General features: G+C 42.8%; 6 protein-coding genes across 15 annotated transcripts; 2 read left to right on the forward strand and 4 right to left on the reverse strand.

Moving 5' to 3' along the window:
• Positions 1-4440: 4440 nt before the first annotated feature.
• On the forward strand, positions 4441-69930 carry LMCD1 (LIM and cysteine rich domains 1). Of its 3 annotated transcripts, XM_019499707.2 has the most exons (7): positions 4441-4677; positions 36761-36849; positions 42354-42609; positions 52273-52608; positions 60459-60674; positions 62566-62731; positions 68711-69930. In XM_019499707.2, the coding sequence occupies exons 1-6, from the start codon at positions 4651-4653 to the stop codon at positions 62722-62724; spliced, it is 1083 nt and encodes a 360-aa protein (XP_019355252.1). In that variant the 5' UTR covers positions 4441-4650; the 3' UTR covers positions 62725-62731; positions 68711-69930. The 3 variants fall into 3 exon arrangements, with proteins under 3 accessions (XP_019355252.1, XP_006272713.1, XP_019355251.1); XM_006272651.4 differs by lacking the exon at positions 68711-69930 and having other exon boundaries at positions 62566-64924; XM_019499706.2 differs by lacking the exons at positions 4441-4677; positions 68711-69930 and adding an exon at positions 30986-31040 and having other exon boundaries at positions 62566-64924.
• A 5281-nt stretch (positions 69931-75211) lies between these two features.
• On the reverse strand, positions 75212-163933 carry SSUH2 (ssu-2 homolog). 6 transcript variants are annotated; one of them, XM_019499781.2, is made up of 13 exons: positions 163604-163933; positions 151973-152068; positions 150445-150526; positions 147960-148089; positions 146068-146128; positions 144040-144164; positions 143293-143355; positions 142166-142251; positions 135533-135625; positions 133985-134090; positions 130574-130681; positions 121725-121811; positions 118587-120750 (listed from the first exon to the last, which is right to left on the reverse strand). In XM_019499781.2, exons 3-13 carry the CDS (start codon positions 150459-150461, stop codon positions 120604-120606), a joined length of 1023 nt encoding a protein of 340 aa, XP_019355326.2. In that variant the 5' UTR covers positions 150462-150526; positions 151973-152068; positions 163604-163933; the 3' UTR covers positions 118587-120603. The 6 variants fall into 6 exon arrangements, with proteins under 6 accessions (XP_019355329.2, XP_019355326.2, XP_019355328.2 ...); XM_019499783.2 differs by having other exon boundaries at positions 150445-150555; XM_019499779.2 differs by lacking the exon at positions 163604-163933 and adding an exon at positions 163248-163593.
• Positions 163934-170656: 6723 nt separating this feature from the next.
• Positions 170657-196903, reverse strand: LOC106737455 (protein SSUH2 homolog). 3 transcript variants are annotated; one of them, XM_014604562.3, is made up of 13 exons: positions 195879-196903; positions 189193-189251; positions 186640-186744; positions 186180-186261; positions 183093-183222; positions 181910-181970; positions 179317-179441; positions 178178-178240; positions 176044-176147; positions 174967-175059; positions 173550-173655; positions 172367-172474; positions 170657-171517 (listed from the first exon to the last, which is right to left on the reverse strand). In XM_014604562.3, exons 1-13 carry the CDS (start codon positions 195899-195901, stop codon positions 171377-171379), a joined length of 1200 nt encoding a protein of 399 aa, XP_014460048.1. In that variant the 5' UTR covers positions 195902-196903; the 3' UTR covers positions 170657-171376. The 3 variants fall into 3 exon arrangements, with proteins under 3 accessions (XP_014460048.1, XP_014460045.1, XP_019355351.1); XM_014604559.3 differs by lacking the exon at positions 195879-196903 and having other exon boundaries at positions 189193-191968; XM_019499806.2 differs by lacking the exon at positions 195879-196903 and having other exon boundaries at positions 189127-189204.
• A 4307-nt stretch (positions 196904-201210) lies between these two features.
• Positions 201211-224687, reverse strand: LOC102561497 (protein SSUH2 homolog). The gene is made up of 13 exons (XM_006272655.4): positions 224574-224687; positions 221252-221319; positions 218862-218969; positions 217233-217308; positions 216054-216183; positions 215564-215624; positions 213620-213744; positions 211156-211218; positions 210050-210132; positions 208334-208426; positions 207059-207164; positions 205691-205798; positions 201211-204222 (listed from the first exon to the last, which is right to left on the reverse strand). The coding sequence occupies exons 1-13, from the start codon at positions 224636-224638 to the stop codon at positions 204082-204084; spliced, it is 1227 nt and encodes a 408-aa protein (XP_006272717.2). The 5' UTR covers positions 224639-224687; the 3' UTR covers positions 201211-204081.
• Positions 224688-247127: 22440 nt separating this feature from the next.
• On the forward strand, positions 247128-255449 carry CAV3 (caveolin 3). The gene is made up of 2 exons (XM_006272652.4): positions 247128-247350; positions 253586-255449. Exons 1-2 carry the CDS (start codon positions 247237-247239, stop codon positions 253925-253927), a joined length of 456 nt encoding a protein of 151 aa, XP_006272714.2. The 5' UTR covers positions 247128-247236; the 3' UTR covers positions 253928-255449.
• A 4301-nt stretch (positions 255450-259750) lies between these two features.
• OXTR (oxytocin receptor) lies at positions 259751-276613 on the reverse strand. Its single transcript, XM_006272653.4, has 3 exons — positions 276387-276613; positions 274809-276001; positions 259751-261916 (listed from the first exon to the last, which is right to left on the reverse strand). Exons 2-3 carry the CDS (start codon positions 275734-275736, stop codon positions 261669-261671), a joined length of 1176 nt encoding a protein of 391 aa, XP_006272715.1. The 5' UTR covers positions 275737-276001; positions 276387-276613; the 3' UTR covers positions 259751-261668.
• Between the last annotated feature and the right edge of the window lie 11745 nt (positions 276614-288358).

Below are 288358 nucleotides of genomic sequence, written 5' to 3' on the forward strand. Positions count from 1 at the left end.
AGCAGAGACTCCTGAAGAAGGGTTACTGTGCCTGAAAGCTTGCTAAAAACTTTTCCCCAACTACTCAGTCGGTCTAATAAAAGATATCACATCTACTCAAAGAACCTTGCCTGCCAAAGCAGTAACCACACTTACATCAATCCTCTTCTCCTTTTCACCTGGGGAAGTTAGTTGTAATCTTCATTTAAGCTATTAAGTTCAACTGAGTTCTATCCATCTAATAAAGAGTAGGGTCAGGCCTAGGATCTTTGTATTGCTTAAAGCATTTTAAATTGTAAAAGAGCATGGACTAGAAAGGAAAAAAATCCTTTCTCTGGCCCCCCACAGATAACCTAATATAGCATTTCCCATCTCCTTAATTTTACTGATTATAATAAAATTCAAACTAATTCAATTCAAATCAATAAAAAACAGAACTTAAGAGAGACAGGAAGTCTGACTGAAAGCTTCAGTGTCTTGTCAGAATAAGGAAGGGATTCTGTTTGATTAAATCATTATTGCTAATTTCAACTTTCTACTGACAGTTTATCAGCCGGCAACTATTTTTTTGCCTGTGATGCAGGCTTCTGTCTTCATAGTTCAGTTGACCTCTGAGTATACTTCAGGAAGCAATAGCTTGATGACACCTCTGCAGGGACACTTTTGTTCTGGAAAAAACTGCTGGTGAATCAACAGGAAGCCCAGGATTTCTTGCTGCTCCGTTTCTCATAATTGAGCATCTTGATCCATCGTCAATTTGTCATCAATTTCCAGAGACTATTACTACAGAGATTTAACTGTGTTTAGTCAGAGAAAGATATTCGTCTCTTCATAGTTTGCAACCAAGTATAGCACAGACTCATTATTCAGAAACAGTCAGTGAGAACTTACTCTGGAATCCTTCCCATGACACAGTTTGAGCGTTCAAGGGTTTTTTAGTACTGACTTTATTTTAATTTCCTTTGACATTTACTGAAAATGCTTCTGCTCCTGCATTTGTCACTGCTCAGCTCCGACACTTGCATCATGAGTACATCTCATCCTCACACAGACACGATTTATGATTGTTTAACGTTGCTGGCAGACTAGGTTTGTTTATGTACCTATGAATGGCCCTATTGCATTAGACTCGAGATCCCAGTCTGGGATTCTGTCTCTGGTAGTGGCTAACGCCAGATGCTCTAGAGGATGGTGTAAGCACCCCACAAGCTGCTGCCGAGTAGTAACTGGTGTGTGGTTGGAAGACTGTTTAATTGTCAGGGCACCTAGAGTTTTTTTGTATGTGGCTCTCCATGACGGCTGTTTAAACCTAAATAAAGAAGAAATAGTAAATAAGTCATAAAAGCCAGCATAAAACTATGAGAGCATAGCCAAAGGAATACAGGAATTTTAAGGCATATCTGAAATGTGCCTTTTGTTGTTAGGCAAAATAGATTCTATCAGGTTTTATAAGAAGCATTTCTTCAAATCATGTTCTCATTTGATGAATGTATGAGATAACAAGGGCACCTGAACACTGAGTATATTTATTTAAAAGCCAATATATTGGGTACTTAGGAGTTTCCATTATATGATGGTTAGTTACAATAAATGCAAACATGGTTAGAGCTCATACAGCAGGCAGCTTTCCTACATTGGGCTTTTTCTACACGAACTGTAGGCTAAACTTTGATCAGTGGGATATTTTAGCTGACTAGATTTTCTCACATGCCCTTTCTAATATATATGAAAGATGTTTAAAATTATCTGGTAAAAGTGTCAGAAAAAGCATGTCTGGTGGCTTCATGGACACTACCAGACTACACTAAGTCTAGTGTTTATACCATCCTCATCACTGTGGTACCCTACATTTTATCAGTTGTTTGGGTTATTTCTGATGAATGCATGAATGAATGAATTAAATTATTTAATTACCACTGATGCAATTGGGAACCAAGGCTACACACATCTCAAGGGCTTCAGAGGAAAGCCAGAAGATGTTGGTCCTGCATCTGTCAGTGAGAGGTAGTTAACAGTGTTAGTCTTAGTTCAGGTAGAAGGCAAGGTAGAGGTACGCCATGTAGAATAGCTGAATCAGAAAGGCGTAAGCTGCCGTGAGCCACTGCTCACTTCATACAATCAGTGTTCATGGTTTAGTGATGTATCAAAATTATTAACTAGCAAATTGCCTGTCAAGAATGATCTCCAACCCACACCGCTGCCACCTCCCAGGAGCAGGGGAGGAGGGGAAGCTTGCCCATAGCATCTACCACCACCACCCACTACCCCAAGCTGCTGCTGCTCCACATCCAGCAGCGTGCCATCCCCACCAAACACACAACATCTGGCCCTTTGCCACCCCCCTCCCCCCACTGCTCCACATGCAGCCCAGCTGGCCCGTGCCGCCCACCCCCAGCCCCCCCGCTCTGCATCTGCCTGACTTGCTCCACCCATCATTCTTGACGGGCATTTTTGACGAAGCACTGGCTGGAGCCATGCCCTGCTAGAAGCCATGCCCCCCCTCCCCCAAGAGCATTACAGACAGACAGACTCACAGACAGGTGGACTAAGCCCTTTATATATAGAGAGACAGATTTTTATTAGGACCTCAAGCAGGTTCAGGGAGTCATTATGCTAGTCATGGTACAAATGTAAAATCTTCAAGGTTTTTCTCCTGGGACTTTCTGCAATAAAAGCATAGGGTTCTGCCCCATGCTAAATGGGTAATTCTACTAGCAGGCAGCTCTTAGCTTCTTATGTGAACTATATGTCTGATGGTTAGAGAAGAAGATTGGTACCCCAGGCGTCCCTAAGACTTTAGGTGAGCACGTTCACTTCTCTGTGTCTCTGCTTACCCACGTCACATACCTCATGTTTCAAAAGCACCTTTGGACACTGAGAAGAAAAGGCAATAACATGCTAATAAATCCTGCTTGGGATCATGTGGAGAAACAGGTGAGGAAAGGGACGTGGCCTCGATTTTAAATAACACTCAGAAGCACAAAGCAGTTCAAAATGAACACAGGCTCAGTTCTGAAACTGGAAAAACAAACCGCAAAATTGCTTCCCTGCTACAAGAACATGTGGAAGAAATACAAGTAAAACAAAATGGCAAGTTAAAAGCTACATTGACAGAGGTTTGATTAGGTTTACTCTTTTTTTTTTTTAAAGAAAATATCTAGAGGGAAGCCATTCAGTTCAGAAAAGCTGCTGTTTTTCTTTACCACTGAAAAGTCTATTTTGATTTCAGAACATAATGAAGTAACTGGATCCTGCTCTTTGCTATTTTGATATAGTTCACATAAGAAGCTAAGAGCCACTGCTAGTAGAATTACTCATTTCATGGCTTCTGGATCCAGTCACTGAGTAGGAAGTGGGAGCCCCAGGAAACATTGGGGGGGGGGTGCAGGAGGCAGAGAGAGTTTGGGAAAGGAAGTTGAAAACACAAACATATGGATTCCACTTAGACTTTCACCTGGACAAAGGGGCTTTGTCTTTACATCTCTTTGTCAAAGAAAGAGCAGCAATGAACTGTGTTAAAAGCAGTAAAGATCCTAAAACTGCAGGTCAAAACCATGAGCTAAAAGACAGTAATTCTATTGGAGGGGCACCAGTATTTATAAAAACTGTAAGAGAATCACATCTTTGGACCCTTCTTCTTCTAAAATATTTTACTTCTATTGGCTGCGATATGGAGCCAGTACACTACCACCTGATCAGTGCTAAAACCTTGGGAAGACAACTCCCTCTCGCCCAGCATTGAATGGGAAGCCAGTGCAAAAAATAGAACCATGAATGGGCAGCTCACAAATGGCTTTATCTGAAGGATGTTTTTTCACCACCAAATAGTTTAGTGACCTGTCCTCGTCCCAGGATAGAACAAATCACCCCAAAACACTCTTGGAGCCTGTAACCCTTCCAACCCTCTGCCATCCACACACTTCCCTCCTCTAGACTCAAATACAATTAAATGTTAGCATGCCTTTGAAAAATAGTATTCGGTTCCACAACACCTTGGCTTTGTAAAGTTCCCTCCTTCACAAGGAGATGAGTTGAGGGGAGGGGGATTGATTACTGGAAAGACTACATCAACATTTATTTTGGGATATAAGGGACTAAAAATATCTCTGATTCTCCTTTTTAAACATCCACACACTCTCTTTTGCTCTGAATGAGTTGGCTTTCCAAGTACATTGCTTCCTCCTTCTTCCTTTAAAGGAAAAGGCTGAAAGGAGAGATATGATTCAGCACTGGAATTTCAGTATCTCTGCTTGTGGTGTGTGTGGGACAGATGTGCAGCAAAAACTCCACAGCTGGGACTGGATGCTTCCTCCTCTTCCTTCCTTCTCCCTCCCACTCCCTTTAGGGTTAAAGCAAAAGAAAGAACCTGAGGATACAGTCACACTCCCTCATTGGGTGGAAAAGTTGGAGTCCCACCTCGGATTGGCTGGCAGGATTTTAGAGGGAGTTGTAGACTCCAGTTAAAGGGGCATGGTTCAGGCAGGCTGTGGACAAGCACTCAAGTTGTGAATTGGAGTATTGAGAGCCACCTCCTATGCAATTTGCAAACAAAATTCATTTAACAGGCTGCTGCCAGGAGTATACACTGTAGCATTCTCCTACAGTCAACTTTCCTGACTAAAAGAGACATCTTGAAATACAGAAGGGGAGAAGACCAGGGCAAAGCTTGGAATGGATCTGAGTCCAGGAATTCAAAAGGTGAGCTGTAATTTTATTCACATGTTCTGTTTTCTTTCCCCTCCCTAGCACTTACTCACTTGCTTTCCACCCTCCTCCCTGTTCTGTGCCTGCATCTTGGTAAGTACACTGAATTGGTAACTACAGTAACAATCTGTGTTTAAGAAGAAGGTAATGTCACCTTGATCATTTATGCTAATGCCAATAGAAGTATTTGTTTACACTCTTGGGTGAAGACATGGAAATTTTCCAGTGTACATAGCCTGACAGCTATCCTGTCCTACAAGATATTTCTTTCATCTACCTTGCAACTAAAATGTGCTGAAACTGGAGTCAGAGAAGCTACCTGCCTTGTTGTCCTGTCTGTTAATTTAATACACCGACCACCTATGTTACTATGTCACTCTTTTAAATCCCATTTCCCTTAATCTTCTGTGGCTTTCCCCTCTCTCTTGTTAGCCACTGCCAAAATGCTCATTCAAGAGCTGGCAGCAGCAGAAACACAAGGTAGCTTATTTCTCTCCCCTGGGTCTCACCATTTCTTAACAGTGCTGGCCAGATGCCCTCTCAAGTGTGTGCATAAGTGTATCTAAAATTGTGAGTCACTAAGCAAAACTGAGACTAGATTTAGTTTCTCCTGCAGCTTGACAGCAGATCACTTACCTGTATACAGGATGTGAGTGTAAGTGCCTCTGCTCCACATACAATGCAATTATTTAATCTCTCAGGGATGAAAAGGAAACAAAGGCATCCTTCCAATGAAAGCAGTTAAGTGACTTATTCCAAATGTGTAGGTGCTCAAATCCTACCACTAAATCTTGAAAAAGAGTGGTTTCTGTGTCTGTTTAGCTCCAGCAGGGGCTACAGCAGCTAAAATTTACACGAATGAGACTGACCTACCTGATACTTTGTGAATTAAAAAAATCTTTATAAATTAAAAAAAAAAAAGAAGCTCTCTTCCCCTTCCTTCTCCCAGTGGGATAGCTATCCAGCAATGGAATATTTGCCTGATAAAATGTGTTGCTTATATCCATGGGGGGAAAGCTGGAGGAAAGCTTCATATCTTCTGAAAGTTATTATTTATGAACTATTTCACCTCCAGCTGCATTACTATAGGGGGAGAGTTCAATTTAGATCTTGCTCCTCAGCAGAGTTAAAATCAAGTTAAACATGTTTTGGTTTTTTTCCCCCTGCAAGGCAGAGTTGGCTTATAGGAGGAATATTTCCCTTATTCATTTCATAATTATCTGCATGTTGTGCATGCTTCCAAAGTTCCTTTCATTTTTCTCTGAGGCTCCAGTTACATATTTTGAAAACTGTGATATTTCGCACCCCCCCCCCCCACTCTGGAAGTGGGAGGAGGAACATTTCATACACCTGGGAACTGCAGTCATTGGGAGGAGTGCACATTTGGACACAGTGACTTCATGTGTATAGTGTTGTTCCATTTCTTTGCTTGGTGCCCTGTGCAGAGGCAGCCTGTAGCTAAGGGGTCTGTGGTTCAGGGTTGTCTCTCTCCATGACTTATAAAGTGAACTCAGTACACGGTGTGATTAGGCTTGTTCCCTCCTTTTCTGGCCTTCATAGATACGGGCCTGAGTCAAAACTTCCTGAAATCATGATGGGGGCGAAGGAAACAAAACCAAGAAGCCAGCCAAATAAAATTGACTTATATGGGCTTTGGGTCGGGAACATAAATAGCAGACACAAAGGAAGGAAAGCTTATAAAACAAAAGTTTTATATCATATATAATATACTCTGCAGTAAGTGTAGATAGAAAAATCCACAGAAACCTTTAAAAAGAGTTGCGCTATAATGAGCTAAAACAGGAAAATATGTAAATACAAGACCGCTACTCCCATGTCATTTAATTGACAAAGCTAATTATTAAATCAATAAATGAAACAATTCTAGGCTAGAGTCTGCATCACTAGAAAGCTCCCCTGGGTGTTGTTGAAGCTCCTGGGGGATTTCTAGTCCTCCGAGTCTAGGGGAGACTCTCATCTTTTTATCCAGGAAGGGCCAGTTCTCTTTCACTTTTCCCTTTTGTCAGAAGTGAATCCAAATAGCTGAATATCCTCCTAACATGCCTTCATATGGACCATTCCTGAATTCAGTCTCCAAAAAAGGGAATATGTGCCAGGGACAGGTGTTCTTGTGGCCTCCGTTCAATATGCCTTCATGTTACTGGAGGCTGGAAAAGGAAGCCTGCCACTTTGAAGTGAGATGAGATGCATTTTTAGGATTATGAATGATGTTTTGTCTTTCTTTTGAGTCTCTCTCAAGGGCCCTTGGTAGCCTGATGCCCCAGGAGGACAGAAAGGACACCTATATACATGCTCCAGGGTGCAGGTGGAGGGGAGGTGTTTAACGAGCTTTAGTTAAAGCACCCCTGCTGCCATTTTGAAATGTAGGGGCACTGAATACATGAGACACTGAAGCACACTGGAGTGGACTCGAGCAGACTCGATTCATCAATTAATTAAGTCTACTCCAATGCGTTCTAATCAGAATGTGTTGGAGCACACGCAGAAGTGCCCAGAGACTCCAAGGGACTCATAGCTTGACCATCTGTACAGTAGACTGTCAGGCTGCATGTGCTTGTACTAGTATCTAGAAACTGCACGTACATGGCTTGGAAGCAGATCCTGAAGACTTTTTTCTTAGTGTGTGAGGCAAGCCCTGCTACCACAGACCAAAACCTCACCTGCCCCAACCCAAAATCCCTGCTCTCAAAACCTTTCTGCCCCTGAGTCACTGCCATACTGCTCCGTCAGGTGGAGCGGTGTTGAGCTGCACCACCAGTGAGCCCAAGGGCAAGAGCTGTCACACACAGATATTGTTTCTCTTCAGTTCCTTTTTCTGGAGAGTCCAAACTTAGGGGGTTAGGGAAGAGTTAGCATCATAACCCAGCTTTCCACTCCCCATGTTGCAAGAAGCACTCCAGAGCTCACAACACTGCTGTCTTCCGAATGCAGAGACTGGGACTAGGATAAGCCAGCGGCTAGAGTGCTTCTCAACTGGGATGTCACATCACCCTGGGGTGTCTTCACATCCTTTCAAGGGTGCTGTGGGATGCCACACAATGTTAGCACTGTTGGGTTTACAAACTAGAATCACAAGATAAAGAGATTTCAAATAGAAATCCATAGTTGTGATCTTTCTGAGCTCTTTGCAGCATAACAACTGCACCGTTATGTTTCTGTAGTCAAAAAAGAGTGAAAACTAAGAGATGACATTTTCCAAGACACACCTCAAATCTATCCAGGGGTGCCTCAAGTCTTTTTCTAGGGGGTGCCTTGAATAGAGCTAATGATAAGGGTAAAGTCTTGACCCTTTAAACCTATGCAAAGGCCATTCTGGGTCTGAGATACCTAACTGATTTGTGTCGTCTCTTCTCCCTCCCTCCAGCTTTGCTGTCCCGCTGGGACAACCATGTCATTAGCACCGCTCTCATATTGACATTGGTTCCTCTGACTGAATAGCACACTTCAAAAGGCCTTCACTACTGTGATGTCACTGGGCCATTGCATAATCACAAATGTTACAATCCCACGGCCTGAAATGATCTCTAGCAGAAACTTCAGAATGACAGCATCACTTGTGACATGGGGAGGGCGCGTAGTTTCAGAGGTAGCTGGATCGACTAGGATTGACTTCTCTGCTGGCTGTAAAATTATGACAGTATCAGTGAGGTTTTCTTAGGGAAGGTCAGCTAGCAATCACCGTCTTTGACTCGTATTTCCCATGTAAATTAAGACCCAAGCTGTTCTCTAGCTTTTATAATAATGCTGTCCCTGAACAATAAAATTCAACACAACTTATAACCAAGGCCCTCGAGGAACTGTGTGCAGACGCTCTGAATATAGCCACTTAGTGGATGATTAAAACTGCATTTTGTTATACACTACATTTGCAAGTTCTGTTCCTGCATTCATTGGTCTATGTCCAATTCATGCAATTAAGTCCAGCTGATTTCATAAAGACCCATAGAAAGCCAGCAAGATTTGGCGAGCTGAAGTCGATGGGAATTCTTCCATAATAACAAGTGGAAAGAGAATAGGCTCTTGATCTTAAGTAGCAACTAGGTTGTTCTTATGCAACCAAACGACAAAGATGGAGTACAGGGTCTTCCTGACTTCCTTAAATGGCCCGCTCTAGAGCCACCCACCAAATTTAATCAAAAACAGCTTCTGTGCACAGGGGCTGCTATGGAATTGTTCATTCCAATGACTTTGTGGGAGAGGAGAAACTCACTTTCCTTGCCTCCTGCCATCCCTCATATCCCTGTCCAAGGATGTAGCAAAATGAATGGCTTTAAATCCAAAGTGCCCAGGAAACTCCAAGGAAAACCATTTGACCTCAACATCAGTCCTTCATTGAGGGCTACAACGAGCCTCAATGTTCTGCTGCTGGCTAAGGGCTAGATTGTGGCTCTCATGATCTTGAGTAAGAAGCAGCAGGGAATTGAAAAAGTTAACTATGTCTTCTGATTCCCTGCTAGTGTAAGGTGTGCAAATAGACCTCTTCCCAGCTCATTTTTACTTTCCCGAAACAGTAAAGGCAGCATCAGAACCCCTCCCATTTCCCACTCTTATGGAAGCTGGAGAAGCTATTCTACCTTGCAGCTCAGCCTGTGGATAATATGTGCAGGAGAATAAGGGAATTGCTTTCACACACACACACACACACACACACACCATTAGTCTACATGAATTGAGCATGTACCATGGGTGACCAAGGCTCCTGAGAGAGCTGATTCTGCACCAGGCCCTTCTCTCCCAGAAGTTTCTCATACATAACTTGTGAATGACTAGGGGCAGTGAACCTGCAACAGAGAGGATATTTAAGGAGGGGACAAAAAATAAAAGCTTCAAAGCACTTGGAATTCAGAAACCTGTCAAAGATCTTTTCCAAAACATTAAGCTTGATATGCACATTCATTGCTGGCAGGACAAGATGTCATCTGTAAATTGGAAACTCCTTTAAATGTGGGAAGAGAACTGCATGACTAGCCCTGCAATGCAGAGAAGATGCACATGCCACAGTGAGATGATATTTTTTTTTGATTGTTTGCTCCTGAACGGGCAACACAGTGCTAAATGCCCATGTATGGAAGGAAGGCAAATTTTACTGTATGTCTGCTGTAATGGTGCTGACAAGTTGTCTGCCTTGTATTGCCTGAACTGGAACCAAGAGCAACAGTTTAAAAAAATAAAAGCTAGTTCACACTTAATGGGAAATGCAATTAGATAATAAACACAAGAAAAATAAATATCTTGGATTAGTCTGTCTGAATAACGCACGTCCAAAGACACACAGGCGTCTTTGCAGTAGACGGCTGTTTAATTTCCTGAATCATGAGAAGGGTACTTTTTCTGGGCATAGGGTGAACTACTGTCAATTTTTAATTTGCCTTGGCAGTGTTGCTCAACCAGTTCGAACAAGTCTGTGAATGCGAGTCTGGAATTCATTACAGCTTGTTGCAGGGCCCCGAACATTTGATTTTCAATCACTGTTGGGATTAATTATTGTTGATGACTTTGCCTGGTATATTATGGGATCCTTCTGAGGAAATTAAAACAGCATGAGGAGGAAGGCATTCTGCTTGGGAATGGGTTGTTTAGATTAAACTTGAAATGGAGAATTTGAACATGAAACAGAAATAAAGCTTGATAGGTTGGCATTTTGCTCTTTATTGGAAACATTTGAACAGAAATATGGAAACAAGGCATAGCATCAAGCTACTTTCTCTTCCTCGTTTCACTGACCTCTCCCCCTTCACTTCCCCTTCCCACTCCCACCAAATTTAATCAATAATTTGCATTTCCAGATCAAAAAACCTTTCAAATCAAAAGATCTATGTTCAAAGCCAAGGCTAAGCATTCTGTTTTGGGTGCTGCAAATGTTGTCCATGGGTTTGTCTTGAATTTTAATATAACAATAACAATTACATTTTTGTATTTACATTTTAGCATGGATTTTATAAGTGAAAGTTGTGCTCTCAATGCCAAAATAGAGCAACAGAGATGTTACCATAGATCAATCCACCAGCCCACTCTGTCTGGCATTTTGGGCAACTAATCTTTCAGAAAGTGGGAAAGGGGAGGAGGGAGAAACCCTCTGTGCTGCAATTATCAGTAATTGAACCCAGGAGGTGGCCTATGATTTGATCATTTACATCTACGCATTAGCATTCAGAAACAAATGGAAGCTGAACTTGATTAGGAACTGTAGAACCTGTTCCAATGTGGTCATAACTCAATTTAGAGAGCCTGCTAAGATCGGGTCTCAGCATTGGACTATCTTACCTTTAAAAGACCTCCAGGAGTTTCAAGTCTAAATCCAAGCCTAAAGGGAAATCTTTCCCTTTGTTTATTCTGATTGATTGTTTTCTAAGACTCAATATAGAGCCATATATATTTGCAGAGGATAGGCCACAGAGCCACATTGATAGCTCTAGGAATGATAGAGAGCTTTCACCAGAAATGGATCTTCCACAGACCTGCAATTTATTTAGTATCTGCCAAACTGGTACACTGGCCAAAAACCAAGGGATGGGTTTCACAACAAGTTGAGTGTGACATGATAATGCACAGTAAATATGATTTCAAGTAGCTTACATGTGCATGCAAAACCATCTGATTAATTCTCAAAGGGCACAATTACTGCTAGCAAACATTAAGCTCCATGACAAAAAAAAAACAAACAGTCTTCTTCATTGGGTAAGCTGAAAAAGTGTAACAGGATACTGAGAAGACAAAGACGTATCTCGTCTGGGTAGCTCCAATGGGTATTGAATAGTTAAGTAACTTATTACTGCAGACTCGAGGCCCACATGTAGTCCTACTTAAACAATGGTCTATAATCTGTATGACTCTAAATATTTAGCCAAATATGATCACCATCCCTAGACTGGAGTGCGATAACTAAGGTGTGCTGGCAGCCACTGGCCTGCAAAGGGGAATGGACACCTTGCCATAAACACTTGTCTCTGCTAACATGTGTTTTTAGGTGCTAACTTAAAGTAGTGACTAACATGCATCACTGTGGGCATGTCTACATGTACGCATTTACTGCACAGGAACTACAATTACTGCACAGTACGGGTGTGCACTGTGTACATGTAGGCATGCGCCTATACTGTGCAGTCAATATGGTGGCTTATGCCTAGTAAGCATTATGCAAGTTTACACCCAATTAGTAACTGCACAGCAACACATGTGTAGACACCCTACTGCACAGTAACACGCTGTGTGTGTGTGTGAAATGGCTTAGGACTGTGGAGTAAGCAGGAATACCCTGGCATCTATACATATAGGCATTAATATTAACACTGTGTGTGGACTGACTTGGGACTAAAGTTAGTCCCAAGTCAGTCCACACACAGCATTAATACGCTTTAACACCTGCACAAGTAGATGCCGGCCTATTCCCGCTTACTGCACAGTAACTTATTGCACAGTAAATTTAAGCCCACACAAATGCATGAGTAGACATGCCCTGTGAGTAGCTCACTTGACAGAGCATGTGAATGAAAGTTCGTGTTTTTAGCTCCATTACTGCTTTGAGTTATACTCAATTGCATTGGTTATAATACTGGCCCTTTAAAATTCTTCCTGTCCTTCGGGGAAGTAGCTTGGGGGTGGAGGGGGGTTAATAGGAAATAACTGTTTATTTGAATTCATTCTACAGGACGAGGGATTTTGATGTGCTGAGATTTTAGCTATTGTTTCATTCAAAAAGAGGTGACGAGATAAGACTTCAGGGGAGCTTCCCTGGAGATATTTAACCCTAGTGCAAAAAGTTAGCTGCTTTCATACTCCCAATACTGATTTCCCTGCATTCCCACCAACCTGCCCTCTGCCAGCTCTTCAGTCCTTTACAGATTGTGGTGATCAGCGTTCTTCATTCAAGTTAAGGGCCCTCCCCTCTCCAGCATACATCTTCGCAGTCACCTACTCTTTTGTCCTACGCACACACACACACACTCCAAGCCTGGCTACACTTCACAATGTGGGGAGCCTATCAGAGCGAGGAGCAAAGCAAACGTCTCTATATACATTTTTTTCCAAGCAGGCAACTTGCATTAATAGCAGTTTTAAGTCCCCAGAATTGCTGGCAGGTGAGTTCTGATAGACTGTGAGTTCTTTGCTTCCTATAAAAAGGGTCTCTGTTAGCTAAAAAAATAATGCTTTGAATGAGTTGGAGACAAAGAAACGAATAGCCCATTTTTTTCCATCTCTCTGGATATAAATGATCATATAACACTGCTGTTTATTGACTGTACATAATCTACTTCCTAGAAATACATTTGCCGCCAGTGAACCCTGGGAAAGTGTGTCTAATGGTCACCTTTAGTTAAAGTTATGTAGAAATCAAAATATTGGGACATTATCTTGAGTAAAGAGAGTTGATGAGCTGTTAGCAAGAAAATGAGCTCCTCTGAAAAATGAGACCTACACTAATAGGATCCAGAACTTGACATCAGAAGAAAATCCCCTTGCTTGGTTCTTATTTCAAAGTTTCACTCTGAAATGTGCATGCCTCTTGCCATGGTTTAGAGAGACAGACATTGTGTGATGCACTCAAATGAAACCACATGGTTTTGATATTCGAAATGCCAAGAAAATGATTGCTGTTAACTGTGAGACATAATTGTGCATGTCTATATTAAAAGATCTCCATACCTGGGTCTGCACCGTGAGATTGAGGTTTGATTGTGGGGAAGGAGGACTGAAGAGGATGCCCTCTCATTCAAAACTGTTGAGACTGGCTTCTGATAAGCTGTGTGAGCCAGGTTCTGCACCTCTATCAAACATGCCTATAAATGTGATAGTTGAATGGGGCTTGATAACTGTGACTACTTAAACTTGTAATCCTACACACACTTCATGTGAGCAATGTGACTGGCTGCAGTAGCTGTTCTGGGTAAAGGGCTTGCAGTATTATGTCTTAAAAGTAAGGCTAGAGGAGTCTATAGCCTTGGTAGGGATTCCATTTTAAAAGGTGTAAACTGGTTCTCATTGACAAGTGGGTATTGGAGTACAGCATTGGACCTCTTCAGCTATGTTGCTTTGGGACCTATTGATCCTCTAGTACACCCCAACTAGTTGAAGGATTTTAATGGGGTCTACAATGATCTGTCAGTTGAAAAGCTTCCTCCCCTGTACTGAGCTGTCCAAAAGTCATGTAATGGCAGTTTTTATTCCCTTTTTTCAGTCTTTTCACAACCATGCAAGTACCAGCAAGTCTGTCCCTGCTGAAAACCCAAGGGAGAGCGCCAAGGTCATCCTGACCTTCTGAAGGCTTCCCAAAGAAAGGAGAGGAGAAATGAACATAAATAACACGTCCATAGAGAGCTGCTTCTCTTAGTAGTTGTGACGTAACACAAGTGCTCTTGCATGCATAGATGCTAGCCAGGACAGAAGCAGAATAACCCAACACAGCAGAAGTATGGTCCAAAAGGGATGTCCATCACTGTGAGGTCTCTGTGGATGCAATCTCACCCTTGCTAAAGCTCATGGCAAAACTTCAATGGAAGTAACGGCAAGTTCTACATTGCCCTTCCAGACAATGTATTAGTACTGGTACTTGCTACACCTGTGGGTTAAGGCCTTTCAGGGATTGCCTTGTCATAAGCCCTGATAATGTGCTCCTGACACACAACATCCATTGAGGAGAGAGACTGCAACCTTCTTACCTCAATAAGCGTATAGATGAGTGGGATTAATTTAAACATTCATGCCACTGGCTCTGTATCATTTATGCAGCATTTAGCTGATGGGGTAGCTTTAAAATACCATGCATATATTGAAATACAGCTGCCCTCTCCACCTCAGGAGAAACTCTAAAACCATTGGAGGGGATCATAGTTGCCTTGTATCTCTGCACAGCACCAGGGCTGGTTGGTGCAGGGAAGCATATTTTACTTTACCCTGTGCCATCTTCCTTGGATCCGTGTCCCTAAACTGTAAAAAAGCTGTTACTTTAGAGAACAAATGTTCCCCCTTAGGGTTACCCAACTACAACCCAAAATTGCAAACCTGCAGTGTGGGGAATATTTGAGTGTAGCAAAAAAATTATTAATGAACCCAATCCATTGTTTGCACGTGTATAAGATCATCAGCTTTTCTCTTCTACAGCTCCTTTCACTTAGGTTACATTTATACATGTGCCTGATGCTCACATACCTTAAACCTTTTTGATCTACATCCAAAGTTGCTATGCAACTTGATACAAGACAGTCCTAGGGTGGTGCAGGTTTGGAATGAGTTATACTCTTATGGATAGGAACAGAAAAGAGTGGATACGTTCTTGTGAGGTGAGTAGCCATCTCGGATTCTCTAGACTATCCTTGACTGAAGGTCTGGGCCTGGTCTGGTCACTTATTTTTTGCCAGGGAGGGGGCTAAGATGATGGACATATGGTAACTTTTACACATGTTGGGTGACAGCTCTCTTCCCAAGAGGGGTTAGGGCCCTCTAGCCCTCACATACTTGGCTCCTCTGGGTCTGATTATCTAGTAAATAGGGACATTGTGCTTATCTGCATAAAATGCTACAAACTTGGGGATTTTTGCCCCTACAGGATGGGCTTACCATGTTGTTATCAGTGGTAGAGGCCCTGGTTTTCAGTGATAAAGGTCCCCAGGTCAAACTTCTCTAACAAGGGATTCTTATACTATCAACTGCTCATTTTCAAGTAGTCACCTGCAGAGACAGGCATTTGGGTGACTTAAAGCATCTGCGCTTAGCCTATATTTGTAGACTGATGACCTGAGACTGCAGTCCTGTGTCTAACTTCAGTGAGAGTTCAGCAAGAACTGTGCATCTGGACCTGTGATGTTTGTGAATAACTTCATCCTTGGACAGAAGGTGTTGCAGAAGTGCAAAATATTGCTCCATAATGGCAATAGCAACAATTCAGGTATTTCTTTTTCCAGCTGGGAGCATACAGGCATCTTTAACAGAAGTGTTAAAAACTAGTAAATGAAACAACCAAACCATTTGCAACTTTCAAAGACTTATGTACTTTGAATTTGGGTGAGTGGGTTTTTCTACTCCAAATAACTCACTCCACACACCTCCTTGTGTTGCAAGTTGGGAGGTGAGGGCTTGTCTGTGTTTAAAATTCAGATAGAGATTTCAAAGCTCAGATTTCAGACTAGTGGAAAAATCTGTTCACCTTACTTTGAAACTCTGTCCTTTTCCTTATCATTAATTCACACATTGTTGCTGGAGAAAGGAATCCTGCCAAGTATGTGCTCTTGGACGAGCAAGATATTTGCAGTCTCTAGTTTTATTATATCTTTGTCATGCTGGAGGTTGAAATTTGGCAGCTCAGCTGAAATAGCTTCCTCAGATATCAGTGCCTTTCCCTGTGCTATTGCCAGAGTAAAAGGAGTTATTTCTATGGTAAACTTCCCACAAATAGAAATACAATTCCAGTGTTCCAGCTGACACCACATTATTCAATGCCTTTGCTTCACGTTCAAATCTCTCCTAGTTTATTGGATTTGTTAATTTAGATTTTTATGAGTGACTTTTCCTATGAGCTTGGTAATTTGATTCTTTGAGCCTGACCACAAATTCCTTTGAGATAATGTTTATAATACAGTGCACTTTGCACCCAAAGATATATCAATAGTCCTTTGTTCTGAGAGAGCTATCCCGGTAATGTCGTTATTGATAAATCTCACTTCCACTTCAGGAAGGAGCCTGGACTGACAGCCCTGGATGATAAGTACTTGTGTTTATTTGCCAAGATCCTCTGCATTAGTTTGCTACCATATCTAAACACAAGTAGAAGTTATAATCAGTCTCTCGAGACATGGTGGGGTATATGGGTTGCGCGTGATTTTTTGTGGGAACAGAACAGTGAATTCCAGGTGGGACATAGATACAGCTGCAGGCCAGTAAATGTACTTCCCTAATGCACTGGTGAGACTGGTCAGTGAAGCTGCTTTCAAAAGCTAACAAAACTATGATTCAAAACTGTCTCTCTTGTTAACTAATCTGAACTGTCCAGTCAAAGCGGGGTCCAAGTACTGCAGCTACCTTGTGCAATAGCTTACTGGGGTAACTGCCAGTGCATTGTTTCTAGTATGTACCCCAAGTACATTTGCAGGTATTTCTGGAACTTCAGAAAATCAACGCATGCTATATAACGAAGGCAATTTTATACAAGGTTAATCTGCAAATGCTTCACGTCTATAGGACTACACTATTCCTTCAACACCAGAGAAATATACATTTCCTTGCCCAAACTGATCCCATTTTTTTTAATTGGTGTCAACTTATGTGCAAGTATGGCAGTGGGTTTTGCAGTCCCACCAAGATGCACACAACTAAATGACCAAACCACTGAAGTCCGGGGGGAGTTTTGTCATAGCTTTCAACACAAAACATAGCCTGCAAGCATACACTACATGACACATACAGTACAGCTCTGTCTCTGTGTGCTGCCTGCTGAACATGAGCAAAATGTTTTCTTCATTAATGACCAAGGAGAAAAACCAGAGAAGCCTTTTTTGTATGCAAGGAATGATGAGCAGTACTTCCAGAATGCAAAATGAACCCAAACTAAATTAAAGCTGCCTCAAGTAAAATCCCCTTCTCTCGACATATGTATAATATTAATTTTATACCACCCATGGTATATGTTTGTTACAGAGTTAAAGGAGATCCTGAAAGAATCTGTCTAGTGCACGTTTAGTATTAGCTTAAAATAATGAGAAGAAGAATTGAAGCTTGTGTTTTTAAGCATATTCATAGTCAGGTATACACTTAGGCAATGAATTATTGGCTCTCCGTTTATCAACTATAAGCCAGCTGAGGATCTGGCTTACAGTTCATAGGCAAAACATGCCAAAGTTGATGCAAAGTAATCCATCTGCTCTTTATGCTCCCTGTCACTTTTTAATCATCATTAATGATGTCAAATGATCAGGCAGGGCAATCCTGTCTGCTATGAAAACACATGGGATTGGTGCAGATTTGGCAAGTAGTTTCTGAACAACAAATCCATAAGAAGAGTGGAATTTTCCAGCTTTAAAATGCTGCCTTTGTTTTGTGTGTGTATGTGTGGATTTTTTTGAGAAGCAGTTTTAATCAGCTGCAGGTGGCTTTCTTCAAGGAGTTTATGAAAGAGTTTAGACAGGAAAACAATCTAGAAAGATGTTGGAAGAAATGATTCCCAAGACCTAAATCTGAATTCATCATACCCAAGGCCAAGCTCCTAAAATAATTGCTTCCTTCTGCCTATGGGTGGATTGATTAGGGGATTTGTTGTCTACATGCGTATTGTGGGAGGGGATGTGATTAAACAGCCTATGGTTAAAGTTGTCCAATACCATCCATCATAAGACTCTGGGTTCGGTTGCTCAGAATGTTACCAACTTAATTGTCTAGGGCTGAATTATTCTTGGTGATTTGGCAAAAATCCTGGAGTGAAAAATATATAACTAAGGATTTTTAATGCATATGCAGAACAGGGCCAAATTAAGTTTTCACAAGTAGCTTTATAATTCTACCATTATAGAGCTTGGCTCTATCAACTTTACTGTTCTTTTAATACACTTACTGTGTGTAACTGTAGAATTATTTGAGAATTCCTTTACAAAGTTGTCCTAGATGTTCAATATTAAATCTGGTACTTTTTGGTAACAGGCCCTGTAATAGGTAGAGATGACTTTTCCCTGTTTGGAGAATACGAGGAATCTTCTCCTTTCATAAATAACCAGTACAATCAGACAGACTTCCAGTTAACTGTGTTTATGCTCAAAGCTCATCAGAATAAAGTTTAGATGCATTTTACTTCCTATTTGAACTACCTTTGAGAAGACTGGCAATTTGGCTGAACATAACAACGAGGAAAGAGCCTTACTGTTATAGTAACCCAGCTGTATTGCTGGAAATCTGTTCAGTTCCTGGCTCTGTTACAGATTTCCTGTGACCTTGGATGTGTCTCATCGGGCTAGGATTTTCAAATATTCTGCTCCCACAGCTAGGGCCAGAACTTAGGTGCCTTAAATGTGAGCTAGATCAGTGTTAGATTTTAAAGTCCTCAGCACCTAGCACCCCTTCTTGTGATATTTTGCAGCCAGATTGGCAGTCTTCAATTAAAGCAGAAAATCTGATCAGTTATTTAGGCCCTTTAAGTAGGAGATATGGAAAGTCCCTGAAAATCTACCTCAGCTGTGAATGCTGAGTGTTTTTTGGAAGTCCTAGGTTTACCCATACTATGCCCTACTTCGCTGTCTGTAAAGTGTGGATAAGTGCCCCTACCTCCCATGTGTCAGGTATCCAGATTGTAACCATATTGGTCTAGTGGAAAAAGCAATCTGGGCTCATGGTAGAGGTGATATCTTTTATTAGACCAACAAGATTTTTGCAAAAAAAACCAACCCTGTAATTGCAAGCTTTGGGGCACAAACACCCTTCATCAGGCATTGGAGAAAAGTTTGTAAAAGATCTCTTGGGTAGAAATGAAAGTTGAAATATCATAGGATATATATCCTATGAAATATGAACTTTCATTTCTACCCAGGAGAATTTTTACAATCTTTTTTCCAATTAATGAGATATATATCCCATATAATATGATATATAGAGAGATGTCACTGCTGAGCAGCCTATGAAACAGCACAGCAAGGGAACCCAAATTCTGGGAGAGGCACTTCCTATGTATATTTGCTTCTCTGCCTAGAATTGGGAATGACAGAAGTGAATAAGACAACTATATATCTTTATTTTGGATTTGTTCTTAGTTTGGTGGGGCTGGGGGAAAAGAACTGCTGGCCTGTTTCTACATTATCTATAAGTAGATTGAGTCACACATCCTTAGTTGAAATGCAAAGGATACTTCACAGTACATTCAAAGTAAGATATAAAATGGTATACTGTTAGTATTCCCCCAGCTCTCAAAACTTCTAATCAACTGTTAACTGTAGGAGAGGCACTATGATTTAGTTATGCAACCAGGCCCAGTCAGTATAGCAATGCCCTGACTTGTTCTGAATCTCAAGTAAATCCGGTAACGTATACATAGGGTGAACATATGGGACAATGTAAAATCTGGGACACCGCCCCCCACTGCTGCAAACCCATAATGACCCATAGTTCTTGACTTCACAGGTGTTAACAATCCCTTGTGATGTAACAATCAGTGTTAATGGTCATTCCACTAGTCAAGCTAATCTATTTCAGGGCAATTTTGCTGTCTGCTGGGACTTCCTATTTCACAGCTCCTGCTGCTTTGCCTCTGCAACCCATGCCCAGGATGCTCATTTTAACTTTCCCTGGGCAGCAGGGACCACCCTACAATATCCAGGACTGTGCTGGCCAAACTAGAATATAGGGCCACCCTGAGTATATACAATAGCCTCATTCTATATGTGGCCTTAATCCTGGCAATTGCTCATGCAGTTCTGAACGTAAATGAATGCAACGTGCTTTGTTTTAAAAGTTTATCAGCTTCAGAGGAATTGGTTACAATGGCAGAAGGACACTCTGGTCTAGGCAGAACTTAAGTGGGTGGCATAAATGAAATCTGAGGAGCTGCTTTGGATGCAGATGCATATAACTGCTGACTATCAACAGGAACTAGCAGTGAGGCTTCCCTCCATCTTCAGCCATAGTAAGACTGTGCCACCTGAACAAGAAGAGAAAATGCACGTATGAACTCTGTCCTAGAATGTCTCACAAAGTTTGGAAGTGAAAGAGAGAGTTTCAGTAGTTTCCATGGGTTGATCATATTCCTACCCAGAGAAGTGGTAAATACTCCTGAGGTTTAAGGAACTGAATGCCATGGCAAGAAGACCCCTCTTCTTTTAGAAACTAGCGGAACTTTTATTCTCCCAGGTAGATGCAATGGTTCACTGGAAAAGTAAAGGGAATGAAGCTGTATATTCTTCACACCTCAATGACTTGGTATTTCTACCAACAGGAATAGATTTCTGGAAGCCCTCCCAATAGTAACCGATGCTGTGCACAGGCCACCTGGCAACTTGCTGTGGCTTCCAGCCGTGGTCACATCATTGGATAGGTCATGCTTAGGAATCTCTCTCTCCTTGTGGCTAACAATTTAAAATAAATTAAGAGGGGTTTATCTGGAGAAGGCACCACTCTAATTTCTGTGGATATTTGAGTACACAATACAACTGTGGTTTCACTTACATAGATCACAGAGCTCCCAAAGCAATGCCTATAACAAACCAAAGAAAATACAGACTATTTAGCACTGCTGGGCCTGCCAGATGCAATGGAAAAGGCAATTTCTGTGTGCCGAGCATTGTTTTATTCCCCGCCCCTTAGCAGACAGTGTGCTTCTTGAATGTATTAATTTTTTGCTATGGAGCTTGGCTTTGTTTCCTAACTCAGCCCATGTAGTACTACTTTACTAAGGCTTATTACGTTATATCATTGTTGGGTTGTTTTGTTTTGTTTTTTTTCTTTTGGGGTGTTTTTTTTCTTGCAGGAAGGTAAGAGCAATGCTATGACAAATACTTTCATTTCCTCTCAGTTTTGTAAGCATTTCCTACCCACCCTGCTAGGAGCAGAAGTCAATTAAGGCACCTTGCTGGAGTTTTCTTATTGACTCCAGCTCAATAGCACATTCAGATAAACACTCATCTAAACAACAAACCCCAGGTATGTAATTAAACTCCATTTTATGCTGTACAAAACAACCCAAACCATTTAAAGGCCCCATGCATCACTTCTTTTAGGGGTTTTTTCCTTCTCCAAGAGAGTTGGTTTGGAGTTAGAAATGTGAAGTGCTCTGTGGCTGGGAGACCCACCCATCCATTCAGGCTCTGCCTTAACTGTATTTAGCTGCCACGGCTGGAAACTTCCTAAACAGAAAAATCTTATTTGAGAGTAAGAGGGAAAAGTTTCTACTCCTTATACCAAAAGGTTGGGACTAATCATGTTTTTGGTTGAATGTGGCTTCAACTTCCTCAATCTGCTTTTTATAAAGAGAGCTAAAAATGGTCTCTAATATTTATTGCTAAAGGACAAGGATCTAACAGCAGTGTACATGTAGAAAGATTATTTGGAAATAGATTTAAAGTGATGCTTCCTGTGCTGTCTTCCCTGCCTTAGCTTGAAAAGCAGAGCTGAGCTGGTTATGAGGCTGCTTACTGGCTGGGCATTTGCTATTTCAGTGCAGTACTAAATAAAACATGCAGTACTTCATTCCAGAATGAAAAGCCTTCATTTAAATAACTGGGAGAAGACTGAAAGAATCAATATTTCTGGAGCTAGATCTTCAGGGATCTATAGATACACTTTCCTAAAAAGACATGACTGACTCAAGGGTAGGAGTTTAATTGATTTGTTATTTGTAGAGGTGTGTTTTCCTCATGGAAGATAAGGACTCCTGAGAGTCCAGGTGGTAAGGGGGCTTTTGGCCTAATACTTTCAACAGCCTATACTCGGCCTGGCAAGAGACCTGGGTTCAATTTTTTGGCATGTTTTTTACTTGCTGTCTGAGACTTCACAAGCAAAGTCCTGCCCTTAGGAAGGAATAATCCCATGCAAGGGTACAGGCTGGGGACTGACTGGCTAAGCCACAGCTCTGCAGAAAAGGGCTTGGGGATGACAGTGGACAACAAAGTGAACATGGGGCAACTGTGTGCCCTTGTAAAGAAGACTAATGGCATACTGGGCTGCATTAGTGTGTTGCCAGCAGATTGAGGGAAGTGATTATTCCTCTCTATTCGGCACTGGTGAGCCTACATCTGTAGTATTGTGTTCAGTTTTGGGTCCCCTACTGCAGAAAGGATGTGGACAAATTGGAGAGATTCCAATGGAGGGCAATAAAAATGGTTCAGGCTGGGAGACATGACTTCTGAGGGGAGGCTGAGGGAACTGGACTTGTTTAGTCTGTGGAAGGGCAGACTGAGAGGGTATTTAATAGCAGGTTTTAACCCTGAAGGAGGGTTCAAAAGAGGATAGAGCTGGGCTGTTCTCAGTGTTGGCAGATGAAAGAACAAGGAGCAATGGGCTCAAGTTGCAGCAAGGGAAGTTTACGTTAGATATTAGGAACAACTCTCACTAGGATGGTAGCACTGAAACGGGCTACCCAGAGAGGTGGTGGATTCTCCATCTTTGGAGGTTTTTAAGACCTAGCTAGAGAAAGCCTTAGCTGGGATGACATAATTGGGGCTGATCTTGCTTTGAGCAGGTGGTTGGACTAGATGATCTTCTGAGGTCCCTTCCAACTCTAATTTTCTGTGATTCTATGACCCTTATTTTCTACATAATGCAAGCCTGCTTCAAGTCAAACTGTGGCCACCCAAGAATCTACCCTCTACAAAAATATCTTGATTTAAGAGCTTCCAGTTACTGGGAATCCTCACACAAAATTCTTCCAATGGTTAATCATCCTCAGAGTTTTGTCTGAATTAATTTAACTGTAGCCTCAAAAAAACAGCCTTCTTATATTTTCTGTTAGACTGAAAAGCCTTCTATTAACAACTTTTTATTTGCAAAAGGTAGTTATGATTAAAAGCATGACCTTGAGCAATATATCTTCTATTCAATAAGCTCAATAGAGTTTGATTCTAACTCAGTCTAAGGCATGTGTTTTGTTTTTTTTTCTCCCAGTCCTTTAATCATTCTTGTGGTTCTTCTCTACATCCTTTCCAACTTTTCAATATCCTTCCTGATGTGTGGACACCAAAATTGGATGCAGCATTTGAGTAGCAGTTATGCCAGTGCCAAGTGCAGAAGTAATATAATCTTCCTATTTTGGTTGCCTACACAAACAACTGGCAGAATATCATTTGTTCTTTTTTTAGATGTGAAATCACCTACAATGGTTCCAGGTCCCCTTCCTTCCTCACCACCCGTCCCTCCTGAATTACCACTTCCCAGGACAGTCTCCCATCCTCTCTCTAGCTCATAGATGTATGAGATGCTTATTATTAGTTAGTTTGGAGAAGCAAAGACTAAGGGGGGATTTAATAGCAGCCTTCAACTACCTGAAGTGGGGTTCAAAAGAGGGTGGAGCTGGACTGTTCTCGGTGGTAGTGGATTACAGAACAAGGAGCAATGGGCTCAAGTTCCAGCAAGGGAAGTTTAGGTTGGATATTAGGAAAAAAAACTCTCTCATTAGGAGGGTAATAAAGCACTGGAACAGGTTACCCAGAAGGATGGTGGAATCTCCATCCTTGGAGGTGTTCAAGACCCTGTTAGACAACGCCCTGGTTGGGATGATCTAGTTGAGGCTGGTCCTGCTTTGAGCAGAGGGTTGGTCTTGATGGCCTCCTGAGGTCGCTTCCAACACTAATTTTCTATAATACTGCTTACTTGCATCCAGCTTACCAAACAAACCAAATCACTGTGTTGGTGGCAATATACTGTCATCAGCTCTGTGCTATTTGCAGACTTTATCAGTATTTTCTTCTACATTCAGTGATATAAATAAGGTAGGACAAACAGGACAACTGCCCTGGGCACTGACTTGGTGAAGTAGGGAATGAGTGGGGGCAAAAAAAGTGGTTGCTGTATAATCATTATCATGGTCACAACAACAACTGGAAATCATCATTGCTCCCATGCTACAAGCGTCCACCCATGTCCTTACACAGAGGTAGATCATATTTCCTTGAATAGTATGGGGACAACAACAGATTCTTGGAGTTTTGTACGTATGTGTAAAATCTCCCCTTTCAAAAATGTATTTTTCAACAAGGAACAGTGATTGGTCAGCCAGCTTTTAATACACATTATGTAAGCCATATTGCCTTTTTTCTACAAGGAACTTATTTATAATGGCATATGATCCTTCATCGGGAGATTTGCAGAAGTCCAGGGTTATGTCAACACTTACTCTGTATCAGTCAATCTTGTAATAACGTTGAAGTACTAAGTTAGTATCACAGGATCTGGTTTCCATAAACCAATGCTGACAGACATTTAATTATGCCACCGTGAAGTCCTGCATTTCATACGCCTGAATCAAAGGGGATTCAACATTAACAAAAATTACATAAACTACTCTGATTTACCTATTTTCTACAATTACTGTTACACTTTTATTTTATTTGTTTTTTTTCTAACTTAATTCTTTGTTTAAGACAGGCTTCCTTTAGACACTGAAACCTTCTTTCTTGATTGTGCCTTTTGGGTATCTTGTAACTTCTCTCATTTGGCTACCTTTTCTAGATTGCAAATTCTCCAGCATGGACCTGTGTTGTGCGATGAGTGCCTACAGTGCCTGGCATGACATGGCCACAGCTTTGGTTGGCCAACTACTCTAATGCAGAAACAAGATGTGGTAGGAAGTCTCATTCAAAAGCCTGTGCAGAAGACTAGAGAAAGTGCTCTAATTACTTTAAAGGCTTGGATAGGATAAGGACAGTTGTATTTGCCTTTAAAAAAAGACTGAGTTCTGTTTCCTCTAGCGGGATGTGTGATTAAGCTGTTCATTTTTTCCGCCCATTTTTGTGCGCTAAATCCAGTCCTGTTACAAGCAGACCTAGCTCGGAATAGAAATGAGTGTGCCTGCTTGCACCGCAGCTTAAACCTGCCTCGAGTTGAGGTGAGAACTGCATTTCTAGCACCTGTAATGAAGCCTAGCACCTCTTAGGCAGTAGCGCATATCTTGTCTTAGAGTTGTCTGTTTGAGACATTGTGGTACTTGATGCCAGATGTAGCTGTGCTAGAGATGTGGTTTTCTCACTTTTTAAACAGCATGGAGTTACCAATTAAAATAAAATATGGTTGGTAGCTATACTATTGTGATGAAGTGAGTCATAATAACTTGAAATTGCCTGTGATAAAATTTTTAGGGTTTTTTAACAAGAAAGTATACGTACTTGCATGAGTTCTGGGAGTGCGCCTTCTCTGTTTTAAGAGGGTGTTTAAGTCATTTGGAAACCTAATGGATATATCTTTTAATAGAATCCGAGAGCCTGTTTCAGCTTCCTCTGTAAGAAATAATGAAGACAACAGGGTGAAACAACCTTCTCTTTTCTTGATTCAAAGGGTCTGTGTCTCTATGGATTAGAGGTTAGATCATTTCAGCCCACTCCCTCAAAGTCAAATATTTTTAGTAATAGGTGGCAGTCTTCTCCTTCTAAAGGGCCTTCAGCAGGCCCAGTCAACAAGAAAATAGTCTTATTTGTAGACATAACTTGTTGTCTAAACTTGATGCCAGTCTGCCAGGTATTTATGCCATGCCATGCCTTTTGCAAACTGACCCACTGACTCTTAGCAAAAATGACACATTTTGAACAGCTTTGCAAAATATGTTTATCTTTTGTATATAATTTAGTTGTATTTACACACATTTTTAGTATTCAGCTTGGTCCCCATGTGAACAATAGCATGTTTAAAGAGAAACCTCACTATCTTACAGTACTGGGATAATCCCATGTGCTTGTATGGATGCTACCCATTCCTTTAGCTAGATCCTCTAGCAAAATGTTGATTAAACTCCCCTTCCTAGAGAAAACTATGGTTTCATTGTTTACATTAATTTTATGGACCAACTTGGCACTCATGGGGGGTGGGAAATTACTAGAAAAAAGCCAAATACCTTACTGTACTGTTCAAGCTTCCCTATCCATTTTTGCCAAAGTCCTAGATTGCTTCATCCTAAAGTTAGTGCACTCCGCTCAGCACCCTCCCAGGTATTTCCTATGGCCAAATGGCTGGAAGGTACTGCCAGAAATCAGCATGTTGATGGCTAAAATCCTAAAGGCAAATGTCTCATGCAGACCAAGACACTGCAGCCTTATGGATCACACAGTGCAGTAGGATTTGCCTTGCTGTGTATTGTACAGCAACACTGCCTTTATAGGCAGTAAAAATAAAAATATTGGGGTGACCCCAACATGCAGTCAACATAGACAACTGCATTATATCCATAGGGTCCAGTTTGCACACATTGTTATAAGATATTTGAAGGAAAAGACCAGGGTGGTGCCTTTGTACTACCACTGAGCAAAGGCATTCCCAAAGCTGTCTAGCACTAGAGACATTGTGCCAGGGATATACTCCTTTGAGGGCAGAATTACTTCACTGAGAGGACCCCTGCCTCTCTCTCTTGCATCTAATCACAACCGGTATAGAGTCATGACTCCATGGCTTCCATTCTTACGTTTCACTTTCATAGCTCCCATTTTCTCTTTGCCCACATTTGTGATCCCAGCAGGTCTAAGGCAGCTATTGATGGAGGTGAAAGGGATTTCCTTGGTTTCCCTAGAAGGCAGTCTTGGATCAAGCCATGCCATGAATCAAGCCATACATCTGAACTCATGCCTGTTCCATTGTCAGACTTCCATTTATTGCAATGGAAGCAGAAATTCTGACCTCTGGAGCAATAAACCATTATCAGCCAATATCTTGGATGCCTGCCACACTTTGATCTCACCAGCGGATGTGGGTATTTTGCATTTCACAGGGTCAAGCCCATAATCACCATTTCAGTTCTGTTTTTGTATCCCAGACTGCTGTTCAATGTTTGCTGTTCATTGAAACATTAATATTGCCCAGAACTTTACATGCTCCTTTCTTAGAAAGAAGAAAGGTACAGTAAGAGACACTTAAGCTTCTCCTACACAACTTCAATCCCTGCTAAAAGTTTAAAGACATTATGAATTTATGTGCTAGCATATGTTTAACAGTAAAATAGATAAGCACCTTTTCAACACTTTGACCCACCTGCTGTTGAATCGCACCTTCCTTCAACAGTTAGTCCATTGTCCTCTCACATTAGCTCCTTAAATATAATTTAATTTTGGAGTTCCTTTGCTGGAGTCAAATGCATGAAAAAAATCATCACAAGAGTTAAAAAAAAAAAACAACACCCAACAATGCTTGTGTTTGGGATGGTTCTGCCTCAGGCAGGGCTTGGAGTAGGGTTTCCTTCTGTCCTTCTCTATGATATGAGCATCAGCTTTCAGACCAATATTATATTAGGTCAAGATAAATGAGGTTCAATACAATTACTAAAAGTGTTTTTTGGGGGGAAAGGGGGAAAATTTCACCCTAGCATTAAATTAGATTAGCAATTCAGTTGCCTAGACAGCACTGGAAAGGCAAGCTTTGTCTTGTCTGCTACCCTGGTAAGTGAGTGCAAACAAGCAATGAAGAGATTCAAGAGCAATACCTCACTTAATCATTTCTGGAGTATTTATAGAGGCACTACTTACTGAAGTTTCAAGTTTCAATTTGCAACATCTCCTGTCACAGCTGGATTATATGGGTTACGCTGTGGTGGATGAGTAGTTGGTCTGTGAGCAAAAAAAGTCTAAGATGGTTTAATTACATGTGTTATCATATTAAAATAACTGTTGCATAATAGGTGGCAATTACAGACACTGAATATGAGAACCAAGTGAGCAGTGCTGGCCTTAGGGGTGGGTGACATGGGTGACCGCTCAGGGCATCGTGGTCAGGGGGCACCCATCTCTGTCTCTCTCTCCTAAACTAAATATTCCCTCCTGTGCTAAACTATCTGGTATAGAAAACTATATCTTATAACTGTCAGGTGTGAGAACATTTGTGTTGTGCGAACATGCATCTCAATGTGAGAAAAAATAGTTCTCCTCCCTTTCTCACAATATTGAGTGCAGAAAACTCACAATGTTGAGTGCAAAAAACTATCTGGAAACAAAAAACAAATTAATTTCTATAGGAGTTTTACCAGAAGATTCTGGGGCCTGTTTTTGTGAGGTTTGCTGATTAGTGAAGTAACACCAAACTCTATAATTAAGTTGGTTTTCAATAAAACCACTAAAGGCTTAAGGTTGGCAGAACTGGTAACTGAGTTAAGATTTCAGGATGTGGCTCATTGACACCCTCGTAGTGAATGGGAATATATAAATTTGCCAGCTGACATCTAGAAATTTGCCCTCTAAGCCAAACATTCCCAACAACTTCAATATGAAAGGCTGACAAAGTTTATTTCATGTGTGATTTTTAGCTATTATTTGTTTATATGTGTTTTGCTCTTTGGAGGACTAAGGCTAAGTTCTGACTTCAGTGGGTACAAGCTAATCAATTTGCTTTTCCATAGGATGGTTCAGATCCCTGGCTGCTAGAATAACTTCGTTGGAATTACATGTCTGCCTCTAGAGAACCTCACCCAAATTGACTCTTGACATTGAATCCATTCTACTGTTTGCTAAGAATCCAAACATTTCTGTTGCACTGACTGGCTAGGTTGCTATTTTCTGTAGCAAAAATACTGCTAAAGATAGACTATTTTCAAATTCCTATTTTGACTTCTTTTGTAGATTCTTGTCTCAATAAGCAGCATTTTTTCCTCTTCCAAGGACTCTGTAGACATACTTATAGTTCATTTGTTTTTTTAAGGAATTGGGTATTTCTGCAAACACTCTCCACTTGACATCTATTACATTTTCTGTCTCATCTTTCACTGGTGCTATTTGTAGCCAGGGTGGAGTCAGAATCAGAGAACGTTGCAAGCATTTGTTTCGCATTAGCTTGCTGTATTTTTGCCGTGACTTATTTGTTTAGCTTTTAATCCCCCACTCTTATGTCTACTTCAAGTGTCTGGACTTCATGCTGTTAAGAGGAGCTTCAGTCCTGGGCAGGAAGTATTGCTGACTGTGCAACTTGTAAATACAGGCAAATGCTCATGTTTTGATTGGCCCCTCTATGCAGAGGAAAACAAAGATTGGCTGAGGTTTCCATCTACTTTTTTGCCCTCCCCTCCCACATTTTGCTGCCCATTGAAAATAGTGCAACTCCCACCACTGCTTGATGGTGTCAGAAGCAACCAGAGAAACCAAACCGCTTGTGGCCTTTCCAGTGCAGTCAGCAGTGCAAAGTGGCAGCAGGTTAGGTGCAATCCTCCCTTTCTTCCCTCAGAAAATATAAGGTCAAAATACTACAAAGTAGACAACTCTGTCTTGAGAAACTCAACAAGCCTCTTTAAATGTCAGGCCTGTACTGTATCATACTTCTTTTTATTTCCTTTTGACCCTATTTTCCTTTAGGTCTACATTTTATATTACCAGCTCAGTGCCAGCTAAAATGTATTTTATAAAATGAGGAGCAGTAAGGTTGCACCTGTAAAAGTTGCCAAACAAAAGTATCGTAAGAAAGTTGCTTATCTCCAAGACACCTGATTAGCTGTGGGCCGTGGCAATTAAACAACTAGTGGGGAGAGGAAAATGAGGGATTTCTTTGTTAACTGATAGCATGAATATACAAACAAGAGAGAATAATGGCTTTATTTTTCTTAAGGAAATAGACTGTCTGTTGTCTTACTTCTGTAAATCAAACACAGGGGTCATGTAGAAAGGCTGAACCAATTAATCCCATGAACGAGCCAATAGTTTATATTGACAGCTCAAGATAAGAGTTAATTGAATCTCCAATATATTAAATCTGATCTATTTTATTATATTTGCTTGAGCTGACTCAATGCATACACATTAAAGGCGTTTCCAAGGGTCACATTGCAAAGGAAGCTAACACTGGCAGAGTGGCTGTATCACTTGGAAAGTGAGGGCGGGAAGGTGAAACATGTTTCTTCTCACTTATTCTGATAAGTTTACAAAAGCAAGCAGAGTTTAAAGTGCTTATTTATCTTGCTTAAAAATATCTAAAGCCATTACATATGAGAAGCCTCTACAACCCATCTCCTACAGCAACAGAAATGTGGATGTTAAAGAGCGCTGGCTGAATGCTTAATCTGGGAGTAGAAACCCTGGTTGTAACAAAGAGTCCTGGGGACTTTTATCTAAATTAAACTGGACCTCAGTTGGTAGAAGCACCATCCACAATCTACAGTACTTATCCTTCCTGCATGTGGCACGTGCTGTCTCCAGGGGCTGGCAGTGAGGTTCTTCACAATACCTGTGAAAGGAAATGTCTCCTCTGGAAAATGGGCTGTTTAGGACTGTCTTCTGTTGCTTTGGCCATTATACCTGTTTAAAGGGGCTGTACAGGTGTGAAAGCTCTCAGCATGTTTCTTCTTGATGAGTGGTCAAAGTCTATTTTAGTATGTATCTTCTTATGGGTGCAGAGGTGAGCTGTTCATCATGCCTAAGAACAGACGGTCAAAAAGCCCGATGTTGAATCAATTCAGACTTTGCAGGTTAGGCTAAATTTCAGAGATTAAACTGACTAGCAAGTGAACAGACAGTTATTTTTCACAGCCATATGCCTGCAGTGACTCAGGCCAGAAGCTGGGAGGGGGGCAGGTGCTAGAGCATGGCTCTCTGGCATGTAGCCAGCATGGGCTGTTTTTTGCTTTCTCTTTCTGCTACCCTTGAGGTCTCTGGGATTTGCAGTCCATAATTACAGCAGGAGGACTCTGCAGGGTTGCTCGTCATCACTTCCTCTTCTTGTTTCCAGGTGCTGCTGGGATGTGTAGTCCAAAGTCACAGCCAACAGTAAGTTTAGCAGGGCAGCTCTCCCCACCCCCACCCCCAAAGGGAGGGGGGTTTAACCCTCCTCCCTGGCCTCAGACCCCAACTAGGTTTTGCCCGGGGAGGGGCAGTACCTACCCTGCCCCCCAAACCTTCGCTGCTGGAGCAGGCAGCACAACCCAGCCCCAGGCTGGAAAGCATGCTGAGATGCTGGGGGACTGTGATATAACTTAAATGAGGAAGGAGTCTGGGACAGAAATTTCATAAACCAGTTTGACCCAAATCAGTTAAGTCTAATACTACATTCAACCAGGTTTATCTTAAACAAGTTTTAGCTATTTTGAAACTGGTTTATGCGCACTGAGCTTCTGTTCTGTTACAAGTTTAAACCAGTTTCTGATCACTTAAACCAGTTTACGTGTAACTTCTGTCCCTACGGCATAGCATTGGCCTGGATGCAAATACTCTACTGATCTCTGAAAAAGCAACCTTATGCTGGCTATAGGACAAGCTGGCATTTAGGTATTTTTGAGAATATGATGCATTATAAATCTGTTCAATTCAATCTCCAAATACGTGATCCAAATTTCCTGAAAGTAAATGGATGAATCTGAGCTCTACGTCTGGCCCATAAAACTGTGTGCACACTTTGAGAGGTTACTAATCTTGCAAAGGGCTGGACTGTAAACGTTCAACTAAAGAGAATCCTTAATTTTTAACATCAGATTTAAACTCTGACATGGTTCTTGGAACTCCCGTCACCTTTCCAATAAACTCAAAGGATATTCAATGTTTTGAGGGGATATTTATTGCCAAATAATTCTAAAGGCCTCCCTGAGGCTATAGGCAATCTTGTCCAATGTCTCTTATGTGCAAGGTTCCTACTTGTAATGCTTCCTCCCATATTCTTTATCTCTCCCTCTCTGGGTCTATGTGATGTATCTTGTTCTTTTTTTTTTTTTTTTTTATGGATTTATCTAAAACTCCAAACTTCTGTAGCATAGTCTCTCCAATACCGTAAAGTTTCAGGATCCCCCTTGTTGCAAAATTGCATCCTATAAAATTCCAGATCATGGTTGAGAACTACATGTTAACTATAAAACAGGCTGACCACACATTCCAGTTGAACTGGGACAGTCCCAGATTTTGGAAGCTGGTCCCAGACAGCTGGTGTGAATTAAAATGAGCATCCTGGAAATGTAGGGAAACAGGGCACAGTCCTGGGGGGAGGCAGATGCCAAGCAGCACCACTGACTTGGCACAGCATTAGGGCGGGGGAGAAGGAGGGGGACATGTCCTAGATGCCCCAGATTTCCTTATGGTCAACCTAACTATCAAATAATTTCTGCACCAGCTGGGTCATCCCTGCTCAAATGCCCTCATCTGGCTAAACTTTCAGCTGAATGCCTGGGTTTGGAAAAGCTTCCTGGCCTGTGTCATGAGGAGAAGGCCAATATAGATATTTATTTTGTGATTCCTCAGGACTGATTCTTCAGTCTTTAGTGGTTTGTATCGATATTTCCTAGCTATAGTGGTTCAAGAGAGATTTTTATTTCATGTTCCTGTCATGTCTCAGGTGTCTTTTTTGCTTGTACAATTACTTTAACCTTGCACTACGAGCTTTTTTTTTAGCAGTTCCTGTGTAGTTCACACCCTGATGGCACATTAACAAGTAGGTAAACTAATATTTGATGCCATGCTGGTGGGGTGAGTGACATAAGAAATTTGCTTATAGAAATTTGGACAGGGGACCAGACTAAAACCTCAGCTCTGAACAATAATGTGCTAGAAATATCAAATAGAATAATGTGCTGAAAAACAGTAACTTGCTAGAAATCCAATCTAGCATCAAGAATATTGTAGCTCGAGGGTCAGCAGAGAATATGACTATAGTTTAGTCCGAACTCCAGATGATGCTTGGTCCTAGTAGTTATATTTATGGGACTCTAATAGCTAGGCCTTTTAGCAACTTAACATTTACTCTCAAAACACTTTACTAACATACAAGGATGGATCTGGGATTTTGAAAAGGGGGTGTGCAGATGGTGTGGTGCATCAACACAACATTTTGCTCCAGTTAAAAAGAAACTAGAAGACTGACCAATATACTAGGTGCCCAGTGCTATATTATTCTGTTTTAAAACCAATGCAAGTCTATTGGAATGTGCACTAATTTGCTAGATTATGCATTAAGTTTAAAAAACACAATAAACTTTGCAAAAATAGTCAAAAGACTTCTTAGTTTTGTATTGGTCATAATTAAATTTGCATCTCTTATTCAGATTCATAATACCGCATGTAGCCTTCTTGAGCATTCAGCATTTCACTGTTAATGTTCACCTAAGTTTAGAAATGTTGACCTAGGTCCAGTAATTTTGCTAGAAAAAGTCTGCAGGGCTGTGAAATAAAGTGATATTACCAGGAATGGTTAATAGACAGCAACATTACAGAAGAAAGAATAGCTTGATTAATGGATCTTCAAGACCATTAAAAAAAGAGAAGGGGTCATTAACATCTCTGAAATGAGGAGGAATTAGGTGGAGTATAATGAGCCATGGAGTCAATTTACCCCCCACCCCTCACCCAGCAGTGCCTGAATAGAAATGACACTGCCCCTCGGAGGCAGCTGATTTTAAAGTGTGGGTGGAGCAGGAATCAAGGAGAAAGTGGGGTGCAACTGCAACACAAAACTTCATTATGCAGAAAAAGAGACGGTAGCATAAGTTGAGCAACTTGCCAAGTGTCCATGGAGCAGCTGACACTAAAGCAGGAATCGAGTTTGAGTTTCCAACTTCTGAAGCAATGTTCCAAAACCCCTAGGTCTTGCTAACAATAACCAAGCCCATGTAATAAGTTGCTCAAAGCTACAAGACATTATATTTCCTACTTTTAAAATGGGCAACATCTGAAAACCACTCTTAAAACTATTTTTGCAAAACTTCGGTTTCCATACACAGCCTAAGTAAATGATATTATGCAGTTTGTCTAAAATGTCATTTAAAGAGCCATCAAAATCCTCCGGCTTTGAAGCTGAAGTGAAGTATGGCTTTCAAAGGAACTGGGGCAGTCTCTGCACGTCTTGTCAGAAAGATCTCATTGCCACAAAAGTCGAATGAATTCTAAAGAAAGTTATTTAACGTCAGGAAAGGAATGGGGTGGATTCAGTGATTGATGGAGCGAGTTAATTGTCTGCCCTGTAAACAGTGGGGTTTGTGTTTGTTTTTTCTTTTCACCTGAATATGGCTGCAACAAAATCAGTTCAGTGTGCCAGCTAATGACCTTTCCCTGGGCGATGCTCTTTGTCCACTCTTCCCCCACCTCCCTCCAGCTGAGAAGCACTGGCCTAGTACGATGGTGGAGCTCTGATCTTAATTGGGTTCTCTATTGAGACATCTCCTGTCACTGGCCAGACAACATTGCTCACGATCAATAGGTGACAGTGAGCAAGTGTCACTTTTAAAAATACTGAACTGGGTGTGAGCTCTGAGGGTCCAAAAATGACAAGATAGAACAAAACACAGGGATGAATCTTATTTACGATCAATCGGGAAAGGGAGTGCCTCGACCCAGTTATGAATATTTCTTAATTGGTTTGTTACAGACTTGCTGCCAGTTCAGACAAACTGTCTTTTAAGAGCTGAGAGTCTGAGAAAGTTTCGAGGGCTGTTAGACCTGACAAGCCTGATTATAAATTCAGCATTCCAGGGTATCATTTCTCCATAATATTTCCTCTGGAACGGCTTCGTTCTTGGCACCTGTCATGCATTTTACATTCTTTAAATTCAAGTAGTCATGTTTGATAAATCTTCACTGCAAAAGCACTAATAATCTTATTGGCTTTTTTTTAATCAACAAATGATCGCAGACTAGCCTCTCTCTCATTTTGAAACTACCATTTTGACAGCACCTTCCATGTACAGCCATGGGCTCCCATATCTATATTTAGACTGTCTGTCTTGAATGAAAAGCACAACGTGCAGCACAGTCACACTTCTTTTTCTTTGCCTTTCCTCCCTGGGGCCTTTTATTTCTTCCCCCCACCATGTTTCCTGTTCACCATGGAAACCATCCATAAAACATAACGCCCGAAATGTGGAAACATGCCACATTCTCAAAATACATTTGAGTTTCTGTACAAGGAAATCTGCATACCAATGAATGAGCTTTAGTATTGAATCACAACCATGCATCCCAATCTTTCGCTGCTTGCTGGTGTTTCCACTGTATCCAGTTGGAAAATCAGATTCTCATGCAAGTATATGTAGAAATAAAGTATCCTTATGAGATGAAGGAAAATATTGGTTGCCCACTGTACAAAAAAAACGTGCTAGAAAACACCAGAAAACAGCCGCGGGTGAGAACTTGAACAAAAACCTGAGAATTCCTTCTTCGCCTGGAGTTCAATTGTGATTGAAAATGAGGGGTTTGCATGAAATATAAATAATCCTACCAGGTAATAGGCCCATTCACTTCTAGTCTTATTGGAGAAAAAGATGCCGCCAAGTGAATATGTTATTTATACAGGAGCATACATTTTATATTACACGAAAATACATTTATTTTCTAGTTTCAGTAGGGAGAGACGTGTTCTTGCCCGTTGGCAGGGTTATAGAGAACCCAGCTAAGATCAGAGCTCCACCATTGTACTAGAGCAGTGCTTCTCAGCCAGGGGGGCTGAGTAGACAAAGAGCATAACCCAGGGAAAGGTAGCATATGGAGCTGCACTTGTCTATATAACTTGAGCAACCAGAGTAGTGAAACAGGTGAAGATGGAAGAAGCAAACTGAAGGGAGAGGCCGCAAGTGATGTGTCAGGTTTTAATTTAAAAAGGAAAAAAAAATCTGCTCATACAGGGCATTGGCTTTGAACCTACAGTTTTTAGGCAAATAACATGGCCAGCCAAGCTGGAGAGAAAAAGCCGTAGTCAGCTACAATGCATGAAGCTATACAAATGAATAATTGTTCCCATGTTGAAAATAAACTACCAAGAAAAATGTGGTTGGGTGGGAAGCATTCTTTCTATTGGCTAAAGGAGAAAGATTCTTAATGCAGTTCTGGTATATCATGCAGCTATATTGCCTTCATTCTGTTTTCAGATAGTATAAAAGTTGGCACTGAATTTAACTCCTTGAGTCTTGCTGAGATTCTGTCCATGCAAAAGTATCACAGGCTGTGGTTGCCCAGCTCCCAACTTGTATAGTTGCAACTTTTATCAAAACACAGCCCCCAACTTGATCAATTCAGCAAAAAGCATTTGCCTGTCCTGACAGCAGGCTGGATGCAAGATATCTGCCTTTATACATAGTGTAATAACTTGCTTAAAATTGACCAACTGCACTGTAATGGTTGTTTTAAGTGCTGTGGTAAGGAAAAGCCTGAAGCTTAGCTTTGGCCCAAAGTCCCCAGTTGGATTGATGCTTTGTGGGATCAACTGATAAAAGTGAAACTTCCAGCCCAGTGTTCATTTATAATGGATGATGGAAGTACTGACAGACAGCACAAAGAGGTCTCCATATCCCTTTCTTGTGTCCATTTAAGATCACAACTCTTGAGTAAACCAACTGCAAGTACTGAGCAACTGTATTCCATGACTTATCTTGAACTTTCAAAATGCACAAGGGATAGTTGTAAAGGATTCAACATGCTTCAAAAACAATATACAATAAAGGAACATGAGCCCAGGATCCTTTGCTTTTCTTTTAAAAACTAAAAAAAAACCCTAATTTTTCTGTTTTTCTTTCCAGATGTCTGTAAGCCAGCAGCAGTCAGGAAGAGGTGTGCCCTGTTTACGATGCAGAGGGATGTGTACAGGCTTTGAGCCACATTCCTGGAGGTAATTCATCTTCTGTTTGGGCTCTGCCTTTCAATGTGTCTCTTTAGTATTTCTCTATATGCTATCTCCCATAATCTTCAATGCAGAGGAGAATTGATAAGTGTTTTAGCTGTGTAGCTCTTGCAAAGTTGCAGAACAAGGGAAACCAATAAGGGCTAGAGCCAGTTTTGGGACCTTCTCCTGTCACTCTCTCCATCTCTCTTTCCTTTTTCTGTAGCTAATCCTTTCCCAAAAGAACTACAGTAAATAAAATCTCTGGAAAAAAAATCTTGAGAGTAATGACTTAACACTTCTCACTAATTCCCCCACTTGTTCATTTCTTTATTGGGCACTTGCAGGTGCTATGGCAGGTCAGCTATTTTAGTTCTTCTCCTGGATAAAGATGTATTCTGGAAATGTAACAGCTGCTATGGTGGCTCTGAAGATAGTTAAAATGCTTTTCCATTTCAAAACCATGTCTCAAAATGAGGATTTTCACCAGATTTTCCAATTTGCCACAAATGTTTCCTCCTTGTTGGCACTGGATTTAGGACCCAGATGCCATGTTCTGGGGGGACCCAAAACCCACAGACCAACCATGACCATTCCACTCAATAATAGGCAAATTTATTGATGCACCGTGATAACAGAAAAAAAAATAATGCAAGCAATTCTATAGCTACCAACCCTAGGGCTGTCATCAGAGTCAAGGTACATCTGGTCAGGATGTGAGCTTCACTCTGAGGTTCTGTCTTGAATGTCAGATGTCAGCAGCCTGGAGGTCGGAGGCTGAAGCCGCCCCCCCACCTCCCCAGTGGCATGGATGAGATGGACTGAGGGCATACCACCAGCCTATGTGCCTCAGGTTCCCCTCTTGGGGATGGGAACTCCCCTGTTGCTTTAAAGTCTCTACTTTTTTATTCTTTTCCCCTCCTGATGGCTTCTCATCTGTGGCTATCGATGAATGGTCTCTCTGTGGTCATCATACTGTCCACGTTCTGTCCTGTCAGCATACTCCTTTGGTTCACATGCCCATCACATGCACACATCCGAATTTGGGCTTTCCAGGTCTTCTCTTAATTTGGTCTGTTCCCCCAAAACTAAAACTCTCAGGCCCCCACTTTGGGGCCTTGTGAGCTAGTGCCACTTTATCTCATGATATAGAACAGTGTGATATATGCCCACAATTTCCCAGGCTATGTGTATATCCATTGGCCTTGTGTTAGACACCCTGTCCGCCTTAAAGGCTGCAAGAACTGTGTGACCAGGCCTTTAGAAATCAATTAACCCTTGCTGCTACCCTGAACTATTGTTCTAATGCATATATATATTACCTATAAGCCAATTCCCAAAAGCAAACCTCTAAATACTACTTTCTAGCCATCACTTCTCAGCCTCACTCTAAGGAGAAAAGGGGTGAATAGCAAACTTTCCCCCTACCCTTAATTTCCAAAAAAAAACCCCCTTTCAGTACATTTTTTTTTTTCTTAAAGAAGAATCCCAGCATTTTCATGGGAAAACAAACCTTTTGTCAAGAGAAACTTTTTTTTCCATAGAAAATGTTTTTGCATGTTGACAAGCTTGACTCCTCTTCTGCTGCCCCACACCACACACAGAGCTCCTGGTGTTGGGTGTGTGGTCTGGACATGCCTGTGATTTGTTTGACAGTCTTTTCTTAGAAGAATGGCCATGGGCAGCTGGCACAACAAGCCCCGAGACTTGAGACTGCTGCAAGTTGTGGGTAGTCACGATCAAGAGAGAATGAATAGACTTCTTAAAAATCCTATTCTTCCCCCTCATTTTTTCCCTTCTCAGTATTAGTGGGAGGTCACTGGCAACAGGCATACAGAACTGGATCTGTTTAGTTCATTCTTTGTTTCAAGAATGCATTTTTCATATAAATGATATCTTCATTGTGAGGAACTGATGCTCCATTTATAGGTGCCTTTACAGTCTGCTTCTAAAAGACAGAAACAGCTTTATTCCACACACAGTGTTTGAAGATATGGCATTACCTAGGACTATTTTCAAAGTGATATTTGGATGACGGATGGGAGGATACTCCAACCATTACTATAAGCCTAAGTGATACATCATCTTACACAAATAACAAATCCTCTGCTTCATCTACATTATAGCTGTTTTGGAGCCAAGAATCCCTTCTAACAGCTGTGGAGCGACTGCCTGCTGTTAATACAATGAACTGTAATATTAAATCTGTAAGACTATCCTGTCTGCCTTTTAAGCCCTGCAAGACAAAGGAAAATAGACTTTTAACAGGCTAATTTTTTTGATTTGGGTGCCTCCCAAAATTTATAAAGTACTGTGCCAATATGCCGTAGGTGAACCAACACTGGCAGAGGATTTCTGAGTCCGTACTATGTTAATCTAGTGCGCCATTGTGATTTATTAGCCTCTTCTTCCCCTTTCACTGACATGATTGTTGGTAGAGTTCAAGCATTATAACAAAGAGAAACAGTGATGCATTGGTACGTGCAATAATGCTTGCTTATTCATCTAACTCTTGTTAAAGGGCCTTTAAACTGGTCCTGCTATGATCTGTCCATTGCAACATGGAGTTCAGATAACCTGAGCATTCCTGTCCTGCTTTACGGGAGGGGTGGGCAGCTCATTGCTGTTGCGTCTAGGCTGCGAAGCCATCTGAGATAAAGGTAACTCAGATGCAACACTCTGACTGCAGTGTAAACATACCCCATAGCCACTCTTTGTACAGGGTAAAATCCTAAATTTAATCCTATACTTAAGTGAAGTCCCTGAGATCCCAGTCATACCATTAGGGTCTTTATGAAGGGAGGGGAAACAGGAAAATGAGGGGAAACCAAATAGTCACAAATAACATATCCAAACATTTCCCACAAAAATAAATAATAATAATACTAAAAAAAAAACCAACACACCATTTTATTTTAAAACCCCTGATCTTTCCCCCAGCCAGGAGTATGGGAGATGCATCTTTCACCAGACCACAGACTCTGGAATCGGTTCCAGCAGACGACTGCAGATCTTGATGCATTTGGAGCTGTATCAAACTTGCACACACAAAAGAGCCTAGCTTAGAATTAATACAGCTATTTGTTCTGCAGATTGGCAAGGAGAGAGCGAGCTCCGGGGATGTGCTTAGGGACCAATCCTGGATGCTAAACTCCCATTGATTTCAATAGAAGTTGGGTACTTAAACAGCTGTTTAGACTTGCCTCTCAGGTGCTAACTTAATGGAGACGGGGCATTTCTTTATTTGCTAGGAATTCCACAAGGGCACTGATCTATTGGCTCTGTGACTCTGCAGCTTCATGTAATTTACTGCCTGTGAGCCAGGCAACTTTCAAACTCCAATATCCCTCCCCTAGAAAAACCTGGATTGTGACCCAGGGCCTGTGACGCAGCAGGGTCTGAGCTAAAGCCAAACTCTGACATAAAATGTAAGTTCAGGTGTAAAAGCAGACACAGCAAGCTTGCATTCCTCATAATGAATCCATGCCTCACTGCTCGCAAGAGATGATTATTGTGCTGTGGCATGGATTTCCTGGACAGGTTTTTAGATGCCTTCTAAGTCCCAGGATAGATTCTGTTTTGAAGTCCGCATGATGCTCCTAATTGTGTAAATGAAATGAAATGATTCATTTTTGCCTCAACATCGCCTGGGGGCGTGGGGACAAGGGTGAGAACCCATTGATACTAAACGGGGGTGGACTTTCTTTGTCCAACCGTGGCACAGCTTGCTGCCTCCTAACTTTGTGAAGCAGCTGAAAGAGCCAACATCCTCTCATGGTGTCTGCCAACTGCAAAACAGCAGACACATGCTTGATGCTCTTTAGTGGTACAGCAGGAGGGGGCACGGTGCCAAAGTAATTATGCTCTCCACTCAGATGTTAGCCACCTGATGCACTGCATATGGGTTTATTTACTGAAATGCAGATCCTGTGTGCCATACATGGGGCTGCAGACCTAATTATTTGAAAACTACTTTAAAAAAGAAGAAAATGCTGTATGCCATTGCTCACTCTCTGTGCAGGGAGGTCTGAGCCAAAAGGATAAGTCCATGCTTCCTAAAGACGTTTTCCAACATGCGCTGTGTCGCTGTCACTTCTGTCCTTGATGACACACCGGGGTAATGGTTGGGGGAAGGGGAGAGCGGTGTTTTAAAGTGTTTTGTTTTACAGGAAGTTAGCAACACTTGCACCTCTCATCAGCAATTAAAGTGTATATGTTGGCATTAGCTATCCTAAATCTACTTTTCACTGAAATGCTATTTTATTTATCCTACAATTAAATTTCTAGTGACAAGGATTTATAACTTCTCTAAGTAGTCTGTTGCAGCATAACAAGATGTTCAGTGCCAGAACTAGATCTTGTTTCCAGACACTTTATTCAATATTTTACTTTAAAAAGAAAAAGCTTTAGGCAAATATCCATTACAATATCAATGTCTAACAGAGCTCTATCTAAATGCACCCCTGTTGAGACCTAATTAAGCAGAGCAGATACTAAACTAATGAACAGTTACTCACTTCCTTGTATTCTGAATGATATAAAAGTGACATAACTTAAAATAAAAAGAAAAACTAAACATTTATAGCGGGTACATCTCTCTGCTAATTGAACAGAGTTCAAATTGAACTGATATGCTAATAAACTATGCAGCTGTCTCCTTTATGAATCCAACATCTCTCCCTTGGGTTCTTGCAAGAAATGTTGCAGCTTAGTACGCTGTTGCATTTGTGCACTCAAGTACTGCACAGTTCACCCTCCATAGATGTGTTACTTATGCTTAAATAATATAATAGATGTCAAGAATATGGTCTCTAACTTTGCTCTAAACAGCCTTGAGTTTTTGACTTCAGCACTGAGGATGCATAAAGAGTTTTGAAATTCAGTTGAGTCACTACTTTGGTTTTTCAACTGATTTGCCAACTACAGGCAAAATTATAAATTAAATGACTGGTGTGAAATTCCTCAGTCATTGGCAAGACACTAACAATGAACTTAACCCATTTTTCCTTTTAGAGCTGCTTTAAAATATCTCTACCAAGAAACAGCAGCATGGCGCTCTATTTTTCTTATAGGGATTAGTAGAATGAAAAGCACGTAAACTGCTCCTCTTCTCCAAGAGCTACCTTGGCAACAAAGGCTAGCACTTTAATATTGAAGACCTGTACTGCCTTGAGATTAAAAATCCCTTAAAAGTTCATGGAAACTGACTGTTCAGTCACAGCAGGTTAGAAGGAACAGTTGATCGGTGTGTGTGCTGTTACTGTATATCTGCTGCTTTCGCCAGGGAGGGCAGTAAGTTTTATATTCCACACCACTGCAAATTCCTTCAAGGCCTATCATGCTGAATTCCCAAACAGAGCTGTGGCATCACAAAAGCCTTTTGTCTAGTGTCACAGTCTTATTTGATATTTAACCTTTCAAGTTACTAAAGTTCAGCGTTGAGCCTTTGAAAGAGCACATGCCTACTGAGGTCCAGCTTATACCAAAAGGATGATCTCACTTGTCACCCACAGGAAAATATGCAAGTCGTGCAAATGTAGCCAGGAAGATCACAGCCTCAGCTCTGATGCAGAAGATGACCGGAAAATTGGCCGCTTGTTATCAGAGTCAAAGTACTCTACGCTCACCGCCAGGGTGAAAGGTGGGGATGGAGTTCGTATCTACAAAAGGAATCGCATGATCATCACCAACCCTATCGTGTCTCGGAAAGATCCGACGTTTGACACTATAACATATGAGTGGGCTCCTCCAGGACTGACCCAGAAGCTGGTAAGCTAATTTAACAGAGCTCTTGCCACTTGAATGATGTTTCTTAATGAACACATGTCCACACTGGAAACGTTGCCATTAAAAATAGTAAAATGCATGGTTTCTCTCACAGAGCAAAAATGTTGCACATACGCAACGCTTAGCTTTTCCCAAAAACCGCACAAGTACAAAAGTAGCCTAAGAAGGTAGAGGTTGGACTGGTAAAGAGCGGTTGCTTTTGGTAGTCTTCTGTAGGTTCACTTACATTTCTAGAAGAAACATTAATGCGTTTTACAACTGGAAAGTTCACCACATTGCTCTAGTTCAGGCCCAATAAAAACATTACTGAGTGAAGAACACATCTCTTCTGTCCGTCCACACATGTGTGCAGCCCACACAAGATTCTTAGGCTCAAAAAACAAACTATAAAGCGATTCTTCTCTGACTTGTTCAGAATGGTCACAAGCCTAGCAAAATAAAAGTTGAGACAGCATATGACTGATCTCTCTAAATATATTGGGATAGGCAGAAAGGCAAGCAGGAGAACAGCTATTTATGGTAAAAGACAAGGCTGGCACATGAGTGAAGGGGAATAGGTCTAAACTGGCCATGAATAATTTGGGGCTGGTAATTGTTAGTGAGCATTTTGTTCATGAGTAATTGTTAGGTAACTGGGTTAGATCACCCCGGGGTCCTTTCCAGTGTTATGTTTCTAAAGAAGTACGAGAAGATTTTTGTTCCATGGCCTAACTAGAAGCCTGCTTAGCTGGTTAAAGCTTCTTTCTCTTCTTGGGATATTGAGTGACTGGCTCAAAGGCTGATTTGATGCGACTTTTTATGTCATCCTAAATAAGACTGATTTCAAATGCTGGCAACTGTACACAAAGGTGGTTGAGTATAGCGCTTCAAGGGATCTGGATGTTTTCATCTCAAGCTTAAATTGTTCAACTCAGCATTTCAAATATAGGGTTTTTTCTTCATTCTGCAAGAAGTAATGTAGCATTTAAGTCTAATGCTACATTTAAAAAAATTTTCTGTCTGAAATTAAAAAAAAAAAAAATTGCCTAACTGCAGGGAAATGAGGGCTTTCCCTTCTTAAACATCAAGTATTTTCCTTTTTCTCTGAAGCCACCGTTGATAGCATGGGCTTAACTTGAAGAGCAATCCCTGTCTTCATTAGCTAGGAACAGATTCAGTGATCATTTCCTGATCTGTAAACCACAAAGGGGCCCTAAATCTCTATAGGGATGCAGCATTATGTCCTGCTAGGCCTCTGGATTTACTTTTCATAGTTATCTCTCCTTAGAAATTGTCTTTTTATGACCTAAATGTCATCGCTAAAAGGCCCTAAGACATGCTTGCTCATATTAAAATCCCTTGCTTGCTTGCTTATTACTGTTGCATAATTCCACTGAATTCTCTGATCTCTACACTCCTGCAAATCCACGTTCATGTAGATTAAAGATGGCTTGCATCTATTCATTTTTTTCTGACTTTATTAGGACAATGGTCCTCACCTCTCTGCAAACCCAAGCCAGTCAGTTCCCATTCAAATGAACAATGTATCCCAGGATGATCAAATGTAAAATAAGTTCCTCTTCACAGAAGGTAGGGTAGAGTTGAACTCCTTCATAGTATCTGATGTGATACTATGAAGTGAGATGTTACTCACAAAAGCTCTGAATTAGGCTATGCGGGGCCACTCTTCTCTGCCTTTTTTCCCTGGCTTGAAACACATGGCTAACTACCTCTTTTCCCTTTTCATAAAAAAAAGCTTTCTCCTCTTTGACAGTCTCCATCTCTCGAATTTAGAAGTCTTATGCAACTTTCTAAATTGGATATCCAGTATCTCTTCTTGGTCTGGAATACTGTACCACTAGACCTCTCTCAGTATTTTAGTGTTTGTCTAGTTTTTGGTGTCATCCTCATCAAGTAACACATAACAATACAGGCAGTGGGCTTGAGGAGTTAACCAAATTCCTAAACTTGTCCCATTTTGCAAAAGGAAAGCAGCATAGAGTGACTGGAAAACATCACAGAGCGTCTCGGTGTGACCTTCTAATGTTACAGAATTGAATGTCTGACCTAATAGTATGTGTTTAAAAAGTTCTTTGTCACTTGAAAGGCATGAGTGGGGTTCTCTGAGCACCTGTTCTAGAAATACAGTAGCAAACACAATTTTAATCCTCAATAGACTGACTGTCAGCACAAAAGTGGTTTGCACAGAGCCTGGATATACAATATAGGAACAATCTTCTGCGGCACAAAGAGCAGATTCCCAGGGATGTGCTGTAATGCCTCAGGGTTCACATTTAAGAATATAAAATGAATAAAATCTCTTAAGCGATATCAAGCAAAGTTCTGGCCTCATCACAATCAATGGAAACTCTGCCATTGAGCAGAGCCCCCCCCCCCCATGCAGCATGGGGTGGGGGGCAGCGGGGATTGCCCCCCTGTCTGGCAGCACCCAGTGAGCACCAGGGCTTCTTTTTAAAGTACCAGGAGCTGGGGTGGGCAGGGGCAGCCATGGGGGAGCGGGCAGGGGTCAGGGGGGGTTGGGGGTGGTAGGGGTCCCCCCATGGTCCCCTCCCCCAGCCCCCCCCTTCCCCCCTCTAGTACTTGTCAGCTGCAGCCACCGGGGACTCCCCGAATCATCAAAGCTCTCCAAATCTTTTCCAAAGATTCAAAGAGCTTTGAATCAATTCAGACCTTTAAATTGGTCCCCTGATTTAATTCAGATTTGGAGATTTGGCCACCGAATCAGGCCGAATCACCACCTGAAGCTTTGCACAGCCCTGCTGCCCATTCTGCCAAAAGGAAGTACTAAAGCATGGCACTATAGCAACGTCACAGTACAGAAACATGTAGACATGCCCAAAACATACCGTTTTCCTCTTCCTACTTCCTTCACAAGGAGGGAAAAAAATGTAAAAAGATTAAGCTGAATATGGAAGCATGGCTGGACTATATAAACTATCTATCCTTTTTAAGCTTATAAATCAGTTGCTAGGAACATTTGCTATTATCTGATATCCAGTTGTATCAATTCTAAACCTTCTCATGTCTAGTGCATACGCTGACTGCCAAAATAACCACTATCACATTCGGCACTGAAACTGAGACTTTTATTTTAGGCGAAACATAGTCTAGGCCAAGTAAAAATGGAAATTAAGTTTGTTTTTGAGGTCTGTAAGAAACAGAAAGAATAGATAGCAAAAGTTCCATATCACCAGGATTTGTGGTGGGTTTTTCTTTTTGTTTTGTTTTTGTTTAAATCTAATTCCCCAAGTCTTGAAAGCACATTCCTTCCTCTGCCCAGTATTTGTTCTTGGCTAGAATATACTGCATTTATGGAAGGATATTTTTGAGAACTTGGAAATAAGACAATACAGAAATATCTAGAGTGTTTGTAACTGTCATTTGTTTGGGTGAGATAGCATAAACACTATATATTTTGCAGTGTTTCTTCTGTAGATGCTTTTCCCTTTAAATTAAGTTAGGATATGTTTTAGGCTGTTCCAAAAATGTGTCCGATGCTTCAAAAGGGATTTAGGAGCAAGTATAAAATTACATGATTTAACAAATCAGTGAGGCAGACTTGGTATTTATCTTGAAACTAAGCTCCCTTCAAGTCTCTGGCATGGAAGGAAAAAAAAACAGAAGTGGTTATTCAGTTGGAATCAAGCAACTCTGTAACCAAATTCTGTGTTTAAAAACAGAGTAAGCACTCTGTTGTAATAAGGGACTAAGAATCCCACTTATTCGACTGTCTGGCTATTTAAGCATGCAGCTACTACTGGTAGCTCCCTTGTGCTCCTACTCTTTTGTAAGAACTAATAGAGCTGGAATGTTTGTTTAACTTGTATTTGTCTTTCACAGGTCCCTGGGGGAGATAGGGAGCTTGCTGGGGGATCCGGAGAACAATAATGGCAATTCTCCAAGGCAACATGCTTTATTAAGCAAACCGCCCATCTCAGATTTACCAGAAATCTACTGTTTATGCTATGAAGGCTAGCTAGCAAACTCTACTACTTGCAGTACACTGCCAAGGGTGGAGTGTGCGACTCCCCATCCCCACCCTTTTTTTCAATTACTCATTCAATGGGAGTCCCTGTTTAGCTCCAAGCCCTATTGCCCTTCCTGGTTTTGAACCTCAAGACCTGCCTACTTGTAATTATGTGTTTACACTACTGCAGTTACGTGCACAAAATTGAGCATTTGGAGAATATCATACAGGGTAAATTTGTTTGACCCTAAAGTTCAGACTTGCAACTTAAGTGCAGGGTGTGAGGTTCTTGTGGGATTGGCAGGCTAAAGATTTAAAAATGGTTGTGTTTCTGCTTTTTACAGTCTAAAGCATGCTTTAGCCTGTGTGTAGACAAAATGAGAGGCGTGTGTGCACAACACTTTAAAGTCGGCTAAATGCTTTTGCACCGCTTTAATGGTGTCGGTGTTTGCACGCCTCAGCAGTGTATTGCACATTAATTCCAGCCACTATAGGAAATTCGGTGGCATAATGCACCTTAAATGACTTGGAGCGCAGCAAACTAAAACTCCTTTGAGGAGTTTTAGGTTTGCTGCCTCTACAGCCGTGGAGTGAAGCACCAAGCTCCATGCAGCTCCACAGCTTTGTAGGAAGCCCTGCAGGCAGCCTGGCAGCAGCCTGGGAAAGCAGGCTCCACCTAAGAAAAGCGGTGAGGCCTGATCTTTTTTTCTCCCCCTGGAGTCTGTCTGCCTGCCTATCTGAGCTGCACAGGGGCCCAGTGCTTCCCTCCGCGGCTGCGGTGCCCCCAGGACCGCTCGAGCCAGGTGCCTGCAGGTGGGGGCTACCTGGGGGGGCACCACCGATGCTGGGGAGGGAAGCACCAGCCCCCTTCCGCAGACCAGGGACCATTCTGCCCCCTGGCAGCTCATCCTCCCCTCCTCATTGGAGAGGCAGGTAAGTCAGCAGGGTGTGTGCACAACATAGGGGGTTAATCAGCCTTAAATTGAAGCTGTATTTTTTAAAACCCACCGCTTCAGTTTAGGGCCCCCGTTTTGTCTACACACACCCTTAGATCCCAATATTTTTTTGTTGTTTCTGGGAAAAATACTATTTTTAACACTTCATTAAGTTTGAAAATAACTTTCATGTTTTTCTTTTAAAACAAAAAAAATGGTTCTAGTTAAATCTTATCTACATCAGATGTTTAATGCACAGTAGACTAATTCTACTGCGCATTAGCACACCACAGCAAAAACCGTGCTAATGCGCTAATGTACAGTAGAATTAGTCTACTGTGCATTAAGCATCGCAAAAAGATTGTGCAGTTTCTACTGTGCATTAGCACTGGCTACTGCATCTTCATGTAGTACCTCATATTAGAAGTACTAAACTTAATGCACAGTTGCAACCGCACATTAATGCACATGTAGACTTGCAACCCCTCCCCCCCAATAAAACTTTATTTTAAAAAGAATGGTAACTGTTTGAAAGGGAATTTGGGCCAGAAAAGTCTTTACTGAGTAACTAACCAAGTCTAGTCATTTCCCATCTGAGGACCAAAATGGAAACTTGGGGATTTTTTTTTCAAACATAATATTGTTGCCCTGAAGTTGATGGTTTAGTAATGGAAGGAAGTTCAGGCTTTGTTTTCAATGAGCTGCATCTGGAGAAGTTATAAAACTGATATCCAAAATCCCAGTGGAAACTAAAGAGAACAGTTCATAAAATAACTGCTTGAGGAAATCGGTAGTTAGGGTGGTGAAAACTGGAACTATTCTTGTCCAAAATTATCCAAGTGGAGGCAACATAATAAAATGTTTGACAGTACATAATAAAGCACAATGGCAGAAAAAGAGACATAACTTTTTATTGCCACTCAATTCAGTCTTAAGTGTCAGATGTGATTTTTTTTTTCCCCCCTTTTTTCCTCACTGGTTTTGCCCTTAGGTTGCAAAATTGAGACAATCTAGGAGGCAGTTGAGACATCTAGGAGCACAAAAATTCATCCCCCCTATCTTGAAGAGTGCCAAACTGAGCAAGGCTATGCTGTGGTTTTGAAAGGCTTGTGATCTTGCCCTCCCCTCTTTTGCTTCCTGCAAACATTTTTCCATTAAAATAAAATCTAGCAGCTGGCATTGGGGTGGAATAAGATGTCTTAGGTTGGAATTTTTGTATTCCTCCCATGGCTATAGGAGTACATTAGTTTTGGCACATTTATTAAATTTGGCATTTCTTCCAGTAAGGAAGAAATTTTACTGCTTTGTTTGCCATCAGGGTATGGAGTTGTTTTATTTTTTCTGTAGCTAGACTAGGTCAACAGATGATCTTAACATTCGTGACTATACAGCACTGATTTTTTTTTTTGTTCTTTTTTTTCTTCTCCCCACTATCCAAGACTATGCAGTCACCTTGTGATAATCTATTCTTTTTTATTATTTTTGTGGAGGTTACAGCTACATGATACATGAATTTCTCTTAGAGTACAGTTGCTATATCACTGTAGTTTAACTTACATTACAATAAATGTTCCTGAAGGCTGGACCAGTGGTTGTTTTTGTTCTTGTGTGGAGGTCACGGTGAGGTTTCTCTTGATCCTTGATGAATGACCAGATGTTATAACCTGTTATTTCTAAATAAAACTTTTTGAGGACTTTTAAGTTATGGGCCAAATAACTAGCTATCCACTTGCCTTATGACTGGATAGGCATACTTTGATGGATAAATGCCACCATTTGTAACCAGTTCCAAAAATATGAGAAATTCAGACCCTATGGAAGTAAATGGGGGAATCTGGCCTTTCACTTTGAGGTCATATCTTTTTCATTTATACCCACTTATTGACTGGTGGTATGAAATTCCACTGTGACTGCTGAGTGCCTACAGAATATTTTCATCTCTCTAAAGATGCCTGAGGAGGAGACTTACACAGGGGTTTTTATAACTTTAATTGGTTGTTCAGAGTTTAATATTCTGTACTTTCCTATACCTCTGCAAGATTAACAGTAAATGGTTCATAGTCTCTCCATTGTATTACTATTCAGCTTGCAGATGCTGACCAAGTAAGAAGCAAATCCAATGCAGCTGAACACTGGTCTTTAAAACTGAATGGCAAACAGTCAACTGGCTGCCCGATAGCTCTTCACACTATAATAGGAAAAAGGCCTCCAATGGGAAACTCCCTTTCCTTTAAGCTCCATGCCAGAAACAAGCAAACTGTAGAGACTACATCCTCCTTCCAGTGTTAATTTAGGGTGGGACAAGCCTGTTTTAGGATGACTTTCTTTTTATGATTCCAATTAAGTGGCCAACTGGCAACAAATGGATTCTTCTCATTAGAGGAACCATAAGTGTCCTTAACTACCCTTTCTGAAATTCTGCCCCCCAGTAATGAAAAATCAAGTTGGTAAAAGTCATCCCCCTCTGAGGTACTCGGTAGCACAATAATGTTAATGGCTGTCAATTTTAAAGCCGTAGACTAAGCAGTCATGTGACTGCCTATTGGTTTACAGGTCCTTCCCTCTTGTTAGATGAGGGAAAATAAAGGATTGCTTGACTGCGTCTACAGCTTGAAGTAATTTCCTCGTAACAGTTCAAGGGAAAAAACCCAAACTTATTAACATAGCGCCCAAGTGCTGGCTATTCAATCCTTCAGATTTATAAGGTGTAGATTTTGGTCATATACTAGACTTGCCTCTGATGTGTTCATTTATAATGGCCAGTAGCCAACTAGCTGTTGGTGGCCACTTTCTCAATAGCCCAGAAATGGGCAGCAAATTTGTCACACTACTCTTGTTAGCATTTTATACCTGCTGTGGCCATATTCCAGCTTATGGCACTTGGAACTTATAGTCAAATAAGAAGGCAGACCAGCAACTTCCCACACAAGAGAAGGTGGACAATACAGATTGAATAGTTTTTTCACCTAAATCAGTTTTCCCATTAGCGAGTACTCCCTTTTTTGATTTTAAAGCTTTTCTTGGCTCAAAGAAATGGATTCATACAGATGTAAACTTCTTGGCATGCCACTTCTACCAAAGTGGGAATATGCAACTATGTTTTCTGGGAGATTTTTTGCTCCTTCTAGTCTTAACAAGCCAGCAGGTCATGAGAGAAGTATGGGAACCCAAAATGTTGGCTTCCCGATAGCTAACATTACAGTTCTGATACAACACCTACTGAAGGCAATGGGAGCTGGATGTAGCCATAGATGGGCAGCTGCTTTCTATACTACCAAAGTTTCTAAGTAGCATTTGAGGGTAGCCCTGCATGGAGCATGTTATGATCTGATATAGCAAGGGTAAATGTGGCAAGACCTGCATAGAGAGGAACGACTTGGCTCAGAGAAATGCAGGATGGGAAAAAGCTTTTGGCTGGTATTGTGGTTTTCAGGATTCAGGAACAGCTGAAAAGCTAAAAGCTGGCCTCAATAATAAGTAGTAGTATGAATAAAATTCCCTCCTACTAAATCTTTGTATGCTGCCCCCACACATAGATGCATACAAACTTATTATTTTCCTTCTATTTAGAATGGAAAACAGACCAATTATTACAGCATGAATACTGAGCCTTTTGTAGCAGTAAATCGTACATTCTCAGTTGTGTACAGAGGTGAACCCCCAGTTCTGTTTCCTTTTAACTACTGATCTATCATCTAGTTGAGAACATACTTCATTTCCTCTAATCGCTCTTGTAAAGTTAAAGATCAAGGCAGAGTTCTCAGTTTGAGTGGGTGAATTGTCATGATGTTAAATGTTATACTTTGCGGATATTACTCTTGGACAAAGAACTTTTTGAAGGGAAAAAATATCTCTGAAGCCAAAAAACATATGGCTCAGGATTTTTCTTTCAGTAGGGAAGGGGTTTCAGAAGGAAATCTTTGCTTCTGATTTAAAGGATTTTTAATTTTTAGATAAGCTTCCATGCTTACCCTAATCTGTTAGTGTTTGGGAATCTTGAATATGTTTCTGTTTCTTCTTTTTTCCCTTACCTTAATGACTGGATGATTCAAAAACTCGGGAAAGGGCAGAAGAATGTGCCAAGTGGAAAGGATAGTAGCCTAGAATGCAGAGCCAGGTTTTAAATCCCAGTTTGACTATTGCCTGCCTAAATGACCTTGGACAAGTTGTTTCTTCCTTCTGTACTTTAGATACTCCCTCTATAAAATGGAATGGCACTTTATAAAGCACTTGGCACTCTATACCTGTGAATATCTATTGATTATGTAGTCATTGTAACATAGCATTTTCTGCTCCTGAATGCCACCAATATGCATAAGTTGAGAGAAAATACAAATTTGTTGGTACCTGGTGCTATTAGGGGGAGTGGAATATGAAGAGGTGGTGAAGGGCAGGTGGAAATCAAGCTTTAGACATGTCTTCACAACTCATTCAAACGTCAGCATGAAACTGAAAAGAAACCTGAGCAGCTCTGATGTTCCGAAACCTCAAAGATTATCTGGAAGAGAACCAATCTAGTTCTGATTTTTCCATCAGAACAAGTTCATCCATTTAGCTCTTAAAATTAAGCAAAGATTGTTTTGGAATATCAAAGTAGAGCATACATTTGAACACTAGATCAGTAGTTCTAAGCAGGGGAGCATCTTGTTGGACAGCAGATGCAGGCAGAGAGCTAATGCTTCTGCATATTAAGCACTGATCATTACCTTGTTAATACCCTTGTACTCCTTTTCCCTAACTCAGGCTATACAGTACATGGAACTGATTCCAAAGAAGATGCAGCCGATAGCAGGCACAGAAGGAGCATATTACCGTCGTAGACAGTTGATGAGACAGCTTCCTATTTATGACCAGGATCCTTCTCACTGCCGTGGCCTTGCTGAAAATGAGATAAAGCTGATGGAAGACTTTGTAAAGAAATATAAAAATGATGCTCTGGGAGTTGGCGAAGTTGCACTTCCTGGCCAAGGTGGCAGTGCCAAGGAAGAAGGGAAGCATCAAGACAAAAATGCGGGTACAAGCAAGCCATCTGTTTCAACCAATGGAGCCCTCAGTGGTCCACCAGCAGGAGCAGAATATGTAAGTAGACTTCTGTGAAGCTGTTCTAGAGGCTATGTGCTATAAGTGCTCCCATTGCCTAAACTTGTGATTTTTTTTCCAACCAATTGTGCAACCCTGGGGTGCCACAAGATCCTTTTAAGGGTGCCACAGGATTTCATGCAATATTAGCACTGTTAGGTGTGCAAATCCCTACAAATGATTCACAAAATAAACCTAGAGATTTTAAATGGGAATATATCGTGTCAAACAACAGTCTGACCTGTTGTGGTCGGTCTGAGTTCTTTGCAAAATACTAATTGCTCTATTGTTTTTCCATAATCAAAAAAGAAGTGAAAGCTAAGAGCTGGCATTTTTCCAAGGAGTGTCTTAAGTCTAATGAGAGGCGCCTTGAGTCTTAGCAAGGTTGAGAACCACTGGCCTAAGCAATGTTCAAGAAAATTCAGTGTTGTCCAAAGTTTGGCCAACACTGACAGCTCCTTAATCTTATCTTTAAATCAAAAGATGATTACCTTAATCTGCACACAATAACCTTAATATCATTGACTGTGGTTCCCAGAAACTTCAAAGAAAGTTCCCTGGTGACTTTGAAAATTAGGCACAAATTACCTTGGGTTGGGCATGAGAAAACAAGGTACCCAAAACCAGTGCCTGTATGTTACTACATCCAGGAGTATCTGAATAAGTCAACTGTTTCCAAGCCAAGTGAAAATAAGTGTTGTAAATGACCCTAGGCAATATTTTAACTGTGACATTACAAAGGTGGGGCTCTATGTTTGAATTTGCACAAGCAATTGTAGATGTTTCAAGGGCTTATCATTCAATAAATATGGAATGCATTGTCTAGATGTGCAAAACTGGGACTGAAATATGCACTTCCAAAAGAAAGGCTACAGATGCTTTATTCGTTTCTTGTGCTTAGAGGACATAAATCTAACTGACCACAACCTTTTAAAAGGGGTCTTGAGTGGTCAATGTGATCATTCCAAGAAATGCCTATCATCAAATATATTTGTTGAAGTGGAAACTTATTTCATCCTGGCACTTGCCAGGATAACTTGCAATGATTGATCTATCTTTTCTTTTTTATTTTTAAGGCAGAAAAACTGATGTAAGTGAATTTTTTTAAGGCAACGTTTTCTTGCAATAATTATACTGGGTTGGGATGTCAAGTGCAGTCATTCTTCATTCCATATTCGGTAATGAGGACTCTTTTCCCCATGTCTTTCTCCACTTGTATGTGACGAGCCTTCAGAGTGTAGGGGAACAGGAGGGTTTTTTTGAATACTGTAACAAAACCTCAAGCTGGGCAGAGTTGCAAACTGAAAAAAATTACCATCTGAAAAAGGAAGGTTTCCATTAAAAGCATTTATAGCAGCCATCGTGGCAAAGCGAGTTTATTTAGATTGCTAGTTTATCCTTCCAAGTAAATACATAACTGTGGTGTTATTCTTCTTAGAATTTAAAGCTTTATTTTTCTTCAGGCACCAGCTGAAACTGAAATTGCTTCACAAACAGTTACCAAAGATACGTTTATGCTAACATATCACCCTGCTGAACTTGGAGGCTGCCCTGCAAAATTCCACAGCAGCTTTTGCTGTGACAAAGGCATCTTCATGTTTCCCCGCACCCACTTGAGTAGGATCTTTCCTGCAGCAGTTAAGACAGCTGAGGGATGAGAGGATAAGAGTGCAAGAAATAAAGTCTGATTTCCTTGGCCTTGTGTAATGATTTACAACTATGCAGGCTGCACAAAGATAGAATGGTAGCATTTTGCATGCACTTTGTATAAGTGCCAAGGAAGGAAAATCCAGCCACATATAGGTCAGAGCTGACTCCATCAATGCTAAGATTTCTGCTACTCCAGTTGCTTTCAGGTCAGTTATGGCAGCAGTGATGTGACTATGACTGCTACTACTGACTCTCCACTGCTGCGTAGTGCACTGAACTTGAGTTTTCTGGTTCTTTAATTTCATCCTTTGCTGAAGCATATAATAGATTGTGCCCTGTTACTATATCCACTCATATTTCCCTTCATACTCATGTTACTGGATATGTTCTCTATTCCTTATGTCTCCAAAAGGGGCATGGGATGTGGAGATTGAGGGCCTAACTTGGCACCCTGTTTCAATGGGCATGTGTTTACGGCAGGGGCCTTATACCTGTATAAACTAGTGAAGAATTGGGTCCCAAAACAGGCATTGCTGGTAGGATGCAAGGCAGGCCTCTGGTTTTACAAGGTTCCCAAATTGCTTGAAATGGTCTAGGACAAATTTTTGTCTTGGTGCCAGGCTCTTCAACCCCATTCAGTCATGCACAATTCCCAGGTCTGTCTTAAACACTAAGAAAAAGATGGGGGCTTTGTACTGGGCTGCAGTTCAAACCCTGTCCTGTTTGTCCTGGCAAATAGATGTATGTTGGTATCTTATTCCTTGAAGAGGCAGGCCAAGAGTACTGCAAAGAGTATTTTGACCCAGCACTTACCTTGCAAATGTTGTAAGCTTAATAAAAACTAGAGACATGAAAAAAATTTAAACCTGGCAGTAAAAGAAGGCTTAGCATGCATGAATTTAAGGGGAATCTAATACAGGTGAAGACATGAGTTACCAAGAGGTGTAATAACAAAGATGTATTACAACTAGGAGCAGTCTGAGTCGTTAAGTAGACCACTTTAGAACCAAGGATCACTACAGTAGCAAGCACTGCCATCTTACATTCTCTTACAAACATCTGGATGCACTAATCTGAATACCACATGCCATTGTGTTAAGCATTAGGCAACTTCATTTCTCCCAGCCTTCATTTCCTTGAGGAGATTCTAGCCCTATCCCCATCAGCTTTATCAGGCTTCAGAGAGGGAGAGTTTCCATGTGAACTTGAAGTATTAGGGCAGTAGTAGCAATAGCCCATAGGTGTCCTAACCTTGAAGGGGAGGGTAATGATGTTGAAAGAAGGCTCCCATCCTTGATGTTATGATTGCTCAGTTTAAGAAAAGAGGTCTACTTAGGGACTCTAACAGAGGCAGAAAGGTAGAGCAATGACTTTTTTGGAAATTGGGTTCTGCAACATTTTAAAAGGAATTTCAGAAAACCCATCGCTCAATGAGTAGAGATTCTGGTCTAATGAACCTGAAGTTTAAAATGAAAAATGCAGAAGCAGAGTTTCAGCCTTATTCAGACTGATCTCCCAGTTCAGAGACATGGACTCTCAAATCAAGAGACATGATGTGGAAAAGATTCCAGGCCCTGGAACCAAGGCCATGAGGAGGCGTTCATTTCTAGAAGTGGAAATTTTCAACCGTTAGAAATGATCCTAGGAGAGGGAGCAATACAAGTGCTCACAGCCTGCAACTGCCCCCTCTCCCCTTCTCCACATCTTCCTCAGACTGGGCTGATTTTAGTCTGGTGAAAGCATAGAGTCCAGCAATGGGGCAAAGGCCCACTCCACTCACTCCTCACACTGGGGAGCCCAATGAGGAATGGGCAGGGAAACAGCAGCAGCTTCTCCTTTGCTCAGCTCCTAGGCTCTAGGAACTGAGTGGACTGAGATGTGCAACAAATCCTCCATCCATTCCACACCAGGCACTCCAGGGTGCGTCTCTCCTGTCCTCTCAGTCTATAAGAGGGGCAAGACCAGGTGACCTCTGTGCCTTAGAAATCATAAAAAGTTAGGGTTGGAAGGGACTGCAGGAGGCCATCTAGTCCAACCCCCTGCTCAAAGCAGGACCAGCCCCAACTACATCATCCCAGTGAAGGTTTTGTCTAGCCAGGTTTTGAAAACCCCCAAGAATAGAGCTTCCACCACCTCTCTGGGTAACCTGTTCCAGTGTTTTTACTACCCTCCTAAGTGAGAAAAATCTTCCTAATATCTAATGTAAACTTCCCTTGCTGCAACTTGAGGTCATTGCTCCTTGTTCTGTTATCTGCCACCACTGAGAACAGTCCAGCTCCATCCTTGTTTGAACCCCCTTTCAGGTAGTTGAAGACTGCTATTGTCTCCTCTCAGTCTCCTCTTCTTCAGAATAAATAAGTCTAGTTTCATTAGTCTCATCTCAGAAGTCATGTGCCCCAACCCTCTCACCATTTTTGGCACCCTCTGCTGGACTCTCTCCCATAGGCGACACATAGGGGGGGCATGTGCCCTTCCAAGATGGGCCACTGGTAGTGGCTCTGTGAGGTCCCCACTCGCCACCCCCACCCCCTTGCCACTGACACCACAGGCGGTGGCTACAGGTGGTCCCTGCTCACCATCACCATGGGCTGCTGCTGCGGGTGGTCCCTGCTCGCCACTTGCCGCCATGATGCCCCACCAGTTGCGGGAAGCACCAGTCTTTCCTGCTCTCTCCTTCTCTAGATTGGTTTATCCCAATCTTGCAAGGCATGGGGAGCATTTCCCCACTGTTCAATTCCACTTGGTCCCAGGAGGATTCGAACGATGGGAAAACTCTCTCCCAGGAGAGACTTCTATGTGTCTGGAAATGAGTTAATTATTCTCCCAGCCCAGCCTTTTTTTATTCTGGAAGAAAATGTATGAATACCTGAACACTCATGCTCTCTTCTGGGACCTGTGATTCTCCCAGTAGAAACACAATGCCTGTATATGGTCCAAATGTTACATAAAAGACATCTGAGAGCCCTATTTGTGTTGCCCCAATGAAGTAAGGTTAGACATGCTAATTGCATATTTAAGTGCTTGTGCTGATAAAACAAAACATTTTGGCCAATGTAAATCTCCTTAAGAAAGGGACCTGATCTCAAACAATCGGTCACACATTTGTGCCATGGAGAAAAATTCCATAGCTATAACAGGTCTCTTATTAGCCAAACTGATTCTCTGCCAGGCACAAAACGGAGTCTAACTGACCCACCCAGTGTCAGAAAACCTTCCAGTATTGCAGCCAGAGTGTTGAATTCAAGCAAACCAAAGTGCCATCAATCAAAATTAACTACAGCTCTGAAGTTTGAGGCCAGCGGACTCATACATATTCAATGGAAGCACATTAAAAACATCTTCAACTGTAGAAACTTCAGTTATAAAAGAGCTGTAAGAATTACTACTACTTATTGGAAATCCTTTCCTTCAAATGAGAAAAAGGATAGGGGCTCTTTGTTAACATTCGCATATACCAGGTGGCAGCTAGCAAAGTCCTTTGCTCACACCCAGAAAAATGGAGATAAGTGCAATATTCAAAGTCCCACTAAAATGTTAAAAATGGTGAGGTTTGCCACAAGGAATAATAAGTGGGGAATATAAATAGCACAATGTCTCTGATGCCTAGCAAAGACTGTGAATAATTGCCATATGAAGGAACAGGGAAATAAGAGTTCAGTATTCTTATTGACAAGAAATGTGAGTTTTAACTCAGAGTTTCTTGTATTAATGATCATTTTTAACACTCAGATCTCTCAAAAGGTAGGGTTATTTACTCTGGAAAAGAAAGCACTTGAGGGAAGGATTTGATAACAAGTCTTCAAATACCTGAAGGGTAGGCTGTCCTATGGAGATAGGCTTTTCTCTGTGGTCATAGGAGACAGGACTAGGATCAATGGCCTCAAGCTGCAACAGAGGAAATTTTAGGTTGGAGATTAGGAGGAACTTGCTAAACTTTGCAACAGGCTACCTAGAGAAGTTCTGGAATCTCCATCCCTGGAAATTTTCAGAAGCAGTTTGGACAGACACGTGTGTGGAATGATTTAGTCAGGGACAATCCTACCCTGAGCAAGAGACTGGAGTAGATGATATTTGGAGCTGTAATAAGATGCAGTAACCACTCTACTACTACACACAGTCTCCAACTAGTGCTTGTGCATCCCTTAGAAGCACTTTGGAACTATTCTGGATGAGGGGGTTATGCAAATTCAGCCCTGGAGCCTTCTAATTCCCTCTTTCCATTCCTCCATGGGAGGCTAGGCCAGGCCTACCTGTTAAGATGCATGGATGTGTCTTCCTTTCTGTGTTTTCTTGCTGGTAAAAGAGGGGCTGGAGGCATAGCAAAACATCTGAACCCTAATGCACCACAGCTGTGTTTCTAGTAGTGCATATACAGAACTCCTCTAGGAAGGCTCAGAACTGGGGAACAGGGAGATGGTTAATCGGTTATTGTTTAAACTCTACAGAGGAAAATTATGGGATTTTTTCCCCCTTGCATGGTTTTTCCTCTACATGTTAACCTGAATTCAAAACACAAATGAAATTGCTGTTTGTTTACAACGTGCATGGAAAAGACTGAATTACCTTCCTAGTTTCTGGGCCATTGAGAATGCCTGCAATTCAAAACTTGTTGAAATCGTTAGCAAGAGGATTAATCTGGCAGAGTAATTTTAAATTGCAACCCATGAGACACACAAGTTGCTTAAACAGTACATCTTGTTTTGATAAAACTTTAACGAGAGTTCTTCAAAGACTACTGGTAAAAGTCTAGCCTTGCAGCCAAAAGCTTTTCTGGAAGAGACTCCAGCTGCTACTCAAACACTTATTTTGATGACTTAGAAACAAAAACGCTGACAAAATGCAGACTCAGCAGCTAGGAGGCTGATTCCAACTATCCAAAACTGTAAAACGGGAGCATAAAAGGCAACCTGGAAGCCGCTAAGTCCGTTTATCAACTTAAGAGAAAGAGGTGTTTAAATATATTTTAAAACATCTGCAGGATTTTGCATTATGGGCTACAGTAAGGGATAAACCCAACTGGTCCCTTTTGTAATATAAGCTCTCAGTCTTTGGACACCTGGAGTCTGATTCTTTTTTCTTTAACCCAGGTATAAATTAAGGGTAACATTAAAATCTGTGGAACTACTCAGTTTTAAACCAATGGGCATTAAAGAAATGATGGAGTGATGTCCATTTCACCCTGAGAATAGCATGAGAACTCTAGGTGACCAACAGGCTTCAAGGAGATTACAATTATACCTACTTTCATTAGCTACAATAGTACCATGTACATGATACATTAGCTACAATGGTACATGATCTGGGTCTGGTCTACATTATAGTTTAGCTAGGAGAAGTTAGGTGGTGCTGGCAAAAATTAGAGTGTCCTCAAACTTGCAACTCCTCATGGTATCAAACACCCTTTCTGCTAGCACAACAACACCAGAAGATTTCTGCCAGCAGTTGACTAAAAACATGTGTAGATGCACATGTACTTTCTGCTGGATGCCATATCCTCACTAATAGCTAGGGTCTCCCATGATGCTGTACATCCTGCTGGCATAGATGCTGTAATGAAGCCACGCGAAGACCCACAGATATATATGTACTCTGTATGCATGCATTGCAGCTCCAAAGACTTGAGCTTCCCTGTGGTGGCTTCTGTCTGCCAGCAGAAGGCTTCTGAGGTTTACAAGCCCCTGAACTTCTTTTAGACTGGCCTAAGCGTGAAGAACTGCTCATTAAACATAGCGTCTCTTGCTCCTTGCTTACTTCCTCTTTCAGACAGAATGCAAAGATTGACTGTTGCTCTTCTGTTCAGTTCTTCCATCAGATTTCTCAGATGTGGCAAAAATAACCTAAATCATACAGATAATGCAATGCTAGAACTAGATGTTTTACATGAGAATGTGTTATTTACCCTACTAATACATTATCTGTGTAACTTTCTAACAACTCTCCTCTAGACCATTTACTCGACTATTTACTCCTCTAGACTAAATAAGAATGGAGAATTCATGAGAAGCCATATATCTGGATTTTGTCTAAAACATGCTAAATATCTTCAATCATTAATGTTCCTTGTTTTGACAACAGTTTTGATAGACACATGATGACCACAAAGTGTCCCCATTCAGTGGAGTTCATATCTTTTGATTATGAATTATCTGAATATTTCCCTCCCCTCGTCCCAAATACACTTAATTTATTCTCCATTCTAGTGCTGTGAAATCTGCAAACAGGTGATGCCTACAAATTGCCCTGTGGTGTATGCTGACAGAGCAGGCTACAGCCACCAATGGCACCCAGCATGTTTCGTGTGCTGCAAGTGCTCAGACCCTCTGGTTGACCTGATCTACTTCTGGAAAAATGGTGCAGTGTGGTGCGGACGTCACTACTGTGAGAGCATAAGGCCACGTTGTGCAGCCTGTGATGAGGTAAGGCCTAGAATGGTTAAGGACATTCTGCTAGTTGCTGCCCTTTGCTAGGCACAAATAGAGCATCGTAGTTTACTACTTATCCGTAACCAGCTTCCTCCAACTCCATATACCAGGGAACCCTTGGTTCACATAGGCGTCCTGCTCTTCTCTGGAGTTTCCTGATCGAGACTATGGAACTTGCCCACCATCTGTCTACCAAATGGTGTAAATTCCAACTTGTTTTCTGCTTTCCATTGGTGCTGGAAACACATAGGACAAGCAAGTTGGCTATTGAGTTAGCAGTGTAATGCTGAATAAGTCTAGTGTTCAGGTTCAGTGGTGGAGAGGTGATGAGAGCTGACTATTAGACTTCATGCCAACAAAGGCATGATTTTGATAGGCTTTGTCATATTGGGCCTAAATTGCTTCACAAAGGGATGGATTCATGTTCTGATCCAAAGATTTTGTTTTAAATATGAAATGGTTCATACCCAAGAGCCCACTCCATAGCCATATAACTGTTCAGAAGCTCTGACAAAAACATAGCAAACTGATTATTGAAAATATAATGTTTTAAAATGCCTGCAGCACTTTAATGTACTCAGGGCTATGTAGTCCCTTGTATTGAAGGTTAATTTTATAATTGTAGTCTCCTATATCTCCTGAAAAGAGGCTAAGGGTTAAAAGTCTTCAGAGAAAAGCTCTGATTTCTGATTGCCTGTTTTCTGTGCTCCACCTGGATGTTGAAGCCATTCAGATCTGCACTAAAGAATGAGTTTTGTAGTAGAAGAGCTGTATAACTAAAGCAGATAGATGTGGCATTGTTGCCTGTAGGAATCAGGGACCTAGGCTTACAAAAGGATGTAGGTGCCCACATGGAATATTTTGATCCATTGAATCCCACTTGGCTGTTGCCTCATCCAAGGAGCTTCTAAAGTCCTTCCATGCCTCAGTTCCAACATCCAACACTTCAAGTTCTGCTTCTGGCCAAGACCATGAGCATTAGGGCTGTGTGAAGCTTCAGTTGCTGATTCAATTTGGTGAGGATTCGACCCAATTCAGCAGCTAAATCTCCGAATCTGAATCAAATCAGGAGAGTCTTTAATCTCTCCAAATCAAATCAGAACACTCCGAATCAATTTGGAGAGATTCAATGATCGGACATAGACACAGCTTTAAGTATTTTTTCTACATACCTCAAGGTATCAGGTGGCTCGTCAATGCTGCGATGCTGGGACGGTCCCCAGCGCACTCGGCAGTGGCCCTGGAAGTGGACAAGAAGGGGAGAACCCCCCACCTGCCCCGCTCCCTGGCTCAGTGACTGGTGCCTCCGGGGTCTGGGGGGTACCCGCGGACCCTCTGTGGCCAATCGCTGAGCCAGGGTGCACTGAGCAGCAGACCCAGAAGTGGATCGGAAGTATTTCCGGTACACTTTCAAGTCCACTGCTGAACACGCAGGGGGGCCCCCCGCACTCCCTGTGGGACACTCCATCTGCACCACCATCTCGGCATTCACCAGGCATGCCTGGTACCTTCAGATACGTACAAAAAACATTTAAAGATGTGTCTATGGCAGAATTGCTGATTCTCCGAATCAGCATTAAATCTTCAGATTCAGATTCGGCTGAATTGAATGGGACAGGGATCCAAATCAACTAATCGAATCACTGTCCCCGATTCACATCGAATCTGAATCCAAATCAAATATGGTCCATTTCACACAACCCTAATGAGCATCTACTATTCTTAATAGACATTGGTTAATGTCATGGCATAGTATGGCTTCTTAGCTTTATGTATGTGCTTTGTCAGCAAATATTCTGAATTTTTTTCTCGCTGCTCTTTGTTCACTTAATGAAGGGGTTGCAATGCTGAAACAGAAATAAACAGATACCTGTTTGCATTGCAGATAATATTCTCCGAGGACTACCAGCAAGAGAATGGGCTGACTTGGCACAAGAAACACTTTACCTGCCTGGAGTGTGAGACGCTGCTGGCTGGCAAATCTTTCAGCCTGGATAAAGGAAAGATTCTATGTACAACCTGCAGCAAAAGCAAGCATCCCTAAACACCAAGTAATGCAAAAAACCAAAGTCTGTTCTCCTAGATTCAAACAAGAATTAAGTTCAGAATAGACCCCTGCCTGTTTACTAGCAGGCAACTAGAAACCCCCTTAAATTGAACAGGTTTGAAGGGGAAAAAGTGACTCTTTTTGGGGGGAACAAAAAGCAAATTCATATATATGCAGGGGAGGGAGGGAAGAAGGGGAAAGAGGTCTTTGGACTCTTACTAGGAAGGGATAGAACCCAAACCACTGACATAAGCAGTTTCTGTAGCTTATCCACATTGGGTTAAACCTCATAGTAAGAACAGGTGAGCTATTTGATCCCAAGAAGTCCTCACCCATACCTCCAACTGAAAGATCTTGCTGCATTCTTTTCTGAAGCAATTTCTCTCAAAATTAACATTTTGGCATACAAAGCTGGTCACTAATTAGCTTTATGAAATCCATGTATTCATAGAATCCTGATAAATTGTACTAAATCAATAGCTTCAAAGAACTGGATTAACGGAAGGGATTAAGAACTGGGTACAACTCATATAAGCTCTGGAAGTGAGCAGGTTTCTCCTCATTGGCATCACTTTTTGGAATGATTTGGTGTACTGGTTTTCCTCAGTGACTAGGTGGCAAGACGATTGTTTCAGTTATCCTCTAAGAGCCTTGCATATCTAAACTAATGGCAGAGTTGTACAACACTGACTAATCTGTTTGAAATTTGACTCAATACAAATATTCCTGGCAATTCTGAATATATAGCAGCACACCCATAGGCTCATATGATCTTCACTTTGTATCCACCTACAAAGCCTTTTGCAGCTGGTGGATCTGCAGGAAGAGGCACTGTTTCCTCTGATTTGTAGCACGCTGGTCTCAAAGGCAGGAAAGGCATTTAAAATGTGAATCTCAAACACCATATTTTTGGTCTGGAAACACATGTTCTCACAAGAAGAGTCTGCCATACTGTGCCATATGTGCTGTGATGCCAGCTTTTCCCATAGTGCTTTAATATTTCCACAAGAAAATAGAAAAAAAGAACCCCTTTCATTTGTGGTTCTCAGGCTATGGCTATCTATTCACCAAATACTGGATTGAAATCATCAGCTGAATTTGCATCAGATGGGCCACTGAATGGCCCCCAAATTTTTACAACACCATCCTGTGCTGGATTACAACCAACACTCTGTCATGTTACCACTTCCTCACATTCATCTGACTCTTTCAATAGACAGAGAATAGCCAAATCACTGACATGTGTATGCCTATATTTGCTTAGTTTCTACATACCTTAATTACTTTCTAAAAAGAAGTGGAATCTAGTTTGCAAAAATATTTCAGAATTAGAGATGTAATAAGTTAACACTTGCTCATTAACGTTCTTTGAAATGTGTAAGATGCTTGTATCTCTCCTTTGGAGAGATTAGGTGCACTCTGAATATGGGCATAACTGCAGTCATAGTACTACATATAAAAATGAATCCAATTTTAATTGCTAATTAACTTACAACTTTGAAAGTTAGATGCACACACCCAGCTCTCAACGTTGCACTTCTTCAGCTGCATATTTGAACACATATGCTGTTTGCAAGTCAAAACCCATATGTATAGTACATTAGTTTGACTTTGAACTCAGCTTCACTTCTGCCATGGAAAAAATCTGTCAATTTGAGTGAATCAACAGAAGCCAACATCTCTGGGTAGGGGTAGTTTTTGAATGGATTTATCTAAACATGAGTCTGTTTGGAGGTATACATTAAAATTCAAAGGGAAATCTCTTATGGATGATAATAACTTATCTAACATGATTTTAATTGGTATTCCTTGACATCATAGGACAATAAAATAAATGAATTAAACCCTACCTCCAGGACTAAAACAACAGCATCAACAATTCTGAGGTTGTGATAAGTCTTGGGAGTGATGAAAATGTATTGTCTGTTTGGTAGCTACACAATGCATATTCCTGGGATTGCCTGTGGCCATTTTGTCAATATGACTCATCTCTGATTGTATCATGGATATTTTGACTATTTGGGGGTATCAGTTACTTCTGTGAACTCAGTAGAACGCTGTAAATCAACAGATGCGTCAACTCCAAGTTATGCTAAGAATTATTAAGCCCTGTTTGAATAGCTTTGGATACAAGTAGTCAATGTGCTTTGAATGTTAGCAAGTGTGAATGAAAAATAAAACCCATGGCTTAGTTCTACTGCAGCTTTATTGACTGACTTATTATAGTATCATGAATTATTGATGCTGAACTTACGTGGACTTTATAAATCCTTTTTTTTAATTAAAAAAAAATGTAATGTTATACCCTAACAGATTAAGAAGGGCAAAAAAACCCAAAAAACCTTACACAATGCAAGAAGGGGTTAATGTGGCCTGAATCCTGTGGGGAAACATTATTTTGATAAAGTAAATAGCATTTCATAATAAGAAAGCATTTTCAATTTGTGTGCAAAACTTGTTGCATTATAGCCAAATTGCCTCTCAAGAGATGCGAGTGAGTGTGTGTTGTGCATGTAAACAGTACATATCTAGGTAATGCATAAATTAATGCAATGAACCTGAAATGCCACTAAATTAACAGGCACTATATATAATACAGCTTTGGGTTCTCTCTCCCACCCTGGGGAGTCTTATTTTGCTCAGAGATGGCTGCTTATTTTTTTTTTGCATGATATTCTCCTTGAAGTAAATGCAAAGACCTGATCCAAAAAGGGACTTATTTGTCTAAGATGTAAAGTAGACACTTAAGTGCAAAATTGCAATCTTGAACCCTTCTATCTAACTGCTGCTTGGCTCCAGCAGTACCTCAAACCCTTGGGTGCCTGAGGTTTGACAGAAAGATTTACCAGGTACCCTAAGTTGTTCTTCTGTGCTGAAAGCTCAGAGACACCTTAGTCTTCATAGGACAGAGTAACACAGCAACTAGAGACCCCAGTTAGTCCAAGTGGTGAACCGAACTTTCTCGGTCTACCTCCTCTTGGAGAACGTCCAACTACAGTCGCTCTGCGATTCCTTCAATCACAGAAAAGAGTTGAGGGTTTATGCGGCCGGTGAGGGAGACAGCTAGAAGGTGGGCTGTGTAGGTTTGAATCCCAGACAAGAGTCTTTCATATACTGCATGAATATTTTATCAACAGTATCCTATGACGAAAGGGCACCACCTCCCCACCTCTATCTTCTATGAAAGAAAAGAGTAATCCCTGCCCTCCTCTGCAGTGCATGTATATGTGTTTCTTCTGAAAGAACAGGCTTAAGCACTTCCTTTCTGGAGCAGATTGTACATTGTCAATTGTGGGGGGAAGAGACACCACGTGGTAACTTCTGTCTGACCTCCCCATCCAATGTCTATGGAGCCCAGGCACCGCAGTCCCTTCTTGTCCGATACATTCATCTAAACGTCCCAGCTGGAGCAATGTAAAGTTTTAAAGAAAAAAACGTATATATGTAAAGGTGCCCTTCCCCCCACCCCACCCCCTTTCAAATGAGATGCTCAAATTAAATGCGAGGCAGAACAAATTGTCCTTGTTTTGCTTGTTTCAGAAGAATGTGGATGTCGGTAATGTGTGTAAATGTCAGAGAAGCTGTGTACAGAAGGCTCGTGTCTTCAAGTAGGAGGACTTGGGAATCTCTTAATGTAACTGTGGGAAGAAAAACTATTTTCAAGCATCCTGTGCTGTGGAGAAATCAAAATTATACTGGCAATTTGTTCCATTCAGAGTCGAGCTGACCTTGCTGACACCCATGTTTGTGCCTGTGCCTTTCCATTTGGATACAGGCCCTTTGAGCCAACATAAAGGGCTCAACCTGGAGGAAAGTCAGCCACTTTGCATGCAACAGCACAGTGATTCTCCATAACCCCTTTACCCCCTTGCACCTTTCCCCCCTCTGCAGCCTCTGATCTAGGAAAGCAACACGGCAAGAGTGCCACTGGACTCTGGCTATTCGAATGGCCTTTTAGAGCCATAGGGCAGCTAAGGCACAACCTAGAACTGGCCCAAAGCTGCCCCAATCTGTCAGGGGCTGAAGCAGAGGAAAACACAGGTGGCTTAAAAGGCTGGAGAATTTGGCTCTTGAAAACTTTTCCACAATTAAAACTGGGATAAAAATCAGAATCCAGACACAAATGAGCCAGTGAAAGAAGCTTTCTATGCCTCTCTTACTATTACCCTTACCTCCCATGTGAAAATCTGGTTTGGCATATGCTAGAATATACTATCATAATAACGGAGATCATTTTTTTTTAAGTAAGGGTGTGCAGAATCAGGGCTTTAATATACAGTTAGAAATGTTGTTGTTACAGGTTAAATTATATTTTCTTTTGCCTGGGTGTACCTTCAGCATAAATGCATTAATTAGAGTCACACTATATTTTCAACATTTAGCCTGATGTTTGAATTGCCAGGAAAAAAACATCCAAAGCAAACCAAAACAAAAGCCTAGCCTTCCAACACCTGCGGAAATGAATGCAGACAGACTCAGTTGTCAAAAATAGCAAGTAACCTAAAAAACCCAAAGGTCTGTCTTGGCCATTCTATATATTACTGTGTGTATACTCTCCAACAGCCACGTCTTTCACTCAAATCTAGTGTGGCTGGCAATCCTGTTAATTAAATCATATCTGATCTCCTAACTCTGTCTCCAGGTAGTGGATCATGAAGCTGTTTGCTCGTTGAAATATTTTAGAACCACGAAGTTGGTAAATGGACCCTAATCCTCTTTGCATAAAAGCATTACCATTAATTATGATATCACAGTAGGCATCTTCTGCATATAAGACTTACTGAATAAGCACAGGCTTAATCTGTGTCTCCAATAATTCAGTCATAGTCCACCCACCTCTGATTAGCTAAGAGAGATATTTTGAATTAAACAATAACTAGCTATTTTACGAATGCAGGTTTATAAGATGTGAGCATGGCTCTTTCTGGATTGCATTTTGCAGTAGCGATATATAGCATTATTTGTACTCCCTTCCACAGAAGTCTCTGTTCATAATATACTTACCTACAGACCAGTTGCTTCCTTTCCTAGTTGCTTGAGCCTTTATGCTGGCATATGAATCCAGTCTGCTAAAAATTTCCATGAAGATAAACAGCTCAATGGGTTTTTTTGTACCTCTCCTGCTGATTCCAAAAACACAAAATTGATATGTAAAACAGCAGCAAGCCATGCTAATCTTTGAAATTCCTTTTCCATATCAAACTAGTTCAATTATGAAATCATATATCAATCAATATACATTAAAAATAAATTGGACTACATTCTAAGTGGTGTACAGTATCATTTAGAACAAAGATGATCCATCAATTTACCAGATTATGCAGTCATACCTCATGCAATCCTATGTTTACCTATTAAATAGGTCCTATTTGATGCAAAGACAGGATTGTTGGATTTTCATTGAATAATCAAACACTGAGAGGTATAGCAAGCTATAATAACAAACCCCTCTGAACAGTTAGGGTCTGTGCACATGATGCATTTGTACAGCAACTGGCAACAATGGACAGCCAAGTTGCTGCTTCAGTAGAAACACTCGATTGAAAGCAGAGTGAATAACATAACATAAATGTTGCCTGTATCATGTTTTTCTGCTTTCCTGCTTTCGGGAGAAAAGTGCCTAAACCTGCTTTGCAGCATTGTAGTTGACTGACACGGTGCCATCCATGGCTTATAAAGTTGATCCAGTTGGTTTTATTTCACTGTTTATAGCCCTTAGCCAACCAAACTGTGTCTATGTGAGAATTATTTTTGAAACCCCGCTTGCTTAATTAGTGGATTAATTATCACCATCTACGTTCCACTTCCTCTCCACCATCTACCAAATGTTAATATATTTCTAGAATTAAGGCCTTGAACATAATTGTCACTTGTGTGACAGTGCTATTGTGACCCTCTGAAAAGTGTCCGTCTCTCATTTCATTTGCTAATTATAGCAAATAATAATTATAGCACTCATAGTTTGTAATGATTATCTCTTCAGAGTAAAGGATGTGAAACATGAAGAAAAAAGAGCACAGGGAATGAGAGCTTGGGGCTGAGCCGAGGGAATGACTGACATGAAGCAAATCGCTCTTGTTGGGAAACATACGGCAGAAAGATTTGATTTGCTCTGTTTCCTGCTACTAACAGAAGCTGTACGCTGCGACTTGAAAACAACTCTTGTATGTAGTGCTCAAAGAATGGTTCAAATGGAAAAATAGATTTGGCAACATAGTAACCACAAAGAATATGTTACGGTCCCAGTTTGTCTCCATGGTGAGGTTCTGCAGATACTGGGCAGAATTTACACTTTCACAACTGGCATCATCCAAAAGGGTAAAGCCAGTCATTGTGCACGTTCTTATGCACAAGCCAAATTGTCCAAGTATGTCTTGTTAGAGCTGTTTATTTTAACTGGAAAACTCAGGCATTTGCAGGCTTCAAACTGTTTGTTCAGACTGTAAAATTTGCTCCTCTGACAACTGTAAATGGATTGGACAGGGCAGGTGGAATTTAATAACAGCTACAAACTGGAATGAGCTTCGCTACGCGTGTCAATGAAACCCCACATTGCCCTGAGAATTCACCGGCTGTGTCTGGCATACTTTCCAGGCTACAAAAGAAAAGCAAGACTCTGTCTCCTTGTCTGTGCCTCTAAATCAGACACCTACAGTATACACTTACCCCATTATTGTTGCCATATCTTTTCAAGAATCTAGATAGCATAACCACTATGTGCTACTATACCGCAGTCAACTACAGGACAAGTTGTGCAAGAGAGTTGTGTTCACAAATAAATTATGAGTTGTTACAAATAAGTTCTAGGGCTGTAATGTAACTATTGGTTTCATTTGATTGTTAAAATTGCTGTGTATTCAACTGATTTAAATGATATTTTCAATTGGTGATTGTGTTTATAATGACATAGCTCCTTCTATGGTTTTGTCTACTTGGTCTCCTGTTCAATGTAACGATTTTTACTTTAATAGCCAATGGCAGTCTCATAGTGCATCTGTAAGTGGGTCAGTCTTCTATTTGCTTCCTCATATATTTTCAGAAAAATGGAGCAAGAAAGCTAGCATTTGTGTGTGTATATAAATTAATAGTCTTGTCTGATTAAGTTTAAACTTAATTTTTTTTTGCATCATGTTTTTAAATATGACTAGGAAGCTGTGGAAATGTTTCTAAATGCTTAAATAAAGTATTCCTAAAAAAAAGAAAGTCCTAAGAATTTATTGCCCCACTTTTAGCTGGTTTCTAAAGCTGGTCTACCTTGTCAGTTTGAAAAATGTGTATATCTAATGCTTGTTGACTGCTGAGAATTTTTTGAAAGGAAATGAATATGAAATGGTAAGAAGAAAAAAGCTTTGCAGTCTTGATCTTCAGCATTGTTTTAAAAAATGTTTGACAGTAATGTAACAGAATAAGTGAGGAAATAATTACTAATTGGCCCTTAGGTGGTCTTAACTGCAATTAGTACTGATGGACATGACTGCAGTGTGTTTGCACATAGATAATTCCCTTCATTTCAGTGGCGTGACAGGTATGTTAGTGGGAAAAATCTTAGGTGCTGTCTCTGGACTAGAGTTTGAAGGCTCTGATTCTGCTCCCATCTTTGCTACCAACTTTAAGTAAGGAAAACAGGACCGTTTGGGTTTTTTGGGGGTGAGGGGGAAGCTTGTGGATCTTGCTGACAAAGTCTTAGCATCCATAATGGAGTCCACATTTTCAGATGCTCCTGGTAATCAATGTGCAGATCCTCTGAATATGTCCTTCCTTAAGATCTTTAAAAAGAAAGATCTCTTGCAAATCTGGCTTCAAATGTGGATGCCTTCTAGAAATCTGTCCTGAATGCTTCCTACAAAAATCTGGGCTGTGGAGATTTTGAAAATCCTGAGTGGTCCAACCCAGTCCAAACTGCAAACTGCTCGAATATGGTACAGATCTTTCCTAACCAGTCCACACCTTCTTCTCCCCCCCCCCCCCCCCAGTCTCTTTCTTTCTTCCAGACGCAGGACTGAGAGGTCCTAAAACAGAAGCCAACATCTCATTTCTCGGTCCATTTTAGCATGTTAACAATACTATATTCTTCTCTCTGACACCCTGTGCAGGATGAACTGGGGAAGATCAAGGGAGATCAATCCAATCTTTTTAGGTGTAATCTTATGGGTTTGGAACCAATCTCAGGAATCAATCCCTAAAAAGTTGATTTTGAATGCTTGAGGATGGCAATACTGCATATTTTCTCAAAAAGTCAGACTCTCATCTATGCTACACTAGGTGTAAGCTGATGTAGTTCTATCAAAAGGCCCACAGTTCTGTAAAAGGGGTTTGCATTCAATGGAGTTGTGCCAGAATAAAACTAATATGATGGAGTGAAGAATTAGGACTAAAATAATTTCTACAAAAGATTTCCCCTCTCACATTATCTTTCTATCTAGTTTCTGCATAGTGCCTATTGCTAATATCCAAGAGTTTTTCTACTTTTGATATTTAAAATTCTATAAAGGAAAAAAGATCTTTCCCACTTCTTTCAAATAGCCAGTGTTTGCATAATTTTCTTGATTTATACAGTCCTATGGGCATATAAAAGTATGCCTAATTTGAAGCCTGCTTGAAGAGCTCTGAAGGAAACTTTCTCCAGAGGAAAACATTCCTCTCCTGAAGGAGGGAGAAAGATAACCCAAAATTTAGTGACTTTTGGCAGGGTAGGGAGGACGAGAGGAAAGAATGTGTCAAAAAGATGACAACCAGCTACTTAAATGAATGAGTTAAATGTATTCTCACGGTTTTCACTTCAAAAAATGCTGCTGTTAATTGCCTGAACAGCAAAATTGATTACCATTTCAAACACTAGATTTTGTGGATATTTACTCCACATTAGTCAAGGACAATGACATTTGCAACTTTTAAGTATTTTTAATCAGTGTGACAGACATACTTTAAAAACTAAGATAATTGCTTTGATCAATAACCAGGAACACTCCCAAATAATAATACAGTATTGTAGAAGTTTTATTACACCTAGGCTATAGCCAGCTGGCATCAATTAAATGAAAACTGATTCAGAATCCTGATTATTAGGCCTGTGCGAAGTGGCTAGTATTTGCTTCAGATTCGGATTTGGCCGATTCGCGGGACAGTGATTCAATTCAGTGATTTGAATCACTGTCCAGAATCTGATTCAGAGATTCGGCTCCTGCCAAATCTCCAAATCGCACAGGCCCATCCCCCGCCCACTCTCCCAGCCTCCCCACCTCCTGGTACTTGGGGAAAAAAGCTCCGACTTAGTGGGTGCTGCCAGGCAGGGGGGCAATCCCTGCTGCCCCCCACTTCCCCACATGGTGTGAGGGGCTCTGCATGAGCCCCCCCCAAGCCTCCCCCACTGTCCCAGCCCCCTCTATGGCTGCCCCGCCTGCCCTAGCTCCGGCCCTTTAAGGAAAAAACACAAAAAAACCCCCTGAACTCACCAGTTCCTGCCCTGTGGGGGTGATTCCTGTTACCCCTTGCTGCCCTGTGCCATGTGGGGGGCTATGCATGAGCCCCACAAAGCCATGAGGCCTCTGTAGGAGCTGGTGAGTGGGGTTTTTTTTCTTAAAGAGCCAGAGCTGGGGTGGGCACAGCAGCCAGGGGGAAGGCTGGGGGGAGCAGGGCAGGGTCAGGGGGCTTTGCAGAGCCCCCCATGCAGCATGGGGCAGTGGGGGGCAGTGGGGATCACCCCTCACTGGGCAGCACCCAGGGAGCAAGAGGATTTTTTTAAAGCACCAGAGTTGGGGCAGGTTGGGGTTGGGGGGGGCTGGGAGAGCAGGCAGGGGATGGGGCCTGGCAGGGGTTCCCCCATGGCCCCCTCCAGCCTCCCCTCCCCCTACTTACCAGCTCCGAGTCTGGCTCCAGCTCCCTGCTGCAGCGGGCGGGGACTGTCCGAATCATCGAAGCTCTCCAAATCTTTTCCGAAGATTCAGAGATCTTTGAATCAACTCAGACCTTGTTATTGGTCCCCTGACTCAATTTGGATTTGGAGATTTGGACACCAAATCGGGCCAAATCTCCTCCGAATCAAATCAGCACCTGAAGCTTTGCATAGCCCTACTGATTATATATTCTAGTGAGCAGAGATCAGATATTTTTGAAAATTCGTTAAACCCAGCACATATGTTAGTGAGGATGATGGGGAGTACTGGAAAAAAAAACATTTTTCAAGGTATAATCATAATGGAAATCAGACTTGCAACTTTTGAACTCTTTAATGAAAATGTTCAGGTCAGAGTGCTAGCTAAACCAATGGGATGCTCATAGAGAAATGTGTGTGACAAAGGGGAGTGACCTGTCAGAGTTGGGGAGTGATCCCTAATTTAGGGTACATGCGAGTCCAGTCCATCTCTGGTCTAGGTTCTGGTCCTCTGTGGAGAGAAGATGGGAGCTGTTGACCCTCCTAGCATCTGGCAAATGAGAGTATCATGTGATAGTGCTCATTCTTGCTATTGCTATGCAAGGTGAAGCACTCGGGGAAAATCAAGGCAGTTCTGAATCCCTCCATAGTGGCCCTGAAGTGTGAGTATATTTATAATTTTCCACTAGGGAGGTGTAGAAGAAAACCAAGGTTTCAAGAGCTGCTTGTGGACCCCTGAACTAAAAGAGAGTCAGCTCTCCATTCAGGCATAAAGGCTTGGATTTCTGGTGAAGATACAAAGCTGAAAAGAAGAGGGATGGGAAATTTGATTTGGGACAAGTGTAGAGGTATAGATGTGAGCCAATTTTATCCGAACTTCTTTCCTTGCAGAGGTCCTAGGGTGGGGTATTTTTAAAAGGATGGGAGAAATTATCTTATCTACCCTTCCCCGTGCACACAAATGCATTTAGGAAATAATTCAGCTAGGGAGAATAAGAGTAGTTTTGTCAAATATTTCCATCAAAGGGGTCATTTTTGGTGGCCAAATTGGCTAACACCAACTAGCTGCAAGCAGCAAGAGATGAGGTAAAGCTGAATGTACATGAGTTCTTGGTAATAAAAAAAAAAAGAAGGGAAACAAAACAAAATGTATATAAATCCTTCAGTACATTATGAGCACAATCAGGTCTGCCTTATTTGATGAAACCAATTAAGCTACTCATATGAGAAAAATCTCTCTCTAATTAGAGTGATTATGTCTTCTGTCATTGGCTTAATTGTTAGCACTTATATCCATCAGTGGTAACAATTCCTGATGTGCAGCATAACTTGGACTGTGAAGAAAAAACCTCAAGAAGTAGAAATGTTGGAAGTCTTAATTTTTGCAGCGGTTTTAAATAATCGTATGTTTATAGATCCATTTCCGTAATACAGCATCACATCTCTACAATATCAGGTGAGAAAAACATGAGCCACAGATGAGCTACAGGAACTATATAAACACTATTTTAAAGCTTTCTTAAAAACCCCAGAGAAAGAAATTCAGTGGTGGAAAGAGAACACGGGCATTCGTTTTGAACTATAAAGTGTTTTGGGGTTTCAGAAATCACACTCTTCTACAGGCCTGAAGCAACTCCCTGCTTTTTGGCTATCTTAAAATAAGGTTGATATGGATTCATGTTGCCTTATACAAAAGTGAGGTTAATTATCCCAATTTAGAACTAACGGACTTATTGTTTCTAAATTCCAATTCATTTTGAATAAAAACTAGCAAAAATAGTCTCACTCACTGTTTTATATTTCTATATATTTTAGGCCTTTCTGTTATGTTTCACTAGTCAGGGAGTCTGATCATGCAGACATCATATATCCTTCAGAAGCTTTACGGCCTAGTACTTATCTAATTTAGCCTGCCTCGGCTGTGCTTGCATGCTTTGTTTGACTTACGACTTTAAATAAACTACACACTCTGTTGTAAAAATAAATAAATAAATAAAAGACACCAGTTTCTGTTGTCCAGGTAAAAAGAGTGCCTCCTAAGAAAATCATGGCGATACCATTAAAGTGTCAGCTGCAGCTCTCTGTTGCAGAGAAAATACAACTTTTTGTTCCAGGAACTCCCAGAAGTCAATTGAAACAAAACAATTGTATACCCTGCTTAGAGACCATAAAATTGTTGTCCAAGTACTGGAGACGACTGTAGCTATATCCACGCCTGGCATAGCGCCCTTTGATTTCAGGAGCATCACACCAGGGATGCATGACGTTGCTAATGTGGGGAAAGCCGACGTGATTTCCTCAGAACCCAGATAAATATATGTATGTGGGCAACATTGTTTTAAATCTGCGTTCTTAAGCACAAGCATTTGTTGTTACACCTCTGTTAATGAGTGGATTTCTCAATATGCATTTTACTTCCATTGTAAGAGGTTTCTCCTACTAAATCAGCTTGGTTCCTTATGGCGTTTTTCTGCCGAGATGCACAGAGGGGAGTGAATGAATTACAGAGCTCATGCATCCTGTATGGACCATCCATGAGTGGGGCCATGGTAGGCCATATTGTGGATCCCAGACAGAATTACAGAAATACTCAAAACAGAAAAAAAATCCTTTAAAAAACTGTTAACTAAGTTTATTCAGCAGCATTTCCCTTTGGGAGATGAGGAAAGTGGGTCTCTCTCACCTCACATTTTAGTATTTACCTGTAATGCAATAAAAACAGAAGTGGTAAGTAAGTGGATGCAAAGCAGCATTTTAGAGAAACATCATTTGTACGAGGCCTTGAGCACATGGGCTTCTATTTGCAGAGAAATGTGTGGACAATTCATTTACATGCACTTGTTAGTGCCGCGCAAACTACTTTCATAACTGAAAGCACAATGGTCACCTGGCACAAAGTAGCAGGGAGCAGGGCAGTAGCCCTGGGCACCAACTTGGCAGGGTGGGTGAGGAATAGCAGCCACAGCTACCAGAGGTCTGGATGTTGCTGCCACCCTGTGCACCGCTGCCTGCCAGACTGCAAAATGGCCCAGGCATGCCTCTGAAGCGTCTGCTTTCTTGGGCAAAGAGTTGCAACAACTGGTAGGTGCACTAAAGCCAATGCATTTATCTGAAAATCTGTTGTGTCGAGTTAGGTTACTCTGTAATGTGGATTTAGCAATCAACACTTCCTGAATTTTCACCCTTACTCACTAAACAGGATCAATGTTATATTGCATGCCATTTACTCCAAATGTACATCGTATTCCAGTTCACAGGGTAGAACAACTTATCATTTATATTGCAGGCTCTTTCAATATGTCCCACTACACATTTGTTGAGGCAGTCATGTAAAGATTGCTTATGTCTGTCACGTTACATCAAAATAAAAGGGCCAACGTACAAATGTATTATTGTTGGACCAGCTGTTTTATTTATGGGGCTAATAAATTCCTTTGGAGACTTACAATCAGAACTGAAGCACAGAGGCTTTAAAAAAAAAAGACATTTTGTGTGTATTTAAACTTAAAAGCCAGGCTTAGGCCAAGTTACAGCTCGGTGAATAAAGGTCTCCTTATAAAAAGACCCATTGACACTTTGCCAGCCTCTTCCCCCGAGACTGCCTAAATAAATTTCCTTGGATTGACATGGCTGGAAAAGGCACCTTTTAAACAGAAGAGAATTCAAAAAACTATGTAATGAGGAGGCACTGGCCTTGTTTTTTTGCAGAACTGAATTGACTCAGAAATGAAAGGCCATTTTTCAAACCCAAGGAAAATGTGTCACAGTAATTTTTCTTTTCTTTTACACGGCCTGGACAATTAAGTATTCAAAGATTCCAAAAATCAATAACAAGAAGTGGCCCTTAACTGGCTGCTCTGGAAGAAATGAATGGCTCTGTGTTTTTGTAAATAATTCGTTTTCAGTTGTGACGGGGCCCTTCCAGCAGTTTAGAAATGGACACAAATTGCCAGAGAAGATCTAAGGATAAACAAGACAAAACACTTAATGCTACTGTAACACTGAGATTAAGATGTGAGCTTCTTTCCCTGCATTTGGGGAGCAGAGAAAATGAGAGGAGGTTAGAGTTCTTTAAAATAAAGAACTAAGAGTTATCATGTTGATACCTGGTAAAAGTAAATGCAACTTCCCTGACATCAATAAAGACCTGAATTAGGCCCTTTTATCTTTAGTACAATTTTGCTTTGATGGAAATCTAAGTCATGTGCTTCTCTGTGCTTTGTCTACCATTGTTATTCCTATGCACACTACAATATTCCTATTTATACCACAATCATGCTCAGAATCCTCAATCAGGGATCGGCACTTTATTCTATTAGGCATTGTACAGTCTAATGAAAAATGAAATCTCTGACACAGCAAGCAGTTTAAATCTGTGATGAGACAACAACTGGAAAGAAACACCAGGTCCAGGTAACCAAATATATTTGATATAGTAAGCGGCAGTCATTCCAGTCCCCCTGCCTAGACCCTCGGCCTGACCTCAACTAGGGTGCCAGGTCATCCCTTTGAAGGGTGCCAGGAGGTGTGACACAATAACCCAGGTAAGTCAGATTTGTCCGTGCTCGGCTGTTCCCCTGCAACCACTGCCTGGCCTCTCTGCAAGGAAGTAAGCCCTGTAATAAATAAAGTTAGTTTTTTTTAATAGATGCTGCTCAGTTCACAAAAGTTATGGAGGGTTGCCATGAGTCTAAAAATGTTGAGAACCACTGGCCTACACATTATTGCATCTTATCCAGATGTACAACAATGGGCTAAAATTTTTGCAATAAAAAATTTTAAGTGTTATACCAGCTGAGCATTTCCATCCACAATGACAGCTGTAACCACCACCATTGGTAAAATAATATCACAAATTAGATATTAATCATTCATTGTTTCTTTGCTTACCTAACTCCGTACATGACCAAATGGTATTCATCAAGTACATTTTTCACAGTTCTTTTCCTATCTAATAATTTGTAAATCACATGCATTTCTAGTCTTGTAATAACAACACAAACCTTGAGAATGGCAAATAATTTGAGGGGTTTTTTAAACTTAATTAAATTTTCCAGACTCAGAAAGAGTTTTAGAGGTTATATGAGCTTAGCTTACAAGATGAAAATTAGGTTTGATTTTTGCTTCATCAAAACTGCCCTCCCTTTCTCCATGACTTAACTTGAACCCAGAATAGAAGCCCATTATTTCCATCTATCATCTCAGATGAAGATCGCTATCTTAAATTACTTGCACTCTTTGAACTATTTGTGGAGACTTTTCGTCACATTTCCATAGCTTTCTTGTTTAGAGCACAAGAAAGCTGAAGAAATGAATCCTCAGTTCTGCTAAAGGCTGGAGACACATCAAGCGTCCATAAAGGCCTCTGTCTTGTCAAGGGTAGAATATCTGCAGCACGGGCATGATGAACATAGCTGTGCGGTGATCTTTCAAGGACCTCACAAAGACTGCCATGGGTGGGAGAAGTAGGAAGCAAAATGCACACACTAGGATGGGGCACTTTGTCTGACAGGGCAGCTCAGGGAGACTGCTGTTCATTAGGCTTTCACCATTGTCTGTAACTAACAGGTTTAAGTAGCAATTTTGTGATCATCAGGAATCCAGGTTTTCTGTTTTCCATGGAAAAAATTTAAAAAACATGAATTTTCCCTTTTAACTGAGAAAAGTGTGCATTTCTCATTTTTTCAGAGAAACATAGATTTTCAACTTTTGCAAAGAGCTCTCTGCAGGCTGGCAGAGTTCCAGCCTGCAAGAGGCTGGGAGGAGCAGGAGGAGGGCGGTCAGGCAGGGGGTGCCATGTGCACATGCACACATATGCTTGCACATGGCCACCAGGCAGCCTGGAGAGCAGCTCCCTGCAGGTAAGTCTGGTGGGGGAGGGAGAGACTGAGGCCCCTATAGAGAGGGAGGCAGTTGGGCAGGGATGGGGCTGAGACTGCTGCCACTGTCCAGCTGAGGCAGTGCATGGGGCTTGGGACCTGGGGCCATGCATGGCTGCAGGACCCCAGTGGGGAATGGGATAGAGCCACAGGTGACTCATCTGGGGGACAGGGGTGCTGGCTCCCCACTGCTGCACACACTCCCTGGGGGGGCAGGGAGTGCACGTCCCCCCCCGATCTACGCACAGAGTGGGGATGGGTGAAGGTTGCCCGCTGCGGGCTCAGGCTCCCCGCCCTGGTGCCCTCTCCCAGAGCCTCCACAGCCCAGCAGGCAGGACCCGGTGTGGCAGGGCAGAGCAGGACTGGGCAGGAAAGCTCCTTGCCGCTGCAAGCCCTGTGCCACCCTGGCAAAGAGCCCCCCTGCCAGACCAGCAGCTGCAGGGGTGGAGGTGTGAATTTGTGCCCCTTGCTGCTGCTGGGTGGGAAAGGGATGATTCTCCAGGGTGACACAGGACTTGGAGCGGCAATGAGCTTTCCCACCCAGCCCTGCTCTGCCCTGCAGCACCAGGTCCCACCTGCTGGGATGCAAAGGCCCCATGGGGAAAAGCAGCAGGGTAGGGAGCCCAAGCCCACAGCAGGCAGCCTGCACCTGCCCGCCCCCCCACCCCATGGGCTCCGCTCCGGCCATGCCACCCTTGGGGGAGGGGAAGCTAGGCCCCGTGCTCTGCGTTGCTGCTGCAGCCATCACCTCCCATGGGCACAGCCAGGACTCAGCCATTGCTGCAGGGGGCAGGGGGAAGGGAGCTGTGAACCCAGATCCCTAGCCCCATAGCCCTGGCAGTTTTGCTGACATCAATAGCAAGCCGAAGTTCTTTGGTGCTTGACTATGATCTCTTGATTCTTTTGCATCATTTCCATTTCATTTTCTACTAGGCAGAGACTGTTTGTATATAGAATCATAGAATCATAAAAAATTAGGGTTGGAAGGGACCTCAGGAGGTCATCTAGTCCAACCCCCTGCTCAAGACAAGACTATCCGCAACTAGATCATCCCAGCCAAAGTTTGTCCCAGCCGGGTCTTAAATACCTCCAAGGATGGAGATTCCACCATCTTTCTGTGTAATCTGTTCCAGTGCTTCACCACCCTCCTAGTGAGACCATTTTTCCTAATATCTAACCATAACTTCCCTTGCTGCAACTTGAGACAGTTGCTCCTTTTTCTGTCATCTGCCACCGCTGAGAACAGCCTAGCTCCATCCTCTTTTGAACCCCACTTCAGGTAGTTGAAGGCTGCTATTAAATCCCCCCTCAGTCTTCTCTTCTCAAGACTAAATAAGCCCAAGTTCTCTGCCTCTTCTCAGAAATCATGTCCCCCAGTCCGCTAACCATTTCGGTTGCCCTCTGCTGGACTGTCTCCAATTTGTCCACATTTTCTGTAGTGGGGGGGCCCAAAACTGAATACAATACTTCAGATGTGGCATCACCAGTGCTGAATAGAGGGGAAGAATCACTTCCCTTGACCTACTGTCAACACACCCACCAATGCAGCCCAGGATGCCATTAGCCTTCTTGGTAACAAGGGCACGCTGCTGGCTCATATCCAATTTATTGTCCACTGTAACCCCCAGGTCTTTTTCTGCAGAGCTGTGTGCCCAGCCAGTCAGACCCCAGTCTATTCTGGTGCATGGGATTCTTCTGTCCTGAGAACAGGACTTTGAACTTGTCTTTATTGAACCTCATGAGATTCTTTTGGCCCAATCCTCCAATTTGTCTAGGTCACTCTGAATCCTAGCCCTACCCTCCAGCATATTTACTACTCCTTCTAGCTTGGTATCATGTGCAAACTTGCTGAGAATGTACTCTATACCATCTTCCAGGTTGTTAATGAAGATATTGTACAAAACCAGCCCCAAGACCAACCCCTGGGGCACTCCCCTTGATACCAGCTGCCAACTAGACATCAAGCCATTGATTACTACCCTCTGAGCCCAATACTCCAGCCAGTTTTCTATCTACCTTACCATCCACTCATCCAGCCCATACTTCCTTAGTTTACCTGACAGAATGTTGTGGGAGACTGTACCAAAAGCCTTGCTGAAATCAAGGTATATCACATCCACTGGTCTCCCCACATCCACAGAGTCAGTCACCTCACCATAGAAGGAAATCAAGTTGGTTGGGCATGATTTGCTCTTGGTGAATCCATGCTGACTGTTTCTAATCTCCTTCTCCTCCAAGTGCTTAGAAACGGATTCCTTGAGGATGTACTCCATGATTTTTCCAGGAACTGAGGTGAGACTGACCAATCTGTAGTTCTCTGGATCCTCGTTTTTCCCTTTCTTAAAAATGGGCACTATTTTTTTCCCTTTTCCAGTCATCCTGGACCTCTCCTGATCACCATGAGTTTTCAAAGATGAGGGCCAATGGCTCTACAGTCTCATCATCCAACTCTCTCAGCACCCTCAGGTGCATCCTGTCTGGCCCCATGGACTTGTATATGTCCAGCTTTTCTAAATTGTCCCTAACCTGTTCTTTCACCAGTGTTGGCTGCTCACCTCCTCCCCAAACTGTGCTTCCTGATGCAGTAGTCTGGGAGCTGACCTTGCCTGTGAAGACTGAGGCAAAGAAGACATCGAGCACTTCAGCCTTTTCTGCCTCCTCTGTCACAAGGTTGCCTGCCCTGTTCAGTAAGAGACATACCCTTTCCCTGATCCTCCTCCTGCTGCCAACATACTTGTAGAAACCCTTCTTGCTAACCCTTAACCTCCCTTGCTATCTGCAACTCCAATTGCACTTTGGCCTTCCTGACTTCATCCTTACACCCCTGAGCAATGCTTTTATACTCATCTCAGCTCTCCTGGACTTTTCCCTCCCTCCAACTGGCTTCCCAGGGGATCCTGCCCAGGAGTTTCCTGATCAAGTCATAGTCTGATTTTCTGAGCTCTAGGGTCCTTACTCTGCTGCTCTCAATCCTTCCTTTCCTCAGGATCCTGAACTCTATCATCTTGTGGTCACTGCTGCCCAAGTTGCCATCCACTACTAGATTCCCCACCAATTCTTCCCTGTTTGTGAGCAACAGGTCAAGAAGAGCATGGCCCCTAGTTTGCCACTCAAGCACTTGCACCAAAGAAGTTGTCCCCAACACTCTCCAAAAACTTCCTGGGTTGCCTGCAAACTGCTGGATTTCCCTCCCAGCAGATTCATAGATTCATAGATGTTGAAGGGACCTCAAAAGATCATCGAGTCCTACCCCCTGCCTAGGCAGGAAAGAGTGCTGGGGTCCGATGACCCCAGCCAGATGCCTATCCAGCCTTCTCTTAAAGACCCCCAAGGTAAGGGAGAGCACCACCTCCCTTGGAAGCCCACTCCAAATTCTGGCCACCCTGACTGTGAAGAAGTTTTTCCTGATATTTAGCCTCAATCTGCTCTCTGTCACGCAGGGGTAGAGGTGGATGCCATTTTCTTGGACTTTAGCAAGGCCTTCAATACAGTATTTCATCCTATTCTCATAAATAAATTAAGAGGCTGTGACACATATTTACATGGTCTGGAGGGTGGCAAATTGGCTTGGGAGTCACATGCAGAGAGTGGCATTAGATGGGTTGGTATTGACCTAGAAGGATGTGGTTTGTGAGGTCCCACAGGGTTCGATCCTTGGACCTGTACTTTTCAATATCTTCATCAGTGACTTGGATGTGGGTGTGAAGCGTACTCTGTCCAAGTTTGAGGACGATACTAAATTGTGGGGTGAAGTGCACACTCCAGAGGGTAGGGAACGATTGCAGGCAGACCTGGACAGGTTAGAAAAGTGGGCACAAAAATTTCCAGCACACCTACTGGCTGGGAAGTGACCCTCTCAGCAGCACAGAAGCAGAAAGGGATCTCGGAGTCATAGTGGACTTCAGGAGGAACATGAGTCATTAGTGTGACGAAACTATCAGCAAAGCTAACCGTACTTTATCATACATCAGGAGATACATAACAAATAGATCCAAGGAGGTGATACTTCCCCTCTATGCAGCATTGGTCAGACCGCAGTTGAAGTACTGCATCCAGTTTTGGGCCCCATACTTCAAGAAGGATGTTGATAGACTCAAGAGGGTCCAGAGGAGGGCCACTCATATGGTTAGGGGCTTACACGACAAGCCCTATGAGGAGAGACTGAGGGACCTGGACGTCTTCAGCCTCCACAAGAGAAGGCTGAGAGGTGATCTTGTGGCTGCCTACAAATTCATTAGGGGGACACAGCAAGGGATCGGAGATGCTCTTTTCACCAGGGTGCCTCTTGAGGTAACAAGGAACAATGGTCACAAACTGACAGACAGCAGATTTAAGCTAAATATCAGGAAAAACTTCTTCATGGTAAGGGTGGCCAGAATTTGATGTCATGGTGACTGAAGTTCCCCATGAGAAACCAGGGCCTGTGATCAGCAGACATCCACTACAACATTGCCCTTGTTGCTGTCCCCTCTAACCCAGAGGCTTTCAACTGGAGCTCTGAGCAGTCATACAGCTCTTTTACATAAAGTGCAACTCCTCCTCCTCTTCTCCTCTGTCTTTCCTTCCTGAACATAGATTCATAGATGTTAGGGTCGGAAGGGACCTCAATAGATCATCGAGTCCGACCCCCTGCATAGGCAGGAAAGAGTGCTGGGTCTAGATGACCCCAGCTAGATACTCATCTAACCTCCTCTTGAAGACCCCCAGGGTAGGGGAGAGCAGCACCTCCCTTGGGAGCCTGTTCCAGACCTTGGCCACTCGAACTGTGAAGAAGTTCTTCCTAATGTCCAATCTAAATCTGCTCTCTGCTAGCTTGTGGCCATTATTTCTTGTAACCCACGGGGGTGCCTTGGTGAATAAAACCTCACCAATTCCCTTCTGTGCCCCCGTGATGAACTTATAGGCAGCCACAAGGTCGCCTGTCAACCTTCTCTTGCCGAGGCTGAAGAGGTCCAGGTGCCCTAGTCTCTCCTCATAGGGCTTGGCCTGTTTGAACCTATCCGGGACAGTGCTCCAGTCATGCCAGCTCCCATCAAGTCTTTGTTATTCCAATCACATCATAGTTCTGGGACTGTGCAAGGACTTCCCATTCTTCCTGCTTGTTTCCAGGCTCCATGCATTCGTGTACAGGCACTTGAGGTAACTAGCTGATAGCCCTGATTTCTCAGGAAGTATGAGACCAGCTCCCCTGTTGCCCCCTCCTGCTTGCTCTTCCTCTAGGTCTCCTGCTTCCCCACTTACGTCAGGGTTTTGGTTTTCACTGCCTGGCAAACCATATGCAGAATGCCTGGTGCAGAATGAATCCCAAGGAAAGGAAGCAAAGTTTAAATATTGAGGAACAATAATCACTGGGGACAATCAAATAATTGAAGAAATAAAGGCAAGAATTTACAGTGATAACATATGCCTGTTGAGCCTAAATAAAATAATGGCATCAAGGAAAATCTAAAGAAATCTCAAAAAGATGGAGTGTGGAGGCGGAGATGTAAGTGAGAGCTGGCAGGCAAAGACAAAAGACATGGTATCCTGAGCAATGTGAGATTGCAGAGAATGGAATGGGCAGGGCATATCGTGAGCACCGATGAAAGAGGCGTATTTTGGAAGCTGAGGTGGAGGGTACCAGACATCAAGGCAGACCTAGGCAACAATGAGATGATAACATAAAAACTGACCTGGAAGGGACAGAGGACAGTGCAGCAAGGTAGAAGGAGGTTGTGCAAGATAGGAGGAGATGGAAGGTTGGAGTTAATGTGGTTATAGAGGCCTGTGAAACCAGAAAGAGAGAGAGAGCAACTAACAATTTTGGTGCCTTGGACAAAGATGCCAAGAGAGGAAGGGATGTAAAGATGGGATGCCAAGTGCCAGAGGGTGGGCACTGTGGGATGCAGCTGGCCCCCACTCCCCCTCTGAATCAGCCCCAGGACTGGTGCATACTTATGTAGTTTGATATTAATGTGGGGGTTTTTTGTATCTCTATTCAACAGGAATGCATACGTGAGTTCATCTGTCTTTGAGGGGTATAATTACGATCCATTCAACCGTCCACTAGACCATCTAATTAACTTTTATTTTAACCCAGGAGGAGGAAGAAAACGTAAAAGCCTTCTTGTGTTTAATACTGGAAAATATGGACATGGAATTGACAATCTATTCCTTTTGCTGAGGCTTTAGTAGAGGAAAATCAAAATTCATTGTACAGGGAGAAGAATCAACTGTCTTAGGAAATTTGATCTGATTCAGACCCACAGGTTTGATCATTAAAATATGAGGACATTAAATAGAGACAATTCTCTCTCTTTTTTGATTACTCAGAAAAACAGGAGGAAAGTTTTCCACCTGGTACCTGATGGTTTTACAAGGAGTGATTTATTACATCAAACTTACATTAAGGATGTATTTCAGAGATCTTATGTATAGGAAAGATACTTCACAGGTTTTCTGTCATACTGAAACCTTCCAAGCTTATTTGCCAGGAGAAATATCAGTGATACAACCTAATTTCTTAAACTGTCAGTCTTGATCATGAAAGGAAAGAGTAATGAAAAGGTGAACAAAGGCGAGTTAAAAGAGAATCGTGTAGCTTGAAAAGTATTCATTTATTTATAGGCATTTCTACTTACTAATTCAGGAAAAGATCAGAGCGAATACCTTACAGTTGATGATGAACTGAATCTGAGCTCACAATGCAACAGGGTTTCATTAAATACCATCTTCAGGTATAGATTGATAGATTAATCCATCCACTGAAAACAGTGAATCCTGCCTGAATGTTGAGCTATGAATTAGGAGCATGGTCAGTGGTTTGAAATATGGGAGTGTATAGAAACATGAAGACTGTCATGCTTTTCTGATGGAAAATGCACATTGAGTATCTCTCCATATGTATCATTTTGGAACCAAGAGTTCCAGATTTTTGCATTTCTTTTTGTCTCAGTCCAACATGGCTACCAAATACACATTCTTCCTGAAACAAAGAAGATGCCAAATTTTAGCCAATTTTGGATTATAAACTTCATTGCTGAACAACAAGAAAGATTTCTACACCTCCAAGCCTGCCATCTGACACCACCAGGAAAGAAATCCTGCTCACAAAGAAACTCTCATGGACCTGGAGGGACAGTTTTCTAGCTTCTGCTCCCTCTGTGCAAAAATGAAGTGTATTTCCTACATATGGGGGACTTTTTCTCATCTTGAACTTTCCCTTAGCCTGATGAAGAGTGCATGAGCCCAAAAGCTTGCAGAAAAAGATATTTTTTTGCAATTTCTCAGTTGGTCTAATAAAAAGTATCATTTTGGAACCACGGGTTCTAGACTTTTGCCTTTCTGCATGAAATGTATTTAAAATGAAGTAATATTTCTATAGGCTATCCTAGAGGAGGAAAATTCATAGCCCTGCTCACACCAATACATGACAGAAACCAATGCTGTCTTCAAGACATGCCTGTAGAGGTCATTTGGATATGGAAAATTTGCCAAACAGAAAAGTCTACTTGTGGTACGGAGGGCTACAAATTGTGTTCTTCCAGGAGCAGAATGCACTAGACTTCTGCTGAACAACTAAACAATGACGAAACAGCTCCTCCACATATAGTAGTTACAAAGCCCTTGTCCCCTGCACATCAGGGTCCCTACCTTGTTAGAGGCTGATCTGGCCACTCCATATGTTGTAGGCTCAAACCAGCTGTTTCATTATTTAGGCTCTGATACAATTCACTCTCACCCACAACACCAGGCATGGAAACTTCTTTTCGTTTATGATATTGCCACATCCTGGAAAACGGCTGAGTCTGGGACAACATTTTGAAAATGAATCTTAGTGTGGCCACCTGCTCGGGACATTATTATTTCACTAAAGTGTCAGAAAACTCTGGTTGTTAGGTTTCAAAGTTGTTGTTGATCACATTTAGATAAATTTGTGCAGAATGGCAGATGAGGAAAGGAAACGCTTTAGCTTCACTTTATAACCAAAGGGGCACTTATAGGGTGAGCATTCTAGCCTAGAGCTATTGGCAAATCAGCTACACTTGCAAATAGTTGTTAGTGGTTTATTTCTATTGAACTAGACAGTGTCAATGAATTTTCCAAAACTAATATGCCTCATAGCACACTTAATGTGTTTTGAATGTCCGCAAATAGACATGATGTTGGAATATCTTCCTTTTAAAATGCTAAAATACATTCCCTGCTGACCCAACACACACACACAAATCAAACTGAAATTTTTGGTTTCTCCACCCTTTAATTTACCAGTATTTCCTCCAAATGCAGAAACCAAAAGACAGATGGCTGCTATGCAAATTGGTCCACATAAGACATAAAGCACCACTGTTCTACAGAATTGTTTTTTCCATGGTTATTTCCACACCCACAGCTCAAAACCACATCTCCAGAGTGGGTGCCAACAGCAAAAACATTAAACAGCCAGATGACAGAGGGGGAGTATGACTTACATTAACAAATTAAAATCAAAAGTGTAGCATTTAAATGTGTCGGTTCGCAAAGTTGCTGGTTGTTTTATTTATTCATTTCATTTACAAAAATTCTGTGATTGAAAACCTTAACATTTGACTCTATGTCTATCTTGCTGAGTTCTATATTCGTATATATATATGTATGTATGTATGTATTATGTATCCAATTTGATGCTTAGCTACACTGCTAGTTTTATCCAAGCTAATTTTTGTAATACCCATTTAAAGAAAATCTTTAAAACCTTTATGTAACCTACTTTTTAAGTATTCCTTTTCTTTCTAAAAATGTGTTATTAATTATCCTTTTGCTTGTTTCTATTGATCAAGTAATTGAAGATTAGGATTCCTGACTGTGAGAACCTGTGCTGCCCTACACCCAGGTTTAGGTTAGAGACATTACTTAAACAAATATAGATAGACTCATTTCATAACCAACATCATAGAACCATAGAATCATAGAAGTAGGGTTCAAAGGGGCCTTGTAGATCTTCAAGTCCAACCCCCTGCCTGGGCAGGAGGAAAACTGGGCTCAAATGATCCCAGCCAAGTAGGCATCGAGCTGCTTCTTAAAGACCCCCAGGGTAGGAGCCAGCACCACTTCCCTTGGAAGTTGGTTCCAGATCCTAGCCACCCTGACTGTGAAGTAGTTCTTACGTAAGTCTAATCTAAACCTACTCTCCAACAACTTGTGGCCGTTATTCCTTGAACTTGTGGCCATTATTCCTTGCATCGTGCATCTGAAATCTCACATACATGAGTGTTTAAATCTAGACAGCGAGGTCTGTCATTAGTCACAAGCATGACTCTATGAACAATAGCTAAGAAGATAGAAACCAAGATGATAGATAGGTACTAATAGCTAAAAATGACATTTAGAGGTTTGCTTTCAGGATTGGCTTGTAGGTAACATAGATATTGCATTGGAACAATGGACCAGGGGAATGGCAGAGTTAATTGGTTTCTAAAAGCCTGTTTGTGACAAAGTTTCCTACAAGGCCCACTATGTCTGAAGCCGGCAGACACACAGGTTGGGAAATTAAAGACATGTACTATATTGGTCCCATAACACAAACTGCATACCCAAACAGAGATTGCAGCACTAGCAGCAGGTCAACAGGTGTCTCTAGAGATATTTGGAAGTAAGGAAAAGGGTGTTTTGGGGTGGCAGGCAAGTGAGGAAGCAAGCAAAGATGTGAATTCACGAATGGGTCTGTCATGCCACAGTCTGGTATACGCACTTGTGTTAAATAACCCCTTACTCCATGCATGGTGCCGCTGAAAGCATTGGGATGTCTTTTGGAATAAGTGTGTCAGAGTTTGGCCCATAGTTACTGGAAACAATCTTTCACTCTACCTAGACTTGACTTGGATCCAAATCCTGATTCATAACCAACTCTCTGTGTCCAAACCAGAACCCCAAATTTGAACACTTTGGGCAGTCTGCACTTAGATCCTAAAGCCTTATTTCTTTGCTGTAGCCAGATTCTTTTCCAGCTCTGTTTTGTGGCCATTCTAAGACACTGAGGAAAGTTTCTATTTCACTCAGCATTATCCAACAAAATCCTTGTGACTTTAGGGCCAACAAAAAAAAATATGAGTTAATCTTGATTTCATGCAGCTGTTACCAGGACAAATAGACTTAGATCCTAGCTTTTGTCCCCAAGGTACAAGTGGGAAAAGGCAGTAAATTGCAAAGGTTAGCAGTTTGTAGCTTCATATTTCTTCTTAATGTGTGCTAACAATATCTCAGGACCAATAACAACTTCATGTATATGCAAAACCTCGCTCTCTCTCAAGCTGCAAAATCATTCATTAACTTTTACACTAAAAGACATTTATAATATTGCTTCTCTAAATATTTTAGTTAGTCAACTATATTATTTTCCTCAGTTTGCAATTCAGGGCTCAATTCTGCAATCCTTACACAGGCAAAGCTTCCACTGATTTTAATGGGCACTTTGCTTACCTTACAAGTGCCGGCCTCAGGTCTTAAGGTTATGCACAGCTGTCTTAACAAAGAGTATAATGAAATCCAAACCATTCCTTATGGTTTCACAAGTGTCACTGTGCAACTGTGATGTTAATTTATACTAAGAAATACTGATAATGCATTAGTGAAATCCAAATATCATAAAGGGTACCCAGGTAATTTCTTAACAGGTTATCATACCAAAAGCCATCTTCTGTGTTCTGTTATTTTTTTATATGGTTTAGTCACTCTGCAAATGCAAAATATGCTTTGGACTGACATGGATTACAGATTTTGAACATATACAACATAATGAATTAAATTACTAAACAAGGTCTCTTTCTGTACCATCTTTCAGACAGGTTCTATGGGAAATACTTCAGAGTCAGGCCTTGATCCTGAAAACACTTGTATGTACATTTAACTTTACTACCTAGAGTCGTGTCATCAAAATCAATAAACAAAGGGGTAAAATGAAGCATATACATAAGTATTCATAAGATCAGAGCCTTAAATTGTAGTTGAGGACTGGATCCATCTGCAATGGATTCCCCCGTCCTCCAAAAACCACATACAGATTCACACCCTGGCTTAAATTGGAATCATATTGCATCCTAAAAGACAGAGGAGAGAAAATAAAGGAGATGGTAGAAAAAAAAAGGTTATATAGACAATACGGTTGATGAGGCAAGTAGATATGAGAATCCCATTTCTGATGGATCAGAATGAATTTGATTAACCCATGAGTCTTCAGACTCTACTAAACTAAGACACTGAGTTAATAGAAAATTGATTATATTCCTTAGGGGCTCAAATTAATCAAGTTCCTGTAGGGTCTTGATGACAGGGATTTTCAAACTTGAGTATATGACACTGCTTTGCCAAGGGCTTTCAATAATGCCTACATTTTAGTAATGGCACTGGAGCTTCCAGTTGTCAGCAAGCAGTGTGTAATGGCATAGTTACTGATATTGCTGTTGACAGGACAAGGAATGAACATGCAGAGGTGCACTGGGTGTAGGTGATTTATGAACAACAATGTTTTGCAGGTAAAGGGGTACAGGGTCAAAAAAGGTGAAAAACCATTGCCTTAAAGAAAGGGGGACTTCAAACCATAAACCTGTGGTGCTCTATACTTGGGGCAAAAACTAAAGTTGGCAAATCTTGCTGATTCTTAAGTGTAACAGCAGAGTCGAGATTTAGCCTTTTGAAACTGATGCTCATCACACCACTTACATTCCTAACTATGTGATTTTCCTGCCTTATTCTTTAACTCCCTTTACCCTATAGAAACAAAATATTTTAGTAGTACCTCTAGACTTTGGGAAAATCCGGGCTTTTCTGTAATGGTGATAATGGGGAAGAAGGAGACAGGAAGCTGGTGCGCACTGGAAAGGGTAGTAGAAACAGAGAGCCCTGAGACTTTTTCAAGCCCAGGCAATAGGTCACGTTCCCTGCTGGCATAGAACTGGGTCAGCTCCATGGAAATCAACAGGGTAGAAGAAGAAATAATGTCCTAATAATGACTGAAAATTAATCAAGTATACATTCTTTAGAACAACTTGTTTATCTTTTTGTCATCCCTAGTTATTTTTTGGTCTGAGCTATATTTTCATTTTGCCAGTCAAATGCCTCCAGGCACCATAATGAAAACAACAGAAAATGTTAATTTACGACAATTAAAGTGAATTATCCACTTTCCGAGGCCTTTTCTACAGAGGCCAAGTACACTAACAAGGCTTATTGTTCCTTCAATGTATGACTGTCTCATTACATGAACTCAATAGATTTGAAAGGAACAAAAGCAATACTAAGATTGGGAACTAGCAAAACAAGACTCTAGTGTGCTTTCAAGAATGAATTGCATAATATGTTGGCTTTTCCATTTAGCTGTACCTATTTACTACTCCTCTGAGGCCAACATCAGAATGCAAACTTGTCTGTCCAATTAACAACAGTGACCACGTAAGGAAACTCCCTGGGGTGTTGCAGCATTTTCTTAATATGCTTGTTTTCCTGCCAAATATTGTACATGCAAAGAAAATGAACCACAAATTCAAAGAACCTGCAGACAATTCCAATCATTCACTTTTGACATGCACCTTACTTATTAAATATAGCTGGTGGGAAAACAGGAGGAAAAGCATCATAAAAAGTTTTGTTTCCATTTTTTTTTTAAATCAATTTCTTTTTCTTCCAAATTTTCCACTAAACTCTATTATTAAAGCCCTTCCAAACCACACAGGTTGTCTGCTAGCTTTCCAAGCCTACTTGCAAGAAAATTGTACCTTGATTGATAGCTGACCTGCAAGGAATGCACTTATTCTAGTTCTGTAGGCCTCAGACACCACATCTGATCCTGAAACATTTACTCCAAATTTACCATTCCCCTGAAGCCTTACTGAAGTCAATAAGGTGTAACCCAGGGCAGAATTTGTCATGTGTATCACAAGAGGGATGCATTTGTTTTTGTAATGAGAGAGGTCTTTGGCATTGGACTCACTAGCTAATGAATCAATCCCTCAACAGACCCTAGTGCTAATCATGCTAACATGCTGTCTCACCAAAAGCAGGAACTCTGCTTGCACTGACAAACAAGGAACGCTGGTCCAGAGGACACAGGCAATTCATCAGTCCAGAGAGAGCCAGCATGGATTTCTTTCAATTCCTTGCTAGTTTTCTTTGAGCACTCTATCAAAGCATGCAATTATTCTATAACTATTCCTTTCTTATATGCTGAATGTAAATAAAGAATGTGATTGTACTGGGCCCCAGCCTAAGGTGTGGAAAGAAAGAAGTAGGACTCAACTGATGTGGCAGCAAGTTGGGGTCAAGGAGGAATGTACCTATACCTCAGTGATTCTCTGCCTCTGCAATAGCGACACAAGGTAGGAGAGTCATCAGGCCCGTGAGCGTAGGAGGGCTATTAGGAAGGCCAAGGTAGAGATGGAACTCAGGCTAGCGTCTGGGATTAAGGACAACAAAAAGTCCTTTTTCAAGTACATTGGGAGCAAGAAGAGGGCACCAGGCAATGTAGGGCCCCTGCAAGACACAAACAGTAATCTGCTGGCCACGCCAGACAAGAAAGCTGATATTTTTAACAGTTTCTTTGCCTCTGTTTTCCTGAACAGGGACTGGGATATCCCACCTACCAGAGGTGGGGATAGCTCTATCAAGGCTTCAGTCAGTGCAGATGTAGTTAGGGATCTTCTGGAAGGGCTAGACATTTCTAAATCTGCAGGTCCAGATACCCTCCACCTAAGGGTGTTGAGGGAGCTGGCAGGGGTCATCGTGGAGCCCTTGGTGAGAGGGCAGCAGGACAGTCCCTATGAGAGGAGACTGAGGGACCTGAATCTGTTCAGCCTCAGCAAGAGGAGGCTGAGGGGGGACCTGGTGGCTGCCTACAAGCTCATCAGGGGGGGATCAACAGCAAGTAGGCAGAGCCCTTTTCTCCCCGGCACCACCTGGGGTGACAAGGAACAATGGTCATAAGCTGATGGAGAACAGGTTTAGGTTAGAGATCAGAAGGCAATATTTTACAGTTAGGGTGGCCACAATCTGGAACCAACTTCCCAGGGAAGTGGTCCTTGCCCCTACCTTGGGCAAATTCAAGAGGAGGTTGGATGATCACCTGTCTGGGGTCTTGTGAACCCAGCATTCATTCCTGCCTGTGGCAGGGGGTCAGGCTAGATGATCTGTTCAGGTCCCTCCTGACTCTAGCTACTGTAAAACTATGAAACTATGAAACCTAACTTGTCAGGAGCCAAAGAAGCCTTTGCTATTGCCTGAATAGGAAGAAGGAACTTATTCTGGTGCCTTTTCAGAGATGGATGTAGCCTTGCGGCCTTAAGGAGAACAAGAACTCTGAAAGGAAAAGGACAGGGTGACAATAAGGTCTGTGAAGGAGACAAGGCTTGAACCTGATCAGATTTTATGCAGAGCTCGCTGAACATGAACCAGAATACACGATATACCTTCTTTAAGGGTTACAGAATATGCATTCCCTGGCAGCTCTGAGCAGAGCAGCAGCCATATCCCCCAGTGTAGCACCTTCTTTGAGTCTGACTCTACAAGGTGCCAAGCACCTCCTATAATGTGGTGGAGATCCCTTGAGTGTACGGAGTGCTCATCATCTTTCCCAATGCCTTGTTACCAAGACCCATATGAAAGCCTAAACACAAAAGATGTCTCCACCTGACCTTGAAATCACAACCAGCCTAATTACTGAATGGAGTTTTGTACTGAGATTGTATTACATTAGTATCCTGGTATCTGCACTGGTTCTCACTAGGGAAAGCCTTGTATTAAACCGATACATCTCTAAATGTTTTGAATTCAGTTACCAGAGACATCTTTCTCTCTATAATGCCACCGTATAAGAAATAGGATGAATCATTTATACAAAGTTAGCCCCTATTGGACTGTACTTTAAAACTGGCAAGCCATATTAAAAAATGGGATTCAAACTAAACTGACAGTGAGGCATCTCATTGTTGCCCATTTTAATAAAGTGCCATGCCGATATCATTTGTATTGTACCATTGTAAAGCTAAAGTAAACATGTATGATTGCTGGGCTGATCCCAAAGTGAGATGTGCAGGAATCATGAGGCTATCCCAAGGAGGCAACTTATCATATTATTAAATTAAATGAGTTAATTCAATCCACAATGCAAAACTCACTGGAGTAAAACTTACTATTGGTAGAAACTGGGCCCATGTGCACATGCAACTAATGCATAGCAAAAAGACTCCTGAGCTTATTGCCCAAGAGTTTACTGCTCCCGGGTACACTGTTTGAAGGTGTGCCCAGGGCTGCAGCACATTGAGCTGGGTCAGAGCGGCCACAGCTAGCCGGGGATCCCAGGGGTAGGCCTGTTAGCCCAGGGCTGCTCCCTCACAGCTCAACATGTTGCAGAGGGTCTGGCTGGGGCACAAGTGCTACAGAGTAAAAAACTCCACAGCAGGATAGTACTTGTATTTTACCAGTGCAGAGTTAATTCATTTACTCCAACCTAATAGGGGTGCATATGTAGATAAGCGATGTTTACTACAGAGCTAATTAGTCTTGTGTAGACGAACCCACTGTCTTGCAAATTGCAAAAAAAAATCACTTAAACTCTTTCAACTGCAAGTTTTCTCTAGCTTCAGTGATTCCTGTCATGTGTCTTCTCTGTTCGTGATCTATGTCTGTGTGTGTCCATGCATGTGTGTGCACATGCATATGTGTGCAGTCCCACATATATTCGATAGGACACTGGTGTCATAGGCAAAGGAAAGGCCACTCATTTTCAGCTAAAACTAAAAAGACATTTCTGATTGGTTCAGGCTTTTTCCTCCCAGGACAAAAAGTTTACACAAATCAAATCCCGTTGTTTACCCTTAAAAATGACAAACAACGAAACAACATATTCAGATTTGTTTAGAATACATTGGATTGGCCTTGAATTATATCTTAAAAGTTAAACAAACGTGGCATGTTTTCCATCTCCCATGTAGACTACAACATGCACCAGGCAGAAAAAAAGGGGCATATAAAATGATGCTGTGTTTAAATAATGTTAGATTTCTTTTATACTTTCAGGTTAGTTCTAGTCTGATTTTACACATCTTGCCAAGAGTGAACCTGTGATTTCTTCTTGCTTCTATGCTTGAAATAGGAATTTCATAACGGTGTAATGTACAGAAGTAAGATTGTTCTGAATGAAATAAATAGAAGAAAAGTTTGTTTCCTACCCTTCTTACATACTGAAATCAAACCAGTGCCATGGCTCTTTATGCTCATCAGGGATATTTAGTTTCAACTCAAATATTTGACTTTAGATGACTAAGATGGGCCATTTGTAACTTTTTCCACATTCTCTGTCCTTTTGTCTTTGACATGCAATGGGTAACTGAATATAATTTCTCTAACTGCAAAGCTTTATACACTCCATGGTAGCAGCATACTCTTAAATTTTCAAGGGAAAATCTTCCTTTCATTTTATATTATTATTTTTTGCTTGGCTTTAAACACTGCAGCAAGGCATGACATTTTAGATATTGTGTCTGATTCCTGGTCATCATATCTCAGTCAATAGTCTTCCATATTCTCACATCTAATCTTTGAAACTATATAAAAGCCTTCTTTGATGAAAATCCTTGAGTCAAATTCATCTCAAGTGCAAGTCAGCTAAAGCCAGGGGAGTGGGCAGCAAATACAAATTTGCCCCATCCTATCAAGACCAGAAAGAGCTGCCATCATTCTTAGATGCCTAAACAGCTATTTGAAAAAGAATTACACCCCTGGCAGGGTAAATACCCTGGTATGACTTATGCCATATTTAAAAGTTTTTGTAACGAATAGTGGTGAGAGACAGAAATTATGTGCTGGTGTTAATAGATGATACAATATAATAAAGCAATGGGATTTTACCATTTATAATGGGAGAGAATTTTAATCTTTAATTAAACTTAGTATGTGGATGACCAGTTACGTTTTAAAATGTGCCTGTCTAGCTTTTACTTACCATGAAGTAAAAACAAACAAGAAATCAGCTACCATGTATCAACTTCTCCAAGGAAAGTCATTACCCCATTTGAGCTCATTGCATTTTGTTTATCTGTTTTATTTAACAATAAATTTTAGTCGGGATTAGAGAACAGATTATTTGAGTGGATGCTTGAGGCTGTACATTCATTATCAGCATTATTTCATGCATCCAAAAAAACCCCAAAAACCCAAAAATTGATTTCAGAGGAGGGAAAAAGGGAACTTTTACTTCTCAAACATTTGTCCCTATTGTCACAGCAGAGGGCTGATCACAACAGATTAGCTCAGATACCATGAGAGAAACATTTCTAACACACAAAGAGACCTACTTAGGTTCCTAGAGAAGCAACAGAGAGATGAGAAAAGTGAGATACCAGTAACGAGTTTCTTGAACCAAGAGTGAAGAGTATAAACTCACACAAAATATTGTGATCTTCAAATAACCAATGACTGAACTAATTAGGGCTCATCTCAGTGGTTCAGAAAGGTGGCAAGAGGGTATGGAGTCATTGGATAAGGAATCAGTCTTTCTGAAGGCATGATAAGATCTGCAATAAGTGTGCTAACTTGTACTAATAAAATCTCGCTCAGTAAAAGACAACCAATGCAATAGAAAGGTGACAGGGCTTATTGTGATTTTTCAGGTCCTCAAGCTGTGAGACCGAGTCATAAATTCCCTTTTCCTTCTAGTTATGCTATAGGAGGAGGGACATCTGTTTGCCTTCTGAACTTCAAGGTCAGCAGAGGAACGACCACCAGCTGCTCCAAATGCACGCTTACAAGTGATGGCTCTTCGATCACTTGTCTCCCGCTCTCCTCAAAAAGAGTTCAGCATCAGTCATGCAACTGCAATGTCACAGGGTCAATAAATTGGCAAAGACAGAAATCTAAAAATGCATCCATAATAAGCAGATTGATGTTAGACCTACAGGACTGTTATTCAAATGCAATCATTTTCTTGGGCCTACAGCATCTGTTTCCAACTGTAGGACAATGGATTGGCAAAACATCAGCTCCTTATAGGAGAGATCAAGGGGATAAATCAGAAAACCTGAAACAGCTGTATTTTGTTGTAACAGGAAGCAGTTATGCCTCAGATAAGATGAAGATCCGTGCATTTTCAAAGAGCTGAACAGGGCTTTAGGTAATAATTTTCATGCCGTTAAGGAAATCAGAATCATAGAAGTTCAGAGATTCAAAAAAAAAAAAAAATCAGAGATTTTTTAAGTCCATTCCAGGCCAACAAAATATTTATCCCTGTATCATATTTTCTAGTCCTTTTTCATAATGTTTGGAGGAGGATTTATTCTGATGGTTTGGCTTCTTTTAAAAAAGCACAAAAGTTAGATAGCTATAACCAAGGATTCTGGTTTTCCCTGATTAAAAAAAAAAAAATCACAAATTCTCTGATAAAAATGGCAAATTCTCTGATAAAAACGCTCAAATCTGTGATTAAAATGAAATGGCCCCCCACAGTTCCAGCCCTGCTCATGCTCCTTACTCCCCCCCATATCTCCCAGCCCTGCTGGTGCCCCTCGCCCCCTACCCATAGTCCCTGCTCCCCCAGCCCTGCTGAAGGGGGCCCCACCTGCCAGGTGTATGATACCAGGGACCCAGGTCCGCAGCCCCCGGCAGGAGGCAACGGCTATTGCTGTAGAGCGGAGCCTGGCTACCTGCCTGCTGCAGGCTCCCCGGTGGGCTCGGAAGTGGACTGGAAGGACTGGAAGTCCACTTCCAGGTTCACCAACAAGCACGTGGAGGGCCCTGCCCCACTCCTGTGGGATGCTCCATGCACCCCAGCATTGCAGTGTTCATGAGCTGCATAGGTACATCAAGATACGTAGAAAAAATATTTAAAGCTGTGTCTATGTTCAAATCACTCATTCTCTGAATCAGCATTGAATTTTCAGATTCAGCCGAATTGAATCAGGGACAGAGATCCAAATCAACAAATCGAATCACTGTCCCTAATTCAGGTCAAATCCAAATCAAATAGGGCCCGCTTCACACACCCCTACCCTGTAACTCATGTTTATCTCAAATACATCTTCCAGAAAGATATCCACTATTGATTAGAAAACAACACATGGACAATCATCCATTTCTCTTCGTAATTTGTTCCCATGGTTCATTGCCCTCATGGTTACAAATGTATGTTTTGGATCTGGACAGCCTAGATCTAACATCAGTTTAATCAACTTTACACCAACATATTAAAAAGCAGTAGGAAGACGATACAAACTTCTGAACCAAGGTAACTTTAACCCAAATCAGCATAGATTTACTCCTGAAGGAATCAGGAATGCAGGGCTGACACGTAGGGGGTGCACGGGGGTGCACATGCACCACCTGAGAGTGCCGGTGCACCCCCTGTCAGGCTGCGCTCCCTGTGTAGCTGGTGAGCAGGGGGGCAGGTGGGAGCCCCCGTGAGCACCAGCCGGGGAGCAGGGCCGCCAGCAAAAGCGACCGTGCTGCTTCTGGAAGTGAAGTGCTCATGGAGCTCTGGAAGCAGTGCAGCCGCTTTTACAGTAAGTGAGATCGGCGCCCCCATGGCTAGCGGGATTGGCAGCTGGGCCCCAGCCCCCCTTCCCCCACCCCCCAGGCAGCAGGATCGGCTGCCAGGGGACACCCCCCCCCCCGACTGGTGTCAGGGGCGGGCACATGCCCCCTTGACTCAAGAGGCACCAGACACCCATGCAGGAATTAACCATTCCTGGTTTAAGTTTTAGCAGCTTACGAGTCATTTACTTGCATCAGCCCAGGGTGGTAATTTGCTAAACGTAAAAATACTCCCACCTTCTCCCCTGGCACCTAGGGCCAAAGCTCATTAATGGCCACAGGTGCTCCTATGGGATAAATATATGTCTCTCCCTTCCCAATTCTGATGTAATTCACATCGGGTTAATATAAATTACATTAGGATAGGTCTTCATCTGTCCATGCCTTCTGTCTGGCTGCAGCGTCCAGCTTTATCCACTAGCCTAAGGAGCCTCTTAGAACCAGCATTTTCCCCTCATGAAGGTACTTAAACACCCGAATCCTAGCATAACTTAGTTGAATCCAACAGCAAGTAGGAGTTATAATGAGTATTTATGATGTTTGTCTGCTATTTTCAGTTCAACTTTGTTAGGGTAACAATAATTTGGATTATTGGGGAGCATTGGATTTGCAGCTGAATACAAGGCATGACCTGTGGCCTAGCAAAGCTGCTGACCACAAGGCAGAATGATAGCTAAGCCAGCCATTTGCTTATGCTAAGTAACCATCTTAACTGTGTCAACTATTTTCTGAGAAAAAAGCAGCAAGTGAATCAGTATGAGTCTGTGTGCTGTGAACCAGCTACAGTAAGGAACAAGATAAGATACAGGGGCCCAAAAAATGTGGAAGATGGTACAACCTGAAACAAAAAAAAAGACTGGAATGTGAAAACAACACGTAATTGGTAACAGAATCCAAGATAAACATATGCAAAAAGGTGAATGGTGATTGGTGAAGAAGCCTCCAGAAGCTTCCAGGTTTTGGTCAAAGTGCCCATTGACCGAAGAGCAGGAGTCAAGTCTTAGACATGCACTCATAGCAAAAAGACATGTAAATGAGTGAAATGCATAGGCAATTCTATGTTAATGAAGCAAACCGTAAACAGAGGTGGAGCTTGAGATGGGAGGAGAAATGGGTGGAACAAAAGGCAGGACAAAGAAGAAGTGAATGTTAATGAGTATAAACCAAAGTGTATAAATATGGGAGAAAACTATTGTTTATTGTTGCTCCCCATATTTTGTCAATGGGGGAGCTTGCCCGAAGCTGTCTCCATTCTAATAAAAAGCTGTTGTGAGCAATGTGTGCTGGTGTTTGCTCCCTGCTTGCTCTGGCTAACGAGTAACAGGATCCATGGGTAATTAGACCATCGTCTCCCTAGTCTCTGGGCACCGCATAGAGTTGGGGTCCAACAAACTTCATTTTCCCTATTATTTTACACAACATATTGGCCAGACTGAGCTCAGGTATAAATGGCTGGAACCCTCAGTGAACTTTTTTTATTCATGACAAACAATAAATAGATCCTTACAACTGTTAATCAGTGTATGACAGCATGGGACAAACTTGCACACTTCATGCCACAGTTTTATCATTCCTTTCGCTTGCAATGTTTCTTAAGAAAACAGAAGTAATAATGACAGAGCTCCTTATTTATGATTATAAATCAGAGTTTCCAGCTTGCCAAGTCTTACTCTGAAGGGAGCCTCCCTTATTTTGCATTCATTTTAAGGGAGTAAAATATGTCTCTGAGGAAGAAAACAAGCCTGACATTGTCTAGGTTCCAGCAAGTGGATTTTAATATAACAGGGGTTTTCATTTTTATTTCACACTCTCAACAAAGCTTTCCTGGATACTGCCAGTGAGTGTCCAAGACACATCTGATTGCAATGACATTTTACCCCCAGTTTCACACTGAACTTTGGTAGAACTCAAAAGGAGAGGGCTAAGATCGGAGAAAACATGAAACTGCCGAGAGAGGATATAGTAAGATGATTGCCATGCCCATTGCCATTTACGGGACAAGTGCCAGTTTTCTGGAGGCCATTTCTGTGCAACAGTCCCGTAAGATGGGGTGGAAGCATTGTCATGCAGGACCTTTAACTCTAGGGCTCTTAAAGCCCCATCTCACTTGCCTGACTCGGCAAGAGGGATTCTGGTAACTTTTATCCACTCCCAAAGGGATCTTTTATTTCATTTGCTCTGGTGCAGGGCAGAGCATTTTACTGGCCTTTGTCAGCACATCTGGAAGCTATTATTATTTTATGAATTAAAAACAAATGGAAACAAAGAAACTGGATACACGATTTGGGATAAAAGTCATGGTGGTCTAAGTATTCCAAAATGTGTGTGTATCCAACCTGTACACATGAAAAGCCTGATGCCTATGTGAAGGGGAAACATTTGCATATGCCAGCCCAGTTTGTACAAGCAGCTAGATTTCCCATTATAGTAACTTCTCTACTCACTTATATGGGAACATGAACCTCTGTTTTTAGTATCCCCTTTTCTGTTGTTGACATAGTACTGTATTTTGAATATAAACAGGCTCTAGAAGGGACACGTCTAGCTCAGCTGGTTTGTTACTAAGCTGGAGAAGAAAATGAAATGTTCACAATGGCTTTTTCTTCACGTTACTTTTGAAGATTTTTTTTTAAGTGCCAAGAGGGAAGAAGGAAAGAGAAGTAGCAAATCTAATAACCCAAAGTGGAGAAATTTGGGGGTTTTTTGCATCATGAAGCCGAAATAAAACATTTCAAATGGAAATAAAATGAAAAGGTATATTTAGCTTCCAAATGTCAATTTGAAATTAAGCTTTGATTTAGAATTTTCCCATTGGAATTTCTTTTAGATGTTGCCAAATTAATTGTTTTCCTTGGGGAAAATTTAATTTGGATTCAAGGAGCACCATATATTTCAGCCCTAGCTATTATTTCTCTTAAGATTTGTCTTTGACTACTGTTTGTTACCTCTGTAATCCTGATTCAGATGGGATTGACTTTCTTCAGAACGTTACAAGCGCCTACATTGATTAATCTCATTGAAGTCCTTTAAAACATACAAATTGAAAGAAATCGCTATTACCAATTCATAACCATTGTGGATGCAGTACGTAAACTCTGGGCTGAGAAACATTTGCTTGCCTCATGAGACACCAGCTGTGTAGATAACCTGAGCTTAAAAACGTCCCTCTGGATGCTGCCCAGTCACTAATAACTTGCCTATTAAAGGGGCAGCCCTGTAGTAAAAATCACAGTGCAAAAGATAAAATCACTTTTCTGCTATTATGCTTTGACGCTGATAAGAATATATAAGCTTCCAGCAACGTATCAGGGAACTACAAATGTCATCGGTCTTAGGAAATTAAGTAAGACAAGTGGAAAACACTAAGTCCGAAAGTACATTTCATATCAGTTACCAAAGGCTGCTAAATAGTGTTTTCTTTGCCATGCTTTTCAGGCTTCATTGTATTTTTATTTCTCTGTTGCTTAGCAGCTGTAAGGGAATACGCTTCTTGATTCATCACAACATGCTTGATCATATCTGCTTCTTTCAGGTAATACAGCATCTTTCAGAAAATCCAGCTTCCACTACCTAGGGCTCTGCAGGCACTGCCCATCTAGGACTAATATTTTTGTAGCAGGGCTTGAACTCAGGACGAGTGGGGCTCTGAATACTTGGTTCATATATACAGAACTGTGTTAAGTATCTTGAATGAATCACTCGCTAAGAGAAAACATTGCATAAACATTTTTACTACAGTAAATGAGATGGTACACCCAGTTCCTTTCTGCCTGTGCTCAATAAGTATAAATATGGACAATAAAAATCTTGTTTTTGAATGGACTGTGGACAGGTCATATATCCTCTGTGGTACACAGTCCCATTTACACCACACTTTGCTCCCTGTATAAGGAAACCATTATTAAACACAGTTTTGTTTAAATAGCAAGTGATGTGGAAGGATCCAGACTTATTGGAAAGAAAAACACTCTCGAGATCAGTATCATTTGGAATAAATACAGGCCCCTAAAAACCAGCTCTAATGCTAAGTGCTCTGGGTCAGTTATAGCTTTAAAGTAACTGTGCTACCCAAAATGTGCAATATCAAAAGTGAGAAAGCATCAAGATTTCCACATGTTGAAACCCACACGTTTTTCTAGCAAGGGTTTTGTTTTTTTTTTCCTTTTCTGTGTTTTTTTCCATAGGAAGGGACAAGATGAGAGTTAACTAATATTTTTCCCCTATATTTGTTAAAAATAGACACAGTTAGTTTAGCTAAATTCAGCTATGGAGCAATCCACTGAATTCAGTGGAGATTCCCCATACTAACTGGGTTTCATGCCTATAAATATTGCCTAGAATATGCTTTTTGATGCAGTTTTCTTTCTTGAGAGTCTCATTTAAAATAGTCTGAAGGGCTTAATAAGGAAAGCTGTGTATTAGCTTCTCTTATTACTTTCCTTGGATGGATCATGCTAACTCCACCCTTATATAAAAAGACATTGGTATGCTATGACTGCTGAGGTTGTCAGAGGAGAGACCAGGGGGAAAATACTATCTACAGTGATATTCAACTCTTTTGAAAGTGTGAAAATAATTACTTACAAAGAATGAATAGAAACACTAATCTAAAGCTCATTGAAGTCAATAGGCTGATGTCTATTGGGAATCTCTTCAAATGGACTTTGACTCAGGCCCTCATGGTGAACTCAGTTCTTTATAAAACAGAATTTTATTATTGTTGCTCTAGGGTTTCTTTGAAATTCAGTACATTTGGTTCCACATTATTATTTCTTGAAGAAAATAGTAATTAGCAATACATGCCTTGTTTTTCATCAAACAGCGTTAAAGTGTACATGCACCTGTAGCACCTGTAGTCTTGGTGATTTTCCACCACTCATTAAGATTCAAAACACACTTCCTAAAGCAGGAAAGGCTATGGCACAAAGGCTTTCAGGCACAAAAAGGTTTGCTGATAGATTGGCTAAAGGCCACAGGGTAATACGCAGCAGAATGGAGAGCAGAACCCAAATGTCTTAGCTCATTATTTTAAGTGATAGGGGAACACACCTGCCCTGCTTTTTTGCTATTATTTGTAATGAGGTAGGTCCTAGACAGGATTGCAACCTCAGTGTGCTCATCTCATCTAAAACTCTACTCTATAAAATGTTGACTCTGTGACTTATTTAAGGCTATGTGTTACTAAAAAGACACAAGCTGTGGCCACGATCCTAGAGTTGAATACATGTGGTGACAGATGTGCATTCCAACAGAGCTTCACCAACTTGCAGAGCCGTGCCTTGGGGGGGCCAATCGGGGTGACCACCCCAGGCCCCGGGCTTTGGGGGTTCCCGTGGAGCTAGGCAGAGAGACCATAACCTCTCCCGTGCCCTCCCCCACCCCCTTCACGTGCGCTGAAGCGCAGCTTGTCCAGGGCCCGTGTGATCAGCTTGGCCCCGGGTGCCAAATTTCATTGCTACAGCACTGCTGTGTGCCCTGCCTTTGCAGGGAGTCCCACAGCTCTGCATAGTGTTAAAGGGGACCTGCACAGGCTGATTTGCCCCAGACCCCACAACTCCCTAGGGTCAGCTCTGCCAACTTGACTCTACTCTGGTTCTCGCACAACTGCAGGATCAGGTTCTCTGTTCTGTATATACTCAAAATAATAGCTACGGATAACATGGTCCAGTTATAGCTTAATATCCTGCATCTTAAGATAATTGAAGATTTCATTACATAGCAAGCTGTGAATGGTTTGATTCCATAATACATCTGTGAATCTCTTAAGGAAAAGACTTCAGACTTAACACAACTAATTATAAATCTCTTAAGTGGCAGTCTTAAGTTTTCTGGTATAATGGGGAGTATGCAAGGGGCCTTTTATTTTTAGGTTCTCAGTTTTGGTTTTTGCAAGTTTAGGACATCTAGGTCCTTTTCAGTAAAGCATTTAAAAATTATTCCTACCATTAAAGCCCTATCTCCACATTTTATTGTTTGCTCAGAATTGTCCCCTAGATAGACACTACTTGTATTCAATAAGATATCTATCACCACTGGAATTAGTGTAGAGAATTGGAAAGCAACTTAATCCCGTTGCAAATAATGTGACAATTAGCATGCTAGAGTACGTGGTGCACATTTGTCAGACCTGGACGCCATCTTTCTTCCAGCTACTTCTGACATGAAACAAAAACAAATCGAGTGAAAGGTAATACATTACAATTATGGATACCTTGCGAGTAGGAGAACAAGGTGAAACCTCAATGCCTGACCTTATGAGTAGGATAGGAAAGGCAGCAATATTTTTGTCATCTGAAAATGTTTGTGGGGGGTTTTTTTATTTTAAAAAATGTCTTTTTCCCCCAGAACTCAGGTCTTTAAAGAAGCAGTGAAATTGGATTATTATTACCATTCCATGCTCAGAAATGGTCAGTGTTTGCACTGAAGCAGGCAGCAGCTGAAATTTACCTCTTGTCAACATCAAATATTATTGCTTGATCATCTCAGAACCTTTAGGGCAGGCACAGAGGATGCAAAAAAAGATTGTAAATTGAGGAGAAACAGCCCTACTGACTCAGACTTTAGCTCTCAGGACTTGCCATTATAAAGCAGCAAGGGTAGCTGAATTTCTGGGTGTAAATGAGTGGATTGTAACGTAAAAACAAATATATATACATATAATATGCATATACCCAAACATCTCCATGTGTACCCCATATGGGTATGGGTCCATGATGAAACTCATGGAAATACCTGAAAGCTACCTTTTATTTTAGTACAATTCATGGAGCTAAAATGAGAGGTAATGAACCCAACTGCTAGGTCCAAGCACGCTTGTCATGCGACAGTAGTAAAATACCATCCCCGTTCTTCTAACACTAAAGAACTTTATAAGCACAAAAATGCATGCCCCAAAGCCGATCTGAATTATTATGTCAGCTTCACTGTAGAGCATTCCTAAATTCCCCCCTTCCCAGCTTTCTGCAAAAAATAATACATACTTCCTCACGTGCTTCAAACTTTGAAGGAATTTTTAATCTGCATCTGATGTGAACTTTGCAGCCTAAGTCCACACCCTACGGCCATATGCTGTTTATTATGGTATACAATGATTAGCTGGTGCAATACGTATTTAAATCAACTGCTTTGTGGATGATGTAACCGGAATTTCACAAAGGAAAAGGCCAAATATGGTAGTGTTTTAGTGAAAATATGACCTAAAATGGGATGAACTGTGATTAACAAGAGCAAACCCCAGATAGGACGTGACCACGTTGAGAATGCAAAAACTCTGAAACTTGTTAACTATTAGACTGTGGTAAAGAAAGTAGGATCGTGAAAGGAAAAAGAAACAGCTTAAAATTCAGGGAAGTTTTCTCCACAAAAATGAGCTGTGTCAGGAGGACAGCATGTGAGGAATTTCAGGGCTAAACAGATGGAGAGATCAATGCACTAGAGAGTTTCTTCTATGAAGATATTGTTTTCAGAAAAGACTTTTCAATATATTTTTGGCTTTTCAACTCATGGTAATGAACTTACTCCAGCAGATAAAAGAAAAAATATTATAAAAACACTAGAAGCAGAAACACATGGTGAAATGCAAGTTGCCTTCAGAAGAGGTGAAAGGGGAAGGAAAACATAAAACCCCTTTTCATCAGACTCCGACAGAACTGTTCCCTTGTGCACCCAGCGTCTGCCAGAGATAAGGACCTGGATAAAGGCCAGTAGGGCTGAAGTTCAGCCTGGATAAGATGGAGATGATGCCAATTGGTGCAGGGAAGCACTATGAGGAGCTGGCCACATCCCAGATCGAGGGCATCTGCCTGCCTTTCATCAAAGGAAATTTCAATCTGTGTGTTTCTTGACTCATCTCTGTTCTTGGCCTCCCAGATGGCAAGTGTTGCCAAAATCCCTTCTCTTGAACTCCTGACAGAGCATTGATTATGTCCTCTCCTCTCAGATGCAGCCAACCATGCTTTCATTACCTCTATCACTACTGCACTGTGAAAGTCACTCAGCCTGCTCAACATGAGCAGCATATGAAGCTTCTTCCTTTTCGAATAGCAAGAGCAATTTGTTCCTAGCCTATACAGCAGCACTGGCTGTCAATCGTCTGCCTAGCGAAACTCAAGATATCAGTTACATCTACAATGCCCCAAATGGTTTAGGCCTCAGCTATACCAGAAAGACCCAACCACACTCCACGTAGTGTTCATTCAAATAGTAAAGGCACCTCCTATGGGCCCCACTAACTGGAATTTGCTACAGACTCATAGCTTAGGTGCAAGCCACCTCTCAGTCAGCAACAATGCCTTTCTTTGTCCAGAAGATTCACCAACTCCAGGCAAAGATCGCTAATCCCAGCACAAAACCCAATACTTCATCCTTAGACCTATTTTGATGCCTTGCTACTCTCTCATTTTACATCATTCATTTTTATCATTCATGTTTTGACGACAGATTCTAGCTCATCACAGAACTTCATAGCTACTCAACAATTGTCTACTTCTTCCTTACTGGCCTCTCGTCAGGGAGTTTATCAAAGTTTCTTTGATAAATAAATTGTCAACTGATTCATCCTTATCTGCTAGTGAAGAGCTCTTGTTGATCAGCAAAGCTCCATTTTCCTTCGCAGAAGATGTCCTGGTTCATCATTTTCTCCATCATATGCATCTAAGAAGAAGGAAAGGATAAGAGAAAGAGCAATGCTCCTTGTCTCTTCATATAAACTGAAAGGTGCAATTTGTTCCTGATGCACAGTGCTCCTCCAAATGTCTCCCTGTAGCTTCATACTATTTTTTTTAAGCCTTAGCTGAAGCGCGTGTAATCCAACGATACATTTCTGCAGGGAAGCCTGCTTGTGAGTCTATACTTGTGTTAATTTTAAAGCACAAAAAATCAACAGTGCAAGCACAGAGGATCCCCAGATGCTACATGCTGTGGAATGGTTTAAGATACTGATCAGGTGATTCAATTCTGCAATGATGACAAGTATTGTGACAAAAAAATGAACCATATCTCCTTTATCATCCTTTGTCAAGTGTACCATCAGCTTTCAGGAATATTCTGCTACAAGTCAGCTAGGAGACATGAAACAGGGTGAGCCAACAATAGAAACCCAAGCAAATATACTTGCTTCCTGTCTTTTAACCAGTCTGCATTTTTCTGTCACCAAGAGCAGAAGAATGCATTGAAAACACAGCCACAGTAACTAATTTATCATATTTACTGGATGAAATCACATTTAAGATGATTTAGGGGGTGTTTTATTAAAAGTTTCATTTTTTCTCTATGATGCTTTGAAGACTCAAGGGGGGGAAAACATTGGACTACAAAATATGAATTTTCAGTACTTTCAAAATTAAGAGTGTTATTAATGAACTCGCAGAACAGAGCTTGCTTCTTTCATCATGAGCAGCATAAAAATGCAAAAATAATCATTTCATTACATGCCAGAGTGCCTAAGACATACGGTTTTACTAATATATAATAAACTTTGCAATTCAAGCCAAATTATAATCTGAATTTTCACATTTTTAATAGAAGTTTCTGAGCCACTTCGTAAAGATTTCAGTTTCATCATTAACTGGAAGATGAAAGTCTTTCCGTAGCCTGGTATAATGGCCTCATGCTTTTTGACTGTCATCCTTTCTATCTATATATCTACTATATATCATGTTGTGCTATGCAAGGGACATTGACAGGGATATAAAGCAAGGTTCAGAGCCTCAGCTGAACAATGAAGCATAGCTCCATTACAATCAAGAGTGGTCCCTTTTATGTCAAGGTCTCGAAAAGATTTCAATTCCTATTATTTTGCCCCCAAGAAGCAATAAGAAAACTAACCAAATATAATGCAAACAGATCCTCTCATTTTGAGTACACTGGACTGAAGAAGAAAATGAAAAATTCCTGTCTAGGGGGCAAGGGCTATTTTATCTCCAAATCAGCACAACATAAAGAGCATTTATAAAGCAGAAATATTTTTATAGTCTGAAACATGGTGCATCACTTGGTCTGTTGCAGTCGGGCATTTCTCTCTCACTCCCTAGTGACTTTGTGCGGGAGTGTGTGTATTGGAAGTAGTGAGAGAAATTGGACTTTTAACCTCCTCTCCCTACCTCTAGGTAGAAGTGATAGAGGGTACCCTCATTTCTCCCTAAAAGAAAGATTTCAGAATCACCATGACTAAGTCCTATTTAAAAGCTATAGGATCGGAGGCAAAGCCCACTGCAGCATTAGAAAGTTGCTCATGGAGTTCCAGGGACTTTGACTAAGTCCTCACAGGATTTTTCAGACTCCATTTTAGTGACAGAATTAAAATGAGGTGCTTTGGTGCAGCTAAAAAGTTCAGTAGGAAAAGCGCTTCCATAGTTTGAGTCTTTCTGCAAGGAAGAATTTCTAAAAGCCTCAAACAACTGCTTTGCAACTGCTACAAGAGTACCACCAGCTTCGGGCCAGCAATCACAAAGTTTTTTTCAAGTAGGACTGGGATGAACTCTGAGGACCTATATATCACTTCAGCATCAGAAAGACTGAGTTTTAAAGCATTAAACCTCCAACCAAATGCCTCTCTCAAGTCAATGGCTGTTGCATAACAGCACATGCATCCATTGTACCCTTCCTGAGTAGGTGAAATAAGTTGAACATAGGATGATTTTACTCATGATATCACTATCTACAGGCACCCCATCTCAAATAAAGAGGATCCTACATGAGATTTATTGTGTGTTATTAAGCCTCATGGCTCAGCAATGAGTCTGGTCCTGTACAAAACACGTTGATGATAAGGGTGATATTTAAGTACAGTAGAGAGATGTTGGGGCTCTCCCGATACTAGCTCATTGACAAAGTAGGTTGCTGCCTGCAAAAGCTCATGCTTCTCTAAACCAGTTAATCTCTAGGGTACCAATCTACCCTACTTTCTGCAGTAATATCTAGATAGTGACTTGTCTCTGAGTACTGCTCTAATGTATGCCAGCAGCAAACAGTCCCTCCAGATTGAAACAATCTCCATAGCCTAGAATAGCTAGCAGTTGAAGTACCCTACCATAGGAGGAAAAGTCCTAAGTGCATCTGCCAAGAAGCCATTTTTTCAGAGGAAGTACCCTTGTAAACTGCCAGTTTATAAAACCTGTGACAATCAGGCCAAATTGAGAGCAAAGAGGTAGATGAGAAGAACACACCCTTGTTAATTGTTTAGCATTAAGCTTAAATCAGATAAATATGTGCCTAAGTATGTACGCTTTCCAGAGTGACAAGAACTGCAGATGCAAGAAAAGATTTATCTAGTTTTTTTATTCATATCCATATCTATTCATTTCTACATTTCTTGAGCCTTTTGCCTAGTGTGTTTTATATCAAGTGAGATGGCGTTCAGCTCTCCCCTCTTAAAGTTGCTCCACAATCTAACAACTGTTACAGCCACAACAGGTGGGTTGACACCTACATTTTCCTCCTCTTAATTGCACAGATGAGCTGCATGGGTGAGTAACACAACCTCTCCTTCCTTCACATCCAACATTTGTAACCATTAGTTAAAGGAGGTTGAAACAAAAGGGGACTTCTCACTTGTCAATTAAGAGGGGAACGATCAGTGAGAACTGACTGCTCACACCAAGGCAAGGGGGTGGGGAAACCTCCCTCCTCTTTTAAGGAGAGAAGAGGAACCTATCATTTACTCCTCCTGTTTGAACCCCTGCTTTTAGACTGTAGTTTGTGCTCTCTGTACTGGTGCCAGGGAGCAGAAAATTAGACCCTGTGAAGCTGCTTGATTTCAGCACAATGTCCCAATTTGCAAGCTCTGGTCATTAATGAAATGGGTTTCCATAGGCAGGTCGAATGAATTGATGCCTCATATAAGAGCAGTTAATCCAATCAATATACACTCAACTATAGAAAGTGTGTGGGGCAGTATAGGAGAAGCACATTTTGCCAAGCGGAGTAAAATATGAAATCCTGTTTCTTGTCATGCTGGAAATGTTGTGGTCCCACAGAGCCACTGATAGTGATTTGGTCTTCCACAAACCTTCTTCATTTTGGAAAACACACGCAGGAGAACAGTCTTGGGGAACTCAACCCATTAGCCCCTTGGTGGAAGGGAAAGCAAGACTGGCTATTGTTTCTATTGTGTTGTAGTGGTTGCAAGGGCTTCTCTTTTAGGATTTGTTCACAGCCCTCTTCTGTGACTAAGGATAGCCCTTTATATATACGCCCAGTCTTATCTAGCCCAGTCTCATCCAGGATGGATTCTTTTGATAGTCTGTAGTTTCTCTTTCCCAAATTTCCCATCCGTGATACAGAAGCAATGTGATCTGGTGGTAGCATATTGACCTCGAACTGAGGTGGCCTGGGCTCTATCTTGCCTCTACCACCAGCCTTCGGGGTAATGTTGATACACTCCTCTTCCCGTTTGTTTCTATTCAAGCTCTTTATAAGATTTTTTTTTGCTATGTGTGTGTGCAGAGAGCACCTAGTATGCACTAGGACCCTCATTTCTGTTGAAGCACTAATGCAAATATAACTAAAAAAAAAAGATTCCCTAGTTCTCTTGAAAAAGTCAGATGCTAAATTCCTTGAGCTTTGGACCTCTGCTGTCTGTAGCCCCAGTCAAGCAGGATCTCCTCAAGAATTCTGCATTTTCCAGCCATAACATTAAAACCTATATTTAAATAAGACAAGTTCTTATAACTCACCAGGCATTCAAAAAAAATCTGTTTAAACATAGAGTTTATTTACTTTTTCTCTGAATATGGCTGAAGGCCTCTCAGAAATGCCAGGAATGGCTTTATTTTATATACCAGGAATACAGAAGGTTTGTTTTAAAGGGTCAAGAATAATTGTGTATCATTTCAGTGAAGTTAGATGAGGTGCAACTGTGTGTGAAATACCAGCAGATTAGAGTGGTACACCAGATTTTCTTCTTCCTCTCTCTCTCTCTGTATATCACTGTATCAGTTTATATTTGTATGTATGTATGTATAGTTGTATATATGTGTGTGTATTTATCTATATATGGAAATATAGATATATAAATACATGTGGGGGTGTAACAATGGCAGTTTGACTACCAGTATATGGAAATCTAAGAGAAGGACAGAAGAGCAATGTTATATTTTATAGTCAAACTGCAACCTTAGATTTTGCTAAAGATCTACGGGATACCTGTACTACCTGATCCTTCACATGAAGCTCTCAGTAATTAAAAAGGTCAAGACACACAGGCTTATGTAAAGATTGTCTAAGGAGTTTGCTCCTTATCTTTTGGTTTGTTCATTTAAACCGTAATGGCAATGCAGTTTTACACAACTAAACATTGTAGTTTTGATATGTGGTGCTCGATGTGATTGTAGCAAAACCCCCAGGTTTTTCTTCTTTTTTTCTTTTAAATTTAAAAATACATTCCCTCCCCTTCCCTAGCCATTTCTGACTTTCTCTCTGCCCTCTCTATCCCTTATAAGTAATTACAAGAAGTACTAGATAAACTAAGTTCTTATACTCCCTTATAGTAACAAGCCCCTTTTATAATGTAAATAGTGTTCTGTTGTGTTCGTATTGATTTTCACTGTTTTATATTGAATTTATATGATTTAGGCCTGTGTCTGTAAAGTAATGTCAAGTTTCCGTTTTGTATGTCAAGTCTCCATCTTGTGTCTCCTGCCCAGGTATAACCTATTGTATTGTATGTTGTAACTGTGACTCATGACTAACCAGTCTCATGTAAATTGGTTCCTGAATGAATGGGAATGAATGAGGATGCTTGATGTACAATGGTAGCAAGCCTCTACTGAATGAGCAACTCAACAACCAGACCATCAACTCAATGACCGAACCATTGCCTTGCATTGACTCACTCAGGAACCACAGACCTCACCCAGGAGCAGAGACAAAACCCAGCATTTGAAAGACAGAGACCCTACAGAAACCAGCAACCCCACCATTGTGTCCCACCAGACAATGAGGACACCTGGATCTGCATGTATGCATCTGAGCAGGACTGTCCTTGCCTGCACATGTCCTTCCCATAGGAGGCACAGGTAGCTCACCCCTATAAAAGGAGTGGTAGAGTGTGATCTCTTTGGGACGCCCTCTCCATCTGGACCAGCACTACGCCATGCCACCTATCCATCCAGAGGCCCTGCCGGTGACCCCCCTCTCTAGCAAGGTGTTGTCCATAAGACCCCAACTGGCCATCAAAGATCAACTCTCAGCCTGGCATAGGTAGCTATCACCCACCTTCTTCCTCCAAACAAGGGACCTGAACTCTGTCTCTACATACCTGGACCTTAAATCCCTCCATTAAGCCTTTCTTCTCCTGCTACCATTGTGTGTGGAGGGGCGGGGGGGAGGGACCATTAACTTCATGGGGCTGTGTAGTGTGTTGCCTGTTTAATAAAACTGTTGTTTTGGAACTGAGTTGGGTTTTGTCTTACTGACCTCCTGGCCCTGCTCCAGTCTCTGCTCTCTGCCCCTCTGACCTTCCTTCTCTCTCTCTCTCTGCCATCTCAGCTCCCTCTCTGCCACCTCCAAAACCCCGGTATTTTCCCATGCTTCCACCCCAGCACCTTGACCCCAAGTAACACCAGCACTGTGACCCTGCGTCCAAGTTACCCCAAACACCCCCCTAGTGTTAACACACAGTCATGGAAGTGTGTGTTTGTGTATGTGCATGCGTGTACAAACCCACAGAGAGTTTGTGTAGTTTGTGTATATATAATTTTGTATCATGCCCTCCTGTCTAACAGTGCAATATTGAGATCCCAAGTGTTAATCTGGCGTGTGTCAAGTCACCACGATGAGTTTGGTTTTCCATCTTTTGGGTTCGTCTTATGACCCAAATTTATCAACAGGCTTTGACTGCATCCAGCCACTCACCCAGAACAGTTGCAAATCTGCCTGATCAGCCTAGGTAAGTAGGTTTATGGCTCCTTTGCATCACCTGAATAGCCAAAAGCAGCCTGACTACATAAAGAAACCACGGCACTGAGTATTTATTTTAAACTTCAGAACAATTTTATATATGATGACTCTTGGAGACTGTTTTGTAACCAGGTCTGCTGCTTGTGCTGGAAAAAATCAGGAAGTATAGAGAAGCACAAAATTGAAAATATAATAAGAAAATACAGCACTGAATGTTTCTGAACATTTATTTCTCTAGGGTGCTATCTAGCTCTCATCATTGTGCTATCTATGTACCCCCCCTTACTGAAATGATCACTGTTTTCTGTCCCTATTTCTTTCCCTGCCTACAGGAAGCAGGATTCAGGCTGGTTTGTTTTTAATGAACTAATCTATGAGAATGAGGGTACTGCTGGGAGAAGTGATAGGTTTTGTATTTGGTCCTGAACAAAGTGAAGATTGTGGTGGTTTCGATTTTTGGCTGAAGAGTTAGGTTGTTGCTAAACTCCATCTGAATTTTCTGACTTCTCTCTCCTCTTTTTGTTCTAGCACTGAACCTGTTGGAACTTTGTGTCAACTGTACACAAGTTTTTCCCAAGAGACAGTAAAGTTCACCCAAAATGAACAAAAAAATTGCAAAATGAAAACACAGCTGTTCAGTCCTTCCCTTGAAAATTGGCTTTTACCACAGTGTTGCATAATGCTCCAGGCAAACAGCGGGCTGTGCATCACCAGGGTTGTGTATGTTATGGTTCTTCTCCTCCATTTACTCTGGAGACAGAGAGAACCACCTTGGTTTCAAGTTGAATGTATTTTGCTCTTTTGCTAAATGGAGAAGGCAGGTTATTAACACAACCCCTGCTAATTAGTTAAATGTGTGTACTGCTCTTGGTCTCCAACAGTGCTAATATTGCATTAGACTCCAACAACTGTATATAAACCTTGCCATCTAAAACAGCATGTGTCAATGCATTATTAAAATGGCTAAGCATGATGGCACAACTTCTGTACTTCTTGTTGCTTTAGACTTCCCCTTTCCAGCTGAGAGCTCTGTAATTGTGTAACATATGGGATCTATTTTAATCTCTTTATGTTCTTTTTCTTACCAATTTACCTTCTTTCTGTACACAAGGTAATAGACATTAATATGCTGCTGTTTCAGTAGTTTCAGGTGTGTTGATGAGTTTGGTTGCCCAGCTGCAAACTAAGTGGAATTCACCAGGGCACAGAGAATGATTAGCGGGGGAGGAGATATGTAAAATTTGCAGGGTGATTTTTTTTCCCCCCTTTGTTTTAACTCTTTAAAAAAAATAGTTGAGCCTCTAATGTGTTGCAGAGATCACAAATAGGAAAGTAAACTTGCTCCATTACCTGGCCTTAAATAGAAAGCTGTTCCTATATAAGAAGTGTTGATGAAAGTGAGACTTACAAATCTTTGTTCCTAAGGTCTCGTGCCCTGGCTCACGTTTTTGTGTAGCATTTTTCACGACTAAGATTGTTTGCTATCAAGTGAGAACATAGGTCATACCATTTAATGGCTAACTGGGGCAAAATTGGAGGCCAAGAACTGACTTGGAAACTTAAGTGCTTGAAAAGAAAAAACAATATGTTATTAATTAATCCTGAAGTTCTTGCTCAGTGTTTACTCTGGCTTTACTTTTGAAGATATCCCTGAGCAAGTACTGATAAACACTGACTTAAATGCCCCTGTCTAAAACAATACCTGGTTCTCAGATTTGCCACCCATTTGAGTCCTGTGCATATATATAACTGTCAGATTTTTGTGCATCTTGTTCAACATGGTGGCTGAAAAACTGCCAGGGCTTTGGGACACAAACACTGCTGTGTTGGGATATCCATCCTGAGGCGAAATGTAGTCCTGCTCTCCCAATCCCCAACACAACGGAGCTGGAGCTGGCTCCTACTGGAAGGATGAAGTTGGTAACAAAAGAAGCAGCATTTAAGTGGGGAGGCATGTAGGATGTCCTGGACTGGGGAAGACAAACTGCCACATGACCATTTACAAATCCATCCATAAAGGAAGTATTTGTCTCCACATGTTGGTCAGCAAAGCCCTTGGGCCAGCGGTTTCTAAGGATGTCCAGCTTGTGTGGCTAGAAGTCCATGTTAAGAGTCTCAGGAGATGAAGGATGTAATGGTAGGAAGGGGGACATTAAGCAGCTAATTTTGCTTCCTTTGCACTCTGACAGTGATTCCGGCTACATGCTAAAAAGTTTTTCTAGGAATAAATAACTTGTGAATAGCATGATACTTCTTTGTGTTGATTTATATGATCATATATCAAATGTTTTACTATGATTGATGCAGACATTTCCAAATGACATACTTCATGGCTTATGCCTTACCCATGAGAACCGTGATAAGCAGCTTGGAATAAGGGGCTACTATTTCATAGGGTTCTACCTTATGAATGATGTGTGTGTGTGTCTGTGTGTATACATGTATACGTGCGTGCAGATATATGATATATGATCCTCTATATACAGTAGATAGTTCAAAGAAAGCCTACAATCATCCCTCCACAATGAAGGGATAAAGAATTTTATCTTTTTTATGAGATAAAAGCCAAGCAGAAATCGAGTGAGGTTGGCTTCAATTTTGGATGAAAGATGAGTGACAAATGCTCGAGCGGCAGATGATAGAAGTAATGAAGTATAAGAATTGCCCATGGAAAACATTTGTTTTAAAAAAATTGCTGAGTGAGGAGAATTTTTTTAAATCGACCGCTCATTCTAAATAGTCCTCATATTTATATTTTTCTAAATAAAATGGAGACTATGTACTATTTTTGACCAGCTGCCTAATCACCTGGTTTTCTGGTTTGCTAGAGGTGATAGTCCACACATGGCTTATTTACACATTTAAATGAAATGTTGCAGTAGTTTCTCGCATCTACTCAGTAGTGTAATACTCTGATGCCACTGCTTATACTGTAGCTATATAAAAGGCAGATGCTAAAGGTCTTCACAGATGTGTACAAGGTCCCTCCTTGAAGAGCGGAAACAATGCTATTGTGTTATACAGGATGCTCCTGTTAATGAAGTTAGGATGCCCATGAACAACATACAGGCAGATCTCTATGCTGCCCTACTGGCAAGAACATGGCCAAAGGATAAATCCAGCAAATCCTGCCCGGTGGCAAGGGAAACATGATTCCTCACTCCTCCCTCATGCTGCAGCAGCTGCTTGTAGAATGACTATGTGAGCACAGGCAACACTGCCCCAAAGCATTGCTTGAGCTGAGGAGTCCGCTCCTAGGGCGCTTGTACACGTGGCGCCATTAACATGTACCTGTGATGAAAATGTTACTTGGTGTGGCTTAATGGTGTCATACTGTACACAGTCAAGAGTTTGGGGGGGTTTAAGTGACTTTGCATCATTGCAAACTAAACTTATATCTCGATGGAGTTTAGTTTGCAGAGATGCATTGCAGCTGTCAACTCACCCCCACCTGTGGGAGAGGCGGGCAGGCTGTGCAGAAACAAAGGCTCAGGCCCCTCGCCGCTTCTGTCTTCAGCATGCACTTGCTGAAGGCAGGAGCGGCGTGGGGCCCGATACTTCCTTTTTTTTGGCGGAGCCTGCCCACCTCTCCTGCAGCAAGGAGGCAAGCTGCTGGTGGGTTGAGCAGCCCCTGAGCTGTGCAGGGCCCTGGTCCTTCCCTCCATGGAGCAGCACCCCCTGGGGCTGCCTGGGCGGGGTGCTAGCAAGCCAGATGCAACCTCAGCTTGGAGGCAGCACCAGTCCAATCCAACTCTCCCCCAACCCCAAGCTGACTGAGGCAGCACCTGACCACCTACCTGGGAAGTCCCAGGGGGCACCACCACTGCGGAGGGAAGGATCGGGGTTTCCTGCAGCTCAGGGGCTACTTGGCCTGCTGGCAGCTTGTCCCCTGGCTGTGGGCAGGCTCCAAACATAAATAAATACATAAAAAAGATTGGGCCCCTTGCTGTTATGTGATGGAAAAATTGAAACAGTGCGTTTCATTTAAAACCCCACTGGTTTCAATTTAAGGGGCATAGACTTCAACCTTGAGGATTAATCCCTCATCTCATGTACAAGTGCCCATAGCTTGTGTTTGCATCTTTCCAGCTGGAGGAGATTAACTCACTTTCAGCATATTCAAAATGGAATTAAAGAAATTGAAACAAGGTTTCTGCTAGATTTGCTTGATAAACTTTTGGGCAAGACTTACACTCCCAGGTATCAGAGTTGGTGGGTGGGAAAGACATAACAGAGGGAAGTGAATGGATTTCGTGAAACTGTACTTTAGAAAGGTTTCTGTGAACTGTGCAAAGAGGTCTTGAAGGAGCTTCAAAAAAGCCCTTTGAAACATGCTCTTTTCCTCAAAAATGTGCTTTTTTGTTATATAACATCATCTCTGACACCAGGGAAGCAAAGAGGGAGACTGAAGGGAGGCAAAAGGAAAGTCAAATATTTATTTTACAGAGCATTTTCTTAGCAGTTCCCATAGTGGTTTCTGATTTGTGCCAGAATCAAATCCCTACCTCACCTCTGTACTTTTGAATCCAGGATCCGCATTTCCTCACCAAAGCTTGTTTTGCCAAGGTGCTGGACTGAAACACTGGATCAGAGCGCCACTCGCCAGGTCTGGGGGACTCAAAATCTCATTCCAAATGGTGCAGTTCAGACCAGTTTAAAAAGACCACCCAAAGCATCCTGGATTCACTCCATAAATCATCAATCTACAAGACTAAGGGCAGCAGACTCTGTGAATGACTAATTGCTTGACTAAATCAAATGCCAGTGTTATTTCCACTGAAGGAATATATAGGCTATGTATAATTGCTAGGAGAAGTCCAAGAAACCTTACAGTAGAGTGCTGGTAAAACCAAAACAGATGAACAAGGGATTAGGCAAATCAAGAATATTTCTGTTTGCATTTGCCTCCCTCTGGCGGGTAAACCTAGAAGGACATGGACTTCTCCTTACTCCCACCATCTATGTGTTATCGTTGAAGATTATTTCTTGCACATTTATATTAGAGCGAGGTCCTTTCGGAAAGTAATTCTTCAGCAGTATCACTTGTTTTAAAAGGCAACAGATTCTGTTTGGTGCTATTTTGAAAAATAGCCCCCCAGCCAGGAAATTCCTAAGTTATTCATACTTTTATCTAGCGAGACGGAGGCAATCCATTATCTCTAATCTTCTCCCAGATCACCTTCTCGTGTCAGGAGTGCTGTGTGCAACTTGCAAATTGATTCATGAATATGGTTGTTCATACAAGTGAGAGTAAAATTCTGGTCTTCAGATCCTGTGTCTGCCTTAATGATATTTTTATCTCATACTGACCTTATTGAAGTACATACCTAATTTTACTGACATTTAAACTAGAAGCAAAGGATCCTCTGAGGTGTCATCTTGGGTACATATTCCATGGTTATTGATGCTTGTGTCGGTTTCTGTTATCCAGCTATATAAAGTATTGCCAAACCCAAGCATTCAAAAAGTATATGTCAACCTCTCAAAATCTGAAGGTTGTCCTAAAATTATGAAAGTTTTTAATGTTAGTTTAAAACAGTAGGTTCTTCAGTTGTTTTTGTGTTCATGCACTTTACCTAGTTCAGGGTGTGATTTTTTTTTTTTAATTAAACAATTATATTTGTACCCACATTCTTAATCTCTTCTCCAGATGCTGAGAGCATCATATACAACATACACAATCCCCGAAAATGCTATTTATTTTTGTATGAAAAGTATCACAGAAGTTTTGCCATACATCAGACAAACTAAGTATTTTCTTTTATGGTAGAACTCATAGTCTAATTCTATTTTATTGAAATTGTATATAAATTTTACTGTAGATTATATTAGAATTTCCTGAGATTATATATAAAGTAAAGAGCAAGAAAGAAAAATAAGGAAAGGTACCGGTCTGAGGCAGCATAACTTGACTGATAAAACAAGTCTTTGAAAATACGATACAAGAACAACAAAATGTTTCTCAGGTAGAAACATTTCTTTGAAGGAATGATCCATTGATATCAATAGGAGTCTTTCCATTGGCTTTAGTGGAATGGATAAGGCTCTGAACTGCTAATAAGCATTTCCTGTATGCATGTCATGTTCCTAATTTTGTTTCTTGGTAGTGATTGTTTTTTCTTTTTGCTGGCTTCATCTCTGGTGAAGTTCCAGGCAGTTCCATGTTGGGCGGAGGGGTGGGGAGTTATGAAGATGGGACAGCACCAGTTAAACCAGGCAGTAAATGAGACTCAGGAGTTACCCCCAAAGGGCACACCCAGACGAGCACAGACATGAGGTGTGTGGCATGCAGACATTCCCTGTACTGCTACTTTGCAATGCAGGGGCTTTTTTTACCCTGAGAGATCCCAGGTTGAAAAATACCCACACAAAAAAAAGCAGGACAATGCACATGGCAGCAACGTTCACATAGGTAATGGAAGGCCGGGGCTAATGGGGCTCAGCTCCCCCAAACACAGGGCAATGGGTAGGGCCACAGGGCAGCCCAGGCACGGGCTCTGGATGGCTTCAGCAGGGGGAGGGGCATGCACAGATTCAGATACAGAGCCGCAGCCTGCAACAACTCAGGGGTGTGTAGAGCACTGCCCACCACAGCAGGTAAGTTTGTCATGGGGAAAGGATGGGGCAGGGGGCAGATCAAGGCCCCCACAGTGAGTGGGGCAGGGACAGGGGAAAGGGCTGGGGTGAATGGCGCCCCAGGTCCAGGGCAGGTTGTGGGATGCTCGGAGCCTGGGCAACTCATCCAGGGGTACTGGGGGCTCCCACCACTGTGTACACCCTGGGGAGGCAAAGCACGTCCTCCCCCCCTGATCTGTGCACAGGGCAGAGGCAGGCTGCCACTGCATGCTGGGCTCTGCAGCCTGCTGCTGCTGCTGCCCAGGAGCAGTGCAACACCACGTACCTGCCACGCTGGTTGTGCCATGTTCCTTGCCCACCCAGCAGCAACAGGTACATGGCATCGCACCACTCCCAGGGTAGCAGCAGTGGGGCGCAGAGCCCAGCCTGCCACGGCAGCATACCTCCACCCTATGCACAGATCCAGGGGGGATGTGCCGCATGGGCTTCCGCCAGGGTGCTCACAGTGGCAGGAGCCCCCCGCGCCCCTGGATGAGCTGCCCAGGCTCTGAGCATCTCAAAACGTGCCCCAGCCCTGGGGCTGCATTCACCCCAGCCCCTGCCCCACTGCCTTCCACACCGCAGGGGCCTCCATCTGCCCCATGCCCCTTCCCCATGACAGACTTACCTTCTGGGGGGGATGTAGGTGCATGCAAGTGCATGCGCTCAGCCACCCCAAATAATATTTTCTCCCTCTGCCTACAAGCATGCGCCACCCAAAACCAGAGCGTTGCTGGCCAGAGCCACTCTGACTGGCGGCCAGGCTTCCTGCCATGGCTACAGCCCAGGAAGGCCCCAGATAAGGCTGCTGAAACCAGAAAATTTTCCGAGCCGAAACTTTTCCCCAGGGAAACAAACGTCTGTGCTCATCTGGACGTGCCCAGACTATCTCACTTGCACCCTTAGCAGGATCAGAGGACACGATGGTCAAATTACCCAAGTCGTGCCAGTTTACCATTTTCTCTGGCGCTAACCTCACTGGATTCATCCACTGGAAATCATGAGTCCTAATACTGCCAGTCTAACCACAGACTAGTTGGCTTCCACACAGCAGATTTCTTCTTTAGGAGCCTCCCATAGGTGTCATATGATAGTACAGCCACAGCAGTACCTCTCTGGGTAGTCCAGCGTATACACCTTGTTTTCTAGTCCATAGATGAAGTAGAGGTAGGTCTTCCCTGCATACTGATAGTGAACTTCTGTGATGGGGATCAGTTCAATGGTTTGACGCTGAGAAAAGGGGAAAATAAAACTTAGTGAAGGAGGGTGAATCCTGACACTTGGACACCTCTTGAGAGGGAGAAGGAAAAGCTTGGCTTGCCACAGAAACAGAAAACCTGTATCTTGAGCCACCACAACAGCCCCTTACTGCAACAAACCCCTGTGTGTTTGAATTGATAATCACTTAGGTACCAAATTACCATTGATTTCAACACATTATTATTTTTTCCAAAAACATATGTATTATTGTAGAAACAGAATATCTTAGTAGGACATCTGTGTGGCATGATTGACTGGTCTTCTTTTATTCCCATGGTCTGTGTGCTAGGACACTCTAGAAAGCACTGCTTCTTGTATTCTTGAGGGGAGGAGGGGGTGTGTGTGTGTGTGTGTGTGTGTGTGTGTGTGTGTGTGTGTGTGTGTGTGTGTGTGTGTCCATCCTCCGGTTGCATCACTCTCTTTCTGACCCTGGTACAAAGGTATAGGTACATGGTAAAACAATCCTGTAGAAGCAGATGGGAAAGTAGTAAATGTAGTTTTCTGATGGAAAAAGCTGCTGTGTGTATGAGTCTTCTGTGGTTGCTACAATCAAGGGAGATAATCATGTCATGATCTGGTTAGGTTTGAGAACCTGTAAACGCAACCTTGGTTTCAATGAAAATTGAATATCAAAAACAACTGGAAAGGGAAAATGCATGTTTTTAATTCAGAAACTGGCAGTGGTAGGACAGAGGGGTTCATCAAGGCAGCAAGCTGCGAGTTATGTCCTCCCTGCATTGCCTTCCCTGCAGGATGATGAGATGGCTAATTAGAGCTTTTCTTTAGTGAAAAAGGACCCAAGTGTGGATAAAGTCCCTTATTAACCTTCAAATCAGATTCATTTATAAAAGGATGCTGTAGCCCAATGGCAGGAAGCTGGGCTATAGAGACAGAGCAAGGCTGCTATGCGGATCGCTCCTTGATTTATATGAAGGATTTATTACCGATAGGGCCTTCAAAGGACTGCTGTATTTGTCTTGTCTTGACTGTTGGATTTTACCTCCACTTCTTGCCTGCAGGGATCTTTTATTCTTTAAAAAGAAGGAAAACAACACTCACTACAAGTCTCTTCCCAAAGCTAACAGCAAAATGACTAGTAAACTGTCCAAGAAGAAACAACATTAGATAGTTTTAAGACAAGGATCAGCAAAGGAGCAGACAAAGATCTGTAGGTAGCACTAGACCCAAAGAGCTTTTAAAGAAGACACTCAATGTAGGTGCATCTGTGGTAGCTAAACTGCTGATTCTTTTCAGCATTTCTACAGTCACATTTTGCTGCTCTTTGCAGAAGAGTGGTAGGAAAGCTTTTGCTATGACAATGTGAGAATAAAGCAGCCAAACTTGCACTGAATCTTTCTGTAGAACTTCTTATCACAGAAATTCTGCAAAGTTTAAGCCTTACTAATAATTTCCTTAACTTGCACTCCATAGCTAAGGAAGGGAAGAGAGAAGTGCTGCAAACTCCACTAGTATGGTAATAATTAGTTAATGTTGCTTTCCATGAGCAAAGAGTGCATTCAGCCTTTTGGTCAAGATGAACTGCAGCATCATATTTTCTATCCGATATATCATATTTATTGGAACACTGTATTTCGCCACTGTCTTCTTGCAGCAGGAAGAGACCATAGGACTTTCTCACATGAACCAAACTGAGCACAGTCTGCAGATTGGTTGTCTCCTTTTCCAATTATGGCTCCAATTGTAATCTCCAAACTAAACACATCTAAAGGATGAGTTTAGGTTTATAGCTGAAAATGACTGCAGACAGCTTGAGAATCTCTCTACTATAATGATAGCACACCATAAAGAAAAACTACAGTTTGGTGGCTGAAAAATATACAGTAAGCTTTGCCCTAAGATGGGGTGGACAAAATGGTGGATCCGGCCTGTGGCTGGACTCCATTTCCCAGCAGCCCCTGCCCGCATGGCTGGGGCCAGTTTCTATGGAGACCCCAGCAGCAGCCAGGCCATGATAGTGTGGGACCAGGGTTTCCATGGATGCTGGCCCCAACGGCACTAGCAGAGCATGCGGCAGGGCGGGGAGCTGCTCTGTGGCTGGGCTGGGATCCTGCAGGGGTGACAGCGTGATCCAGAACCAGGGCAGAGCCATGATCTTCAGCCTGCATGCTCTGGGCACAACTGGGGTGTACAGGCAGCAGATCGTGGCTCTGCCCCAGGTCCAAACCATGCTGTCCCACTGCAAGGAGCCAGGGTATAGCCACAACCTGCTGCCTGCATGCCCCTGGACCACATTGTCACTGCTACAAGATCCTGGCCCAGCCCCGGAGCAGCTCCCCACCCTGCCACATGCCCTGCCAGCGCTGCTGGGGCCGGTCTCCATGGAAACTGGCCCCAGGCAAGCATCCCCAACTGAGACTCCTGGGAAACGGAGTCCACTGCCAGCCAGATCTGGCCCACAGGATAGATTTTGCCCACCCATGCCCTAAGAGATATGTAACAAGGGGCCTTCTCTGGGGCTGATCTACCAACGCCCTGCCCACCTGTTCTGGGCCAACCACCCACCTTCTTGTCTGCCATGCCTTGTTGTTAATTAATGATTTTAATTAGGTGGGAGGCTGCCTATTTCTTGCCCCAATGCCAGGGGGCACTATCTGTGGCTCCGTTACTCTCCTATACCACAACCCAAGCCTCGCAGATGGCATCCACTGTTGGGTCCCATCACCAGCCCCACTCTCAAATCCTCCAGTTTGAACCCCACCTGGATCCTTCCACTCAGGCAGCCTGCTCCACTTTCATTTGGGGCTGCCTAGCTCCCTCATCTGTTCCCCCTTATGGGTGTGGTCCCCCCAGGACCTTTGGCTCCACTGGCCCTGGCCTCACCTCCAGGCCAGTCAGAACCCCAGGCCCTCAGCTCTGAGCGTCCCTCGCGGTGGGCCCCTGGCCCTTCAACCCTTCCGGTCCTGGCCCCAGCATTGCCCAGTCAGGAGATTTCAAGCCATGTTCTGAGTCTATAGCCTCACTCTCTCTCCAGGGTCCACCTTCCAGACCCTACAAGGGAGTAACCCACCCAGTTTTGGGAGCTGAGGTTATTAAGGTGACCCAACTTGCCTTTCACCAGGGTGGTAACTGGACTGGTATTTCCTGGGGGCTTCCATGCCACTGAGAGCCCCACCAGGCCACCCACTCCCGGCAGGGTGCAGTTTTAGGTCATGCCCAGGACCAGGAGCCTCCAAGCCATCCCCTACAGCTCCTGCCCTTACCTCCAGGATGATCCATGAAGCCTTGCAGCCAGGCGACATTGCTGCCTGGCCTGCCAACAGCAAATTGCCCTGTTTATATAGGCAGCTAAAGATCTAAAATGGCCACCGCAGTCGAGCACCTGCGGGCCGCTTGGCTCAGTTCTTAAAGTGGCAGGCACCAACAGTGCCTTGCCACAAGGTACCTTCTCAGATCTTATGTTCTCCCCTACAACAGCCAACTGGTACATTAGTCCTTAGCTCATTGAAATGCTCAGCTGACCTGAGATGTTGGTATCCCGGTATGTGTGGTAGCAATGGTTACACATACACAGATCAAGTCCTTGCTCTGATTTTTACATGCATTTTGCACAAGAATAAGCAATTACATTGGATGCAAGGCAGCAGGAAATCAAGCTAATGATCTCTGGTTAGCTCTCTACTTAATCAGAAGCATAACAGGGAAATTATGCATGCTGGACATAACATAAAAATGCATGCTGCTATTTTTTAACCCTCCTGCCCTAACTGCACTGTCCCCCGATCCCCGTTCCCCCTCTCCCCTTTCCACCCCTTAGTGTCCTTCATCCACAACTGTAATGATCTGAAATAATTTTGTGGGGTGAAGGCATTACTTTCCCCCTCATGAACGCAGTGAATTTTGCTGAGGTTTCCTTCATTGGGGAATGTGTGCAGTGAAGAGAAAAATGCAATGAAGAGAGTGCTGAGACCTGTGGACAGGAAGAGTGTTCCAAGGCTTTTTACATCCCTCCCCCCTAGCTTTTGACAAGCAATGTTTTGTTTACACCTTCTTTAATGAACCCGGCTCCCTTGTGTCAAACCCAAATGATCATGCGGCAAAACTCACTTCCACTGTATTTCCCAAAAAACAGAATTGAGAGATCCTGGTCATCACACTGTTATTTGAGAAATATGCTGCCTGCCCTTCAATTGTACAGGTTTATGCATATCTATATCTCTGATTTTATGAACAATTCCAGTTGTCTTCTGTCTCTTTCTTTCTAAACCAAGCACAAGCCCTAGTTGCAGTCTTTCAGATGCTCTGAAAACTAAAAAAAACATTTTGCAAAAAGTGAATGAGAATTTTTTTTTTTCCAGCATTAAATGAAGCAGTTAAATTGGGGGATTAGGGGGAAGTTCTTGTTGTATTACCCCTTTTGTAAAGTCACATTGCATATGCTTAAAGTTCACATCTGTATAAAAGAGAAGGGAAATGAACACATTCTTCTTTTGACATCCTTTCTGGTAACAACTTGCAGCTTTTCTTCATTAATAAAACTAAATTCAGGGATCTGTCTTATTATGGCAGAAACTGGCAATGACCTCATATTTAATATTCACTGAACCATCTTTCCCTTAGTGGCAGAATTGTTTTTCCCATCTTCAATAAAAGTGAAAAGAAAGAATACCTCTGGTTAGGGTGCTTCAAAGGCCTGGATTAGTTTCCCTTCTCTGCTACAGATGTGTGTGTGTGACCAGGGTAGTCATTTAGCCTCTCATTGATTAAGTTTCCCATTGCTAACATGAAAATAACAGCACTTCTCTACTCCACAGGGATGTTATAAGGATAAACTCAGTAAAGATTGAGAGGCAGTTAAATACTATGATAATGGACCATATAAATACCTAAGAAGATTAAGAAGGATTATTTTGTGTTTCAGGGGCTTGACTGAAAGACTCAAAGGATTTTAGTTTCATACACCAGCACTCCTAGAAACACCCGTTTTGACCTTAGCAACAAATCTCTTAGGCTCTCAGTTCTTCACCTGTAAATGGAGACACTTTCTCGTTCCCATCTGCTCTGTCTGGCCAGCAAACACTTCAAGGCAGGATCTATACTTTGCTATAGGTATGTGCAGTTCCTGAATCTCAGCTAAAGATTCCAGATACTACTAACATTTAAATAATAAAGACACAGGATCCACAGGCCTTGGAATATATGGAAGATGGGTTTGAAAACCATGGATATGGCTGCAGAAATAGTACTGTACTTCTGAGTTTCATATTTACAAGCGGACAACCCAATAGAGCTCTTGCAATTAAAATCAAAGTTGAATTTGTGAGTATCAATCCACTCCATCCCCCCCCCCCCCCCCCTCCCTGCAGGCATTTAAAATATCTACTTTAGGACGGTGGGTCCTTGATTTGCTAAACCTGCTCTGTGCAAGAGCTTGAAGTGTCATATAGGCACTGGCGTCCAAGGGTTGCAACCCACCCCCCTTTTGGGGTCCTTTGAAAGCAGCAGATGTATATACAGAACAGAGGGTTATCTAGCAGGGGAAAAAAAATCTAACAGCATTTTAACAAGTGGATGTCAAAGCCTAAGAACAATCATTCAAACCCGAATATTTCAATAAGGAGACATGCACGCAAAAAAGGCTCACATTGGGTGCTTCTCCATATGCATATTAATGTAAAGCAATACATTCTATAGCTTTTTGTTCCATTTGCACGTACACCCGGGACTGCAATACATTGAGCTGGGTCAGAGCAGCCTTGGCTGGCAGGGGGCCCAGGGGCAGTTTCCCCAAGCCTAACATACTGGCTGGCTGGGGTACAAGAGTGCTTCAGTGCAGGGCCAGCTGGTGGCAGCCCCCTCAATGGAGCACCCTTGTGCCCCAGGTGTGCTGCTGTGGAGTAAAAAACTCTGCAGCAGGATAGTATTTGTATTTCCAAGCACTACCCTGCTGTGGAGTAAAATAGTTTAATCCAGCCTAATAGGGGTGCAGGTCTAGACACACAACACTTTCTGCTCAACTAATTAGTCTACTGTGCAGTAAACATCTCGTGTAGGTGGGCCCACTGATCATTTACATGCCGAAGTTAAATGCCTGCTCCTTGTTCCAAAGCATGCTGGAAACAAGCATTTAAGTCAAAACATTTGTCTAAAGCATTCTTACTTCAGTTGCATTCAGCCTGGCAATAGTGTTTCTAAGCACGCAGAGCCAGTGGATCTTCTATTATGAAAAGACACTGCCATCTAGTGCTGAAGCTAAGCTGAGATCTAGTTTAGTAAAACCTGCAGAGAAAAATGAAAACCTGTCTAGATTATTAAGTAATAAAACTCTGTTCTCATTAAGTAATGATCTTTGGACATCTGTCCCAATTCTAATTTTTTGCTACAACTGCACACAAAGTCAGAGGTCAAAATAAAACTCAATGAGGCAAGCCAAAGCTGCTAGACTATAGTCACTTTGAGCCAACAGAATATTTATGGGCTTGATATTTACCTCTATCATATGGCCATCTTCAGCTGGAAAGCCATCAACCAAGCAAATGAGCAATAAACAGCATTTCCAAAATATGTTGATAATTAAGTGGAAGCAAGTGGAATGTGCAAAGAATTAAACAGGAATAGCGCTGGCAGGACGCGCCCTAGACCCAAATAAAAAAAGCCTTGTCTTGGAGAGCTGGCACAGGAATAGTTTTTCAGCACCTGTTTTTACATGTAGCGAAAGGATACGTTTCGATGGTGTATCTCAGCTGAATGAACACACTACTTTTGACAGTGAGAAGTGGAGATTATAGCTTGGAATTAATTTGGAAGACATGAGTTTGCCAAAGAGCTAGTTTTGAGAGACCACGCGGAAAAATCAAATTGCTGTCCTTTGGGCTTATTCTGGTCTTCTGCTTTACTACCCACCCCACCTCAGGTGATATTTTTCTCATTTCTGGTACAAGCCAGCTATATGTAAGCATTTGAAAGAACATGCCTCATGAAAGCAATAGATATTACCTTGCCCTAGCAAGAATTAACTGAATAGAATCATAGGCCACATCCAGGCAAGTCTGCAGTGCCACGTAGTGCATGTTCAGCTGTTCTCCACACTGCAAGGGAGCAGCGTTTGGGGGGAGGAGTTGACCCCTGTATATCCAGGGGTCAAAAACCCTGCACAAAAAAAAAAAAGCAGAGCAGCACACACACGGGCAACATGCACCACTCAAAACTGGACCCTGGCTGGCCGGAGCCATGCTCCAGCTGCCCAGCCAGGCTCCAAGCAGCAGGATCACCACTGCTTCAGCCTTGGGAGGCCCCCAGGACTCCAGGTAAGGCTGTTGGGACAAGCCCAGTGCTGGCCCCAGACTCCCTTTCCACACCCAAGATAACCTGCCACGCACTAGAGAGCGCATGGCGCACACACTCCCCAGGAACAACTAGTGGTGGCACAAGGTGTACTTGTCCCTGGGGAACCAAACATCCATACTCACGTAGATGCAGCCAGACTGTTTGTTGAAAATCGGCTGCTAAACTATTAAATAAAGGGGAGTAACACATCTGTTTGCCATGATGTTCTTTGGAAAGTGGAAAAGGAACAGAAGTAACTGAAATGTCAGTGACTTCCCTTGTCTGTTTTAAATCGAGGCTTGAAAAATAATTCTCTTAGAATTTCATTCTGATTTTAAAACTGTCCTATTGTACAGCTGAACAATATTTATTGCCCCTAAATAACTAGCTTAACACCTGACACTTTACTGTGTTTAATCAAGAGCAGGTACTGAATTTATGTACCTGTGATGCCTTAGGCCTTCTAAGGAGCTGAGCCTTTGCAGTTAAACAGAAACCCAGTCAACTTTTTACACAGATGAATTGAGTTAGGGATGTCAGTAGATAGTGGAGAGCTGCAAGGAGCCTTTCCTCATTCTCTGCTCAAGGCCTAAAGACAATTGTGAAGTCCCTTTGTTCTGGGGAAGTGTAAATGTCTCAAAAGTTGCAGCAAGGGAAGTTTAGGTTAGATATTAGGAGAAACGCTCTCACTAGGAGGGTATTTGTGCACCTCATAGATTCATAGATGTTAGGGTCGGAAGGGACCTCAGTAGATCATCGAGTCCGACCCCCTGCATAGGCAGGAAAGAGTGCTGGGTCTAGATGACCCCAGCCAGATGCTTATCTAACCTCCTCTTGAAGACCCCCAGGGTAGGGGAGAGCACCACCTCCCTTGGGAACCTAGTCCAGATTTTAGCCACTCTAACTGTAAAGAAGTTTTTCCTAATGCCCAGTCTAAATCTGCTCTCTGCTAGCTTGTGGCCATTATTTCTTGTAACCCCCGGGGGCGCCTTGGTGAATAAAAGCTCACCAATTCCCTTCTGTGCCCTCGTGATGAACTTAAAGGCAGCCACAAGATCGCCTCTCAACCTTCTCTTGCAGAGGCTGAAGAGGTCCAGGTGCCCCAGTCTCTCCTCATAGGGCTTGGTCTGCAAGCCCTTAACCATACGAGTGGCCCTTCTCTGGACCCTCTCCAGGTTATCCACATCCCTCTTGAAGTGTGGCACCCAAAATTGCACGCAGTACTCCAACTGTGGTCTGACCAGTGCCCGATAGAGGGGAAGTATCACCTCCTTGGATCTGTTTGTCACGCATCTGCTGATACATGATAAAGTGCAGTTAGTTTTGCTGATGACTTCATCACATTGACGAGTCACATTCATCTTGGAGTCCACTAGGAGTCCGAGATCCCTTTCCGCTTCCGTGCTGCCGAGCAGGTCATTTCCTAGGCAATAGGTGTGCTGGACATTTTTCCTCCCTAGGTAGTAAAGTACTGAAACTGGCTACACATAGTGGTGGTGGAATCTCCATCCTTAGGGGCTTTTAAGACCCAGCTAGACAAAGCCTTGGCTGGGATGATATAATTGGATGGTCCTGAGTTGAGCAGGGAGTTGGACTAGATGACCTCCTAAGGTCCTTTCCAACCGTAATTTTCTATGATTCTATGAAAATGGCTCTCCTTCTATGTGTGGCTCTCCTTATCCTCTTACTAAATACATACACACTGGCCTCTTAAGGTGGCTGACCATGAAGAGTGAGTTATAGACATAGGATGGTGTGTGCATTCCCTCTACTTGCAAAGGAATTAGCATGAGAGGATAATGCCTAAAGGCCAGTATTTTCTAGATCTCTGTAGCTGATTCAGTGGATAAGCCTATTCTTCTCATTTGCGCCCCCCGCCCCCAAGACATAACGAGCACCTTTTGCATTCAGTGCAGCAGCTTTTTTCTGTTTGATTAAAAAGCCATTAACTATCAGATTTTTTCTCTTGGGTCAGTACTTGTAGAACATGGTCAATTCACCGCTTTACTCTCTTCTGGATAAACTAATAGCTGGAACTTCTAACAATATGCATTTTCCAGACGTTGAATCATTCTTGTGTCCTTTTTCTGAACCCTTTCTCATTTTACAATCCTTTTTCTGAGGTGTGAGCACCAGAACTGGACACAGTATTCCAATCATGGTTCTCTTCAAGCCATTTTAAACAGGTAACACTCCCTCCTTTCTTAATATTCTCCTTATCTACATCTCCAAGAATAACACTTCATCCTCCTTGCTGAGAATGTCAGTAGATATTTGTGTAACTAACTATTTACTTGTATACCTATATTCTTTTTAGTGTTTTTGCATCCCAGGATATAATCCTCTATCCTTAAAGTGTAGCCTACAATGTGGGATCATGCCAAGAAACTAATTCACTGACTCCCATTGTCCTTCAGCAGGTCCTCCATCAAGCCTTAGCTACTGCATGCTTGCTTTCTATGAGTTACAATTAAATATCAACAGATTCATCCTATGGCGTCCTTCTTACCTGCTGTAGAATACGTGATGATGCAGTGAATGCTGCATTATGTTCTGCAATAGCTCTCTGTGACGCTAGAGATATCTCAGGCTTGGGGAAGTCAATAATGGGATACACCTGCAATTTTAAAAAAGTGCTTTAGAAATCCAAAGTGCTTGCAACAAATTACTTTGTATATGATGGTAAAACGATATGCTAGCTACAACATAATGAAAAGGTCTTGAATATGTTTAGATCATAGATTCATAGATGTTAGGGCCAGAAGGGGCCTCAGCAGATCATCAAGTCCGACGCCCTGACCCTGGCAGGAAAGAGCACTAGGGTCAGACGACCCCACCCTGGTGCTTGTCTAGTCTCCTCTTAAAGACCTCAAAGGTAGGAGAGAGCACCACCTCCCTTGGAAGTCCATTCCAGATTCTGGCAACCCTTACTGTGAAAGTTCTTCCTGATGTCTAACCTGAATTTGCTCTCTGTCAGTTTGTGGCTGTTATTTCTAGTTACTCCAAGGGGTGCCCTGGTAAACAGAGTATCCCCTATGCCTTGCTGCCCCCCACCACCCTGCAACTCCCCCTCTGATGAATTTGTAGACAGCCACAAGGACAACCTCTCAGCCTTCTCTTGCTGAGATGGAAGAATTTCAGGTCCCTCAATCTTTCCTCGTAGGGCCTTATCTGCAGGCCCCTAACCATATAAGTGGCCATCCTCTAGACCCTCTCAAGGTTATCCACATCCATCTTGTAGTATGGTGCCCAAAAGCAGTGCTCCAGCTGCGGCCACACCAGTGCCACATAGAGGGGAAGTATCACCTCCCTAGACCTGTTTGTGATGCACCTGCTAATGCATGATGAAGTGTGGTTAGCCTTACTGATAAAATCATGCACCTTGATTTATACCAATTTTATCATAACATCACAGGTATTAAAGTGCAATTATGTCAGGAAAAGAGACCAAATCCAGACATCATCCTCCTATTTAGAGGCTGACATACAGACTCACAGTGACTGAAATATTCAGTGCTCCCCGTGTGACAGCCCTAGATTCAACCGTGTTATGCTGGGCGAATTCCACTACTGAGTCCACTTTGTTTCAAAAGAACATAACCTTGTTGACTTCAAAGGCTTGTTTGGAAAGCCTTTTCTTTTCTACTCTGTGTGGGAAAGTTTATGGAAAATGTGTTGGTTCTTTGGGTGTGAAAGGATGATCACTGACGTGGTCAGTGTGCCAACTGTAAATCTTTAGGAGGGTTTTTGTAGTAAGATTTGATTCTTAGTACAAGCCTTGTATTTTTTTAATATTCCTGGGTCTCCATTGAACAATACACTTCTGGGAGTATAAAATGGCCTCTCTTCTGGCTTCTAGATCCCTAAACAAAAGATGCAGCTAAATCCCAGTTGCAGAATCTCAACTTCAATCTTGACATAAGAGGGTTAGTTAGATGTTAAGCTCTTTGCAATAGGGAAGGAGCTTTGCTCTGCTGTTTGTTTGTACAGTCCTTAGCACAATGGCTTTGTGGCTGTACTGCAAAAAGCAAGCAATATTAAAGACCGCACAGGTAGTGTATAAACAATTAATGGCGTGTGGTGCTGGCTGTTACCTTTAAAAAAGAATTAAGATCAAAATTTAACATTAATATAGAACTGATTGTGCAGGAAACACAACAGGACATTTCAGGCCTTTTTGAGGTATGTTTTAAAATACAACACAAAAGAGTCCTCCTGTAAACCATGTGGCCAGTGGCACAGGAACTGAACAGGAAACAGCAAGCACCTGCCTAGCAGTTTGCTAGGGGGCATCTATCACTGTAGATTCCCCAAGATAACCAACACTAGCAAAAAAACTTTAAGTTGCCCAGGGCTCAAATGGTTTTCCATTCAAAGAAAAGGATTTTGCTTGTTTATCAAAAGTGCAAAAAATCGTTGTTTCCCTTTTGTAGATAAACATATTGCTACTCCACTCTGATCATGAACAGGATGAAAGCGTGCCCATACAATTATGTAACCCAGTTCAGAGGTTTTCTTATATAGCTCTCAATTCTCATGGTGCCCACATGATGCACCCAGTGCCAAACACACACCAAAGGTAGCTCATTTCTTGTCTTAAATTTTTTTTTTTAAATAGAAAAAGAAGAAAGGAAAAGGGTTACCCCAAATGTGTTGTAAAATAATGGTTGGCCATGTTAGAAAGCCTTTTTTTGTATTGTTATATAATGACAATGATATCCTGCTGCTTTCCAGTATGTCCAACAGTAGCCAGACGAGTTCTTGTAGATGGAATGGGCTTTCTGAAAGAACATATATCCATCTGTGGTTTTATTAGTATTTAGTATTTCTATTGTGATAATGCCTTGGGGCCCTAGTCATGAATTAGGACCTCTTGTTGTGCTGCACTGTATAAAGTCAGAGTAAAAAGATGGTTACAGTGACCTTGGTCACCGTAGACTTGGACATTTTGTGTGTGAGGAGCTGAGGGAGGAAGGGACTTGGCAATAACTGTGGTAGAAGTGGATAAACAGTGCAGAGATGGTGAAAGTTGCAAGGAGACCAATGAAAAAAGTAACAAGGATGGATGTGTGCATATGCTTTTGTGGAATACCCGTCAGGAAAGTAAAAGCAGTCAAACAAAAGGGAGCTGGCTAAATACTTTGAGGAGAGGATAATAATCAGTGGAGAGAAAAAAATATCTCCCTAGTTTTGATATGGGCTAGTCCAATGAATTCAGCCATCTGTGACCTGATATGACTGAACATTTACTTTGTCACTGTGTTGGCTAATTGCATTTTTTGTCAGCCAGAAAAGCAGGCCAAATTTTCCCACCGGGAAGGAAACATGTACTGCCACACAAACGTGTACTTCATCACATATAGCCCATGTCCTGCATTGGTTCAATTATTTTGTGTAATACATTTTCAAGCTGGCAGACTCGTGATGAGAAACCAGTGTTGTGTTACTCTGTACATAACCTGGTTTGCTTCCCTTCTCCCAGATATTTTAGGAAATGCAGGCAGAACATGTCTTGGCTGGTTTCTTCAAGGGATGGAAGTTCTTATGTTCCTTTTGTCCATTAGCAAAAAGTTGTGAAAACAGCAAGAGCTCTATGTCCCGTAACATGAACCCATGGCATAATAGCTATATTGCTGCCATGTAGCAATGGCCACGTACAGGCATTATGCTTCTACCGCTCCCTCTCCCACAAACTCTTCTCAGGTATTTCCACCAGTAGAAATGAATGTATGTTTGTGGCCAATAGTCATATGCACATAGAGCAGCAGTTGGGCTGCTATAGTAAGTTCTACCTGCCCTTCTATCCATTTCATAAGGAAAAAATCTTCAGCAATTCTTTAGTAAAGAGGGACAAAGTCTGGAAATGAGTGTAAGGTTAGGAAAATCCCAAATTTCTTCCTGCCCTAAGATTAACACTCACCAGAACATTTTCATCTCTAAATACGTTCTCTCCATTGACCTTACTCAGCAGCTCTCCTGGAAAGTCCAATTGATGCTCCGAAACAAATTCAAACACATTGTTCTTCCTATGGGGGAGGGGGGGAGAGGGAAAGCATCAAAGGTTGATTTTAGGACACTCAACCATTTTAAACATATGAATAAGGCTCTAATTTGTCCTAGTTTCAGAGGGCAATATTAATTCTTCATAACCTTTGTGCTCTCTGGCAACACCATCTTTTTTTTCTTTAACAACCTTGTATGTTTTTATCACACAGATGACTGTTGCATAAAAGGTCCTGAAATTAGGGAACTTCATGGTCATCAGAAACCCTTACAGCCTTCAAAATAATGTATACACCTATTAACTCTTTCTTGCAGGTGAAGCCATATATCTTCTTTCAGAAGCTGTAACTTCTATAGTAACGAATTACATTATTCTGTACTTTGCAGGATACAGGCATAGTTATTAAATGAGAATGACCTCAAAAGGTAGCCATACCATTCTAGAAGAGATACTGTATATATTTAGAGAGGTACAGTGGGATAACATGCCCTACTATGTCACTAAATTGCCTGAGGGATTAAGTGTGTGGAGGATTTAGTAATGAGATACAGAGTTTTTCATCTCAGGATCACTGCTCTGATCCAGAAGGGTAGCATGATCCAAATTTGTTTCCATCTGTTGGCTATGTTGTATCCTGTGCCAAATGAATATGTGGCACTGCTTCATTCCCTTAGCGGGCTTGGGTGCATATCATAAAACCATAAACAGCATCTCTCCTGGTCTAGCACTGGGATGGCTGGTGGGTATTTTTGAGTTAAACATGGTTATAAGGATGAACTGGTTTGTTGAGTTTTTTGGAAAAAAAGTTTGAAAAACAGTGGCATTGGTGCCATCAGTCAGAAGTTGGGGAGCTATTTAGGATGTATGGTTTTTAACTAACCCTCACTATCTGAGATGCTTTGAGACCCATCTGTTCGTTCTGGCACCAGAGCTCCCAAATTGGAAGAATTAATCCTAGAGCAACAACATAGGGAAACCGGCGTTCCCATGTAGTTTAAAACCTGGCAAATGGAGTTTAGTCACTAGACTCAGATGTCAAATCTGGCACTGAAGCAATCAAATTAAAAGTGCTAATGTTATCCATTCTGCTCTGACTCTCAACCTAACATTAGCTCAGGCAAGCTAATTCATTGCAGTCTCTGCACAATATAGATATTCTAACCACTAGATGGTTTTGATTACAGGCAAGGTAGGATAATCTTTTGAGTCAAGTGCTGGACAGGGATTCCAAGCCCTGCGTTCAATTTCTGGCTGCAATCAAGCTCCCAATAAACTAAATGGGAAAATTCTCACTGACTTCAGTGGTTTTCACTATTTTTATTCTCTGTCCAAAACATTTGTCCTTTATTTGTCATTACTTGTCCTTCTTCAACAGCAGGGCCCTAATATTGCGTGGACTCAAGGCATTACTGCCAAGCAAACTATAAATTCAAAAACCTATTAAGTTTTACCCATTCCACTTACCAAGTTATTATCAGCTGTTTGAAATGCAAGAGCTTTCTCTCTCCTTGGCATGTCATACAGGTTTTATTGCCACGCCCAGAACAAGTGCTGCACCTTTTGAAGGAAAGCATAAAGAATTGAAATGGTTAAATTCCTTTTTATTGAGAACTGCTATTGCCAATTTATTGATAGCCTTAGGTGAAGCAGTAATCCCAGGCATTCTTTTTTTTTTTTTTTTTTTTTGCTGACAAACTTTTTTACTGGCACACATTTTTTACCGTCAGTAAAAAAAAATATCTCAAGTTGGCAGCCCTGTGCAATTGCAGCAATGGATTTATACCCTGAGGTCCTACTCACTCCACACCCCCAACTTTCCTCCATACCATGCTGCTCTACCCAGCAACCCCTAAACCTTACCCCACTAACCCCACTTCCCTAATCCCAGCACAGACCACTGAAAAAACCTGTCTGCCACCCAGCGGTATTATAGGATGGGAAGCAGCAGCACATAACTAGAGGGGGAGGGGCCTACAGGGATCTACAGTCCACTGAGAAAAAGCTTCCTGCAGGGTGCTGCACTCTCTTGGTGGCAACACTCTGCTCTGTCTGCGCTTCAGTTGAGCTCTGGCTGCCCAGCTTCTCTCCAAGAGGGAGCTTCACAAAACAGCCAAAGCTTGATTGTTTTTATGAAGGACTTAAATTTATCTATGGTCTTTACAGACAGGCAGTTTTAGCCTGAATTTTTACCAACTGTCCATAAATTTAGACAGCTGGCAACCCTGTGAAGTAGACTGTTGCCTACGAAAACTGACATCTCTCTGAACCAGTTAGTTTCTACGGTTCCATTCTTCTCTGCCTTCTGCCTCAAGTAGTTACAGTTAAGCATCTAAGGGCCGGCAGCCCTAGCTCTTAACACATTTTAGAGCTGCTGTTTCAGTGCATTTCTTTTCTAATGCATTTCTGCAAGCCACTAAAGGGGTTAACAAAACTCTGCGTGTTGAGTATGCTGCTTCATTCATTACTCCCTGACTCAAGGGATGCACCATATTTGTTGGATAAACTGTATTACTAATGCCAGAACAAAGACTATTTGTAAATGCAGAATTAGTCAAAGAATTTATTTGTGCATCTAATTAAGGATAATAACAATTTCCCTCTACAACTATAGCAGGCTGAGTGTCACTTTCAAGACACTGTTATCTCTGCCTCTAACAGATGCAGGAGGCATATGCTTATGCATGGCACAGTTTGATTGCATCAACACAACCAGATTAGTAGCAGTTAACAACTGATTCATTAAAGCTCTTCAAGCCATCATTAGCCCCAATGGATCCATGCTTTAAAATTATTGTCCTGATAATGCACAATAACATCTCTGCTGTTTTAAACTTAACGGATCCACATAAACATTATAGTTTTAGAACACAAGCTTTTTTTGGGTCACTTAAAGATCATTTTAAACATACTAAGTTTTACCTTTGAAAAGAATAAAACAAAGCAAAACACAATGGATCAGTAATTCTCCAGGCTGCACTTGCTTTAAAAGCTGAACAAATGGTCTATAGACAGATAAGACCTGAAGCAAAACCCAAATTTGGTTAAAAAGTTTGCACCAACTACAAGGGACTTTGGAACAGACCCAGAAGGTTCCCCCGCCTATTGTGGATGCTAGCCACCACTCTCTTCCTTTTTTTTTTTAAATAGAGGGCTTAAAACTTGTTGATAGGGTCACCTAATCTCTTACCTATATTATAAATTGTAAAATATTTGTTATCTATCTTAAAGCTTCAGGTCTTGGAGTTGTGAGAATCTTTGTTTTCATTGGTAAATTAACTTTCTATGGTTACAGAGAAAATCCAGGAAATGTAATGGCATTTTAACTACAAAAAAGTCCCGCCCCACTTCAAAAAAAGAGTATTATTTTTAATAAATCCCATTCATTTTCAAATCCATATAATGAGTTTTGAACGCCTGGCTGATGCAAACTATCTGGACCCTTGAGGTTTGCAATATAGTGGAAGTATAGTACATCTGACATGTGAGCATTTTTATTGTTACTATTCCCTGAATTGTACGTGGGTTCCCAGGCAGTTAAAAAAATCAACTCCCAGCTAATCCTGACTCTGCTACATGTTCTTTACCTGTGGTGGGAGAGGGAAAATAAAACAGGATTTGATTTTTCTTTTAAGTGATCTTCATGTCAGTAAAATAGAATACTGTAAGCCTTGGAGAATAAAGTCCTTTAGGCCCTTGTCCTACATCAGCTGTACCCACAAAAGGCAGCTATAGGCTTCAGTAGGAATATTCATGTGGGTCTAGGCCTTATAGATTTCATAGACATTTGGGCTGGAAGGGACCCCAGAGGATGATCGAGTCCAGCCCCATGCCCCAGGGGCAGGAAGTCAGCAGGGATCATAGGATCCCAGCAAGATAAGCATCCAAATGTGTCTTGAAGGTCAAAGTGGGTGCTTGCACTGCCTCCGGCTGCAGTCTATTCCAAACCTTGGGAGCTCAGACAGTGAAGAAGTTCTTTCTTATGTCCAGCCTGAATTGGTTGCGGCGGAGTTTGTGCCCGTAACATCTTGTCATCCCTTGGAGCGCTCTGGTGAACAGACATTCCCCCAGATCCTGATGAGCACCCCTGATAAACTTACAGGTGGCCACCAGATCCCCCCTGAGCCTGAGCTTTTCCAGGCTGAATAGCCCCATGGCTCTCAGCCTCTCATCGTAAGGTCTGTTTTCCTGACCTCTGATCATGCACGTGGCTCTCCTCTGCACTCTCTCAAGCTTCTCCACATCCTTTTTGAATTGTGGAGCCCAAAACTGGACACAGTACTCCAGCTGCAGCCTCACCAAGGCTGAGTACAACAGGAGAATGATGACCCGGGATTTGCTTGAGAAGTATCTATGGATGCAAGCCAGCGTTTTGGTTGCTTTACTAGCTGCAGCATCATATTGCAGGCTCATGTTCATCTTGTGGTCAACCATGACCCCCAAGTCCCTTTCATCTGTAGTGCTAACCAGCGTAGCACTACTGAACCTATAAGCATGCTGCAGGTTTTTCCTCCCAAGGTGGAGAACCTTTCATTTATCGGTGTTGAATACCGTCAGGTTCTCGTCCGCCCATTTCATGAGTCTGTCCAGATCTGCCTGGATCACCCTCCTGTCCTCAGGTGTGAATGCTTTACCCCAGAGCTTGGTGTCGTCGGCAAACTTGGCCAGTCCGCTTCTGCAACCAATGTCCACATCATTGATGAAGATGTTAAATAGTAGAGACCCTAGGACAGAGCCTTGAGGGACCCCACGGGTCACAGCACACCAAGACGATTGGCTCCCATCGACCACCACCCTCTGGGTCCTACCACGGAGCCAATTCCCTAGTCAGCAAATCATGGTGAGGTCGAGGCTGCAGTTAGCCAGTTTAGCCAAGAGGTGATCGTGGGATACCAGATTGAAGGCTTTTTTAAAGTCAAGCTATACAATGTCGATCTCTTCCCCCTTGTCCAGGTGATAAGTCACCTGGTCATAAAAGGAAATGAGATTGGTCAAGCAAGACCTACCCACAACAAACTCATGCTGGGTATCCCTCAGGATATTGCCTTCAGCTAATCTATTAAGGATGGCCTCTTTGATAATCTTTTCCAAGACCTTCCCCAGGATAGAGGACAGGCTGATGGGCCTGTAGTTTGCTGGATCTACTTTCCTCCCTTTCTTGAAGATAGGCACGACATTGGCCCTCTTCCAATCATTGGGCACTTCACCAGAGCGCCAAGAGCTCTCAAAGATCCGTGCCAGGGGCTGAGCTATGATGCTCATCAGCTCCCTGAGTACCCTTGGGTGTAACCCATCAGGGCCAGCTGACTTGAAGCTGACTAGCCTGTCAAGGTGTTCCTTCATGAGGTCAGCTTCGATGGAGGGCAAAGAATCTCCCTCACCCGGGCCTCCCTGATCCATAGTGGGCAAGGCCGTCCCATGGGACTGATGAAAAACCCATTTAGCAAGTTCGCTTTTTCCTGTGCGTCGGTTGTCAGTTGCCCCATCTGGTTTAGCAGGGGTCCAATGTTGCCCTTGCTTTTCCTCCGGCTCCCCGCATCTAAAAAAGGACTTTTTATTATACTTGATATTTGTAGCTAGCTGGAGTTCCATCACAGCCTTGGCTTTCCTGATTTGCTCTCTGCAGGTCCAGACCAGAGCAGAGTATTCCTCCTTGGTGGCAGTTCCAGTCCTCCATGCTTTGTAGGTTTTCCTTTTAAGACACAGGAGGTCGGCCAGTTCCCTGGAGAGCCAAGGTGGCTGCTGTGCCTTTTTGCTGCCTTTCCTCCAAGACAGGATGAACTTTGCTCGTGCATCCAGGATTGCTCCCTTGAGGAGCAACCACTCATCCTGAACTTCCCTCTCCATTGGGTTGTGGCCTTTTAGGGCCTCTCTGACAAGCCTCCTTAGCTTGTCAAAGTCACCTTTCCTGAAGTCAAGGACTTCTGTATTAGTGACTGACTTGCCAGCTTTACGGCAGATGGTAAAGGTGATCAGCTCATGGTCACTGTCACCCAGCTTCCCTTCAATTGTTAGGTCACTGGTTAGGTCATCCCCAGTTGCCAGCACGAGGTCTAGAAGTGCTTTACCTCTTGTCAGCCCATAGACTTCCTGTGTCAGATAGAGGTCATTCACACACAAGAGAAAGCTTTGCAACCACTCGGATTTGGCCAAGAGCTCCTCCCGCGAGATGTCTGGGTAGTTAAAGTCTCCCATGACAACCATACACTGGGAGTGTGCGGCCTTAGCCAATTCCCCGGTGAACTCCTGGTCAAGGTCTTGGCTCTGGGTAGAGGGTCTGTAGCAGACCCCCACCATAGTATCCCCTGTGCTGTGTTCCTCATGGATTTTAACCCAGAGGATCTCAAGTCATCCACCATGGGTGCCAATGTCGGCTTGCAGGGATGCGTAGCTTTCCTTGACATAAACAGCTACACCCCCGCCCCTTTCGTCCACTTCATCCATCCTGTACAGGGTATAACCATCTATACTTGTGGTCCAGTCATGGGTGGAGTCCCACCAGGTCTCCATTATCCCAATGACATCATAGTTATTTGCATTTTGCAGGAGAACAAGTCCCTCCTGTTTATTCCCCAGACTCCTGGCATTTGTGTTATACATAGGGATTAACTCACAGAAATCATGAAATCTCCATGAAATCCATAGGGGTGGAAAAAAAGACTTAATAAAAATAAAATGCTGGCTTCCCAGTGGGAGCCAGCAGTCCTCCCAACTGCGCAGCCCAGCACGAATGGGGCTGCTTGTATGAAAGCAAGTAGGCAAGATGGGCTGGGTGTCCTACCTGTCATGTGGCCCTGCCCCTCTCCACCAATCAGCAGTGAGGGTTGGGGCTGCACAACAAACAGCCTTTTCAGCCAGTCAGTGCTAAGAGTCAGGGCCATATACTAGACATCCCTACCCATCAATCAGCAGAAGGGGGGCAGGGTCACTGTGGACCCTTGGCCAATTGGAGGTGTGGTGGGGCTCCAGCCACAATAAGCCCATGAAAATGGTGACTGGCCCCGCATTCTGCCCAGCAAGTTGGCCGGCCACCACCTCAAGTTGGTTAGACCCCTATTTATACTTATATCCAGTGCAAGCTTCCCAACGTTGTGGTACTAATGTGCTTCAAACATGGCCTAAAAATACCCAGAGATGGATCATCAGCCAGTGAAAACTGGCATAGTTCTACTGATTCCAGTGGCAGCATTTTAGCTTATTCCACTTGAGCATCTGCAGTTGTGCATACAAAGGAAAATGTTCAGGTTTTGCTGTTCTTCTTCACTGGGTGCAATTATTTTAGCAAAGCAATGCCTGTGGAGCAATGGTTGTAAAACATGGATAGGTCCATCAATAGGCAGATAACTTTTTGGGAAGGGAGATGAAGGAGTACAGACAGCACTACAAGGGTGGTTGCTCCCTTGCTCCCAGCCTCCTCCTCCCTGCCTCTCCCCCCCACCCCCCAGGCAGGTAGGCCATGCCATGGGAGCAGCAGCTAGGGACTGTTTTTTTAAGTCCCTGAATCAGGTAAGATCCTGTCTCCCCCTGCTCTCATCACCCACTCCCTTCCCCCCTAACTGCTCAGCAGTACCTATATTTCCCTCTTGTTCCACCCCTGCCTCCCCCTCCACTGCTGCTGTCCCTGGCTGACCTTAGAGGTTGCATGGAGGGGAGCTCCAGAGCCACTCCAGTGGGCCCCATCAGTACTGTGAGTGAATTCAGGCTCAGGGGCAGTGACAGTTAAGTCCCTGCTTCTGGGCTGCTGGGAAACACTTGGGGGGATCTGGCAACGATAGGGAAGCCACCCATCACCACTGCTGCCACAGTGCAGGACTGTCTCAGGATCTGCTCCCTGCAGTTCCAGCCAGAGCAGGACATAAGCATTTCTGGAGATCCCCACTATCTCTGGGTCATCCAGGGACAGTGGCAGTAGCAGGCAGGGAGCAAGCAAACAAGGGGAGGGGAGTTGCCTCTTAGCATGGAGAAAAGAGAAAGGGGGGACCTTACTTGCCTTGGGGACTGAGACACATGTCAGCAGCTACTGCTCCCATAGCATAGTCCCAAAGTGGGTGCAGCCATGCCACCACACCCACTGTGGATCCACCTTTGGGCCCATTTTACCTTTTCCGGCCAGTCCCTGAACACATCTGACACCTCCTTTGCTGCTTTCTCCTCTGTCGTGTTCCACTGCAAGAAACGCACCTCATCTAAAAATACCAGAGATATAAAATATGCCTCGTGCTGCTAAGGTCAACAGTGTTTCAGATTTATGCAAATGAGACTTCACATGTAAGGTCTTGTTATGCTTTCTAAACATAGCCCTGCTCTGTCAGGTTCTGCAAAAAAAAAAAATATGTTATGTTTGTCCTTTGCACAATAACAGAATGGAGGGTAGCTTGAGTGTCATTCACATGAAAGGGGCTATTATAGATGTCTTGATAAAATTCACTCCTGAAATAAGTGGCCAAGTGTTCCGAGATTAAATGAATGTTACGTAGGTGCAAGATGTGCATGTAAGTAACGACTAGTAAACTGCTTTGCAGATGCACCTGTGTTTAATCAGAGTAGATGCAACTAAACAATTGCTTTAGCTGTACAACAATGGTAACTCTTTTGAGTGTTCCTGCAAGCTTTTGTGGAGAAGCATATAAAAAAAAGGCCAAATTCATGAGGGGGAACAACTCAGTAAGATTCTTCTTACGCCAAGTAAAACACATACTTTGCTGGGTTTGCGTCTAATTTACATTCAGGAATTCAAAAGTAGAATCTGAATAGGTTAGAATAGATTGAGTCATTTGCTCTTCTGTGTATCTAGACATAGGAACAAAGAACCAAACTGAAAAGAGAACTACTTCTGCTTTTACACTCACCCAGTGTAACAACTACACAGGGGAAATGTTCTGGGTGTAATAAATCTCTATCCACCATGGCTGGATTTCCAGATAGGCTTCTTTTCTTTCAAAGTTTGCCATGCAGATTCTGAATATATGGAGCTCCTGATGGGAATTTGGAATGAACAAGAATGTAGGTTTGGGCCCTTGGACTGTAGGGGTTAGGAATAAAACAAAGCTATCTTTTATATCTCTCCTCATGTCCTTCCCAAATTCTGCGTATAGTAAGTAAAATAGCACTACATTACTTGTGAAAGAAACCTCCAACTAAAGGAATTAAGAGATGGTGGGAGAAGTAGGAGAGGATGGTAGGAGAGGAGGAGATGCTGTCTTGAAGAAGCCATAACTGCTACTCACCCAGCCTGCACCCTGGCACCCACTGCATTTGTATCTACCATGACCATGGCATTTGTGGCATGCCTGAAATCAGAATGATGTTCATATATAGAGCTACCAGGGACCATCAAGAAAGGAACATGCAATCATTTTACATTAAACTTTAGAGACAATAGCATACTGTCAAATAATAGTGAAAAAGTCCATAACGGACCATTCAAAAAAATATCAATAGTAAATTATTTTATAAAAAAGAATACATCAAAAAGAAGAGGAGAAGGAATATTCTGAGATTCTTTTTTATTATAGTTTCTTTAGAATTTTACCTGATTCAACTAACTATAGCTTTCTGCCTCTCTTTGGACAAATTCTATTATGAATAATATATTTTTTTTAAGTTGGGAAAATGTTCTGCCAATTTTTGTCAAGATGAAATAGAAAAAAGAAATAGAAAAAAATATCAGCATTTCTTCTAATAAATAGTGGCGCAAAAAATAAATTAAAGTAGCTAAAGAAAAAAAGTTTAGAAATAATTCAATTGCACCGATTTGCCCAGTTTTACTAAAACTCAATAAAACCATGAACATTGTGTGTATGTACAGATGTGACAATAAAGAAAAGTTGTATTCTAATACTAAAATACATTTTAGAGCTCTCTTTTATGACCATGAATAACTCATTAGATTCATAAAATGCTCGTCTAAGCACTAGTATCCTAATTAATAATGCATTCTGTCCTTGATTTTTAACTGCCCCATAGGGGATTACCTTAACTAAAGAAGAGTGAGGTATTCGAAACTTTCTTGTATCATCCTGAAACAGTGGTGGAGTCTGAACTTTAATGTCCCATGGCCGAGGAGAAGTGCCATTTTGTGGTCCATCTACCAAGTTACCTAGATAGGAAGAAGACCTTGTATAAATTTGTGTCAAATTTTGGTTTCCTGTCTGTGGTTCTGAAGAGGACTCTGGGCTTCTCCATCTTCTTCCCGCTGGCACACCAATCACCACCACAACTGGCAGGAACTAAATAGTTCTGTTAGTATTTTCTGTGAAGGATTAGGATGGGGATGGAGAGTGAACTGCCCACTTTCTCCATTTTACACCTTCTTAGGGTCTTCTTCAAGATCTTCTGAGGTCCCAGAGTAGTTGAGCCATTCAAGTCTGGATTCATGCACATTGCTCAAGTGGAGTAAAAGAAGGTTGTCCATCCTATACCTTTTCTCTGGACAAATAAAGGATGTCACTCTCTAAGTTGTCAATCTATATTGTTTCACGTGTACTAAAAGTATTTTTCACACTTTTTTACTATGGAGTGAGGCTGCTTTCTTCGAATGGAAATAATACCTTCTATTTCCAAAATAAAAATCACAAAAAGTCACAAAATAGAAATAAAATGAAGCTAGGTCGGTTTAAAAATGTGTTCCATCCACGGAACTATCCTCAAAGTCCCTCAGTTCCTTCATACAATAGGTCATGTCAATCACTTCAGTAAGCTTCTCTTAGAAAATGATTACACTTCGTCTTTTCAAAACAGACCTCATTGTATTCTGAAGTTCTCTTCTTACTTTTTTTAAAGTAAGCTCTCTTCTTACTTTTTTGCAGTCACATATACTGTAATCATGAAAGTTTCTCTAAAGGACCAAGTTAAGTTTACTATCTTGTCTTGTAAACCAAAGTCTTAAGGTACTGTAGCCCACTAATCCAGGCAATGTGAAAAAATGCATGAACTCTTTCCATTTTCCAATTACATATTAAAATAAAGTCATTGATTTGCAGTAATTTGAGCGTACCTCTTTCTCCCCCTACTGTAAGAGTCACAAGGTGACTTCCACTGTTTAACATATGTACTATATTAGAGATGAATCCAAAGCCAAACCCTAGATCCAACCATCCTTCCCCTAAAATTGGACAGAGTTCAGATCCCTTATCTCAACCAGACTTTTCATCTCTGGCCAATATGTACTAGTACAGGACAGTCCAGCATGAGAAGGTGTAGTATGAGGGAAAGAATGAATGACTAATACCCAAGATATTCCTCCACCAGATCTTGGTCAAGGCACTTGGGTCCAGACCGTCAAAGGATTCATTCTCATTGATTTAAGTGCCTAAGTTCTTTTGAGAACCTGGGCCTTATTGTGCCTTGGCTCTCTGTAAAATGGAAATAATAACACTTTTCAACATTACAGGAGTGCTCTGAAGGATGAAAGCATTGCAGATTAGGAATTGCTCATATATGACTTCTATGAAGGGGCATAGGAGAATCTCAGATCGCTAGAATGGCAGGCTTCATGACATTTAGATCTACGGAAATTATAAACAGGGAAGAGGCAATTTGCAAAGAACTGAGTCCCCAATTCTTCTTGGAGATTCTGGATGCCACATAATATAGATAATATAGTATAATACAGTATTACTTGTATCTCATATTTTCTATGCCAACTTGACACAATAGGAGTATGAGAAGTTTACCCCCAAGCTTTCTTGGCTCCTTCTGCTTTAGTTTGAACATTGTGAAAGTTCAGGAGAATTTGTTTAAAGCCCTTGGTACCAACTCCTTCCTTTGACATAATGGCCCACCCTTGAGAACTTTTGAGACAAGCTAAAATGAAGAATTTAAAAAAGAATTGTTTCAGGTTCACTGTCCTTTCATACACACAATGTGGGGATGTTTAAAATGGTATGAGGCACTCTCACAGAGCAGGAATGTCACTCTGCAAACAGTTCCACTTCATGACTCTGAAATAAAAGCATTTCCTGTTTGTAGTATTTCAAACTGGGTATGTGGCTGTTACTTACTAGTCAAAGGTTCAAAAGTCCATTCACTTAACCTTGATTCGTTAAAGGTCTCCAGTCGATACTAGAAAAGAAAAACCATGAAATTAGCTACCATGAAAAGAAATTCGATTAAGCAACCAAAACCAGGACATTTTTCATTTAAAGTTGTAACAATAAATTGAGGAAAATGGGCCACAAGGTTATTCACTCAGTCTTTTGATGCTGCATTTCTTTACAATAATTGTTTAAGCATAAACAAGCAAAAAGTTTGATTTCCCATCATTCATGGGTTTCTCTGGGGGGGGACTTTTATTCAGAATATTCCAGTTAGCCATGAGGCTTTTGTAAAAATGTTGGCGGACCTCAAAAGTCGAACAAACATTCATGTAAATTGATATAGATCTAAAAGAACTTAGAAAAGGTATATTCAGAATGTATGACTGATCTATTAGGATTCTTTCCAGAAAACTAATCAAGGCGTATGCACAATACAGCACGTCTTAGATGAACAGCTATGCAATACAAGAACTGCAAGATAGAAATTTTTCATCTTGAGTATTCCTCTGTCTCTAGCCACACAGAATTTGGGGGGGGGCTACACTTAACTACAGTCTTTCATCTTCTCCTATCTTGCGCAATATCCTTCCACCATGTTGCATCCTTGCCAGTCCCTTCCAGATCAGTTTTTGTTATCTTCCCATCATTGCCTTGGCCTGCCTCAAGGGCTGATACCCTTAACCTCAGCTTCCAAATTCTGCCTCGCTTGCCTTCTACCATCAGTTCCCTATTCATTTCAGTCTCTGAGTTTTTATTTTGCTCAAGACATGAGGCCTTTCGTAAAAGTCCAAACAGTTCTTGATTAATTTGTCTCTTCGCATTCTGTTTTCTTGTACTGCACCAACTATTTTCCTTAGCACTTTGTTTTCAACCACTTGCAGCCTTTTTCCATTTTCCTTTGTCAGCATCCAGGATTCACCCCTGTATAAAAGGGCAGGTTGAACAATTGTACTATAAAGCTAGAGTTTAAGGTTACTTGAGATTTTCCTTGATGCCATTATTTTATCTAGACTATATATATATTAGTACTGTATATCCTTGCCTTGATTTCTTCAGTTATTTGATGCTCTTCAGTGACTGTTGTTCCTAAATATTTATTTTTTTCTCCTTTTTCCACATTGTCATTCCCTATCCTTACCCTCTTGTGATTGAGAGATTTATTTCTGGATGTGCTTTGAGTATTTAGTGAATAGAAGTGACAGGGGCTTTCTCAAAAAAAAAAATTAGGGTATTTCCTAAGTCATTTGCAAAGAGAAAAGAAAAAGGGCTAAATGTTTAATATGCATTATTTTCAGTGAGTACTATTAAGAACAAAAGCATTTTAGCTTTTACCGTGGCATTTTGGATGTTGGAGACTCTTAAAAGAAGATACACAAGTCAGTGGTACTTGATATATTAGCACTCACAGCTCGAGTTTTTTGTTCTATTGAACAAATCCCACTGAACAGGTCTTAAAAAGTGAAATAGGCCATCATCCATAAATCACAGGAGGCCCTGTACTCTGAAACACATTCATGTACACTCAACAAGTACCTATAGCTTTGCTTAGGAAAAGACAGTCATTTTCTATGGAGGTCATGTGCGAGACCAAAACCACAGTCTTAAAAAGAAGAGAAAACTTTTCAGATATTTTGCCATCTTTAGACATTGTACATATTCTATACTAGAGAGGAAGATGAACATGTTTGCTTGTAAAACCTGCAATTATCAGTACGGTGGGTTTTTCCCCCCCTCCCTTTCAAAGGAATTAAATCCATTTCATTTAATGAATAGATAATTCTTCACAGACCAGTGTCACTGATACAAGTGACAGAACCAGAAATGTCCCAGTAAGTATCAGATATGGATATACTCACTCGGTATAAAGTCAGCTGCCTCAAATCCTGAATGACCAGTTCTCCTGCAGCTTTATTACCATAGCAACACTTGGAATTAACAAAGCTAACGAGGGCATTTCTAGCCACATCTTCTGTCATTGTGGGAATCCTGAGGATTAACATTAAAACAATTATTAAATCGCTCACTGTTTAACCTTTTTAAAGAAGTAGCCAGCACAGTTTAGCACCTTTAACTCACTGCAAGAGAATAAGCACGAGAGGAATAGGCCCATGTGAGAGTACCCAGATCTTTGACATGAATCACTGCTAGCAGCCGCATCTTTTTAATTACAAAAAATAAGGCCTTTTTTATAAATTACATGATTACTGTCATTGTGAAAAAAATAAAATATCCTATTTTGATCACTTTTGGAGAGACTGGTTTTAAAGCAAAACTTTGTGCATGAATCCTAACCTCAAATATTATTGTTTGGGATAAAGCGGAACTGAGATTCCAAAGAAATCAAGTATTAGAAGACTAAATTGCCCGTGAAGAGAGCACAGCGCGTCACTTTTAACGTTCTGCTCACAAAGCGGCCTCCTAGAAATGTAACAGTGCACTCTTACCCACGGACCTGAAATAGAATATGAATAAAATCATTGTACAGATAACAACTGACCCTTGAAACACTGAGTCTGCTCCCTTTGAAGACAGTCTTATAATTCACATTGACTTAGCGGTGCAGGCTTGGGTTCTAAATGCCCCCTCTGTAATATATGGCTTTATCCCATCATTCATCTCTGTGATGTAAAGACGGTCTTGGAAAGATGTATTACAATGTTGTACAGCGGATTCCAATAGAGGGGATATTGTTCAACTTTACTTTTTTGAAGAACATTTAAGCAATTCATCCATGAACCATCCCTGCTGACTAAATCCCCCATGGCAAGTAAGTTCTGCAAATGCTCCATTATGGTCCCCGACAATATTTTTTTAACAATTTTCACCGTCAGATATGGTGACAGTTTCAATTAGGCTGTCTAAGTTTTCCTCAATGAAAAGAAAAAGCCAGTAATCACAAATCCTACAAATATTTGGATGCCACAGGGCAGGTATCAGAGACCACAAGTGACTGCTTTTTAGGGCATCCAGATAATTTTTGACATGATAAATCACCCCTGCAGGGCTTGCAATCAGTAACAACAATGTCTGGAACATCCATGACACTGTGATTACAGGCTGGGGACTAATAAATTATCCCTGGTTTCAACATATCCAAAGGAAATATATAACACATCTGCTCTTAGATAATATTCCTCAGTCTCTAGGTGCCTTTTTGTTTAGATCAAATGTGTGCTTTGCTAAACTCTCATTAGAAGGCAACCATCAAATTCAACGCTCTTCTGTTTGCTTAATACCTTTTCTATCATTTTAAAACTATGTTTAAAAGACATGCAGGCAGTTCATAATGCTCTGGAGACAGTTTTTCCCTTACATAAAGACTGCATAACTTAATTTCACTGGACATACTAAGGTTTTTTTTGGATGAGAGAAGCTAGTGAGAATCTCTCCCTGCATGATATTTGATTTGTTAAAATGCTGCTTCATTTTTTATGTTGCAGTTTTAAAAAAAATATTGGGGGGGAAAAAAGGCTTCTTGAAAAAAAAGATGGGGGCGGAAATCAGCTGAAGGGTACAGGCAGACAAGATTCCTTGGGTGAATTTGATATCTTTTATTAGACCAACCCAAATAGTTGGAGAAAAGTTATTAAGCAAGCTTTCGGGTTCAAAAACTGAAGGGTATATATTTAGTACCCAGGACTGTAGGATGAACACATGATTCAGAAGGCTACCCCAAGTCCGCTGTCCCATTTAAGTCTCACAAGAAAAATGTCAAGGGACTGCATCATATATGTGTTGTTCCATTCAGCCTCTGAGTAAGTCCAGGAATCCTGGATAAGAAAACTGGTCTGTAGCTAAGGCACTGGAGGAAACCCAGGAGACAAGGCTTCTTTTCCTAGCTCTGCCCCAGACTTTTCTGACCTGAAGCAAGTCCTTCAGTTTTTCTGTGCTTTGGTTCCATGACCATAAAACAGGGAGGATACTTCTTCCCTTCTTCCATCCTTTGCCTGTCCTAGTCCATTTTGATTACAAGGGCAGGGACCGTCTCTCACAACATGTTTGTAAAGCAACTGGCATAAATGTCGGAACCGATCTCGGTTGGGACTTTGTAAAGCTAATTAAAAACATAAGACAGAACACTACCCTCCTTCTCGGACTGGCAAAGAGTAGATGCTAGAGGGAAGTATTTTATGCAGGGCCTATCCAGACTGATCAGACCCCTGCCGCTTCCAACTTCCAGCATTCAGAGGTCTAGAAAGTCCTAATAAGGAGAGTAAGGCCCTACTATCATGCTGAATACGCACCGATGAACCTATGCTGCATGAAAGGTCTGTCAGATGTGACACTCCACCACTTTCGCGCCAATACACAAGGAAAGGTAAAGTAAGAAAAGCATCGCACCTGTGTTCTAGGGGCATGGGTCTGTTTCTCTGTTCGCCAAGGTCTCCCAAGAAGTCTGAAGGTGGTGGAAATCTTCTTTCTTCTAAATGAGACAGTAGAAATTAAACTACTCTAAAATGCAAAAGTAAAATCTTTTATTTTAGAGAGATCGTTTATGAATTGATGAGAGGCGAATGTTCACAGGGCATAACATTTGAATAAGCTGGTGGAAATCTAGCTGTTTATTCAAAGCCCACAAACTAGGGTTGGTGGCCTTTATTTTTTGTTAGTGAAAATCATAGTTCCAGTGAATTCTGCAAATCTCTACCAGCTAATACAAGCAGAGGCTGTTACTCAATATCTCCTGAGCGGACTCTCTCATGAGATTACTAGTATTTCTACCTTCAATCAGAACAGGGTTTCAAATTCAGCAGCCTTTTTCCCCAGAACTACAACAATTCTGTTATACCATGGCCAATAAATATCACTGCAGAAGTATCAAAAATTAAAATAAATTAGGTGAATAATTTATAGTCTGTATTTAAATACTGCAAATACATTTTTAAAATATTGATTTATAGTCTGCATTTAAATACTGCAATTTCTTGCATGCAAATGTGCCCTTGTTTTTGAAAAAATGAATGAAGGAAAAAACTGTCTTTCCCTGTATTAAGTAACGGAGTCATGGCAGCTAGAAAGCCAAGCTTGCTTATTGTTCTGCTCCCTGGGAATCACATGCAGACTTCACTTTTGGCCAGTATGAGATGGAGGAAGGAGGTAATGGTTTTTACTGTATTTCCTGGAATATAATGCACACTCCAATTTCCAGCAACTATTTTTTAAAATTGTGTGTTCTGTATGTGAGAAAACAACATGGTATTTCCATTTAAGCTTTTAGTTGTTGACAAATTATGAAGTACAGTATTTCAGGTTGGTGCCAGAGGGTGTCTATACACATGCTTGGAGTGGGGGGGCCTTAATTAGAGCGGCTCTGAGAACCACTCTAATTAAAGTGCCCGGAGCATCTCCTGTATCAGCATCCCTGCACTTCAAAATGGTGGCGGGGGCACTTTATCTACAGCTCATTGAACCAGCTTTAGATAAAGTGCCCCTGCCACCATTTTGAAGAGTGGGGATGCTGATACATGAGATGCAGAGGCTGGCTGAACCCAGCAGACTCTACTAATTGCATTGGAGCAGCCTCTGTGCTGTAATTATAGCGTGCCAGAGCAACCTCCATGCTTGTGTATAGGCACCCTGAGTGATCACTGAATTGCTCCAGGAATTTCTCCAGTCTCACCTGTTGAGACCCCATCCATTTTAGTTGAGTTCCAGTAACACAAAAGTAGAATAATACAGAGGTGAATGAGGCCTGGTATGAAACTAGGCCTACTGCAGTACTCAAAGTTGAGACTCATGGGTGGAAACTATGGAGGAGCCTGTGTGACACCTGCCAAATTAGGCTGTTGCTGTTAGTCCCTTGTTTCCATAGAAACAAATTAAAATGCAAATTGTACTAGGAGAGAAACTGTAAGTATTGCATAGATACCCCTCTCTTGAAGAGTCCGTTCATGTCCATTCAGTTGTTGCAGATCAATAGCTAGTGTTAATGGGCTTTCAGGCTCAGTTTCCAAGTCCAGAATGGCTGTCAGAAACAAGCAACAAGTAGTGACAATTCAGTGAAAGAATCACTAGTACAAGGGCAAACATCCTTAGCAATTCCAAGTACTAACATCTCATTTTGGTGGGAATTTAAATGGAATTGTCCCTTTTTCCTCTTGATGGCTTCACCTTGCTTGGTATCATACGATCTCAGTCTCCATACTGTAATGAAGTAATACTAAAATTCATTTTTGCCTATAAAGAAGGGTTCAATCCAGCAAGGAAAAGAGCACACTTAAATTGGCCAGGTACATTTCACATTACACTTTTACCACTATAAGTGATTGGAAACCAGTCTATACCCATAACAGAACAGAAGTTCGGCACACAGGCTGGTTTAGAAATGGAGGAACCCAATATAAGATATGCTCCCTTCCCCCACCTTCCCCCTCCCCAGGGCAAATGTGTGTTCTGTTCACTACCTATCTAAACTACACCACTTACAGAAAACCATGCAACTCGAATCGATTCTGCCTTGGGCTTTTGAATGTCTGTACCTAGCCATATTCTCCCCTCCAACACTTCACACCAGCAAGATAATGGGCTTAGATAATAAATTCAGTTTTGGCAAATTATACCTGTCTAGTTGTAGGAGATGGGGGATAGGTTTCAGGAATCCTGGGGTCTATTCCTGTCTGTTCTACTGACTCTTTGATCTTGGGGAAATTGTATGTTGTTTGCAATACCATGACACTGAAGAGGCTTTGAACCAGGATTGCCTTGTATAGGGGCACTACAATTGTCTGGATCATCTAACTCTACCTCTTAATATCCCCATTTGGAGAGGGGCATAATAATGCCTGCTTTCCTTTATTATTATTATTATTACTACTACTAGTTACAAAACACTTTGAAATCCTTGAATGAAAGATACTATATAGAAGCAAAGTTTTTTTTTTCTATTCAAGGCGTTTCCCACATCAGTTGCAAATAAGACTTAAAAAAACCCTAATATGCTAGTAATATAATAGTAATATATAACTGAAAGAATTGTACAAATTAGTGAATTGTGTTATCAGTCTTTGGCCATATTTTCTTAGGGAAGTGAGGGCTGATTTAACATTTTAGGCAGAATAAAAGCTTTTATTTATACTCTGATTCTGAAGATACATATGCAACTAGTCTTCATAAACTTCTCATGTGTAAAGAGGTTTGTAAAGTATTACAGTGTAACGTGACTAACGTCCAGAAATTGGACTTCACTTTTTGGGTGAGAAAATTTTGCTGAGAATTACAGTCATTGAACGGAGTTAAACATGTAATTACCATTAAAAATGCCAATCCAAATCTATTATTTTCAAACTGGAGGCTTTTGTTTTTATTAATGTTAGGTCAGGTAATTAGCTGTTGCCATCTCTAAAAGTTTGTTTTAATCCTAATCTTGGGATGCCGGTTGTTTTGTCTGTTTAGGCTCTTCTCTAAAAATACTGAGCCCTTATTGAGTTATAACAATTGGTTTTGTGATTTTAATGCAGAAACAATCCTTCTTATTCAAAAGCTTCCATGCAGCCACCTTTATCATCATGTTAGTTTGGTTTGCCCTGTTAGGAAAATGCAATTTGTAAAAAGGAAGGGAAAATAAAGAGACAGAGGGGCCCATGTGGAAGAGCCAGGAAATGCTCATGTACAATCTGAACTCTAAAAAGTATGGCTCAGAGCAGTCATCCATCAATTTGATTTACTAGACTTCTCTTCTGAGAGCATTCTCAGTTCTTCAGGGAGGCTAAATTAATCTCTCCATTATTTAACCTATGAAAATGAGAAACTACATGCTTCAATTGCAATGCCACATTTCCTGCACATTAGAAGGCAAGGTTGTCCTTGTACTGATGGAGCAAAGATATTGGCTTAATGGTGAGTGATAAGCACTATAGGATGCTTTCTGTCAAAAGCAATCAATAGGATGCTTTCAGTATAATTATTTGGTCCTGTCCAGAGCAAACAAAGAGACCTTACTAGCAAAGCATTTCAATTGATCATGGAGTAGACTAGTATCTAAGATCACAGGTTATACTAATCTACTATGGATTTCTAAAATTTGGCAAATTCAAGATCAGAAGTAATTCTGACCCTCTTCTATTTTATCTCAACTTCCAATGTCCAGCCTCAGAAGACAGATAAATGCTTTAAGGATTTATCCATCTGTGTGAAATGGAATTTAAGTTATCTGCTGAAAACGAGAGAAGTGGAGAACCAGTAGCTATCTGACTCCAGGTCCAGAGGCCCGATATCTAATTACAAAAGTGTTACTAATGGTATAGTAAAACTCAAGCATTTAATTTAATTTGGAGACTGTGAGCCAGGTGCTATACAAATTCATGGTTAAAAATAATGTCTCTTTCAGAGCTTTTGCAAGAAACAAGACAAAGGATGAGAATGGAAATGAAGGTGCAAAAAAGATAAGTCATATGCCAGAAGCTACATAGTAGGTCAATGGCAGAGCCAGAAATATGGTCTCTGATCATCTGACCTGGCAGTAATTTCTTCAAGTAAGTTAATTTTCTTAACATCTGTACTTACACATCTGTCTATTATGAAGTGGTCTATAAACACCTGCCCATTTCACCAATGCATAAGACATAGTAATGAGACTTATGTCATGATACCTTGAAGAAATCAGTCTAGGTATAAATCAATATGAATTTATCAAGTTATTACAATAAAATGTAGGCATGCATTTTAAAGTTGTAGGACTTTGGCTTCTTTAGGAAATTAAATATGCTTTACAAAGATTAGTCTGTTCTCTTAGAATACAGTCTGCTAGTATGTACATGCAGTAAGTAACTAGTACAATCACCTACTACACGTAGCTATGGCACCACTGGAAAAGAATAGAAAGTGCACCACTTATCAAGAACTAAGGCGATATCAGAAGCAACGTGTGGAATATAACAGCTTTGACCCCTTCGGGCATGCCCAGACGAGTGCACACGTACCTCTTGCTCCGCCTCAAACCCATTTGAGGCAGGGCAAGAGGCACATGCGGGAATGAAAAAATGTTCCCTGAGCTGCCAACTTGCAGCGCAGGGAGAAAATTAGACCCCTGGAAATCCAGGGGTCTAAAAAAACCAAAGTTTAAAAAAGCGGGGCAGCGCATGGTCCCAGGCCATGCCCTGAGGCAACCGGAGGCTGGGTCCTCCATGGAGATGCTCTGGCTGCCAGAGCATCTCTATGGTTGGCCCTCGCCCTGGTGCTGAAACACACGGCCGGCTCAATGGCCCTACCCACTTCCCCATCCCCCAACCCCTGCCCTGGCTGGCCTCTCCCCCACCAGCCCCCTTCAAGCCCCTGACCCCTGCTCTGGCTGGCCCTTCCCACTGCCAGCCCCCCCGCCAGCCCCATCCCCCCAAGCCTCCCCATCCTTGCCCCACCACCCCATAGTTTAAAGAAAAATTTAAAAAAAACCCAACACTTACCAACTGCCGTGTGGCTGACTGGGGCCCTGCCCGCACAGTGCGGGGCAGGGTGACAGCCCCAGCGGCCCAAGCCTGGGCCCTCCTGCCCCCCTACTGTCCTGTGCTGCCCGGGGGGGCTCTGCCAGGAGGCCCTGGAGTGCCCCCCCCCTAAGGTAAGTAGAGGCTTTCTTTTCCATTTTATTTTCTGTTTTTTCTGAGGGGGGGGGTTAAAGTGATGGTGCCTGGGGTTGTGGGGGTCTGGGGGTGCAAGTTGTGGGGTGAGGCTGCGTGAGGCAGCCATTTGGGAATCTGGGGGAGCGGGGGTGGGGCTGAGTGGGGCAACTATTGGGGGGGCTGCAGCAGCTGGTGGCGGATGGGGCCAGGTGAGGCAGCAATTGGGGGGGCTGGGGTGAGGCATGTGAACATTTCGAGGGGGGTAGTAGCCCCTGTGGGGGCCATTTGGCCCCCATTGGGGGGCTGTACCCCTTGTGTGGGGGCCAAACCCCTTGTGTGGGGGCCGGATCCCCTTTTGCGGGACTGTACTCCTTGTTTAGGGGCTGAATCCCCTGTTGGGGGGGACAAACCCCTTGTGTGAGGGCCATACAGATTGTGTAGGGGCTGAACCCCATGTTGTGGGGAGGAAACCCTTGTGTGAGGGCCATTGCCCTGTGGGAGAGCAGCAAAATATGTATTAATGAAATGTGTATTTACAGTTCACTTTATTATTAGGATAAGAGACGTGCTTTTAACACTGTAAGATATATCAATAAAACATTGTCCAACTGATCGCTGTCTCTGTCTCACTCTCACTCTCTCTTTATCGTGGTCTTTTGTTTTACTTGTGGAGGAACATGGATTTGGGGGGATTTTACAGAGTGACTTTGGGATTTTTTTTTTTATCAAGGATTTTTCAGTTTTCCAATAGGGAACACCAGAATTCCTGCTCGGGAGGCCAGTGGCAGGATCCTGCCCACTCAGAGCTGGCAACTTGGACCCATCTGGCTGTGGCTGACCTCCTGGACAAATGGGGCCAGGAGGACATGCTTTGACAGTTCAAAGCAGGCCACCACACCCGGAACATCTTCCAGGCAATAGCTGCCCAGATGGCTGAGCAGGGGGCACACGTGGCAGTAGTGCCACACAGAAGCCAACCACAGTCCGCTGGCAGCTGGCCCAGAGGGGCAGATGCCTCTACTGGCTGTGCAGTCCCCATCCAGGTCTGGTGGGTGCACAGCAGGTCACAGCCAGGCCAGGACAGGGCAGCTTTTTATACAGCTGGGGACAGCACAGGTGCTGGCCCCGGGCTCTAGCTCCCCCTGGCTGAAGATCAGGGAGGAGCCAGGCAGGGTTATTTTGCCCCAAGTGGCACAATTTGCTCCACAACAAAGTGCATGTCCGAGCACATGCACCAAAGCAAAAAGCCCTGGCTCAAATTTGCACCGCTTCTATTTGAGCTGCTGCAAGCGCACGTGCTTGCATGTGTGGACGCACCCTGTGAGGTCACTGAACTGGAAAAAGTTTTAAACAGCTTGAAACACGGCAAAGCTGCCAGTTACAACATCTTCCCAGAATTCTTGAAACAACTTGGGTCCTGTGCTTGCATGTGGCAGACCCACTTCCACACAAGAATCATCAGCTCAAGCTCACTTCTGAAGAGGCATATGGCATATGGTAAAAGTTACTGCCATTTGAAAATTTGACAAAGACCTCATGCTGGCAGCCAGACCAATTGCACAACTGTCTGCATGCTGCAAGGTCTTTGAGTACCTATTTTTACAATGGATATCCCCAGAAGTAGAGACCATCCTTAGTGTCAATCAGGCCGGATTCTGCAAGGGCCATAGCACATGTGATCAAATACTGGCACTTACCACCTACAGCAAAAATGGTTTTCAGAAGAACCTGAAAACAGGCACAGCGCTACTGGACCTTACAGCTTCCTATGATAAATTATGGCACACTGGCCTGCTTCTAAAACTGTCAAGAGTACTTCCAAGCTGGTTTGTTTTAGTCATCAAAGCACTCCTCTGTAACAGAGTCCACCTTGGGCAGGGGATAAGCACATGGAGGAGACAGGTCAATGGACTTTCACAGGGTTCAGTGCTGGTCCCAACCCTGTTCAGTTTATATATAAATGATCTACCAACAACCACATCTTGCAAATTCATCTGTGCTGATGACATCTGCTACACCACTCAAGCTCCATCTTTCTGCACTCTGGACCAGACCCTGAACAAAAATGTGACAAAGCTGGCAGATTACTGCACCACATGACAGCTCACACTGAGCCCTGCCAAAACTGTATCCTGGGTATTCCATCTCCACAATGCCAGTGCCAAAAAAGAACTTAACATCTACGGGGTGGTCATAGACTAAACCATGATCCCTACCCAACAGACTTGGGAGCGTCTTTAGACAGAACCCTGATTTTCCAGGAACATCTAAAGAAAACAGCAGAAAAGGTCAAATCCCAAAACAACTTGCTAGCCAAACTTACTGGATCAACGTGGGGAGCTGCAGTCACACCACTCTGGAACTCAGCTCTTGCCCTATCATACTCAGCAGCAGAGTATTGTGCACCTGCCTGGAAAGTCATCACGCATACATCTTGCTGACACTCAGCTGAACACAACCATCATAACTGGAACCCTCCCCTCAACTCCCCTCCCCTGGCTTCCTGTCCTCACAAATATCACTCCCCAACACATCTGTCTACTGATGATGACCCAAAAGTTGGTCAAAACTGTGTGTGCTGCACCTTACTTACCACTCTACGGTAACCTGTTTAATCTACCCAAGGCCTGCCTTCCTTCATGATGTCCCTTGTGGAACAACTTCCCTGACCAGGATTTGTCTGCAGATGCCATCTGGATCAAGGAATGGGAATCACGGGAAGCCACAAACAAGTTCCTTGTGACAAACCCCACTCGTCAACCTTTGAACTATCATGCTGAGAGTGGTCCCTGCTAAACAGGTTCAGGACAGGCCAAGGCCCATGTGCAGCCACCCTTTACTGCTGGGGCCTCAGTGCTAACCCACTGAATGAGCTTCAGTTAAAGCACCCCAGCTGCCATTTTTGAAGTGCGGGATGTTGGACACGCAGGAGCTCCGGGTGCCTTAATTAAAATGACTCTCAGAGATGCTTTAAAGTGCTGCCCCACCACCTCCACCTCAGAGCATCTGTATCGTCAATGTATATTCCCCCATGCCCTGACCTAACCATTAGACCATAATCCCTCCCAACACTTTCAGATTTTTTTAATCTCTTTTTATTTTGTATATCTAAGCCTTTTACATTTTTCAATTTTTTATTTCTAACTCTGATTTTATGAGTTTAAAATAATCCGTTTCCAAATGTTACAGAGTACCAAAACATGTTTAATTTTAGCATGTTAAAAATAGCTCATCACTTTAAAGTAACATTGTTACAACAAAAACTGAGCTGAGAATGTGTCCCAAATTCCAGCTCCATACAAATAGTTCAAATACCCATGTTATAAATATCCCAAATTTGTAGAATATAAATAAGCACCAAACCTGTTGCCATGGTACTCGTGCTGCTTATCACAACGGTATACAAACACTAACGCATAGCTCCACTTTAAAATAACAATGAGATTGTGATGCATGTTGACCACAGCCAGGAAAGTCACAGTTTAGGTTATTTATTACTCATGAGAGAGTTCAGTCTATAGCACACACTTTTACTGCATGTTAGGATCCAATCCTGTATCCAATGAAGTTAATGGCAAAGTACCCACTAGTGCAGGATGAAATCTTAAGTGTGAAAGTACCTGCTCTCTGTTAAGCAAACCCAGGAATAAACAACATGCTAAAATCAACCCAGAAGCCCCTGTGCTACAGACCCCCATTCACAGTGTGAGAGAGAGACTTCACAGAAATTCAAGAAACATCTTGGATGCTTCTCAGTGGGGGCAGTCTATATCCAAGAGCAACTCTCTCTGAGCTGATATCAAAATAAGAGTTCATTTCATAATGAAACTAAGGGTCCAAGAATTCAGATGTATTCAGCAAATGGCTAAAGGGGAAATTCTAGCCAAATTAAACTATTGTATGAAACCTGGATTACTGTAGTGCTTCTGCAATATTGAGGCCAGTGCTTTTCAGCCTCTTCTGTACACCACTACCCTCTTCTTTTCTGATACTGAGAAAGCCAACTGCTCTTCTCCCATTTTAGCAACAACCAAAAGCAGAATCCAACAGATTGAGGACTGAGAATGTAGGCATGAGGTCCTGGATCCCCAAAGAGACTTGGGCAGAATTTAGGTATCTAAATATCAATGAAATGATCTTTCAGTATCAGCTAAGCTACTGTAACTGTTTCATCTATCTACTGTCTCACACCAAGTGTAAGTTAAACTGGGACATTTTACCCCTGAGCGAAACAATTATTACAGTTACTGCACTTTGGTTTCTATGGTGGGTGAGATACAGCAGGCAGATCCCCATGATGCATATTAAGCCCTCCTGCCACCGCGAACCTAATTTTTATTTTATTTAGACCCTCTGGCCAAAACTGTAGTCTTCCCAACCGTATGCTCAGCTGCCACCTGACCTGAGTGCCACACCCCTTGTCAGCATTGAACTTCTCAGGTACCTACATCTATGCATGCCTTTGGTGCTTCAGGCTTGAAAGGGGGGAGCAGCTTAATGCCTAGCTCTTTCCTAAACCCTACTGGAATCCATAGGTGTCTTCCTAGCCATCCTCCCTAGGTTTGTGGCAGTAAGGCATGCTCTGAGAACACCATCTCCTTGGCCTCAACACAAAATGGAGTTGCATCCATAGTTTTCATTTAAATCACAGCCAGAGGAGGAAGGGTAGGTGAAATGCCTACAAACAGCTCCATTGTTAAAGCACCTGCTCAGGAAGTAGGAGACCCGTAATCTGTTTCCCTCCCCTCTCACGTGAGAGAAGACTGCCCTACCTAGAAGGGCACTTGCTGTTCTGCAATGCAGAGTCTCTTCTCCTGGTGAAGCTCTTTCACTTTGCACCAAAGAATTCATGAGAAACTGGGGCAGAGAGAGTGAGCCAGAGTGAATTTAACTCTGTCCTGTTGGTTAGGGCACTTGCCTGAGAGATGCTAGTACCAGATCCAGTGTTTGCTCCAAAGGTTGTCTCATTTAAGGAGCAAAAACAGCCATTGAAGAAAGTACTGAAATAGTCTTTAGAGAAGTAACCCGTATCTGTTCCCAGGTGAATGCCCTAACTAGTAGGGTAAAGAGTGAAGTCTTTGGCTAGATGAGTTTTCTCTCTCATGCAAAATGAAACAATTTAATTAGGAGTGGCTGAGAGTACTTCCCCACACACCTTATAGTCAGCTGGTTTGTGCAATATCACAGGAAATGTATACTGAAACAGGAGTTGACCCCAGGTGTCCCGCATCTTGGCTGAGTGTATAAAAGGGAACCCTGTCAGCCTTCCCCTCCAGCTTTAAAGAAGCTAAGTGCTTCCTGTTTCTTTTAGATACAAGGGTTTGATGTTAGACAGCTGCCTTCTGCAGGATATACCTGGCTTTGATGGAGTCATCTCCCAGTACTGTAGAGTAAGGGGCGCATAAACGCAGGTAGGGCTGGGATTTAAGACATACCCCTTATCTTCAACATTTCTATATTGCTTGCTTTAGATGTCCCACTCAGCTTGCTCAATATTGTATATTCCCTTGTGAGGCACCTAACTCTCTCTGGATGTTATATAGGAAGCCTGGTGACCTGGCTTGTTATGGTTCACAACTTCTGGTGATGGACTGCAGTGTTCATCATGTGGCATCTAAGTCTCTCTTGGATCTTGGCCCAGACAGAAAATTAATGAGCCCCAAAATAAACCACAATACAGTGTTTCCCCCACATAAATTTTATTTCTATAAAATACAGAAAATTTTGGCACTTATTTTACCATTTCATTTTGATATGATTAGCAAATAAATGTATTTTTACTGGAGACGGAGAAAATCATTTGGAGGCAGTCTTAAATGGTTTGGGAAGGTTCTTATACTGTTGTTGCTATATATTTCCCGCTTTCTATGTACAAAAGTATATTTATGGGAATGTGACTCTAAGTATTTAGAAATTTCTTTTACTTTCAGTGGAGAAGAGATGGTATAAGTAGCATCAATATGACTACAGACATAAAAAAAGAAACCCAGTACTTTACTGGAAGGGGAAGTATTTTAATTTGTCCTGGCTCCCCAGCATCTGTGTAGATCGGGTGCTTTAGTGGGGCTTTTTGAGGCTTTTATCTAATAGCTGATTCAATGCAATAGCCCCAACAGCTCCACTGAAGCACCTGACCTATACAGACATTAGGTGAACCAGGTCAAGCTGATGCTACGGCTCTTCTGGGCATGTGCTGCACTTGGTGCGGGAGTACGCCAAGCTTAAAGCACTGGGAGGTTTTCCATATCTGTAAGCAGTCTATATTTATAAAACATAAAACACACACTAGGGTGATGGTTTTTCTTTCTTCTCCCCTCCCACCCCCCCACCAATAATGATCTGCTAATTGATATCCATTTTATGGATACGCATGTATTCTGCATGGATAATTATTAAGATTGCCATTGATACATACTATTATAAATATATCAATGGTGATGACAGGCCTCAACCCAATGGACTTTAGATCAGGCTCATAGCCAAAAATTCAAGTCCATCTCTCTCCTTACCAAGACATATGCTACATCAACAGCCATCAATCTGTAGGGATTTCTGGGGCCGGCCAGCACTACCATGCTGCCTTTTACTTATGGCATCTTTGCATGGCTCCATGCAGTAGATGCGCCAGCAAAGCTAGTAGCCAAACAGAAGTAGAAGCTTACTTCACTCAGCAAAGAGCGAGTCATGCTACTCTTGGACTTGAAGTGGAGTACTGCCAGAAAAGCTTTGTAGCACAAACTAAGCCATAGCGTTTAAAAGACAATTTATTCCTCATACCGTATAGGAATGCATCATTTAAACGTCACCTCATTCTTAACCATTTTGGTTGGTGTATCTGGAACTCACCGCTTCACTCAGTGCCTTAAGGACAGAGATGAATATCTCATTTTTCTCTTGATTAAACAGTAACTTCCTGTAGCATCATTATTCCGTCCCACAATATGCAAAGCTTTTATCATTCACGAATTAAATAAGCTCAAAACTCAATTACATTTCAGAAATATTGGTGTCAGCAGTACTTCACTAGGGCCCCTTGTAATGGGCGACTTGACAAGCATTGTATTAAAATATAATGAAAAAGGTGCAGCCAAAGGCTTAAGATCAAAGATCCTTTATGGCAGATGGCTTAATTAAACAAGGGTTTATGAGAAGATGTAAATCCCCCTTTTAAACTCTAATTCTTGTCTTCTAGTTTAATGATAGGATCCAAAAACCTTCTGCTTATTAAAGACAAAACCATGAAGCAAATCTAAAATATGAAATTCCAATTGGTTTTAACGAGTAAGGTCCTGATCAATTGAGTTAATAGGAGTTTTCTTTTGATGTCTTTGGACTTTGCATCAGGCCCTAAACTGGTACTGATCACCTTCTGGCTCTATAGACAAGTAATGACATCAGTCAAACTTTTTTCCAGCACTGATTGGAAAGCATGTATTTATTTACTTGCTTTTTCAGTGCAGGAAATGCGCTATTGTTCATTGTGTGTAGCCTGGAAGCAAAGTCCTACCTATTTTAAGCATGCATTATATAGCCAAATTAAAAAATAAGGAAACCAGCTGCAGAGCTTGCAATATCATTCTTAGCTTTACTTACAATCTTTTTCATTCTGTTCTGGATCCATCTTTGAGGGTTAGGATGCAAAAAGGGTGTTCTAGCCACAACTCTGTCCACATGGAGTGCATTGTTTTCTGTGAATGCCGTGTTCATAGTACACAACCCCTCCAGCCACTCCCACCTCACAAACAAATCAAATGCCAATGACAAATGAATACAAGGCAAAGCTGGATGACGCAGACGTTTTTGATGAAAGTAAATGCCAAACAAATCATTAGTCCCGTACATCCTTCCAGAGAAAAAACCCGTGGGAGAAGAAAGAGGGCTTGGAGACATCTTTTTTGAGACTAGCCAGACAAGATTCGTTTTCACTAAAGACCTTCAGGGCAGCTTACATGGTGTAAAAGAACTTCAAAGCAGAGGTTGAGACCACTTCGTCCTGTAGTTCCAGTCTGTCCATTTCCTCATTCAATCACACCAGAAGAAAGATTTTTCTCATCCTGGGCCAAGAATCTCTCTTTCCACTTCACTCCTTTTCATTACCACTGAAAACCCATCAAGTAACACATTCTTGTACCTAAAAAAACTCCAATGCTCTCCTGTTCTGGGGCTTCATCTGCCTTTCTCCTTTCACCTCTATAAAAGGGCTTAATTGATAATGTCTAAAACAATCTTTTATGATTGTTAAGTATCTGCCAACTGGGGAACGGGGGACTTGAGCACTGAACACAATCTCAGTTGCCCCTCCCTTAGACAGCCGTGTTTGTGTGTGTGTGTGTGTGTGTGTGTGTGTGTGTGTGGTCCCTAGTGAGTGCTATGGCTGTACCACGTGATCTGATACATATTCTGTGACTGAGCTATATTAAACTTTCCCAGCTCTCTCCTCTGTGCTTTACATCCCTTTCTTTTGTTCCCCTTTCTATTTCCTCATATATATATTTCCTAAACACCCTTTTGTTCTTCAGCTTCCATCCAGAAAAACAAAGCGTACTGGGCTTTATGCAGAGAGCATTTGGTAATGTGTTTTCTCAAACATCATCCATCACTCCTACAAGCAGAAATTTTGGGAACAGACTGATATAGTTAAGGATAATGAGGTGTTGACTTGTATCTTGGAAACTTGTTAACAAGATGCTTTGGCCAGGAATCTAGTGATCATAAAGTAAGAAGCAAGCTTGCTTCTTGTGTGAGACTTGATTGAGGGCATATTCTTATTAGCCAGGTTTTCAGTTTTCCTGAAGCAGGAAAGTCTGTTTATTCTCCATATATATGTATTTAGCACCTTTAGCACAGTGGGTCCTAGATTCCTAATAATAGTGTGGAATAACTAGGAACCCTCCATGCTGTGAGAAGCAAAGAATAGCTGTAATGCCATATATTCTGGCAAATCCTCTGTCTTGTCCTTGGTGTTGTACCCTGTACCAAGACATCGCAGCATCCCGTATATGTAGTCTATACACAGGTTCGCTATGGACCCCCAGCTAAGGGAAATTCTTGGGCTCTGTGCATGTTAGGGACTATGAGAATGGTGTCCAGTGGGAGGAATGTGACCCTGTCAGCTTAAAGCTCCAACATGCGATTACCAGGCACATTTCTAACTTTACAAATATGCAGATATTGTTCAGAGATCATCAAGGAGCGATGCCTACCTTTCACTGGCATCATAAACTGGATCCCCCATCAGAGAGGAAAGAGTCTGATTGGCAGGACATTCCCTAAGAATGTCTTAAGTCTGTAGGATTAAATGCCCTTCTTGGTCTGAAATACTCTAAATGTTACACGCCTTTAGCGGCGGGGCTCAGGGCTTCATTCTTGTAATGATTAAGGAATCTGCAGGTGTTTGTCTGTTTAAGCTCCTGTTTCAAATGGTCATCCAATGCTGCTGAGATGTAACTGTGAATAGAGCTATAGAGCCTTTAGAGTACCTGGGATATGCATCTCTTTACTAATTGCTTCAAGGTTGTTGTTTTTGAAATTACAACCATTTGGGTACATTGAGATGAACCCTGAGCTGAACTGTGGCATATTAAGTGAGCTCAAATTTAAGAGCTAACTCAATAATGTGCATTAGTAGTGATGCAAAGCATTAGCTCCGTCAGTAACAGCTGTATTTATTGAGTACCATCAGTGCGATGGGTGTAGTTGTTGTAAGACTAGGATTTCAATTTGAGAAGCTGCAATTCATTAAGTGTTTTCTAAATTAAAATAAATAGTTCTTAATGATCAAGCTGCCTTCCTGTTGCTGATTAATTTTCTCTCTTAACAGAAGGGTTCAAGTATATTAAATACATTTTAAAACTCCTCCTCCTGCTATCTGCCTGGGTGGACCCCAACTGAAGTTAATGGGGCCCTACCAGAATCAAGCAGCCTGCAGATCATAATCTAACTATCCAGATACAGCCATCTCTTTCCCCTGCCCCTCCCGTCATATAAATTATACCAAGGCTGTGAAAAGCCAGAGGACTGTCTTCACTTACTAAGCATATCTGTTCCCTTTCCATCTAAGTTCAAAGCTGCCTTAATAAATCTCTAATTGCATTTACCCTGGTAACCGTTTGTTTCTCAGAAGTTTTCTGATCATCTGCAACAGGGTGTCTGTGCTTTATCACAGAAGAATGTAATTGGATTAACAGCATGCAGCTGACAGGCCACTGAAATTCATCCAGCAGGGAGTCAAAGAAGATGCAGGGCGCTGACAGACATTCAGGGCGCTGCTCTAACTCATGGAAAGTTATATAAAGCACCAGGAGTTAGTGCCCCACCTCCCTCAACCCAACAGACATTTGCCTATTGAGTTGAGGGGGGAAATCGAGCCTGCTTGCACTGGCCCTCCTGGCTAGCAAGTAGGGGCCCTGGCCAGGACTTCCCCTCCCCATCCCTGTCCCCCCTCCCAGCTGCAGGGCTGTCAGCAGACAGGGAGTGAAGGGAGCAGCAGCAGCAGCTGCAGGGTTGCTATGCCTGGCCTCAGCTGAGTGGGGGGAGAGGGTAAAATGGAGCCCCCTTGCCTCATGGCCCCCACCAGCTACCCTGACTGGGGTCTTGGGGGGGAGCCAGGCTGGGCCTCCAGGCAAGGGAGCTCCATTCCACCCTCCTCCCCCTCCAGCTCGCGCTGGGCTTGCTTGGCAGCTGCTGCTCCTGCCTCTCTCAAGAGGTCCATGCTAGAGGTGGGGGGGATGAGTGGGGTGCAACAGAGCCCCCTCACCACAAGTGCCCAGCCCAGCTCCCCTCAATACCCCAGCCAGGTTAACAAGTGTCAAGAACAGACTGAATATAAGGACTAGGACTGAAGGCAGAGGAAAAAGAACGTAGGCACAGATGTTCAAATGTAAATAAATACCTAAATACTTATAAGGACCTGGACCTTGGTCTTCCCCGACATACTACATCATGCTGCAACTGTGGACTGAGTAGGCTGATATTTTAGCTCCTTTTAGAGAGATGTGTGGTAGTTAGGTAATGATACCTGCCCCTAGCACTGATTAGCACTTGCTTTTGGAAGCAAGAGGTTTGGGTTTGAGACCCTCCTCTGCTTCAAAGGTTTCAAATCCACCTCACTCAGCTCCCAGGAGAGAGTCCTTTAACCACCAGGCTATCCACAAGGCTAAGGGGGACCCTCCATCCTTCCTACTGAAGCTGAACCAGGATGAAACCAAAACTTGAAGATTTCTGTGGCTAGAAAGAGAAAGCAACAAAGGGAGCCTTCCTCAATAGTCTAGTGGCTGGGACACAGAGGTTAGAGGGGCAGGCATTTATGAGTATATTTAAACTGATATTTAGGTATGACCTGGACATAGGCCAAGGAATGCAAGCTGAAATTTTTCATCTACATCATGTCTTCTCCTTTCCAATGTACATCAGATCCAAGTTATAGCTACACCAGAGTCAGCCTTAGGGAAAATGGCACCCTGGGTGAACTTGTAGTTTGTCACGCCCCCATCCCCTCCCCAACAACCTCCCCAGTATCCCCTCCCCCCACCCAAGTCAGCCACATTGCAGAACCAGGTGGGCAGAGGTACAGGGCATAGTCTGGTGGGGAGGTGGAACCACACTCACTGCCTGGCCCAGCTCCTTCTGAGCAGTGCCTAGGGGAGGCGGGGGTGGCGCTGGGCAATGCAGGTGGCTCTGCCTCCCTGCCAAACTGTGCCATGTTCCCCTGCCTGCCTGCAGCAGTGCCACTGACTAGGATGCTGCTCTGTGTGCGTGTGCAGCACCCCCCAACCATGATGCCCTGGGAGGTTGCCCACATCACCCACACCTAAAGCCAACTCTGCCTATAGCCCACATTAAAGACATCCATTTTGTGCTGTTTAATTCTTGAGAATAGAATTTGATAAGGACCTGACTCCTGAACACTGACAAGGGCGACGAAAAAAGGCTGGAAGTGTTTGAAAACAAAGTACTAAGGAAAATATTTGGTGTAGTACAAAAAACCAGAGTCTAGCAGAGAAGACAATCAAGAGTTTGTGGACCTTTCCAAAAGATCTGTTGTCTTGAGCCAGATAACAGTGCAGAGAAGGAAATGGGTAGGTTATATTGCAAGATCTGACAAGAGAAGGCATGTGAGGCAGACACTGCAAGCTGAGGTGGATGGTATCAGACCTCAGGGTAGACAAAGGCAACAATGAGAAGATAACATAAAAACTGCCCTGGAAGGGATAGGCAAAGATGTGACAAGGTGGAAGGAGATTGCACACACAAAGATGTGACAAGGTAGAAGTTAGAAGGTAGAAGACTTAATGTAGTTAATGTGGTTATAGGCCTCTGAGGCCTGTGGGATGGTGGGGAGAGGAGAGAGAGTGCACAGTTTGAGAGTCCCTGTGAGCACTGCTATTTTCTTATGTTGGTGTTGTGGATGGGGATACATTCTTGAATACTGCCCTTTTATTTTCAGACATTGTTGATTACATTTTGATTTGGTTCCCCTAATTTTGTCAGCAGTCAGATTCAAACTGACTACTTAGAAACTATCACATCCTCCCATGGATGTGAATAGTTTGATATAAACAAAACAAAACTGCCTGGTAATTTGTGATAACATTGTTATTAACTTATCAACTCTTTCTGACAAAAAATAAATAAATATTATGAAAGAAATCTCTACATTTCATCCAGTAGGATAATATTATGAGGTTAAAAATGGAGGGGGCATGAATAACAAGGATTCCTGGAAATATAATACAATAAATAATGAAATATGGCTGCAGCAAATTGGATTGGAGCGAGTCAATGTCTTTCACTGAACTTGGGAAATGAAAAAAATCTTTCTAAATGTTTTAACAGTAAGTCTTCACATGAGGATCTCCTCGGAAGATCGCACTAATTTACAGAAGGACACATGAAGGTTAAAACAATTTGCCCAAGATAAAACAGTTAATGAGAAAACTAGGAAACTGGCTTTAGGTTTTCTACTTACTCAGATCTAAGTAGGGTTTGGCTAATAAAATCAATAGCAGTTGCAGTAAAACATACATCTTCAACTGTTAATGAATATTGGAGTTTCCTTTTCTATAAAGTAAGGTACACATTTATTTGCCAGTGGAAATGTTGACTAAGATAGGAAGCAGGGTCATGGTGACAGAGTTCCATGCAGATTCCCATGGGAATCATGACATTATTTGCTTCAGTCAAAAATAAACGTATGAGGCTATGGATGTCTGCCCTACTGTGATTGTTTCCAGTTGAAGTTTGTATATTGGCCTCAGATGGAGCCTTCCTTTAACTCCTTGATGCTGGGTGTTGCTCACCTCCCTGTCCACAGCAAGAGAAAATAGGATATTTTAACTATGCAGTCTCTCAGTGTTTTCCGGCGTTGCCAAATGTGCAGGCCCCCACTCTAACTCATAGTGCTTTACGTAAAAAGCACTATGAGTTAGATTCCTCCCCCCCATCCCCGACCCAACAGACATTCACCTGCTGGGTGGCTGGGGGGTAGAAATCGAGCCTGTCTTCAGGCAAGCAGCCTGCTGAGGAGTTGCCCCTGTCCCCAGCACCACCAACTCCTCCAGGACTGACAGCAGGAAGGGACGGGGGACGGATTAGCCAGCAGCTCCCTGGTTTGCCCAGCCTGAACTAGATGGGGAGGGGAGACAGGGAGAGGCCATGATGTGTGGTGGGGGGGCTAGAATCCATTCACCCCCCCCTTCAGTTCAAGCCAGGCAAACCGTACCCCACATCTTGCTGCTGCTGGCTAACCCCTCTCCCTTCCCTTCCTGCTGCCAGCCCTCAAGGAGGGGCTAGGCTGCATTAGCCCTGCATCAGCCCAGATGCAGCCCAGCCCCAATCACACAAAAAATTAACCCTAGGGAACACAAGTTCCCTAAGGTGCTCTAAAGTAGACCGCCTACATCTGATACCTCATTTGATGTGGGTTAATTTTTTGCATGATCTGCCACTTTAAATGTCACATCACGGCTGTAGAGTGCTTTCAGGGGGCTGATCACATGCAACTTTGGTCTGCACGCTTAGTGCCCTATTTCTATTCGTTAGAGTTTCACAAATAAAAATTATGGTGCAGGAATGAATGAAACAGTCCAACGCTGACAACATTTCTAATTCTCAGCTTTTATTGCAAGGCTTGGGGTTTATTTTATGTAAAACCCTACCTAATAGAAAGATAATAACCAACTTTTTTTTCCCCCCTCTTAAAAATAAATGTTAGGCTTCTGATTGATGAGATGTGAAAACTGACCCAATCACTTAAAACAATCATAACTAGAAGGAATACACATAGAACCTCAGAGTAATTAACTTAGGTGTCTTGTGGTTTTGCATGATATTTTTTTCTGAATTGGGAGGATTATTGCAGCAAAGGAGAAGGTATTGAAAACAATTCACCTGTGAAAGGACAGAGCTTCTTTCAGCAACTCCCCACATTTCATTCCTTTAAATTCCTGATACTGGTTGGTAAGGATATATTTGGTTCGGTTGTTACCTTAAATTTGCATCTAGTCGTCTAATACTAAGCAATTTATATACGAAGGTTTCAAGTCTGATCCTGCTTACTCTTCTAGGACTTGACTGGAGTTCCTCTCTGCGCTTGCATGAAAGATAACACTGCTATCTATACTAGAGTGTAGCATAACTGCCTTTTACTTCACTGGAAGATAGCCTGCAGCCCTCAAGCACCATCATCTGGTATTTAAAGATAGAAGGTAAGAGATAGGCAGGCTTGATGCCTATCAACTACCCATTTAGCAAAGGAGGGAGTGTTCCTTCTTTCATCATTCCAAGTCCCGTCTCCCCCTGCATTTTTGGGATCTGACTCAGGACATGGAACACTGTATGCATTAGTGTTGCAAATTAACAGTGTACTTGGAAAAGTAGGGTCCATATTTCTTAACTTCAGACACCCTAAAGCTTATTTCCCTTTGCATCATACAGATGCCACATTTTGCAGCTAGACTTCTAAAGCTGTATTTAGCAAAATAAATATAATGCAGAGCCATGAGAATAAAAAAAAAGATTTTAATTCAAACCTCTATTGCACAAAGTTTTAGCCATCCCTCAGTTCCAAGCTGCATTATGACAAATTATTTTTTTTTTCCATTTCACAGTAGATTTGGGAAGGGACACACTAGATGCGCTAAAATTACTAAATGACCTTCATGAATTGTTATTGCACTACCAAGAGAGAACCGTCTCTGCTAACCCTGTGAGCGAGGTCCACTACGTCCACTCTAAATTGAAAGCTGAAAGTTAGTCAGTTTTTGTGAAGGAGAATGCTTCACAAAAGCATTCTGATTATCATGATTGATAAGACACATGATTTTGCTCTTAACGGAGCTAAAATATAGATTTTGGGGGTTTAGTGGCTAAAATGAAAAGTAAGGAAAAACCTTTTTAAAAATAAAGGAAAAACTTTTAAATCAGCCCAACATAAGTTTGCATTATTCTCAGGTTATTTCATTCTTTTAAAGGCTTCTTTTTTCCTTCTGAAACTTAAATCCATTTTTAAATGACAAACTGAGTTTAGATAAAGCCAATGTTTTCATTTTTCTCAAACATTTTCCCCTCCATTTTTTGGCCTAAATTATTTGCAAGCTGTGACCCAATTTTGGTCCTCCTGTAATATCTTCTTTTTTTCACCAAATATTTTTGCCCCCAGACAGATATTATTTCAGCAAAAGTTTTACCCAGTTCTAGTTATCAGCTTCCAACCTATCAGTGAGTTACATGACCAAGCAGCAGCATTTTGCTGGGTAGTCCTTTGCATACACTTTCTTTTCATTTCCAAAGATGTAGAAAGAATCGGACTTCCCTTTCCACTCATATTCCACCCTGGTGAGCGGAATCAACTCAACGGTTTGTTTCTGGAAAAGAAGAACAAATGATGTTTTTATCTCAAACTGAAGATCATCTTAAGGGAACAATTTGAGGGTGATTTATATGGAGGTGCACCTTACTCCTAAATGGCCTGTTTTGGTGCACTGGGATTGTTTATGTGGAAAAGTGCTACTCTCAGCACAAGAACAGGGATCACAGCTGGGTCTCTGCTTTGTTTTAAGTAGCCTGATCCAAAGCTCATTGTGGGAGAGTGAGGAAGTCAAACTGATGATCAGCAACAGCACCAAACTCTATTCATTTGCACATTTATTTCACTCATCTCCAAAGTCCTCTGGGTCTGGTTTAAGTTGTGGTTTTATTAAATAGTTTTTGTCCAGAACATGATCACAAATGCAGGATTCTAGCACTTAAATCATCCCACCCCCACGTGGGAGGGAAACAAGCTGTTCGAGCATGCTGCCACCCCAGCTGAATCTCCTCTTATTGGTAAATATGTGATGTGAAGTCCCTGACAGATGGCAAGTTAGTTACAGTTCAGGCTCATTCAAGTGAACGTTAAGGAGGGACTCTAAATGCAGCTGCTCTGGAAACAAGATGGGAAAAACTGGCTGGAACTGTAGGTCTGTGTTCAGATTTCCCAAGCTGGGAGAATGGTTTTCCATGGTATACAGCAAGTTATAGTATGAGTTTACAATACAACAGGCTTCCTGAATAAAAGGTACCGACTACCTCTTCTTTATTCTGCCATGTTTTCTAACCAGTTTACACGTGCATTTGACATAAACTGGAGATTCATATTTCAGAGATAATATTCTCTCCCTTTTGTCCCCAGTTTAATGTGGAAATGAGCTAAAACCTGCTTGCACGGTACCCACCTGTCTCAATATACGCATTTCTGACGCAAACTGCATTTTATGCGTTGCAATGCATGATTCTGAACCCCGCACAATTTCTGGTTCAGGGAAGCTCCTTAGAGGGTTCACCTAGGAAAATGAAGACAGTCACAAAGGATATAATTATATATCTTTCAAATTGCTGTTTAACATGTTACAGGGTAATACCTTGGCACAATTTAAATTAAGCCTATTGCAGAGGGCTATTCTGCATTAAATGTGCCTACGGAAGCATGCATTTGACCAGAAATTTTCAAAAAGTTAGTTTCCTAAAGGATAAATCTGTTTCACGTTCTAAATACAGTAGCCCAGAATCTAAGCCAATGTTGGTGTGAAAGGGCATTTATAGACGTGCTCCCTGGAGGGACAGGGCAGGAAGCACCTTAATTAGCAAGCCACGCTAATTAAAAGCACCCGAGCATCATGTGTATCAGCATCCCCAAGCTGAAAAATCACAGCAGTGTGCTTGGAACTAAAGCTCGTCAAATGAGCTTTAGTTTAAAGTGCCCAGCCACCATTTTTCAGTGCGGGGCCACTGATACACATGACATTGGAGGCTGCTGGAGCGTGTTAATTTCCGTGCTCCACCACACTAGATTTACAGCACATCAAAGCAGCCTCACTGCATGTCTATTGGAGCCTAAGGGTTGCAACAACACACAGCAATCATAGAGCTGACTAAGCCAAGAACAGAAAGATGGCTGCGTCAGAGAGGATTCTGCATCAGAAGACACCAAGCCACGTTGGTGGCTCTAGATTTCATAAACCCCTTCTTTGAAGTTCCTACTTTTCACTTTCCCCCCTAGCTGGAAATTCTGCCTGGGATCTATATTTTCCCCAGCTTCACGGCAGTTCAGCTTCAGGGTTCTGGTTTATCTCTCTTATTGCTCATCCTAAAGCACTGATTGCTACTACCAATGTTTAACATGACTGTAAAAGGCCACCAGGCATGACACTTAGCAACTCTGCTGTACCGTCATTGGAAAAGTGATGTCACTCTCTTACAAAACCATAGTGAAACCCTCCTATAGACACATTATGACTATTTAATTTTGTCTCTTTCAAAACAACTGTGCTACAAGCGAGTTCATAAGCATATCAGCACTGTGTGTTCAGCACTGGATTCCAGATAAAAACACACTATTATGTTGAAATGTACATTTACCAACACATTTTCATCACAAAGTATTTCCTTCCCAGTGACTTCATGAAAGCGATCTATAGGAAACCCACAGTTGTTGTCAGCCACATATTCAGCAGAATTGTTCTTCCTGTTGGAAAATTCAGAGTGAGAAATAAACGTGTCTAGTTCCCTTGAAAAACTAACATTAGTTTTATAGTACTTTACATCTATTTTACAAGTCCAGGCTTTGAGATGTGCAAAGGATCATGGCTAGAGGAGTTACATGCGGAAGACATGGAACTTCTATGCCTGAGTCCTCTTTCCCTGAAAGCTTATCGAATTCATGCATCCTGAGCTGCGATCAGTTTATGTAGCTAGTCTCTGTGTTGATGTTATCTAGGAGAATATAATCACTAAAGTATCACCACCACCATGGGCAAACTAGTCATTCCCTAGGCAGAATAACTTACATGAAGAGCAGTTCATAGTTCAACCCCAGCAACTTAGAACCAGGGAAAGAAGGTTGTCTCAGTCCAGTGGTTGAGAGCCCTCATGTGAGGAGGAAGGATGTTGGTTCACAACTCTGCTCTGCCAAGATTATTGTTGAGCCATAGGCCCACGTCCACCCCACCCCCATGCTGTCACACTTCAGATTGACTCTTTTTTTCAAATAAATACACTCATTTTGCCCTCAGCAAAACCCACTCCACCTCCCTTAGCCTAGTCATTAGCCCACTCACTTGTAGAAGAGCAAAGGCCTGGGTTCTAGTTTTTTCTCCTCTACACAGTCTTGATAGCACCCAGGTCTCTCTCTGCCACATCCTGGACTGTCACATAACCTACCAGGATACAGACCTGCTCTCTTTAAAAGCCAGAGGGGTTCTGACTGAACCACTTTTGGAACATAATAAACCCCAAAGAGTTGAGATGAGAACTCAGATTTTGCATAGGTCTGGGCAGTAGCAGAAACCTCTAGACTACAACATCCCCATCTTCTAAGAAGAGGTGCACCCCATTCATCAGCTCCTCAGCTCTCCTCTCCATACCAGATCAGGAAGGAGACCTTAGCCCTGGCCAGTGCCCATCCCGAAATTCCTCATCCCAGGCAGGCACTCAAACCATCAGACTCTTGCGGCATGACCTAGCCCCTGCATCTGTACTAGTACTCCCCTCCTTAGGTTTTAGAGAGATGGCAGGGAGGATCATATAGCCCTTCCCTGCTCTTTAAGCACAGGATCTTAACCATAAACTTTAATATGTTGGGCCACATGACTGGATGGAAAAAATCAGCATAGCTTCTATACCAGTAGCATAGGATTTAACAGGAGTAATCTCACTGGAGCTATGTCTGTTTGCAGTAGTTGATGTTTTGGCTTATGAACATGTTTGCAAATGGCCAGCCACTGTGAATACAAACCACCCTCACAGTCAAGCCCTAGGGTCACTGATTTCAACTCACCAAATGATTTTAAGTTCAGAATGGTATAGCAAAAGGCCTCTTCCATTACAACGGGCACAGTGCACCCAACCACGACCATAACAGCGGAAGCAACTGTAAAGGAAACACAATATCAATGCACTTGCTTTAGGAGTAGGCACATCTACACATGATGCTTTAATGCATGTTAAGGGAACACATCTACACATATGTGCCCTTAATGCACATTAAAAATGGTGAATTTAGGTGTGAATAGTTCAAGTGCATTAATGCACATGTAGACGTGTTAAAGCATGTTAATGCTCTGTGTGTGGATTGACTTGGGACTAACTTTGGGACAATCCACATACAGCGTTAATGCACTTAAATGCCCGCACGTGTAAACACCTACCTAAACTTGCTTAATGTGCATTAAGTTAATGCGCATTAAATTTAGGCACACTTAAATGCACATGCAGACACTCCCAATATCTCCTAAATGTCTCCTCCTCCTCACACTTGGGTGCATCTACACAGTGCAAACAGCACTGCTTACAGACGTCTGAGATAGCCCTGCACACAGTCACTCCCAAAGAAAAAGCAACATCTCTGCTTCCATGTGATGTTACGCTTCTCCACAATGTGCTGCCTTCTGTCATATAGACATATCCTTTTCTCTACCTATGTCCGTCTAGGGAAATTATGAGGCATTTAGCTTAGGAATTTTCTCTTGGAATGCATATCTACAGTATGGAGTCCTCAGGTTTCGGTATTTTTGATGCAGTATTATCATTATGGGGTGCAATTAATGAATCAATTACTTTCCTTTCTCTATTTAAGACCCTCCATAAAATGCAGATCTGGCATGCAATACCTCACAGGAATTTTCCATGCCTTAATTCATATTTGAAAAGCATCAACAAACAAGGCACATTTTTTCACCTGCTAACTTAAATAACAAGGCTGCAATGAACATCATCTGAATCTACCATTTAGTTTGGCTCTTTTTTTCTACTGGTGCCTATCCCTACTGTTAAAGAGGAAAAATAAAGAGACGTCTGGTAAACTGAGTGCACAAAGAAATACAGGTTGCCACCTCATGATTTAGCTTTTTCTTACCGTGTGCGTCCCGACCCTCCACAGAATGTGCAAAATCCAGAACTAATATCCGAGGTAGTACTAACAGATTGCCAGCCTGACCCATTACAAGATGAGCAACAAACCTACAGTTAAACAAGAGAGGGAGGGAATCAGAAAAGGGCGCTTTCTAACAATTTGCCTTTCTGGTTTTTTGGTCCATGTTCTCCATAATAACAGTACACAGAAGGATCAGAATGGGGATGGTCTAGCAGGACAGTGCAGTCTTTTATTTAAGTGCATATCTATTTATATACTATGCATACGTAGCTGTGCAACAATAAAGTAGTGAATGCATCCCTGTGCAGAAAACCCACATGCAGTTTAGTTCCACACCACTCTTATTTTGGGGGGCCCACATGAAATTAAGTGCTGCAGGCTGGCCCATTATACATAGATGACTGTTACCCTAATGCAGAGTAATGACCCCATATACACTATCTAATTGTAGAAGACTTAATACTGCAGCTTGCTATGACACAACTCCAGTTATATCACTGTAGAACAAGTTTATGAATCCATCGGTTTAAACAATATAGCATAAAAATCATGATTTAGCTGCATTATGATGTCTTTGGCCCACACTGCTCTGCTATCATCTTTCTGTTCTGTATCTTAGCTGATATTTATAACTTGGTATCAGCATTTAAAGATGGAAGCAGAATCCATCCATATTTGCAGGGCTCACATGCACATGAGACACTAACAGCTACAAATTTCAGAATGAGGCCTACGAACAGGAGGCAAGAATTCCTTCTACATCTATGATTTCTTCCTTTTTAGGAAATGATCAAGGGGGCCCATGTCTCTGAGTCATTTCTGACATAAGTAGCCCGTATCACCCACAGAACATGTTTTTTTTTTCCCATAAGTTGCATCCTTGTATCTCTTTCATTGCATCCTTTGGAGCGTCAAGTCCTTTGCCAGCTTGAACTGCACTCAGAAGAGGTACACCTGTGTTGTTCTACTTTAATACCGACTGACCTAGAGAGGAGCAACTTTGTACCACTGGCAGATGCCCTGCTGGTTCTCATTAACAGCAGGATGCCACAGCACAGAGGTTCTAGCCAATTCCTTCACAGACTTCACATCCTAAATCTACATGGAGAACCTGGAAGAACATGCTAGAGTCTGAAGTGGCTATAGACAGGCAGGCTAGCCACCAAACAGTGAAATACCAGAAGAATATTTACAACCAAATGGGGATTTTTTTTTCTTTATTAACTACTATTAAGTCCATAATACCACAATCATGCACAGGCTTGAGGACACTTTAGATGCTGTCTTCTTCTAGATCCTGGTCACCGACCATTGTAATTTGATGCTAGTATTTATCCTCTTCCCCTCCGCCACCCCACTTTTTATCTGTTCAGATAATATGCATGGCTACAGACAAGGTGACAGGTACAGCATTCAACTTCTGTCGTGAAACCTCCTCAAGTGCTCTGCGTTATGCTAACTTTATTAAAATACCATTTTTGTGGAGTCTTCCAGCTCTTATCACTTCCTTAGGTAGTGACTCGAAACCAGTTGCACTGGGGCTATATTTAATTGCGTCTTTATTAACAAAAAGGTCTGGCATTTAAGTTTAGTAGTATATATACAACAAGGCCTTTTTTTCTCCTGTAACATAGGGGCAGATTCACCTCTCACTGAAAGAAAGATGTGCATTCATATTAATGGACTTTGGATCAGGCCCATAACCTTCTATTCTTTAGTTGTCATATAGCAAATTACGACTCCTTTCTGACCTTTTCTTTTCTCATTGAGAGATTTGTCAAAAACTTGGAGGAGCTGCCTCTCTTTTGAAAGCAGAAGACACCTGTTTCCTCAGTAAATCATTAAGACCTGACTTTATCTCTTCCATACATCTGGAAGGAAGACCAAAGCAAACTGAATGTATTATATGCACATAATTGACACAAGCTCCTAGCTGTGCCTGTTTCTCTCTGATATCTTGATGCCATTTGCTCATCAAGAACTCAGAAAAAGAAAGGAGTAGGAAAGTATGGGCAGAGTGGATTTTATGCCCTTTTCAAAGCATTGTTTTAAAGAAATGTAAGTGCTTTCTTTGTTCTGTACACAAAATATGGGCATGAGAGAGGTTTTAACATACCTTTCCTGATCCAGTACATCGGGTGCACTGGGCTTTACCAGATCCATGACAATTGGGACAACTCTGAAATCAAAGCAAACAGTATAAGTACAGGGCTGCTAGCAAACTGCTCAACTGCGTTAAAAGAAAAAGGCAGCACCTTTCTCTTTTTGCTGGCAGACATGCCCATTGGTTTTACACCCTGCAAGCCAGCATACTTACTTCAGTCTAATTTTCCTTTATGCTGTCAGCCCACTGTTAAAGAAAGCTACAATCCCTAGCTTGGCCCAAAATTCAATCATGAAATTAAATGCTTACTGCACCAGAAGCAGAAATAAAAAGATTGTGTCATCTTCCCATTGAAATATGCACCCAAAGAATTTCTGCTCCTTTCCATACACGAGTCTAGTTGATAAATGGGTAAAAGCTGGATGTATATTTTCTTTACTACGTTATTGCATGTACATAAGAAACAGTTGGGTTGATTGTTCAGCCTGGATTGTTTGTTTTATTTCAGAAGTAAAAATAGTCGTGCTTTGTTCTTTTGGGTGGATACAAATCCTTTTACATGGCAGCCTGCCCATTTGAAATGCACACTCTAGACTATTTCAAGCAGCATAAACAACTCCTTGCCAAAAACAAGTGCTAATCCTTTATCTAAAGCTATTAAAATACTATCTCATTATTTTGAGCAGCAAAAACAATGCTCCCTGCCAGAATCCAGAGTTATCTTCTCTTATCCTAAGCCATGATGGGAAGAAGCAATAAATATAATATCCCAGAATGGCTGTTTCAAATAGTCAAAATAATTGTGCCGAACTATATGCATTTTCAAAGACATATCAAACAAAATTACAGAAATATTATAGAAAAGTGATTTTAAAATTAATACATAATCCAGTCTTCTGCATTTTGGATAGCATGATGCTTATCTCTATGGCATTTGGTTTCCTATCTGTAGAATGGGGATAATATCTGACTTCTCTCACCCTTTGTCTGAAGTTTGATTGCAAGGTTTTTCAGGATGCGGGTGGGTTCTTAATATGTACTTTGCACAATGCAGAGCTAATTCAAGTGAGTCTGTTACTAGATGCCTTTGTGAAATAAGTAATACTCCTTTAAAAGACTCTTACATCTGGGGCAAGAAAACCTGAGGTTACCTGTACTGAATAGGTGTGAGGCACTGGGAAATGCATTTCACAGTCCGTAAACAGGGGAGGTGCATCCACTTCTATTTCCCAAGGGGCAGGGGGTTCTGCGACATCAGGAGAGTCCACAAAGCCACCTAAAGCAAAAGAAAGAAAAGGTAGTCAGGAGTTAGTGTGGCAGGTTGTAAAGCTTCGGGATAGCATGGCACAGGCAAAAACATCACCACCAGACCTGCCTTTTAACACAATGCATATATCAGATCAATGCAGTGGAAGTGTGCCCAGTCCATGGCTGTCATACATTTATCCACAAAACAAATGCACCTTAGTCACTAGCATTTGATCTCTTCCATACGTCCCGTCCCTCTCGCCGCCCTGCTCCTATTCTGCAGGAACTCTTCATAGGGGTGAGTGGTGCTAGTTAGGACCTGTGATTTCTAGGATAACAGCACATGCTCCCTAGGATCTGCGTTCATTCTAATAGCTTGATCTTATTGGTTATAGCCTAGTGCTAATAACACTGAGGTTGCAGGTTCAATCCCCAGTTCAACTACATGATTTCTTGAGGTCCCTTCCAGCCATACTTGTCTATGAACTCTAAGTTAGTGGCAAACCTCCCACTGACTTCACTTGTGCAATATCAGAGCCTAACAGCATCATGCTATCAGGAGCTCAGTGAACAATTGTTCACTAGGACACCCCTGGGGAAGACCAGGACCAATGGATACAAACTCCTGGAAGGCTGCTTCAGGCTCAATCCCAGGAAAAACTCCTTCAGTCAGGGTGTCCAGGCTGTGGAATAAACTCCCTCCAGAGGTGGTGCAGTCACCTACCATGAAGGTTTTGAAGAGGAGACTGGATAGTCACCTCACTGGGGTCACCTAACCCCAGTTGTCTTCCTGCCTAGAGCGGAGGGGGGGTTGGACTCGATGATCTGCAAGGTCCCCTCCAGCCCCTAACCATCTATGAATCTGTACTGAGACCCACTAAATGCCTCAAGGAAGCCAGTTAATCACTGATCAGCTGGGAAGGATTATGGAGCATGGCTGATCTGTCCTGGACTCAAGCCTACTTTGGCCACAAACATGGCAAAGCTACAGCACCACAGAGGCAGCCACAGGAGACATAAACCCTCCCTCCAGTCTCTGGTGCGAGGGAGGCATATGGAATCTGTACCATCTGTAAGGATATCGCAGTCTCTTCCAGCCTTACTAGTGGCCCATCTCTCAGACTGGTGTGGGGTCCGCCTCCTCCCTATTTTGAACAATTTTGGTGAATTGTGACTCACCCTCCTGCAGCAAGCTCCTTGCACTTTCCTTCAGCTAACCCACACAAGGTCACTATGCTTCATGGGCCAAAGAGCCTGCCTAGTAAAGCCTACGTTTATAACCATATAAGGCTACATAAACTTAACTAATCCAACCCTTGTCTCCTTTTTTACACTGCGTCCACACCCCTGAGATTTAAACAGCTTCCTCCCCCACCCCCGCAACTCCCTACCCCCATGATTTCTTTCCCAAAGCCAGAAGGATGTTACAATCCATGTAGCTTTAAGGTCAAAAAGAAACAGCTTCAGACCGCTTGAGTCAATGGGGAAGTTAATTCTATATCAGGCACAATGACTATAACAAGCCGCTTTCTATCCTGTTAAAGAGCATCCGTCTGAAATTTTAAAAAATCATGCTATTTCCTTTTATTATAAAAGGCAACTGCAGTAGATGGTGGGAAAAGTTCCCTAACCAAGCTATTGCCCATAAGTCTGTAAAAAACCATAAGGCCTAATCCGCAGCCCATTCGAAGGCAGCCCACTTAAAGAACCGTGGACCAAGCCTAGAGCAAGTCAGCCCAGAAAAGTAGAAAATAAGGGTGGACTTCAAAAGAGGTTGGCTTCCAGTTTCTGGCATCCAGCACCCATGACACATTCACCCTCCCTTACCAATTTCCTCATTCCTGTCTCCTTTTCTGTGGGGACTTGTTTCAGTGTAAGCCAATAGGAGCAGCATAACCATTGCACTTCTGAAATTAGGCCTCAGGTTTCATTTCAGAAATTGGGGTACTTGATACCAGTAGCCCCTTTTGACATTTTCAGCCTCATATCATAGATTCACAGATTGTGAGTCTGGAAGTGACCTCGGAAGATCATTGGGTCCAGTCCCCCTGCACTAGGCAGGAAAGACAACTGGGGTCAAGTGACCCCCAGCAAAGTGACCGTCCAGTCTACTCTTGAAGATCTCCAGGGTAGGCGATTGCACCACCTCTGGAGGGAGCTTATGCCACAGTCTGGAGACCTGAGCTGTGAAGGAGTTTTTCCTAATGTTAAGCCTGAAACAGTCTTCCAGGAGTTTATGGCCATTACTCCTGGTTATCCTCAAGGGCACTCTGGTGAACAGTTGCTCACCGAGCCCTATATGTACGCCCCTGATGTAGCAGTAAGCCACTACCAAGTACCTCAGTCTTCTCTTTTTCAGGCTGATCACTGAGTTGGTTCATGCATGCTGGACAAGATCATTCATAAAGCCTGTAAGTCCAATGACACAGTAACTCCCCAAAACACTACATCATGTTGTATCTGGTCTCTGATAGGTAAGAGCTATGATTTGCTTACCATTATATGGTTCACTGGATGGATACGTTTCTCTTTTTTCAGTGAAGGTTTTCAGACGATACTGATAAAAGCAAACCAGAGTCAACTTCAATGAAACAGTGCTTTTTATTCACTGTGAGGAGCTTAATCCTGGTCCCACTGAAGTCAGTGCCACAACCTCCATTGATTTCTGTGACAGTAGGATTTGCTCCCAAGCAAACATAAAAACCACAGTCCTGGTTTCAGGGACACGGATTGGACAGAACAGTAGAACAAGGACAATCACAGATGACTGAACTGTGGAGCATAAGGCTGTGTCCTGGCCAACTGCCCAAGAAGTCCTGATACAGAGAAGTGCTAGCATAACCACCAGAGCGTGGGTGTCTACACCACCTCCCTCCCAGAAGCACCATCATGAAACATAGGTCTCCTACTTCCTCATGCTCATGTGTGCTGAACCCTGCATGCAAAGCAATGTAGCATGGTCCTGAGCACACCTGAGAACCTAAGAGTGCCAGTGTGCATCCTCTAAGACAGCTCCACTGATTTTTAGGGACTGGCTCACGCAGAAAGGGAGGGGGTGGGAAAGACGTGTTTCACAATGATGCTTCTGGGTCTAGCAGGGGGCAGTACAGACAAACCCTGGGGGTTCCTCAATCTAGCAGTGATGCTTCACTCCATGGAAACTGGTTGTTTAGCACCACTGAGAGACATCCATGTTTCAGGGCAGGATGTCCGGAGCTTGAGCCCTGGTGAAGACCTGTACAGGAAACTGCTTCATTTGCACAAGAAAAAATCACCTAACAACTTTGATCACTGATATTTGACCCCGACACTTAGGGAAATGCCCTCACCTCACCTGTCCACCCTAAAGAAATCTCTAATGTTATTCTGGCCAGCTTTACAGTGAAGGGGAAAAAATCCTTTTCTGGATTGCACCACAGAGGTTTTTGCTTCATTTCCCACAGTTCCTCTGAAGAAATCACTCTCTATCAGAACAAACCGTTTTTAAAAGGGCCCATCTTAGCTGAAAAGGGCCCATTTTAGTGGGAAAAATTGCAAGGTGGGGCCTAGCTATCAAATACTATTGTGAATATCTCCCACAGCTTCACTTTATATCTGTGATGTGTGTCTGAAGCCATAGGCTAATGCAACAGGACAGGGAATAAACCTGCCGTGCAGTTTTGCCTGCTACTGTACTCACTCTGTATGTGTTGCATGCTGTCAGGTTCTGGACCACCATGTGTTTTGCAGGGGCAGTCCTATAGCAGCACTTGCTGGCTGCATACTCTAGGAAAGCTTCTCTGGCTTCATGCTCAGAAATAGGTGGGATGCTAGAAAAGGAAACAAAAGGCTGAGAAACTGGACGGTTCATTTGCTTCTCAAGAAGATGCTTTTTTAAACAGCAAGGGGGGAAAAAGTCATATCTCAGTAAAGATTGTCAAAAGTGACTTGCAATTAGGCATGCTTCACTTCTGGGTGTCCACATAGAATATCCTTTTCTATCCATCTGATTTTCAGAGGGTTCCTATGGCTGCTTTAAGATCTATCACTGAGTATCTAAAAGTCAGGGCACTTTGACTCACAAATTTCCTACACTACGATTGTTTGCAAAAGTCCGGACTGAATTGTACAATAGTTTTTCAATGGGAAACCAAACAATGACAAAAAATGGTCAAATTAGCTAGGGACAGACGTCACACATAAACTGATTTAAGAGATCAGAAACTGATTTAAACCTGTAACAGAAAAGCTCAGTGCACATAAACCAGGTTGAAAATAGCTGAAACCGGTTTGAGATAAACCTGGTTGAATGTAGTATCAGATTTAACTGTTTTGGGTCAAACTGGTTTATGCAATGTCTCTCCCAGACCCCTTCCTAGTTTAACTTAAACCAGAGTCCCCCAGCATCCCAAATGCTTTGCAGCCCTGGGAGGGGCTCTCTGCTCCAGAGAGCTGGGCTGGCCCTCCCTTCTGCTCCCTGGCTGAAGGTCCAGCAGAGACGGTAAGCATAGCAGCATCTGCCTGGCTTCCACCTGCACGCCCCACGCCTCCACCACTACTCCCTGCTCAAGCAGGGATTCCCCCCTCTCCTCTCTCATACACACTGTAGCCAACATGTGGTCTGCTAGCTAATGCTGAGAGGTGTCTGTGTAAGGTAGACAAGACAAAGGAAGACAGGACAGTGTCTGATTAGGGCTTTTTGGAGTTAAAAGAAAAGCTTGAACTAATGAGAAAGGCTGTTGTTTTCTTGATGGGCTGATAAGCAATGTATCAACTCCCTGCTGTGAAATGCTATGTAACTCCCTGCTGGCTCCATCACAGGAGCAGTGGAGGGAACCTCTCCCTAATCAGAGCTTCCTGCCAGGGCCTGGCCATACCCCCTCCCCCTCAGCTCAGCACTGTGAAAGGGAAGGGAGGGCTGCTCTAGCATCCCCTGGCTTCTAGCCTGAACCACTGCAGGCATGTGCCTGCATTTTTTAAAGACCAGAGGGGATGTTTGTGGCTATGGACCAACATTCAAAAAGCCTGAGCCTGAATTGATTCAATCTTTGCAGGTTAGTCTAGCCTGGCTAGGCTAAATCAGTTTTTTAACCAGGCAAACATCCCAGTAATGCAGGTGCATGCCTGCAGTGGCTCAGGCTAGAAGCCGGGGGGGCACTTCTAACCTGAGGGAGGAGCAGTCCTTCCTTCCTTCCACAGAGCTGAGCTGTGGGGTGCATGGCCAGGCCCTGACAGAATGCTCTGATTAGGGAGGGGTTCCCCACATCTTGAACAGCCCAGCAGGGAATGTTTATCACCCCTAACTCAGTGTTTATCACCCCATTAAAAAAACAGAGGGACATTACCAGCTATCTGTTGATTCTGTTTTTGTCTTGTGTGCCACGGCTTGGAGGTAGGCAGTATGTGGTCTTCCAGCTAATACTGAGAGGTGTCTGTGAGGGACAGGGAATGCCTGCTTAGCAGAGAGCGGGGAGGGGAGCAGGCAGACACTGCTGTGCCTAAAAGTCTCTGCCAAAGCTGCAGCCAGGGAGCAGAGAGGAGGGGCCAGCCCTGCTGTGGAGCAGAGAGTCCCGCCCAGCCCAGAGACCATGCTGGGATGCTGGGTGAGTCTGATTTAATTTAAACCATCAAGGGGTCTGGGACAGACATTGCATAAACTGGTTTGAGCCAAATCAGTTAAGTCCGATGCTACATTCAACCAGGTTTATCTCAAACCAGTTTCAGCCATGCACAAACTGATACGTGCACATCTGTTCTGTTACAGGTTTAAACCAGTTTCTGATCGCTTAAACCGGTTTATGTGTAATATCCATCCCTAGATAATTTGACCATTTTTGTGCGGTTACAAACTGGTTCAGCCTAGCCAGGTTAGACTAACCTGAAAAGATTGAATCAATTCAGGCTCAAGGCTTTTTTAATGTCTGTCCCTAGCCTTTTCCTGGCATTATAGGATCAGGAGGGACTTCAAGAATCATCTAGTCTGGTCCCCCACCCCTCTCCTCCCCAGACATGCAGGATATTATTCCTAAATCAGCCCAGAGAGATATTTATCCCACTTCTTCTTGAAAAACTCCAAAGGAGCTTTGCAACTTGTCTTGGGAGCTTGTTCTATTGTACCATGACATTTCAGTTAAGGAACCCTCCCTCACCCAATATTTAATCTACGTCTTGGCTGCAGTTCAAACCCACAAATCAGATCTCTCAATCCTAAAGTTCCTAAATACTGGAGTGCAAAATCAGATGTGTCCAAGCTCAGATCTAAATTCCCCAATGTCAGTGTTCAGAATCAGTGTTTGAATACAGCAGCAGATAGTGATCCCTTCAGACTGTTGCTCTGAAGCCAAATGCTGGGTGTGGACCAACAGCTTGGCTCAGTCTCATCCTCTTCTCATTGTTTATTCTATTTTCTGTTGTAAATTGAAAGCGAAGTGCTTTATTTTAAAATGTTTGCCTTCATTTTTTCAATTTAAAGAGAAACCCTCCAGGCAGTGGAAAGAGACAACAAGCAAACCAGCTTTCTAAAACCAGCTATTATTAACTAATGCTAAATATGAAAGTTCCCATAACACTTCAAAAGGATTAGCATCAGGCCCAAAGTCAAGATAGCATCAGTCAGCTTCCAAGCAACAAGACTGATAGCTCTCAGCATTCATTTATCTAGCTAAATAAAGAAATTAAATGTGGAAATCTGGTGTAGGACTTACACTGTGATTTCACTGTCCTTAATAGCTAATGATGTTAAAGCGAGTACAAAAGGACTGGAGTAGAGGTATAAAGGGTATCTTACCTCCACTCGTTCTGTTGTAAAGTGGAATCATTGTGCTTTCCTTGGGACAGCAGATCAACCCGGGCAGGCAAACTATTCTTTCCTGCAAAGAAACAACATCAAGAATAGTTGATTAAGGCAAGACTAGCTGGTCATACCCAGTAACATGCATTGCTGCTGGTTTAGAAGGATGCACATGATGAATTAGCATCTCTGCTCATTATAAGATAACTTGCATGCTGATCATCATCCTCCCCCCATTATCCTACACCTTTTTGTTATTCTCATTCACCTGTTGCATTGTACCATAAACTAGATTAGAAGCTGGAACTGCCATTTTACCATGCATCTACATAGCACCTTAAAAAATTAGTCCTGAGTGCTATTACAGTGCTAACAAGAGTTTATTGTTTAAGAGAGAGAGACATGTTGCCACAGGGGAATAAATAGCCTGGATGCATATGCAAAAGATAGTACATACCACAATCTCTTGAACCGTCCCTTTCAGCTCCAGTGACGTTGTCCACCAGTTCCATAGGAGGTGCAGTTGGTTCTGTATTGGGCAAGTGGTAAGGACCAGAGACGTCTATGAAATGAGTTGAACAGAAATTAATTTTGGTAGCATTCCCCAAAGTACTGCTAGCAGAGCATGCACTCAATTTGCAGGGAAACTGTCATTAATAAATAATGCAACAGAAAGAACAGGAAGTGTGTAATCAGCATTGAAGGCTGGCTCAAGTAATGATCGCAGAGCCTCATCAGAAGGGAGTCTAACAATTAAGCATGGATTAAGCATTGGGAGTGAAGTTTTAACAAGAGTGCATTGACTGCAATCAGCATGCTGCACATTCCCAGTCAATTTGGCCTACCCCTAGAAGTGACTCCAGGAACCAGGCGTGTCAGCAAAATGGTTCGTACGTGACTTAGTTACCATTTCAAACTTTAGTCATTGGCTCGAAGGATCCTGCCGTAGCACATGAACAATTGAATTCAGGGAAGCGGTTAAGAAATGACCAGAGAAGGTGTCAGTGATATTGTGAAAAACAGAAAGCTTTTAAACTCATGAACTTTAGCTCAGTGGAGCTCAGATGTCTTGCAAAATATCAGGATGAGTCTAAGTTGTAGATTCCCTTTGTGGATCATAAATAAATATGTCCTTCCAGTATTCCCTTCTAGTCAGGCTGTGGCAACCTCGGATGGGAATGTATATTCTGCTAACAGAAGACCAGAGAGATACCAGAGAGATACTTCCAATATTTCAAAAGAGGGCATGGAACTGAGCAAAAAAAGGAGAAAGACAGTAGGGAGCAATCTCTCTATCCATCAAGCCAGAAGAGGAAAGGAAGTGATTCAAAACAATGATCTTTTCTAGGAATTAGCCCTGAAAAAAGATTTAACAATCCTGAGATCTTAGAGTTTCCTAAATAAACCTATTTCAGTAGCAAACCTACCTGTTCCCTGAATTCAGTATGAAGTTGCTCAAAAGCAGCAAAGTCCAATAAAAATAAAAGCCCCCTCAGCTAATTTGTTGGGGAAAATCTCTACTGATTCAGGCTTTACCTTCTAGCTGGTACAGTCTGCAGGCTGACAGGATGCTTCTTCTTTAAATTATAACCTTTGCATAGAAGCAGTAATATTGCTCTCTAAGTACAGAGGAAGAGCGCTGTATTTATTGAATACTCCTACATTCATTGGAAATTTCCAGTTGCATAATCTGCAGCACGGGCCTGGGAAATTACTGGGATTGTTACCTTTTACTATGGCTCAGCTTTCAGTTACCTGCGTGGCTACAATTCATATACCCCGACGCCTGTGAATCAGGTATTTAAGAGTTTCTTCCTTGCCAGATTTTTATCACTGTGTGCCTGGGGGGAAATTTCTCTCGGCCTCCATCTCTTCATGTCTATAAATGGAGATAATTACATGTACTTCCCCTTACATCCATTTGAGATTCATTGTACCATTTACTGCAGTTGACCAGTCTGTGCTCAAGACTGACCTGGGCATGTGGTTGCCTGCATGCTGCCAGGTAAAGACCTAAGTGGAACTGGCAGAGCTGCCTGGAGAAAACTCATACAACACCTGTCCTAAAACAAACTTGACTTAATTTGATGCTATGAGGTCCTGAATTACAAAAGCGCTAAATTCATTCCCAATTTTTTTTGCATTGATGTCACCACAAAGTCTCCCGTAAGTCAATGGAGTTGTGCAGTGTGTACACATTTGGGTCCCAAGTAACTAAAAGAACAGAAAGAAATGGAAATGTATTCACTTGTTCTCACCTACCTGGGATGCTAAAAATGCAACAATTATCTTTGTCCTGCATCCTCAGTGCTGTATGTTGAGGCCCCCTAGACTCCTCCGACTCCAAGCGAGCCAAACATATTAGCACAGGCAGCACACCTGTTGCTGTTGTGAAGCTGATTTTCATGTCATCATATGAAGAGTAAATATTTGAGTAACTCCACCTTTCCTGACCAGCCACTGAAACTGCATCTCTTGGGTAACTGCAAGGCACAGGACTTTCAAGGTAGAAACAAGCAGCGTATCTCAAGTTTCACAACGTAAGGTGCACGTGCACTAGGCAGCATGCCTGAGCAAGAAAGAAACTGGGGCTAGCCTTCTTTTGTGCTCTCCTCAATAGAAAATTTCACCCCTCCCATCTGTAATATTTGTCATACAGGAGAGACTCACATTTAGGTCATAATACCTGTTTTACCCTAGGGTTAGTCTTTCTAGCATACCAGCTCTGCCACTGTGGTCAAAAAGTAAAATGGCATCATTTTCAATGCTTCCAGCAAATCAATTATGCTCCAGTTTTATGTTACTGTTGTTGCATAAGTCATCTGAAAACCAGTCTTTCTAGGGAAAATGGTATCTGTTTTTTCCTTTAGTTTTCCTCATACCTCAGACAGAACAACAAACAAGCCCAAAGACAGTAAGTTGGCCAATTTTGCTTGAAACCAACCTTTTTTGTGGTTTAGATATTATCTTGGTTAATCCACTGCTGATTTACAAGCATCATTGTCCATACCTTGTGCAACAGCAGAAGAAAGGAGATATTGGCTTCCATAGTCCACGTGGCTTTTATTGCTGTTGAAAGAATGCAAACAGAGAAGATCATGGGAGAATGCCTTCTGGGAGAAGGTAGGGATGCATCTCAAGTTATGACTCATAATAATGTAGCATCAAAGCTATTTAGTATTTATGGCCCCTGATCACTACACGGACCTTCCCCAGAAGGAGTGTTGAAGGCATGGCAACAGGGAAATTTAGGAAATTTTCATTTTGCCACTGCCTGTGTTGTATTGTGTTAGCTTGAAGCATGACTTTGACCTCTGAGAATGCAACAACAAAAAAAATTCCCTGCAAGCAGTCTATGTCTCAGAGATAAAGAAGTATATGGCTAAAGCACGAATTACCAGAAAAACGCAAGCTGGCTTAGACTTCACAAAGGATAGTAAAATAAAAATTCTGCATCTATATAAGGCTGGGCACCAATTATTCTGAAAATTCTAGTTCGTGCCATTATAGCCTGCTTTTCTGATTTATTTGGAATTAATTTTAATTTATCCTGCTGTCACAGGCAGCCTCTTCATAAAGTGATCAAGATGCATCTGGAATCAAGTTAAATTTTTCTCACCTCGCTACTCTGATTGGAAGCCCGTTCCAGAACTTACTGTTGTAATGGGTAGAGAGCTTCTAATTTTGAGCCTAAATTTATTCATGGCTGTTTTATACGCATGTGCCAACAGAGTTTATAGCTCTTTTCCTCCCTGGTGTTTATCTCCCTGAAGTGTATACAGACAGTAATCATATCCCATCATATCACTGACTGGATCACCTTTTATGATACTACTGCTGTAGTAACATAAAATCATAGAAAATTAGAGTTGGAAGGGACATCAGGAGGTCACATCTAGTCTTAAAGCAGGACCATCTCCCACTAGATCATCCCAGCCAAAGCTTTGTCTACCTCGGTCTTAAAAACATCCAAGGATGGAGATTCCACCACCTCTCTGGGTAACCTGCTCCAGTGTTTTACTCCCCTCCTAATAAGAAAGTTTGTCCTAATAACTAAACAGAACTTCTCTTGCTGCAACTTGAGACCATTGCTCCTTGTTCTGTCATCTGCCATCACTGGGAACAGGCCAGCTCCGTCCTCTTTCGAACCCCCCTTCAGATAGTTGGAAACATTCTTTCTGCTTGCTTTCCATCTTTCTATTCTCTGATACTCCCTTTTCCATTGCCACATAATGTCTGTGAAACTCTTATGCCCTCCAACACCATAGTAATAGCTCCATTAAAATAAGGGGGAATGCATAGCTGCAGATATTTGTAATACAAGATGGGGCCTTTCATAGTTAATTCAAATGCTATTGAGCCCAATAGTGACAGGCAGCTTTTACTTTTTGATTGCTACTGATGAGAAATCTAAAAGGATAATTAAGTCTCAATCAACCACTAAGAGGTCAGGTATCCACATTGCTTAGAACTTACCCAGTGTACACCCTAGAGAAGCCAATGATTGACTGGGAACAAATAATCATTTCTCAGCCTCAAAGATAGTCTCTCTTGGCACTTTTACCCATCCACCGGGGGCAGGGTGCTTTAATTAGAGTGGCTGCAGAAGCCACTCTATTTAAAGAGCTGCAGCATCTTGTGTATTAGCATCCCTGTGCTTCAAAATGGCAGCAGGGGTACTTGAGCTAAAGCTCATTCGATAAGTGATAGTTATAGCACTCCTGCTGCCATTTTGAAGCACAGGGAGACCCTCTGGGTTAAAATCCGTGGGGAACACAGCACGGGGACACAACAGTGGGAGTCTACCACAGTCTATCCACCCAAAGTCAAGAGCTTGACCAGGAGTTCACCCAGGAACTGGCTGAGGCCACATACTCCAGGACCATGGTTGTCATGGGTGACTTCAACTACCCAGACATCTCATGGGAGGATCACTCAGCAAAATCAAAGTGGTCGCAAAGCTTCTTATTGTGCGTGGATGACCTCTACCTGACTCAAGAAGTCTATGGGCCAATGAAAGGTAAAGCGCTGCTCGACCTGGTACTGGCTACTGGGGATGACCTAATCAGCAACCTAGTGATCGATGGGAAGCTGGGTGACAGTGACCACGAGCTGATCACCTTCACCATCCGCTGTAAAGCTGGCAAGTCAGTCAGCAACACTGAAGTCCTTGACTTCAGGAAAGCCAAATTTGACAAGCTCAGGAGGCTTGTCAGTGAGGCCAGAAGGGACCACGACCCCAGGGGGAGGGGAGTTCAGGAAGAGTAGTTGCTCCTCAAGGGAGCGATCCTCAATGCACAAGCTAATTCTATTCCATCTCGGAGTAAAGGCAGCAAGAGGGCACAGCAGCCCCCCTGGCTCTCCAGGGATCTAGCAGACCTCCTGAGGCTAAAAAGAAAGGCCTACAAAGGATGGAGAATGGGGTTCACCTCCAAGGAGGAATATTCTGCACTGGTCCAGTCCTGCAGGGACCAGGAAAGCCAAGGCTGCAACTGAACTCTAACTAGCTTTGAGTATCAAGGACAATAAAAAGTCCTTTTTCAGATATGTGGGGGGCCAGAGGAAAAGAAAGGGGAACATTGGACCCCTGCTAAATCAGATGGGACAACTGACAACTGACGCCCAGGAAAAAGCCAACCTATTAAATGGGTACTTTGTGTCGGTCTTTCATCAGTCCCACGGGATGCCCATGCCCACTACGGGACAGGGAGGTGTGGGTGAGGGAGATCCCCTGCCCTCCATCAATGCTGACCTTGTGAAGGAACACCTTGAGAGGCTGGATACCTTCAAGTCAGCCGGCCCTGACAATCTACACCCAGGGTACTCAAGGAGCTGGCGAGCATCATAGCCCAGCCCCTGGCACGGATCTTTGAGAACTCCTGGCGCTCTGGTGAAGTGCCCGAAGACTGGAAGAAGGCCAATGTGGTGCCTATCTTCAAGAAAGGGAGGAAAGTGGATCCAGCAAACTATAGGCCCATCAGCCTGACTTCTATCCCAGGGAAGATCTTAGAAAAGTTTATTAAAGAGGCCATCCTTAATGAACTAGCCAATGCCAACATCCTGAGGGATAGCCAGCATGGGTTTGTTGAGAGTAGGTCTTGTTTGACCAATCTCATTTCCTTTTCCGACTAGGTGACCTATCACCTGGACAAGGGAGAAGAGATTGATGTCATATATCTTGACTTCAAAAACGCCTTTGATCTGGTATCCCGTTGTCACCTCTTGGCAAAACTGGTCAATTGTGGCCTTGGGTCCACCACGATCTGCTGGCTGGGAAATTGGCTCCATGGTCAGACCCAGAGGGTGGTAATTGATGAAAGTCAATCATCATGGTGCCCTGTGACCAGTGGGGTCCCCCCCCAAGGCTCTGTCCTCGGACCCATATTGTTCAACATCTTCATTAATGATGTGGACACTGGAGTCAGAAGCGGACTGGCTAAGTTCACTGATGACACCAAACTTTGGGGCAAAGCATCCCACCTGAGGACAGGAGGGTGATTCAGACTGACCTGGACAGGCTCAGTAAGTGGGCGGACAAGAACCTGATGGTGTTTAACACTGAAAAATGCAAGGTTCTCCACCTTGGGAGGAAAACCCTGCAGCATCCTTATAGGCTCGGCAGTGCTACACTGGCTAGCACTACGGAAGAAAGAGACCTGGGGGTCATCATTGACCACAAGATGAACATGAGCCTGCAGTGCGATGCTACAGCTAGTAAGGTGACCAAAACGCTGGCTTGCATCCATAGATGCTTCTCAAGCAAATCCCTGGACATCATTCTCCCATTGTACTCAGCCTTGGTGAGGCCGCAGCTGGAGTACTGTGTCCAGTTCTGGGCCCCACAATTCAAAAAGGATGTGGAGAAGCTTGAGAGAGTCCAGAGAAGAGCCACATGCATGATCAGAGGTCAGGAAAACAGACCTTATGATGACAAGCTGAGAGCTATGGGGCTCTTTAGCCTGGAAAAGCGCAGGCTCAGGGGTGATCTGATGGCCACCTATAAGTTTATCAGGGGTGACCACCAGGATCTGGGGGAACGTTTGTTCACCAGAGCGCCCCAAGGGATGACAAGGTCGAACAGTTAGAAACTCCTCCAAGACCCTTTCAGGCTGGACATAAGGAAGAATGTCTTTACTGTCCGAGCCCCCAAGGTCTGGAATAGCCTGCCATCGGAGCTGGTTCAAGCACCTACATTGAACACCTTCAAGAGAAAATTGGATGCTTATCTTGCTGGGATCCTATGAGCCCGGCTGACTTCCTGCCCTTCAGGTGGGGGGCTGAACTCGATGATCTTCCAAGGTCTCTTCCAGCCCTAAAGCCTATGAAATCTATGAAATTTATGAAGTGCAGGGACACTAATACATGAGATACGGAGGCTGGCTAGAGCGTGGTAATTACCACTTGATTAATTGAGTCTGCTCTGATGCACTGTAATCCCAGTGTGCTGGAGCCGCCCCATATCATGTCTACAGACACCACCTAGGTCTGAGATTATGGCTAGCGTAATATTTACACTCCCAGAACAGTACCTGTGTTGCAGATAAATTGACGAGTTCAGATCCCTTAGGATGGAACTTTTTTAAATAACCACAAAGGGCTGAGTCACAACACCTGGATGCGTTTGATCAAGTTTGCAGAGTTTTACTGTGATTCTTATGCAAAGCTTTGGTTAGACCTTATTTCAAAGGAAAACTTTAAGATTTCCGGTACAGTTCAAAAGGCAGATTAGAGCCAGGACACTAAAGCTACAATTGCCAGGTCTTTGCTTGTATTGGTGATCATAGTCTTTGCTTCCCTCGTTACTACTGATAAGCTCGGGTTTTATCTCAATCCAAGCATCTGGAATCAGGCCAATTAAGAGTTTCCTTTTACTCTTTGTATTAATAACGCAGGCACGATTTGAAATATTAAATATATATTTTAAATCATTGTAATTTTTTTAAAGCAGAACTCTGCCAGGCACTTGAAGCTACATTCACAGACATTTTATAAATCAAAACCTATGTTATGTCATTAGATGCTTCCCCTTGATAATTCTTGATTAGAATCTCATAAACATTTCATTAACAATCTCTATAAAAATTAACAAGAGCATTTAGCTACATAACATAGGATAAAATAAATAACCAGTGATCATAGTTTGCCAACCCAAAAATGTATCTGAATTTTGTAGGTTTTTTTAATTGGATAAGTAGATCTGTTTAGAGTTATGCTAGATTTGTGGTTTAAAAAATGAAATCCAAGTCAGGTTAAAAAATATGGAAAGATTCCAACACATGCTGTAGATATACCACTGCTATGACTAAAAGACCTAGGAAGCCAAAGTTTGATCTCATTTATACCAGTGTCAGTTCTAAGTTACTGCCCAAAAGCAGTTGAGGAAAAGGATAACCTCATGCTGTTCAACCAAATGGGGTGTGAATCTTAAAATGGCTATTCACATTTCTGAAAATGCTGGGCAAGCTGTTTCCTGGCATTTCTGAGACTTTCTGCCTTTAGTGGAACTAGAAATAGTGCAAATTTAGCCCCATATCACAGCCCAAGCCATAGAATGGAAATGAAGAGGGGTACATAAACAAAAGAAAATGGAGGAAAGAGGTTAGCAGAAAGAGAGACAATATACTTAATGTGAAAACAGACCCAAAAACTGTACATAAAGGGGAACCACTAGTGTCAATGCAGATCCCCTGCTGTAAATCCACTACTGTATCTTTGGTGGAGACATTACAATTTACACTACTTGAGTTCCTAGCCCAGTGTGTCTCGTGGATAAATGAAAAATTCATATTACTGCTAGTAATGAAAAGTGTGCTTCTAAGTGCAGGAATTTCAATATTTCTCTGGCAAAAGTTAATAGGGTCTAGTTTCAAGGTGCAATCTGCAAAATAACTGAGTGTTCATACTGCACTTCAGCATCACTTGGGGGAAAATGCTGCATTATCTACAATAAAGTCACTACACTCTGTAGTAACATTATTGTTCGATGCAGTCTTTAGGTATTCCAATATAGAGAGTTTTTTCAGAGGAGAAGGACAAACATTTATTACATTCTAAGTTAAGGATGAACTGTAATTGTTTTGCTAGGTTTCAAATAGAAAATTAGGCACAAACCTTTAACTAATGGCAAATGTGCATCCTTATAAATGTGTGGGCTTTTACACATATATCTCCGGCATTCAGAATTGAACATGGTTTTGTGTACTGTATTTCTCCCCTTGACAACATCTCTGCCATGTTTCAGTGAGCAAAGATTTTATTTTCCTGAGCAGCAAACTCATAAAAATGGGAGTTTCAAGAGGAAATAAAACATCTCTTGTAGTCATGACACAGAAGGCAGGCACCTTGGTAAACCTTCTGCTAGATAACACAGAGAAAGTAACATTACTTGATAGCCTCAGTTGGCATTAAGCAGAACTTTTATAGAAAACTTTCTTTGACCCAATAGCAACACAAATTGAGTGGAGTACTTTTACTTTTTATAGATTATACCATTAAACCTAAAAGAGTTCAACTGAGTTATATTACCAAATCCTACCCCCTGATTTTTAACTTTTGTTTAAATGAACCTCAATATCATGCTTCCTCTAATTATTATATTAATATACCTCACAGAGTGACCGATTGCTTCCACGATCCTTCCAACTGCATAGGATTCATTTTTGAGAAGAAATAGAAATTCTTTTTCCTTAAGCTCACCTGATTAGCGGCTCTTGCTCCATTGTTGCTGAAAGACTGCTGCTTGCTTGACAAATGACACATCCTGTGTTGGTTGTTAGTTTTAAAAGGCCTTGCAGTTGGAGGAAGTTGCAATGGCTATGTGAAACTGGAAAATACAGGATTATGCAGTTCTCTCTGGGGTTTTAACTTGTCACCCAACTGGTATGTAATCTGCTAGGATCAGTTTGAGTTATTTTATTAAACAGCTGCTTATCAAATCATATTGGAAACCAGTTTGCACATAGCTTTTCTCACTGAATTAAGGCAGATCAGCAGAGCCTATTTGATTGCTATTACTGAGTGTTTAGTGTCTGTTCTGCTCTGAGTGTCACTTTTGCCAGCGGTCACGAATTTGGGACTTTTGCAGAAGTTCCATTTCCTGTTGCAGAGATAAAGTTGGTAAGCAGCCAGGGTACGCTGTGCTATAATTAATAATCTGTGGTCCTGTTTGCCATGAGCAGCAGGGGTGGGAGGGTGAAGAACAGTACACACAAAATGTTGCGTGCCCTATCACCAACCAGCAGTTCGCCATGCCCTTAATAAGATGCCCAGTGATATGTAAATTCTCCCATTGATTTCAATGGAACAGGATCAAGCCCTTGATTTCTTCGGGGATTACCTAATGTCACATCTCTGGTGTAGCCCAGAAGCCCAAGCACACCCCACCCATCTGCTCTCAGCCATGCATACCAAATCCTTGGAGGCATCCTTCCATCACTGTTCTATAGGGCTAGGGATGGAAGTTACACATAGACTGGTTTAAGTGGTCAGAAACTGGTTTAAACCTGTAACAGAACATAAGTTCAGTGCACATAAACCAGTTTCAAAATGGCTGAAACTGGTTTAAGATAAACCTGGCTGAATGTAGTATTAGACTGAACTGATTTGTGTCAAACCAATTTATGGCACTTCTGTCCCAGACCCCTTCCTGGTTTAAGTTAAATCAGAGTCCCCCAGCATACCAGCATGCTTTTCAGCCCTGAGCTGTGCTGTCTGCTCCAGAAAGCAGGGTTGGCCCCACCCTCTCCTCCCTAATTGGAGCACTATCACTGCTTCGGCTGCTGAGGAGGTGGAGACTGCAGGCACAGCAGGGTCTGCCTGGCTTCCCTCTGCCCCCCCTCAACCGCTCGCTATGCAACCAGGGATTCCCCCACTCCCTCCCATCTCTCTCCCACAACATGGACACTAGCCTGCATCTGGTCACGGTCATGCCACCCCCATGCTAGCTAATGCTGAGAACTGCCTGTGTTTGTGTGTCTCTAATTTCACTGGGACAAAGGCAGACAGAACAGTGTCCGCTTAGGGCTTTTTCAAGTTAACCAATAGGTCTGCTGGTAACATCCCTCCATTCCTGCTTTGCAAAAAGCTGGTTAAGAAGAGCTTGAACTAATGAGAAATGCTTTTGTTTTCTTGATAAGCTGTGATAAGTTTTGTGTTATCAGCTCCCTGTTGTCCCTTGCCTGTCAGGTTTGCAGACAGTATGAAGAAGCAGGGAGAGGAAGATTGAAAAACTCAGTATCATCAACAGATGGATGCACTGCATACCTCCCTGCCACCTTTGCCTTGGAGTGCTAGCCGAGGCTGCGGTCTGGCAACACTACCTACCCTCTGAGCAGCAAGCCAGGAAAAGCCTAAGACTGTGCAGGCAGGGTGGGGGTTTAAACCCCTCCCTAATTTGAGCATCCTGCCAGGGCCTGGCCATGGCCCCCCTCAGCTCAGCACTGAAAAAGGGAAAAGAGGGCTGCTCTAGTGCCCCCCAGCTTCTAGCCTGAGCCACTGCAGGCATGTGCCTGCATTTCTCGATTTAAAAGTTAATGTCTATCCACTTGCAAATCGGTTCAAGCTCTGCAGGTTTGACTAACCTGCAAAGATTCAATCAATTCAGCCTCAGGCTTTTTGAATGTCTGTCCCTAGCTGAGATAGATGTCTGATGTGCTTGGGAACAGTCACCTCTACCTTGGGAGTTTAGAACTAATGTCTCAACTAAAATATATCAGGAACACAGTCTACCCTTTGTCATTGGCAGGTGCAGCCCTTTCTGGCTTTGTGTAGACAAAAAAAAAGTCTTTTTTTAAAAACTAAAATGAGCTTCATCCATCTAAATTGATCTGCTCCTTTTTCCTGCCACAGTCCCTGACAATATTTTTACATCAGATATACCTAGCTCTGACCTGTATGGTCTCAGTTTGTGGGTTTAGATGTTAACCCTTTTTTGAACAGCTGTTCTATGACTGAAAGAAACCTTGAACAGGTTTATGCTGAGATGACTTCTTTGCTAGTCCCCATGCACACAAAAGAAAAAGCTAAACTCACAGCTATAGCCACCATCTCAGTACCATGACTGTATAGGGTTCCCTGAGTCAGTCACTACATTAGTGTTTCTGAGTTCTTATACATTCATGATATAAATGTTTCACTAATAATATGTTTCACTAATAATAATATCCTAATACAACTGGACTCGATCCTGCCTCTAGGACCCGATCCAATGGAAATCTTTCCATTGACTTTAGAGCGCCTCCATTCCAGGTCTAACTCTAAACTCTCTGGGTTATAATTATTATTTGGTAGTAAACAACCTATTGCCTATACCACCTGAAAAGAAACAATGCAATGAAGCCTACCAGATTCTCATTTATACAGGTCTAATCTCACAGAAGTGCAATTCCAAGGACCTTTAATGGTGTTATTCCAGAATGTGCCCCCATTTCCTGCTGAGTGACAACAAGCTGCACTTGTGTAAGACTGGTGTGAGCAAGAATATGGCCCACTGAAATTCTTAGAAGCTAAAGAAAAAGGAATATACTGTTCCCAGTGCTATCACTACACACTAGATGGTGCTACAGAACTATAAATGATACAACACCGAAACTAACTTAAACTAACTTACTGAAAAGAGCTTATTGTGAAAATAACATTTTTAGTATATGTTTTTTGAGTAAGTATATTATTACAACAAACTCAACATACTTTCCATTTACTGGTATAAATTCAAAGTCACTTTTCTGAAGTCCAGACCACTAACTCAGATTTCCACCCAAATCCAAATCTGCATGCCAACATTTGTCCCCCTTCTACAGCAGACTGAAATACCAACTTCCTGTACGCCTGTATAGCAGGTCGCTAACAGAGAGATGTTTTCTAAACATCCCCAAATTAAGGCTGCATATTTATAGTTGGTGAAGTGTTTCAGTAGTCACATGATCCTTGCAGCATTCGGTCACTGGATTCTAAAGGAACTGAATCTGGACAGTTTTTTACGGTGCATTTTTTACAGTGTTTAACATTGACTATTATAGTGGAAATTAATGAATTTTGTTACAGGAGTAATTTTGCAATAGCAAATGTCTCTGAAAGTGGGTCAATATTGAGTAAAGAGCTGCCCCCCAAGTGAACTTTTCAGAAATATCTAAATAATTTAGCAAATTAAGTTCTATAGGGCTGAGTTTGTGACATCCCTTCTGTATTTTTGAAAATGTTTCCTACAGTCATTAGCACTGGTTAGCTTATGTCACTTATTGTAGCACCAAGTTGTAGCTTATTTAGTCAAGGACTCCTTTTTGTTCTGTTTTTCTACAGTGCCAAGTACTGGGGCCCTGGTTCATAGCTGGAGATATTAGGTGCAACAACAAGGAAAAAACTACTTGATACCCTTTTGAATTGTTGTTGGCCGTCTTTAAGAACAAAGATTGATTAGAGCTGGTTACCAGACATTTCAGCGCTATTATTGATCCACACAGGTCTGACACTTGTTAGCAGTATGGGAGGCAATTTAAAAACCATTGAATGTTTTAAGTATGTGTATATATAGCTCTGCTACACTTCTTCTTTCAACTATTGGAGCCACTTAAAATACAGAATAAGTATTAAATAAAGCAGAACTTTCTGGTTATATTCCATGAAAAGGATGTGGAAAATAAAAACTGGATTCTTACTAGTATGTGGTTCTTCTGTTAATACAGCTGTCCTGATCAGTCTGTTCCTGACAGGAATGTTACTTATGTACAATGTATTAATATAGCATTTGCATATTAAAATATATGCATATGTGTGTCTAAGAATCACATAGCATCTGCCCTTATCAGTTTGTTTCTGACAGGAATATTACTTACACATATTGTTCTAATGTGACATTTACATATTACAAAAAAGTATCCATATGTGTTCACAATCACATGGCAAGATGAGGTAGGATACAAGCACCCAGAAAAATCCAAGTCAAGACTGTTAAGTATGATAGACTGTGATTGTGAATGGGTAAAAACAGGCATTGTGGATCTTACCCAAGACCACTAAAGTCAAAAGAAAGACTCTTAGGGCGCATCCAGATGAACGAGCACATGCCTCTTGCAGTTTGAAATGTAGCAAGAGGCACGCTGAAAACAAAAAAAAAACCTTCCCTGCACTACATATTTCCAGCACGGGCTCTAAATTTGATACAGGCAACCCCCGCTTAGCGCTCTTAATTGGTTCCTGAACAAATGAACGTTAAGTGAAACCAAAAGTATTTGACTACCTAAGCTGGCGACCGCAATTGTTTTTAATGCCCCAAAATGGTGACTATGTGCGTTATAGCAAAACTCACTGAGCACCAAGTGAAATCAGGTATCAATTTCAAATGAGCATTATAGCAAATTGCTCTAAGTGAAATAGCATTAAGTGAGGGTTGCCTGTACCTGGATTTCCACATAATAGCAACAAAAGACCACTTGCCTCCATGGAAACAGCCCTGCCTCAAGTCCTTTTCTGCAGAGCTGCTGCCCAGTGAGTCAGCCCCCAGCCTGTACCAGTGCATGAGATTGCTCTACCCTAAGTGCAGGACTTTGCACTTATCTTTGTTGAAATTCATGAGGTTTCATTTGATCCAATCCTGTAATTTGTCTAGGTTACTCTGAATTTTACCCTCTGAATACTGTGGGAGGCCATATCAAAAGCCTTGCTAGAATCAAGGCATATCACGTCCTCTGCCCTCCCCACATCCACAGAGCCAGTCATCTCACCATTGAAGGCAATCTAGTTGGTCAGGCATGACTTGCCCTTAGTGAATCCATGCTGAATAATCTTCATTTTAAGATTATTTCAGAATAATTTAAGTCCAGCCTGAATATTAGGCACAGACTCTACTATTGGTGATTGACTGATATTATTGAAGACTAGCTCTGCTGTGGACATGCATTCTATATCATATCTACTGTTTCTATCCACATGCCATTTCCTGGAGAGTGACTAATTAAACCTTGCTATTAGCAAATACTGAGGGTTTATGTGAACATTTTAACATTTTGTCAGTATATGAATCCATAGCCAAAGGGAAATTTGGTATCAGCTTTATTGAAGTGCAGGGAAGTACACAATGCAACTGCTTTTGATGCACTATGTGCAAGTCTACATGTCACTGTATGGTGATGTTGCTACTTCCCCTTGGAAGTACGAAAGCATGGTGCAGTATGGATGGTTACTGTGCCGTGCGCATGGCACATGGTTAGATTTCACTGCTATGTCACCATAGCAGCACACTATACCAAGGGAGGGAGCACACCACTATGGCAATGTAGCTAGTGATCACGTGTAGACCCATGTGATCATTACATCACTACAGTGTGCCTCTATGTCACCATAGGGCTATGTGTAGACACACCCTATTAGTATCTTATGTATCTGGATTAATATCAGGTTAATATGCATTGGTTTAGGATTATTAAAGCCAGTTGCATTATCTTGGTAGGAAGTAGAGCAGATTTTGGCCCATAGGATTACATTATTTCTACTACTATTGATAATGAAAGATAAAGTTTGAGGACTAGTTTCCCTATGCTCCCCAACTCAACTATAGTCCTTGAAACAAGGAAAATCAAATGAAGAGCAAGAATATTTCATAGATTTCATTCACATTCAGGCTGGAAGGGACCCCAGAGGATCATCGAGTCCAGCTTCCTGCCCAGGGGCAGGAAGTCAGGAAGTCAGCAGGGATCATAGGATCCCTGCAAGATAAACATCCAGAAGTGTCTTGAAGGCATTCAAAGTAGATGCTTGAACCACCTCCAGTGGCAGTCTATTCCAAACCTTGGGAACTATTCCAAACCTTGTAGAAGTGGCTTGATGCCTACCTGGCTGGGGTCATTTAAGCCCAGTTTTCTTCCTGCCCAGGCAGGGGTTGGACTTGAAGATCTACAAGGTCCCTTCCGACCCTACTTCTATGATTCTATGAACTTGGACAGTAAAGAAGTTCTTCCTTATGTCCAGCCTGAAATGGTCACAGAGGAGATTATGACCATTCAATCTTGTCAGCCCTTGGGGTGCTCTGGTGAACAGACGTTCCCCCAGATCCTGGTGAACAGATGTTCCCTCAGATGCTGGTGAACACCCCTGATAAACTTATAGGTGGCCACCATATCACCCCTGAGCCTGCGCTTTTCCAAGCTGGAGAGTCCCATGGCTCAGCCTCTAGTCATAAGGTCTGTTATCCTGACCTCTGATCATGTGCATGGCTCTCCTCTGCACTCTCTCAAGCTTCTCCACATCCTTTTTGAATTGTGGAGCCCAAAACTGGATGCACTACTCCAGCTGCGGCCTCACCAAGGCCGAGTACAAGGGGAAAATGATGTCATGGGATTTGCTTGAGAAGTATCTATAGATGCAAGCCAGCACTTTGCTTGCTTTACTAGCTGCAGCATTGCATTGAAGGCTCATGTTCATCTTGTGGTCAGTCATGACCCCCAAGTCCCTTTCATCTGTAGTGCTAACCAGCATAGCACTGCCGAAGCTATGAGCATGCTGCAGGTTTTTCCTCCCAAGGTGGAGAACCTTGCATTTTTCGGTGTTAAACACCATCAGGTTCACGTCTGCCCATTTCATGAGCCTGTCAAGATCTGCCTAGATCACCCTCCTGTCCTCAGGTGTGGATGCATTACCCCAGAGTTTGGTGTTATTGGCAAACTTGGCCAGCCCACTGGTGACACCAATGTCTACATCATTGATGAAGATGTTAAAAAGTAAAGGCCCTAGGACAGAGCCCTGAGGGACCCCACTGGTCACAGTGCACCATGATGATTGACTTCCGTCAACCACCACCCTCTGGGTCCTGCTGCAGAGCCAATTTCCCAGCCAGCAGATCGTGGTGAGGTCGAGGCTACAGTTAGCCAGTTTTTCCAAGAGGTGATCATGGGATACCAGATTGTAGGCTTTTTTAAAGTCAAGATATATGACATCAATCTCTTCCACCTTGTCCAGTTGATAGGTCACCTGGTCGTAAAAGGAAATGAGATTGGTCAAGCAAGACCTACCCACAACAAACACATGCTGGCCATCCCTCAGGATGTTGCCATCAGCTAGCCTGTATAGGGTGGCCTCTTTGATAATCTTTTCCAAGACCTTCCCTGGGATAGAGATCAGGCTGATGGGCCTGTAGTTTGCCAGATCCACTTTCCTCCCTTTTTTGAAGATAGCCACCACATTGGCCTTCTTCCAATTGTCAGGCACTTCACCAGAGCGCCAGGAGTTCTCAAAGATCTGTGCCAGGGGCTGAGCTATGATGTCTGCCAGCTCTTTGAGTACCCTTGGGTGTAAACCGTCAGGGCCGGCTGACGTGAAGGTGTCCAGCCTGTCAAGGTGTTCCTGACAAGGTCAGCTTTAATGGAGGGTAAGGAATCTCCCTTACCCAGGAATAGTGCCATATGTGCTGAAGTAGTGCCATACAAGGTAACATAATTAAATGAAGAGAGATAGTCATGTTAGTCTGAGTCAGTCAGAAGATAGGGTAGATATGCACCTTTATTAAGTAAATGAACAGGATATGTATGCTGTGCATCTGATGAAGTGAACTTGGTACACGAAAGCTTGTGCTCTGTGTAGATATATCTTCTTTAGTTGGTCAATAGGTACATGTCTACCCAACCTTCTGACCATAATTAAACACTATTGTACTCATAGCTGAATTTGTTTTTTACCACTGACAGGGTAGAGGCAGCAACGTCCATAGCAAGACTTCCAGAAAGACTGCAACATGCATGCAGACTCCAATCCTGGAATCTGCTTGCTAGGCCTTCTCATTCTCCCATTCCTTTCCCATTGCACCTCAACCGCAAACTAAAAACAACTGAGCACATTGGTAGATGATGTCTTTGCTTGTTCAGTTCTGGAAAGCAAGTCATCCACCTTGAAGTCCTGAGGACTGATGCATCAGTTACATGATGGAGCAGCAACATTTTTTGGGGTAATTTTCTGCATACACCTCATTTTCATTTCCATAGACATAATAGGAATACAGCGTCCCCTTCCACTCATACTCCACTTGTGTGAGAAAAATCAACTCAATGGTTTGCCTCTAAAAGAGAAAGAGTACAAAGATAATGAATCTGTCTTTATAGTATAAGAGAATGTATAGCCTCTCAGAATTAGATTCTCACAAGTGCTTTATATAGCATTTAGCATATTTTAAACCCTAGAGAATTACTACTTAGTATACTACCCTGGTGGAAGTGTGAATGTTAAGTCCCTGTATACAGGTAGGGAATTTGAGGTGTGAAGACTTGCAAAAGCAACACACAATGATTCAGGTGCAAAACTAATATTTCAACTCAGGAGCACGTGTCTTCCACTCCCATCCTCTAACTCAACATCAATTCTCTTATGTACACTCCTCATTTTACTGAATTTCTTTTAGTTACTGAATTCTTTCCCATCGAGGGTTGATTTTTTCTTGATATTCAGGTGCCTAAGAGAATCCTTTTAATATATAGCATTGTCCAGCTAAATGCAGAGCTTTTTCTCTGATGCTTGAAGAATTTTTTAAAATATCTAAATGGCAACAGTTAGACTTGATAAGCTGATACAGGGTGCATCAAGATGCTTCGCTGCGGAACTGACTAATTAGCTCAGCAGTTAAGCATCATTGTCTACATATCCGTGGCTTTTAGACTGCAGTAAACGAATTAAGTCCACTGTAGGATAGTACTGCTCGACACAAGTACTATCCTACAATGGAGTAGTTAATGTGCAGCAAAATATATGTGCAGGCCTGCTCTACCCCAGCTCAACGTGCTGAGGTCCTGGGTGCATGTGCAAGTGCTGCATTCAGGAGCAATAAACTGCAGCACAAACTGCTCACTGTGCACCCCAGACAGGCAAGGATAGTTGTAGGTGATATCTTTATTGGACCAACTGCATGGTTAGGATAGACTCAAAGGGCGCATCCAGATGAGCATGCACGTGCAGGAGCATGCATTTCCCGCAAAGCAAATAGTTTGTGCCACTGCTTTTTGTCCCAGGGACTGTACCTGCATGTGCACTGCAGCATGCAGCAAATTGACCTAGGTGGGATAAGGGAGGTTGGGTAGAAAAGGCTGGGGCCAGCACTTATACTAGCCTCAGCAGCCTTATCTGGGGTCCTGAGGGCCTCCCTAGGCATCAGTGGCACCGATCTGGCTGCTCAGAGCCTGGCTAGCAGCCAGAACGTAGCTCTGGTTGGCCAGGCTCTGTTTTTGGTGATGCTGCATGCATCACAGCACTTTTTTTTTAGCAGCAGTGTTTTTGACACTGGGATGTCAAATTTTGGCACTGCAAACCACATGCCCAAAGAACTGGACCTGCCCAAAGAACATATTGCTTTCAAAAGCTTGTCATGTCTAACCCAACCATGCAGCTGGTCCAATAGAAGATATTGCCCACAAAAATCCTTGCCTCACACATTTCCTAGACTATCTTGGCAACAATATCACTAACACTGCCTGAAAGCTGATACAGTCTGTTTTCCACAAATTACTTGCCTTGTTGTTAGACTCGGGCTAACTCACCTGTCTCAGCACGCGAGCTGAAGATGCAAACTGAGCATGATGTTGCTGAACAGCATTTTGGGAAGCTTGATTTATGGAAGGATCAGGAAAATTCACCACAGGATAAACCTGGGGAAAAGAGAACATTTAACACAAATACACAAGAGGGATCACAGTTATTTCCAAATATTGGGCCCATCCCAGTCCTGGGTTTCAAGGCACATCAGCAAGCTACACCAATCAACCATGACAGATTACACCATCCGGGTATCTTTCCCAGTCACTTCAGTGGGCCTGCTTGCATGAAGGAAAGCAACCTGCTTGAATACAGTTCTGTAGGATTCAGCTCACATACCTCAAAGTAGCTGTAAAGAAAATGATAGCATTCTTTCCGAGTTTCTTTCCCCAGCATTTTCCAACCCTGAGTATTTAATTGCACTTATTAAAACTAAAGGGTTTGTTGTAAGGTTAAGTCAGACAGGGGGAAGTGCTGTTTTATACCCTATACAGCCCACGTACATGGGTACAGAAAGTATTCTCTGACTCCACCGAATAGGATTCCCAGGGCAGTAACTTGTTCACACTTGACTATAGCTTTGTTTGCAGCCTGTACCAAAATTGCAATGCAGTCACCATCTATCCTGAAGGAAATCAGTGTTTGTCACCTCTTTTGTAGCTGCTACAAAGGTAGGTTTGTGTAAGATGAAGAGCACTCCAGAAACAATTTATTTACCAGGCTCTCTCTAAAGGTGGTCTCTTGCTCTTGCTATTTGTACTTCAGTAACATATGGGGTACTATTTTGCAAAGCACTGTCTGAACACAGAACGAGTTTGAAAGAGGTGCCTTGCTTCTACATGAGCAGCCAGTAGGATAAGAAGAAACTGTATTTACACTTCTACACTTTCTTCTTGAAAGCTCCTGACAACATGTAAACCAGCGGAAAAAAACCTACAACCTACAAAATTTGATCTGATTTCCAAAACCATAGGATTGTCCTCTATCATGAGCAGTGGCCTGATTTCTGAAAGGTGCTTAACATTTCTCAGTTGCCTTGATTTCATGGGATTTGTGATTGCTCAGTGGCTCTGGAAATTATGCCAGCACTGTGGATTAACTAAAAAGATAGTATTTGGCACTAAATCCTTTTATACACACAATTTTCCTTTCTTAATAAAACAAAAATCAAAAGAAAACAAAAAAAATACTGTACTGAAAAAGCAATTGGTGTCATTATATTAGTAAAGAGGAAAACAAAACACTTGGGTTTGGTTTTCAGTTTCCTTTTTTGATTTTTCAAGTGTGAATTCTTTGAAACTCCAACTCAAGTAGCACAGGTTGTTCTGTCATTTTGTCGTTTTAATAGATATAGGAGTGTAGAGTTTAACTACCATGACTTGTTCATCAACAAATATCTTCTCTCCCCTGACAGCTTTGAAGCGTTTGGCAGGAAACCCACATTTCTGGTCCACCACATATTCAAAAATGTTATTTTTCCTATAAGGACAAAGACACAAATATTTCTATTAGTGACTGAAAATGGATTTGAGGCCCACTTCCTAACTTGTTCCTGTATTAAAAGATCACAATATTCCTAAAAGCTGAGTTGTTAGAGGACTTTGTCCATCAATTCATAAGTCCCCAGTAGTCGATGTTTCAGAATAAACACAAGGTTTTAGTTTTATTTTTCTAATGATAAATTGGAGGTGTACTGCGTTCGGCTTTGAGATTTACAGATTACAGTGGCAGTGGGTCTTCGCTTCTGTTATCAACATCAAGGTGGCTTATTTGTCTATGTTCTTTGTACTAAAGTGAATCAGATTTGCACTTTGCTTTCCACTTGGAAAAAGGGATTAATAAAACAATAAACATAGCAAAACTTTGTAAGCAGATGTCAGGGCCAGCTCATGACAAATAAGTGTTAAGGTCAAACCAGCATTAAATAGTCTGGGAATTATAATTCAACGTAGAGACCAAAAGAGTCAAGCAAGATACAGCACTAGCTTAGAATTACCCTCCAATTCTGTAGGGAGGGCCCTCCCTGAATAACTATCAATGATTAGACATTCAGTAATATGATATGGAGCCCATTCCTCACCCATCTTTATTTGCTGTTGGCAGAACACCAGGAGCTGAGCTGCTTACATGGGATCTGTTTAAGTATATAACTGTGATACTATATTTGGAGACGGATTATTATTAAGTTTCCATTCTGCCTTCTGTAAGTTTTCACAAGATCTACCCTAGCTTGCCACAGGCACATGCAAAGGTGATCACACACTTACACTACACAGCTTTCTTCAAATAAGCCTTCCAATACATATATGTGTGTGTGTGTGTGTGTGAGATAGATAGATAGATAGATAGATAGATAGATAGATAGATAGATAGATAGATAGATAGATAGATAGATAGATAGATAGATAGATAGATAGATATCTCAAATGTAGTTGGCTGTTGTGTGTGATGAGCAGTCAGATGCTTGAAAACTCACCATGATCTTGAAGACCCAATGTTTCCCCTCCTGCAGGACATCAACACCCCCAATCTTGCCCTGACCTCTCAGAATATTGGCCTGTTAAATATTGGCCTGTTAAATACTGATTTTGTCGTGGACAGGAAAAACGGAGTGGGGTCTAAGACTTTTTCATTTATATTAGACTTGCCATTTGACTTGCAGCTCAGTGTAAGACAGCATTTGTCCTCTTCCTTGACAGGTATCACATTTCTTGAGTCCCTGACCAGAGCAAGAGATGCATCTGCAGGCAAAGAAAAAGAGCTTCACCATCTGTTTCATTATCACAACAGTAATTTCATATGTATTTCATCTGGTATGTGTATGTGCACACTGACATCAATTTAGCAGTCCAATCCAGATAACATGTATGATTTGGAATATGGTTTACTGCCAGCATGAATCCCCAGTGCAGGAACTGAATTCTCTGAAGTTGTCACCCTACTGACTGGTAACACACAAGTAAGTATTTTCAGAATCAAGTTCTAAATAAATACGGAAAAAAAAAAAGAAAGCTCTATGTGACGTAATCAGTGTAGTCTCTTCTGTTTAACTTCACATTCACCTTCTAACAGTAATTCTCATAGCAACAGTACAATTTCACAGCAATGTATTGGGCAGCTGATGCTACCAAAACACTAAAAAATTTGTTCTCCTAGCACAGAGATTCAGTGCTACCCTTCCAGTATGGATGATGCTTTTGCCACTGAAGCACTATCTAAAAAACAGAGACAATTAACCAAAAGAAAACACCATGATATACAAGTGGAGAGAAAGATCAGTCACAGGGCAAACATCCACCACATGGCTAATGAGCCTGTGGCTCTGTACACCTGTACCTGAGTAAGCACAAGTCCCAAAAATCAGACAGGTCACAACAATGCATACTATTTTAGCTCACTAAGCTAATGGATAGAAAAGTCACAAAGAAATGAAGTGCCAGGTTCTAGGTCCCCCTGGGGAATTGAACCTGAACTGCCAGCATAGCACTCTAACCACCAAGCTGCAGATTAGCTAGTTCCCTTTCCAACCTTCTTCTTGAAGCTGAGCCACTTCACATTACATCTATTACATTTAATATCCATTGTCTAAAATGGATGGAGAGCAGGGAGGACATTTCTGCCCCATTGGCTGCAAGGGTCCAGCCTGGAGCCCAGGCTCCCTGCTTTCAAGGCAGCATTCATCTCATGAGCCACACACTCTCCAAACTGCTCTCTGCCTCCTGGCCCACTCCTGGCAGTCCAGAGTCACCTCCAAAAGGAGAACTGCAGAGGGGACTGGATAATGCCTAATCTGTGGCCTGGTGAGTACTGGACTCTGCTGAGAACTCATGGAAGTCTTAAGAAGAGACCTACAGAAATAAACCATAGCTGCATAGCAGCGAGTCCAAAAAATTGAGGGGGAAACCAGTTTATTCTGACTGGTTATAATTTAAAGAAATAGCTAAACAAATACCACAATGAATCAAAACATTTAAACATTTTGTACACGAAATGCTGAAATGCTTTGATTTCCAGCATTTGGAGGGAGGGGTTGAAAGAATGAATGAAGTCAAGTTCAAAAGATTTTGAGGTCATCCAATCAGCATTTTTCCACCCCAAAAAATTTTGCGGGCAAAAAGCTTTGTCCAGCTCGACTTAGCACAAACTCCCTCCTAAGAATATCTCACGTTGCTTTAGTCTAAAAGAGGACTAATAAGTACTTACACAGCCAAGTTGGGCCCTCAGGTGAGGCTGAGTGACCTAACTCAGAGCTGCCCCTGAACACAGCGGTATGCCACTTCTGCTGCTAACATGCATTAATTAGACCCTGATAATAATTCACCTAATGAATTGCTCAATTGGCTTCTCCTTAAGCATGGACTCACCTTTCGTAGCCACGTCCTGAGCAGTGTGAACACCTGTTATCATGGTCCGTTGTCCGACTACCATGACACACCCAGCACTCTATCTAAATTGATGACATGGAAAAATCAAATAAATACGATCTGACCTGGGCAGCTCGATGATGTTACAGCTCCTATTTCCTTCTATGGGAAGTATAAGGGACCTGGTCAATGGGGAACCTGGGCACAGATAGCCTGTCCTCAGCCCTGCAGGGGAAGGAGGCAGGTGTCAGTGTTTGGATGGCAGAGTCCCCAGCTGCCCAGCTCTGTGGCTAAGACAGCTGGATGTATATGGGGGCTGTGCAGAACCTCCCCTGCCCGGGGTCCACCAAGCAGCTGATCACCAAAGCCCAAGCAAGCCTGCAGCCACACGGCCAGCAGAGCTGTAACTGCTGGCCATGGCAGCAGCAGGCTGCCTGCAAGGCTCCCTGACAGCTCACCACCAAGTGGGCTATCAGGGACCCAGACACTTTGCCTCTGCTTCGCTTGGGTGGGAGGAAGAGCAGAGGACTCTGGGATGCTGGGTGTCCTAGATACTCCTATAGTGCTACGTGTAACTGTACAGGCTTTGCCAGAGACGACCGTGGCAGGGTGCAGGGCCCGGACGCGGCGGTGGCAGGGGGAGGTGAGCGGCTGGATGTAAAGCCAGCCCGGCTCCACCAGGGCACACCATAGTACGCCCCCCCACCCCCAGGGACGGCCTGGACATTACACCTAGAGCTATGAAATACAGATGTTCCTCTTTGAAAGTACAGCTATTCTGTAGCACTTTCAGCATCTCTGCAGTGCTACAAACAGCTTGAATGGCTGTATGCTCCCTTTAATCACTACAAGGATGTATTTGGCACTACAAATGTAACATCTATCCATGGCCTTAGCACCTCACTAGGCAGGTAGGCCCATTAACTGAGGTCACTGTAGCCACTTGGAAAATTCCCTAAGAGTGAACACCTCGCAACCAAGATGATTCTCCTTCCTTCCACCTCAACACTATTTGATCCCAGGTATTTGCCTGAGTCACCTTTTAGCACCCCTCCCCAAGATGCATTCAGCACTAGGAAAGGATTCCTTTGGTTGTGACTACTTACCTGACCTCGCCCATGGCATTTCCTGCAGCGAACCCTACCCGACGCTGCACAGTCAAAACAGCCCTCAAAGTAAAAAAGGAAGATGCTTTAAAGGGAAGCACATGCTTTACATTTCTTTTATTTGGTGCGTACAATATTCTGTCTGGCTGCCTATCCATTCTCAAACAAAATAATATGAAACATTCCCCTTCCCCACCCCCCACCCTATAAAACATGGACGATCAGTGATCAAAGGGTTTCACTAGGGTCTCATCATAGGCACTCATTCTTTGCACTTATCTAGTGTTGTTCGTTCAAGGCTCTTGAAGAGCTGTACAGCTACATTACAGCCATCCTACCGCCGATCCTACATTACACTGCAAAGAACCACATTTCTGTTCTGCAGACTGACTTTTGTGAGAGGGTCCACAAGAACATCGGCTTCAGCCCCTGCAATGTGCCACAACACAAATAGGCCAACGTCCATGGGCATAACTTCTCCCTCATCTTCTGATGATCCCCACCCATCCTTTCCCCACACCCTTTGTTACTCTTCTCCTTATGCTCCCACTCCCCCGACTCTTTTTCTTTACAATATAAACTTGATCTAAAAACTCCACACCTTTTTAAAGTCCTTTTTTCCTATAGAGAAGTGAACAGAGCTTGTCCGCTGAATCTTGTCTGTGGATATTTTCGATTCCATGTAGCCTGATGAAATCAAAAGGCCTTTCCAAAACAGACTGCCAGATTCCAGTCACAGAATTGATTTGGCACTGCTGATTAATCTGAAGCGAGATGGTATGGTTGATTTGGCACTGCTTTTCTTTATCAACCACACCATCTCGCTTCAGATTAATCTCTAAGTTTCTCCCACATATGATAGCAAATCACTAGGAAGAAGATCCGCTCTGTTCTCCAGTCCTGAACACCATTGTGGGCTAAAATAAAATATCTAGGAGTAAAATAACACTCAGCAGAAGCAATAAACACAATCAACTGAAGTGTGATAAGGAAGCCAATCTCAATTTATGCCTTTTCAATTTCGAAGCTGGCATCAAAAATGAAAACCTGAAAGTTTTCTTCCCTTATTGAAAGAAGAAAGCAAAAAGAAAATATTTCCTATTTGATGGCACTGCCCAGCATTCAAAACAAGAGAAAAGCTGTCACTAGCGGTTTTGCAGGATGTGTCAGTACAATGTTCAGAGTTTTCTCCTCTGTCGAATTTTCCACATTTTCAAATAACTGCAGTTGCATCAAGCTGTTGCTCAAAGGCATATCTACATAAATAAGTGGAGCAACCTCACTGGTGACAAGTTTATTCTGGTTCTCTTCTTCCTATCAAAACTATCAGAAGAAACCAAACCTTCTTTGTTACGTAGGTTATTTCCAGAAGCAACCTGGAAGAGCATTCCCAACCAGATTTTGATACATCACTTGGAAGCAAAACAATTAATTTCAGAGATCTTAGACACAACTGCCTTTGTCATGTTGTTGGCTTCTTTGGCTCTTCTTTTATGATATTTAGCTCTAGAAAGACATGTCCTTTTTCACAGAATATTGTCACTATCATTTTCAGTTTTGATGCAGGCAGCTTTATCACTGAAAACCACTACTCGCTTGCACCTGTGAACAAACACAAACTAGTCCAGGAGCTCCTAAATAACTATATACTGACTTAACCAAACTGCCTCTGGCTACGATCACGCATTATATACGAGTATCATGCAACAAACTGCAATGTGCTAGATGTTAGACTATTTTATTCCTGGATAAAATGGCAGACCAGACACAAAGAAAACAGCAACTTTGTGGCATGGAAGTATCCTGTGATAATTTTAATGTGCGACCAGTTAGCATGTGAGAATTTGTTGCATGAAACTCATATAACGTGTGACAAATGTACTATTTGCCCGTGGCCTGTTATAGAAAGCACTTGGTGTCTCCGGTTGTTCAACAGCAAACTCTGAAATGTTGTCACTTTGCCAATTTTTAGAGAATTATTGCCAGCAAATACTAAATGTTTTACATGTGTATCCCTAACTTTGCCTACTTCACCTATCCTGGAAGCTGGCACGGCGTCTCATTGTGGAAGGATTGCAAGGTCTGAAGCCAGAACCTGTTTTACTGTACACAGGCTTTGGGACAGTTGCCCTCACTTCTTTCTCTATGAATGAGATTTTCAGATATATTCAGCACTGCCCTACCTCTGTTCCCAGTGAGCGCCATGATAAGTACCACCACTGTATTCAATGGAAGAACAATTAAACCAACTCAGAGTAAGATATGATCATAGGCTCAGAAGACTTCAGTTTCCTGTTTAATCCAGGGCTTCCAACACACCTTTTAACTAGCCACTGTGCATTTCTATCTGTCGAAACAGTGACAGCATAGCAGTGAAGATAGAAAAATACCCACCTTTTTATTTTTTAAGCATATAAACTGGTAATCTTGCCAAAACACAGTATTAGATTATTTATTATTATACCTTTACTAATGATGTGTGAGGTACTTTGACTCTCTGTACGTGATCTGTGAACATAGAAGGAACTTCCACCTGTATATTCCACAGCAGCGGGGGAACGCCAAGCATACAGGAGTCAACAAATTCACCTGCAGCAGACAAAATTGCAGTGAGTACAAAACACTAGATATCTTCTGAACTTGCATTTAAGTCATGCCATATCTGTGCCTATTCTCTTGATTTCCTGTTAAGATGATTAAGTCAGATATCAAGAGATCCCTCTGTTAATCTATACTAATTTTCCACTCTATTCCATTAAGCAAAGTTATATAAAACAATGTGATTACACTCATAATCCTACTAAAATATACATAAATCCTACTAAAATATTAGCCACTAATTTACATTTATCCAACTGTTTAGAATTAATCCTCCCCAATTTTAGAGACGCAGTCTCATGAGCAGACCCCGTTGAAATCGTTGGTAGTAAAGTTCATTCATAAGTGTTTATAGATCATTATTAATCACAAGTGCATTATTCAGATTTTAACAGTAAGTCTACTTAGCTCTCAATAGTACTTTACATCAGTAGATTTTGACGTGCTTTGTAAAGGAAGCTACTATCATTACCCACATTTTATAGGTAGGGAAACTGAGGCATAGAGCAAGAACTGGAAGAGTTAGGTGTAGGAGTCATGCCTTCTGGGTTACAGTCCAGTTCTTTTAGTTTCTAGGCCATATGCACTTGGCTCCATGTCCAGTTTGCCTATAAAAGTGTCTCTGACATACAGAATGGGCACTGATCTTAAAAAGAACAAAGTTATACACCGTGTGAAAACCAAATGCAGTGCACTCGTTTCTACTTTCTTCCTGTGGAACAGTGCTTTTTCAGACCCAAATTTAATAAGGTCCCCAAATAATTTCTGTCAGTAAAGACATAGTGCTTCTAGAGACAGCCAAAAAACCCAAAAAACATCCTTAAAGGTCAAGTAATTTTTAAACTACAGATTTCAAAAAAGGAATTACTTTTCTTATTCAAATGCTTTATTAAACTGAAAAAAAAATTAGGGGCAAGAATTTCTGTAGTTGACATCTTTTATTAGGCCAATTGCACAGTTGGGATAGACTTAGACCAGGTTTTGGTATCATTTTTGCAGTTTGTCTTTGGTTCCTCCTTCCTCTGTCATACTATTTTTTCATTTTGCAGTAAAGCTGTGGAGCCAAGACTTGTGCTTGATGCTGTACAAAAACAGGGGGAGAAAAGGCAGTCTTTACTCCAGCTAGCTTACAATCCATGTTAAAATGAGGGACCACAGGCAGATATGTTCTTATCTCCTTATTTTTTAAATTTTCCTGTCTTTTTTTCTGAAAAAAAAGGGGTGTGGGAGGGGGGAGAAGACCTGAAAAAAGACTACTGAAAATGTTTCATTCTAAGATGCAACAAAAAAACCTAATTAAAACAAAAAGTTTTAAAACTGAAATTTCCTTGTAAATATTTCGTTTTAAAACAATTTTAAAAAGAATCCTTCCAGGTGAAAAACTGCGACCCACTCTAGACACGACATAAATGCAGAACCCAAATGTCTTCCACTTTGCCATCTCCTAGTCAATGTTGCACCTCTTTTGTTGTAAATGTATGTGAAATACAGTCTAATTAAGTGGAAAAGCTTCAGTACAGCTCAGCAGAACGTTCATTAGTTTTCTTCAAGTATTTAATGTATCTCCATATCCAAGACAGAAAATTCATGAATCAAAAACTATCATGCTTAGTACGTATAATGAAGGGTCATAATATTTCTATAAGGGTCTATTGTATTATTAAAAACTGCAGTTAGGCAGCTGATTAAGAGGCCACATTTCCTCAGCACATTATTCACTGTCTTCTCATAGAAATGTGTGTCACAGTCATGAAAACATTTTCATTAGAAGAGAAAAACCGTATAAGATTTATACCAGGAGCCTGCTTACCATTGTAAGGCACCGTTTTCACGTCCGTGCACCTCGTTTCAGTAAAAGTCTCCAGGGAATACTAAAAAAAAAAAAAAAAAAGAATTTCATTACAAGATATAAACAAAACAAAAGTAACAATTCCAGTGTAGGAGCTAGGAGGTTATTCATACAGCCCATTAAAAAAAAAAATCTAGTTAAGACTACAGCTGTGTAGTCTAAGAAACAAGCCTTTCCATTGACCAAAAGGCCATCGCAATGCAAACAAATAATTAACCTACAATAGAAGGCTCTAAACCAAGCCATTGCTGAAGATTTATACAGTAATTAGGACAGGTTTGTATTCCTTGTTATTTCTATCTCTTATTGCCTTTCCTTTCTGTTTCCCCTACAATGTAAAGCATGCCAAGATCTGTCAAAGAAGGCCTCAGTCAAGTTGCTATTGCAATCAGTGGGAAAAATTCCACCGACTTCAATCTGTCTCAGACCAAGTTGTAAAAGATGAACTTACTCTGTAGGTGTTAAATGGCTTTAGATCCCGAAATACCATTTCTACGGCTGGGGCTCTGCTATAGCACAATTTACTGTCTGCATACTTTATGAGAGCATCTTTGGCTATATCTTCTGAGACAGCAGGAATGCTAAAACATAAGCAAATAAAAGACAACAGGGGTAAGAGACTCTGGAAGTGTGAACTGGTTTAACAAGCTGTAGATCTTCAGAGGGATTTCTGTGCACTAAATAGCTGCCTCTTCTGTTTCAGAAGGCACCTCAACACCACACATTCTCCCGCTCAAGCGTTCAGCCAATTTAAAATATTTGCTGGAGTATAAGATGAAGTCTGCCCCACTTCTCCCCAACCCCTGGGGAAAAAAGCACCTTGTCTTATATTTGCATATGAAGTGGAGGGAGGGGCAGGCAGCCACTGCAACTCTGACTCTGGCCCTGAGCTCAGGTTTGGGCCACAGCAGCCTCCTGCTCCCCGCTCCACTTCCCCTCTGCACTGCATTGTCACACGACAGCAAAAATGCTGTACGGGATGACTTGGTCTACAAGCATCAGGTCTTGGAAAATCCAGATTCTCCTAAAAAGTCAAATCACAGGGATACCTCAAGCTGTCTACTCTCTCAGCCAAAGACGTAAGCTACAACTGTGGCTTACTGCAGAAGGGTTTGTCCTAAGGATCAGTTACAAAGGTACATGGGACCATATGCAAATGTTAGACACACTTATATACAATCCCTGGGTTTGCTGACATAGGTCTACGTGCACACAGAGGTGCTCATGCTGATCGTGGCTATGCAAATATATCTTGATGTGCCCTTGTAATATAGGGACTCACTATCTGAGAAGAGTGAAAATGGAGACAAGCCGTCCAGAACACAGAAGACCAAAGCTTGACTGGTTCTTGACCCTTCTTGCCTGGTTTTTGGCCAAAAAGCCTTCACTCTTCTTTTGAGAAGCAAGCCAACTGTCTGTCATGGTCATAGGATCCTAGAAAAGTAGGCTGGAAGGGATCTTCAGAGGTCACCTAACCACACCACCAGAAGCAGGATCATCCCTATCCATGTTGGCTTCAATATACACATGCACCAATTGTTCCTCACTAATATCAATGCCCTTATTTTGTAAAGGATGTAAGATCAACATTATCCATTGCCGTTACACTAAACGAAGATGTGCAACTTACTTCCAGTTTGCTTGTGATGGAGGTGGCCCATCATCATGCTTGTTAAGCAACTCTGGTGGGGGTGGTACGTCGCTTCCTGTAGTGAGAAAATGAAAAAGAAGTTGGTGCTCTTTCTCCCTCAGCTCCTGTCCAGTATAGACAGAAGGATAAGCTACGCTGATTCCTTTCCTAGCCCATGAGATCTTTTTTTCCAGCCAGCACAGGAGACCAATGAAATGTCAGAGGAAAAGTGATCCAATGGGGGGAAGACAGTAGGGTCATGCAAAGCTTCGGTCCCTAATTCAATTCGGCAGGGATTCGGCCCTATACGGTGGCCAAATCTCCGAATCCAAATCAAATCAAAAGACCCTTTAATCTCTCCAAATCAATTCAGAGAGATTCAGAAATATTCAGAGATCTAGACACAGACACAGCTTTATATGTTTTTTCTACATACCTCAAGGTACCAGGCAGCTTGTGAATGCTGTGGTGCTGGTGTGCATGGAGTGTCCCACAGAAGTTCGGGGGGCTCCCCAGCGTGCACGGCAGCAGACCCGGAAGTGGACCAGAAGCACTGCCCCCCCCCCCCACACACACACATCCCGCGCTGGCTCAGCAACTGGTGCCTCCTGGGTCTGGGGGAAGCACCCAGGGTCCCCCCACAGCCGATCACCAAGCCAGGGAGGCACGGGGGGCAGGCCCCAGCACACTCCCCAGTGGAAGAACTTCCAGTCAACTTCCAAATTCGCCATCGAGCATGTGGAGGGCCCCCCTTGTGCTCCTGTGGGATGCTCCATCCACCCCAGCATTGCAGCGTTCACAAGCCATGCTGGTACCTTGAGGTATATAGAAAAAACATTTAAAGTCTTGCCTGCATCCGAATCACTGATTCTCTGAATCTGAGTTGAATCTTCAGATTCGGATAAATCCAAATCAAATCAGGGACAGTGATCCGAATCAACGAATCAAATCACTGTCCCTAATTCAGGCCGAATCCAAATCCAAATTGAACAGGGATTTCATATACCCGTAGAAGACAGTGAGAAGTATTTCAGTAGAGACAAGAGTGGCAATTGCTTGAAATTACAACTTCAGCATGCCTTTCCTTTCTATTTCCCCTTAAATATAAAGCAGGCCAAGATTCAAAGTGTTGAATCAGCTCCTATTGCAATCAATGGGAAACCTTAAAAACCTTGACAGCTGTTTGATCCCAATGGACTACCTTTCCCATTCCACCCATCACTTGATAGAGATTGATTTGGGCAGGAAATGCTGCATGATTCTTCCATGAGTTCTCTTATTTTTAGTATAAAAACAGTGCTGATTTGGGAATTAATTGAATGAAGAACAGCACAACCTGTGCACCTAATTGCATCTTTATCTTTAATGCTTTACACTGGAAAGAAAAGTTATAGTAGAAGGTCAGGTGAAATGAGTCACTTTCCCAAATATGTTCTAGTCATCTAAATGCTAAGCCTTCAAAATGTCAGGGATAAAAGAACACATTTGGGAATATAAAAAATACCTGCAGTGACAAGCACTTGTTACAAAACACTCAAAATTGTTTTAGAGGAATAGACACAGCCACAGAAAAAAAAGTCATAGTATAGTGGAGGTGAAGGGAAGGAAGGGGAACAGATGTGTACTTACCACTATTTCTCAGGAATGTGCCTTCATATTCAGACTTGTAGTCTATCAGATGAGGGTGGGGAGCAGAAGGTACTTCTGCTTGAGTAGTGTGATAAGGAGCAATGGCATCTAGTGTACAAACAATTTAGCAGTAGAAAATTATCATAATGTTCTTATTCAACCATGCAACAACTCAATGAGGAACCTAATGGATACAGGGAGTACTGCCTTTTGGGCTCAGGTCTCTACCCAGTTGTATCACACTTCTCTGTCTATGCAAAATAGGACTGAAATCTCGTACTGAAATTCTGTTTTCGTGGAAGCTCTGGCATTTTGATTCTTGCTGCATTGGAAATGACACCAAGACTTCTCTTGCAGACTGTCATTCTTTCTTCTTATGGCTCTGGCCAGAATAAGGCAGCATACACACGCACAAAATGAAGTATACCCTGGGGAAATATATTATTCTTTTTTCTTTCTGTACAGATAAGCTGTGGGCAAACACCCAAGTCAGCTCTCTTCAATGAAGTCCAAATTTGGGTGGCTGAAACAGATATGGAAGGGGAACTCAGGGGTTGGTTTTAATCTGCCCGTAGCCAACCATGACTCATGCTACTCAGTAGCAATATATCTGCATACTTCCAGAGAAATACCACAAGATTTCAGAAGGTCCCATGTCAAGTCTTTTTATCTAACACAGCAAGGATAATATGAGGAATCAAAGATGGGGGAGAATCAGGTGGTAAATGTATTCTCAGGTTCAGATAAATTGAGCTCTTCAGAAGAAATAAAGTCTCTTGCTGTGTTTAGCTCCAATGTATTGGGCCAAGGTAGATGTTTTATTTAAAGCAATTTCACAAGCACCAACCTTGAAAGCAAACAATATAAATGACTCTGCACTGACTGGGCACTGTTTCCCATTGACGAAGATGATTTTGGAGTTCCTAATAAAAATAAGAACTTTATACAAAAGTCCATTTTCAGCTCCTCAGCAAATACTGACTCAGCAAACAGGAAGTTGTGTTTCCTCAGGGTTTGAGCTCCTGAGGAAATCCACAAATGATCAAAAAAACCCGATTGTTAGACCCCGACTCCATGCGGCGACCAACGACTACGGAGACGATGATCCAATCACTCATGAGTCCTGCTACTCATTAGCCAGAGCACGCAGGGAGCAAATGCTACTTGCACACATTGCTCACAACAGCTTTATTCAGAATGGAGACGGCTTCGGGCGCGCTCCCTCACAGACACCCAGTCTATGAACACAGGGAGCAGCCACGAACAGTAGTTTTTCCCCATATTTATACACTTTGGTTTATACTCATTAGCATTCACTCTACCCTCGCCCCTCCTATGTTCCACCCATTTCTCCTCCCATCTCAAGCTCCACCTCTGTTTACTGTTTGCTTCATTAGCATGGAAGTGCCTATGCATTTTACACATTTACACGTCTTTTTGCTATGAGCGCATGTCTAAGGCCATGAACTCCCTTCTTTCGGTCAATGGGCAGACTTTGGAGGTTTCTTTACCAATCACCATTCACCCACTTTGCATATGTTCATTTTGGTTACATGTTATCTTCCACATTTCAATTTGTTTTTCTGTCCAATATTGTGCCATCTCCACTCTTTTTTGGGCCCCTGTATCTTATCTTGTTCCTTGCTGTAGCACACAGACTTAATTGCTGCTTTTTTCCAGAAACATGGTTAACACAATTAAAATGGTTACCTAACATAAACACTCATAAACAAAATCTTATATATAAAAGCTACATACCTCACAAAAATACTATTATATGGTTAAAACCTACTTGCCTAAGCATTCACAAAGTTACTTTTAATATATTATTCTACCTTGTGGTCAGCAGCCTTGCTGAGACACAGATTAAAGCCTTGTTCCAGCTGCAGGTCCAACGCTCCCCAAAAATCCACATACCCTAACACCTATCTTTTATATGCAGTACTAAAAATTGAGTTTCTTTTTGTCCTACTCAGAGAAAGAGCTCTCTCTCATAAAACCTGCTGTGTCAGTAACCCTGAAGAGTTAGGTCTAATTAAAGAGTCATCTTTAAATGGTAACACTTAGTAGTGCAAGTATGCAACAGGTCCTTCAACAAATTCTGAATTACTTGGCCAGTACAGCTAGCTAAGTGGGTTGTAATTCTAAGGTACATTAGCAGAAATGTTAGGACCAGATTGTAACCAGATTGATTTCAGATAACTTCAGAGGGTGTTTAAATGATATGGACAGGTTTTTAGTTGAAGTAAATCGGCGTAGCCTTACTTTATAAATGGAGTTTTGCTGATTAGCAACAACTGAGGATATGGTAGCAATATAATTTACAATACATTCTGGACATCTGTTTTGCACGCTCATCATGATAGTCATGGATTGCTAAATTTCCATACCGAAGCGTTCTTGATTGGTTACTTCATGGCTCTGATGAACAGCTCCATAACTCCGATGATTCACACCTCTGGTCAAAATAAAAAACAGACAGGTAAACAGATGTAGCAATAAATGCATGGAAAGATGGCAATGCAGCTACAGACATGGAGAAACAAGAAAAGTGGAGCAATGCTGAAGGACATAAAAAGCAAGATCCTAAGAAAAATGCTTAACTCTATGGAAATGCTAAGTCCTCATCAATTGAAAAAAATCAGGCTGCTAAATCAGGAATTAGGTAACTAGCTTCTGTTGAGCAACCATTCATTTGAAAGATATAAAGTGTGGTAGCTTTGTATTTCACAAGTCAAGTAAGATATAATTCTAATTTACAGACTGCTGCACATTGGCTTCAAGAAATATGACACCTGTAAATTGATGGATATTCCTATGCAGATTCTGAAAGAAGACTTCTGATGCAATTAAATGTCCATTTCTTGAGAAAAAAAAATTAAAACATAATTGACATCAAATATAATAATGTCATTGAAGATGTCACGCACAAAGGAAATTGGCATTTTCATTCTGAACCCTGTCTTCAGATATGTAAAATTACCCTAAAAAAATTGATCTAAGATGAAATGGTGTAATAAATCTGTCTCTTATTAGCCTACGCAATGCCCTTGACATTTTGTATTTCTAAATAATTGTCGGGGCACAGAATACTAGCTTTCGTACATAAAGCAACTGCCAAAAAGTTTCTCGGTATGTGAAAGTTCAGTTTAAAGATTTCTGTGAGATCAAAAACTTAAAACCAAACTGGAATGATTCTGCAAAAGCAGGGACCAAATAATACATTTACACAACTAAACTAAGTCTGTTTTCATGGTCAACACTTGAAATACAAGAGATCAGAAGGAGTCAGTGCTTACACCTATTTCATATTTCATTATCATCGCATTTCTATCTGAGTCTGTGGCTGCGGTTAGTGTCTGGACGAAGAACAGTTGAATGAACCTGAAACAAGGAAAGGCTACGGTGATAATGATAAGAGGGAAGCACAGAGAAACTTCCTCCATAGCGTCACTCTCCTATGAAGGCATCAAGCATCACATGGGAAACGACATTCAGCTGGAATGACGGAATAGTCAGCTGCAAAAGAAAACTCAAGGGGCGCGTCCAGACAGCGCACACGTGCCTCTTGCAGCATGTCAAACCAGTTTGAGATGCCACAAGAGGCATGCTGAGAATTAAAAAATGTTCCCGACACTGAATATTTGCAGTGCAGGCTCTGAATTCAATATGTGGATTTCCAAGTATCAAAAACAAAACAAAACAAAATAAAAAAACCCAGAAAAAAGCGGAGCAGGGCATGATTCCCCAGCATGCCGTGAGGCAAGCCAGGGCTTGGACCTCCATAGATGTTCTGGCATCCAGCCAGAGCATCTCTATGGTGCCCCTGCTGAACTAGCACGTTGCATTTGTGTGCCAGGGGCAAGCAGGAGCGGAGCAAGGCTGCGGTATGACCCGGGCTCCATCCCAGGTAAGGAAGGACTGGGGAACTGTGGGGTGGGGGTGGCTGCAGAGGCAAGTGCCACACTGCAGCCCTGCCCTGTGCCCACACCAGTGTTGGGACATGTGGCCCCAGCTTAGGGGGCTGGGGGCTCGAGGCCACTTGGGGAGTGTGATGGACTAGAGGGAGGAGTGCTTTTGGTAGGAGAGGCCACCAGAGCCGGGCTCTGCCCCACTAGAGCAGCCGGTGCAGGGGGAAACCAGCCTTGGAGGAAAGAGCCCAGCTCAGCCCCGATCCCCAATCGAGGGCTTCCCAGGGACAGTATGGGGCAGGGAGCAGAACAGCAAGGGTTGGCACTGCTCAGAGCCAAAAAGCAGCTGGAGGGACAGTTGCAGCAGGACTCACGTCCTGGTGCTGGGAAAGAGCTGCAGCTGCGAGGAAGCTAGTGGGGGGGAAGGGGCTGCGTGTCGGGAGTGAGGGGACTGTGGGGCGGGGGCTATGGGTTGAGAGTGAGAGGCAAGGACAGGGTCATGGCACCGGCATATCAGTGCTGCTCAGCGCCGCACATAATGGTGAGCAAAGGGGCAGCTTTGATTTTTCTATGACAAGAAAAACAGAAGTAAATGCCAAAGTGTATAGATATTTAGAATCCATTTTATTATGATGATAGAGCCACTGCTAGGCTTCCTAATTGCTTTACACTTGTAAATATATCAATAAAACATTGCCCAACCGATCTCTATAAATAGTGGCATTTCAGCATTTCATTTTAATAGTAAAAGAACACTATTTTGGGTATTTTAAAGAGAGAATTTGGGTTTCTTATCAAAGATTTTGCAATTTTTAAACAGGAAACACCAGGATCTCTGCTGCTTGCCAAGGCAGGTTTTTATACTGCTGGGGGCAGCACAAGTGCTGGCCCCAGGACCTAGCTCCCTCTGGCTGCAGATCCAGGAGGAGCTGAGCAGGGTCATTTTGCCACAAGTGGCACAACGTGCCCCACACCAAAGTGTATGTCCAAGCATGTGCAATTAGACAAAAATCCCTGGCACAAATTTGTGCCACTCCTGTTTGAGCTGCTGCAAGCGTACATGCCTGCATGTGTGGACGTGCCCAAGTGGATCATAATTTTAGAGGAATTGTGTCTGTTTCCACCAGCACAGGATGTGGCCCCTTTCAACATGCCTTGAAAGTGGAAACATTTAGTATAGAGAATAGAAGGTGGCTCCTCTTCTATCATTTTAGGCCCTAAAAGACATTTAATGTCAGATCCTGGATGCAGATATCATGGCCCTGTCCTTCCCCAGGACATTTCTTATGCAACCCTGTTGTTGTGAGAGCTCTTTGCACCCAACTCAAAGAGATCATGTGGTCTGTGCTTAAAATCCTGTGACCCACTCAGCCCTGCCATTTCCAGTTCAAACTCAAAACAAACACTTTCCATTACTATTTGCCATCAGGGAAGATCTCTCCCAAGGCTCAAGGGTTGATTTGTGTGTAAACAAAAAAGATTTCCTGACTTCCTTGGAGAGGAGGAAAGTGGACTTCTAAGATCACAGACCAGGGGATTTCCGTCTTGTTCAAAGGAGGGAAAGTTAATTTGTGGATCGTATAATGAGAGGGAGGCATTTTGCCAGATCTCTGAGTCCCATGTGCCCAGTTCTCAATCTCTGTTCCTCCTAACAGTGTGTTTCAAAGGCAAACCCCCAACCCCTATGCAAGCAGGGATCCAGCACGCTGAAATGAAAGTAAAACAAAACAGCTCTGGCAAAGGGCCTTTCAGGGGGAACCAGACCTGTCCCAAATAGGAGCTGGAGAAGTAAAGCCCTTACCTGATTGCCTGACCCTCTGTTGCCATGCCAGCTGTGAAGATCCTGAGGCCTGGAGCACAGCTCATATGCTCCTAATTGCCTCAGAGTCAGTTCCTGGCATGCCAGTGCTTTCGCTTTCAGGAAACCAACCCTCCTCTGCTTTGCTTACTTCCTCTGCACTCTTTATTTGCTGGTTTGCAGAAGTTCATTCTCATTTTCTTTTCATATGTAATTGTCCAGTGCATTTACAGAGGGAAGCGTTGGCAGAGAATGCTGCTCTTCCATTATGGCCATGCGTGATCCCAAATAAGGATGCTCTGGACCTCTGACCCCTATGCTAGGGGTACATTTGTGGTGGCAATGCACAATGCTGTTGCTGAGCTCTTTACAGTAAGTACAAAAGTCACAATATCATAGGCACTCCATGGGTGATTTTGACTCATCTTCTGAGCTAGGTTGTGCCAAACAGATGAATGACTTATCCCTGTCACTGGGGTGATTGACAGTGTAGGTACTGAATGAAACAAGGCATAAGAAATACCAATACCACAATAGTCTGTAGCAATAACCCTGAGAGGTTGTTGTAAGGTTATTGTTACAAATTGTGTTGACAAATGTAAAATAAATACTTTTCACGAGGATATTCTGAAGAAGGGCATTTGTACATAACATGGGGGTTTAATTCTCCCTAAATTGAAGCAGTGTTTTTTTTAAACACCGCTTCAATTTAGGGCAAAGAAAACCGCCGTGTCATGTATACCCGTGTCTACCCTATCCTTATCTGCCTCTCCAGCAGCAGGGAAGGGCGAGTGAGTTGCTGGGGGTGGAGCGATACCTGGGCTGCGGGGGGTGGGGGGTGCATCCCTCTGCAGCAGCGACAGACCCCCCACCCCGGTGGCACCCGCCCACAGGCACCCAGCTTGGGCAGTCACGGGGTACACCGCACCTGTGGAGGGAAGCACCAGGCCCCCATGCAGCTCAGACAGGCTCTGGGGTGGGGGGTAAGGATCAGGCTCGCCGCTTTTTTTTTTCCCTTCTGTGGAGCCTGCCTTCCCAGGCTGCTGCCGGGCTGCCTGCACAGGCTGCTTGCACAGCCCCTGAGCCGCACGGAGCCCAGTGCTTCCCTCCATGGCCGTAGGGTAGGAAACTAAAACTCCTCGGAGGTGTTTTACTTTGCAGCGCACCAATGTCATTTGCCAAAGTCATTTAGGGCACAATACACTGCCAAATATGCAAACAGCAATGCCATTAAAGCAGTGCAAAAGGCATTTGACCCACTTTAAATCCACTTTAAAGTGTCATCTACAAACGCCCTAAGATACTAGAATGGGGATGCCAGAAGGGCATTTTCCCCTTTTAACTCTTTCAGGATTCAGCTTTCTTGAAGACATTCAAAAACGGTATCGTACAAGGTGGCTTCAGTAGGAGTATTGCATAATGAATAAATCATGCTGGAAGGGACAAGTCATTGTAATAGTGGTGGAAAATACACAGGCATCTCTGGAACACAGTGGCCCCGTTCACCCCTCTTCTAGCAGCAATCCCAAGGCTGAGCCTTAGTGGAAACACCCCCTGATGACCAGTCAAGAAGGAACCCTGCTAGAGGGCAGCCGGCCTTTCTGATTCAGAGAAGGTATAGCAGAGATGAAAATTCACATGTGGAAATCCAGCTCAACCACCGTTAAACCCCAGGAGTTCTGTGCATGGGGCCAGTTTGGACAGCAGCAGCATACTCTAGCTGTTGATTTTTTTAGAAGAAGAAGAGACTCTGTCTGAAATTCACTCTACAGCTGAACAGTCTGTTGGGTTTTGAGAAAGGAAATCACTGGGTTTCACTGACTTCCTTTCAAAGCAGCAGCTTTCACATGCAAGCGCTGATGGGAAGAGGAACTTCACTAGCTATTACAAGCCCAGACCAGGGAGTTCAGACCTTGAACACTGGGGAAAGTGACATAAAAATACTACATCTAGAAGCCAAAACAAGGTACATCTGTGGAAGGGAAGTTTGTCTGAAATACCTAGTTTCCCCACTCTTACTTTGATTGAGCTTAATATACAACATACAGATTTAAACAAAAGCCATTCTGGGAGCAGGGAAGTGGCACTGTAGTCACAAGACTGCTTGATAACCGCGTGACTGCTGTCAGGGAGAGCACAAAATGTCTCCCCACAACATCCCATGCACTGTCCAAGATGTGTCTACTTGCAATAATATCTCTCACACCTGGTATGCAGGGACCATTCCCCTACCTCTCCATCACCCCACATTAGACACCACCCACCCAAAAGGGAAGGAGACAGCCATCCCAGAGCACAAACTGAGCCCATTAGAGCACTATGTTCTTCCTGTGTGCTAAGCTTAGGGTGACCACATTTTCAAAGTGGAAAGGCAGGACATATGCCCACCTTCCCTGCCCCCACTCCAACCCCCTGTGGCACAGTCAAAGCAGAGCTGAACAGAGCCAGTGGAGGATGGGGGCAAATGCGGGCTGTCTGCTGTAGGCTCGGGGCTCCTCCCCCTGCTGCCACCCCCCAGGACCCTCACACTGGCCATGCCACCATGGTGAGGAAGCCCCTGCCTGCCCAGCAGCACCCCTGGGTTTCCAGGGGGAGGGCAGCAGGTCAGGGAGCCCCGAGCCCAGAGCAGGAAGCTTGCATCTGCCTCTGCCCTGTGCACAAATCTAGGGGGACACATGCCCCCCATGACCCCCTCCCCAGGAGTGCACATGGCAACGGGGAGCCAGCCCCCCTGCCACTCCCTGGACAAGCCACCCATGGTTCCACCCTACTCTGACCCCCATGCCCTGCCCCAATTGGGCAGCACCCCCAGCCCTTGCCCCACTCCCTCCCTCACTGTGGGGGCCTCAATCTGCTTCCCCCACCCCCACAGACTTACCTGCAGGCAACTGGAGGAGCTGCTCTGCACCATTCCTGGCCACGTGCATGGGTGCACATGCACATAGTGCCCCCTACTTCCTATTCCCCATAGCCCCAAGCAGCCGCTTGCAGGCTGGGAGCGTTCCACCATTTCCTGGCTTTTTCAGCAGTGAATGGAAAACCCAGATCCCTGAATGATACTGGGAATCCAGGACCAATGCTGTTCTGGAGTCATTCAACCTAGGACTGGGACTTCATGTTCCCATTTTTGGACTGACTCTCCCAGTTAAGGATAGGTGGTCACCCTAGCTGTGCTGCAATATTATTTACAACACCCTTTACTCCTGACACTTCTTCATTACACCCAGAAGGAATAACACCAATAAATGAACCATCTTAGTGGTGGCAAGCTCCAAAGTCTATATATGTTACCAGAATATACAGTATATCTTATATATTGGTGGTAGTTTGATTCAATTGCCTAGACCTGCTGGCTGGGAAGTATGACCATGTGTAATTAAAATGCATTCAGTCTCTGGAAAGGATGGAACCTTTCATGGAGGGTGCTATGTTATTAATCATGCCTGTCAAGGTCTGCAGGTATATTAATACAATGACGCGCAGCTTGGGAGCAGTAGCAGGAAGACAGCCTGCAATTCAGCTCCAGGGCTTCTAAAGCATGCATTTCTTATTGACATGTCATGCTCCAGGGTGCATGGCTGCTCTTAGAAATGCAAGAAAACAATGCAGGAAAAAAAGGGAAAGAACCACATGTAATACATTTTGCCTGACATAGCTGTAGGCAGAGGAGACAGACACACTCAGTTGCGATTCTGAAAACTCCTCTGATAGTTTTGCTGTCCCTAAAAAGAGTTTGACTGGAAGAGTGATCCAAGTCCAGGTCCAGGCCACCACCTTTAATAAGTCACTTAGGGCATAGCTACAGGGCCATGACAGTACTTTGCAAAGCTCCCTTCACAAATTCTGTTTCCAGTACCGGAAGCAAGGCAGCCATGTAAAGCACAGCACTGTACCGGGGTTTATTACCTCTGCTTCTCAGCAAAACTAATTAGGCTGGGCACAGCCAAAGGCAAGAGAGGCAGTAGGACAGAATCATTAGGGATGGAGCCAAACGCTCAGTTCTTCCAGAACTAGCGAAGCATGTATCCCTTCCTGGCACCTCATTTCATAGCGCACAAAGTGTGGAGCATAGCACTAATACAGCTACGCTATTTCCAGTCTCAGTGCCACCCCTACATTAGCTCTGCAAGTGCAAATCTGCCTTGAGCTGCAGAGATATTTCCATAGGTGCTTCAGTTTATTGCTTTTTAAATAAGTGCTAGCTTTCCAAAATGGTGTCTTGACTAACTAGGGAATAACCTATCAGTGCCATAGCAATGAAGTTTGGCACCCAGGGCAAAGCCCGTATAGGCAGCTCACCCTTGGTCCATGCACACCCCTCCTACCCCCCATGCTTACCTGGGAGTGCACACAGGAGCAGAAGCCACTCTTCTCCCATCCCCGTGACCCCGCAAACAAGCTGCTCGCAGCTCCATCCCACACCCCGCCCTGGTTGGGCAGCACCTGTTGGCGCCCCTTCACTTCAGTGCCCAGGATGGTCACCCCACTCGCTCCCTTCACCCCCTTGCTATGGCACTGTAACCCATTCTGTTACTATTCAAGTAGAACTCTAAAGATCCTGGTAAAATCCTAGCTCTGTAAGGGTCAATGAGATCTTTGCCATTAATGGGAATGGGAGCAGGATTCCATCCATCATCTACAGAAGTTTCCAACTTTTACACCGAGCAAGAAAAACCCTTGCAAAATCTTTTAAAATACTGTGCTCTTCATAACAGCCTTGGAAGAGAGAGGTTTAAGCTAACAGATATGATTCAACTTGTTTGCTGTTGTATTCCTGCACAGTGCTATTATCATCAAAATGACTAATTCCCATAAAAATACATAAAAAGGGATACATAAGCCCATTTTGCAAATGTAAATGCAGTTATAGGCTCAGCACCCCTTGTTGAATTTCACATCTATCTTAACCCAAGAACCCCTTGGATTGCAAGAAGAAAGCAAACCAATTGCATTACCAAAGGACCAACTGTGTTTATAAATGCACAATGGCCTGGTGATGATTGCTATAATTATTGTAGGTTTGTATCAGGGTGGAGGAGTCAAAGCAAAGAAGACAGAACAACCAAAAACAATGGAATGACTCTGTGATGGAATTGGACATGTCTTTGCAAACTGAACAAAATCAATATATTTTTTTTTAAAAAAAAACATAGAATGACATAGCAAGCTGAATTGGACTGAAGCACAAATCAAAAGCCAATTCAGTCCTGTCAGCTTCATTCTATACAGGACAGAACAAAATAAGTATCTTTGCTGTTGTTTAACACAGTGCCTTTTGCTTCTGTGGTTCAAAGATTTCAGGGATCAAACAATCACACAGGGTTAATGGAGCTTTCTGATGCTACAGCTCATCAGGGCCAGATTGGCTATTCAATCTGCAGGGACAGGTAAAAACTGTGGTTTCTTTGCATGATGTATGTGCCTGCATCTACAGAACTGTAGTTTCAGGGTCTATCACTAATGAAAGCAGTATTCTATTTCTTAATTCATAGCTCTGGTTGCTCTGAGGCGTGGTGTGGTCCTTGTTGTATTGCAAAGTAGCATCAACACTCCTCTAATTTACAGTGGCTCCGTCAAAGCTGTGGACCAATATGGATACTGCTTCTGACATCAGCCTGTCTCGGAGCCATCCCCAGCACACCCAGTGCAATGCAAGGACATGGCATAAGGGGGTGTATCTTGGCTTTAAGCAGCTGCTGCCTTGGGGAGAATTTCTATAGGTCAGAACAGGACCTGAATGCAAGCCTATGCTGAGGTTCTAGGCAGTCAGTTGGCGATAGAAGAAGAAACCGTTGTAGTAAACCAAAATTAGCCACCACTAGGCTAGCAAAACTTAGATCACTGCCATAATCCTTCTGCTGTAAAATCATCAGCGAAGCATGAAGTGTATATCGTCTGACAACATCATCAACTGCACTAAGTGGTGACACTTCCTTCCAGTGTGCTCCCGACCAGAAGAGTTATTTTGGGTATGACCCATGACTGTCTCAAGACTTCCTGCTCATGATGCTTTCCTAGTCAATCTGTGTGACCAATCTGTCAATCAGAGCCTTCCCAGTGCGTCAAATAAATGGCAACAGGGGAGAAAGGAGCCTTTTGCTCAAAAGCTGAGTGTTCCCCTTTCCTTTGGCTTAGGCAGCCCAGAGTAGAGAACGTCTTAGAAATTTTGTGGAAATTTCACCCACTCACAATTGCTCCCATGTGCTTGGTGTGATCATAAATGCTACAGCAGTGCAAAACTTTGGCAGCCATTTTGTTTTGGAAGTGTTTCAGCCCATTTCGGCACCCGAAACACTGAATCCAAAATGAAACGGAAGGCTCCAAAACATCTCCAAAGCTAACCCATCTGAAACGTTTCGGATGTTTCAGAGCTGGGCTTGCTGGGAAACAGAAACTAAGAAGAGGGAGGGGGAAGGGGGCGGAAGGACTGCTCTGATATTGACATCTGCAGCTGGCCAGTGTGTCATCCTTCCCCGGGGTCCCTTCCAATCCCAGTGCTCTGGGGGAGGGATGGCACCGGGAGGAGTCTGGCATTGTCACACAGCCCTCCCAAGGGGCCCGGGCCCCCGGATCTGCGTGTGGGATGACAGCATGCTGCTGCCACCAGCTGGGGCCAGCACCAGCACCCAAGTCTGCTCAGTGCAACCCGCACTGAGCACAGATAGAGGAGCCACGGGAGAAGCCCCCATGGCTGCTCTGCCCGGCCCCATCCTCCACCCAGCTGCAGCCGCCCAGGACTTTAAAAAAAAAAGCCCTGCACTCACCAGCTGCAGCAGTGGCAATCAGGGCCTCTGGGGGCTCATGGCAAAGCCCCCCCCATGCAGCTTGGGACAGCAGGGATTGCCTCTGCCCCCACTTAGCATCCACACGGCAGCTGGCACATCGCACAGGTGCAGCGTGGCTCGGCAGGGCACCATGCACTGTCTAGGAGCTGGGGAGACTCCAGCTGTCACCCAGAGCCCAGCACTACTCAGCTGCAGTGGCCCTAGCTCCCAGACTGTGCACAGTGCCATGCCGAAGCACACTGCACCTGCGCCATGGGGCAGTTGCCATGCAGGTGCTAGGCAGGGGGGGGGCATCCCCACTGCCTCCCACAGCCCTGCACTGAACAGGGGACTCTGCCACAAGCCCCCAGAGGCCCTGATTGCCGCTGATGCAGCCGGTGAGCACAGGGCTTCTTTTTTTTTTTTTTTTTAAGTGCCAGGAGGCTGGGGCCAGGCAGGACAGCCCTGGGGGGCTTCTCCCGCAGCTCCCCTTGCCTGGGGAGAGGCAGGGACAGCTAGAGGAGCTGTGGGAGAACCTGCAGCTGCCTGGCTGTGCCTGCCACTCCCCGGCCGATCCAAATCTCCGAATCAGTGCCAAAACAGCATCAAAACTCTGAAACAGATTAGGCTGAATTGAAACAAAACAGTGATCTGAAACACCAAAACAAATCACTGTCCTCCGAAACAGCCAGATCCAAAACAAAACAAAACACAGCCATTTCACACAGCCCTAATAAACACTCCCTCCTGTTCACTCCAGTATTGCCAGCTCTCATGATTTTTGGCATTGTTCTTAAAGTCTACACTTCAGACATGTGAAAAACTTTGCTCTTTCTTTTATACTTATATTATATTTATTATACATATAATAAATCATGTTATAAATAAAAGAAAAAGCGAAGTTTTTCACATTCCCAAACCATAGACTTTAAGAACAATGCCAAAAATCATGGAGTTGGCAATACTGTCACTGTCCTCCGATACATTTAAGCTGACACACAAAGGCAGATTGCTAATCCAGTTAGATATATACTGCACATAACTGCCTCAAACTACCCCTGAGGTCCCAAATGGAAGGGCTTTCTGCTGAGTTCTTCTGTCACCAGTCTAACTCAGCTGTTAAACGTAATTAAAACCTCCTGCTTTTCCTCTCTGATTAGTGCTCAGTACAACCCAGCATTTGTTTGAGGGATGAAACCAGTCTTCCGTGCACTGGCAAGATTTTTTTTCATTATTCTGACTCCCGATGCTGCAGACCGTCTCTGTGCTCATTCGCATTTTCTATTAAAGGAGGATTATGTTATATTTTGGCACTAAGGATAAATGGCCACGTAACACAAAGCAACAGAGCAAGAGATGATAATGCAATAACAGTGGTTTGAACAAGCACTTTGAACTAATATGAGAACTAAATTAAGTGCTATCAAGATGGTAACATGGTGGGTAAGTAAGTTATAAATCAGCAAAAGCCTCGTGCTTGATAGGGGAAAGCCAAGTGTGTTTATACAGTGACACAAGGACATTTTAAAATGAAAGTCAAAAGAAAGAGAGGGAGAACTTGGTTGAAACAAACTACCCATTAGGTGGTCTGCTCCAAAATGTTGTGTGTGCTTTCAGGGGGCCAGAAACTTGGTGTGATGCTGCAAAACACGTGGATCAGAAATATGCTCCAAATTTCTCTTGGCACCACCTGGCGGTAAATCTGTGTTGCTTTTGCCAGAAAATTTTACAGGCTTGATCCAACAATGCTAAATGCTCTTTCCAAGACTTGTGCATGAAGGAATAAGTCTCCCCCATCTGCCTTGCTAAAAATACATTGCTTATTTGACTTATAAATGAAACAATTGGTGAATCAGCCATGGTTCACCTAATCGTCATCCCAACTGCAGGTAATTGTTACCTTTCCATACCTTGCTGTTTCGCCTCAGTGGCTAGAAAAAGAGCAGCATCTAACAAGTGCAGGGTTCACACAGCCGTGCAGGCAGACATGCAGTGCATTACTAATCAGAAACAACCTGCGGGAAATTAAACAAACACTTGAGATCCCTAGTGCTGCTGTGTAGTACTCGGCTTTCATTTCCGACAACATGCAGCAGCTTCTACAGTGACTGGCAGCTGAGTAATTCAGCCAGCTGTATGCGACTGAAACTGGATGTTTTAAGCTTCACGAGAGCTGGATGTTACCCAGGAAACACAGGTGACACAGCTTTGCCACAAGATGTCAGAGGATTTAAAACAATAAAAAATAATTTTCAAAAAGCACACCAGTACTTGTAACCTGGCCCCCTCCTTCACATATAAGCTGTAGTGTTTCTTTCAGTCCCACATAGGGCACCTTCAGTTGTTTGCTTTTTTGTGTGTAGCACTTCCTGAAGCAACAGGAATGAGATAAAAAAAAAACCATTGTGTAGTTACTTATCATGAGCACAATTAGGATCTGATGGGCTCCTACAGCATACATAGTGTGGCCAGGTACACTTTCACCGGTATAAGCCATCACAAACCGGGCAATGGGCACTTACACAAGATACATTTTTTTGCACAATCAGCCCCCTGACAGCACTCTATAGCTGTGCTGTGACACATGCACAGTGCTTTTAAAGTGGAGAATCACACAAAAAATTAACCCTCCTCAGAGGAGGTAGTAGATGAAGGCGTTTTGCTTTAGAGCACCTTTGGGAACTTGTATTCCCTGTGGTTAATTTACCACGCATTGGGCTGGGTTGATGCAGCCCAGCCCTGCCCTCAGGGCTGTAAGTGAGGGAAGAAGAAGGGGAGGTGGAAGAAAGGAGGAGCTCTGAGCTGCTGGCTGGCATTTGCTGCCTGGGGGGGGATGGAAGAGAGCCTGGCCCAACTCCCCCCCCAGTACCCCAGCTGGGGTACCTGGCAGGGTGCAGCAAGACAGAGGGGGCTTTATTCCACCACTTGCCCCCAAGTCAGGCTAGGAAAGAACCCAACCCAGCAGCCTGGAGCTACTCCCTCCCTCCACCTTCCCCTATCCCCGCTGACGGCTCCAGAGCTGGGACGGGAGTTGCAGAGCTGGGGAGAGGGGCAGTACAGGCAGGCTTAATCCAGCTGGCCAGGAAGTCCAGTGAAGGCAGGCTCAATTCCACCCCCTGACCCAACAGGCAAACATCTGTTGGGTTGGGGTGGGAGGGAGGGAGAGCACTTTAACTCATGGAGCTTTAAGTAAAGTGGCATGAGTTAAAGCGGGGGGTCTGAACATGTGACTGCACCCTATATCCATAGCAGAACAGAAAATCAGGACAAATAGACTGGTTTAATAATAGTAGAACTCAGTTTAAGATTTGATCCTCCCCCTTCACCAAAGGGTGAATGTGTGTTCTGTTCACTACTCATCTAAACTACGTTGCTTACAGAAAACCACATAACGTAGATCAATTCTGCTTCAGGCTTTTTGAATGTCTGTACCTAGTCTAAGAGGGAAACACTATTGTTTGTGTCTGTGTGTTCCCTGTGGTAGCAAGTTTATTGCCAACGTTAGCAAAAAACAACAAATCATTATAACAACAGCCAGGAACTTCACAGTATCCTGGGTCATCCTAATATATTTGTATGACCAGTCTCTCTTGTAGCAAAGTTATTTAGCTCTGCTAATCACCACTTTGGCCCAAATCCTCAAGGCTAGGGACATAAATTACACGTAAACTGATATAAGTGATTAGAAACCAGTTCAAATTTGTAACACAACAGAAATTCAGTACACATAAACTGATTTAATCTAAATCAGTTAAGTCTGATACTACATCCATCTGGGTTTATTTTAAATCAGTTTTGGCCAAAAGCAGTTTATTGAATTTCTGTCCTAGATCCCCTCAAGATTCAAGTTAATTCATAGTCCCCCGTCATCCCAGGATGCCTTGAGCTTCCCCCACAACTCTCCCTTCACAGGGTGGGTGGACTAGCGTTGGCGCAATCTGCCTGCTCCAGCTGAGCCCTTGTGCTTCCTGGATTCTGGCCTGGGCCACTGCAGGCATGTGGTGGCACTTGTATTTCTGGAATCAAGGTGAATGTCTCTTCACTCATTTACCAGTTCAATTAACCTGTGAAGACTGAATCAATTCAACCTCAGGCTTTTTGACTGTTTGTACTTAGCCCAAAAGGCACATAGACCCCCTAATCTTATTTGGTTCTTAACTCCTACTGACTTCAAAGGAAGTTAGGACTTCGAAGGATTTGGGACCTAGAGGCCGCTTCTACACATGATGGGGGACGGTGGGTTTTTAATTGCAGTGATTAGAAACCCACCATTTCAATTTAAGAGTTTCGGTCACTGTTACACTGAGGGGCCTGATCCTCCTATTTTTTTTTTGACCTGTGGAGACTGCCCACCTCTCCTGCAGCCGGAGGGTGAGCTCTCGGCGGGCCAAGCAGCCCCTGAGCTTCAGGGGACCCCAGTCCACAAAACTGATATTAAAAAGGAACTGTTGGTAAATAGGTGCCTGCAGCACATTACAAAGATGGACAAAGAACTTGTTTGATGGCTTAAGGCTAAATACTCAAATCCAGACACCCCAAATGGGCTGAGTTTTCACAAGCAGACACCCAAGGCTTCACTTCTCAGACTTCTGAATTCCCTTAGCCAGGGAGGCAGCCTCACAGCCAGCTGTCTAGCATCTTCCCGCAGTCATGTGTAGCTTCATGCTAACCCCTTGTCCTGCTTGTATCTGGATTCAGCCAGAACATTGACATAGTCCTGTTTATTCTTTCTGTTAAGCAGAAAACCTATGGGAAGCCACTGTCTGAACTTTTCTTTGCAGCCCATATTTTTTCCAGCTTTCTCTGAAATGATCTTGTGAATGCTTTGGCTAGGGTTGCCAACTCTGTTTAAATCTATTCTGGGAAGTTTTCAGAACTCCAACGTGCCCACGACACACAATGTGAACATGCCCGTGTGTTTACATATATGAGTTACAGATTACAGTGCATTGACTGTACATCAGAAAGGCAAATACACGTTACTATTACATTTTTAAAAACCCACTGGACTCCTGTATAAATTGGATTCAACATTTAATATTTGTTTTAATGACTGCCCTATCAGTTATCTCCTTGGTGACTCTCAAGAGTCTCCTGGAGATTCATATCGAATTCCTGGAGACTCCAGGGCAATCCTGGAGAGTTGGCAACCCTAGCCTTGGTGTGAGTAACTGGAGTATCATTAGGCCTAAAGTTGCCTTAGCTGCAAAGACACTCCATGCCTCTGGCCAAGGAAGCTATGAATCAAGGTTGACTGTGTAGTTTTAGTAATAGGTTAGACAATGGATTTGTATAGGGTGGTTTGAATAAAGAGGATTTTGCCTCTGGCCAGGGGCTCAACTAGATGACTACTGAACGTCCCTTCCAGCCCTATTTTTCTGCAGTTCTCTGCCTGCTTCAAACTCTTGCAAAACATTCTCCATTAGAAGTGCAGGAAATCTTGGTACTAACAGAGGGTTTACTGGACACTAGCTCTCATCTGAATGGCCAAATAACAAGCATGTATTCTTCTTTCATAATAATAGGGGTAGCCCATCATCCTTTGACAAGAGGAAACCCAGAGAAAGAGAAGAAAAAGACGCTCTGGGTGTGGTCAAGAAATTTCTGAAGATAAGGTCCCTCTAGTTGAGATAAGAGGCTCTAAAGATATGGACACAAATATGAAGTTAGGCTAACAGGGTAGACCATTCCCTAGAATTTTCGTTGCAGCATTAAATCAGGTGTAATTCCCCGATGCATTCTTTTGGATAGGAAAAAACACATAATAATGGCAGCCTCTGTTCTTTATCAGAAACCTTATTTGATTATTTTAAATAGCAAAAGCATTATAATGCCCTGTTTTTCAGCTTAGCATAATTATTGGTGCAACAGAGGCAGCTGTGGCTCAAGAGAGGCTGGTTAGTCTGTTTGTGCCTCACGTGGGACAAACAAAATTAGCAATTACACTTCAGACAGTCTGTCAAACTATCCAGGAAGGCTCACGTAAAACTCCATGCTGTTTACAGGTCCCTGGTTTCATTGGCCAATTTAGTAGCCTTCAACTCCCATACACACACACACACACACACACACACACACACACAGAGCGCAACACTGAAATTAAGCAGGAGAGAATGATCTTGAAACCTTTTGATACAGAAGAGGCAGAACAAATACGGGAACCTGCAAAGCCATCACCTATCACTTCCGGGAGCTTGTACACGTGATGGGATTTTAGTCCTTAGGGTTGCATTGTATGCCCCCCTAAATTGAAACGGTGGGTTTTATTTTTCTGTCACTGTATATACATTATTGTCCTGGCAGCCACAGGCACCTGCTGAAGGCAGAAATAGCAAGGGGCCTGATCCTTTTTTTTTGCCTGGATGAGCCTGTCCAGAGGGCCATTAATCTATCAGCTCACCCCCTGGCTATGGGAGAGATGGGTAGGCTCCTCAGAAAATAAAATATTGGGTCCCTCACTACTTCTGCCTTCAGCAGGCTCCTGTGGCTGCCAGGATGCCTGAGGCCACCTGGAAATGAACTGGCTTGCCCCTGGGGCAGTGCAGGGGAGGCAGCAGGAGGGTGGGTGGGTGTGCTGGCGACTGGAGAAGGCGGTGGGGATAGCGTACAGGGTGCTGGAAGCCCAGGCAGACTCAGGGAAGCTAGCAGCGCAAGGTAGCCCATTCCCAGGCAGTCCCAGACATCCTGCTGGCTGCAGGAGCTTGCTGGAGGCAGAAGTGGTGAGGGGCCTGATCCTGTTTTCCTGCACAGCCTGCCCTCCTCTCCCATAGATGGGGGCGAGCTGACTAATAACTGCAATGTTCTGAGTTGCGACGTTGCATACTAAAGTACATTGGGAAGTAGTTCAGTTTGCAATGATGCAAACTCATTTAGAACCCCCAAAACTCATGATTTTTTAACTGGGGTTTTCAAAGGGAGCTATCGAATTTCAGACAAGGAGGTCCAAATTTCTAGTGTGAATTGCCTTTGAAATCGAGATCTACTGTCCCGTGTTCCCAGCAATCAGCGAGGGAAGATCATGTGCAGATCTATCCCTTGCGGGGGGGGACTGCTGCAGACCTAACACTTTGGGGGGGCCACAGAGCCGCCGCAGCCCCTCCCGGCCCCACTCTGTGCTGCTGCCACGTGCTGCTTCCCTGTACCACCAGCTTCGCGTCCGGCCACTTGCCAACATCCGGGCCCCCACTCCGTGCTGAAGATTGTGTCAGCCAGGGCACACGAAGCAGTGCTTTGGCACTGGATTTGCCCTGGGCCCTGCACCTCTCTAGGGTTGGCTCTGATCATGTGGCACCCATATCCACCTCCAAGAGACTGACCTAAGCACTTTGGAGCAGGACTGTTACTTAGGGAACGGGAATGAGACCCTCAGCTGAATTCAGCGAGTATTTGTGAGTACTTACCAAACACACTGCTGAATCAGGATGAAGGGTCCTCCACAGAGCACTGGTTGGAGGCATTCAAGTCCATTGCAATCAAACCCTTCCTAAATCCAAGTTGAAACAATAGCCTCCTGCCTGAGCTGCTCCAAGCTATAGCCTGATATCTGAATGATTACAGCCTGGAAGTTAAATATCAATTAATAGAGCTATTTCGTCCCTGGCCCGGAGGGCCTTTAAATTGGTACCATTTAATTAGCTAGTCAATGACACATTGTATCCAGCAGCATCCCAGGCTTTATGCCCCAGACATAATGGCACAATTTCAAAGTCACATACCTTGAAAGAGAAATATAACGGTAATTCCAGAGCCCCAAGTGCCTTCCTGTAATGAGTTCTGCTATTTGCTGTGCATGGTGCCTCTCAGCATCTCAATTAGGGACACACCAATATCACCATCACAAGTGGGAGTCAGGAACTAGCCTCACGTGCCCACTCCCACCCCGAGAAAGATGAAATAAAGGAGTGAGAAATAGCCAGGAACATGTCCAGAAACAGTCCTGACTCTCTGCCAAAGGGAACAACCTACATCAGTTATTTAGTTTAACGAGCCATCCTAGCAGACAAATGAATTAGAGGAAATGACCTACATCTGGGCCTAGATTGGCCTTACAGAGAGTAGTAGCCTTCCCTGCCTGAATCCCTTTCCTTGGGAGACTGGCTAATAGGACACAGAAGGGGTTATTCTATCTTACTTCATTCTCCCTTGAGACGCAGACATTGGGGTCTGAGCAGCTTGGAAAAGAAGCCTGGTCACAGTCCAAACATCCCCCAACATAAAAAAGAGCAGGTTACTTTATCTTACCTGACTGTGAATCTGTCAGAACACTAAGCATTTAGCCCAATTCTTGGCATGAGCCCTAACTCTGCCCCCACCTCACCCCATTTTGCATAGGATGGAAAGGATTATATTTTATATTAAATTTGATCTATTTAGAATTCCTTCCAATCTTGGTGCCCCAGACATAAGGGAATTCTCTGTGTAGCCATTATCCAGAGAAAGACAACTTTCAGGTCTTAAGCACGCACAAGAAGGGTATCCTGGGCCAGAGGGTATGATGGAGATCTTTGTGCCCAGGCATCATCTGCCATCAAGGACACTGCTCGGAGACTATGCTGCAGATGTCTGCATGGACAAGGAGTTACTGTTGTGGAACCTGGCATCGATAAGGCAGCTGGAAAAGGGAGAACTGGTGTTTTAATGGCCCAAGAATGTGGGGCAAATAGATTTAGATTTTGGCAACCAAGAAACTAGGGCCAAAGGGGAAGCATATTTCAATCTAGGTTATAACTGGCAATCTACTCTACCAGCTCCTTTTTGGCATGGATCTGTCCATGCACCAATATTAGCTTTATATTCTGATGGCCCTACCCTACCCAAAGAGGTATAGCTTGAGTTGTTCAGAAACTACCAGGCTCAGCCTAACACTCGGAGGAAGGGAAACTTTGCCACCTGATTTTACAGATAGAAAGCCAAGGAGCTGAGTGACAGCAAGAGCAATTGAACTCTTATCTCCCAGTGCCCAGGCCCAGTCATTACCTTAACCACAAAGCTATCTGAGGGACTTCCTCCTTGTCTGGGAGTTATTTGTGTCCTCTCCAGACAAATAGGGAGGGAGGATTCAGTTTCCTGAGGCATAAAGACAGTGAATGACTCACCGTGCTGGACTTTCTAAAGGGAGGGCAAAGCTGAAGCATGAGAAAGTGAATGCTGCACCCTTTCAAACTATGTGGCAGCCCATGCTCTGGCATTCATGCCCCATTTCTTCTACAGAGGATCTGGCTGAGTCACCTACAAGGCTTGCTGGGCCTGCTCATGGGGGAGAGTGGCTCCAAATCAGATCTGTCCCTCTCGGTGCATATAAAGAGCAGAATAGAGCCCCTTAATATCATCGTTGACCACTATAAAATGCAGAACCGCCTCGCTCCTCTGTGTCTGTCGGGAGATGGCATTGCTCAGAACAGCTGTGTTTCCTAATTTCAGTGCCTGTTCCCTGGATCCCTGCCACACAGGCATTGCTCGTCCATGAGATATAGGTGTCTCATTCTTTTCCCAGCATTCGCCCCCGCAGCCAGGGCTCTGCAGCAAGATACTCAGCTGCAACATGAGTTGTGTGTGTCCCAAGCACAGTGCAAGGGAAAAATAGCATGCCTTGGGGTGGTATGCTTCATGCCACCCTGAAGGCCTCGGTAGTGTGGATTTATAGTCTTTGAAAGCTGCTTTCTTCTCCAGAGAAGTGGTTGCATTTCATTCAAGGATAAAAAAAAATGATTCTTGTGAGGATCACCAGCATGAGGATTCATTTGGATATTATTCCTCTTCATGTTGGCAGGGCTCAGTTAAATGCTAAGGCTACCAAACAAGTCCACTCCAAACTAGTTAGCAAGGGTTCAGAAAGCTAAATCCAGCCCTGCCAGAAGCGGGTGCAAGTAAGTCAAGAATGTCTAAGACTGAATTCTGTCCGGTTTCTCTTCATTAACGCACAATGAAGGAAAGGCCTGAATCACTAACAATCCTCTGAAGGTCCTGACCTAGGAAATGAGAAGAATGCTCATTCGTTTAAGTACATGCCAAACTTGAAGCACAAGAACAGTACAGCCAATCCTATATGCTAAAGGTTAGGCTCATATTCATGCATATTATGCAGAATTTGGGCCTTATAGATTCATTTGTTTTTCTTTAGAAAAGATCATCCACCAGCTAGTATGTTAATAGTTCCCTCTTAATCAACCCACAGAGGCCACAAGGCTGATACAACCACCGCGCTTCTAGCTACAGAGGTCTGCCATGGGGTGCGAGGAGATGAGCATTCCCCTTTCCCTCCCCTGCTTTGAGGAGCAACGCCCAGGCTTCTCCATGTCTAGGTCCGGTGCAAGGAGGTAAGCTTATGGTCTGTGAGGAGCCAAGTGCTCACTCCTCCCGCCCCTGTGCCGGGAGTTAAGTGCCGCAATCAATCAATTTGTTATTGAAATGGGGTGGCGCTCAATTCACAGGAGTTATGGAGGGTGCCAGGAGCCTGAAAATGTTGAGGACCACTCATTTAACCCTATGCCAAGTCGTTGCAGTGATTATAATAACAGCTACTCTGTAAACCACAGCCTCTTATTTGGTGGTTGCGTGTGTGCCTGGGCTATGATCTTTCCTTCTAATGAGTCATTTACCATTTCTATCCCTCTCCTATTACCTACATTGTACGATCTCATCCTAACAGGCTCTTAATCAGTTCCTCCCACATGGCAGGATTTGGAACTGGAGGTCTGTCAGGCAGCTACTTATAAAGGAGAAAGTTAGTGAAAAACAAACACATTATCTCCCAGTAAATCACAGGCTAAAGGGATCTGTCATTCTAAAATGCCCCAGATTACTTGCCCATGACATCAGCAGAGACTCTTGCTTGAATTAAAGCTCCAGTTTCCATTGCCAATTTTGAGTGTATTTAATAGGCAATGTTCATCCCTGCTATGTCTCCACTGTGGTCAGGTATGTTGCAACAGGTTTGAATTTGGTCCATTGTTCACTGGCTTTTGTCATTAGACTCCAAACACGCTGCATGCATCTTATCTGAGCCCAGCAGATTATAAGTCTTTCAGACAGGGCTTGGCTGTAGGAATCTGCTACCCATGTGGTAGCTAATTGTCGCTGTTCAGTGTCCATTGTAGGAAAAAGATAAATGTTTCAGAGAGGTATGAGGACAAGGATAGGACAGTCTGCTACCAGCAGCTGCTCGAATGATGTTAGCAGTAATGTGCCGGAAAGGCCTGCTGTTACAGAGGTGCTAAGATAGATTTAATATATTCCTAGGGTCGGAAAGGACCTAATGGAGCATCGAGTCTGACCCCCTGCTCTGGGCAAGAAAGAGCACCGGGGTCAAGTAGCCTGGTGCTTGTCTAATCTCCTTTTGAACACTGCCAAGGTAGGGGAAAAACACCACCTCCCTTGGAAACTCATTCCATATTTTGGCAACGCTCACCATAAAACATTTCTTCCTGATGTCCAATCTAAATCTACTCTCCTTCAGTTTGTGGCTGTTATTTCTAGTAACCCCAAGGGGTGCCCTGGTAAACAGAGTATCCCCTATTCTCTGCTGACCTCCCGCACGGTGAGTTTGTAGACAGCCATGAGATCACCTCTCAGCCTTCTCTTGCAGAGATTAAAGAGATTCAGGCCCCTCAATCTGCCTTTATAGGGTCTTACCTGCAGGCCCTCAACCATGTGAGTAGCCCTCCTCTGAACCCTTTCCAGGTTATCCACATCCCTCTAGAAGTGCGGCTCTCAAAACTGGATGCAATACTTCAGCTGCGGCCTCACCAATGCCACACAGAGGGGAAATCCACAACTTCCTCTGGACCCAGTTGGAGCTGGTTGATGCACAGCAGTTCTGCAAGGTTTCTTTGACTATTGCAGAACTGGCTCCAATTTTGCACAACAGTAAGTGGAACTAGACTAGCATCACATTTGAGTGACACCAAAATCAGGCCTGTAGATTTTTTAAATGCATCTAGAGCATTGGCTCTAAAGGATACGTATGCACATTGGCAAAGGTCCTTCAAATGTCCTTCAAGCTCCTGCCAGATCTACCTTCCTCCCCTTTCCTGCCATTCTTCACTTTGTGATCTTTTTCCAAACCTCCAACACAACCCAAGCCTTCTCACTCACTCCCTCAAACACACATACACACTGCCTGATTAAAAGCAATGCTGCTTGGGAAAAGCCAGGGACCTGCATGAAACTACCACTTAATATCTCAGCTTTGGTATGGCCTTGCAAAGTATCTTTTCTCAAAGGGAAGATAAATAATTTTTCATTAGAGAGTGGGAAAAAGTATCGATTATTTTATTTGTCTTCTCTTTCTCTGCCAGACTGAAGCTGTGACATTATCAATAGGTTCCTATTTCGTATTTAGCAATAAACAGAACTCTGCTCAGTAAGTAATAAAATAAAATAAACAGGATTCCCAAATACAATACTTTAATTGGTATGATTTAATTCAGGAAGCTATGGCCAAAAGAGAAAAGATGAGTTGAAACAAAAATAAAGGACTAGCATCCTTGCATCTCTTGAGCGTATGTTAACAACCCTTGTAGCAGCATGCACTGATCACCATTATGCCCCTGGCTTTACCTGTGGCAGGTACTCTGCCTTGTAGCTGTGTGACAGGATTGACCGTAAAGTTTTAATAATACATTAGACAAGGGCTTGTATGGGCCAGTTTGAGTAGGGTTGATCCTGCTTCTGATGGGAGGTTAGACTAGATGACCTCCGATCCCTTCCAGGCCTACTTTTCTATGATTCATATAAAGAAAATAGGCCTGTTGAGAAGAGAACTAAAATATATTAAAATGAAGGTATTGTATAGATCTATTTTCTGCCCATTTCTGATTATAATAAATGTTTCTGTATTTGTATTATAATTATGCAGCTGACTTAAAATCTGGCAGGCTTAGAAATCGCCATTGGTGCTATTCTGATGGAACTGCAAATCCTTTTGTGATTTCACTGTTCCAGCCAATGAAACTGGAAAGGAAATCCCAGTGGCACAAGATGCCATCTTCCAGTCTGAGTCCTACAGTGTCTCCAGCATTGCCATGCACAGTCATTTCTGTGGTGGGTATAAGGATATATCTGCTTGCAGTTCAATCCTCCAGGTAGAAACCTGGTCTCCATACACCTCTTGTTTCAACTTAGGCTGTTCCTATGGTTTCATCACTTCTGTCACTTGGAAGAATACTTAGCAAAGAGGAGAGCTTACCCATAAGGTTTTGAAGGCAGCGGGGTCCGCACTCTTCCTGATATCCCTGAAGTTTGTATCTGTTCCGGTAAGCCAGGTATATCATATGAGGATCCTTTGGAGGGTCCCTGAAGGAGTGGCAATTCAGAGTCCCATTCTTTAGTGTATAACTGTGCCCTTACTTAATGGTCCCTCAAATCACCTTCAGTGAGCATCTATTCCAATAAAAGGTCATGTTGGTCTTGAATGAGCATCTGCACCCTTGCAAGCAAGAGTGCAGCACAGGTAGAATATTATGAATCTACTTATGGTACTTTTATGGCTGCTTTTACAATATTAGCTAAACACTGTGACATCTTTAATGTATTTCTCTTCACCACAGCCTCTAATGAAGTATCCAGCTCGCACTTGAGATGGGGACCCAAGCCAGAGGGAGCCACTAAGGCCCAGGTGCTCAAATGTATTTAGCTGCCCACAGGGCTCGAATTACAGTTTGACTCTTGTTGGGGGGGAGGAGTCCTGCAAAAAAAAAATTGGGCCGTCCATCACAATGGCCTAATAAAATCAGACACCCCCCAGGTTATGATTTTCAAATCTTACAGGGGGGCTCGCATCTCTTATGAGAGGGCTCAGCCCCCCTGAGCTCCCCCATAATTTGCACCCTCGTTGCAGAAGTGATTTGTGGAAAATGACGTAGAAGTCCTGAATCAGAGCAGGGAACTGAACCTGCACCTCTAGAGTCCCACGCTAGTGTTGCTCCTTCTTTCTTCCCTAGGCACACCCTTCCTCATACATATTCTCCTACTTACCTGCCCTTTTGCTGTTTGTGCCTACAAGGTATAAGCCAGGAATGCATCAGCTCCCTTCTTCATATGGTGCCCATGCTATTCACCTTACTCTACCAGCCTCTGAGATCATGAAGGATTCCTTTCCCACCCTTGCCGACCACCAGCTAGAGAAAAACGAAAAAGTTCGAACTGCTTGAGTCACTTTTTCCAAAACCTGTGATAGAAGAAATGAATTAGCTCTTGTCCTGAGATCCCATTGCTTCCAATTAACACCATTGTTAATAGGAAGTTTTTTATAGACTATAAATGCTTGAAAAGAATGCTTTGACTGGATCACTAAAATACTGGAAAAATATGGTTGGTAGCCTTTAAAATACAACAGATGTTAAATACAGTGCTAGGATGGCATTATACCCACCTGTCTCAGTAGCATAAAATCCCTAAGTATATCCTTACTGATCTGGGGTATTCAACGTGTTAGTGTTTGAACTTTTCTTTGCACGACAGAGCCAGCAAAAGCACAAGTTCCTGCCATGAAACTGTACTTTTGGGATCCCTTAGAGAACCCTGGAGCTCTCTTCAGCTACTCTGTGACATTATAGCTTCTATGGGGGGTATTTCTAGACCGTGATTCTGCTTGTCCCAAACCCCACTTTTATGAAGCTCAAAAATAACTGCTTCTCCCCAGCCTTGTGCATGGCCTTTGCTTTCTGATTTATGCATCCTTTTTGTTGCTTGCTTGGAAGAAAGTTTCAAATATCACCCCTCTCAATCTTATTGAGAGCTCAGCCCAGCTCAGTTGATGTCTGCATGTAGCATTCCCTTTTTGGGCTGCCTGGCTAGTGGTAATTACTTGTATTCTGCCCCTGCCCCACAGCCACGCCAACAGTGCTGGCCTCCAAAGACACACAGCTTCTGCAGGACTTATAAGGGACCTGTGCTGCTTCATGGGAAGCATTGTAGTCTATCTGTTAGAAAACCCTGGATCATGCCTCCCATACAACCTAAGGGGAGTAGCATTATGCAGTTGTCCATGCTTCCAAAAGGCTATTCTGTAGAGATCATGACCCTATGCCTTCCTCCTCCTCTCTCAGCCTATTCTCAGGGTGCCTGGAGCCCCAAAAAGTCATGCACCCACTCAAGGGCTATCCATTACATGGCCACAATATTCATCATCTGTTTCTTGGAAAACTTCCATTTTGCACATCTGGCACATGGAAAAATGAATGAGTGATCCTATAATCATGTCTGGTCTTACATAGGTGTGCAAGGGGATCTGGAGAGACAAGCAGCCTACAGCTCCTCTCTGACCCCAACCCTTTGTGCTAAGGAGACACAGCGGAGGTAAGATGCACTGACACTGCACCAGCCCTTCATAACCAGTGCATGTGGAAGCAAGATGGCCCCAATTCTGTTAGCAGCAGCCACAGAAAGTCCCACTGCACTCCGCAAGTAGCTGGTGAGTTCTAGTTTTTAGAGATCCTGTCCCAGGGCTTTATTCTAGAATGATATATTCTTGACCCCAAATTTCTAAACTAGATATCCCCTAGTGCACATCTCCACTAAAACCTCCAAAAGCATCCACTGCATTAACTCCCCATTCTCCTATCTCTGTATAAACCTACCTACAGAGAGTAAATCCCTCACAAAGATGACTCAATGGTGCGAAGCCACAGATCAGACCAGTACCCCTTTAAGAAATGCTTTCAGCTCAGTGTGAGCTACGATATTAATTTTAGCTTGGAGGCTTGCCATGGGCAAATTTCACAGAGGGTCTTAATGGAGCTCTGCGAGGCAGCTGTTCACTGGTATCCAGGGTGGGGTTTGCCTAGTGCAGAAGATCACACTTGGGATACTGAAAGCACAAACTTTCTCCCAAGCTAATTTTTCCAGGGTAAGAGTTTGGGGATTGTTTTATTCACTTGTGCCACTCCAACACTAGAACAACGATGGCAGAAGAGCAATCTGGACTCGAGGAGAGGATAATAATAAAAGACCAGCACACAAAGGAAATCGACCTGGTGAACCGAGATCCAAAGCACATTAATGAAGACGTTGTGAAGGTACATTTTCTGGGCTTTTCTGACATCTCTGTATTTTTAATGCAATCAGGACTTTTGGTTTTGTATCAGCATCAAATTCTATCAAGTCTTTAAATAGCTACCTGTATAGGGGAACTGCACAGAGTGTCACAGGAAGAATTATCAAGGGCAGTAGCGAGGTAACGTGCTGTAGGGAGCAAATCTTGAATTTCCAGGAAAATGCATGCACCAGTTGAGAAAGCTGCATGATTTCCCCCCTGACTCTGATTAACGCAGCGGTTTGCCTTTTTGAACATGCAGCTTCATGATCTGCAGCCCACCAATTTACCAATAGTTTGCATCAGCCTCTGCAATCAGGAAGCAAATGGTAAAATAGATCAAGCTCAAGTCACTCTAAATGAAAAAGAACCTTTAAAAAGTGCTAAAATTCATCACTTCAAATGCCTAGGCACCTTGTCTCTGTTCAGCAGCAAAGAGGTCTATAGCACAGCTGAACAAATTCATAACATCTCGGCGTCATTTAAAATAGGATTGTTTCTCCCACACAAAGACATGAGAGGGTGAAACAAGACTGCCCTAGTCAGAGCCCAAAGAAGGGATGAATTCATCCTCAAGAGAGTGTTTGCAGGCCAAACCTACACTGGGATGATTATGCGCTTCATTCAGTTTACAGAAGATAAGTTTGATCCAAGGGGAAGAAAAGTGACTTGAATTCCATTAAGCTATTTAGTCTTAAAATAAGCGTAAGTGAAATGAAAGTAGTAACTGTGGATTGTGCCTCCTTTTAAAGGCAGTAGATAAGGCCTTGAAATATATCTGTTTGGATCTGCTGGAATGCAAGCTTTATTTCCTAGGTTTAAAAAGCAACTGAAACTAAGGCCAGTACTTGAAATGAGAGCTCCTTAATTAGCCAGCACAGACAAAAGCTAGCGTATGGTTACTAGCCATTTTATGAGCAGAGCAAAATGTGCTTCACACAAGTGAGCAGTGGTTGTAGATCCTGAATATCTTTCCTCACTGAAAGGAGCCTTCTGTATCTCTCCTCTGAACTTCACCGTTTTCTACTGCCTTTAAATGTTTGTCCAGACACTGCCGTCCGCTCTAAATGATGTCAAATGTGACTTGGAGCCATGCAAGTGAGCGAGGAGCAGGTCCATTCCATCAAGTTAATCGAGATGAGATACCAAGGATTCCCAGCATCTTCTGCTGCCGTGTTGGGCTCAGAGGAGGCTCCTACTTATTTAGATCTAGTAAGTGGAGTATCACTCATCAGGTTAAACAGGCAGACACAAATTAACCAAACCTGCAGAAAGTTGGTAAGCTACCGAGAAGCCCAAAGGCACAGAGGGTAATAGAAAAGAAATGTGGGAGCTAAAATGATGGATGCCCCTCATCCAACCATCTGGGATGTACCGCTAGAGGGAAACCAGGTAAAAAAAGACAGTGATTGTAAACTGGAGCTTCATGTTGAAATGAGTTAAATGACTCAGCACAGAGTAAGTCTGAACTACAGAACTGTTCCTTGTATGGCATGGTGTGCAAAAGGAGAGGCTGAGAAAGACGCTAGAGGAAGTGGCCAAAGTAGTTCAGATTTGCAAACTTTGGAGTGTAAAGCAGAGCTCTAAATACCATATCTACTCATCCCTTCATTAAGTAAGTACCAAACATCTCCATGGTACACTGCTAAAATGGCCTGGGGGCTCATGTATAAAGATACCCAAGTTTTCCCGCCTACCCACCTCTTCTCTCTCTGAAGTGCAAACTCCAAGCATGTCACTTCCAACCTGGACATATTTTATTGGAAAAAAAATACACTTCAAATAGTCTCTAGCTTTTTTCTTTTTTGCCCCATCTTCCTGATGTGTTCAGTTTTGAAGGCCAACACACATCTGATTCACAAAAGAAAAATCAGTCACTCCTCATGGTGGTTTCTCACTCTCTGCTGAGGTCCTTAGATACATTTGATCTGGTCCTGCTCATATTCTTCCCCCGCAGTACGAACTGCCTGCTACTTCTGCCAAGTTCTACCGTGTCACTGCTTCAGTAACAGAAAACCAAAGACTTATGTTCTCCAGTGTACTGGCTTGAAGCCCTTTGCTCAGGGTTTGTATTAACTACTGTCACCAACTACTGTCTAAGGGAATAAACACAGGCCATAGGGCTAGAGCTCCATAACCAAATACAAAAATAGAGACTAAAGGAGCAGGATTATTTCAGATGAAATAATAAAACCATGTCAGGTGTCAATAAATCCCCTTGACATATTCAGGAGAAGGAGGCTTTTAGGCTGATGTGAGCTTACAAAGAGCATTGTATTAAGGCCAAAATGTCTGCACTTCTGCACATCCAACATACTCACTTCTATCCCGAGGTTCCACATTCAGCACCAGAAACCACACGCTGCTTCATGCTGCTTAGCACTAATACTAGAATAATACAATGATTTAAATCCTACAGATCTGGGGAGTGAGGGGAAGCAGCAGTTCCTGTCTGCTCCTTTTTATCCCCAAGCAATTCAACCTTTGACAAGAGGGAGGAAAAGCCTGATGGAAGGTGGGGTTTTGGACTGGGAAGCCCTATGGAGTTACTCTGCCAGCTGCATCCAAGTTGCTATCCCAAGGGATGCAAAGGAAATGCCAGGTTGGAGCAAACCATACCTTTTTTCCAAGCCAGAGGAGACATGTTAGAGTTGCTGGGTGTGACTTGTAGAAGATTAACAAAGACAGTGAGGAGTTTACTTGACTCCTGTGAAGGCCAATCAGCCGTAGCTATGTAATGAGAGACAGCTACCATTGTAGTTTGCACCATCAACTATTATGGCACCTCTGGATCATCAGTCAGTAAGCATTTGCCTCTAGCAAAGTCCCATGCATGCTTGCGCATTAGCACCCCTGCACCACAGCAGAGCAGGGGGTCAAGGACACCCTACTGGATCAGCACCTAGAAAGACAATGTATGAAAAGAGGATTACATATTAATAAGATTTCTTATGTGTCTCAAGGTAGGCAGATGGCCTTGAAGCCACAGCCATGCTGAAGTACCTGCAGTGCCATCTGTCTCCAGCGAAGTCAACAGGAAAATTCTCATTGGCTTCAGTGGATCCAGGATGTCACATCTTGATTTCAGTGGAACTAATCATGTCCTTAAAATTAAGCATGCCCTTAAACGTCCTGCTAAATTGTAGCTACAGCCAAGCACAAATCACTCTATTATGAAGCCAAATTAAATTTATTGTTTCTCTGTAGTAAAGGAGCTGTGGGTATGACTGATCCACATTTGAACCTGAATTTATCACCTGTGAATATCCATTCCCCCCCACCCCAACCCCCCAAGTTACAGTGATAATTACAACATAAGAAGATATTACTTCCCAGCCCATACCATACTCTCAAAAGGCTGTGAAAGTTGGGTCCCACAGGCTCACAAGGCCAAGAAGAGTCTAGGCACCACTGTTGGATCTGGGCTTTTAAACATGCTCTTTGGGTGCAGAGCCTCTGCTCTTCACTTACCATTCAAAGAGTTCAGACCTGGCAGTTCAATGGCCTGTTGGCTAGTACTGGCTACCCAGGAACTTAAGCATATCCTTTCCCAGAGCTTCACCCCTGGCTGGCTTATAGTTTACCTCCCCAGGAGACGTGCCATACTTGCACCATGCAGCAAATGTTTCAAAGCCACACAGAAAGCACAGCAGATATAACCCCAGGCTTAACAATCAAACCCTTCCACATCAGAGCTCAGGTTCCTGACCAATTTGGATCAGTCTGTGGGCTGAGACCAGCATCCTCTGAAGTATCTAAAAAGCTTCTTCTCCTCTTCTTGCACAACCTTTCTTCCTGTTCCATTTTTCTCTCAGCTAACTAGTGAGAGTCAGCCTGCAATCCATTTATCAGGTGATCCCCCTTGATTCACCTCATCAAGAAATCCAAATCATCCACCAGGTGTTGCGTTTCCCTCTGTACCGGTCCACCCAGGCAGACAAAGTCTTCTTGATCTCAGCCAAATCTTTATCCAGGGTCTCCTCCATGTCATCATTAGACCAACCGCCAATTAATGGCCTTCATTTTCAGCTTTCCTCTGTAGGAAAATTTCCCCTAGGTACCTCCAACCAGTTCCAGCAAAATATGGGGTCTACAGAACAGTTTTACAACCAAATGATCTCTAAACCAAAATATATGTCTACAGGCGTGATATAGACATAGAGACATACCCTAAGCTTGCACAATTTTCTAATGCCTCAGCTCCTGTTCTCTTTACCATGTGGAATACCCCATGTAGAATATTATTAGTATATGGCTGAGCCTCAGGAACCTCTGGGATCATCTGTAATAAAAAGAAATCCTGCTTCCAGCTGCCACAGCGCAGCAGTGATATCTGTATCAGGCCATGTCGATCAATTGGGCTTAAGGCAAATCTCAAAATGGTTTGACTAGGACTATACAAATAAACAAGCCATATATTAGAGTGATTGCTGGGTGTTATTAGCCAGTGCCACCTTGGAGCAGAGCATATTGCCAATGCCCTTAAATGCTGAAAAGCATAAAAATGGGGTTGTAATCTTCCAGGAGTACAGAGCTTCCCAGCACATTGCCTGTTCTGAGAAGTCCAGGCTTGCACCAGCACCTGCCAACTTCTTGGTTCAAGTCAGGTCTGGGAGGATATGGGTCTGAAAATTAAAATCCCACCTTTCCAAGAGATTTCTCTCTCCTTCTGTCATTCTGGCGCACAGGCTGATCTCGGGCAATTCTTAATCCTTAAAGGTTGATTCTGTGTGCAAAGGATAAGCATCCCCAGCAGGGGACCCTTTGCTTTGCAATTCGACTGGCAACCTTTGCTGAATATTGGTTTAACTCTAATTTAGCAATTAGTAAATCCTGAATGGATCTTCCGATGATAATGGAGAGTTTCACCTGTCTTCTGGTCCATCCATTTCTAATGTTTGCACAGTGGTGGTACCAGAATACCAGTAGCAATATCTTTCCACCCAGAACACTTCAGCACTGTGGATAAGACTCCCCCAGGCTGTTACAGTCCCTTTGTTAGTCAGGGTACATAAAAAAAATCCATAAATTGACTGCAAACAAGCCCTCTGCCCTAGCATGGGCAAACTGTCCACTCCTCTGTCCTCCAGCCACACTAGGCAAAGAAGAGTTGGGGTGCAAAGGGGATGTAGTAGACTGGGGGTTCACTCCATCAAAATCATCCATTGTCAGGAAGTTCATCAAGGGCCTAGTACCACTGCTCCTAAGTGAGCTTGACCTGGATAACAAGACCATAATGCATTCCCTGGTGATCATCTCCACTCCTCTGATCTTCTGCTTTTATCTGTGATGCTTTCAGGCAACCTTTAATCAGGCTGGCTCTGTGCAGCATCAGAATCAGAAGTAGCAGACCAACACGGTTGCTCTCCTGGCATTTCTTACCCTAAGAGAAGCAGGAGGTAGAGGAAATCTCACCAGAAAGTGTATACGTGTCCCATCTTTTATTCTAGTCAGAAGCGTATCCTCTTCCACTACACATATCTTACAACATACTTTGATAATGGTATAGCCACAACTTCCTGATTTTCACTACACCGAGCAAACCAGTATGGTGCTCCCTGTCAATACACTGATATTAAATTCAATGCAACAAATAAGTGCCCCGAGAGCAGTGAATATACTTCAAACAGCAATACTTTCTTTGATTATAATGTCCGTTCCTTGAGACCCAAATAAATCTAATGAACGCGTCTTTTTTAGGCAAGGTATTAGCAGACATCATTCCCCAGTTTCACATACAGGGAATAACTTTTCATACTAAGGATAACTCTATCCAATGATAAAAATATATACCCAACCTGTCAACAGTATTGAATCATGATTTAGGAGTAGATCTTGTATCAGCTGCACCTAAGCCAGCTGCTGAGAAGTAAGCCGATGAGGAGGAGAGGGTGGTGGAAGGCACGGACACCTTGCCCTTTCACACACAGCTTGGATTTGGCCTGCTATTTCAAAAGGGTCACAGGCTGCAATACCTAATTCCACTCACTGTAATTCATATTTCTTCCAGCTCTTTACAATAACTACTACTATTCTGTTCTCCATCTTAACATTCATTACCAGCCCCATCGTCAGTGCCACCTGCCTAAGCTCTTCCCTAAGGGTTTTTGAACCCGAAAGCTTGCTTAATAACTATTCTCCAACTATTTGGGTTGGTCTAATAAAAGATATCAAATTCACCCAAGGAACCTTATCTCCCTATCTTGTCTGCATTGCAGGTGGATTTTGAAGATGTGATAGCTGAGCCAGTAGGGACATACAGCTTTGATGGAGTCTGGAAAACCAGCTACACCACCTTCACCGTCAGCAAGTACTGGTGCTACCGACTACTTTCTGCCATCTTGGGAATTCCTCTCGCAGTCATCTGGGGCTTCCTCTTTGCATTAATCTCCTTCTGTCACATCTGGGCGGTGGTGCCATGCATCAAAAGTTATGTGATAGAAATCCAGTGCATCAGCAGGATTTACTCCCTCTGCATCCACACCTTCTGTGACCCATTGTTTGAGGCTCTAGCGAAGATCTGTGGTGGCATAAAAGTTGCTCTCCGCAAGGAAGTCTAGATCATTTGTTTGAGAAAAGGAACAGAAACAATCATTACTCAACAACTCAACACATTGCTAATTTTCCAAAGATTGCACCATATTCTGCTCTCAGTTACACTGGGATCAAGATGGAGTAGCTCCTGTGGGTTGCATTTGTAATGCAGTTACTCCAAGTTCACGCTAGTGTGAATGAGAACAGGATTTCCTCTGAAATGATGTCTTGGACCAGAACCTTTGATTATTATATGCATTTATTCAGTGAAAAAGAATGGTGTGAGGTTGTTCAAAGTATATGTGGGTACGATGCAAAAAAATGTCTGCTTAATTGTCTTCTAGATCAAGTGTAAAACTAGGAAACACCCCTGGGTTATATTTATCATTAATGCAAGCAGCGGCTGTTGTAGAAGCTTTCTGTACTACTTGACAATATGCAGCAAATATGTACAGATTGAAGAACAAACTTTGCTTCCATGTATGTTTCTGTCTAAACAAAGCTTTTAAATCTGGATTAGCGGTTCATTTTTAAATGCTTAGCAAGGCTTTTGGGTGTGCAGTTGAAGTCTATGTTATTTGAGGGTTGCAAGCGCTATCATCTGATGACTGCAAATCTAATATCAAACTACCTGACAGTGCATACAAAAAAGGCAGCTAAGTATCCATTCATTAATGTGTGTGGCCAACATTCAGCTGGAAGCACAAAAAATGTAAGCACTTGCCCCCCCAACCCAAACTGCACCCAGAAAGGTGGTCCAGGTCTTCCTACTGTCTGAAGTTTTACCTTAGACAGTGCCAGTGAAGAGTAACTTCACTTAAAAAATGACAAACTTGGCTTAAATATATAGCTTTGGCTTATGTATCATAGAGAATACTGCTTGTTGGCTCTTGTGACAAACTGGGAAATTCTTTATGCATCATAAATGTATGTATCTTAGATAATTAATCCAGTCACCTTCTGTGTATGTTCTATATGGCTGCAGCTTTCCTATATCAAGGGGTGAGACTTAGCTCAAATTCCTGGGATAGGATGCCACTGAGCTCAGTGGGATCGCAGCAAGACCAGACCTTGCTGCATTCGCCCTCATTCTCCTTTCATTCCGGTTTTTTCCCACCCCACCCCACAACAAGACACTCTATCCTCTTCAGGGCAGTAAGCCCTGATTTTCACCTGTGTGAAAGGAGAATGAGATCCAGTACTGTTACATCTTTCCAGGCAGGCTCATGAAAATTAAAGCTAGAGATTAAAAAAAAATAATCTATGAACTCAAATGCAGAAGTGTTTCGTGCTCTGTGCATGCAAGTAATTTGTTCAGCCATTTTTTTTAAAGAAGCAAGCTATTAGGTACCATCTACACCCTCAAAATAATTATTCCGTGTCTTAAATGTTTAATTCCATCAGCATTTGGCAAAGCGTTTAAGCACATGCTTAAAATTAAGAATTTGAATGGATAAAAAAAGACCAGAGGCTCAAGGCAGGGCTTAAGCAGATTGAGGTTCCCAAATCCAAAAGCAGTTCATCACCCAGCTCTGATTAAATTGACTTAAACTCACTAGGCACCTCCTAGTTTCTCCAAGCCCCTATAGTCTGCATTTACTGTTCCAGACTGAGCAGCTCAGCACCATCTCCTGCCTAAGCCCAATCAGGATTAAAAAACCAGAGGTTCCTCTGCTTAAACCCCCAAAAAGCCAGTTTGGTCTGCATCCTCAAAGCTCACCTAACCACACACCAGCAGGAATAGGATCCTCACCAAAGACAAAAGTAGGAGCTTTTTTTCAAACACAGCTGAAGGAAGATGCCTGCTTTTTATACAGGAACCTAGAGGTTAGTGGACTCACCTGGTCATTGGGACACCTGCATTAACCTATTTGCTCAGCGCAGGGGGCGGGGTCAAAGATATGTCTTCTACTTCCCAGGGACGTGTCCTGACCACCAGGTGAGATACTATTCTGGGTAGGTACCGACAGACCCTGCTCTATGGCAAACAGTCGTTAGAAAATACACAGAAACCATCTGTTGGCTACAAAGCTCCTGGTCAGCAAGTGGAGCTTGGAGATCAGCATCCTGAGATGTCTTAGCCCATATTTACCTGGTAAATTCAGTGGCCTGGTAGGAGCATCTTCAAGCATGCTGTGCTGTTCCAGAAGCAAAGTATCTGCATCCATGTGTTTTGGGATTGACAAATTAGCATGGGCACATGAGAATGCTAATTAGCTGCCTCTTCCCCATCCACACCAGCCTACCCATGCACTGCCCCATCAAGTGGCAGCATGTGCTTGAGGGTATTGATGCCAGGCCTGGCAGGTTTGCTGTATAAACATGGCCTAGCTCTTCCCATGCGCTGGACTTGGTTCTGGATTCCACGCTTTGTGGCAGGCGGCTCAAAGTCAGACGCCGCAGCAGCTGAATTAAGTCCCTGTGGCTCTAGCTCCAAGTGTTTTGCTGAAGCAGGGTGTGAACTATCTCATTGTCCCGCCACTACTTGTGACAGGATTCATGCTGTCTTGCTCACTTCAGGCTTCCCTGGAGTACCAGGAGCCAAATTCTCTCCTGATTATACTGCAGGGACTACCAACAGCCTAAGTCTCTACTGGTGCTACCGATGACTTTGGGGACCGGGCTGTATGTTCCATAGTGAGAGCACTAAACACTCCTAAACATTAAAAAGGAGCTATCAATGGGGAAGAAACCCAAACAATAAGTGCATCTGCTGGAAAAGAAAATCTATCTGAGAATATTGCTCTTTTTTTTTTTTTTTTTTTTAAGTTTTCTCATTGTAATAAAAAGTTATAACAAAAAGTGACCCAAGGAATTTTCTGAGTGTGTTTTGTTCTGATGATGATTGGCTTGAATCTGAAAAGCCTAAACTCATCCCATGGCCATGCTCTTAGGTAATTGCCTTGAAGAACTGGAAAGGCCTGCGTGCGACCTATACCACGTTGTGCATGAACTACTGTTCTTTCCAAACCATTTCAAGGGCAATGGATGGCATTTTCTCTTGTACCACATTTTGCTTCTTCTCCCTTCGCTTTATGTGAGGGGTTCTAACGTTGGCCATTTCAGGCACAGGGGATGTCAGGAAGCATCCATTTTAAGGCAATCCAGCCAAAGGGCTTCACAATCCCATGGGCAGTGAATAGTGGCTTCCCCAGAGCCTTTCCACTTGCAGGATGGAGGAGGCCAGGTGCATCACGTTGTTTTCCAGTGGTTTATCCTCACTTCCAGCCTTGCTGCCTGGCACCTTGTGTGTGCATGAGGGGGAAGGAGGGCAAGATGTCAAAGCATTAGCTTCAAGGGCCACTTGCCAGGTGCGCTGGTGGGACGCCGCTAGTGCTGTCTGCTCTGCTCATTTGTAAGCCCTCAGCACTTTCACAACCAGGAAACTTGACCACACATGCAAGCACAGACACAGACTAATAAACCACCACACAGCAAGGACACAAGACTCACTGCTTTGCTTTTTAAATTGTTGTTCATTTAATAGAGTGGTTTAATAAATAAATAGGGCAGACCACTGGGATTGCCTTGGTCGTTCACACGTGGCCCACAGGCCGTATGTTGTACACCCTGCTCTAGCCATACCCCATGCCTGCCCTAGTATTAATCATTTACTACGAAAAGAAGGCAGAGTGGACCGGTGCTGGCTGCTCTTTCTCTGCACTGCTCCCCTCAATACAGAGATCCCATGAGGGGCAGTAAGCCGACTCTCTCGGTTGTAGGATTGTATCTAGCTTTGGCTCTAATATTCCCTACCATTAAAATATAATCAGAGTCAGTTCTGTGACTTCCTGTTTGCAAACCATTTCTGGAAAGATCACCTGTCACTTCCTATAATATGCAGGACGCTGATGCAGCCAAGGGGCAAACAGATGAAAGGCTGTAAATGTCAGCATGGGATTTGCATCTAGTTAACTGCAAGAATTCAAAGCATTTGTTCTTTGTTCAAACTACCGAAAGGGTCAAACCAAAACCCAAATGGGATGATGCACAAATGCTGGGACAAGTCAGAAACCAATCCTTATACTGAGCCCAACCAAAGCCCCAAATCCCACCACATAGTACTCCAAACTGGGCAGCCCAGACTGCATATTGCGATTTCCAGCTACTCTCTACAAACTGAACATTCATCTCCCTTCTTATTTGAAGGGCAAGGGACTGAATAGATATGTCTACATGTCACAATGCAGTTCTGTATGGAGAAATGCAAGTACCAGAAACAGTTTGGCTGCATCAGCACTGCACTCTGCTGGAAGTAATTTGCCCTGCTGAAACCCAATTTGCCACTGCCTTGTCCACTACACCAAAGGTGAATGTCAAGCATCCCCATCCTGCTGGGATCGATATGTTAGTACCACTGGGCATAGGTGTAAATGACTCCACAATGAACAGAGCAGTGGAGAATCCAGGTCCACTGTGGGTTTTGTTCCACTCTTCCTTCCATCCATTCCATATGTTTACTGGGAGTCTTGCACTGGTTTATATTTCCTGGTTACTGGGTATGGAAAGCCAACATCTGACCTTCTCTCTGAGCCGTTACTCAGAGCAAACCTCCCGCTGGCGTCAATGGACTTTAGTTGTGACTAAATAATGGCTTCAAAACATTGTCTATAATGCCTAATTATTAGGGCTGTGCAAAACGGCAAGGTTTTGTTTCAAATTCAGGTCCACCGTTTTGAAGAAACAGTGTTTCATTTTGCTGTTTCTAAGCACTCTTCCGTTTCGTTTCACCGAAACTGTTTTGCTGTTTCGATGCGTTTTGGCATTCGCCCACAGGCTATAATGGGGAATCACAAAAATGCCTATAACTTTGTCATTTCGTGTCTGATTCAGATGAAAACAGTGGGGGTGGTAGCCCCTGCTGAGGCCACAAAGCCTGCCAAGTTTCAAGGAGCTAGGTACATGGGTTCCTGAGAAACCACACCTCAAACTGTTCAGCGCAAAACTCATGACATATGAGTGTGAAGGCACAGGGGAATGGAAACTGTAGGCATAGTAGCCCCTGGTGGGGCCATGAAGCCTGCCAGCTTTCAGGGAAAACAGATTTCTTTTATGTGGAGAAAAATTACAGAGAATAACAAAAAAAAAGAAGATTTTGGGGGAGGAATAAATTGAAAGGAATGGATTAGGAAAGGGTATTAGGGTATTTTGGAAAGTATTGGATCCCACTTGCTAGGAACAGACTAGCAAGAGCCTTCCTGATGCTCCTAGAAGACACAGCTCAGTAAGCTGACAAAGGCATGGCTGACAAAGCTAATTTCAAACAATGCTTTTATGCTGCTTCTCTGTCCTTCCCCCAGAGCACTGGGATTGGAAGGGACCTCCAGGAAGGATCACCATCACCGGCCAGCTACACAGTCAATATGAGAGCAGTCCTTCCCCCTCCTTCCCCTCTCTCTCCTTAGTTTGTATTTCCCTGCAAGCTCAGCTTCAAAACTCTTCAAAATTTTCAAAATGCTTTGAGTGCCCTCGTTTCATTTCAAAGTTGTTTTGAAGCCTTGTGTTTCATTTCAGTTTCAGTGTTTCGAGCTTGAAACGCGTTGAAACACCTTTGAAACAAAACATCCATTGAAATTTTGCACAGCCCTACTAATTATTGCTCCCTTTCCAATCTCACAAAATTGTTATCTAAGGCTGATCTTTTCTGAGCCAAAATAACCTTTGAGTTTTGCCTGAAAAATGAATCTCAAGTTTGTCCTACAGCAATTTCAGGACTGGACTATAATGCAGAGATGGAACTGATTCACTGCTATAGTAATCTGATCACACTATTGCACTGCTGTAAGCACATTGAAATGAATGGATTTTAACCAGCTTAAAATGAGGACTCAGTGCTGACAAATGAAGCCTTATATTTCTAGATGTATTAAAATAGAATTTTGTCAATGATTATAAAACCTTTAAAGTAAAATTACATTCCTTTCCTTGGGCAGTGCAGATATGGAAAAAATCTAAACATTACCCAATTATACTCAAGGAATTTTTTTAACGTGCCGCACTCCAATACTTCACTACTTTGGTGTACAAGAAACCTTAAACCAGAAAAGCAAACAAAGGAGAAATAAGTACTCCATATTTGATCAGCTTGTAGAATTGTGCTTAAAAGTCAGTGAAAATTAAATGAACACCACAACCAAACCTAGAAATCTGAAAGCTGAAAATGGATCTGTGAACAACAATGAACAAACAAAACCAGTACATTTCTACATGAAGTATTTATATTTGTTCCAAAGATACAGGTTCAAATCCCATAAACCTTTGCTCATGTGTAATCATTGCTTAGGCAAGCAGTCTCATTCATTTGGGAATGACTCACATAAGAAAGGACTGATCACATGAGCAAAGGTTAGAAGGATCAGTCTTCAGGTTGACTAATCCTGCGGCCATTGAATCCAAAAGGAAACTTACACTGATGTCACTGGGAGCAGGATCTTGCCATATATATTTGCCGTTTCCAAAAATTGTGTCCATACTAACCTTATGCCCATATAATAAAAGGCTGAATAGTTTATAAGTGTTGGTGCATGGGTCTAAACAAAAGCATTCAGTACAATGGATATATTACTATGAAGCATTTTTTCCACTAAGTTTCCTCCATTTTTTTTTTTTTTTACAGAACTTGCGCTTTCCTTGAAGCTGAATTAATACAATTTCATTTACAAGAAAATACTTTAAAAAATTCATGCCAAAAGCATGAATCTTGTGCCTTACAGGAAAAAAAATTATAGTGATGTAATAATATATACAATAATTGAAGAATAAAATCCTGGACCCAGGAAGATCCATGGGAGTTTTGCCATTGAGTTTGATGGACACCAGATTTCACCATCTTAGAGAAAGCTTTTGAACATAATTAGTACACGTGTTATTGAACAAACACATGATCCCACAATCACTTATGCACATGCTTAAGTTGAACCACGTGAATAGTCCCACTGAAGTGCATGGGGCCAACTGAGATTCTTCAAGTTAAGCGTGTACATAAGTTGCTGCAGAATCAAACCCCTACATCTTTCCTGAGCCAATACTCTTTTGAAGTCAGTGGGTATTATTTTTATACAAGGACCTAAGTCAGGATCCTGCAAGGCCTTATACACACTGAAGACCTGTTAACAAGATATCTCATAGTACCTGCAAAACAGCTTTCCTCTCAATGAATGTGAGGCAAACTACATCTACATTTACCACAGAATAAGACTGTGCACATAGTCCATTGCTGCAAAGTAGATGATATGCTGGATGTCCACCTTCTAACTTACTTCAGGATAACTTGTTCATGTGCCCATACCAATGCTCACGCTGAAATCAATGAGCAATACTCACCTGAGTAAGAATAGTCCAGAGAGAACTCATTTTTTGTAGATCAGCTCTGCTGCAACTCAGTGATGTCCCCTTAAACTTGGGAGTAATAACTTTGATTCATCAACTTCAATAAGCCTATTCAGGTAAGTAAGACGTCGCAGTTGATACTTAGTCATCATGTAAAAACCCTATTGATTTCAGTGACTAAAGGCTTCAGGATCCTGTCCACTGAATTGAACCCAATTAAAGTACCTATTCCATACCAGACTTTTGACTACAGAAGTTCTTTTCTTCTTCCTGCCTTAGATAAATAAAAAATTCAACACACGCATACAATCGCACACACGCACATATATATATGTACATACATAAGAACCGCCATACATTCTGAATCAGCCTTTGTACAAATAGATGCTGAAGACAGAGCAAAGTGGTATTGAAGTCTAAACTGTCCTGGAAGAGTCTTTATGCCATAGATGGTTGCGTGAAGCTCCTCTGACTGGAGCTCTTACGACTCAGGACAAACGAGGAGGAGTTGCTTTTCTTGCTGCCGCTAAGGTCACATCTTTGCCGGGATTTTAAGTAACGGGTAGAACAGCAGAGGAACCGTTGCATAAGGTCATGGAAGAGATGGCCTGTGTAAAGCATGTAGATCCAGGGATTGCAACAGCTGTTTAAACTTGCTAGGAGCATGGCAATGATAAATGGGGAAGCTGCAAAACAGATGAAAACACAAAAGAAATATTAAAGTGCCACTCAGGGAAACTCCCGACAAAGGCAGGAAAAGCTGGGCATATCCAACAGGAAGTAATGATGGCTTTCGGAGACCCTGATCCCTGGAGTCCACTCCAACCTCCAAGCTTGACTACCCCAAATCACAAATCTGTGGGCCTGCCCCCCCTGACTTAATATCATGACTATATGCCAATGAACCCATCTATATTCCAGCTAAGAAAAACCAGCGTCCCTTTTAAGCAAAAATACCCTGCTGCTGAGTTTGATGAACAAATGATGAAAAACATGAGGAATAAAAAAGCCAGTGTTTAAGTTATATATATTTTTAAGTTTTCTTCAACCCCAAATTATTTTTTGCAATGCTGGACATATTTCACTGGACAGCCAAAACACCAGAACTCAGATCCACTCTGACCATTTGCTGTTATCTGACTGGGGAGGAAGGAATAAGCTCTCTAGATGTTGTGATATCAAGAAGATAGGGAGAAAGATGGAAACACAAGGAAGACGCTACCTATTCCCACATCAGGCAGTTTAGACATCTCTGATCATTTTATTTACTCAGTCTATGGTCTGAAGAGAATGAGATTGCACTTCTCCATGCTTTCACATAGGTATGTTCACACTCCGGTAACCTGATTAGGGCGATTATCCATTAAAATAGGAAGAGTGTCATGCAAAACTTTGGAAATTATGGTTATTTCAATTTGTGTAATGAAGTCTGATTGTGTGATCATGATTCTTCAATGTACAGTTAATTCAAGGGAGTAGAAAGTGGAGGCAGATGGCAATGTACCAGAAGCAAATGCATCCAATTGATTTTTTGTTTCCAAAGCACACAGAATAATTGGCTATTCTCCTTGCAGCTGAGGTCTGTACATTGAAAACATAAGGGGAGTTAAATCTGCAACTGCAGAAGTGCAATTTCTGAGAGACAGTTTTTATGTATGAATGATAAAGATAATCAAGTCATTACTGGTATTTCAGGAGCCCTAGAACATTCCAAACACTCAGAAGTCAGTATTATGGATGCAAAGGGCACCCAGGCCTACATGGGCAGACAGCAACATCTCCTACAATGACTGAAGTCATTTCACGCTTATGGGGTCTGGTCCAAAGCCTTCTGAAGCGATTGGGAGTCCTTAGATAAGGTTCATTAAGCCCAAAAAGACAAAGTACATGGGAGTTAAATCTGCCCGCTGGCCCAGAGGCTGAAAATGGAACGGTCTAATAAACAAGGTTTCTTATTCACAGCTTGTCTTCTGTGCTTATACCAGCAACAAGGCAGGGGGCAAGGAGAAGCTATATTTTACAAAGGAAATACCAAGCCAACCCCCAGAAATAGAAATGAAAAAAAAAAGAAAAGATTTAGTCATAGTTTATAGGAGTCACATTGAGGCAGTTGCTTTTACCCTTTAATAGCACAGCGTTCCATTTACACAGTTATGAACGAGGTTGAACCTACTCCAGTCGCTTCTACCTTCAGTCAGACTGACTGCATATCTACTCACAACCCATAGCAAGTACACATCAAATTCCTCAAGTAACAGCTACCTGGCATCCAGCCACACTGCTACGTAAGCTCTTTCATCCTGACTTTGATATATTCCAGAGGCAACTGTGCATGGCTAGTTTTGCCTAGATAGAAATGCAAAGTATGAGGCCTAGCGCTGTGAGAACTTCACCAACAGCAGAGATGGTCAAAATGGGGAGAGCAGGGTTAGAGGAACAAGAGAAAGAGTTCACGAAGGGCACTGACAGACGTTCAGGCCCCTGCTCTAACTCGTGGCGCTTTACATAAAGTGCCATCAGTTAAAGTGCCCCCCCCGCAACCTAACAGACCACCCCAATCTAACTCCCCTGTTGGATGGGGGTGGGGAGAGGGCATCAAGCCTGCCTAGCAAACCAAGGATCCACCCCTCTCCCCAGCCCTGCCACCCCCCAGCTCTGGGGCTGTCATGGGGGGAGTAGAGGAGGAGGAAGGAGGGGCAAGCCAGCAGCAGCGAGCTGCTCCTTTCATGAGTTGCTGGCTTGCCTGGCCTGAGCTGGAGGGGGCAGGGGGTAGATCAAAGCCCCCCTGCCTCATGGGCCTGGCCCAGCTCTCCCCAGTACCCCAACCATGGGGCTAGAAGAGGGAGTGAGGTGGGGGGCTCCAATCCACCACTTACCCCCTGCAGCTCAGGCTGGGCAAGCCAGCAGCTCATGAAAGGATAAGCTTAATGCTGCTGGCTTGTCCCTCCCTCCCTGATGACAGCCCCGGGGGCAGGGCTGGGCTGCATCAGCCTAGCTCCAATTGCACAAAAAATGAACCCTAGGGAACACAAGCTCCCTAAAGTGCTCTGAAGTGGAGCACCTTCATCTGATACCTCATTAGAGGAGGGTTAAGTTTTTGCACGACTGGCCTCATTCAAAGCACTCTTCAGCCATGCACGTGTCTCATGGCATGGCTATAGAGCACTTTCAGGGGCCCGACCATGCAAAAAGGGTAACTTCTGTCTGCACCTAAAAGGATATAAAAACCAGGAAAGTTTGTTTCATTCCAAGGCTTTCACAACTTTTCCCATTCCTTCCTTCCCCGCACCCCCCATTTCATCATGGAAAATGTTATGGAATAAAAACGTTCATTTTGTTTTGAAAAATATTTTGAATTGTTGCTTTCATTTCTCTTTCTGTTACTGTTTCCCCCCTTTCCTTTCTTCAGAGAAAGAGACACCAAAAAAGGAAAAACTCTCACTAACTAAGTCTTTACTTGTATGCTATTTTATTTTTTCCACTGAGAAAAATAGGGAGAAAGCCAAAGGGAATGAGGAATTCCTTTCTGTTTGTTTGTTTGTTTGTTTTAAAAGTTACTAATAAGAAAAATGTTGACAGTATTGACACTTCAGCAAGAATTATATCATTATCAAGACCTCATTTTTTCAACCACATATATTGTTTTGACAAAAAAAAGACCTATCTAGCACTGACTCAGGATGGTGTCGACTCGTGCATATCTTTGCATATTCATTAATTTGTCAATGATGGCAAAAAAGCCCTTCAGAAAATGAGTATCTAAGGGCTGAAGCTATAAATATTGCTTTGGCAGTCATAAAACAATGAGGGTCCTTTAGCACATGGACATCAGTGGTACCTGTCTCCAAAGGGTCGTAAGATTTATAGGCACGCATGCAAAGTCGGGGGAATGGAATCTCACACAGAAATTGATCCTGGCCAGAATTCAATTATCTTTGATAGGTTTATCTTAAAAGCTTTGCTAATGACTATGGAGGTCAACATACATTTCACAACTATAAATGTCAGCTATAACGCATGTAGCTTCATTGTATAGCTGTCTACAATTGAGATGTTTACTTTATCTCAATTCCCCTTTCCTTTTTGCCTGTGTAAAAATCTACTATCCTCTCTCATCTTAAATGAAAATGAATAAAAGTTTCTTGGTTCACTTTTAACCAAGTCCTATATAATTCTTTCCCTTGTGATGTCTAATCCGACAGGTTAGTGTTTAAAGCGTGATCTAAAAGAAAGCCAGAGGGAATTGCTTATGAATACTAAGCAGAAGAGGTGAAATGTTTCAAGTTCCTCGAATCTGTTTTAAAAATCCAGCCATCGCTGATTCACTCCTCATTCTTCCAAGGTAATTAGTTTCATGGCAAGTCTTAAAAACTATGTGGCAGGCCTCACAAACTACCCCCTCTTCTTAGTATGAATGTTGAAGATCCCAAATAACCTTTTTCTAGGAAATTTACTATTTGCCCACAGTCAAAACTTCTCTTTACCTTACTGTTATGCTCTTCACTCCAGAAGTGGCTGCATTTCAGTGGTGTAATAGGAATATGGGTTTCAGCAATGTAAAAGGCAGGATAGATCTGTACCTTATAGACTAGCTAAATAAGATATATAGTATGCACACACACACACACACACACCCTTTGTTCCTAGTAAAGGCTCTTTGCTTGTATACCTCTCCCATACCTGGCCTTCTGTCCATTCCCACCTTTCCTCTCTCTCCCCTACCCACCTTTTGTATTCAAATCACTACCCCCTGCTTTGTACACTGCTCTGTGCTCGTCCTTTCACAGCATTTGATAAAGTGAGCTCAAGTTCACAAAAGCTTATGTTCTTTATATATCTTATTTAGTCAACAGGGTGCTTATCTATGCTGCATCTGCCTAACCTCAGACTAACGTGCCTAACTACCAATCTTTAAGCAGTTTGCCGGATCTAGAGAATGATTTTGAGATCACTGCTGTGAAAAGTGGTAGAGAAATATAAATTAATATCGATTATCATTATTTTTATTGGGATGGTGTATTTAGGATAAGGATAATTGTCAGGACAGTTAAGCACTAAAATAGATTGCTTAGGATGTTTGTGAAATTTCCACCAGTATGGGCTTTTAGGAACCAGTTAGGAAAACATCTAACAAATATTTTAGGTGAACTGCCTTGGAGTAGGTACTTGCACTAAATGACCGCTTGAGAACAATGGATTCCCTTATTGTGCATTTAAAAGTTGCTTGAAGTCTGAGAGCTTTCTAATGTCCCAAATGGAATTTAACCCACTGAAACTGAGTCATGTCATTAATTCATTTTCCTTTCACTCCAATTGGAACTGATAAGAAAATAACCATCAGTTAGAGATGAGTGAGTGACATCAAGAAGCAAAATATCACAATATCCTGTCAAATACAAAGCTCTTTGTGGAAGTACCACTTCATGTCTGCTTACTGAGCTTTACAGACATTTAAAACAATCTTTGATTTGATGATTAATATGCCATATCTAATGCATATTATCCACAGTGTTTCCTGGGAAAGAAAGTCATTAAAATATATGAGATATTGGAAGGACACCTTAAACTGATTTGCAGTATATCTATTCTGACTGCACTGATGTAACTCCAACATATATTTACACGGCTTGTTACACAGATTGATTTTTCCTAACATCAGCAAATGGAAACATCTGCTACCAAAACAGAGAAGTGTCATGTTTCATGAAAACGGCTGCTAAACACAAAAGCATTTTGCATTGTTTGAAGTGATGTATGAAACCCGTCCACCCAGCCTATTGACTACACCCAGGGCTGTCATCTTGCATCAAGCTGAAACAGAAAATGCACAGAAAGACAGGGATGTGAGATCACCCAGCAGAGGGAGCGCTGAATTGGGAGCGCAGAAGATGGGCAGGTTCTGTACCTGCTTCTGCCACTGACTTACTGAATGACCTTTGGCCAATCACTTGAGCTTTCTGGATAGACGTTTCCCCCATTTGTAAAATGGGGATAATGATGCTTAGTAGGGCTTCGTGACGCTTCGGTCACAGATTCGATTTGGAGCATCTCAGCGTTCACGAGTCGCGCCTGGTACCTTGAGATATGTAGAAAAATCATATAAAGCTGTCTCTATGGCCGAATTGCTGATTCTCTAAATCAGAATTGAATCTTCAGATTCCGATTCGGTCAAAATCAAATTGGGACAGTGATCCAAATCAGCTAATTGAATCATTGTCCCCCAAATTGAGCCGAATCTGAATTGAATAAGGCTCACTTTGCAGAACCCTAATACTTAGCTCCATTTCAAAGTACGTTGAGATCTACTGATGAGAAGCATTAGGTTTTAATTACAAAGTATTAGTGTAAGCTGGTTATTATTGGAGGAAAAATGTCCAGCACACCTACAGCCTAGGGAATGACCTGCTGGGTGGCACAGAGGTGGAAAGGGATCTTGGAGTCCTAGTGGACTCCAAGATGAACATGAGCCGGCAGTGTGACGAAGCCATCAGAAAAGCCAATGGCACTTTATTGTGCATCAGCAGATGCATGACGAATAGGTCCAGGGAGGTGATACTTCCCCTCTATCGGGCGCTGGTCAGACCGCAGTTGGAGTACTGCGTGCAATTCTGGGTGCCACACTTCAAGAAGGATGCGGATAACCTGGAGAGGGTCCAGAGAAGGGCCACTCGTATGGTCAAGGGCCTGCAGACCAAGCCCTACGAGGAGAGACTAGAGAAACTGGACCTTTTCAGCCTCCGCAAGAGAAGGTTGAGAGGCGACCTTGTGGCTGCCTATAAGTTCATCACGGGGGCACAGAAGGGAATTGGTGAGGATTTATTCACCAAGGCGCCCCCGGGGGTTACAAGAAACAATGGCCACAAGCTAGCAGAGAGCAGATTTAGATTGGACATTAGGAAGAACTTCTTCACAGTTCGAGTGGCCAAGGTCTGGAACGGGCTCCCAAGGGAGGTGGCGCTCTCCCCTACCCTGGGGGTCTTCAAGAGGAGGTTAGATGAGTATCTAGCTGGGGTCATCTAGACCCAGCACTCTTTCCTGCTTATGCAGGGGGTCGGACTCGATGATCTATTGAGGTGCCTTCTGAACCTAACATCTATGAATCTATGGATCTATTATAAGTTGTAGTGTTCAATCTAGCTAGATAAAGGATGAGGTTTCTATTCCATCTCTCATTTCTACAAAATCAATGGCTATTGCAAGCTAAATGGAGCTAGGCCTGGCCACAGGTTGCAAGAAGGTGCTGGCAATTTAGTAGATGTCCCCATCCTCTCTCACTCACAGCTGAACAAGTGATCCAACAAATGGAAATGATGTTAGGCAATCAACAATTACATGAGATAGCAATGAGCTGCTGCAGATCTACAGGTCTTCCAGTGTCACAGACAAACAAGGGTCACATCATCACATAAGGGGACAAGTAGCCTGAAACAGGAAGTATTTTATGCTCTTATGGAAGATAACTTGAGCTGGGCCTAAATCTCTTCATGAATGGGCTTAAGTCTCTATATAGGATCTTTGAATTTTCCAGCTAGATCTCACCTCTAGCTATGGCCAGGCTAATTCTCTGATCTCCATGTAGGACCAATCTACCCACCTCCAAATATACAAACACCTCTGATAAGTACCAGAGACAATCACTGTATAGAGAGACCCTTGATATTTCACCCAGTTATTCATTTTTAGGCTGGAGACTTCTTACTTGATAAAAGAAAAATCTAAATTCAAAGGAAAAAGTTGACCAGCTCTCCCCACCAGTCAAGCCAGAGATTTGGACCCTGTTTGAAGTTGCATCAACTTTAGATCTGATGTACCAAGAACATGCAATTCAGGTCCACTCTACCCCTCATACCAGAATTGTATGACTTCTCCAGATCAGAGCAGTATGATCGTTGCCTCCTTTAATCCTACAGGTGGCACTATAACTCCATACACCGCAGAGCGAGTGACATCGAAATGCTTTTGCTTTCATGGCAAAAATAAAAATATTCTTCTTGTTCCACAAAAAGAAGTCAAAGAAAAACACAGCAGGGTGACACTTTCCATCTTACATCAGCCTGGACTAACTGCACAGTCCTTTACTACTTGCAAACACGCTCAGAGAAGACTGGTAGTTTTATGCTTACGAAGACCACAGCTCATTATCCATTTCTTAATTGCTCGGATGCACTTTCCCCCACGTGCTTTAGGATTTAAAACCCAATCTGAAGTTTGAGGGAAACTTACTGAGGATTATTTTGGACTGCATTTGCTATTTATTTATGTGCAAATATAATTGCCCTTTTCAGAGATGCACTCTCTGCGTTTCTACATGAAGGAAGATAAATATGTTGCTGATTAACAAACATCCCAAGATGCTGCCTTTTCCAATATGTTTCCCCCAAAACATCTGGCTCACTAATAAAGGCATCAAACAAGTGTTTGGTTTGCATACAATGCATATATCTTCCTTGTTGTTTGTGTAGCCTCCTTTTCCTGACATTATGCTCAAGAAGACTGAGGACCTTGTAGAATGGAATATGATTAAATTCTTATTCCACGATTCCTTCCACCTCTGTGCACACATCTTGATTATATCCTATCTGAGGTTCAATCCTTTGTGCAAAGAAAAAGAAATCCAAAAAACAATGCCATAAAACGTGTGACAGTCATACAAAGTAGGTAAGGGCACTTAAGCCTTTGGACCCTAACTAATTCACAAATAGATAATGGCTAGAAATTGAGGAAGTCCTAAGGCTTTGGAAGGAAATCTACTCACATGTGTTGTGAAAGGGAGCAGGTAACATTAGAACCATTTGGAAATATGACTGGGTGCGTTTACAGGAGACACTAAATGTGCAGTAGACTAATTCTACGATGCAATAACGTGGCAGGCAAAAACCATGATAATACGCTAATGTAAAGTAGAATTAGTCTACTGCACATTAGCATCACAAAAAAGCATGCACCTGCACTACTGCGCAGTAGTGTCAATTATGGCACACTAAATTAGTACCTGTTATTACACCATAATTATGGTGCATTAATGAACATGTAAACGCATCCACTGTGTTACTTTGTAGGGTCTGTGTTACCCACCTCCCCCTTCCTAGCATGCTGAAGATCGTGCTTCTCCTTTTTCTGCCTGCTTTGCCAACACTCTCTTGATGCTAGTTACAGGCTTGGAAGCAGCAAGCATTTGCTGCTGGGGACTGTGAGTTTAGGCGCTGAACTTGCCAGAGAGAAATCTACCCTGGGACTGTGAAGCTCTTGTTATACAGTCACTTGGAAGTGGAAAGAGGATAAAGTCCAGCTCTTGCATTTGCCCTAGTAATGACCACCACAGAGGAAAAGTGGCATGAATATGGAGCTGAGACTCCACAACTCAAGGGGGAACATATGCTGAGAGGCAGCAAGGATATTTCAGGACTTAGTTGGGATGGGTCTTATTGGGAAGAAACAGAGTGAAGAGAGAAGCAGGATGCCTGCTCAGGAGAGGAGAGATAATATCCTCTGCATTCCAAGGGTTAAAATAGTGGCAAGCTCCTTATGTAACACACTAGCTAAGTGTGCGCTGTCACCTCTAAGCTAGGTACAGACAGTAAAACAGCCCAAGACTGGATCAATTCAGTGTTTTAGGTTAGTCTAAACTGCAGAGATTGAGCTAAGAAGCAAGTGAATGACATTCACTTTTGATTCTGGAAATGCAGCCACATGCCTGCAGTGGCTCAGGCCAGAAGCCCCCCGGAGGTGCTAGAGCATCCTCCCAGCCTGCCAGCCAGTGCCAAAGGGATGGGACTGGAGGTCCAAGGCTTTCCCCCCATTCCTCCTCGAGCAGAGGGGGTGTGGCCAGGGCCCAGCCTGGAGCCAGCATGCTGGAGGGTGGGGTTTTAAATCCCTTCCCTGGCCCCATGAGACCCCAGCCTGGGTCTGCCTAGGCCAGGGGGCAATGCCTGCCAGGCTTTTGGCCCCCCACTCGAGATGCAGGGAGGGCAGCCCTGCCAGGCTGATGAGGGGGTGGGTGGGGAAAAAGGTAGTGGCATTGAATTCATAAAAGTTTGAACAAGAACAGTTTCTCTGAAGCAAACATGTATTGAACACAGCACTTTGCAACCTCAAGCCCACAACAAAGAACAACCAAAAAACTTTGCTTAAGCTAAGATACAGCCCAGTAAAACACAGTGTGAGCACACACAGCTTAGTCTAACTTTACATGGAATATAATAAACCAAAAAGACAAGACAAAGACTTGCATCAATCTTACGTAATCCCAAGGGCAGAGTGTCTCCTTACAGCCAGGTGTTCAGAAAGTCCTTCTTGGGGAATCAGCAGGTAGTCTTAGGCATTGGAGTAGAGAGCCCACAAGCCTCATCTCTACCTGGGTTTTTACAGGCACACTTGCACCCCCTTCACCCCTTTGAGTGCCTCGACATTGGTATGCTTGTCACTGTCCTATAGCACCTTTGGCAGCACTCTCATGCATTTAGCGTCTTTTGTCTCTGCTTAGGTATTCCAGTCTCCCACCTCTTACAGGTTCTGCTTTATAATGGAAATGTAGTTCTCTGCTTCCTTTGGTCACAGCAGCCCAAGCAGTCCGGGACACTCTCCTGTTCCCTTAGCTTCATCTCCAGCACATACGTGTGACGATTGTGCCAAATACTTGCCAACACCTCCCACCTCTCAGTCTGGTCCTGAAGGGCTTGGCTCTGTGCTCACAGGTGGCCGGGGACCAGTCCGTCCAGCCCTGGTTCCCCAGTCTCTTCCCCCTCCCCCAAAGCCTGGGGGAGCTGAGAAGAATTACGCCCCCTTCCCCTATCAACTGCTTGCCTCAGTCTCTGCCAGAGGTGGGAGGGGATGGAGTTTGCTGGTCTCCTGCCAACCCCCTGCCAAGCAGACCCCGGCTGGGGTCCCATACCAATGGGAGAGGGGGTTTGCTTGAGCCTGCCTGCCCACACAGCCGGTCCCCTCTGCTCCAGTGGGGAAAAGTCTGACTGGAGCTGCACCCCCCACCCCCAGGTAGACTTGGCTGTGGTCCCCAGCCAGGTTTCCCACCCCCACCCCCTTGTCAGCCAGTCCTCACTGCTCCGGCTAGGGAGCAGAGGGGCAGAGCCAACCCTGCTCTCTAGAGCAGACAGCACAGGCCAGCCCAGGGCTGCAAAGGATCCTGGGATGCTGGGGGACTGTGATTTAACTTGAGCCAGGAAGGAGTCTGGGACAGAAGTTTCCTAATCTGGTTTGACCTAAATCAATTAAGTCTGATACTACATTCAACCAGGTTTATCTTAAACCAGTTTCAGCTATTTTGAAACTGGTTTATGTGCACTGAGCTTCTGTTCTGTTACACGGTTAAACTAGTTTCTGATCACTTAAACCAGTTTATGTGTAACTTCTGTCCCTAGCCTAGTGGCTTTACCACAGAGGGGATAAGAGGCAACTATTGCTATTGGTCAAAGGAGTTGCTCCTTTAGGTCAAGACACTTATGATTTGGAGTTAGAAGTCTGAGAGTCAGTTCTCACTGTTGATGCACATTAGGTTTCACTCCTGTTGATAAAACAGCTTGCAAGAAGTTTACCCCCTGTACTATGAAATCCTGTTATGTGTTGAATGGTCTGGTTAAAACAACATACTTCTGTGCGGACAAGATGCCTAGCTCCCAAGCCTGGCCTGCGAATCAAAGTGGAGAATGCATTAGTAACTCAGCAGGGTTCAAGTCTGCTTCCCCCTGTTTACTGCAAATATTCACAGCATCCTGTTATTGGGAGTGTAAATGAGAAAAACGGGTTCAAACATGCTGGCTGAGGAAGCAATTTTGTGTGCAATCATCCATCCTGAACTTGAATCCACCTCTACAATTCTCTCAGGTTCTGGGGCTCAACAAAAGGGGTTTTTTGCAAGGGAATTAGCAAGTCTTTCGGATCAGCGGTTTAACATCCAGTGAAAGGGAATGTGGGCACCTCTCCCATGAGACATCTAAAAACCAGATGCAACACCCAATATGAATCAGGTGTGTGAAAAACCCAAAGGCAAATCCTGTGAATCATGACAAAGTTCCCATGCTTTAATCCCTTCAGCCCCACTAAAGGAAGAGAGAAAAGACTGAAGATAATTGTGTTTCAATTTTGTATCTCCTAATTGACTGTTGAGGACCTGTTTTCCCACAAAACAAGTTACAACTGGAAGGAAGTTCAAAGCCGACAGAAGGGTATGCTGAATACCCAGTTGCTCTGGTGTGGGCTGTCTCTAGTAGCACAAGAGGTAAGCTATTTTGTTATTCTATTTTATTCTCCCAAACCAAGAGCAGAAAGTCCTTTTTAAGAGATGGAGATAGGCTAAAAGTCTGTATCTGCATTTAAAAAAAATGTAGTTTCAAAATGATACTTTTATACCTTCCTACTTCTGAACAAAATTCACCTCTAGGTGCTGAGAGAGCATCCAAAAGGTCAGCGCCAATGATGAAATGGTTTTGAAAGTGAACGAGCATTGAAAGATAAGGGAGATTTCACTTTCTGGCATCAACTTTAGCAACAGCAGGGGCAACCAGCGTTCCTGTGTGAAAAATGGCAAATCAATGATGCTGTGTCCTTTAAAAATGGCTTCATTTTATAACAAATGATACATCGCTGGAAACGTAGGGGGAGAATGTTAAAGCCAGAGAGAAAATAAACAGCAGCACAGGGAGTAAGCAGAGAAAAAGAGAGGGAAGTGGAAAAAAAAAAGCAGGGAGAGGGGCAATGAAGAACCAAGAGTGATGGGAGGAGAGGAGAGAGAGAGGAAAGGGGTCTAAAAAAGAGCAGAAGATGCTTGAAGATGAAGAAATAAAGGTGCCAAACCAGTAGTGGTTTCCTTCCAGTTCTCTCTATGCCCCGGTTGCTGATGCTTTGTGCTGTTAATATATTTAACATCAGTCCTAAAGTGCTTGAGATTTCAGCACTTAAAATGATATTTTATTTTAAAAGGACAATACTAACAAGGGGTACATCTGTAAAGTGCCCCATAACCTGACAAAGGGGAAACCATTTCCTGGCATGATTCATAATGAAGCTTAACCCCTGAAACTTCAGGAGACTCAAGGTTTACATCACAGAGAAGGAACTTCATAAGCAAGTTGCCCCTAGGTTTCTACCTGATGCATCCAGCCCCACAAGGAAGTCTTTCCAGCACAGACTCTCTCAAGCAGTGATGGCCATGCAGTACTGACGGACCAAGCCAAGAAGTGCCTATTAGGTGCACATTTAGCAACACCTTTGCAAAGTGGGAAGGAAACTATCCTCAGATTCTAGCAGACTTTCAGTCCAGGGGTCTGAGGGGCTGATCTTGTTCTTGCTTAGCCCTGGCTTAATCAGAAGAAAATAAGCGTCATAGTTCAGACACTCACAGATCTAAGATCTCCCCCTCGGCTATCTTTGCACCCCCACCTCCCTCACCTGGAAGATCTCAACATCTGAAATCCCTAGATATCGCCCATGCCATATGATCCATAACTGCTCCTTTGTAGTTATCCAATTGGATTATTATGCATTATCTTGATCACCAACCCTAATATTTACATGCAGTTCAGGTATAGAGGTACACATGTATATAGACATGAGGGAGAACCATACCTTCTTGTGGAGCATTCTTGTCCCATACTGACCACATCTGCACAAAGAAAAATGGAGTCCAGCACACTATGAAAGCTAAAACTATGATGAAGGTCATTTTGACTGTCCGTATCTTGGCTTTAGAGATGAGCTTGATGCTGCTGACCCTGGACAGTGCTGCCCCGCTGGAGTTGGTGGTCAAACTCATGTTGGTCTCATGGGCTGTCTTTAGTTTCACGTTCTGCCAGATTTTGAAGCTGATCAAACCATAGCAGACACTCAACATCAGCACAGGGATGATATAGACTGTCAAGGTTATCCAAGTAATGTAGGCTTTGAGTCCCCAGGGCTGGATGAAATCTGCCCAGCAGTCATACACCCCATTGCCCACATCCCGGAGGGAAAATATGTGGATCTGGGGGATGCTGACCAGCAGGCAGAGAAGCCAGGTGAGGAGGACAGACAGCCGGTCAGACCGCCTGTGCAATGACCTCAAGGGCTGACAGATGGCCAGGCACCGGTCCAGGGACATCAACAAGAGCATGTAAGTGGAAGCAAACATTCCCACTACTTGCAGGTACTTGACCAGGCGGCAGAGGAAGTCTGGCCCATAAAACCTGAAGGTAATGTCCCAGATGAGCTGGGGCAGCACCTGGAAGATGGCCACCACCAGATCAGCGATGCTCAGGTGCTTCATGAAGTAGTACATGCGGGAGTGCTTGTGCCGGGTCGTGTGGATGGCCAGCAGCACACACAGGTTGCCAGTCAGGGCGAGGAAGAAGATGAGGCAGAGCACTGCCACCTCTACCTTGGCCATGTCCTCATTTCTCTTCAGGGGGTCAGTCGTGCTGTTCTTCCCATAAGTCAGGTTCTCCAGGCTCAGGCTGGTGTTTTCTAGTGAACCATTGATAGTCCAAAGGTCATTTCCTGCAAAGTACAGCTTCTCCATGGCCAGCTCCTTCCCATGTATTATTTTGCAGCAGAGGGAGCTCCGGTGGGAAAGCCTTGTGTGTGTCCTGGTTACAGCCTCCCCTTGCTGAGGACCATGGCTTTCAGTTCTTCAGTGGTGGGTAGCTGCTGATCTGGGAGCTCACCCTTTTCTCCTGCATGAGCCAGAGGGAGCCAGGTTCTGCAGGCTCAGTCCTCCTGAGGCAGAGATGGTCTTAGCATCCAACTCCTCCCCCTACGGAGGCACTTGGCATGTCCTCAAACTCCTGCCCCCAAACAGAAACAAAGCAAGGCATTACAGCAAATCAATATTCCTGTCCTCTCTCAGTAGCTGCATCTTCCTCTCACTCCCCAGCCTGCCAGTTCAGTGCCAGGCCTTCCACGGCATTGATTTGTTTCTCTCCTACTGAAGTCTACATTGCAGGAACCTCTCATTGATCCCCCTCTCTTCCCCCCAAATTCACTTTATAGCAACCAAAAGCTGTAAGGGCAAGATGCTGAATCACTAGTACCCTGCATTCCCCTTCTCCAGCTGCAGCATGGTTTTCGTGTTTCTTAGCTTTGTGTGACAGACACCTGTATAGCTGGGGACATGGATCCATCAAAAACTTGGCTAACTCGAAAGTTTAGAGTGAGAAGGTCCCATCTTACCTTTCTCAGCTCCTCCTTTGAAAACTCCCAGCTTTACTGGCTGAAGTTGCTGTTTTCTGTTTAAAAGAAGAGCCCAGAAAAGATCTAGTTCAGGTGAGGTTCTCCCACAGCAAGACACCTGGCTGCTCCACAACTTTGCTCTCAAACGAATCCAAGAAGAAAGCAAGCAGCAGAGAGGAGAGGAGAGGAGAGGAGAGGAGGAGATTAGAGTCAGCCCTTTAGGAGTCACTCATGGATAAAATATACTGCTGTTGGAGTACATATACGTCCTGTACAAGTGCTGCATTTCCAGCTTTATCCATGAGGGGATGCAAGAGGCCAGTGCTTTACCAACTCCTACAATGAATAATTTAAAGATCAGGGAAGTGGATTTTGCCTATCAATTACTGTGATATCACTGCACCGGGCATTATTTGAGATTTACAACGGGGTAGTTACAGCATTAAAAACTGTGTCAGCGTTGGCTCCTTCATTTTCTAATAGATTAAAACGTAGTAAATGGAAAAAATAGCGTAAATAAAGTTCTCTCTCTTTTTCTCCTAGCAGTTGCATGCTATTGTTTATCTCACTGCAAGAAAGCCTGAATGTTTTATATATGGGCAATCTTTATCTTCCGGACAATGGGCAAGAGCAGTAACGATCAACAAGTAAACAATCAAAATAATTGTATGAATTAAAATTAATCTTTCCCATTGAGTCAATGCACATTACTTGCTTGCTTTCACAAAACCCCAGGCAACTCAAATTATCCTGGCTTTGCAGAAGCATATGCATATAACTAGCAAGCCTGTAATAGAATTTCCTCCCAAGTACTGTTAAATGCAAGTCAGATGCACTGTGTAATTTTTTTTTATTTGTTTCTATTAAGTTTTCTTCCTTTTTTGGTTTTGTTCCCACCTCATTATTTTCTTAAACAAGAGTTCGTCTCATTCCCCACACCCTGAGTAGCTGAGAACAGTAAAATGTATATGGGAAGATTTGAAGGGACAAGATGAGATGTTCTTTTCTTGATGTAAGAGTTTAGGATTGTGGTGAGACCTTTAAGAAGTGCCCCATCTGTTAGAGTGAACTGGAGCTGCAGATTAATTACTCTCTTTTGTGTTGACAATCGGAAACCAGGAAAAGAATGTCAAAAGCTAATGAAAAATGCCCATCATAACTAAAGCTTTTACTGAATAGCAAAGTACACTCGTGCTTTGTTTCTAAGGGATTTCAGCTCCTAGCTTCTTTCTGTCCATGACAGAAAGAACCAAGATAAGGTCTTTGAGTTTCAGCTCTGGAATATTTTATCATATTTTAAAAATAATACTACTAATAATAAAGCTAGGATGCTTTTGTGGCAAGATTCTTAAAAGTGCTATTAAATTGCTCCAACAAATGAAAAATTACTATTTTGTAATATTCACTAATCCTTCTGTTCTTTTGCCATATATATTTCAATTCCTAAGGGCCAGATCTTTAAAGCTATTTAGGCCTTTAAAAAACAGATTTGAAGTGTTGTTAAACATCTGAAAAATGTCAAAATTAGAAGTGGGCTAGAACTTTGGTATGTTTTTCCTCTAAGGTTCATGTTCTTCCTTGGTAATTGATAAGCTTTACTGTGGGAATTGGCAATGCGAAGCAATCACCAGACATGATATCTTTTTCATTGCTTTTTTTGCAAGAGCTATAGAAAATGGAAGTGACCCTGGGCAAAACTTTGACCTCACTGAAATAAATGGGAGGTTTGCCATTGACTTCCATGGGCCAGAATTTCATCATTTGCATTTTGCTTCTTGAACATATTGCAGGGTATAGAATAACGGTAAAAAAAAAAATCAGTGCTTCGTGGTGAAATGCAAGTCCACTGTCTATTCTGTAACAGACAAACTAATGGGACTTTGTAATAGCATAGCTAATACTCTTTTTTTCTTGTAAAGTAAAGTAAGAGGAGACTTGACTCTGGAGTTACACAAACTCACTCTGATTGATACTCATTTCTTGGTAGAATATTAGCCAGGTTTTACCTGTAAATAAGTGTTAATTTAACCATGTTTCTTTAAAGTAACTGTGTGGGACTAAATGGAAAAGCCACAGGCAATTCCTAACTGCGTTTTGTTTGAATATTGAACCACCCAAGTCAGACGTGGGAGATATCCTTTAGCATTCATCCAGTTTGTCTCCTTGCCAATGCAGAATTGTTCCCCGTGGTACATTTCTCTCTCATTCCATCTCGTCTAATTTAAATGCACACAAGTGGTTGAAGCATTAGTCCTTCAAGGTGAGAGGACTGCACATATCCTCAGATGACATTGCAAAACATTGAGCCTGCTTAGTTTTCAGTCTCTTTTTCCACCCCCACCCTCCCTTTCACTTTTTTTGCTGCAGTTTTACTTGGGTTGTTTTATTTGCTTTCTGTGTAGAAGTCAGAATCTCTTCCTTCTTGGTTGCCGGTCAGCTGGTTGTTTAGGTCAGACATGCCATCAAACAAGATGCTGAACGATGATTACACATGGGAAACACAAAACTGCACAAAGAACAGATTGAGAGAGAGGACTCTAAGAAATGAAGCGATTTTAGTCCTATGCTGCTAACCCAGACCATCCCTCAGGAGGCTGCATTTCAGTGGCAGAAGAGAGGGGATAGACCATAGCTCTCTCTCCCTTCTCCTTCAATATACTGACAGGCACCTCTGAACTAACACACCGGGGGGTGTAATTCTTCCCAGGTAGAAGGCCGGCAGTCATTACTTTCATCCCAAAGCAAGAACGACCTCCTGGAACAGGGCAAGTACATTCTGCGCCTTTCCACCAGCTCGAGTCCAAGCAACACTTTAGCTCTGTATATAATCGATGCCACCATCCTTGGGTGAGGAAAGTTACATAAACACCTAAAGACCATGTAACACGATAAACAGAGATGTGGCTGCACAGTACCGTATGCCCATGAAAATGGAGTCTGTAGATACACTCCAGTTTTATGCCAGCTTAATCAGGGCCTGGCTTTCAAGCTGTAACGTGCATTGAGATGCTTGAGGATACCCAGATGCAAGTAGCTGTGATTAATGGAGGTAACAGCTGGAAGAGAAAACTGTGTTTAAAAGTCATTAATTGGCCTAATGGCTGACAGTGCCAACAGGGAAATTAAAGTTAATGTGCGAATTGCTTAAGCAATGGGCTGAGGCCTCTCCAGCACCAAATCCTGAAATACTTATATAAATCTCAACCATAATTGGCAGATTGGGCTGGAATTAGACAATGACAACTGGGAAGACACATAGAGGAAACCAGATGGCAAGCAGACTTGAGGAATATGTTAAGAAGGATTCCAGAAGGCAAATGAAGCAAAAGCAAGTAGCTTCACTCCTAACTGACACAGGTAACAAAGAAACTGCTTCTATGGATAGGTCCTTCCACAATTATCAAATATGAGATTTATTTCTTTTTCTTTCTCAAGCAAATGATGCTGGCCAAGGTTCTTGAGAGGACACTGGACTAGCTGGAGCACTAGGCTAGCAATGCGGAAGCTGCCAATACCAAGTGGGTCATTATGCTAAGCACTTTGCAAACTTATGAGAGACATTTATACCATATTGATCTTATAAGCCTAATATGTAAGAGAAGAAAAGGATGGGAATGGAAAACTGATGCAAAGAGGGGAAGTGGTTTGCCTGTAATGACAGAGCACGATACTGCCAAAGTTGAGCATGGAAGCCAGGTCTTCAAATTTCCAGTATGCCCACCTCCCCTTAGAGATTATAATCTCTCTCTTTTGGTAAAGGTCTGCGTTTTGGGGCATATTACCTATTTATGGAGCATATTATTTATTTAATGCCACTTTATCTCTCTATCTGCTTGCTATGGTAGAGCCCCATCTGAGCTGTAGAAATCTGGTGGACAAGTTCAACCTAGCAAGCAGCAAAGATTCCAGTAGGTACAGACAAAAACATAGCTTCATTGATTTAAAAGAAATGTAAAAGACATAAACAAGCTCCCATCAGCATGGTGTATGGGAATGGTTTAGACCAAAGTTAGCGAAGCTCCTTCTGAGCACAGAGGTTTGCACACAAAGATCCAGACTCAGAGGATCTGTTGTATCCTTTCCCTTCAACCTTTCATGTGTTATGTGCCTTCTTAGATGTTGGCCACTTCAGCCTGGGGAGATCGATAAAAGTTTTCTCTTTGGCAGAGATCTCCTGGGTCAGCGTATAATAGATGGTGTTAGGGAGTCCATGGGAGACCAGACTCCCCCACAATGAACCTTAGAGATGCTGTTGGGCAGCTATAAATTGCACTCCAAAGATACTGCATTTAATAGACCTTATACTAATGGAGACTCCTACAGTAGTATAGTAATGGCTCTCCACCTGACTCTAAGGGCTTGTACATGCTGTTTCCTCTCTGCCATGATTGGGACCATTACTGTGAAGCTGGCCACATCCACTTTTTCTTGTGCCATATGTACCAAATCCTGGAAATGAGGCAATGTCGCCACCTTCAAATTCCTCCAAGAGTGCACGAGTAAGCATGGCAAGCCAGGGAAGTAGTGGGCACATGCTCGGTGCCACTTCAAAGGATTCATCTTTAAGAGGTGACAGGAGGAAGGAGCAAGTAAGCAGGGCATGCTATTTGACAGTGCTTCCCCGTGAGGCATGGCTCCAGTGTAGATATGCCCAAACACATTGTCCATGCCGATCTACAGGGGAAATGGAAGCATATACCCAGCTCTTCAAATTACTGCTGGGAGTGGCAGTCTTGCTTCATCTATGTTCTAGTATCTCTCTCTCTTTTTTAGAGACCCCAAAGGCTTCAGCATCCAAGCTTTCCTGTGCTTGTTACCTGAACTCAAATGAACTTCCAGATACCTAAGGCTGTCTCACCCCTACCTATTTACTTATGGCAGCAATAATACAATAAAGCACCTCCCACAAAAAGCACATTTCTCAGGGCAAGTTCTGGATAGCACAGGACTCAAAGGCAAAGTAAAGTGATTTTATCTCACCTTTTCGTTTCCTCCATCCTGAGATCAGAGCTTGCTTATCAGCCAAGGGCTGTCAAAGCATTAAGCCACTTAGAGTTGAAGACTAAGAAATGAGGCATAGACAGTAATTTATTGAGGAACAAATCACATTTATTCCAAAAACCTGCATTGCTAAGAAGTTAGATTTTGCTTCCAGGGACATCACTCCTGCCCATGTGTGTGCTAGCTGCCCCAGGCATGCAGCCGCATCACTATGCCTCTGGAATGACTATCTAGAATCAAGTGAACTCTACAAAGAAAAAGGATCCTATTACACTGTGTGCATGAAACCGTGTGTGGCTACTAATTCCTGCAAGTGCTCACCTGTTAGCAAGTTCATCTTTCTGATCTTCCACAACAATAAAATTACAGCTGTGTGAAATCCAAATGCAATATTGTTGATCATGCTTGTCCAGTTCCCCACAGTATCTCTACACTCTACAACAAATCAATGGTTATGATTTTAATTTTCATCATTCAGTCCATTAATAAAAGGATCCATGATTTTTTTCCCCCCACAATTGGGGGCTGTCATACGTGCATGAAAATCAAATGTGAAGCTTCAATAGCAGCTGCTATGCTGCTAAAACATCAGAGTTATGGCACAAATGATAGAGCATGAAATGTAGTCGTGGATTCATTAACAAGCTGTTCAGTGAAAATGATTTTTGGTACTAAAGCTGAAACTAGGCTCTCGGAGTGCTCAGAATGAATGATTATGGAGATTGGGTAAAAACTGAAACGTACTCAGAGAAATCATGTTCACTACTGAGAAGGTGTTAAAGTGCTATTGGGTAAGAGCTGTTAATTGCAGAAAATGTGAGACTATGCAACCCCACAGTTACTGAACAGTGGTATTCTGGGCTCTGTTCAAAACACTTCCAAAAATGCACTCCTTCCAAAAATGCATACCCTGCACTTTTTGTTTTCTAGGATGCTGCTACTAAGATCAACAACGACAACAAATTCCCACCAAGCCACCCTTTTAGGTAGCTCATTTCACTGAGCACCATTTAGCTAGTATAAATCCAGTCAAAATGTAGGTTCATTTGTGCTGCTTTTTTTCCTGGATCTTGAGCCAAACTTAGGACTGGTGGAAGCAAGAGTACTGACTTTCCAGCTTTTCAGTCCTTACTCAGACAAAGTTTCCACCGACCTCAAGTGACCGGTCATGTACCCATTAATTGATAAATCTACTGATTCAGAAGGAAATAGTCTTGCAAAAATACATGGATTTAATGAGTCACCCTGAACGCCATCCAATTTTAAAATGTCTATGATGCCATATAGCTGGAAACATTTTTTATTTTAGGGTCATTCGTTGGGACAACACAAAGTTCAATAGCAACATCAAGTTAATTTAATTCCATTTTAGTTTACTGCGCGTCATAAATACATGTTCTTTCCAGTAGGTTTCTTGAATCCCAACTTTATGGTCCCCATGATACAAGAGGTCTGGTGGAGGTGCCCCTTCAAGTCGAGCTTGTTATTTTACAACTAAAATTGCAGCTGCCCATGCATTCTCTGGTGTGTCTATTGTCATAACAGAAGTTGAAACTTTTGCAAGGGAAGTTATTTTTATTCTGGAATCCCTTCCTGAATAATCCTCACATCCTTTCCCCTGCAGTGAGTTTGCAAAAATGTTATGACAAATTCCTTCAGATGCCATATTTGCTTGTGTACCACACAGCCTGAAATAAGTCTTTAAAAGTATTTAAAACGTACACTTGGGGTGGATTCAGGAGGGCGCAATGGTGCAGATGCACCCACTTTTGTTGACCATGTTATGGGAGCAGCAGCCAGGGACTTTTTTTAAAGTCCTCAAAGCAAGTAAGAATTCCCCCTTGATCCCCTGTGTTCAGTGGCATGCTCCCTCTGCTACACCCACCCAACCTCACCCCATCTGTCCCAGGGGAGCGGGGTCAGAGGAGCTGTAGAGACCCTCCTGCCCACTACAGCTGGGCTCCCCATGGAGCCAGGCTCATCCAGGGACAGTGGTAGCAGTGGACAAGGTTCCTCCTCCCCGCCCAGTCCCTCTGGGTATTCCTGCCAGCCTGGAAGTGGGTATGGGGGAAGAGATCCCACTGACAGACACTGCTGTCTCTCAGTGAGACTGGCTCCACGTGCAGCCCAGCTAGTGGGACAGGAATGATTCTGGGCCCACCCCACGCCACCCCAGATCAGATGGGGACAGCAGCAGATGCAGCGGTGGTCGGGAAGGGGGTGAAGAAAGGAGAGGGGAGGGAACATGTCACAGTACATGGAGGGGAAGGGATGGACTAGGGAAGATTTTTAGCTGCTTGAGGGACTTAAAAAAAATAGTCCCCAGCTGCTGCTCCCGCAGCATAGTCTGCCCACCTCAATGTGCGTGAGAGAGGGGGGAGCAGGGTCCAGCCAGCCCTGTAGTACAAATACTCCCCTTGATGAAATCCTGGGTCAGCCCATACATGCACTCCAATTTAGAGAGCTAATTTTTGGAGGGGAAGGCACATGTAGTAGGCAAGTAAATATGGTACTCACACATTCCAATGCGTAAATCTTTCTATGAGACACGGGTTAAGACCCGAACTCAAAATAACCCACTGAAGTCAATAGGAAAAGCTACAAGGAACTTCATTAGGCTTAATGAGGGCTGAAGTGACGTGGTCACTAAAGTGTACAGTTTAGTGACCACATCCTTGTGACCTCAAATTTGTGACAGCCCAGGGGTCACAAGTTTGAGGCCATAGCAGAAGCACACAACACGGCCATGTCAGATTGCAACAAATCTGCAAATTCTGCTAAATACCTTGTCACAAGGTATTTATTCCTTCATTCATTCCTGCCTGTGGCAGGGGGTCAGGCTAGATGATCTGTTCAGGTCCCTCCTGACCCTAGCTACTATGAAATTATGAAACAAGGACATGAGAAAGAAGGAAGTATTGGGTTTAATATGAGGCCCTAGGAAAACAGTAAGTATCATCAATATTAAACTGGTGTCCTTAGAAGTATATATGACCAGATACACAGCTATTATATAAAAATGCCAAATAGATTTGATATAATTTACAGAAGATAAACTGATGGTTTCAGGTATGGGTATGTTTGGAAAAATGTATTCTATTTATGCCAATAATTGCTGCAGTTTACATGCAAATAATATATGGGGTATTTGAGTTAGAAAGGTTATTCAAAATTATTGCACAGATCTGTTTATAAATTTGTGATAACATTACACTGAACATAAGTTCTTTAGATGTGGGAGAAATGTTGTTAAAATATTATATGATCACCTCTCTCCAGTTCCACTTTCTGTTGCATTAAAAATACTCACACAACAGATGGAGGGGGTTTTCAGAAGTTTTAAAATCATAATTTTATGGCAATTTTTGTAAATAACTCCGTAGAAGAATAAAACTAAAGGATGTTGCCGTTTCAAACATTTTAATTCTATGAGGACATACACAGGCTTGTTCTTCTAGGTTTGTTCATAAGTATTGGCTTTGTTTTGCAAAAGTACACTATTGGAGAATTTGCTTTGGAAAAAAGCTGATTGTGAAGAATCAAATTGGCCAGCACACAGATAAAAGGAGGGGGAGGAATAAGTCGAAAGTAGGAATAACAAGCTTTGGAAAGCGTTCCTTGCGAGAAAAATAGCTTTGGACAAGAGCATCTTATACATCCAGAACATTTTTTAAATCACTATCCTCATTGCTTATTTTAACAAGAGAACGTAATCTTTAATGCTGAATGCCTGCCTTTGACAATTTGCTTAGACCTTTTCACGTCATGTCAATATAGTTTTGTGCGATTCATATCCTCCACCATGTCAAGTCTGCATCATCATCCTTCACTCATGTTGTTTTGCCTCCTGACTAAAAATAATTTAAAAAAAAATCCATTGGACTTCTCCATGTGGAGGGTCGGCAATAACTCTGAAGTTGCTGGTAATAACTCAATACCCAAGAGGTACATTTTCTAAACACTGAGCGCAGTTTTAGCCACATGGCTACCATTAAAGTCAATAGTAATGCAACTGAAAACTCCCACACAATGTTTTAAAGAGTCCTCTTGGGTTTCTAGCTTAATGCCAACAAATGCAGAGCTACGGACAAGGTTCCAAGGGCCAAATCCCCAGCTGCTGGAAATCAGCATAGTTCTACTCAACTCAGTAGAGTTGTATCTATTTACCCTTGATGAAGATCTGATTGCTCTATTATATTTGCGGTATTGCAAAGACAGAGTTAAATCCTTCAGTCCTTAAGCAGGGGGACCCCAGTGATTTCTATGAGGATACTCAAAGGAAGACTTCAGTGCTTGGTCCACTGGCTTGCAAGATGAACAGCCCTAGAGCGTGTGACCATGACTGTGTTTGTATAAACATTACAAAAGTACCTTTGAGAGAGGCGAGCTCAGTCATGGTAGCAGTGTAGCTGAGACAGCACAGCGCTGAGTCCCCGCTATCTACCAGAATATCTTTACAAGGTGATTTTGCTCCCACCCTGAGCTCCGTGTTACTATGATCACTAGCTGGTTTGAAAGTCACTCAGGCATAGCCAGCCACATGCTGACAGATTCAGGAGTAGAGCAGTGTGGGAACAGGCTGCTTCTTGCTGCAAAACATTCAAGATTTGGGGATAAAAAAAAAGTTACAAAGCTGAACAAAACCCACAATGCTTATCATTTTTCATGGGATGAAAAAGCAAAAATCAATTCCATTTCAAGAGAACCAAAACGGAACATTTCGGTTTCACCATGACCGACCTGGTCAACAGGACAGCTGGTTTCCTGGACTCCACAACAGTCCTCCTGGCAGGCAGCCCAAGGGCTCAATCAGTGGTAGAGTAAACTCTGAGTAGAGCCTGGGAGCCTATCAGGCAGGTAACCAACAGACCCAAGAGTCAGCAAACCTCCATGACAGGTAGGCAGATGGCCAAGAAGCCTGGAAGGTCAGGGAGGCAAGCAGGCAAGAGAGATCAGAGATAGCTGTATCAGGAGGCCAGCTATTCATGGCTGCCAATGAAAGTTTTGTCAGCAGTGACTTGCTCCTGCAGAACATACTGACTACATCAAATCACATTTTGTGTCAGGAAACCCCTCCTTGGAAAATACTAAACCAGTTCTAAACAGGAAGTGTAATGAGATGTATTAAGTGTGATGAAATGCATCTGTTTGCATTTCCAAGGGTTATGAGAACTAGGGGTGTGTGAAACAGGCCCTATTCAATTCGGATTTGGCCCAAATCAGGGACAGTGATTTGATTCAGATTGCTGTCCCTGATTCGATTCAGCTGAACCTGAATCTGAAGATTCAAAATTTGGAGAATCAGCATCCCACAGGAGTGCGGGGGGCTTCCACGTGCTCAGCGGTGAACGCGAAAGTGGACTGGAAGTACTTCCAGTCCTGTTCCTGGTCCACTGGGGAGCACGTGGGGGGCCCCCAGTGCCCCCTGGCTCAGTGACCAGCCATGGGGAGGACCCCAGGTGCCCCCCCAGACCCAGGAGGTACCAGTCGCCAAGCTGGGGGGGGGTGCATGGGAGGACACCCCTGTGCACTCTCCAGCGGACCTGGAAGTGTACTGGAAGTGCTTCTGGTCCACTTTTGGGTCTGCTGCTGAGTTTGCTGAGGACCCCCCCACCCTAATCCTGTGGGACACTCCATGTACCCCAGCATCACAGCATTCACAAGCCACCTGCTACCTAGAGGTTTGTAGAAAAAACATTTAAAGCTGCATCTATGTCTGAATCTCTGCATCTTTCTGAATCAATTCGGAGGGTTCCAATACAATTTGGAGAGATTATAGGGTCCTCTGATCTGATTCGCATTCAGAGATTCGCCCACCAAATCGGGCCGAATTTCCACTGAATCAAATCAGAGACCAAAGCTTCACACAGCCCTACTGGGAACCTTATCGGAATGTGCAACACTGGGGTAATAAGAGCATGTTCAGTCCTAATGGTCAGGCTCGGATAAAGATGGCACTGTATCTGAAGCAAGCTAGGTAGATCTGCACTTGCAGACCTTCTCTCCTAAAGAACATTAACTGATGTCCTGAGAGCTTGCCATGCCAGAACCTGATGCATGCCCTGCCACAGTTTTACAAGGTCCAAGTCCCTTTGCTGTAGAACCTGGAGAGGGAAATAAATCTAAACTCTCGCTGCCCTTCAGTGCAGGTGGTCTCAGGAAGTAAAGCTCTCGTGCTGGACCTCTTGGAGCAGGCTTCCACACTGATGTTGCACATGCTAAAATTTGACTCATTGCATTCTGTTCCTGACTGAAAGTCCATTAAAGTCGATGGAAAAAATACCCGCTGACCTTAATAGGTTTTTGGATCAAAATATCTGTTGGCAATTCCGTGTCCTGCTCAATCATGTTTTTCATCTTAGCACTTCTGAACAACCCGATAATAACATACCAGTCTGTGAATATGATGGTGGGAAAATGAACTTTTTTTTTTTTAATAGAAGTACAGAATTCAGTTTCAGGCTTCCAGGAGATTATGTAACAGCTTTACCATCTTTTATTTTTATTGTGCTTTAAAATAATTTTTTATTCTTTATTTCAGTTGCCCAGCCTAGTCATTCATCAACAACAAGTAATAAGAACAAAATAAATACTGAGATATCATGTTGCCTGTCTTCATTCCTAGCCTGAGGTTATCCTAACATGGGAATATCACTCACATATATTTGCATGGGCAGATGGCTATTTTCAATAGCTTAGGCAGGCTTGGAGATTCTAGAGTAGGACCAAACATAGAGATTTTGTGAAGGCTGCATTTGTACTGTGATCCTGGATTGGTTCATGCAATGCACTTTGTGGTAGACAGTCTTAACAACTACCTGAGTGGGCACTGCAGAGAAATGGTTTAGCTTCAGTCTGAATTTTCCTCCCGGTCCTTCATCTTTTAACACTTTTAACACTGAGGGAGAGGAAGGGGAGCAAAGACTTTGTTAATAGCACCCTGGTAGGGGCCTCCCCAGGATGGCATATGA

Source organism: Alligator mississippiensis, chromosome 12 (assembly GCF_030867095.1).
Source record: "Alligator mississippiensis isolate rAllMis1 chromosome 12, rAllMis1, whole genome shotgun sequence".
Classification (NCBI taxonomy): Eukaryota; Metazoa; Chordata; order Crocodylia; family Alligatoridae; genus Alligator; species Alligator mississippiensis.

Coding starts and splice junctions, on each gene's coding strand:
- LMCD1 (XM_019499707.2), top strand. CDS start 4,651: ATGGATCTGAGTCCAGGAATTCAAAAG. Junction 52,609..60,458: donor CACCAGCAGGAGCAGAATAT/GTAAGTAGACTT, acceptor TCTCCATTCTAG/TGCTGTGAAATCTGCAAACA. Junction 60,675..62,565: donor GTTGTGCAGCCTGTGATGAG/GTAAGGCCTAGA, acceptor TTTGCATTGCAG/ATAATATTCTCCGAGGACTA.
- SSUH2 (XM_019499779.2), bottom strand. CDS start 163,275: ATGGATCCAGAACAGAATGAAAAAGATT. Junction 150,527..151,972: donor ACGGACTCTTCAAGAGAGGG/GTATCTATGCAA, acceptor TGTCTCATTTAG/AAGAAAGAAGATTTCCACCA. Junction 121,812..130,573: donor CATCACGTATTCTACAGCAG/GTAAGAAGGACG, acceptor TTCTTTTTAAAG/AATAAAAGATCCCTGCAGGC.
- LOC106737455 (XM_014604559.3), bottom strand. CDS start 189,334: ATGAGTCATAACTTGAGATGCATCCCTACCTTCTCCCAGAAGGCATTC. Junction 176,148..178,177: donor GATGTACTGGATCAGGAAAG/GTATGTTAAAAC, acceptor GTTTAACTGTAG/GTTTGTTGCTCATCTTGTAA. Junction 172,475..173,549: donor TTTGTGATGAAAATGTGTTG/GTAAATGTACAT, acceptor TCATTTTCCTAG/GTGAACCCTCTAAGGAGCTT.
- LOC102561497 (XM_006272655.4), bottom strand. CDS start 224,638: ATGAGCTGTGCTCCAGGCCTCAGGATCTTCACAGCTGGCATGGCAACA. Junction 221,320..224,573: donor ACAGAGGGTCAGGCAATCAG/GTAAGGGCTTTA, acceptor TATTTTGACCAG/AGGTGTGAATCATCGGAGTT. Junction 216,184..217,232: donor CCATCACAAGCAAACTGGAA/GTAAGTTGCACA, acceptor CTTATGTTTTAG/CATTCCTGCTGTCTCAGAAG.
- CAV3 (XM_006272652.4), top strand. CDS start 247,237: ATGGCAGAAGAGCAATCTGGACTCGAGGAGAGGATAATAATAAAAGAC. Junction 247,351..253,585: donor TTAATGAAGACGTTGTGAAG/GTACATTTTCTG, acceptor TCTGCATTGCAG/GTGGATTTTGAAGATGTGAT.
- OXTR (XM_006272653.4), bottom strand. CDS start 275,736: ATGGAGAAGCTGTACTTTGCAGGAAATGACCTTTGGACTATCAATGGT. Junction 261,917..274,808: donor CAAGAATGCTCCACAAGAAG/GTATGGTTCTCC, acceptor TCTGTTTTGCAG/CTTCCCCATTTATCATTGCC.